Raw genomic sequence first — 288,358 nt, forward strand, 5'->3', positions numbered from 1 at the left:
AATCCAGCAGAAAAAACACAAAAATCCATCAAAAAAGTGACCAAAAAAGACGTATAAACGTATCCAGTAAAACAATGTGGAACAGAAACCACAAATGCAGTTCGTAGAAAAAGGCTTAAAAAAATGCAGCTGTGCCAAAAGAGAGGGAGGTTTCTGCTTGTTTACACGTTGGCATAACACCCGTAGGGAAATTTAACCCAGGGCTGGAGGATTCACCTATTGTACATGTTTTTAGTGGTACAGGAGAAACCTTTGTAGACACGAGGAGAGCATGCAAACTCCACAGTAAGGCCCATTTATTATTATTATTAGACCAAGTTTGGCCTTAAAGGAAGTGACTCGTTTGATTCAGCCCAAATAAATGATACAAATTTAAAAGAAATCGTCCTTTATGGAGTAAATGAGCGATATCGTAAGTAAAAAAGTACGAGTAACTTGATGTTTTCTTCTCCCGGCAGACGGTGTCGGTTCTGGAGGAGCGCCTGACTTTCACCGAGGACAATCTGAAGACGTGTCTCGTGAACCAGTCCCGGCTCTTGAGGAGCCTTCGCGACTCGGAGTCCGAGCCGGACCCGGAGTCCGAGCCGGACCCGGAGCAGACGGAGCGCGTGGAGTTCGGCCGGAGCGGCGGCGAGGACGGCGGCGAGGACGGCGGCGAGGACGGCGGCACGTGACGTCCAGCCTGGAGACCAAAGAGAGCGAGCGTTTACATTCCAGACTCTTGTTTTAAAACCACTGGGAGCTTCACATAATGCACTGCCTCGGCTAAAGTATTTAAGTTATAGAAATAAATAAATATGCAACGGGTAAAAGGACAGTTTGGCTGCGTCGTCACTATATCCATAACAATCCCAGAGGTTTAGCATCTGACTGAGATTTACAGTTTGAATAATACACTTGAATGAGAGTGTGAATGGGTGAGTATTTTGTTGTTACTTTTACTCCACTGGCAGACACTACACCGCTCAGTGCCTGGTCAACCCGGTTTGGCCCAGGCCTCAGCAGTGGAAAAGCTCGCCAAACCGGTCGGACCAGGTTTAGAACCGACCTCTGGCGCTAAACCATGGCTAACATGTCGTGAACGGATGCTGGCCTCTGATTGGCCAGAGGAAAGAGGACTAAAATCTAGAAAAGTGATGGTAACTTTTTATCACCGCGTTTTTGTCATGTTTTCGTCACTTTTTTTCCTCGCGTTGTTGTTGTTTGGTGTTGTGTTTTTGTCTCTTGTTTTTAGTTTTTTTTCTTCTTCATGTTTTTATTGTCTTTTCATCGCTTTTTTCCTTGCTTTGTCGTCACGTTTTCGTCACATTTTGTTGTGTTTTTGTCACTTTTTTGTTGCTTTTACGGCACATTTTTGTTCCGTTTTCATCCTCGTTTTTGGACGGTTTTCTTTTAAGCTTTTAGATTTGGGTAAAGCTCGATTACGGCAGGGTGTGAGAGGTTAAGGAGAAAAGTGAGAGGCCGGACCGGTGGCCCTAGAGCCAGTGGCCCTTCTGTGCTCTTCCAGAATGGACATATGGCCAGTCCGCCCCTGACTGAATCTGCTCTGATCCCCCTAAAGACGGTCCTGAATCTGCAGTGGCTCCAGCTCTGCTAATGCTACCGCTAAGCTACTACCGCTAAGCTACTCCCGCTAACAGCCACCGCGCTCTGCAGCCGATAAAAACATCATACATACTTGCCAACTCTCCCGATTCACGTGGGAGACTCCTGATTTTTAACCCTGTCTCCCGCGGTGCTCCTGTCATTTCTCACACTAATCTCCCGATTTGACAGTGAAGGAAACGAGTAAGATTGTGGGGGATATTTTTCCATGATCTGGCAACCCTATCCTTGAAAAGAATCATTCCTTTGCCGCTCTGTCAGCGCTCTGCTCAGTGCTGACACACTCACGCTCACACTCGGGGGAAGAGACGAGTATCACGCATTCATCGCTCTGTTTGTTTTTGTACTTCATTAGCACGAGGGAACGGAGAGAACGAGTCGGTCGGTCAGCCCCTCCCCTCAGCGTTACCATGGAGACGTTCTCACTCCATATTTGACAAAATTCTATATATTTAAAAAAAAAAAACGCTTGTAGGCCTGTGTTGACCTTAACATGTAAATTCTTATTTATGCATATAATATTTTCTGTTCCTATTTTGAAAAAGCTGAAATGAAAACTCACGTGCAGGAAGTAACAAACGGGAACCCGGGCCGAGGGGGACGCTGCGGAGGAGCTGATCCGAGCGTAACTTTGACACAGATTTAGCCACTTTTCAAACCTCCTGTGACGATATTTGGAAACAGGGCAACACATGTCGTGTGACCCTCCAGGGTTTTAATAAAGTCACCATTGCGTCCTCAAAGCACGTCCAGCTGCTCCGTGTGCAGGTCAGTCCCACGCCTCAAAATAACTCCTCCCACCAGCGCGAGCGTCTCGTCTTCTCTCGGGTCAGTCTCATGATCGATCACAAACACAAACGCTCCGTCTAAACTCGCCTTTTACACAAGATGACAACAAATAATCCGGTCTGCGGTAAAAACGAAACTGAAACCTGCAGTGACATTGATGTCAAAGCTCCGCTAACAACAACGAAACACTTCCTGTTGTCCCGACAAAATAAAAGGCGTCAATGTTCCAGCCGCTGGGAGAGGGTTTGAAATGTTAATTAATAAATGAACCTAATATTTTAGGTGCAAATGGACACAAATCTCGTTTTTCTTCATTTTCCTGGTCGTCCGTTTTGCTCAAATAGAAATAAAGGCCTGTCTCTAATTGTGGCCTGGTTCCAATAAAGGCCTGGTCCTGGATGCCCTTGAGTAAATAAAGGCTCCGGCCTATATTAGAGCATTTACGGTAATCAAGGATTGTTTTAAATATGGCCCATTTTCCATAGATTTTTTGACCCCTTGTCCTCACTTTTGAGCTCAAGTTTCCGACTTTTCATTCTTATAGAACTGGTCTCCCTAATGCTGGTCCTCTTTTCAACAATTAAAACTGCTCATTATTTTGTTTGTCCTCTATGGTAAACAGAATAATAGCTATGAAATATCAAACAAACAATATTTCCAGCACAGTTTGTGTTTGTGACGTTGCTTTTCAAAACATTTGCAAACTTTTCAAACTTTATCCACCTCCACTTTCCGTGTCAGCGAGACCCACTTCCCGCCGCCGTTACAAACCTGTCCATACAAGTCAAATTGCCCCAGAATTGTCCTGTATTTTCGACTCGAAGACCAATTTCCTTTTCAGTGGAATCATTTGCATAACCGGGTCACTGTGACTTTCTGAATCGAGCCCATTACTTTGTGAAGGCAGAGATTTTAGAGCGTTTGCTCTTTTCCGTCTAAAAGTCAGTCTTTCATTTTGACAACCTGAGATTCAGTCTGACTGGAGTTTATCTGTAAAGCACAATCTGAAGAATCACAAGGAGTCGGATCAAGTCTCTGAAACGAGAATATGATCAGGTATTAACCCCTTAACTCCCACCTGAACCGAGCACATTTTCTCCAGTTTGGCTTTACCCCAGTCCAAAAGCTTCTGGAAAAAAGCTGTGAAAATAGCAACAAAACTGAGACGAAAACAATAATGGAAATGTGACAAAAAAGTGAGAAAACATTGACAAAAAAGTGATGAAAAATTGATGAAAAAGTGGCAAAAATGTCACAAGAAATTGACAAAAATTACGAAAAAATGAAAAAAATGTGACAAAAAAATTACAAAAATGTGATAAAAATTTGACCCAAAAATGTGACAAAAAATGACAAAAAAAATAACAAAAATTTGATTAGAAAAATGACAAAATGTGACAAAATGTGACAAAAAATGACAATAAAATGACAAAAAAGTTAAGAAAAATGAGTTGAATACCCAACAAAAAAATGATGGTTCAGGTGGGAGTTAAGAGGTTAATAAAAGAGGAGTGCAGGTTCATCGTCATCACGATCTTACACTTTGTTGGTTATAAAATAACAAATTAAATGTCCAAAGGTTTTATATCGATCACAGACCTCGATGTCATGACATGAACAGAATGAACCACTAAGAAAATAATTCAGTTTAAAATTGTTTACCTTCATCTATAGATACAGACGGCAGCTCGTCAGAGAAGGGGGCGTGGCCTCGCCGAGGGGGAAAATAGAGTCTTTTGGGAAACACAATTTTTCACTCGTTTTAGCCATTTTCTGGTGGAATATGAACTTATTTATCACATAAATAAAGTCAAGTCTAAATCAGGTCCATATGGATATTTTCTCACAGCAGATTGTTCAGTAGAAGTGAAAAAAGCGGCAGTTGTAGCTAACGCTAGCTAGCTGTTGGTATTAGCCCGATGCTAACATGTAGCATCAGGTTAGCATTCTCCGTTATTCATGTATTTATGGGCTGTTGAACCACTTTGCTCCTCTCCATGTCTTTCTATCTCTATTTAGTAGAAACTATATTCAGATTTCAGCATTTGTTAAAGTAGTTTTTAAATAATAAGAGAAAGTTTAGATTTTTCTCCAAATTTTTTTAGCCAAATCTTTTTAGCCATTTTCTGGCAAAATACTTAAAATGTGTGTATTTAATTATATTCTTGTAATGTTGCAAGTACCTGCTGAACTAATCAATGAGACGAGCTGTGTGCTTTTATTTTGGCGAGCTGGATCGAAACAGGAAATCACTTCTTGGGCTGCGTTGTTATGATTTGAAGTTATGCACAGAGTCAATTAGAGAAAGTTTATATTTTTCTCCAAATTGTTTTCTCGCTTAACTGTTTTCAAACATGACCATATATGGGTGATTCCAGAGATGCCGTCTGTATCTATGTCACTTCCTGTCGGTGTCCAATGAGGAAGTGAAACTATAAACACTTGTACTGTGAGTTTAGGTCATATCTCCAAACATAGGGGAAAATAGTAGAAAAGTCAAGTGATCCTTTTGTGTGTAATGTTTATTAATATAATTGATCATTAATATGTAACATATCATTTGCAAGAAAACATATTGATCTGAAACTGGAGAGAAAAGGACAAACACTGTTTCCACTCACAGCAGACGCTTTTAACCTCTTACCCCCCGCCTAAACCAAATGCATTCTGTCCTCTTTTGCTTTTATATAGGTCTGTGTAACACCTCATTTGAAAGCTAAGACCCACAAAACTGATCTTTATCCTCGCGTTGTTGCTGTGTTGTGTCACCTATTTATGTTTTTTTTCTTTTCTTTTTTGGGGGGGATTTTTTTTATTTTTGTGACATTTTTGTTGAATTTTTGTCACTTTTGGGTTGAGTTTTTTGTCACATTTTTATTGAATTTTTGTTGAATTTTTGTCACATTTTTCTTGAATTTTTGTCTTTTTTTGTTGAATTTTTGTCACTTTTTTGTTGAATTTTTGTCACATTTTTCTTGAATTTTTGTCACTTTTTTGTTGAATTTTTGTCACATTTTTCTTGAATTTTTGTCACTTTTTTGTTGAATTTTTGTCGCATTTTTGTTGAATTTTTGTCACATTTTTGTTGAATTTTTGTCACATTTTTGTCACATTTTTTTAGAATTTTTGTCACATTTTTGTTGAATTTTTGTCACTTTTGGGTTGAGTTTTTTGTCACATTTTTGTCACATTTTTTTTTAGAATTTTTGTCACATTTTTGTTGAATTTTTGTCACATTTTTGTTGAATTTTTGTCACATTTTTGTCACATTTTTTTAGAATTTTTGTCACATTTTTGTTGAATTTTTGTCACTTTTGGGTTGAGTTTTTTGTCACATTTTTGTCACATTTTTTTTTAGAATTTTTGTCACATTTTTGTTGAATTTTTGTTGAATTTTTGTTGAATTTTTGTCACATTTTTGTTGAATTTTTGTCACATTTTTGTCACATTTTTTTAGAATTTTTGTCACATTTTTGTTGAATTTTTGTCACATTTTTGTTGAATTTTTGTCACATTTTTGTTGAATTTTTGTCACATTTTTGTCACATTTTTTTTTAAATTTTTGTCACATTTTTTTAGAATTTTTGTCACATTTTTTTTAGAATTTTTGTCACATTTTTTTTTTTAATTTTTGTCACATTTTTTTAGAATTTTTGTCACATTTTTGTTGAATTTTTGTCACATTTTTGTTGAATTTTTGTCACATTTTTGTTGAATTTTTGTCACATTTTTGTTGAATTTTTGTCACTTTTGGGTTGAGTTTTTTGTCACATTTTTGTTGCGTTTTTGTCACATTTTTGTTGCATTTACATCCTTGTTTTCTTCTCAGTTTTTGTGGCTGTTTTGTGGCTTTTTTCCCAAGAAGCTTTTTGATTAGGGTAAAGCCAAACTGGAGAAAATGGGATCCGTTCAGGTGGGAGTTAAGAGGTTAAGAAAAACTCTTGGTATCGGTTAATATCGAATATCGAAAGATACTCAAACCCCAGAATCAGAACGGAAGCAAAAAAGCTGGATCGGTGTGAAGTCCTTTGAATGGTCTATCGTACTGTATGAATGATTGTCCTGCTAAACTGTTGTTCCATCTGTTAGCCTTGGTTCCCGTCAGTTTTTCTAAGGCTAAACGTGACAAAAACACCACATGCCGCCATTTTGAAGAAGGAGTTTTTATTTCTTCATCTTCGGCTGCTGTAGTGAGTTCTTCAGCTCCAGCTCTGTCCTGGTCTGTCCTGGTCTGTCCTGGTCTGTCCTAGTCTGTCAGACATTCATTTTGCATTTGTTTACCTGTCTGATCGCCATGGTTACTCTATACACAGACGCCATCTTGTCAACAATTTTCCCTCTTTTCAGCTATTTTCTGGTGGAATATGAACTTATTTATCACATACATAAAGTCAAGTGTAAATCGGGCCCATATGGATATTTTCTCACCGCAGATTGTTCAGTAGAAGTGAAAAAACGGCAGATGTAGCTAACGCTAGCTAGCTGTTAGCATTAGCCTGATGCTAACATGTAGCATTAGGTTAGAAATCTCCGTTATTTATGTATTTATGGGCTGTTGAACCACGTTGCTCCTCTCCATGTCTTTGTATCTTTATTTAGTAGAAACTATATTCAGAATTCTGCATTTGTTAAAGTAGTTTTTGAATAATAAGAGAAAGTTTACATTTTTCTCCAAATTGTTTTCCCCTTAACTCTTTTCAAACATGACCATATATGGGCACCAAAGTTAAAACACGACCCCAGAGACGCACGTTTTTTGAAAGTCTAAATGTGACAAAAGCACCACCTGCCGCCATATTGAATAACACTTTTTTATTTCTTCATCTTCCGCCGTTGTGGTGAGTTCTGAGGTCTGCCCAGGTCTGCCCAGGTCTGCCCAGGTCTGTCCAGGTCTGCCCAGGTCTGCCCAGGTCTGCCCAGGTCTGCCCAGGTCTGTCCAGGTCTGCCCAGGTCTGCTCTCCCTCAGTGTCTTTTACATGATGCTGATTATTAGGAGCAAAACCGCCACATGGAGAACCGCGTACCAAGCTGAGCGTGTATCCTCGGTGGTCCCAGAGGCCTCCTCTTGCCCTGGGGCAGCTCTGGCACGGGCGTCTGCAACCTTCACCAGCAAAACAGACGCTTTGGTCAGTTTCATTCCGACAGAAAGTCTCAAAGTAAAGAGTATTTTTCGTAAACAACATAAGGATACCTCTGGTCTGGCAGAATCGCTCGGGCGTCTGGTCTCTGCGACGACTGGACCGGGCTTGTCGTCCTCGTCAGATCCCGAGCTGGTGTCGCCCTCTGCTGGTGCGAGGACGGGGGCGTAGTCTGCGGACCTGTCGCGCCGGAACAGCCTCCGGAGTCGCCACGAAAGGTCGGACATTTTTATCAAACAGTTCGTAAAGTCAGGCCTGGGTCCAAAAGTGTGACGTCTTCTTTCAAATGACCGTGTTTACATGTCAGATCGTCATGGTTACTCAAAATATGTTTCTATACAGATGGCATCTCGTCATAGAAGGGGGCGTGGCCTTGCCAAGGGGGAAAATAGAATCTTTTGGGAAACACAATCTTTCACTCTCTTTAGACATTTTCTGGTGAAATATGAACTTATTTATCACATACAAATGAATCAAGTCTAACTCGGGCGTATATGAATGTTTATTCACAGCTGATTGTTCAGTAGAAGCGCTAGCCGTATCGTTAGCATTAGCACGATGCTAACATGAAGCATCAAGTTAGCATAGATACAGATGGTATCTCGTCATAGAAGGGGGCGTGGCCTCGCAAAGGGGGAAATAGAATCTTTTGGGAAACACCATTTTTCACTCTTTTTAGGCATTTTCTGGAGGAATATGAACTTATTTATTACATGAATAAAGTCAAGTGTAAATTGGGCCCATATGGATATTTTCTCACAGCAGATTGTTTTGTAGAAGTGAAAAACGGCAGTTGTAGCTAGCGCTAGCAAACCGTTAGCATTAGCCCGATGCTAACATGTAGCATTCTCCGTTATTTATGTATTTATGGGCTGTTGAACCACTTTGCTCCTCCCCATGTCTTTGTATCTTTACTTAGTAGAAAACTATATTCATAATTCAGTGTTTGTTTAAGTAGTTTTTGAATAATTAGAGAAAATTTACATTTTTTCAAAATTGTTTTCCCCCTTACCTGTTTTCAAAAATGACCATACAGTGCCTCTCGAAAGTATTCATACACCTTGAACTTTTGCACATTTTGTCATGTTTACAACCCTAAACATAAAGATTTTATTTTTTATTTTTTTACTGAACGTTCACACACAAGTAACAGACAACTGTGAAGTGAAAGCAAAATGAAACATGATTCTGTTATTTTTCAAAAAATAGAAAACCGAAAAGAGGGGCAAATTAATGTGTATGAAGACTTTCGAGAGACACTGTTCCAGAGATGCCGTCTGTATCTATTCTCTGTTGTGCATTTATGGGCTGTTGAACCATTTCTCTTCGTGTCTTTGTATCTTTATTTAGTAGAAAACTATATTCATAATTCTGCATTTGTTAAAGTCGTTTTTGAATAATAATTCCCCCTTAACTGTTTTTAAACATGACCATAGAGATGCTGTCTGTATCTATTCGTTTGTTCAGTGTGACATCACGACTTCTGCTTCTGCGTCCTAGCATACGGGCTAATATACGAATATAAGAAAAAAAAACATAAAAAACTCTTAAAAACAACCATCAATATTTGTGAATCTCCACAGAGAGTTACTGAACAGACTTATTTATCAGGCCCTTTAGCCAAACATGCTGAACCTACTGCTATAAAAGTAATATTTACCAAAATCACTACATCCAGTTTAGCGGAGATAAATGCTAACGGTGCAGCGGCTCCGCTAACCCCGGAAGTACCGACTTTAGTAAATAAAACTGTTTTAGCAGCAGGTGCGACATTTTTGGCAAATGGATCTGAGAAATGACGTCACACTTAACAAATGTATAGCCATTTAGCATTTAGCCGTTGAACGTTGGAAATTATGAACGATCCAGATTTTTTAGCCCGGTCTCAAACAGCAAAATGTAACTACCATAAATTCTCTAATACTGGCCTGTATTCCATTAGCGGCCGGGTCTCTGACAGAGGCCGGGTCTCCGACAGGGGCCGGGTTCGCGGCTGGCGGAGGCAAATTAAAGCCGGTCTCTAAAACAGGCCGGGGCTTTTATTAGAAACTATAACAGTAGAAATATTCCCCATGTTAGGAATTCGTCTCATACTGGTGTAAATGAAAACTCACGTGCAGGAAGTAACAAACGGAACCCGGGCCGAGGGGGACGCTGCGGAGGAGCTGATCCGAGCGTAACTTTGACACAGATTTAGCCACTTTTCAAACCTCCTGTGACGATATTTGGAAACAGGGCAACAAATGTTGTGTGACCCTCCAGGGTTTTAATAAAGTCTCCATCGCGTCCTCAAAGCACGTCCAGCTGCTCCGTGTGCAGGTCAGTCCCACGCCTCAAAATAACTCCTCCCATCAGCGCGAGCGTCTCGTCTTCTCTCGGGTCAGTCTCATGATCGATCACAAACACAAACGCTCCGTCTAAACTCAACTTTTACACAAGATAACAACAAATAATCCGGTCCGTGGTAAAAACGAAACAGAAACCTGCAGTGACATTGATGTCAAAGCTCCGCTAACAGCAACGAAACACTTCCTGTTGTCCCGACAAAATAAAAGGCGTCAATGTTCCAGCCGCTGGGAGAGGGTTTGAAATGTTAATTAATAAATGAACCTATATTTTAGGTTCAAATGGACACGTTTTTCTTCATTTTCCTGGTCGTCCGTTTTGCTCAAATAGAAATAAAGGCCTGTCTCTAATTGTGGCCTGGTTCCAATAAAGGCCTGGTCCTCGATGCCCTTGAGTATATAAAGGCCCCGGCCTATATTAGAGCATTTACGGTATTTCACAGTGTGGATTCTTAAACTGTGCCACAATATTGGGTTCTTTTAATAAACTTTTCACGTGTCATCTCACTCGTCTCTCAAACCACTGCTCTCTAATTCTTTCTGGGGGGAAAAAACATAATAATGTAGAGTCCAATGCTGGAAAGTTTGGAGTCTGTAGGGGCTACTAAAGTTGCTTACTCGTCACATGAGTGGAGCGAAAACTTAATTTAAAGAAAACCAGCCCTAAAGTTTTAACATGTTTTATCTGCTCTTCCGTCCTGGGCGTCTCGCAGAAGGAAAAATACCATATTTGGATTATAGCGCCATCGCTGACACCAATAAAGTCACTAAATCATCTTTTAAAGTTGTGCGACCGTGACTGGTGCACACAACCATCAGCCCTGCTGGTCAGGCGTTGTGTTGCTCCTCTGCTGCTCCGTCTGACGCTTTATCTTTTTCATCGGTAACAAAGTGAACCGGAGCGTGTCGATCCGGCACTTCCTGGTTTGTGAACTGTCCAACTGTCATGAGACGTCTGGCCGAACCTCCTCTTTGTTCTGTTTTTGTGAAAGAACCGCTACTTCCTGTTTCCTGGCGCCGTGTGACTCGGGACTCACTTCCTGTTTCCTCCCGCGGCTAAGGTCACAGGTTCGTGTTTACATCAGCTTCTTTCTCTTTTGTTATGATGATTACGGGTGCATGTGGAGGGGACAGAGCGTCTGCATGAACATTATTAAGAATAAACTATGAGAAAGGCCAGTGTCCAGGGGGGGAGGGAGAGAGTGACCTTCGGATCAGTGGGTGAACTCTCTCCCTCCATGTGCCGCATGTGTCAGGTGCAGCGCTCGCTCCTGATCCTCTTTAACCTTTAATCTCATTCACAGATCACTCTCAGCTGTGGCTCGTCCTCTCTCCTCCACACGAGGAGCAGACAGTAACTTGGACTTATTGATCCAAATAAATCACTTACTTACATAGACTCGGGCATCAAGGGTTCAGCCCTCCAGTGGAGTACTCGTCCACTGTGTCTCCCCTTAGCTCTGGGGTCCCTCAGGGATATATTTTGGGTCCAGTCCTCTTTGCCTTATATATGTTGTCACTGGGCTCCATTTTCCAGAAGCGTAACGTTCGTTTGCAGATGATATTCAAATATATTTGCTGATTACAGTCGACACCAGTAAAACCTCTTCGACAACCTTGACAAACTGCCTGAGTCTTGGCTAAACTCAAATCTCCTGTCTTTGAACAAAACCAAAACAGAGATAGCTGTATTCAGAAGCCCCTGTCAAACTTAAATACTGACAGTGTTATTGGGCCTCTTGTTTCCTTTGTCCCCACTGTTCAAAATCTTGGAGTGACTTTTGATACTTGTTTCAAGTTTGAAAAACCCATTGGATCAGTAGTAAAAGCTTCTTCCACCTGAGACTCCTTGCGAGGCCGACTTGCCATGAAAAGATTTAGAGAAAGCGATCCGCGCCTTCATCACTTCAAGGTTGGATTATTGTAACTCCCTTTAGGGCTGGACCTGAAATCCCTCCAGTGCCTGCAGGGCGTCCAAAACGCCGCCGCCCGCCTGCCGACCGCCTGCTGACCGGCACAAGAAAACAGGAGCACATTACTCCCATTCTGTCCTCTTTACATTACAGTTCCCTTTCGAAACACTTTTCTGCTGATTGTTTTTAAATGCCTGAATTCGCCCGGAGCTCTGAGGTTTGCAGACCAGCTCCTTCTGTCTGTTCCTAAATCCTAGCGTGTGTCCAGAGGTGAGCGAGGCTTCTCAGTGGCCCCTAGACTTTGGAACCTCCACATGTGCGCTCGGCTCAGGCTATAGAGCAGTGGGAGGCAAGTTTGCGTCATGGAGGCCGATTTTCATCATTGGGATGATGGACGCACCTTTCCCCTCGGATGACGAGCTGAGGCCCCAAATAAAACTGTAATTTGTCAAATATCGTATAAAACATAGTATTTTCTACACAAGTTTTTGTTGAACAAGTAGATTTCCCATTAAGGCTGAGATTACGGTCAAAACAACCCAATAACATTCATTTTAACAGACACAGATGGAAAATATTGAATTTAAGTTCCCTATGGACTTGCGACCCACTGAAAATGATTCCGTGACCCACTTTTGGGTCCCGACCCGCCAGTAGAGAATCACTGTTTATCATTATATATGACCAAGCGGGATGTTCTGACAGGACATTAAAATACCGACACCACTTCTCGCATTTTAAGAGTACTTCAACAGGTATTTGATCTTATTTGCATATTAATGTTTCTCAAAATCAGCTTGGGGGCCAAAGGTTCTGTGCTGGAGGGCCAGATTTGGCCCCCGGGCCTGACGTTGCCTACCTCTGCTATAGAGGAGTTCAAAACCAAATTAAAAACTCACCTTTTTGCTTTGGCCTTCGGTTCTATGTGGACCAGACACAGTTTGTGCCTTTTTCTGACCTGTTTTATTGTGTTTATTGTACACATTGTTACTTGTTGTACAGCACTTTGGTCGACTAATGTTGTTTTTAAATGTGCTTTATAAGTAAAATTGACATTGACTTGGAAATGACTGAAATATGAAAACTGAGCATGTTCAATCAGGGTTATTTGCTGATCGAGCTCAGTGCGTTTCCCACACGCAGAAACATCTCATGCATGATGTTAAGAGGGGGTATTCTGCTTTTTTCAGTCCCATAGCACCAGTCTATATCACACTACAATGATGACCAAACCTTCTGTTGGTCTGTAAATGCAGTAAATTAGAATAACTGCCTTGTATAAAATGTCTCTCTCAAAATGGCTGTAGTGAATGTCTTGAAATAGGCCTCTGTCTCTTTAAGAACCTCTGAGCCTTTCAGACACGCCCCCTCCACACGCTGTCTGTGGCATCAGTTTTTTCTTAATTCCGATTATTTTGTATAATTTCAAGTGAAAAAGAAATGTTTTTTTACAGTAAAAGTTAATTTGTCTGATTTCCAGTGGGATTTCTATTTGTTCGATTATCATTAGTGTTTTTATCTGATCTTAAATTTACTCAAATTTGGCATAAAAAAAACCCTTTATTCAAGCGATTTTAAGTAATGAATCTAATGTAAGATGGACATTTTCCCAGTGTATATGATGTACAACACTGGCATATGTAGAAAGTGATGCTTTACGTCAACTGCTTCAATTGGAGGGGCCGGCCCTTCGTCTTTGGACGTTGAAGAAAATCGGCCCTTCCACCGAGCAAACTTGCCGACCTCTGCTGCACAGAAATAAAATTGAATCTTAATTGATATTATCGTTCGGCCATTTCAAAGACACTTACAAGACGACTTCTACTTTAGTTTTATACTGTAACTTCAGTCGTATGAGATACAACTCTGACTGAATTTATAACACATGTATGAAATGAGACTCAGGACGGACAGACTGGAGGGAGGGGGTTTTTCTCACAGGAAGAGGATCTCGAGCCGGTTTTACGGGAATCTGGAGGAAGAGGCGTTTTTGTTTTGGAGCAGAGCGATGAGTGACCGGTTTTACGGGTTTCAAGTGAACCCGAGGAGGCGGGAAGTGGAGCGGCTCAAAGTGTCATCTACAGCTCTGCAGGGAAATCCAGAACTGTGGGGTCATCTCGACAAGTGTGTGGACAAAGAAAGGAAGCTGCGTGTGGTTTGTTAGAGTGCACTGAAGGTTATGCTCCGTGACCCACTGTAAACCCATAACAGGCTGATCGTTTGACTGACTTTTGTATTGATTTGTCGATGTCCAGCCTTTGCTCTGTCTGTGAAAACACGAGGATCGTTTTCAGGAAAGTCCCTCCTCCTCCGGGCGCCGGCACCTGGACGGCTTCAGTCAGAGCTGCGACAAAAGAGCCGACAAAAGATCCCACAGAAAACTGAGCCGTGGACCGGAGTAAAGGGGAGAGGAGAGAGAGGGGGGAGGGGAGAGAGAGGAGAGAGAGGGGAGAGGAGAGAGGAGAGAGAGGGGAGAGAGGAGAGAGGGGAGAGAGGAGAGAGGGGAGAGAGGGGAGAGAGAGGGGAGAGAGAGGGGAGAGGAGAGAGGAGAGAGAGGGGAGAGGAGAGAGGAGAGAGAGGGGAGAGAGGAGAGAGAGGAGAGAGGAGAGAGGAGAGAGAGGGGAGAGAGGAGAGAGAGGAGAGAGGAGAGAGAGGGGAGAGAGGAGAGAGAGGAGAGAGGAGAGAGGAGAGAGAGGGGAGAGAGGAGAGAGGGGAGAGAGGGGAGAGGAGAGAGGAGAGAGGGGAGAGAGAGGAGAGAGGAGAGAGAGAGGAGAGAGAGAGGAGAGAGGGGAGAGAGGAGAGAGGAGAGAGAGAGGAGAGAGAGGGGAGAGAGGAGAGAGGGGAGAGGAGAGAGGGGAGAGGAGAGAGGAGAGAGGAGAGAGGGGAGAGAGAGGGGAGAGGAGAGAGAGGGGAGAGGAGAGAGAGGAGAGAGGGGAGAGGGGAGAGAGGGGAGAGAGAGGGGAGAGAGAGGGGAGAGGAGAGAGGAGAGAGGGGAGAGAGGAGAGAGAGGAGAGAGGAGAGAGAGAGGGGAGAGAGATGGGAGAGGAGAGAGGAGAGAGGAGAGAGAGGGGAGAGAGAGGGGAGAGGAGAGAGAGGGGAGAGGAGAGAGGGGAGAGGGGAGAGGAGAGAGGAGAGAGGGGAGAGAGAGGAGAGAGGAGAGAGAGAGGAGAGAGGGGAGAGAAGAGAGGGGAGAGGGGAGAGAGAGGAGAGAGGAGAGAGAGAGGAGAGAGGGGAGAGAAGAGAGAGGGGAGAGGAGAGAGGGGAGAGGAGAGAGGGGAGAGGGGAGAGAGAGGAGAGAGGAGAGAGAGAGGAGAGAGGGGAGAGAAGAGAGAGAGGAGAGAGAGGAGAGAGGGGAGAGGGGAGAGAGGAGAGAGAGGGGGGAGAGGGGAGAGGAGAGAGGAGAGAGAGGAGAGAGGAGAGAGGGGAGAGGAGAGAGGAGAGAGGAGAGAGGGGAGAGGGGAGAGAGGGGAGAGAGAGGAGAGAGGAGAGAGAGAGGAGAGAGGGGAGAGAAGTGAGAGAGGAGAGAGAGGAGAGAGGGGAGAGGGGAGAGAGGAGAGAGAGAGGGGAGAGGAGAGAGGAGAGAGGGGAGAGAGGAGAGAGGGGAGAGGGGAGAGAGGGGAGAGAGAGGGGAGAGAGAGGGGAGAGGAGAGAGGGGAGAGAGGAGAGAGAGGAGAGAGGAGAGAGAGAGGGGAGAGAGATGGGAGAGGAGAGAGGAGAGAGGAGAGAGAGGGGAGAGAGGAGAGAGAGGAGAGAGGAGAGAGAGGAGAGAGGGGAGAGAGAGGGGAGAGAGAGGGGAGAGAGGAGAGAGGAGAGAGGGGAGAGAGGGGAGAGAGGGGAGAGGAGAGAGAGAGGAGAGAGGGGAGAGAGGAGAGAGGGGAGAGAGGGGAGAGAGAGGGGAGAGAGGAGAGAGGAGAGAGGAGAGAGGGGAGAGGGGAGAGAGGGGAGAGAGAGGAGAGAGAGAGGAGAGAGGGGAGAGAAGAGAGAGAGGAGAGAGAGGAGAGAGGGGAGAGAGGAGAGAGAGGGGGAGAGGGGAGAGGAGAGAGGGGAGAGGGGAGAGGGGAGAGAGAGGAGAGAGAGAGGAGAGAGGGGAGAGGAGAGAGGAGAGAGAGGAGAGAGGGGAGAGAGGGGAGAGGAGAGAGGAGAGAGGGGAGAGGGGAGAGAGAGGAGAGAGGAGAGAGAGAGGAGAGGAGAGAGGGGAGAGAGGGGAGAGGAGAGAGGAGAGAGGGGAGAGGGGAGAGAGAGGGGAGAGGAGAGAGGGGAGAGGAGAGAGGGGAGAGGGGAGAGAGAGGAGAGAGGAGAGAGAGAGGAGAGAGGGGAGAGAAGAGAGAGAGGAGAGAGGGGAGAGAGGAGAGAGGAGAGAGGAGAGAGGGGAGAGGAGAGAAGAGAGAGGAGAGAGAGGAGAGAGGGGAGAGGGGAGAGAGGAGAGAGAGAGGGGAGAGGAGAGAGGGGAGAGAGGAGAGAGGGGAGAGGGGAGAGAGGGGAGAGAGAGGGGAGAGAGAGGGGAGAGGAGAGAGGAGAGAGAGGGGAGAGAGGAGAGAGAGGAGAGAGGAGAGAGAGAGGGGAGAGAGAGGGGAGAGGAGAGAGGAGAGAGAGGGGAGAGAGGAGAGAGAGGAGAGAGGAGAGAGGGGAGAGGGGAGAGAGAGGAGAGAGGAGAGAGAGGGGGGAGAGGGGAGAGGAGAGAGAGGAGAGAGGAGAGAGGGGAGAGGAGAGAGAGGAGAGAGAGAGGGGAGAGGAGAGAGGGGAGAGGAGAGAGAGAGGAGAGAGGAGAGAGAGGGGGGAGAGGGGAGAGGAGAGAGAGGAGAGAGGGGAGGGGAGAGGAGAGGAGAGAGGAGAGAGGGGGAGAGGAGACAGAGGAGAGGAGAGAGGAGAGAGGGGGAGAGGAGAGGAGAGGAGAGGAGAGAGGAGAGAGGGGGAGAGGAGAGAGAGGGGAGAGGAGAGGAGAGAGGGGGAGAGGAGAGAGAGGGGAGAGGGGAGAGGAGAGAGGGGGAGAGGAGAGGAGAGGAGAGAGAGAGGAGAGGAGAGAGGGGGAGAGGAGAGAGAGGGGAGAGGGGAGAGGAGAGAGAGGGGAGAGGGGAGAGGAGAGAGGGGGAGAGGAGAGGAGAGGAGAGAGAGAGGAGAGGAGAGAGAGAGGAGAGGAGAGAGGGGGAGAGGAGAGAGAGGGGAGAGGGGAGAGGAGAGAGGAGTGAGGAGAGAGGGGGAGAGGAGAGGAGAGGGGAGAGGAGAGAGGAGAGGAGAGAGAGGGGAGGAGAGGGGAGAAATGAGATGAGAGAGGAGGGGAGATGAGAAAGGAGTGAGGAGCGATTTTACACACATGACGGGTTTAACAGAGGTTCATGTGAGTTTCCAGACGCAGATGTGACGCTAGTTTAACGACGCTCAGTGAAGTCGCCGCCTCCTGTTCTTTAAGTTCACTTTGACTCGACCGTCCGGGCCTGAGCTCCGTTTACGACCGCAGTAACTGTTTACGGCCGTGTAAAAACTGAAGGCACTTTTCCGGACGAGAACATCCATAAAAACCAAAGGCCACACATAAAACTCTGACATTTTAACTTTAACCTCAGAGATATCAGTTTGAAACGTTGGCCTTACAGTCAATGATGCCGGTAATGACAAAATCAGATTAAAGGGAAGTGTCCTGCCATCAATGAAGGTTCTTGAGTCATCGTCTGTACTCTGTAGTTAACCTCTTAACTCCCACCTGAACGGATCCCATTTTCTCCAGTTTGGCTTTGCCCTAATCAAAAAGCTTCTTGGGGAAAAACACCAAAATAGCCACAAAAAATAAGAAGAAAACAAGGATGTGAACGCGACAAAAATGTGACAAAAGTTCAACTAAAGAGTGACAAAAATTAAACAAAAATGTGACAAAAATTCAACAAAAATGTGACAAAAAATCAACAAAAATGTGACAAAAATTCAACAAAAATTCAACAAAAAAAAGACAAACAATCAACAAAAATGTGACAAAAATTCAACAAAAATGTGACAAAAACTCAACAAAAAGATGACAAAAATTCAACAAAAATGTGACAAAAATTCAACAAAAATGTGACAAAAATTCAACAAAAATGTGACAAAAATTCAACAAAAATTCAACAAAAAAAAGACAAACAATCAACAAAAATGTGACAAAAATTCAACAAAAATTTGACAAAAATTCAACAAAAATGTGACAAAAATTCAACAAAAATGTGACAAAAACTCAACAAAAATGTGACAAAAATTCAACAAAAATGTGACAAAAAATCAACAAAAATGTGACAAAAATGTGACAAAAATTCAACAAAAATTCAACAAAAAAAGACAAAAAAAAGACAAACAATCAACAAAAATGTGACAAAAATTCAACAAAAATGTGACAAAAATTCAACAAAAATGTGACAAAAACTCAACAAAAAAAATGACAAAAATCCAACAAAAATTCAACAAAAATTCAACAAAAATGTGACAAAAACTCAACAAAAATGTGACAAAAACTCTACAAAAATTTGACAAAAACTCAACAAAAAAAATGACAAAAATCCAACAAAAATTTGACAAAAAATCAACAAAAATGAATTAAAAAAAAAAAACAAAGAAAAAAAAACATACAAAAGGTGACACAACACAGCAACAAGGCGAGGAAAAAGATCATTTTTGTGGGTCTTAGCTTTCAAATGAGGTTTTACACAGGCCTATATAACAGCCAAAGAGGACTGGATGCATTTGGTTTAGGCGGGGGGTAAGAGGTTAAAGTGTTAAAGAGTGGAATGAAAACGGCCCTAAACTTTAGTCCCTTTGTCTGCACATGCGCCCTGTGTATATATCCCACACAGGAAATGACCATATTTGGATTACAGCGTCATCTCGGTCACAGCCTGTCCTGCCACACGTGGATACCAAGCATGTGAGTATTTGTGAATGAATAAGCGTGGGAAAGACCCGGGAGCGCCGCCATGTTGGAGTCACATCATAGCGCTGAAACACCAATCTGATCTTTGTAATATTCCAGTCCAGTCTCTCTCCCTCTTATTTAAAGGTATGTTTCTGCATGTTCAGTTTGACCTTTAACCCCAGCCGTTTCCCCGTCTTTCACAGAGGAAGTCCGGGATTAGGAGGATCCTGCGTGACTTTGACCGACAGGTTTTCGCTGACGCACGTGCGGCTGCGTTTAACGGCATTACCCGGCATTACGGTGCGTTCGAGGACCTCGGCGTGTTCAGGTGAAGTGACAGGAGACAGGTGGGAGAGGAAGTGGCTTCACTGACCGCGGTAATCCGGGATTAGGCCCGGACTGTGTCACTGTCACAGCTGCTGCTCCGGGACAGGCGGTCTCTCCTGACCCACTGTGTTTGCAGAGGGTTTAAAGTCATACTTCGGAAAACTCAACCAAAACGAAACTCAGAGACTAGAGTTAGGATTAAAATGCCTGAGGAGGAGCTCAGGGCTAAACTTTTTATCAATGTCCCCAAAAATAAAGACACTGGTGCTCACTCCAGGTTTAGGTTGTGCAGTGTGGTCATTTCCGAACGGCACATCATTATTTTAACCACTTAACTCCCGCCTGAACCGAGAGGATCTTTTTCCTCACGTCATCACATTTTTTTTCCCATCATTTTTTTGTTGGGTTTTCAACTCATTTTTGAAACTTTTTTTTGTCCAATTTTTGTCATTTTTTTATCACATTTTTGTCCTTTTTTATTTATTTTTTTTGTCATTTTTTATCACATTTTTGTCATTTTTTTGTCAATTTTTTATAAAATTTTTGAAATTTGTTGGCATTTTTTTGGTCATGTTTTTGGTCAAATTTGTATCATATTTTTGTCACATTTTTGTCATTTTTTCGTCATTTTTTTAATACATTTTTTGTCATTTTTTTGTCATTTTTTCGTCGATTTTTAATCACATTCTTGTCCTTTTTGGTCACATTTTTTGTCATTTTTTTGTCATTTTTTTGACATTTCTTTGTCATTTTTTTGTCATTTTTTTAATCAAATTTTTGTCATTTTTTATCACCTTTTTGTCACATTTTGTCATTTTTTCCGTCATTTTTCGTCACATTTTCGTCATTTTTTGTCAATTTTTTCTCATATTTTGTCACATTTTTGTCATTTGTTCGTAAATTTTTCGTCACTTTTTTGTCACATTTCCATAATTTCTTCGTCTCAGTTTTGTTGCTATTTTCCCAGCTTTTTCCCAGAAGCTTTTGGATTGGGGTAAAGCCAAACTGGAGTAAATGTGCTCGGTTCAGGTGGGAGTTAAGGGGTTAAAGCTACGATAACAAAGTCTCCCTTCAGTGGCTGGAGCTCTTGGTTTCAGCTCCAGAGGATCTCGGATTATCCCGAGTCTTTCAAGTCCTGGCTTTGATCCCGCAAGTCATCTTTTGTCAAATTTGTTTTTTGTCAATTTTTTTTACATTTTTCCATAAATTTTTTATCACATTTTTGTCATTTTTTTGTCAATTTTTTGACACATTTTTTCATTTTTTCGTCATTTTTTAATCAAATTTTTTGTCATTTTTTGTCACATTTTTGTCATTTTTTCGTCATTTTTTCGTCATTTTTTTGTCACATTTTTGTCATTTTTTCGTCATTTTTTAATCAAATTTTGGTCATTTTTTGGTCATTTTTTCGTCCATTTTTTGTCCATTTTTTGTCCATTTCTTGTGACATTTTTGCCACTTTTTCGTCCATTTTTCATCACTTTTTTGTCAATGTTTTCTCACTTTTTTGTCACATTTCCATCATTGTTTTCGTCTCAGTTTTGTTGCTATTTTCACAGCTTTTTTCCAGAAGCTTTTGGATTGGAGTAAAGCCAAACTGGAGAAAATGTGCTCGGTTCAGGTGGGAGGTAAGGGGTTAAAGCTACGATAACAAAGTCTCCCTTCTGTGGCTGAAGCTCTTGGTTTCAGCTCCAGAGGATCTCGGATTATCCCGAGTCTTTCAAGTCCCGGCTTTGATCCCGCGAGCACCTCCTCCTCTGAGCTCGGACAAATCCCTCACTCTCCCCTGAATCCCGGTTTTGTCCCGGTCTGGTCCTGGTTTAGGCCGCGGTTTCAGCCCTGGCTTTGTGTCTCCTCCGAAGGGCTTCAGGGGCTTCGGGGGCTTCGGGGGTCGGACCCGGGGTTAATTGGAGCATGTGGTTTTCGGGGAGAGACCAAAGACCCTGGAAGGATGAGCGTGTGGGTGGTCCGCTAAAGGCTAAAGGCTAAAGGCTAAAGGCTAACACAAGGGTCGCGGCTGTGGACTCTGGGCGTTCGGCCTCAGAGGGAGAGGAGGAAACATCTGAAGAGTTTTAGGAAGCGCCGAGAGTGAGGAGGGAACAGTAGATCTCAGCCTGAACTCATGAACTGTCACCCAACAAACTCTCGCTTATTTTAGGCCGTTTGGTTGAGAATCACCTCAGAGTTTTCCAGGAAGTCGCTCAAACTCCCCGGTCAACATCTGACCATAAGCTGCTCCATAAGACTCCACACTTTACAGACTCCACTCAACAAGATTTTGAACATAGATGAATTTTTTAACCTCTTACCAGCAGCGGACCGTAGCCTCCTGCCTGAGGGGAGGGGGGTGAATGGTCCGTGTCCAGGGTGAGAAGGGTCAGCTGTGATCAGGCCCACACGCCTCAGGGTCCTGGAGGTGAACAGGACTTGGAGAGATGGAGCTCACAGTCATGAGGGAGCTGATGGTTGGCTCCCATTGGAGGTCCTGGGTGGGAGAGTCTGTCAGGGCGAGGGGGGACGATGGGGCTGTGTCTTTCCTGAAGTCCACGATCATCTCCACACTGCAAAAAGTGCCCTCCTAAAAACAAGGGAAAAAATCTTAAAATAAGGCATTTTGAATTCTTATTTCTAGAATATTTTTCTTATCATAAAACAAGAAAGAAACACTAAAATTAAGCAAATAAATTGAATTAGAATTGAGCAAAATGTCCTCAGAAAATGGAATAATGTTGCTTGATTTAAGTAAAATGTTCTAAATTACACACATTTTTGAGCAAAATGTTCTTAATAAACACTAATATTTAAGGAAAATATTGCCCACGCCCGGAGACCCGTCTCCATGATGTGGGGCCAGATGGTCAGAATCACCAGGCTGGAGGATTCACCTATTGTACATGTTTTTAGTGGTAGGGGAAACGTACGCAGACACAGGGAGAACATGCTCCACACAGAAAGGCCTCGTCCTGGTGGGAATTGAACCCGGGACCTTCGAGCTGTGAAGCTGAGGCTCTAACTGCTGTGCCACCGAGCCGCCCACTTTAAAGAATGGAATGTATTAATCTGTGAGAATCATCAAATATTCATCTGTCTAAAACTGAAGAAGATTCAAAAAGTTTTTCTTTCTTGTTACAAGAAAAAATAGCATGTTTTTAGTAAATTTATCTGAAGAAGAAATGGCTAGATTTTATTTCCTAAAATAAGAAAACTTTGCTACACAAGACATTATTACTTTTTAGGGAACTTATTTCTTAAAGTAAGACATTTTTCACTTGCTTAGAATCCACTTTTTGCAGTGTCTTCTGGGCATTCAGCTCCAGGTTGTTGACGCCAGCCGGTCCACCGCTCTCCTGGAGGCGACTCGTCTCTGTCCGAGATGAGCCCGATGAGGGAGGGGTCGTCCTGGTGACGGGAGGTGCAGCAGTTTGTGTACAGGGAGAAGAGCCGGGGGGAAAGTACACAGCCCTGAGGAGCTCCTGTGTTTGTAGTAGATGATCTTCCCCGGCCGCACGTCCAGTCTTTTTGATCTTGTTGATCTTTAGATGCTTTTTCATCACGCTTTAGTCGTGTTTTTGTCTTTTTAAACTCGTGTTATTGTTGATGTTCTGTCAGGATAAAGGTCAAACGGGGTCACTGCAGGTCAGAAGGTACAAACATATCTCTGGATCCCCCGCTCTCCTGTAACAGCACTCATTAACCGTGTTATTTTAGCCTCGTGAACCCGGTCCGTCGGCCAATCAGAGTCCAGCATCCCGGTCCCTTCGGTCTGGGGTCGTTACCCACGATGCACCGGGCCGCTTCCTCTTCCTCTGTTTACGGCATTCCTGACATTTTTCAACAGCAAAACTCGGGGAAAGCGCCTTTAAAATAAACGTCAGTGATCTCTCTCTTAGATGTTTCCCCTCAGTTCATCTGCTGGTGTTTAACTCTGTGTCCGTTTTTGTTTCATGTGGAAAGTTTTCTGTAGAGAAGGCGAGGCAGGTGAAAAATGTGTTTGCAGAGAGGGAGCGACGGCCATGTTGGAGTCACTTCCTGGATAAATCTGGCTCAAAACGACATAAAATAAACATCGTAAAATATTAAAACTAAGATGTTATGGAGAGAGCCTTAACTCCTTAACTCCCGCCTGAACCGAGCACATTTTCTCCAGTTTGGCTTTACCCCAGTCCAAAAGCTTCTGGAAAAAAGCTGTGAAAATAGCGACAAACTGAGACAAAACAATGATGGAAATGTGACAAAAAAGTGACGAAAAATTGATGAAAAAGTGGGAAAAATGTCACAAGAAATTGACAAAAAAATTACGAAAAAATGACCAATGTGACAAAAAAATAATTACAAAAATGTGATAAAAATATGACAAAAAATGACAAAAATTTGATACAAAATTTACGAAAAAATAACAAAAATTTGAGAAAATTTGACAAAAAAAATACAAAAAATTGACAAAAAATGACAAAATTTGATTAAAAATTTACAAAAAATTTACAAAAAAATTTGACAAAATAATTTGACAAAAAATGACAAAAATTTGATTAAAAAATGACCAATGTGACAAAAAAATAATTACAAAAATGTGATAAAAATATGACAAAAAATTTGATACAAAATTTACGGAAAAAAACAAAAATTTGACCAAAGAATTACTACTGACAAAAAATAACAAAAATGTTTTGAAAAAAATTACAAAAAAATTTGACAAAATTTGACATAAAATTTACAAAAAATTGACAAAAAATGCCAAAAAAAAAAAAAAAAAAAGACAAAATTTGACAAAAAAACAACAAAAATTTGACACAAAATTACAAAATTTGATTAAAAAATTAACGAAAAATTTACAAAAAATTGATGGAAAAAATGATGGAAAAACAATCTGAAGACGTGAGGAAAAAGATCCTCTCGGTTCAGGCGGGAGTTAAGTTATATGAAGAGGTGGTTTTGTAATGCATTATGTTGTGCAAATGATTCTAAAAATACAGACATTTCCCTTTAACCTCTTAACTCCCGCCTGAACCGAGAGGATCTTTTTCCTCACGTCATCAGACTTTTTTTCCATCATTTTTTTGTTGGGTATTCAACTCATTTTTGTAACTTTTTTTGTCATTTTATTGTCATTTTTTTTCGAATTTATGTCATTTATTTGTCACATTTTAGTCATTTTTTTGTTACATTTTTGTCATTTTTTTGTTACATTTTTGTCATTTTTTTGTTACATTTTTGTCATTTTTTTGTTACATTTTAGTCATTTTTTTGTTACATTCTTGTCATTTTTTGTCATTTTTTTGTCACACAAAATTACAAAATTTGATTAAAAAAATGTACGAAAAATGTACGAAAAATTGACACAAAAATGACAAAAAATTGACAAAAAAATGGACGAAAAAATGACAAAAAAGTTACAAAAATGAGTTGAATGCCCAACAAACAAATGATGGAAAAACAATCTGATGACGTGAGGAAAAAGATCCTCTCGGTTCAGGCGGGAGTTAAGAGGTTATAGCCTCTCTGATGTTCCTCCTGAAGGCCGTGGTCCGTGAGAGCCGTTGACCCTTAAGCCTTTCGCTCCTCAGATGTTAGCGTCCGCGTTAGCATCATAAAGAGCCGGGACAAAGGCAGGAAGTCGTTACACCTCGAGGAGCGATCAGTCACTGGACGTAATGGACCTTCAGACAGGTCTATGGCTCTGGGCCCGTGTTCCACCCACGCTGAAGCAGGTGTTTCTCGCTCTGACCCAGATGTTCTCCGTCCTGTCGCTGGATTCTTCACATTCCTCTGCACAAAAACAAACCAGGAGAGCACAGAGGGCCTCGGCTTTTCTGCGCAGATGCCTTTGAGTCTGAAGAGCACCTGATTTTTAAAAGTTTTTCACAAGAATATTTTTACTTCAGCCCAGGGGCGGACTCTCCATTTTCTCCTTAAAGGGATATTTCAGGATTTTTAAAGAACAAGAAATATGAGGGGGGTCCAAAAAGATAGTTTGTACCTAGGGCCCAGAATTTGGTGCTACACCCCTGGGTCTGAGTGTGGTCTCCTTTGCCTGTGAGCTGGATAAACAGTCAGTAAAGTGAGGAATTATCACGCCGTTGAAATAAGTGAAAGCCGCCGCAACTGTCAGGCTGTTCCTCATATGCTTTAGAGAGGAAATATTATATTTAATTGTGTAGGTTACCCTTTTAATATGCTTTTTGAATGTCAGTGTTTGGTCTAAATAGAGCCCTAAGTGTTTTGTTTCGGTTACATTTCTTTGTGCCTCTCCATTCACAAAGATGTTAGGCATCTCTGTTTGTTTTGTGAAAATACATGCCAACTGTTTCACTAGTGTTTAATGTGAGACATGAGGATTGGAGCCAATTTTGGATTTCTTCCAATGCTGAAGACAACTTTGAGGCCACTGTCTGCTTATCCTTTCCATGTGTGAATATGACGGCATCATCTGCAAACATAATTATATCCAGGTCTTTGCAAACATCAGGGAGGCCATTGGACCGGTTACTGCTGCCTCTCTGTGATTGTTAAACCTCGACATGTCTTTTTGTTGCTTTTCCAGCACCTTTTCGTCACTCTTTATATTGTGTTATTGTTGCAGTGATCCACATGACATATTTTCTGAAATCAGTTTGGTCAAACTGACCGAATGACCTGGAGTTTCCTCTGCAGGAGAAGCGTCTCCGTCTTGGCCCAGAGGTTCTTCCGTTCGGACAAATCATTCCGTTTCGCCGAGAGTGCGCCGGAGTCTCTGTGAAATCCTCATTATTGCTTCCTGTTTTGAGGAAACGTCCTGGACAAAGAACAATCTGTTTGTGAGGCAGAAAGTCATCGCTGTGACATCCTGTTTTGAAGATTCAGCGACTGGGTGAGAGTTTAAACACAAAAACAACAGAGCTGGACCAGGTTTACATGGATTTGATTTGTATTTTCTGCATTAATGTTTTTTTGCTTTGTCCTTAAACTGATCCAAGGGCAGTGATGGCTCGAACCTGTTGAATTATATGAAGAGGTGGTTTTGTAATGCATTGTGTTGTGCAAATGATTCTAAAAATACAGACATTTCCCATTAACCTCTTAACTCCCGCCTGAACCGAGAGGATCTTTTTCCTCACGTCATCAGATTCATCATTTTTTTGTTGGGTGTTCAACTCATTTTTGTAACTTTTTTTGTCATTTTATTGTCATTTTTTGTCCCTTTTTTTTTTTTTTTTTTGGTCAATTTTTAATCAAATTCTTGTCATTTTTTTGTCCCATTTTTGTCATTTTTTTGGTCAATTTTTAATCGAATTTTTGTCATTTTTTTGTCCCATAGTTTTAGAAACTAGAGGGTCTTGGCGTTCAAATGAGGTATCACAGTGGCGTATAAGCGCTCCGGTCAATACGCTTTGAGATTTGGATGTGCATGACTCTAACCCTAATATGGCAGCGTGCAAGTTAACCTCTTAACCCCCACCTTCACCGAGCACATTTTCTCCAGTTTGGCTTTACCCAAAACTAAAAGCTTCTCTACTGGAGTTTACAGTCGTGGCCGTTAGAATTAAGTAGAATTAAGCAGTACTACAAACATGTAACAATATCTCTACTCAGGATAAAAATGAAGGACGACTGATCGACAGAGGCATTTTTATGAACTCGTAATCATTGCTCAAGAAGAAAACAGTAAAAACACGTTTATGTGAAATTACCAGATGTGGCACAGATGTAGCAGCTCTGCCTGTGGAGCTACAGCAGGAAAAAGACCTGCTTCACTCTGAAGACTAAATGAACACATCAAAGAGGAAACAGAAAACCTTTCTCTGTGATTTTTACAGTTTGTCATGTTGACAGAGTCTCAGTCTGAGTCAGTGTTTAAGCTGCTAAAGACGCTAGCATGCTACCGGTTAGCAACTGTCAATGGCTTCAACACGATAAACATCTATGAACACTGCGGAAATACGACAGTAACAGCTCTGACCTCTGACCTCTGTCACATGTTGAATCCAAGGCCAGATGTTTGTGGTTCAGGGCTTCCTCTTAGAGAGGTCAGAGCTGAGCTGTTGAAGCTAATTGCTAACCGGTAGCATGCTAACAGCTTAAACACTGACTCGCTGGTTTCGTGTTTCAACTTATTAATTATTTTCTTGAACAATGATTACGAGCACATAAAAATGCCACTGTCGATCGGTCGTCTTTCTTTTTCATCCTGAGTAGAGATATTGTCACATGTTGTAGTACTGCATAATTCTACTTCGGTATTCAAAATGGCCGCCATAACAACAGAAGTCACATGACTGAAAGGCACGTATAGGCCAGTGTAACGCCTCATTTTTCAAGCTAAGACCTACAAAAATCTTTCTTCCTGGTTTCTAATCACATCAGAAAGTGAAGCATCTTTAGGGTTCACTCGTGGACTGTTGTTGTGAGGAGAGACGTGGTGCTGCGCTGGAGGAAGTGGACTCCCATCGAGAGGAAATCCTACAGTCAGTCTGCAGAAAGAACGAGGGAGAGAGGGCGGTGGATCGAGATGGAGCAGATAATCCTGAGCACTGCCGTCTGAAGAGGAACCGGACCAGCTCAGAACAAAATAAACCAGGAACCCAAGAAAGCAGTGGCTGCGCTTCCATTCACGCCCAAATCCTGATCTGTATCTGATTTCCGGAGTTCAGGATCCTCTGATGAATAATATGAGATGTAGAGAGTTTTAAACAGTCTCTGGAACTTAAGTGATCAGATTTAGTTTTAACCTCTGACCCCCCACCCCCCCAAGCTTCTGGGAAAACCTTTTTGTCACTTTGTCACAAAAAAGCAGACGCGGGGAGAACATGCAAACTCCACAGAAAGGTCCCGTCCAGGTGGGAATCGAACCCGGGGCCTTCTAGCTGAGCAGCACGAGCACTAACCACTGTGCCACTGTGCAGACGAAAAGCGATAAAAATGTAACGGTAATCCGAGAAAAAAGCAATGGGACAAAAATGTCTACTAGAGGAAAAAGATCCGTTTAGTACAAGTCTTAGTGTGGCGTGTAAAGGCCCAGACATTTGGAACAATCTGAAGACTGACATTAAAACTGCAACATCTTTGGCCATTTTTCAAAAGGAATTAAAAATTGAGCTTCTAGGAAAATACAAAAAAACCCTAGCTGGACCTCTAAAAAGACTAAAGAAGCTTGTGTCTGATGGTAATATGTTCTAATCGGTGTTAATTTTGTCGACTAAAATATTTAGTCTTAATTTTAGTCAAAGTGATATTTTTGACGACTAAAATTGGACTGAAACTAAATTGAAAGTTTTTCATGAGACTAAAACTATGACTAAAATGTCCAGATATTTTAGTCGACTAAAATAAGACTAAATGAAAATGAAAAGGAGGGACTAAAATCATCCAAACTTGTATTGACCGTCTGAAAGAGCCTCAGATCATGTAAATTCTCTGCCAAAGGATCAGCTCTGAGCTTTGTTCATGTGGAAGCAGCTCCATGAAGCAGAGGAACAAGATTAAATATGATTATAATGAATATCATCAATGCAAAGTCGACTAAATTAGTCGTAAATTTAGTCGACTAAATTGACTTGCAATTTTAGTCGACTAAAACTAGACTAAAATTGAAGATATTTTTTCGACTAAATCTCGACTAAAATTAAATTACATTTTAGTCAAAAGACTAAGACTAAAACTAAATTAAAATATGTTGTCAAAATTAACACTGGTTCTAATGTGTGTGAGCATATAGTGTGTACCCTTTTTAAATTGATACATTCCTAAGGTAGTAAAAGTAAGGTACGGTAGTTTTGGATTAGAGTAGGTTAGGTCAGTTAGGTTAGGTAAGGTAATGTTTCCTAGGTTACTAATGTATTAATGTATGTTTGTGTGTTTTTTTTTAATGTTGTGTCTTATCTTGGGCCCCATAAGCTAACTGTTGCTTTAAGGGTGTCCCATTTATGAATATGCATTATTCCATGAACGAATGTGTAAGTTTTTACTGTATATTCATAATAAACTGAACTGAAACTGAAACTGACAAAAATCCAGCAAAAAAAATGACAAACATCCAGCAAAAAATGACAAAAATCCATCAAAAAAATGACAAAAATCCAGCAAAAAAAAAGACAAAAATCCAGCAAAAATATGACAAAAATCCAGCAAAAAAATGACAAAAATCCAGCAAAAAAAAGACAAAAATCCAGCAAAAAAATGACAAAAATCCAGCAAAAAAAAGACAAAAATCCAGCAAAAAAAATGACAAAAATCCAGCAAAAAAAAATGACAAAAATCCAGCAAAAAAAAGACAAAAATCCGGAAAAAAATGACAAAAATCCAGCAAAAAAAATCACTAAAATCCCGCAAAAAAATGACAAAAATCCAGCAAAAAAATGACAAAAATCCAGCAAAAAAATGACAAAAATCCAGCAAAAAGTGACAAAAATCCAGCAAAAAAAAAAGAGTTTTGTAGGTCATAGCTTTCAAATGAGGCGTTAGATTATACAGTCGGTTAAGGTGGGGGTTAAGAGGTTAACCAAGTAAGAAGCAGATTCTTCACGATAATATTACTCAAGTAGAAGTAAAATGTAAAATAAGATAAGCCTTTATTGATCTCACACTGGAGAAATGTACTTTACATTCACCTCTTAGAAACACTGCAAACAGGCAGGAAATGTGAGAAAAAATAAAGATTTAATAGTAAATAGTGATGTCTTATGTACAATGGCTACCGAGGACTTTGTGGGGACAAAAGTATAAACAGGAAATGATAAGTAAGACTAATGTTATGGTGTTAGCAGGGCAGGTTTACTTTACAGTCTTGTTGTTCAGTCTGACAGCAGTGGGGATGAAGGACCTCAGTCTCTTCAGAAGGACCTCAGTCTCCTCAGAAGGACCTCAGTCTCCTCAGAAGGACCACAGTCTCCTCAGCAGGACCTCAGTCTCCTCAGAAGGACCTCAGTCTCCTCAGAAGGACCTCAGTCTCCTCAGAAGGACCACAGTCTCCTCAGAAGGACCTCAGTCTCCTCAGAAGGACCTCAGTCTCCTCAGAAGGACCTCAGTCTCCTCAGAAGGACCTCAGTCTCCTCAGAAGGAGGAGGTCGACTCTGGCCCTTCATTCACACGGTCACATGTTTATGTAGCAGCCGATAGACCTTTCGATATCAGAATATGGAGTTTGATGTGTTGAGACGGTAAAGCTTTGTTTGAAAAGTACTTTTTTTTAAAAAAAATTATTTTTTATTACAACTTTAACGTAGAAACGTCGTGCCCAAAGGCATTGACGGCTGGTTCATGAATATTAAAACATAACATCAAAGATGAGCCTCTTATCAGTGTCCCATAATTTGTTTTTAAAACAGTCCAAAGTAGGACAGTCTTGAAATACAGCCTGCTTAGGACACGATTAGAAAAATGTGACCAAAATGCAAATAAATGTCTGGATGATAAATATTAAGCCCTGTGTATTTTAGCTCCTCATTTGTCCACATTGTTCCTTGCAGACCTTCCCTTCCTCCTGGTTCCTCCTGTTTCTCCTGCAGGTCCGAGCTCGTCCCTGCTGCTGCGTTTACATCCTCAAAGACCCGTTAATGGGGGTTAAGGACCGGGTTAATCCAGTCGTCTCCTGCTCCACTCGCTCGGCTTTCTGATGCAAATGACCCGGCTCTGCCCGGACACGACGCAGACAGGATCCCTTCAAACATTCTCCTACTCGGACCGGAATCCTGTTTGTTTTTCCACATTCAAAGCAGTCCGGGTGTAAAGTTTAACCGGAGCTCCACCGGGGAGTGAATGATCTACAGCTGGATTTCCACTGGTCAGGTCTGAGGTTCACGAGGTTCACGAGGTTCACGAGGTTCACGAGGTTCACGAGGTTCACGAGGTTCACGAGAGGCGACCAGGTGTAAAATAAAATGATACAGCCTGATATAGTTTAAAAAATTTACTCTCTCGTCCAGAGTACAGACCTCAGCCCGGTCTCGTCTCTCGTCTCTCGTCCAGAGTACAGACCTCAGCCCGGTCTCGTCTCTCGTCCAGAGTACAGACCTCAGCCCGGTCTGGTCTCTCGTCTCTCGTCCAGAGTACAGACCTCAGCCCGGTCTCGTCTCTCGTCTCTCGTCCAGAGTACAGACCTCAGCCCGGTCTCGTCTCTCGTCCAGAGTACAGACCTCAGCCCGGTCTGGTCTCTCGTCCAGAGTACAGACCTCAGCCCGGTCTCGTCTCTCGTCCAGAGTACAGACCTCAGCCCGGTCTCGTCTCTCGTCCAGAGTACAGACCTCAGCCCGGTCTGGTCTCTCGTCCAGAGCACAGACCTCAGCCCGGTCTGGTCTCTCGTCTCGTCCAGAGTACAGGCCTCAGCCTGGTCTCGTCTCTCGTCCAGAGTACAGACCTCAGCCCGGTCTGGTCTCTCGTCCAGAGCACAGACCTCAGCCCGGTCTGGTCTCTCGTCTCGTCCAGAGTACAGACCTCAGCCCGGTCTCGTCTCTCGTCTATCGTCCAGAGTACAGACCTCAGCCCGGTCTCGTCTCTCGTCTCTCGTCCAGAGTAAAGACCTCAGCCTGGTCTCGTCTCTCGTCCAGAGTACAGACCTCAGCCCGGTCTCGTCCAGAGTACAGACCTCAGCCTGGTCTCGTCTCTCGTCCAGAGCACAGACCTCAGCCCGGTCTGGTCTCTCGTCCAGAGCACAGACCTCAGCCCGGTCTCGTCTCTCGTCCAGAGCACAGACCTCAGCCCGGTCTCGTCTCTCGTCTCTCGTCCAGAGTAAAGACCTCAGCCTGGTCTCGTCTCTCGTCCAGAGTACAGACCTCAGCCCGGTCTGGTCTCTCGTCCAGAGTACAGACCTCAGCCCGGTCTCGTCTCTCGTCCAGAGTACAGACCTCAGCCCGGTCTCGTCTCTCGTCCAGAGTACAGACCTCAGCCCGGTCTGGTCTCTCGTCCAGAGCACAGACCTCAGCCCGGTCTGGTCTCTCGTCTCGTCCAGAGTACAGGCCTCAGCCTGGTCTCGTCTCTCGTCCAGAGTACAGACCTCAGCCCGGTCTGGTCTCTCGTCCAGAGCACAGACCTCAGCCCGGTCTGGTCTCTCGTCTCGTCCAGAGTACAGACCTCAGCCCGGTCTCGTCTCTCGTCCAGAGTACAGACCTCAGCCCGGTCTCGTCTCTCGTCTATCGTCCAGAGTACAGACCTCAGCCCGGTCTCGTCTCTCGTCTCTCGTCCAGAGTAAAGACCTCAGCCTGGTCTCGTCTCTCGTCCAGAGTACAGACCTCAGCCCGGTCTCGTCCAGAGTACAGACCTCAGCCTGGTCTCGTCTCTCGTCCAGAGCACAGACCTCAGCCCGGTCTCGTCTCTCGTCCAGAGTACAGACCTCAGCCCGGTCTCGTCTCTCGTCCAGAGCACAGACCTCAGCCCGGTCTGGTCTCTCGTCTCGTCCAGAGTACAGACCTCAGCCTGGTCTCGTCTCTCGTCCAGAGCACAGACCTCAGCCCGGTCTCGTCTCTCGTCTCTCGTCCAGAGTAAAGACCTCAGCCTGGTCTCGTCTCTCGTCCAGAGTACAGACCTCAGCCCGGTCTCGTCCAGAGTACAGACCTCAGCCTGGTCTCGTCTCTCGTCCAGAGTACAGACCTCAGCCCGGTCTGGTCTCGTCTCTCGTCCAGAGTACAGACCTCAGCCCGGTCTCGTCTCTCGTCCAGAGTACAGACCTCAGCCTGGTCTCGTCTCTCGTCCAGAGTACAGACCTCAGCCCGGTCTGGTCTCGTCTCTCGTCCAGAGTACAGACCTCAGCCCGGTCTGGTCTCGTCTCTCGTCCAGAGTACAGACCTCAGCCCGGTCTCGTCTCTCGTCCAGAGTACAGACCTCAGCCTGGTCTCGTCTCTCGTCCAGAGCACAGACCTCAGCCTGGTCTCGTCTCTCGTCCAGAGCACAGACCTCAGCCCGGTCTGGTCTCTCGTCCAGAGCACAGACCTCAGCCCGGTCTCGTCTCTCGTCCAGAGTACAGACCTCAGCCCGGTCTCGTCTCTCGTCCAGAGTACAGACCTCAGCCCGGTCTCGTCTCTCGTCCAGAGTACAGACCTCAGCCCGGTCTCGTCTCTCGTCCAGAGTACAGACCTCAGCCCGGTCTCGTCTCTCGTCCAGAGTACAGACCTCAGCCCGGTCTCGTCTCTCGTCCAGAGTACAGACCTCAGCCCGGTCTCGTCTCTCGTCCAGAGCACAGACCTCAGCCCGGTCTCGTCTCTCGTCTCTCGTCCAGAGTAAAGACCTCAGCCTGGTCTCGTCTCTCGTCCAGAGTACAGACCTCAGCCCGGTCTCGTCTCTCGTCTCTCGTCTCTCGTCCAGAGTACAGACCTCAGCCCGGTCTCGTCTCTCGTCTCTCGTCTCTCGTCCAGAGTACAGACCTCAGCCCGGTCTCGTCTCTCGTCCAGAGTACAGACCTCAATCCGGTCTCGTCTCTCGTCCAGAGTACAGACCTCAGCCCGGTCTCGTCTCTCGTCCAGAGTACAGGCCTCAGCCCGGTCTGGTCTCTCGTCTCGTCCAGACCGGATCAGGACGTGTTGAAGCCGCTGAAGCTGTGACTGAGGCGTGAAGTCTCAAAGCTGTGAATTGACAGGAAACGTTTGCCTCGTAATGAGCCTCATTAGCTGTGAATCTGAATGGAAATGCTAAACACTCAGGACACAGACAGGCTCTGTTATTCAGCTTTTGTTATGCACGGCTAAAGCAATTCAGGTTATACAAGACACAGGAGGAACTAAAGTGTTGTGTAAGTCAAAACCTGAACTAACCTGATGCAAGTTTTCAAAGTACAGCATCTGGAAGAGGAACTGCAGGAGTAAATATCATGAGTGATCACATGTTCGTCTCAGAATGGATTTGTAAGACGTCAGTAACAACATAAGGACCAGTCGTCAGACAGTGGGCACAATATACTTTACACACGTCTGCCGCCTTTTCCAGCCAAACTAAAGTAGCCAATTTAAACACATTCAAATGAACCTCCGAACCCCAGGTCGACTTTAACCAAATCTAAAAGCTTCTTGAAAAAAAGCATCAAAATAGCGACAAACATGAAACAAAAAAGTGCCATGAACGTGGCGACAACGTGAGGAAAATTTTTAGATCAGTTTTGTAGGTCTTAGCTTTAAAATGAGGTGAAATCAGTGTTACAGACTGTAAGCTCCAGCCGAGAGCTACAAAAGAGCCGACAAAAATACATTGTACTTTTTTTCGATTTTTTTTCACATTTTTTTTCCTTTTTTTTTTCAATCATTCAATCATTTGTTTTGTTTTTTTATTTATTTTTAAATCAACTTTAAAAAAAAATGTTCCCATTTTTTTTTCAATTTTTTATTTTAATTTTTTTTTCCATTTTTGTCCAATTTCCCCAGATTTTTTGTACGTGTTTTTTGCCTAATTTTCCCCAAATTTGTGATTTTTTTCCCCACACATTTTCCCCCCAATTTTTCCCCAAGTTTTCCATATATTTGTCACGATATCTTTGCACTTTTTTCGTAATTTTTTCATATTTATTCTAAATTTTCAACGTGTTTTTTTTTTCTTCATTTTTTCCCCCCTCAATTTCCCCCCAAATTTTCCCATTTCCCCCCAGAAATGTTTTCCCAAATTTCCCCCAATTTTCCTACTTGTTTTCCACAATTATTTCCAGTTTTTTCTCCCCGTTTTTTCCAACTTCTTTATTTTCTATTTTTAATTTTGCATCAACACGTGAATATACAGAGTTTATGTTTCTTTTTTTGTACCTGCTTTCAATACTTGTATTTTTTCGATACTAGTAGTACCTAAACTGGCATAGTTTAGACATAACAATAGTAAATGTGTCTTTGAGTTCAGCGAATGAAAAATGGATCAAAAACAAACAGACACTGGAGGAAAGGGTGAAGTGTCTTGCCCAAGAGCACAATGCCAGCCTTCCCTTGTGGAGACGTTGGGTGTTTTACGCTGACAGTGTAAAAGGTCTCTCTTTCACGTGTGTCTGTGAGGGGGAAGGTTTGGGCCAAAAGGCGGAGAGCCAGGGGCCAAGTCCGGGGCAGGAGGCCCAGCGGGAGTGCTCTCTGTGGGGCAGCGAGGAGCCGGGCCCGGGGGGGGGTCTGGAGGTCGGGGTGAAGATACAACAAACAGGATACAATGCTTTTATCATACTGAGAGTTTGCTTTACATTAACCTCTTAACCCCCACCATTTCGGCTTTACCCAAATCTGATAGCTTCTTAAAAAAAAAAGTCAATGCATCGGGGGTTAAGAGGTTACCAAATTTAGGGAAAACTAATTTCTTGAGCACTTCGGAGACTATCAGACGCTGCCGGACGTCGGTCGCTGCTTGCCTTTGCTCGCTCGCTGTTTCTATATGTTGGTAATGTGGCCCGCGGCCCGAGGTTGGGAACCTTTAAGTTGTCCAGCACTGTTTGGCCGTTTACATGTTAAACATTAACAACAGCTCCGCCTGAGGTTCAGTCTTCCTCCCCCTTCACTTCCTCATGATAAATGTATGACTAACGCTCTGCAATGTAATCTAATGGAGAGTGTGAGTCAAGGCGGGAGGGAGGGAGGGGGGGGGAGAGGGGGGAGAGGGAGGGAGGGGGGAGGTGGATGACTCAGCCCGTCATAGTGTAAAAAAAAAAAAAAATCCATCTCGTTCATGTTTGAAGTTGCAGGCTGTGGTCATGTGACGCAACAATGAAAACGGAGCTGGTGCATGAAGGAGTGAGTGATCATGATGATAATTCACTCCATGGTGCTAAGCTTTGCAGCCACAGATGCCCTGGGGTAGATTTACGGAAGCGAGGCTGTCAGTCTGCACCATCTGCCCCTCCCACCACCACCACTCACCCCACACATCACTCCCTGCACATCTGCAAATACACTCACACTGTTCTTCTATGTCCACTGTTGCCTTTACCACAGTTTAAACAAGCTTCTTCCGCTCCTTATTGTCTTTTTTATAGTTTATCATTTATCTAAGTTATGTCGTACGGTTCATGTTGCATGAAAATCCTAGTTGTGAATCTGGTCATAACTATGGCAAAAAAATACTATTCTGATTCTGTTTGGGAAACGTCCTGTAAACAGAATGATTTGAAAAAGTCAAGCTATAGTGTCTGTAACTCGAAAAGTTCTAGTAAAGTTAACTTGAACATTTTAGTTATTCATTATTCTGCTCAAGTTTTCGCTCACGTCATGGAGATTGTGCATTAGACTTCTGCTGTGGAAGAATGAAAGAGTAACCTGTACAAAATGAAAACTCAAATTACTCTTACTTGATAAAAGAAATAATAAGAAACTCACTTGGTGTCTGACCTGAAGTGTAAATCTGAGACTTGATCGACTTCAGGAGGACGACACCACACACACACACACACACACACACACACACACACACACACACACACACACACACACACACACACACGCACACACACACACACACACACACACACACACACACACACACACACACACACACACACACACACCGCTGAACATCAAGGGGAGGACATTGAGGTGGTGGACAGTTTCAAGCGCCTGGATGTTCACCTCAAATATAAACTGGACCAACGTCCTGTACAAGAAGGGCCAGAGTCGCCTCCACCTTCTGAAGAGACTGAGGTCCTTTAGAGTGAGCAGACCTCTTCTCTCCACTACGCTGCCGTGTGCTGGTCCCCGGGCCGCACAGAGCGGGACAAGACCAGGAGGGCCAGCTCTGGACTCTGTGGAGGAGGTGAGGGACAGGAGAGACAAGCTCACCTCATGGACAACACCTCCCACGCACTGCCCGGGACTCTTTGTGGAAGACTGAGACACCCTCAGGTCCTTCATCCCCACTGCTGAACAACAAGACTGTAAAGTAACATGAGCAATAAATAAATAAATATTTAATTCACTTATCTGCGTCACTTTATCAACCACTTACACCATGAGGTAAACCTGCACAAGTTCTCGGTATCATTGTATCTAAGATATCACTATTTAATGGCCCACACGGTCACTCCCGACTGAGAGGAGAAGGGGAGGAAGGAGAAAGTGAAAGGGAGGGAGGGAGAAAGAAAAGGGGAAAAAAAAAAAAAAAAAAAGAAATAGAGGAATGGCTTAGAGACGTATATGTAAGGGATAATGTATAGAACGCTGGTCATTATCGGGAAAATAAGTACCGACAGGGCGAACCGGACCCCGACGCGAAGCGGAGGGGTCTGTTTCGCCCTGAAGGTACTTATTTTACCGATAATGACCAGCGTTCTATACATTATCCCGCTTATTATACGGCCATTTGCCAACTGAACACACACAACATAAACTTCGTACGCTTTTATGAAGGTCGAAAGGTTTATTTAATGACTTCCACGACAAATAGTTCCCAAAAGTTTGCGCGTTGCGCTGCAGCGTTTGGCTAGGCTAGAAGCAGCAAGGCTAGCAGCTAGCCTAGCTACTTAGTTGAAGGCGCAGTTGGAGGAATGGTGGTGAATCTTTGGGTAAATTGAAAGTCAGACTCACGCTAACTTCACGAGCAATTCCCCCAACTTCTCTCTCGGTGACGGGGACAGAGATAGTGTCGCTACTACGTACGCGCGGAGTGATATGAAAGCACAAACTCCGTTGCCATGGGCAGCAGTCATTATTTTTTTCAGAGGTCCTTTATCAGAAAATAATGACCGGTAGAACGTTGGGAAATCCCATTCAAATCAACGGAGCTTCTACTTATGTTGTGAAGAGCCGTATAATAAATATGTATATATATATGGTTGTATGTATGTATGTACGTATATGTGTGTCTGCTTGTCTATTCCGTGTTTGTTTGTTTCTTTCATCCTCCTTCTCTGCTCTCCAAATCACATCATTATTGATCCCCCTTTCTCCTTTTAATTTATCTATCAAAAAATATTATTATTTATACTTATTTTCAATTAATGTAGTTTTATTATTATTTTGTTATTATCTAATTCTTATTTTGTTATTTTTACTTTTTTTTTTTTTTTCCTTTCTTCCTCAAGCGCCTGCCTCTGACACCCACCATGGCAATTCCCATAATCAATATTACTAAAACTCATCTCTAAACAAAGGTTGGAATAAGAACTCGATCAAAATACTAAATATATATAACGAACTTTTTACATAATCTTTGCAGCAGCTCATATGTTGTATGGGTTGGAGTTCTGCCCTAGAAGCTTCAGTTTAAGCTCACCCCCTCTATTTGTGCCCAAGGTCCACTCGCTCTATGTGACACATCCTTAGTTACTCATTGATATCTAGATATTTAAGTAAGGGATAATGTATAGAACGCTGGTCATTATCGGGAAAATAAGCACCGACAGGGCGAACCGGACCCCGACGCGAAGCGGAGGGGTCTTGTTTCGCCCTGAAGGTGCTTATTTTCCCGATAATGACCAGCGTTCTATACATTATCCCGCTTATTATACGGCCATTTGCCAACTGAACACACAACATAAACTTCGTACGCTTTTATGAAGGTCGAAAGGTTTATTTAATGACTTCCGCGACAAATAGTTCCCAAAAGTTTGCGCGTTGCTAGGCAACGTTTTGCTAGGCTAGAAGCAGCAAGGCTAGTAGCTAGCCTAGCTACTTAGTTGAAGACGCAGTTGGAGTGGAGAAATGGTGGTGAATCTCTAGGTAAGTTGAAAGTCAAACTCACGCTAACTTCACGAGCGATTCCCCGACTTCTCTCGCAGTGACGAGAACAGATAGTGTCCGCTACTACGTACGCGCGGAGTGATATGAAAGCACGAACTCCGTTGCCATGGGCAGCGGTCATTATTTTTCTCAGAGGTCCTTTATCAGAAAATAATGACCGGTAGAACGTTGGGAAATCCCATTCAAATCAACGGAGCGTTCTACTTACGTTGTGAAGAGCCGTATAATAAAACCATTTAATGCCTCTCTCCTCCTTTTGTCATTGTCTGTGCTGTCAGTTTGCATTTACTTAATCTCTTGTTTTGTTTTGTACGTCTTTTATTATTGTCTTGTCTTCTTTTGTTGAATTGTTTGCCGTGAGTTTGTCTGGCTCGCTGTGCTACAGCAAAGTGCTATGTTGAAAGGCCTCGTGCCATGTATCACCTCTGGCTGTTTTAAAATAAAATCAATAATAATAAAAATTAAAAAAAATACTAAAACTCTAAAAAACTACCCTGTTTAACAGAGCCGTTTAGCTCTGTTTGTATTTGTGTGAAAACTCAATAAAAATAAAAAATAAGAACAAGATATCACTATTTACCTTTTTAATACTTTTCTCACATTTTCTGCCTATTTGCAAACCCTGAGTGTTTTAAGGCGAGACACTACAGGTGAATAAGGAAAAAATGTATATTTACAGATATGAATTTGAAACTGTTGCTGTCGATCACTGGCATAAATGTAAGAAAAAAATACATTGCAAGTTTTCTGTCATTTTATCTTTTCATATAAGAACAAGGTGTTTTATGCCTAAAAATGCCCCAAATTTCCCATCTTTTCGGCGACGAAATCTGAATAATGGAAAGAGCTACATTCAAATTTATGGTTTCATTTTATTGATGAATGAGTTGCCAAGACTGTTTCAGAGGGGATTTAGGATTTCTTGTTTAAGTTGTTTTTTAGTGGAAAATTTTGTAAAAATGTAATTTTCGCCTTATTTTTTGACATTCAAAACTCAATAAATGGGGCTTAGGGGTTAAATAATAAAAAATCCCTCTGAAAAAATCTTCCAAATATTGTTCAGTCCAAGGCTGGAAAATTTGAAGTCTTTAGGTCCGACTGACGTGGACATAGTGTCGCCACAATGACAGAAAAATGTGTTTTGAGAAAAAGGCCTTTGAAATTGCATTCTCCCATATAAGTCTATGGGGGAACATTGAATCAGCGCAATATTTAAACATGTTATTGTGAAGATTAGGGATATTTTCTGTTTCCGGGTGAAAGCTTATATGTTCAGAGACCAATATGGCCCAAAACCTGAAAACTGAAAAAAGTGAGTTTTGCCTGTAGTGTCTCCCCTTAAGAGCTGAATGTAACAAGTAAAGAGCCGTAAATGCCATCACTCGAAATGAAATGCATAAAACCAAAAGGACCCTCAAAACATGGGATTAAAATATGACTGACCCCCCAGTATCAGATTTGCAAAGGTCAGAGGCTGCGGTCAGTGCGTAATTACACCGTTATAGACACGGTATTACACTCACTGCGCCATGTTTCTCCCTCATTCATGGCGGCGGTGTGACCGTGTCTAGTTCAGTGCGCTCATAGAGTACAGAATGTTTTGCCCCTGAGTGAAGAATGCGAGTCTGTAACCGAGCCGCTCCATGTGACCTCCCTCCCTCCCTCCCCCCCCTCCCTCGCTTCCTTCCTCTCCCCCTCCCCCCCCTCGTCTCCTGTCGAGTTCCTCTCATCTGTTTGTTTGCTTCACTTGATCCGGAGCGGAAATTCCTCTCTCCCCCCCCCCCCTCTCTCTCTCTCATTCGTTTTTTTTTTTATTTTTTTATTTTTGTGAATGACAAACTCATTAACGATCCGCCCCGCCCCTCCGTCTCCACAGCGACCTCGGCCGTGCGCTCTCCCCATTGGCTGCGCGCTCTCGCCTGTGTCCAGCGCGGGGGGAGGCGCCTGTGGAGGTGCCATTCAGACCCACTGCGGAGAGGAGTCGATTCACCGCGAAGCCACAGACAGGAGAGGAGCTCCCTGTGCCCTTTTACGCACGGGCTTTTTTTATTCACAGCGAGAGCGAACCTTGAGCGGCTTTCGCGCAGTAACGGAGGGACGGACGCAGGCTGCGCTCGGGACATCCGTGGAGTTTATAATAATAGGAGGGAGTCATTGAGAAAACGAGACGCAGCGCATGAATGAGCGAGGGTCTCCCACGGCTCCGAACACGCACTGGTCCAGCGGAATCTGCGGAGGTTTCCCGTGTCTGTCCGCGTTCCCACAGCTGCAGTCCGCGCGCTGCTGTGTGTGAGGTCCAGGTCGGATTCATTACTTCGTTTCTCTGACGCGTTCGCAGCGCAGACGTCTTCTATGAATCATTTTTAACCCGACACGCTCCGGATTCAGGCGCATTTTACGCAGGAGGCAACAGGAACGGGAGATTTCTGTTGTTCTACTGGATGCACACAACGTTTTAGGAGATTTTTCCACCAAAACGCACAAGATTATACGTGTTTTGCTCTAATTCGTGACTACAGAGCAGACCGAGCTGCACTTTGGACTTTCATGTTCCAAATCAAAGCCTGCACAGCGCTTATCTCTGCAGTCTCAGGCTCCTTTCGCTGCTGAGAAGACCCGCACGCGCAGTTTTTCACGATGTTGGACAAACTCCGGCCCGCGGGCCAGATCGAGTCCTCCTCTGTGGCGCACGGACGGACGGTCGCGTGGCTCCGGGAGCAGCTGGACTCGCGCCGCGACGGCCTGCTCCTCATGGACTGTCGCGCGCAGGAGCTGTACGAGTCCTCGCACGTGCAGGGCGCCATCAACGTGGCCATCCCGACCCTGATGCTGCGGCGGCTGAAGAAGGGGAACATGCCCGTGCGCGCAGTGCTGCCCAGCGGCGAGGACCGCGAGAGGTTCGTGCGCCGCTGCAAGAGCGACACCATCGTCCTGTACGACGAGTACAGCCGCGAGCTGCACGAGAACACGGAGGGAGGCTCGGTGCTGGGGCTGCTGCTCCGGAGGATGAAGGACGAGGGCTACAAGGCCTTCTACCTGGAAGGTGAGCTTCCCCTGAGGTCCAGAGCAGAGTGTTAGGGCTGCAAGATGTGGAACATGAGTATATGTGATATATGTCTGCAATATCACATTCATTATATTGTCACAAAATTAGACTAAACCGGTCCTGTGTTCCTTTCAATTAAAACAAAAACATAAATAAATGGTAAATGGACTCTCTTATATAGTATAGTGTACATACATAGTAGTATATAATATCTTTACTGGGGGTTTTAGGTTCAGAGCTTAAGTGACTGATTGATTATTAGAGTTCAGCTAATGGCACTGCATTGTTTTTTCAGCGCTTCATCAGCGTCTCAAAAACATGCTCCAGACATTTCGGATTATGTCGTGCACGTACATGTCTGTCACCGTGGCCATGTCTGACGGAGTGTGTGCCGCTGTTTTTCCACAGGCGGCTTCAGTAAGTTCCAGGCGGAGTACCCCGCTCTGTGCGAGACCAACCTGGAGGGCTGGCCCCACAGCGGCTCGCCCACCGCCCCCGTCCTGGGCCTGTGCGGGCTCCGGATCAGCTCGGACTCGTCGGACATCGAGTCGGACATCGACCCGAGCAGCGCCACGGACAGAGGTGAGACTAAAACCATCAGACTCCTTCATCGTCCGTCGATAGAAGCAGCATCTGTGAGGGAAAGAGCTGGCTGTTGCATGTCCGTGACAGTGTTGTAACCGATCCCTGTGAAGAACATGGAAGTTTGTCGTTTTGGTTTCCTGAATACAAATAGATCTGCCTCTAAACTCTAAACCCCCCGTCCCGTTGCAGAGTCCATGGACGGCAGCCCGCTGTCCAACCCGCAGCCCTCGTTCCCCGTGGAGATCCTGCCGTACCTGTACCTGGGCTGCGCCAAGGACTCCACCAACCTGGACGTCCTGGAGGAGTACGGCATCAAGTACATCCTCAACGTGACGCCCAACCTGCCCAACCTGTTCGAGAACGCCGGCGAGTTCAAGTACAAGCAGATCCCCATCTCCGACCACTGGAGCCAGAACCTGTCGCAGTTCTTCCCCGAGGCCATCGGCTTCATCGGTGAGTCCAGAAGTTCCTGCGTTCGTCTTTTAGGCTGAGTTTGCACAAAGGGTGTCGATCGTCAGAGTGGTTTTATATCGTGATACAGATATCGCATCTCACCCAAATACACTGCTCATTTTTTACTTTGGAGCCTTAGTGCTGTCTTTGAAGAGTCAAAGTAATGAGTTCTCAATTCTTTGAAGAGTCAAAGTAATGAGTTCTCAACGAAATCTCCCTTATTGATCACTGGCCACCTCTCATTTATAAATTTAAAACATTTAAAAATGTGTCGATCAGTTCAATGGAAGACTTTGCGATACACTGTGGTGATGGTGATGCAATATCCGCAAGAAGAAGAAGCCACAAAACTAAATACTTACAAAAGGTTCTGCGCTAACTTCCTGTTAGCCAGTGTGGGGTAAACACGACTTCCTGTCCACATTTGTAGTGGAAATATAAAACAAAAATAAGACTGAAAAGACTGAATAAAACTTGCTGAGTGTGTTGAGTGTGTTTCTTAAACATGAGTTCAGATGGTGAAGCTATGGTACCATTCGTTAGCGTTACATTGACGTTAGCGTTTAGCTTCAAGGCTAAAGCACATGTATCGTGCAGAGAAGAATCTCTAGCCCAAATACACTGCTATTTTTTTTTACTTTAGAGCAGGGGTAGGCAAGTTTTCTTAACGGAGGGCCGAAGCCGCCTGTTTGGACTAATCTAAGATAAAGATACAAATGCTAATGCCAATGGAACAAGCAAAAAACCCACTTTGAAATCAGACAAACTAACTTTTACTTTTAAAAAGATTTGTTTTTCACTTGAAACGATACAATATAATCTGTTAAGAGAATAATGACTTGTTCCATTGGTGATAAGATGTTTTATCTGATCTAAGACCAGACCAAATCTACTCAAACGTTAAATTAAATCTCTTAATTCAAGTAGGTTTCTGTCATTTCTTCTATATATATATATATTTTTTTTTTCCAGTGCACTTTCTACAAATGCAAAAAGTTGTACATGATATGACCTAATTGGGTGTATAACAGTATTCCTCCCATTTAACCTTAAAAATGTTGAAGTGCTCTCTCTCTTTCTCAAAATCACAGTACTGTAGTATATTTACTTGATTACTGACTGAAGTTTTTTGCAGAAAAAGTGTGCGAGAGTTCAGCTCCGTCACCGCCTCGTCTAAAATTTGTGCATTTAAGTCTTGTTTTCTCGACACCTTTTGGAATGGAAACGTCTTGATATGGTTTAGTAAAATAGTCGGTGAGCAAAATCCATGAACTTCACCGGGTCTTGCTTCACATTTTGGTCCAAATCGAACTAAATACTCGCAACCTTTGCACCAAAACTATGAGGGGTTCGTAAACACCTGTGCTGTGTCTTTAACTGGATCAGGGCTTCACATTGTATGAACGACATAATCTTATCAATGTCCTGCTGCTTATCTTTGTCCAGGAAGCTCTTATTGTGCAATTGAGATTAGGGCAGTGTGCGATCCGATTAAGGCCGCTGTGTACTTCCTACGAGTGCGTGTTTTCGAGCATCCGCGAGATTTCTCAACAGTTTTAACATGTTATTGTGAGGATCAGGTTTGTCATTGGTTTCCAGGCGAAAGCTCATGTGTTCAGAGAAGAACCTCGTTTCAGATTTATCACCCGGAGAAGCTTTTTGAGCAACCGCGGTCGTTGAACTCAGGATTTTCGCTCGTCGTAGTGAATGAGGACGGGGACGTGTGGGGAGGGAGGAGGGGGGGGGTTGAAACCGGAGCCGACTAGAGCGCGCCGGAAAAACTGTGTAACACGAAGCCGACAGGAAGCGAAGGAAAGTCACCGAGGCGCTAAACGCTCCTAAGCACACTTTAGGACAAACTCGACACGTTACGCAAGCGCGGAGTTTGTTGTTTGGCAAAGAAAGACCCCACAGACACGGCGATCATGAGCTGAAAGTCACAGAACGGAGAAGGAGTTTCATGTAAACATCCACAGGAAGCGCTTCATTGGGCAGGGGCTTGTGAAAGTCGAGTCGTTCCAACTAGATTAATTTGAAACAGTTTGTAAACATGATGCAATACAGAAGATTTGTTGTCTTGAACCAGAAAACGGCTCATTTACAACATCGGGAAATGTGAGGAAAATGGGGAATGTGAAATGTGAAAAAATGTGACAAAAAAAAGAAGAAAAAAATGTATAAAAATAAGAAAAAAACTGGGGGAAAAACTGACAAAACAAATAAATTAATAATAAATAATAATAAAGAAAAAATAATTGATTTGAGCTCTATCTTGATGTAACACATGAGTTTTTGCTGGGCATTAAAGGTCATTAAATGTGAGTTGTGCCAAAGTTCATGCCATGACTGGCTTTAAATCACAATTTAATTTACATTCCCCGACTATTTTTACTGCTTAAAGGGACTATACGGACTTTAAAAATGTTAAAATTAAGAATGTTCCAGCCGTGTCCTAAATAGAATGAGCTCAGACCTGTTCACCACAACTGCCTCTAAAATCCTGTCACTCAGAAAGGTGTTAATTCGGGTCTGAAGTGCCGTCATGCACGAGCTTAATATAGAAGGTGCAGTTACACGTATGACCTGAGGTGGCAGTAGTGAGTATGAAAATGACCAACTTGCATCTAGTTACTTTAAATTAAAAACACAGTTTTCGGCTGAAATTGTCCACCTTTTTGGGGTCTGAGGTTGCTCATTGTAACCCATGTGCTTTAGGATTTTGAAATACCCATCATTCGACCGGGAAATGGGAAAAATGGTGGCAAAAAAATAAGAAAAATTGGGGAATAAACTGAAATTTTTTTTGGAAAAATGGGGAAAAAAATATTGGGGGGAAAAATAGGAAAAATGATTTATTTGAGCTAGATATAGATTTAATACATGAGTTTTTGCTGGACATTAAAGGTCATTAAATGTGAGTTGTGAACACAGTTTTCAGCTGAAATTGCCCACCTTTTTGAGGCCTAAGGTTGTGCTTTAGGATGTTGAAATACCCCATGTTTGTACATTTACATTATCAGGAAATGTGAGAAAATTGGGGAATCATTTGAGGGGGAAATGGGAAAAATGGGGAAAAAAATATTGGGGAGAAAATAGGAATAATAATTTGATATAAATGGAACACATGAGTTTTTGCTGGGCATTAAAGGTCATTAAAGTTGTTGTGCCCCATGTGCTTTAGGATGTTGAAATGCCCCATGTTTGCACTTTGACTTGCCGTGTGGACTTTGCACAGAGAAGAACAACATTACAACCTGGCGCTAAAGTCAATGAAAGTCATTTGCGCGGAGCATTCCCCTGTCATGGGTCTCGTCGCTGTAAATACTTGTGTAATCTTTAACAAAAGCCCCGGCGTCGCAACTCGAAACGCTCCGTGCGCTCACACAAAGAGAGAGAAAAAAAAAACAAAAAAAAACAGCACGCCCACGGCACGTCCGGTCCGGGGGAAACTCGAGCCGCGGGCAGGAAGGAAGTGGCATTCATGGAGATCTGGGACGGCCCGTACAATGGGGCTCATTTAGAGGAACAGAGGGCGGGGGAAGGGGGGGGGGGGGGGGGGGGGGGGATAGTGCACTCTGTACCTAACGTTACTCCTCTGAAACACAAGACACGCAACAGCCTTCGGGCCAAAAGATCCACAGATAGAGACAAGCTAAACGCCGGGGAGTCCAGCACATTTACTGCCGTGGAAACTTTGAAAACGATTTCAAAGCAAAGTAGACAAGCCAAAATGTCCGCCACGGAAAGTGCAATATTGAAAAAGACTTATTATAATATGCAATAAATCAATAAATCAATCCTTAGTTAATCTTTATGTGTCAAAACAAGACTCCAAACACACTAAATCAGGACAAAACAAGGATAAAATGGAACTAAATTGCTTAAAATGATAACTTTAAGAGAGAAGAAGAAGCCACAGAACTACTTACAAAAGGCTCTGCGCTAACTTCCTGTTAGCCAGCGTGGGGTAAACACGACTTCCTGTTCACATTTGTAGTGGAAATATTAAACAAAATAAGATTGAAAAGACTGAGGAAAACTAAATGTCAAGCTGAGTGTGTTTCTTACAAATGAGGTCAGACGGTGGAGCTGGGTTACCATTTGTTGGCGTTAGCTTCATGTTAGCGTTTAGCTTCATGGCTAAAGCACAGTTACACACACAGGCGCCTTCTCCAGTGACATATTTACATCCTAAATAAAGTTTATTCACATGTTAGTGATTTTCTAACAGCTGCTTGTTTTCTGCCACAGATGGTTTCAAAATGTATTTATTTTAGCGAGACGCGGCTAATGAAACACAGACAGGAAACAGAAACAGTCATTCTCCTAGAGGCGCTGCAGGGGAGTAGGGAAACTTTTTAAAATTAAAGATATCAATTTGAAACTTTTGCTGTAGATTATTGGTGTACATATGAGAGAAAAATGTATTGCAAGATTTCTGTCATTTTATATTTTCATATAAAAATAAGCCCTAAAAATGCCCCAAAATGGCCGATACTTTCCCGCCAAAATCTGTAGTTTTGTTTACTAAGACTTTTTCAGAGGGGATTTTTATTTTTATTTTATTTTTTGGTAGCCTATACATTTGCATTTGATTCTCTCTATGCAAATAACACGCTACATTAAAACAAATGTTAACTATGGCAATGGCAAAAGCCTAGTTTTAGTAGAACAAAATTAACGATTGTAGCCAAAAGGTAAACAACAACACCACCTCATTCATTTGTTAACTCAAAGAAAATGCCACATTAGATTATTTTTAAAGCATCCATTCTTTTATAAGTCAATTTTTAACATGTACCTTTGTTGATGTTAACAACCTTTGCAATAAAAGTTAGAAAAATGGGAAAGTCGATGCTACAACGCTCTGTGATTGATAAACACCAAACACTACAACAGTGGTGTTTTGCGAAAGGAGTGAAACAGCGCCCCCAATTTCACACTGGTGGCCAAAAAGTGTACTGCATCCATTTTTACCTTTGAGAATGAATGGGAGAGAGTTAACTATAAGTGACGCAAAAGTAGGTCACTCTCTGGCGGGCCAATGTAATTCTACCAGCGGGCCAAATTTAGCCCGCAGGCCCCACTTTGGGCACCCCTGGGCTAGAGGATTGGATATATTTTGTTTAAAGATGGAAGTTTATCTGTTAAGACACTTTGTCCCGAAACCTAAATGCAAAGTAAATGGTCTCTTCTTTAATATGAATGAAAAGTCTGAAATTGTGCAGGTCTCAGATTTTGAATGCACATGTCTAACCGTCGCTCCCCCCCCTCTTGTTTCCCCGCAGACGAGGCTCGCGCTCAGAAACGCGGCGTCCTGGTGCACTGCCTGGCCGGGATCAGCCGCTCCGTCACCGTCACCGTGGCGTACCTCATGCAGAAGCTCCACCTGTCCATGAACGACGCCTACGACATCGTCAAGACCAAGAAGTCCAACATCTCGCCCAACTTCAACTTCATGGGCCAGCTGCTGGACTTCGAACGCACGCTCAGCATCCGGGGGCCGTGCGACAACCGCGCGGCCCCGCCCACCACCGCCCAGCAGCAGCTGTACTTCACCACGCCCACCAACCACAACGTCTTCCAGCTGGACGCCATCGAGTCCACGTGAGAGTGAACGCTTTCAGTTTGGGAAGAAATCTTGGAAATCTGCAAAAACAAACACCTTTTTTTGGGGCCGTCTTTCGCTTTCGAGGGCGCCGTTTAGTCGGAGAGCCGCCACTGGGCTTTCGCCAAGCTAAACGCAAAGTCGGAGAAGTTTCCCCCGGACAATTTCTGAACTGGATGGACTTTTGTTTTGGCGGTTGGTGAAGTGGCTACAGGCCGACGTGCCAAAGAGATGCGGACTTTTAATCATGAAGAAGAAAAAACTTTGACTTTTTTTTTTGGTGAAACTCTTCCCAAAAAACAAACCTGACTCTTGTCTTCCGTGAAGACTCGCCTCAGCTTTACAGCAGCACCAAGGAACTTATTTACATATAAGTGGAGAGTTTAAAAAGTCATTTATATTGTTGTCTATATTGTATCATATTACGAGAAGTCTTTTGATATTTTAAAGCCACACTGCGGAACATTCCAGGAGAGGGAGTCACCGAGAGGCTGAAAACATCACTTGAAAGTTTTTCCATTAACATAACAAACTGGAAACCGCTCCATCATGGCGGCACAGCCTGGTCTTTCCCGCTTATTCATTCACAAATACTGAAGTTCGGTATCCACGTGTAGCACGAAAGGCTGCGACTGAGATGTAATCCAAATATGGTCATTTCCTTTGAGGGAGTCAGTTTGGATTTTTTTTTTTTTTTGGAACAGTTTGAAAAATTTGGAAAAGTTAGATTTTTTTTTTTGAAAATATAGAAAAAAAAATAGAATAATAAAAAAAAAAAGTCATTTTTTTTTTTTTACAGTTTTAGAAATTTGGGGAAATTTTGACAGTTTTGACAGTATTTGAAATGTAAAAAAAAAAATCCAAATTGTTAACATTTTGAAAAATGTGGGATTTTTTCTTTTTTTACAGTTTGGAAACTTTGGACATTTTTGAAAAAGTTTGGAACATTTGGGAAAGTTTTGGAAAACAGTTTTTTATTATCATTATTATTTGGAACCGTTTATTAATGTTAAATGTTTACATTTTTTTGAAAATTCAAATTTTTTTTAAACAGTTTTGAAAATTTGGGGAAATTGAAAAAAAAAGTTTTAACAATTTTTGAGAATTTCAGATTTTTGTTTTTTAAATTGTTGATTATTATTATTATTATTTTTTTTTTTTACAGTTTTAAAGTTTGGAAAATTTGGGAAAGTTTTTGGAAAACTTTAGAACCGAAATTGACTCCAACATGGCTGTAGCGCTGGCTGGTCTTTCCCACGCTTATTCATTCACAAAAAACATGTAACAACAATGGCATGTTTGGTATCCAAATCCAAATATGGTCATTTCCTGTGTGGGAGACAGCAGCGGCTAAAGACAGGAGAAATATACACAGGGCAAAGGGACTAAACTTAGTTACAGGGACTTTACAATAATCTAAAATGACACAAAACTTGCAATACATTTTTCCCTCATATTTATGTCAGTAATCTACAGTAAAAGTTTCAGATTGATTTCTCTAAATAGAATGTTTTTCCCTATTCACCTGCAGCCTCTCGCCTCAAACGAAAGCTTATGTTTTATTATATATACAGGGTGAAATGTTCCAGAGTGTGGCTTTAACTTGTGATCGATATGTTAAAAGTTTATTATGCCAAAAAATCAAATCCATGAAATTGTGTATATTTCTTGTAATATATTCGCTTTTTCTCGGGCCTTGTTCAGTTTTTTCCGAATCACGTCTTTTCTTCTTTTCACGAAAATCAAGTTGTACAAACGCCTTAAGTGCACGCCCGGGAAGACGCCGCGCCCGGAGCTTCGGGAGCGGCGTCCGCGTGCGTTTCCGGGCGGAAAAAAACGTTGGACGTGCGGGTCAGAAAAAGCCTTGTGATTTCAGGGAACACTTGTGGGACGGTGAGAGATTTGCAAATGTTTTGTACGGACGCCCCCTCCACACTCCTGAATGTACAAAAGATCGTAACTTATTAATAAATTGCTATTTTGTCTACGTAATTCTCTCGTCGGCGCAGTCATTCACACCACACTGGAGAGTGAAGAGCGGAGAGGAGTCGTTTTGTATTTTACTTTCCATTTTAAAGCAGTACTAAGTAACTCTTCCCTCTAGAGGCCATAAGCGCAACTGCAGGTGTAGTAGCAAGTTACGATTTTTTAACTTATTAATTGTCTTGGAGAGTAAATACTACGCTGACAGGAAAGGCGAAGGGAGAGAGGGTTACTGTGCATCCAATTATACAATGGAAATATTTTTTTTCACTCAAACTTGGCTGTAAATACTGTTTAAAGTGACGTAAGCCCGCAGTTAGCTTTGCCCGTTAGCCTGTTAGCTTCTTCTTCGTGATTCCATTAGTGTGTATTGGTGACTCCGATCCGGTGGCAGTCAAGTTGCAAACATGGTTTTCTGTCCAGAGACACCAGGGGGAGATGAAAGACCCTCCAATCATCCCATAAACACTTGTATCACCCCCACAGGGACTACGGGAAGGATTTATTAAGGTAAACACGTTACTTAGTACTGCTTTAATCCTAAACTGTGAACTAGTGATGAGACAACACATGTTTTGGAATCGATGTCGATACAGAAAATAATAATAATAAGAGCTTTATATTTAGAAAACGCCTTTACATGAGACAAATCTACATTCACTTCATCCACAGTGGTGCTAAGTTTCCTTTGTAGCTTCAGTTTCCTCTGCATCAACAGTCCCGCCATCTTTTATTCACTCACACATCATTCATCCTGGCCTATTGTACATGTTTTTAGTGGTAGGGGAAACCGGAGTACGCGGAGGAAACCTAGCCTGGCATAAAACCAGACTGACTTTATTTAAGTATTTATAAATACATATAAAAGACTGGAATTGTGGTAATAAGACGCAATTTCCAAATTGAGACTGGAGGCGGGGCTAACGAGAGCGAGCCAATCAAACACGACGACCTATGCTTTGAGTCCAGACGTGCAGTGGAGTAAATATTCCGGTGGCTTTAAGGACAAGTCCAGCCCATTTAAAAGGGCACTGGTAAAAGATCGTTGCGTCGCGGCCGCCATCTTCACTGTTTTGGTTACAGGAGGAGCACGGGCTGATGGGAAATCCCAGCGCCGAAGATGACGCAGCGTTAACTCCCGCCTCCCGTGCTGTGATTGGCTCGTCTTGGTTTTGGTTTGGTCAGCGAGATTCTAATCCCACAATTCCAGTGTCCCCGTGTATCTCCAAACATGGAGGATCCGAGTGGCTCGTGCCAGGATAGAGGAGACCCACGCAGACACGAGGAGAACATGCAAACTCCACACCGGTCCCGTCCAGGCGGGAATCAAACCCGGGACCTTCTAGCTGTGAAGCACGAGCGCTAACCACTGCGATACTGGTCACTTCATACTGTAAGAGTGAATGCATTTAAATAAAAAAAATCATATCCTATCATTAACCTCCACATTAACAGAGCACATTTTCTCCAGTTCGGTTTTACCTAAATCCAAAAGCTTCTTGATCTGAGAGCTTTACCCTGGCTCTCGGGTCAAGAAGCTTTTAGATTTGGGTAAAGCCAAAATGTGCTTGGTTAGGCTGGGGGTTAAGAGGTCAATATGTGAATCAAAATGATGTTACTTTAACTGGTTAATTGAACAAAGTCAAAGTGAATTTAAATTACTTTTTTTTTTAACCTCTTAACTCCCGCCTGAACCGAGAGGATCGTTTTCCTCACGTCATCAGATTTTTTAATTTAAATTTTTTGCCAATTTTTTTATTACATTTTTGTAATTTTTTTTTGTCACATTTTGTCACATTTTTTGTCATGTTTTTTTTAGTCATTTTTTAGTCATTTTTTAGTCATTTTTTGGTCACATTTTTGTCACATTTTTGTCACATTTTTGTCATTTTTTGTCACATTTTTTGTCTTTTTTTGCCATTTTTTTTGCCATTTTTTTTGCCATTTTTTGTGTCAAATTTTTATCAAATTTTTGTCACATTTTTGCAATTTTTTTGTCACATTTTTGACATTTCTTTGTCATTTTTTGTCACATTTTTTGTCTTTTTTTGGTCATTTTTCCCCCAATTTTTTGTAATTTTTTTGGTCACATTTTTGTCATTTTTTAGTACAATTTTTGTCATTTTTTCATTAATTTTGTATCAAATTTTTGTCATTTTTTTGTCACATTTTTGTCATTTTTTGTCAAATTTGTATCACTTTTCCATCATTGTTTTCGTCTCAGTTTTGTTGCTATTTTCTCACCTTTTTTCCAGAAGCCTTTGGACTGGGGTAAAGCCAAACTGGAGAAAACTCGGTTCAGGTGGGAGTTAAGGGTTTACTGAATACCTGAGAAACAGAATAAACTAGAATGATGACATGGACGCCTCAGTTCATTTCCTTTGGTTTTGTGAATGTGGCCCCGAAGGCGCCGGGTCCTTCAGTCCCTCTCACAGTCTGTCCTCCCAGTCACGTCCCCATCGTTTGACACTTCCATGTTTAACCCGCGCTTCCGTCCCCCTCCGAGGCCCTCGCCGCCCTCGCCATCGCACATGCCGGGGTAAAATTAGCGCCTTGGCTTCCGTCAGCGCCCGGTGCCCTTTAGCGCCGGACGGCAGGACTCAGAGAGGCGACGACAGGGGCAGGAAGTCCACATTTAGACCCGGCCCTGGACTTGACATTACACAGACACTGACCTCAAACAGTCGGGACGGGATTTACGGCTCTTTACCGAGATCTGTTCATTTAAAAGAGCCGTTCAACAGTGGCCGCCGGTCCATAAAAATATCATCACTATCTTATATCAATAATACAAAATATTGCATTATATTTTCCAGAAAAGCCTTTCAGAGATGTATTTAAAGGGACTACACAGAGTTTAAAAATGTTAAAATTAGGTATTTTCTCCCCCTACATGTTTCAATAATGTCCTAAGGTGTAAAATTAGTCCAGACTTATTCACCACAACTGCCTCTAAAATGCTGTACTGTCACTCAAAACGGCGTTAATTCAGGAAGTGCCGTCATGCACGAGCTTAATATAGAGGCAGCAGTTACATGTATGACCTCTTTTCACAAGTGAGATCTGGTTCGCCTTAAACTTGTTTTTTTGTGTGTCTTATTTTAGTCATGTTTTTGTTGCATTGACACTTTGTTCAAGAAGCTTTTAGATTTGGGTAAAGCCAAACTGGAGAAAATTCAGGCGGGAGTTAAGAGGTTAAAGGGGGGGTATTCTGCAAAATTGACTTTTTCAAGCTTTCCATCATGTTATTCTGTCATTCCCTCATTAAAAACATGCCTGAAGTGTTTGAGTAATCTGTAAAAACTCTGATGGCGGCCATTTTAGGGATAGGTTTGCCTGAGTCCTCCTAGGAACGCCCCCACCTCCTGGAGACGCCTCCGAGCTTTCGTCACCAGCCGAGTAACCAACCACTGCTCCTCAGCAGAACCCCCTCCCCACTGATGCCACAGACAGCGTGTGGAGGGGGCGTGTCTAAAGGCTCAGAGGTTCTTAAAGAGACAGAGGCCAATTTCAAGACATTCACTACAGCCATTTTGAGAGAGACATTTTATACAAGGCAGTTATTCTAATTTACTGCATTTACAGACCAACAGAAGGTTTGTCATCATTGTAGTGTGATATAGACTGGTGCTATGGGACTGAAAAAAGCAGAATACCCCCTCTTTAAAGAGCCGCTTCAACGTCACATCTCTACTTTGTTGGTTAGAAACAGCTGAAGCAAAACATCGAGTCGTTTCCTGATCCTATGAGCGAGCTAAACTAAGCCCCTCCCCCTGCTCCCCTTTGCTGCACAGCTGTTTCAATAAAGGAAAAGCCTAGCTCGATGCTGTAATTCCGCCCATAGAAACAAATGAGTCCTAACGACTGCGGACAGTTAGCACGTCAGCTAGGAGCTTATCAGAGGCATTAGCTTGCTCAATGCATTTTCCCTATAGCCGTTAGCATTTAGCCTCAAACATCGCAAATTATGATCGATCCAGATGTTTCAAGCTGTTGTCCACATTTAAGTGAGGACAAAGCGTCGTTAGAAATCATTAATGAACGAACAGGCCTTTGGAGATTTTACTTTAGACATAAATTAACTTATAAAAGTGTCTCTGAGCGAAATGCTAAACTCATATTCAGTTAAGTTTCTGCTTTTTGTGGCTCAGATTTACGTCCAACGGCCTCTAATCATCTCATAACATGTTAATGATAAAGAAACCACAGAAATGATATCAGTGTAAGTGTAAACAGAAGTCGGGGTGGATGGCACAGACTGAGCCACATTCATCCTTTGATTCCTCCAAACTCCTTCTGCCGGAGTCTGGGATCGTGCGACACGTCTCAGCTGTGAAGCCGTTTGTGAAAGTCGTTCTCACAGTTCGTGACTCGATGTGACCGAGACGACACTTGGAACAGAGGCCGAAGCACGACAGAGGCTTCAGCGCCGCACGGCTTCACGGGCCGGAGGTTTAGGAGCAGATACAAGAACATGGACGTGATGGAGAGTTTAGAGCAGAAGCACTTGTACCTCCAGGCTTTTACAAACACTTAAAAATACAAAACAGCACATTTTCTCCATGTTCGGCTGTACCCAAATCTAAAAGCTTCTTGACTGAGAGTTCATGGGCCTATCAATTGAAAGCTAAGACCGCGTTATTGCCGTGTCGTCACTGTTTATAATAATAATAATACATTTTATTTGTAACGCACTTTTCATTCAGAGAATCTCAGAGTGCAACAAGACAACACACACATTAAAAACATCAACAATTATAAGCTTTCTTAAAAAGGAGAGTTATGTTGTGTTATGCCATGGTCTGGGTGAATACTGGATTCTGATTGGCTGGTGCATTATTTTGGTATAACCGCACACGTAGTCCGGTAGTTAAATCACTGGGATATCACTCCGCTGTGGCATCGCCATAGCAACGCATGACATCAGATAAAGGCGTAATTAGTGACTGACAGGAACGTATGAGATGGATTTTGTGTTAATTTCAACGTTTTTGGCCAAAACCAAACGTTTGATAAATGTTTGTAGAGGAGAGTGAGCAGCTAGGTTAGCTACTGTTAATAACATATGAGCTTTACATTTCTATTGAAAACGGTTAAGGCTATTCATCATTTTCAGGCGTACATAAAATGATCCTGCATTGAAGCATATTTGTCTGGATTAGTAAAGTCAAACATAAAAGTTTCAGTTCGTGGGGCCCAGGTGTGAGCGACTCCACCGCAGCTGTTTCCATAAACAGTTGAGCTGGTTGAGCTAGCTAGCTTTAGCTTCAGGTTAAACAGCGTAAAAGGTAAATAACTCCTGCCCACGAGTGCCGCATATCGGTGTTTACTTCCACGGAAAAGTGTTTCCGGGTTAGTCCTGTTGTGTTGTGATTCTGTGCTGATGTTGTGTCGTTGAGCCTGACTGAGATCCTCGTAATAGCTGCGGAGAATGACTCACTCTGAGACGAGCCTTCAGTGACCGGCTAATAACCCACACAAAATAGTCCCGTAGTCTGGCATGTTTAGTGAGTTTAGTCAATGAAAAAAACATTTATTATAAATGTTACGTTTGTGGGACCCTGGTATAAGCGGATTAAACAACGAGGAGCCGCGTTAGACGTTATAATGCAGGAGTAACTCCACTCCACTGCGCGTCGTGGTGTTCTTGACTCCGCGTCGTGCGTTATAACCGTCTAATGCGGCTCCTCGTTGTTTAATCCTTACTTATTTTCACTCTAACATTATTTCTGGGGCAGACTGTGGTTGTGTCCTTGGGCAAGACACTTCACCCAATGACTATGTGGTTGGTGGTGGTCGGAGGGACCATTGGCGTGATTGGATGTGAGCAGCCTCGCTTCTGTCAGTCTGCCCCAGGGGAAACTGTGGCTGCCAATGTAGCTAACCACCATCAGCATGGTAACTATGGCAACGGTCAAAATGCTGAGATTTGGATTTGGTTTATGGTTAATATCTCCGGACTGGCTGGATCCACATGAAACAAACACTGTCACAAAGTCTTTTCTCTCAGCACAAATGAACCAAGGTCACATGACTCTCGTAAAGGCGTCACCAAGTGGGGATAATATTGAGAACGATGAATATGACGGGTTTGTGAAAATGTTTGGATATTTCTCTCTCTCTCTCTCTCTTTGACTCCAACTCGTATCATCACATGACTTCCTAGAACCTGCACACATTTATGGGAGGTCCATTAGAGCGAGGAACATCCGGGCTTCAGGAAGAAGGAGGTTCAAATCCACTGATCTACAGTCTGTGGCTGAGGGAAACAGGCTCAGGTTTACTCTCACAAACAGAGAGTTTCTGTGCAGATTTGGTTAAAGCTACTTGTTATTAGCAGTAGTAGTAGTAGTAGTAGTTGTAGTAGTAGTAGTAGTAGTGGACCCGCTCGCCCATTGTTAGACTCCTGTCCCTCCCTCTGCGGCGCTCGGGGATTAGAGTAAATCCGAGTCGGAAGCATCAGCAGCAGATGGACGGACTCGCACTAACAACACAAACTTCACTCTTCAGCAGCGGCGCAGGAGAGACAGAGCCTGGTTCAGGCCCGGCTTTAGTCCTGCTTTAGTCCTGGTTTAGCCCTGGTTTAGTCCTGCTTTAGTCCTGCTTTAGCCCTGGTTTAGTCCTGGTTTAGCCCTGCTTTAGTCCTGCTTTAGTCCTGGTTTAGCCCTGCTTTAGTCCTGCTTTAGCCCTGGTTTAGCCCTGCTTTAGTCCTGGTTTAGCCCTGCTTTAGTCCTGGTTTAGCCCTGCTTTAGTCCTGGTTCAGCACCGGGGCAGGAGAGACAGAGCCTGGTTCGGGTCCGGCTTTAGTCCTGCTTTAGTCCTGGTTTAGCCCTAGTTTAGTTCTGCTTTAGTCCTGGTTTAGTCCTGCTTTAGCCCTGGTTTAGTTCTGGTTTAGCCCTGCTTTAGTCCTGGTTTAGTCCTGGTTTAGCCCTAGTTTAGTTCTGCTTTAGTCCTGGTTTAGCCCTGCTTTAGTCCTGGTTTAGTCCTGGTTTAGCCCTAGTTTGGTTCTGCTTTAGTCCTGGTTTAGCCCTGCTTTAGTCCTGGTTCAGCACCGGGGCAGGAGAGACAGAGCCTGGTTCGGGTCCGGCTTTAGTCCTGCTTTAGTCCTGGTTTAGCCCTGCTTTAATCCTGGTTTAGTCCTGGTTTAGCCCTGCTTTAATCCTGGTTTAGTCCTGGTTTAGTCCTGCTTTAATCCTGGTTTAGTCCTGGTTTAGTCCTGCTTTAGTCCTGGTTTAGCCCTGGTTTAGTCCTGGTTTAGTCCTGGTTTAGTCCTGGTTTAGTCCTGGTTTAGTCCTGCTTTAGTCCTGGTTTAGCCCTGCTTTAATCCTGGTTTAGTCCTGGTTTAGTCCTGCTTTAGTCCTGGTTTAGCCCTGGTTTAGTCCTGGTTTAGTCCTGCTTTAGTCCTGGTTTAGTCCTGCTTTAGTCCTGGTTTAGCCCTGGTTTAGTCCTGGTTTAGTCCTGCTTTAGTCCTGGTTTAGCCCTGGTTTAGTCCTGGTTTAGTCCTGCTTTAGTCCTGGTTTAGTCCTGGTTTAGTCCTGGTTTAGTCCTGCTTTAGTCCTGGTTTAGCCCTGCTTTAGTCCTGGTTTAGCCCTGCTTTAATCCTGGTTTAGTCCTGGTTTAGTCCTGCTTTAGTCCTGGTTTAGCCCTGGTTTAGTCCTGGTTTAGTCCTGCTTTAGTCCTGGTTTAGTCCTGCTTTAGTCCTGGTTTAGCCCTGGTTTAGTCCTGGTTTAGTCCTGCTTTAGTCCTGGTTTAGCCCTGGTTTAGTCCTGGTTCAGTCCTGCTTTAGTCCTGGTTTAGCCCTGGTTTAGTCCTGGTTCAGTCCTGCTTTAGTCCTGGTTTAGTCCTGCTTTAGTCCTGGTTTAGTCCTGGTTTAGTCCTGCTTTAGTCCTGGTTTAGCCCTGGTTTAGTCCTGGTTCAGTCCTGCTTTAGTCCTGGTTTAGTCCTGCTTTAGTCCTGGTTTAGCCCTGGTTTAGTCCTGGTTCAGTCCTGCTTTAGTCCTGGTTTAGCCCTGGTTTAGCCCTGGTTTAGTCCTGGTTTAGCCCGGCTTTAGTCCTGCTTTAGTCCTGGTTCAGCACCGGCGCAGGAGAGACAAAACCTGGTTCGGGTCCGGCTTTAATCCTGCTTTAGTCCTGGTTTAGCCCTGGTTTAGTCCTGGTTTAGCCCTGCTTTAGTCCTGGTTCAGCACCGGGGCAGGAGAGACAGAGCCTGGTTCGGGTCCGGCTTTAGTCCTGCTTTAGTCCTGGTTTAGCCCTGCTTTAATCCTGGTTTAGTCCTGGTTTAGCCCTGCTTTAATCCTGGTTTAGTCCTGGTTTAGTCCTGCTTTAGTCCTGGTTTAGCCCTGGTTTAGTCCTGGTTTAGTCCTGGTTTAGTCCTGGTTTAGTCCTGGTTTAGTCCTGCTTTAGTCCTGGTTTAGCCCTGCTTTAATCCTGGTTTAGTCCTGGTTTAGTCCTGCTTTAGTCCTGGTTTAGCCCTGCTTTAATCCTGGTTTAGTCCTGGTTTAGTCCTGCTTTAGTCCTGGTTTAGCCCTGGTTTAGTCCTGGTTTAGTCCTGCTTTAGTCCTGGTTTAGCCCTGGTTTAGTCCTGGTTTAGCCCTGCTTTAGTCCTGGTTCAGCACCGGGGCAGGAGAGACAGAGCCTGGTTCGGGTCCGGCTTTAGTCCTGCTTTAGTCCTGCTTTAGTCCTGGTTTAGTCCTGGTTTAGTCCTGCTTTAGTCCTGGTTTAGCCCTGCTTTAGTCCTGGTTTAGCCCTGCTTTAGTCCTGGTTTAGTCCTGCTTTAGTCCTGGTTTAGTCCTGCTTTAGTCCTGGTTTAGTCCTGCTTTAGTCCTGGTTTAGTCCTGCTTTAGTCCTGGTTTAGTCCTGCTTTAGTCCTGGTTTAGTCCTGCTTTAGTCCTGGTTTAGTCCTGCTTTAGTCCTGGTTTAGCCCTGCTTTAGTCCTGGTTCAGCAGCGGCGCAGGAGAGACAGAGCCTGGTTCGGGTCCGGCTTTAGTCCTGGTTTAGTCTTGTTAATAATGATTAAAGAGCGCTCTCTTTGAATGTTTGCTCAAATTAAAGTGACCGATTCAAAGAGGCAACAAAATGTGCCCATATTCACGAGTCATCGTTCAATATATCTCCACGTAAACGGCCTCTGTCTTTCTTTTTGTCTCATTTTAGGTGTTAATGCTCTGCTCTGCTCCCTGATCCACTCTTTCACAACGTGAGCCTGATGAATCCTGCCGCTGTCATCTCAGAATATGCCCGTGCCATCAGGGAAGAAGAAACCCACTGATGGAATAACCTGGTGGTGATGGTGAGCAGTTCATAACATCCAGGTAAAGGGCTCTGTGTTGTGTTGAGTTCATTTCTAATTCTGTAGGCATTTGAAAGCTAAGACCTTTAAAAGTGAACTAAATGGATCTTTTTCCTGGCGTTGTCGTCACATTTTTGAATTTCTTTACCATGAATTTGGTCATTTTTTCCACGTTTTTGTCGCTCTTTTGTTGTGTCATTTTTGTCTCCTTTTTGTTACTATTTTGACCCTTTTTGACACAGAAGCTTTTAGATTTGAGTAAAGCTAAACTGGAGAAAATGCGCTTGGTTCAGGCAGGGGTTAAGAGGCTAAAATGTCTACACGGAAAAAAAAAACACTTTAGGCTCAATTTGCCTTATTTTAGATGCATATTTTGCTCATCCTTGTCCTAGTTTAGCCCTGGTTTAGCCCTGCATTAGCCCTGCTTTTGTCCTGGTTTCCTCCTGCATTAGCCCTGGTTTAGTCCTGGTTTAGCCCTGGTTTAGTCCTGGTTTAGTCCTGGTTTAGTCCTGGTTTAGTCCTGGTTTAGTCTTGGTTTAGCCCTTGGTTTAGCCCTGGTTTCCTCCTGCATTAGCCCTGCTTTAGTCCTGGTTTAGTCCTGGTTTAGTCCTGGTTTAGCCCTGGTTTAGCCCTGGTTTCCTCCTGGTTTCCTCCTGCATTAGCCCTGCTTTAGTCCTGGTTTAGTCCTGGTTTAGCCCTGGTTTAGCCCTGCTTTAGTCCTACTTTAGTCCTGCTTTAGTCCTGCTTTAGCCCTACTTTAGTCCTGGTTTCCTCCTGGTTTCCTCCTGCATTAGCCCTGCTTTAGTCCTGGTTTCCTCCTGGTTTCCTCCTGCATTAGCCCTGCTTTAGTCCTGGTTTAGCCCTGCTTTAGTCCTGGTTCAGTCCTGGTTTAGTCCTGGTTTAGCCCTGCTTTAGCCCTGGTTTAGTCCTGGTTCAGTCCTGGTTTAGCCCTGCTTTAGCCCTAGTTTAGTCCTGGTTTAGTCCTGGTTCAGTCCTGGTTCAGTCCTGGTTCAGTCCTGGTTCAGTCCTGGTTTAGTCCTGGTTTAGCCCTGCTTTAGCCCTACTTTAGCCCTGGTTTAGCCCTGCTTTAGTCCTGGTTTAGCCCTGCTTTAGCCCTACTTTAGCCCTGGTTTGGCCCTGCTTTAGTCCTGGTTTAGCCCTGCTTTAGCCCTACTTTAGCCCTGGTTTGGCCCTGCTTTAGTCCTGGTTTAGCCCTGCTTTAGCCCTACTTTAGCCCTGGTTTGGCCCTGCTTTAGTCCTGGTTTAGCCCTGCTTTAGCCCTACTTTAGCCCTGGTTTAGCCCTGCTTTAGTCCTGGTTTAGCCCTGCTTTAGTCCTGGTTCAGTCCTGGTTCAGTCCTGGTTCAGTCCTGGTTCAGTCCTGCTTTAGTCCTGGTTCAGTCCTGGTTTAGCCCTGGTTTAGCCCTGGTTTAGTCCTGGTTCAGTCCTGGTTCAGTCCTGGTTCAGTCCTGGTTCAGTCCTGCTTTAGTCCTGGTTCAGTCCTGCTTTAGCCCTGGTTTAGTCCTGGTTTAGTCCTGGTTCAGTCCTGGTTTAGCCCTGGTTTAGCCCTGCTTTAGCCCTGGTTCAGTCCTGGTTCAGTCCTGGTTTCGTGCTTCGTGATCCGCTCAGGCTCTGATATAACGCTGCTCCTGTGGCCAGTGTTTATCTGCAGTATCTCCGCGTCCTTCAGCCCACACAGCTCTGCTCTTTTTCTCCTGCTGCTGCTAATATTAGACTCAGACGGGCTGAAAACACACGGACAAGGCCAGAACCGCTTATATATATCTCTGTGATATAACTGAATGTATGTCACACTGAACTCCACCAGCGCCGAGAAGAACCGCCCTCTCCTGGTCCTCAAACTGCACACAAAGGAACTTCTGCTTTCCACCATATTTAGTCACGTTTTAAGCCTGGGAGATAGAAAAGCAACCTTGGCCAGTCTCATTTGGTCTTTAAAAATATCCTGTTTTGTTCTCTCGCTCGTGATCTCAGTGAGAATGTGTTGCAGCAGCTCTTTGGACAAAACCAGCAGTGAATCATTGGAGAGACGAGCCCACGCAGGAGAAAATAGATTCTTTTTTTCATTTGTGCAAATTCACAATCGGCTGAAGCGAGTGAGGAGAGAGAGGGGCGAGCGCTGAGGGCTCTTGAGGAGAGGACCAGGGCTGAACCTGAACTTTAGGAACTCTTGAAGATGTATTTTACAACAGAGACCAGGACGGGCAGTTTACATCATGACATTAGATTCTTCAACGTTCAATGATGGCCCCAAACAAACTTACACCTCCAACAGAAAATGTCTTTTCAATGAAAGGAACAGGCCACGGTTTTTCCACACTGAGATCTGTTCTTACCTGAGCTTAGACGAGTTCATGTGTACCTGTCTGGTCTTCGTGTGTGCGCTCAGTCACGCACAACGACCAAAGATGTTGTCAGCATTTGGCCTCTCCCAGTGTATTCCTATAGCTCCAAACGGGGGTGAAGTTAAAGTGACCGAGCTCTTCCACGGGCACAAAGACCAGACGGGTACAGATCAACTCGTCTAAGCTCAGGTAAGAACAGATCTCAGTCTGGAGAAAACGTGGCCTGTTCCTTTAAAAGAGAGCTTTGTTTCAGCCTGTTTAACAGCAGTCACAGCTCTGAATAAGACCGACCTCCTCACTGCTTCTGTTTCTGGGTTTGGGGCGGGTCAAATGACCCTGAGCCCCCATGGGGGACCAGGGATGGGTACTGTTCGTTTTTTTTTTCGATACCACTACTTTAACGATACCTGCTTTTCGGTTCCGGTGCCTTAACGGTACTTTTTCCGATACCTATGTTTTTTTAATTCAATAAAAATGACGTGTATTAAAAGCATCATTCAGGAAAAAGACCAAAAACAGCACAACAGAGGCTCCACAGGAGCAGCAGCGTCGCCTGTGACTTCCTGTTTTTAGCACAATTTCCACTTAAGCAGAGATAAAAGAGAGAAAGGACATTATTACCTCCTGAGCTGCAGAGTCAGATCCACATCAGGACACGGTTTCTTTCAGCTAAACTTTTCTAAACTCACTGCACTTTGATGAAGCGAAAGCTCCACACGTCAAAGATCCTCACATGGTGTGAGCCTCACTCTGCCACTGATCATTCACCAAAACTGTACCAACAATGTCTAACACAGAGTGAGCGCTCACTTTTCTATAAACCATCTTGGATATTCCTGTCTCTGCAGCTGCTGTAAAGTTGTAACAGCAGCACGTAAGCTCCGCCCAACAGCACGTAAGCGCCGCCTCCGGGTCTGTCGCTAAAGGTAGAGACGTCTTTCTTGTTGTCACTGCTTGGTTTTGCTTTTAAATTTGCCTAAAAACTAAAGTTTTTATTTCAGTCCTGGTTTAGTCCTGGTTTAGTCCTGGTTTAGTTTAGCTCTGGGTTTTACGACTGGAGTTAGTCCTGGTTTAGACCTGGCTCAGTCCTGACGCAGACCGCGGCTCTGCCATCTTTATTACAGAAGTTTAGTGCGTTGTAGCTTCACCAGTTCATGGGCTACTCCAGTTCTCACGTCTTGTGAAGTCTGAAGAGGCCTGTGAGTTAGAGCTATATAAAGGTGTAGCTTTTCTTCTCTTCATTTGCGCTGAAGCGGCTCATTATCTGCAAATAGGTGCATTTTTTTAGACTCAATGCGGGTCTGGAGAGAAAAAGAACCGAAAACTGGCACGGAAAGAAGTTTATTTTTTCGATACCAGCCCCGACCGGAGCTTTTCGGTCGGTACCAAGTAGGAACCGGCATGCCCTAGTGGGGCAAGGCCTTGTAGAAGGCCCAGGACACGCTGGTGGGACTATGTCTCCGAGCTGGCCTGGTGTCGACTCCGGGTCAGAACAGCTGGAGGAGGTGTGTGTGGATCGGGAAGTCTGGGCATCTCTGTTCAGACTGCTGCCCCCGCGACCCGGCCACAGATAAAGCGGAAGAAAATGGATGGATGGATTAAGTGGACCGTCACTGTCTTAGTGTCGAGATCTAAACAACATGCTCTTTGTTTCAGACATTTTCTGGCAGACTAAAGGCACATTTATCACACACAGGTTAGAGATCGTTGGGTTCCTGTAAATGGTTTGTCTCACTGCTGCATCAGAATATTTCACAGCTTGTCCAGGTGAAACTGACACTCAAAGCTAGCCATTAGCATGTGGCTTGAAGCTAGCGTACTGATTCCCTGTTATTTATGTACTCATGGGCTCCTCTCCATGTCTCTGTGTCTGTATTTGGTAGAAAATACGTCCATGATTCAGCGTTTGTTGGAAGTTTTTGTGGGGTAATTGGTGAACGAGTGGCCCAGTTCTCTTCTTTGTTTTCTCTCTGGCAGCTTCGAACGTGACCTGGGCGTCCCTGCATCTAAATTTAAATAAATGAAATAAAGTCTCCTGAAGACCCGGCTCCCCCCGGGGTTTGTGCTGACTCGCCGTGTGTCTATTCCTGTAGTTTGCTGACGGACCGCGTTCCCGTGACGCCGCGGTGATGAAGACGAGTCCTTCTTTACCTCCTCTGTGTGAGCGAGAGAGAGGGTTAGTCAGCGCCGGATCTGTCAGCCCAATCCGCGCCTCCACTTCCTGCTTTCTGTGGGCGGTCACATGACGACAGACGCTCACACTGTATCATTATGGTGTTATCACAATCGGGCTAAAAACAGACCGCCGCACTTCCTGTTTCGCTGCTGTTGTTACCGCAGTGGGAGGGTTTTGGTGCCGGGCAGAGCGAGATCATCAGGATGTGTCCAGACCATGGAGATATTCAGGGACGTGTGGAGCGAAATGAACCTTTCTGAGGTTTTGACACAGTCTGACAAAGTTCCCTCGTCTGAAAGTAGTTTAGAGTTCATTCTGTGTCCTTCCTTCTGCTGCTCAGGCTCTGATCTGAACTTCCCGGGTTTGACTTCAGCTTTGGATAAAACATGAAACTGTCTTTTCCGAGCCCATGATCAGAGTTCAAAGTGTGTTCATCAAGCTGCCGTAAAGTTTCTAGCATAGAAACAAATGTGCGTTAGCATTAGCCTGCTCAATGTATTTTTCCTACTTATAGCTAATAGCCAGTAGCATTACTCACAAAGCATGGCAGATGATGAAAGATCCAGATGTTTCAGCTGTTGCCAACCGTCGACCACATTCAGACATTTGCCTTTCCTTAAGTAAAGTAGGCGACACATTTAAGTTTTATTAGAATTGTGCTGATGCCATTTATTTTTATTTTCATTCAGTATAATTTTTGATTTTTATTGCACTGTCCAGTGTCAATCATAGACAGAACAGCTCATGTCCAAAAGCTCCCAATGCCTGTGCTTTATTCATTTATGTATTTTTATTTAACAATAGTATTGAGATGTTACTTAAATGGTCTCTTTTCGTCTTTACTTCAGCTCCTGTAGATTTTCTCGTGTGTTTGTAGTAACTTAGCGAGTAGCTACAGCGTTTTCATTGTTCTGCTGCAGCTCATTTCCCTCAATATAAACATGCTGTATGTCTTTATTTTGGATTTTCTGAGGACTTTTTAGTCGCTGGGTTAGTTTTTCAGATGAATAAACCCCGGGGCATAAAACGGCGTCAGAATGGACAAAACTGTTAGCCGCAAGTTAGCAACGTTAGCCTCTATGTTGTAAACACTGCAGACTCCAGGCTGCTAGTCTCGCCAACCAGACTCCGCCTCTTTACAGAAGAGGGTCTGGCAAAACTCCATTGCGCGCTTTCAAAGGAAGTGACACAGCGATATGGAGCCGACCGACCAATCAGAGCAGCTCCTGAACGGGCGTCACGTTGTTGCGCCTTTGTTTTGTAGTTTTTCAACACAAGCAACCACTTCACGTAATGCTCCGGTTTGCTTGTATTCTTAAGTTTTTCTGACATAAACGACAGAAGTCATTTACTGAACTCCGTGTGGCAGGAGCGCCATTGTTAATGTCCGAATGACGACAACTTTCTTGTTGCTGTTTCTGTCGTCACATCCGCTATGTTCTCATTGGCTGCTATGCGCTTCGGTTGTCCCACATTAGTCCCGCCTCAGTAGCTTTTCTACGACAGGGTCGCCAGACTAGTCTCCTGTTTATTAATTAATAAACATCGGAGATTATTCTGGATGCCAGGCTACCAGGCTGCAGCACTAAGATCATTTAGCTCTGGTTAAATCCAGCACAGACTCTGATTTAGAGAGCACAGTCTGTAATAAAGTCAGCTCTATGTGGATTATTGTATTTCCACTAAACAATTCTCCAGTTTGTTGCTTCTTCTCTCAGCTGAGAGCTGCGCCTCGTAGGTGCGCCTCGTGGGTGCGCTGCCGCACGTCAAATGGTATCGGTTACTTGCACCGGGACCTCATGAATGAGTACGAGTATGAGTACAAGCATGTGGTATCGGCCCGATACCCGATACTGGCATGGGTATCGGTGCATCCCTAAGCATAACATTAGCATGTAGCTGACCTTCACAGTTGTCTTTTAGCGGCTTCTTTCCTCTAGTATTTGCCTTGGCTCCTCCCCCAACAGAAGGCAACATTTGTCCTCATTGTTCTAACCGCAGCTTACAAAACTTTTTGTTCTGTTGCTTCAGTAATCTGTGGGAGCGCCGCTCACAACAACTATGATGCCTCGTGGAAACGCTCACCTGTGCTGGGTAGAGTAGATACGTGACATGGCGAGTACTTACACGGAGTGACCTGCTTTTGCGGCCGTGTATGGTTAAGAAGAAGAAGAAGAACTGTATTTAAATAGTGCCTTTCACAGCCATAGTCACAAAGCGATTTACATGGGACAATTTACATTTGGTCTAGACTAGCTCTCTTAACCTTTCCCATTCATTCTCAATGGTAAGCCGTTACACTGTGGATGCAGTACACCTTTTGGCCACCGGTGTCAAATTGGGGGCGCTGTTTTGCTCCTCCCGCAAAGATGTGATATCGTAAATAATACCTTAACACGCTTTAAAGTGGAGCTGTGGTTTAAGTGTGAAGGTCCTGGACAGGTGTGGGGTCTGGCTGAACGTGTGGGGTCGCGAGGTCGCGAGGGGGTCGGAGGTCGCCTTCAGAACTGTCACATGAAAGGAGGAAGGACCAGGACAAAATCAGGATTCCACAAGAACCAGGGCTGTTCAAAGTGTGGCCCGGGGCTCACACGAGGCCCTCACACAAATTACTGACAGAACCTTTGACTGCAAGTTTAAGAATAATAATAGCTCTGTGAAATAATGTGCAACAAGTGACTGTTAAAGACGAAACTCCAGAGCCTTTCACTGCCTGTCAATCAAACACAGGAAACACTCAGCGGGGGGCGGGACTTGGGCTGGTTCAAAGAAAGGCAGAGGTCGGAGGTCACGGTGAGGGTGTTTCAGGATTGAAGTGACGGAGTCTGGAAGTCTGCAGCTGTGCCTTTGTCTGGGCCACAGTGGACGAGTTCCTCCGGGCCTTCGGCTTAATCTGTGAAGATGGAGAATCACGACCACAAAGGATGAGACGCCAAGAGATAAGGAGTTCTTTTCGGGAAATTCACAAGAAATCTATTTTCTCTCTGGATAAGACTCCGAGGGCAGCAGTGAGAATGACTCAGTAAAAAGACACTTTCGTTTTTGAACATGGCAGAGTGGTGAGTGTTTAGTAGCAAGGCCACACAGTATAAGTGGGAAATGACTTTAGAAACGTTCTAAGATATGAAATGTTTATAATGTCAGCCAGAAAAACAAAAATAAAAGACAATCAATATTGTGATTTTTGTCCAGATACTATTGGTACTTTTCTCCATACGATGAAGCAATGCCCGGAGGTTCTTCCATACTGGAAGAGCCGTTCCCCGCACTCCAAGGGTTATTGTTTTATTATATTTATTTAACAGGGACATGTACAATAGCATTAATCAGCATAATGAAAAGATTCTTTGTACCAGACTTTAGCTCTTGGAGCTAATTTCCATCTGCAGTCCCTGAAACACACAATGACAAAATTTACAGTATTTACATTTTATTTCAAAAATAAATAAATAAAACAGTACATTTTATCAAAGGGGAAACTTGTTCCTCTATAGCAGGGGTGCCCAAACGTTTTGTCTCTGACGGCCAAAATGAAAAAGTGCCTGCAGGTCGCGGGCCAAACATTGCAATAGTGAAGCACATGTAACTGCACATAATAATATTTTATTTTTTGCTATACATTTGTATTTAATTCTATCTATGCAAATAACATGCTAAACAAATGTTAACTGGCAAAATCAACAATTGTAGCAATATAGTGCAGAACAACAACACTTACAGTAGCCTTTACCTCATGCATTTGTTGACTCAAAGAAAATGCCACATTCGATCATTTTGAAAGTTTCAGTTCAGCATAAATTCTATAAGTCTATAAGTAAATTTTTAACATGTACCTTTGTTGATGTCAACGACCTTTGCAATAAAAGTTGGTAAACTGGGAAAGTTGATGCTACAACACTCTGTGATCGATAAACACCAAGACACCACACCAGCGTTTCCTTATCTTTGAGAAAGGAGTGAAACAGCGCCCCCAATTTGACGCTGGTGGCCAAACAGTGTACTGCATACATATTTATCATCGAGGATGAATGGGAGAGAGTTAGTATTAACCAGATGCAGCGCAAAAGTAGGTCAGTCTCTGTTCTGGGAGGCCAAATTAGGCCCGCGGGCCCCACTTTGGGCATCCCTGCTCTATAGTCTATACCCACCCCGTACCCATCTCAAATGTAACAATCAGTTGTTGCTGTTGTTTTTCTTTAAAGGAGTATAAAAATGTTAAAGTGAAGTATTTTCCTCCTCTACATGTTCCTCCATGTCCTAATGTGTAGAATGAGCTCAGACCTGTTCACCACAACTGCCTCTAAAATCCTGCCCTGTCACTCAGAAAGGTGTTAATTCGGGTCTGAAGTGCCGTCATGCACGAGCTTAATATAGAAGCTGCAGTTACACCTATGACCTGTGGTGGCAGTAGTGAGTATAAAATGACCAACTTGCGTCCAGCCCCTTTAATGCTGACATGTTTGAGTTCCCACAAAATATTGTTTCACACCCATTGGCCTCTGACTGTTGTTGTGACTCTGATCAGAGGTTTATTAGACAAACCTTTTCAGTGGTGGAGGGGCCACATTATTAACAATCTTCAATAGTAACTTTAGATTGGCTGACTTGTATTCAGAACTGAGCATTTCATAATGGTTAATATTTGACAGATGATGCTGTGAATCCAAAGTGCTGCTCATAACGAGATCCTGAAGGTTTTATTGTGGATTTGTTGGCTCCTGGGGGTCACTGAACGGTCACATCTCTCCTGTATCGCGTGACTTTATGATGCCAGGTGTGATCACATGACACGGGCGCCAAATGCCTCAGGTGCGACCACAGCCGGGACGACCCCGCAGTGACCCCGCAGTGACCCCACAGTGACCTGGAGCAGAGACAGAGGAGCGTCTTATCCCCTTGAAGTGGACGGAGCCAGACACTATATTAAACTATAGCAAGTTTAGGGAATGTTTGGGAATGTTTTGGATAAAGATAAGAACTTATCTCACAAGCACTGACTTAAACACAACTGAGAGTACAGTATATAATTATATATATAATTATATGAATGTGGGCTGTTTTCAATTATAATTTGTATGATTATAAACAACTTATTTACACATTTGTTTATGTATTTGTTTCTTTGGTCGGGACAGCGCATGTTAATGAACACCCATGGATACATGCATGTAAACACACCACACCGGATTGTAGCCTTGGGTTGATTTCCATCCGTCCCCCATGTGCACTCTCATTCATCCTGGCCTATTGTACATGTTTTTAGTGGTAGGGACTTTTACAAAGACTCACATCAGTGTTTCCTTATCTAAACACCCAGGACTAAAAGCGGCGACGAGAAAACTTATTTCAGAGCCTGAATCTGTGCTGGGAATGTGTTTGGGCCTCGAGGACGCCTGTTGTGCACTGCAAAAAGTACCCTTCTAAAAACAAGGAAAAAATCTTAAAATAAGACATTTTGTCTTGTTTAATCATAAAACAAGAAAGAAACACTAAATTTAAGCAAATAAATGACTAGAATTAAGCAAAATGTCCTCAGAAAATGGAATAGTTTAAGGAACACATTCTTATTTAGTGAAAAATTGTGGATATTTTACTTAAATGTTGCTTGATTTAAGTAAAATGTTCTAAATTACACACATTTTTGAGCAAAATGTTCTTAATAAACACTAATATTTAAGGAAAATATTGATGTGGAGCCAGGCTGATGGTCAAAATCACCTGGCTGGAGGATTCACCTATTGTACATGTTTTTAGTGGTAGGGGAAACGTACAGACACGGGGAGAACATGCAGACTCCACACAGAAAGGCCTCGTCCTGGTGGGAATCGAACCCTGGACCTTCGAGCTGTGAAGCTGAGGCTCTAACCGCTGTGCCACCGAGCCGCCCACTTTAAATAATGGAATGTATTATCTCTCTGTGAGAATCAGTTCTTAAATTAACAGTTGCTGTGATCTTATTTTTTCTTAAAATAAGAAAAATATTCTTTGTCTAAAACTGAAGAAGATTCAAAAAGTTTTTCTTTCTTGTTACAAAAAAAATAACACGTTTTTAGTAAATTTATCTGAACAAGAAATGGCTAGATTTTATTTCCTAAAATAATATTTTTTTCTCAAGAAAACTTTGCTAGGCAAGACATTATTACTTTTTAGGGAAAAAATAAGAACTTATTTCTTAAAGTAAGACATTTTTTACTTGCTTGGAATCCACTTTTTGCAGTGTAGCATTAGCACCGGAAAGCTAATGCTAAGCTAAACCTCCGGTCCTCACGTGAAAAGGAGAAATATGCACAAATAAAGTCAATAAAACCTCTACATAAAGAACAATGAGCACACACTGAGCTGGGCTGATGTTGTAGTTTATTACTCACATCTACAATTAGCTCCGGGAGAAAACCATAGCTTGTTAGCTCAGTTAGTGCAGTTCGCTCGCGTCAAGCTTCGGTTTTCTCCCGTGAAAACAAGCATAATTTCAGAGCAGGCTTTATGACGATCACACACGGAGCCGGGCTTCACACATTTGTGGTTTATTGCAGACTTTTAATCAACAATGAGCTGTGGCCGGTGTTTTTCAGGCAAGAGCTGCTTCCAAGATGCTACGAACACACTCTGAGCTGACGCGCGGCCAGAGCGTCTTGACACGCAGCACATCTGTCCGCAGACGTTGGGATCGAACGCCACGCCTCCGTTTTATTTCTATGCTGTCATGACATCACATGCAAAACCTTATTGTGTCATAGGAAAAACATAAAACTTTCTCATTTTTAAAGCCCATAATCCAAGGTCAGGTCAGTTCTGGTCTGTTCTGTGCGGTGCTGTGAAGCTGTTTTTCCTGAGTTATCCCCACTGCTGCCTACAGAGGGAGCTCCAGGGGAACTCCTGACCAACCCTGGCTCCTGTTTGTCTCCGAGTCACTATCTAACCCTTATATAGAGGAGTTTTAATATGTCCACTTCCAGGGGCGCACTGGGACTGAAAAGCAGCCCTGGGCTCTGACCAGCCTGGCCCAAATTAGCGTAATTGTGCACTTCCACAAATACATATTTTAACCTCTGACCCCCCGCCTTAACATTAACCAGTGCATTTTCCCCAGTTCGGCTTTTTATTATTATTATTTGGTCGGTATCATCAGCAAAAAGAACGGGAAAGGTGGTCGTAGAAACAGAAGCAAAATCATTAATATAAATAATAATGGTCCCAAAATTGAACCTTGTGGCACACCATACTCCACGGAATTCCTTTTAGATTCATGTTTTTTTATACTGGGCTTTACCCAAATCTAAAAGCGTCTCGACTGGAGGTCAACAATGTAACGCAGGGGTAGGCAACGTCAGGCCCGGGGGCCAAATTTAGCCCTCCAGCATAAAACCTTTGGCCTCCAAGAGAATTTATTCATAAATCAGAGACTAAATGCATGAAAAGGACTCTAAAATGTGGAAAATACTGTCAATGTTTTCACATTTCCCAGCAAAACACCCCGTTAGGTCATATATCAGGGGCAAAACTTATATTTGTAGAGAAAAAGTGCTTTACTGAGGGCCCTTGGTGTTTTGGAAATGAAGAAAATCATCCCTCCATGACACAAACTTGCCTAACCCTGATGTAACGCCTCATTTGAAAGCTAAGAACTACTAAAGTGACGGAAACTTTTCGTCACGTCGCCACATTTTTGTCATATTTTTGTTGTTTTTAATCATTTTTTCTATCATTTTTTGTTGTGTTTTTCTCACGTTTTTGTAGTTTTTTTTTTCTTTTCGTGTTTTTCTCATGTTTTTGTTGACTTTTCATCCTCTTTTTCTCGCTGTTTTGATGCTTTTAGGTTTGGGTAAAGCTCGGTTGAGGCGGGACTGGTGGCCCTTCTGTGCTCTTCCAGGATGGACATATGGCCAGTCCGCCCCTGTCCACTTCCATGATGTTCTAGTGCTGCTCTTCATAAGTGCTAAAGGTCAGCTGAGGAGCACTCGGGCCTCGTGGAGCCTCCGCTGCCCGACCTTTGACCCCCAACAGTTCCGCTCATTAACGATCGAGGCTTTGCTTTACAGCGGCTTCAGCAGGAAGTCTGCGGTTTACTGTCCCTCCATAAAGAAACCCCGGCCTCTGATTGGTCGACGCCGCTCCCGTCGTAACAAACCCCGGCTCCTGATTGGTGGAGCTGGGTTTACGGGATGGAGACCGCCGCAGCGGCTGCGTCGCCGTCGCCAATACGGGGCAATAATGAGCATGAACTCTGTGAACTCTGTGAACTCCGGACGCAGAACGAGGTGTGTGGAGGTTTGTGGAGGTTTGTGGACATTTGTGGACGTTTGTGGAGGTTTGTGGAGGTTTGTGGAGGGATTGTGGAGGTTTGTGGAGGGACTGTGAAGGGATTGAGGAGGTTTGTGGAGGTTTGTGGAGGTTTGTGGAGGTTTGTGGAGGTTAGTGGAGGGACTGTGGAGGGACTGTGGAGGTTTGTGGAGGTTTGTGGAGGTTTGTGGAGGGACTGTGGAGGGACTGTGGAGGTTTGTGGAGGTTTGTGGAGGTTTGTGGAGGGACTGTGGAGGGACTGTGGAGGTTTGTGGAGGTTTGTGGAGGTTTGTGGAGGGTTTGTGGAGGGATTGAGGAGGTTTGTGGAGGTTTGTGGAGGGACTGTGGAGGGATTGAGGAGGTTTGAGGAGGTTTGTGGAGATTTGTGGAGGTTTGAGGAGATTTGTGGAGGTTTGTGGAGGGATTGGGGAGGTTTGAGGAGCTTTGTGGTGGTTTGTGGAGGTTTGAGGAGATTTGTGGAGGTTTGAGGAGGTTTGTGGTGGTTTGTAGAGGTTTGTGGAGGTTGTGGAGGTTTGTGGAGGGTTTGTGGAGGTTTGTGGAGGTTTGTGGAGGGTCTGTGGAGGGATTGTGGAGGTTTGTGGAGGTTTGTGGAGGGACTGTGGAGGGATTGAGGAGGTTTGTGGAGGTTTGTGGAGGTTTGTGGAGGTTTGTGGAGGGACTGTGGAGGGATTGAGGAGGTTTGAGGAGGTTTGTGTAGGGTTTGTGTAGGGTTTGTGTAGGGTTTTTGGAGGGTTGTGGAGGGTTGTGGAAGGTTTGTGTAGGGTTTGTGGAGGTTTGTGTCGGGTTTGTGTAGGTTTGTAAGGGTTTGTGTAGGGTTTGTGGAGGGATTGTGGAGGGTTTGTGGAGGGTTTGTGGAGGGTTTGTGGAGGGTTTGTGGAGGTTTGAGGAGGTTTGAGGAGGGTTTGTGGAGGGACTGTGGAGGGATTGTGGAGGTTTGTGGAGGTTTGTAGACGTTTGTGGAGGGTTTGTGGAGGGATTGTGGAGGTTTGTGGAGGGTTTGTGGAGGGTTGTGGAGGTTTGTGGAGGGTTTGTGGAGGTTTGTGGAGGTTTGTGGAGGTTTGTGGAGGGTTTGTGGAGGGTTTGTGGAGGTTTGAGGAGGTTTGAGGAGGGACTGTGGAGGGATTGTGGAGGTTTGTGGAGGTTTGTAGACGTTTGTGGAGGGTTTGTGGAGGGATTGTGGAGGTTTGTGGAGGTTTGTGGAGGGTTTGTGGAGGTTTGTGGAGGTTTGTGGAGGTTTGTGGAGGGTTTGTGGAGGTTTGTGGAGGTTTGTGGAGGGTTTGTGGAGGGTTTGTGGAGGGATTGTGGAGGTTTGTGGAGGATTGTGGAGGTTTGTGGAGGGTTTGTGGAGGTTTGTGGAGGGATTGTGGAGGTTTGTGGAGGGTTTGTGGAGGGTTTGTGGAGGTTTGTGGAGGTTTGTGGAGGTTTGTGGAGGTTTGTGGAGGTTTGTGGAGGGTTTGTGGAGGGTTTGTGGAGGGATTGTGGAGGTTTGTGGAGGATTGTGGAGGTTTGTGGAGGGTTTGTGGAGGTTTGTGGAGGGATTGTGGAGGTTTGTGGAGGGTTTGTGGAGGGTTTGTGGAGGTTTGTGGAGGTTTGTGGAGGTTTGTGGAGGTTTGTGGAGGTTTGTGGAGGGACTGTGGAGGGACTGTGGAGGTTTGTGGAGGTTTGTGGAGGTTTGTGGAGGGTTTGTGGAGGGATTGAGGAGGTTTGTGGAGGTTTGTGGAGGGACTGTGGAGGGATTGAGGAGGTTTGAGGAGGTTTGTGGAGATTTGTGGAGGTTTGTGTAGGGTTTGTGGAGGTTTGTGTCGGGTTTGTGTAGGTTTGTAAGGGTTTGTGTAGGGTTTGTGGAGGGATTGTGTAGGGTTTGTGTAGGGTTGTGTAGGGTTGTGGAGGTTTGTGGAGGGTTTGTGTAGGGTTGTGGAGGTTTGTGGAGGTTTGTGGAGGTTTGTGGAGGTTTGAGGAGGTTTGTGGAGGGTTTGTGGAGGTTTGTGGAGGGATTGTGGAGGTTTGTGGAGGGATTGTGGAGGTTTGTGTAGGTTTTACGGGTTTGAACAGATGTCACGGTAAGTGCTGGTGATAAAATGAAAACTTTACAGCCTCTTTTTGCATTTTTTAGCAAAATAAAGGACCAGGTTTAACCACGATTGTGGTTTACCACGAGTTTAACATTTGATAAACATGAAAATGCTGTTCTTTAATGTGGTGAATTTAAAAAAAAGCACTTGTAGTGTCTGTCGTTCTATGTTTTCAAAAGAAAAGAAGTTTAGGCATAAAAAAAAAAGTTAGAGCTGAATATTTTTTGGAATAGCGCCACGATACTCTTCAAATATAAGAAATACATGAAAAAATATCTGCAAACAAGTGATGATGTCATGGTTCCATTTCCAGATCCAAAGTAGCTGCACTATTCTCTACAGGCTCTTTTTAAACATCTGATCGCACAGAAGTATCACATTAAGGCCCTGTCCATACGAAGTCAAGCTGAGGACCAAATGCAAAGATATTTGATCAGTCCAGTGTATCTGAAGACGAAACTCTCCTCCTTGTCTCTTCTGTAGATCCTAAATCCTTCAATCAGTTTCATTTTCACTCTTTTCCACATACGTTTGCTGCACATGCGCCTCTACATCTTGTTCTTGTCACAGCGCCTCACACAGGCCTGGAGGATGAATCACAGACCTGAGTCGACCTTAAATCATGCTGGATCTGTCGTCAGAGCTGCGTATCTCCCGTTGTTTTCATGGCCCTGGGTGTTTGACATCCTCCAAGCGCACAGGTGTTGTGTTTGTTTCTCTCTCTGCGGTGGCGTTGTCGGGCTGTGGACTTGTTTATCGAAGCGAAGTGGCACATTCTCAAAGCGTGGGTGAGGAGAGATCTTCAAGCAGAAGCCAGTGGTCTCTCCGCACGTCCTGCTGCCCCGTTTGAATGTGGGTTAAAGTTTGCTCATTCACAAATCCTCCCCCAGAGTCTCATTCTTAAGGCTGTTACGTAACCGCCTTAGAACTCCTGATTTTCATATAGCGCTAATATGATAATCCGGCGCGTCTGAAAGGCCCGATTGTCCGGCGTTCAGAGAAAACCCGCAGTTTGAGGAGGTCCGTGAGGAATGCGGTCAGTTCTAGACGAGGTTCCAGGAAAACACTTAAACTGAAGTGTTTTGTTGTTGTGACGAAGAACAGAGACGGAGCTGTTCTGGCTCCACCTGATGACGTCATGAGGTGGTTCTTCTCGCTGCTCGCCTGGTCATTCAGTGCTCACAAACAAACTTCACTCTCACCCCCCACTTTAACCAAGCATTTGAAAGCTGAGACCTTTTTATGATGGGTCTTATAAGAGTTTTTATCAAATTTTTAAGCGTTTTTTGGCTATGTTTACGTCAGTTTACCATTGCATTTTTGTCATTTTTTATTTATTTATTTTTCATTGATCACATGCACAAACTGAAAGGCAAAAACAGTAAAACACAATAAAATGATTCTTTATTTTAGTAGCAAGATTGCGATAATAAAACAAATTAAAAACAAAAAACAAAAATGAGGCCGATATTAATCTGTCCTAATGATACAAATAATAAACTTAGATTGACACAGCCAATCAGAAGTACAGGTTTACAGGAGCGCATCCTCCTCTGAGGTCACAGGTCACCACTGTGAACGCACGTGATTGGCTGGAGCGGGTGTCACTCAAACTGCACTTGTTGACATTAGCATTTGCTACTTTTCTGTCCTCAAATCGCTGATTTATTTCATCACGGACACATTTTGCATCACTTTAGATGGAATATAGCGGGACACAGGCCGATAGAGGCAGGAGGAGCTCTGGATCTACACCGGACAGGACGCACCGTCCTCGGCTGAAGGACATGAGCGGATAACAGCGCCAGAGCTGCACATCTGGGATTCTACTGGAGGAATCGTCTGAACAACACAGCACAAGTAAGGAAAACACTTCCTTTAAGCCAGTGTTTTGTGGGAAAATAGTGTGGTGAAACCTGAGTGAGATCTCGAAGGTTTCCGAGTTGGGCCGAATGGCCTTGGCTTCGAATTACAGTGGTTTTAACGTGGATCCTTTGGCCCATTTCGACAGAACAAGTCCAGTTCGGTTCACTTGAGACCGGTTCATTCATCATCAGGGGCAGCCCCCGCAAGTTTGTGTTTCAAGTGTCTTTAGGACAACATGGGCTGGGTCATTATGGGAGGGGCTGAGGATATTTATAGGCATGTTAGTTCTTTTAAGTTATGTTAGTTAATTTATTATCTTCGGTCATTATGAACATTTAAATCACATGTCACATGTTTTCCAAAGATCTTAGACATTATACACTAAGAAACCACATACATTAAGAATTTAATCTAAATAATGCCTGACCGAAGGGGTTTAGGCTGAAACCAAGACTTATTCTGCCTCTAACACCTTTTACAACTGAGACTCTGTGTCCAAAGAGACACATTATACACTTTCTCTAACACCAATGATGGAAACACTTAAGCACAAAACTTAAACTTCAACAATCAAAAATTATGCTTTGTATCCTCGATCAACTGGTCTTCATTCAAGTGTTTTATACTTCTCTATCATGTTTAACTTATACATTTTCTTAAATGCTTTAATAGTTTTGGAGCCCTTAAGTTGAATAGATGAACCGTTCCATAGATCAACGCCTTTGACATGTGACAACCACCACAGCCTGATATCACTGAGCTTTAGTCCTGCATCTAAACCTTTGTATCTGCTGTGGCCATGAGGAGGGGCAGAGGCTCAAGTGTTTGAACAGTTTTCAAGCACCAGAGGAACAGTTACTAAGAAAAAAGAATAATCACAATAATGCCCAAAACGAGTAAGCTTATTCTTTTTAGTTCGACAGTGAATTCTAAAATAAAAGAGGGAGATATGAGGCCTCGCTCCTCTTATTTGGGCAATAAGGAACAATGTATGAGAAAACTGTGCAAATCAAACTTGAAAACTTGAGCAGCAGATTACTGACATAAATATGAGGAAATATATAATTTAATTGAATGATTTCTCATCAAAATCAGACATAGGCTGTGAGAAGAGATGGGAAAAAATGCCTATATTTTCTGGGTACCAGTCATGATAGCCCCTCCCCTTTCCCCTCAAACCGGTCTAGTTTGCAAACCGACCCAGACCACTTCAGCCATCTGGAGTCTGGAGCGGTTTGGACCCCCCTTTTGGAGCGGAGCAGTTCACTTTTGTCTGTGGAAGCACCTTCAATCTGTTCCGTTCCGGTCTGGTCCTGTCGGAATAGGGCTAAGGTCAGGGTAAAAGGCGGGGTTAATAGGTTAAAGTTTGCTTATTCACAAATCCTCCCACAGTCTCTTTTTAAGACTCTTATGTAACGGCCTTAAAACTCCTGCTTTTCATATAGCTCTAATGTGATAATCCCACGGCCCGATTGTCCAACGCTCAGAGAAAAAACACATGGATTTAAGTGATCAGAAACAGAAACTTTGTTGTGGGGAAGGTTTTCATCATCGTCATCTTCACTTAACCCCCGCCTGAAGCCAGCTCATTTCTGCAGTTTGGCTTTACCCAAATCTAAAAGCTTCTAGAACAACGTGTCAAAATAGCGACAAAAAAGCTACAGAAAAGTGACGAAAAAGTGATGAAAAAGTTACAAAAATATGACGAAAAAGAGACAAAAATATGATGAAAAAGTGACAAAAATATGACGGAAAAGTGACAATAATATGACGAAAAAATGACAAAAATATGACGGAAAAGTGACTAAAATCTGTCGAAAAAGTGACAAAAAATATGACGGAAAAGTGACAAAAATATGTCTAAAAAATGACAAAAATATGATGGAAAAGTGACAAAAATCTGTCTAAAAAGTGACAAAAATCTGTCTAAAAAGTGACAAAAATATGCCGGAAAAGTGACAAAAATATGACGAAAAAACGACAAAAATATGACGGAAAAGTAACAAAAATATGACGAAAAAGTTACAAAAAATATGATGAAAAAGTGACAAAAATATGACGGAAAAGTGACAAAAATATGACGAAAAAGTGACAATAATATGACGAAAAAATGACAAAAATATGCCGGAAAAGTGACAAAAATATGACGGAAAAGTGACAAAAATATGACGAAAAAGAGACAAAAATATGACGAAAAAGAGACAAAAATATGACGGAAAAGTGACAAAAATGTGTCGGAAAAGTGACAAAAATATGACGGAAAAGTGACAAAAATATGACGAAAAAGTGACAAAAATAAGACGGAAAAGTGACAAAAATATGACGAAAAAGTTACAAAAAATATGATGAAAAAATGACAAAAATATGACGGAAAAGTGACAAAAAATATGACGAAAAAGTGACAAAAATATGATGAAAAAATGACAAAAATATGACAAAAAGTGACAAAAATGTTGTAAAAGTGAAAAAAAAAAATATGACGACAAAGTGACAAAAATATGACGAAAAAATTACAAAAAATTGACAAAAAAGTTTTAAAAAAATATGACGAAATTGTGACAAATGTGACAAAAAAGTGATGAAAAGTGACAAAATTGTGAGAAAATGTGGCTAAAAATGTGACCAACGCAATTAACACACAATGAAAAAGGGTTAAAAAAAGAAACAATGCGAGAAAAAAGCTTGTTTCGAGTTTTGTAGGTCTCAGCTTTCAAATGAGGCGTTACACTGGCCTACAGGCTGTAACCTTTTAGATTTGGGTAACGCTGAACTGGACAAAACAAAACGTGTCCACATGGTTTTTCCAGCTGTCGGTGCGAGTTTTTCCACACACTGCTCCCTTCAGGACGCACGTAAAACGACAGGAAGCGGCCCCTTTGTCTCCGTGAGCGCCGTAAACCCTGACCTTCTTGACCCCGGCGGGCCCCCGTACGGCCGTGCTTGTTTATCTGTTTACTCTCCGGGTCGTAAACATTCCTGCGCTTAAACACGGCTGCGTTTGACCCGCGTTTGACCGGGAGTTCAAAGTTCACACGAGTATGAAGACGCTTTACTGATCCTTTGCTCCGTTTCTTTGGCAACTGTGGCTCCGACACAATTGCCATGGCCTGTGGAGTCCCCCAGGGGTCAGTCTTGGAACCCCTCTTATTCAACTTGTACATGCTTCTATTCTTCTATACTCTCTGTCACTGATACAGGTGAACATGGGCCTGTAGATACTCTCTGTCACTGATACAGGTGAGTCTGTAGATACTCTCTGTCACTGATACAGGTGAGTCTGTAGATACTCTCTGTCACTGATACAGGTGAGTCTGTAGATACTCTCTGTCACTGATACAGGTGAGTCTGTAGATACTCTCTGTCACTGATACAGGTGAGTCTGTAGATACTCTCTGCCACTGATACAGGTGAGTCTGTAGATACTCTCTGTCACTGATACAGGTGAGTCTGTAGATACTCTCTGCCACTGATACAGGTGAGTCTGTAGATACTCTCTGTCACTGATACAGGTGAACATGGGCCTGTAGATACTCTCTGTCACTGATACAGGTGAACATGGGCCTGTAGATACTCTCTGTCACTGATACAGGTGAGTCTGTAGATACTCTCTGTCACTGATACAGGTGAGTCTGTAGATACTCTCTGTCACTGATACAGGTGAGTCTGTAGATACTCTCTGTCACTGATACAGGTGAGTCTGTAGATACTCTCTGCCACTGATACAGGTGAGTCTGTAGATACTCTCTGTCACTGGTACAGGTGAGTCTGTAGATACTCTCTGCCACTGATACAGGTGAGTCTGTAGATACTCTCTGTCACTGATACAGGTGAACATGGGCCTGTAGATACTCTCTGTCACTGATACAGGTGAACATGGGCCTGTAGATACTCTCTGTCACTGATACAGGTGAACATGGGCCTGTAGATACTCTCTGTCACTGATACAGATACTCTCTGTCACTGATACAGGTGAGTCTGTAGATACTCTCTGCCACTGATACAGGTGAGTCTGTAGATACTCTCTGCCACTGATACAGGTGAGTCTGTAGATACTCTCTGTCACTGATACAGGTGAGTCTGTAGATACTCTCTGTCACTGATACAGGTGAGTCTGTAGATACTCTCTGTCACTGATACAGGTGAACATGGGCCTGTAGATACTCTCTGTCACTGATACAGGTGAGTCTGTAGATACTCTCTGTCACTGATACAGGTGAGTCTGTAGATACTCTCTGTCACTGATACAGGTGAGTCTGTAGATACTCTCTGCCACTGATACAGGTGAGTCTGTAGATACTCTCTGTCACTGATACAGGTGAGTCTGTAGATACTCTCTGTCACTGATACAGGTGAGTCTGTAGATGCTCTCTGTCACTGATACAGGTGAGTCTGTAGATACTCTCTGTCACTGATACAGGTGAGTCTGTAGATGCTCTCTGTCACTGATACAGGTGAGTCTGTAGATACTCTCTGTCACTGATACAGGAGAACATGGGTCTGTAGATACACATTGTAGCTGAAAACACTCGACAAACCCAGAGCTGAAGGATCTGACCAAAGACATCATGAAAACACTTCATAAAACACTAAATAACCTTTTTTTTTTTTACTATCCACTGCAGCAGCATGTCAATATAAGAAATAACACAAGACAAGATCACATATGATTTGAATTTATTTTTAAAATCTCTCCCTTTCTAAAATCATTTCATTTGCTTACGGGAGGAAAAAAGCCATGCTGAGCAAAAAGGATGTGGCGTATTATGTATTATTGTAAAACATGCAGTTTGTGAAGGAGCAGGAGCGAAGGCAGAGGCGGAACCTCAGCTCAAATCCTCACTTGTTTTCTTCTTCCTCCAGGTGGGTGTCTGTCGCACAAACAAAGAAGGAATCTCAATCAAAGGGCTAAAGACGGGAGAGACATTTGTCCACGGTGGGATCTTCTGTCACACGCTACGATACCACCCCCTAGTGGCTTGGTGTGTCTCCAGTAATCTGAGAACAGTATTGTAAAGAGACCACACCTTTAAAGCCCGGCTCCAAAGAACATTACTGTTTCTAAAGGCAGAGTTTCCACCTGTGACGACTCTGAGTTTATTTTTAAAGTTTGAGTCGTCTTTAGGAAGACGCTAAATGCTTTGGACATGACTGAGTGCACATACTGCATTTGTAGAGGCGGTTGACCCTCAGGATGTCGTTGGGACTCATCTCAGTGGCTCTCCCGATGGACACGTTGGGGTCGGGGATGGGCATGATGGTGGGCTGCTCGTTACTGGAGAAGGCAAACCTGTGCGGGACAAACACTGTGAGCTCGTGACTTCAAAGAGGTCGTGCTGATGATGTTACCTTCCATAGTGCATGACAGAGTTGTAGTCGTAGGGAGTGCCCAGGTTGTTGGTCTGGATCTTGTTGAAGGCGTACGCCCACTCTGTTGGAGACATACTCACTGTCAGTGCTGGTACCAGTATGGTATCAGGAATAACATTTTAGGTAATACTGGTATTATGAAACTGAAAGTATCGGAAGTAGGAACAAATAATAATAATATGGGCACTGTGGGACCATCGATCTCTCTCGGGACATGGACAGTTTATCTCACAGGGGGAGAAACGGTTTGTACCAAAGTAAAAACTGACTTCATGATTATGCAACACTTCCCCGTGTCTCACCAAGGCCGGCCCCTAATGCTAACGCTCTGAATAGCCGAATGCTAACACTGTAATAGTACTACAGAAGTTCGTTTTTCTGTGTGAAACTAGTGAACTTTTCCAGGCTAACTTTTCCAGTGTGACTGGAAAAGTTTGCCTGGAAACTTTTCCAGGCTAAACCTAAACTACCAGCTGACTTCTTCAATAATAGTAGAAGCTTGGGTGTGTGTGTGTGTTCTCTGTGCTCTGGAGATGCTTTATAACATTATTTGCAGCACTCCTCATGAAGCCTATTAGACTTTCTTTCTTTTTTTTGCTCGCACAGGTGCTACCACTTATTTTTTTTACTCGCACATTCTCTAAAAATAGTCGCATATGCAAGCATTTTGGTCGCAGTCTAGAGCCCTGATGTACTACCTATTTTTTTTTTCCTTTGATGGCACATTTTTCTTGCTTTTTGCTTTTTCTCCCCCCTGTGCTTCACAGGTTTATGGGGGGAGCGGGTGTGGCTTATGTAAATGAGATGTAAATGAGCCCTATTGTCACTCGAGCAGCAGAGACGCGAGAACTGCCCAAAACTTTGGAGGCCTTTTTCTGATCTTTGGGCTTTTTTGAGTTGTTAGATTCAAATCGCCGCTACGTCTCCAAATATGATCAGATTTTCGTGTGTTACACATTGTTGGAAAGCTTGGAGGCCACACTTTAACAAACTGTGAAAAGCTCAAACTGGGCACATATTTTATGTCATTAAAGTGCCGGTATCAGGAAAACTCTCGGTCCCCAGAGCTTGTATCTGTAGAGAGCGCTGTGCCCTGGACTCACTTGGGATGATGTTCTGCAGCAGTATGCGCACGTGCAGGTCCCGGTCAGAGCGCTTCTGCTCGTGTTGGAAGCCCAGCGCGTGCAGCAGCTCGTGTTGGACGGTGGAATGGTACACACAGCCGTCTCGTTTGAGAGAAACCACCTGGGAATTGGGTTGGCGTCCCATGTAGGAGTAGCACCTGCAACGGGCCACACACCGTGAGCCTTTGCCCAAAGACGGAGAGAGATCAGAAAGTCGTGGTTGCGTTACCCGGTGTCTGACTTGATGTCCAAGAAGTTGCGCTCCTGGTTGTTGTTACGGGGGTAGAAGCGGATACAGGTGGACTTTGCAAAGGAGCGCAGGCCCTTCTCGATGATGCACTTCTCTCTCCGGGCTGAAGAGCACACAGAACCAGGTTAAGCACCGCTCTAGAGGACACAGTTAAACAGCCATTTTGTTTTTTTGTCTTAGAACTTGACATCCTTTCTGTGAAGAGAAAAGACAGTTTATAAATGAGGACTGTTCTGGTTGGTGGCCTGAAACAGAAAATATATTGGCTGCACAATTTTTCATTAAAGTACTTTTATTTTTTCCTCAATACAGAGTTCATCAGGCTTCTTTTGTGACTTTTGATTACTCCACCCACTGCACTTGCTCTGCACAGCCTTAATCCAGCCAAATCATTCCTGATCTTACAACACTGGCCCAGTCTTGGAAGAGCCCCTGTTTGTTCGCCTTCTACAACTACACGGACCCTCAGAAGCACTCACGTTTCCACTTTTAATTGCCTGCCCGTCCATGACAATTGCGACGTTTATAAAGAGCCAGTCTTTTGAACGGCTCTTTGGGATAAACAGATCCCAAAGACTCGGCTCCCAGTAAAGAGCCGTAAATCCCGTCACTACAGTGAATCCCAAATGTGCGTGAATGAAGCGAGCTTTTCAAGATTTCTGTTTATGCTTTCCAATCAGGGTTGAAAGAAAAAGATGTAACATGCCCCAAACTAAACCGTGATATTGGGGTGGTGTTGTGCGCGGCTTACTGTACTCGCTGGAGATGCGGTAGGGCACGTAGACTTTTCCGTCACTGGCTTTCGGCCACAGACAGTTGCGAGCCGTGCAGGGGTCAGCGTTCTGCAGCCCGTACGGCAGCACGACGTCCCCCTCTACCACCAGTCGGCCCGACGAGTCCTTTTCTACAAACACAAACAGTCAGACTTTCTTTTCTCTCAAATGAAGGGATCGCTCAGGATTTGGTAAAGGACAGCGAGTGACTGATGGACCGTCACTGCAGCGCTGGACGTCCCCAAAGGCAGCGCTCGTTCAGGAGCTTCATCTTGGAGCTAAAGGCTAGTGTTGCACTGGTGAACTCTTGTTAAACATACCCAGGTTCCTGTTGGCCTTCTCCAGCAGAGTGGAGATGCTGAGGTCCTCCTCCTCCGCAGTGCTGCCTGTGGAGCAGAGCACGAGTGATACGGACAGGTTTTAGTCTAATAATTATTACATTTTAGTCTAGTTTTAAATGCTGATCACATTTCACAGGAGCCAGAGTTTGGTGATTCTGCTCTAAAATGTACTGTACAAATTGTTTATTCTTGGGCCATTTTGAATTAAAACATTGACTAACTCGGAGTCTGTTTAACCTCCAAATAACAGCTCTCTTTAAAACAATGGAGGCTTCTTTTCTCAGACAAACTGGACTAAAGATAAAAGAAAGTAAACGTGTCGCTGTTCACAAACTGAGCTGATATTCTGTTATTATACAAGTGTGTCATACCTGAGGCTTCTTCATCGTTGTCAAAGGTGTTCTGCAAAAACAACTGAGTTCAGTGACATCCACAGCCAGAGTAAAGGTCAAAGCAGATGTAGAGCTGGGACTCACCCTGTCGACAGTGAAGGAGCAGGCCGACCCGACGAGGAGGAGGCAGAGGAGCGCACTCATGATGACGGACTGTGGGACCAGAGGAACTGACCCTCCGGCTTTATACACCAACACCTGCTCCAAATATGGCAGGGCCGCGGTGAGACTTATCGGCACAACACAGAAGGAAGGCAGTGTTGCTCCAAAACCGCAGTGTTTGTGAAAGATGCTCTGTAGGTTTCTGCAGAAAGAGGCAGGAAACACTATTGCTGCACAACAAACCTGAACATGTTTACGAGTGTTTGCTTCCACAGAGAGAAGCGAGTCAAATATAACGCTCTTTAGTGGCATTTTAAAGCCCAGACACAGTGTTTTAACCTCAGACTCTGCACCCTTTCACCAGCGGCAGTAAAAGAGCCATAAAATCACTAACAACATCTTGGTCATTTTGCGTGACTGAGTGCACGCACAGAGACCAGACAGGGACGTATCAACTCATCTAAGCTCAGGTAAGAACGCCAATGGAACAAGCAGAAATGGACTCAAATGTGAAAACATGTGCAATAGGTGAATCCTCCAGCCAGGTGTTTCTGACCACCAGCCTGGCTTCACATCATGGAGATGAGTGATGCTCCTACAGGCCGACCAGCAACACTGCAAATGCAGAGAACTATTTTCTCTACAGAGATTAATAAAGTATAACTTAAAAGAATAGGCCACCGTTTTTACATACGGAGATATGTTCTTACCTTAGCTTTGACGAGTTCTTTAGGACCTGTCTGATCTTCCCCCGTGCCTTCAATCACGTAAACACAGCGCAGACGGCGTTAGCATTTAGCCTCTCCCTCTCTCCTCTATAGCTCCAAAACAGGTCAAGATAGAAGCTACCAAGCTCTTCCACGTTTTCCCTATTTAAATATGGTTACGTGAAGTGTTCCACTACAAAGTATAATTACACAAAATTAAACAATGTGGATTTTATAAGCGGATAAAAGGGGGAACTATATTGTAAGGCGTAATAATACCAGGAGTAATTTGGCATCCGCACAGTAAAGTGAAGATTACTGTGCGGATAGGGCTGTGCAATTAATCGAAATTCGATTACGATTTCGATTACAACAGTGAACGATTACAAAATTATCGATTATAATATTTTTTTTCCCATTTTTTCTTTGTTTTTTCAATTTTTTTTTCTTTTTTTTCTTTCTTTTTTTTCCCATTTTCCCCCCATTTTTTTCTTCATTTTTTTCAAAGCAGACTTGCGTTATTTCAGGCCGCTGGGATTATTTTCCCTTCGCTTTTCCCGTGCCACGGCTTTTGTCTGACATAAAAACAAACAAACTGTGTGATGATGTCATCAGGCCGCGCTGCTCAGTTTACTTGCGCAGGTGTGAGGGCTGGCCAGCAGGGGGCAGGTGTGAAACAGGGACCTCTCTTTAATCAAGGCGTACTTGAAATCATTTGTACTTTTATGACTGTCCAGAAAACATAAAATATCATCATAGTGTTTTGATTAATAAATAAATAAAATACAGATATTTTTTTACTTTTTAAGGCAACAAATAATTGTTTGAATAATCGTGATTTCAATTATGACAAAAATAATCGTGATTATTATTTTTTTCAATAATCGAGCAGCTCTAGTGTGTCATTTATGAAGCTGTGCTGCAGGCACCAACTCTTACATTGTGAAGTAACTTCATTTATTGTTTTAATATTTATTCCTACTACTGCTGAAGCTGTATGGGCGGCATCATCTCGGAGAGAGGGGGCGGAGTTAACTGAATCCAAGCATCTTGTCTTCCAGGTTTGAAAAATACCCCAACTGCTTATATTTCTCACAAAATTGAGTACTCCATAGTGGTAGAAGTACAATATATCATATGCCTGTAGTTTACTTTGGAATGGCTGAAATAGCAGGACACAGATCCTTAAACGTTGGCAAATCGAGTTTCATATTGAAGTAAAACCCCTCATTTTGCTCTGTTTCTTCTGTGTACTGTTGCTATGGCGACTGACGGACAAACAGGAAGTCACGGCATTAGAGCAGATCAACATTGAACAAAGGCGTGTCTTTAAAGTGCAGAGGCAACGCTGGCGGGTTCTGAGTGTGGAAATAAAGACGTGTATTTTTACATTTTTCTTTCAACATGACTCTTCTCTAAAAGTGTTGGCTCACAGCTTCACAAAAGCCAAAACAGGAAGGTGAACTTTCACAAAACAGAATCATACATATTGTAACGTTGGCTGCACTGGTGCATGCCGGGAAGTGGTATGTTGTTCAGGTGGTACCATGAGGGAGGTACGTGTTCCGAAAAACAAGCCTGTTCTGTGCATTTGACTGGTGGTTGAAATAAAAGCAGTGGAAACTACGCTTGCCTCCTTGACTTTCGTCACACTGGTGTCAGAAGTGGGATTGACGAAATGTCAAGTGAAAACTTTAAAACCATGATTTCTCAGTTGGAAGCGCTGATGAAAGAAGAACCCGAAGAATATTTCAAGAGCGAAGGGGAAAGTGTACCCCTCTACGCCTTACAACAGCGGGAAGACAGGCAGCTGTTTGCTAACCAAGACCGAGGAGAGAGACGTGGCGCCTTCGCGGAGAATGCTGCGCTGAGGCGGGAGCAGTTCACGGAGGAAGCCGCCGGAGCCAGGGCCCGACCTTCACAGCGAGAAATGCAACAAGCTAACCCGTCAAAACCGCCCCAAATGGACCGGACAGAGAGAACCCGACTCCACGTAGAAGACACTCTAGAGCGTCACGCGCAGCGAATGCTACCTGCTAGAGGAGTGGCGGACAACTTACCAGCAGAGCGGCCTCAGCAGCAGCGGCAGTCCATGATTAAACTCCACCGCTACAACGGGGAGGAACCGGCCGACACCTACTTACTGCAGGTCCAACTAGCGGCGCAAATTAATGGGTGGTCCGCTGTAGAAACAGCGGGACATGTTGCGCTTTCGTTGGAGGGCCGAGCTTTACAGATCCTGACTGATCTACGGCCTGCGGAGCTCCGTGATTGGCCGAAGCTGAAGGGTGCTATCCAGCGCCGATTTGACCGTCACCTCTTCGTGGATGATGCCAGAGATCGGCTTGCAAAGCGCCGTAGAGAGCTGGGAGAAAGCCTGGGGACCTACGCCGCCGACCTCCGCAGTTATACACGTCGCGGTCATCCCGATTTCAACGAGAGTGTCCAGGAAGAGCTTACGGTCCAGGCATTTCTCCGCGGGCTACAACCAGGACGCCTGCGGGAGCACATGCGTTTGTTCTCTCCCGCCACACTTGAGGCAGCACTGATCGAGGCGGAGCGGGTGGAGCATGTCCTTTGTCCGGAGGTCTATCGTCGCAGTGACCACATTCGTGTTAATCAGGCGAAAGATGAGGATAGCGATGATGCTGATAAGGAGACAAGGCGCACGACAACCACCCCACAACGACGCCGATCAAGGAGAGGTGACGGTGAGTGTTACAGATGCGGAGCTCCTGGCCATATTGCTCGCTATTGTCCGGCACCAACGCCTCGAAGTGAGCAGCCAGATTTAAACTAACACGGGATGGCAACGAGGGGGAGCTACCATCCAATGAAGTCACTATTGCCCCCAGCACATCAATGATGCGTCTCGGTCGCTTGGGGCGCGCGCACGGACTTTATTTGGACTGCGTCATGGAAGGAACCGCATGTCGTGCTCTGGTGGACACTGGTTCTACCATCTCCCTAATCAAACCAGGAACCCTACCAAGCTCCAGTGGTGGCAGGAGTCCCAAAGAGTGGACCCCCACCAAGCAGAACATTACAACTGTTACAGGGGAGCGGGCCAAGATGTTGGGAACTAGAACTCTGCAGGTTTCCGTGGGCCGCCGGCAGGTACAGCACCAGTTTTGGCTAGCTAACATCCAAGATCCCTGTATTGTTGGACTTGACCTGTTGTCCAACTGGGGCGCTGTGGTGGATGTGTCCAAAGCAAGGCTACACCTGGGTACAGAAAGTATAACTCTCCATCAGTCTTGTGATGCCGGGGCATGCAGAGTTTTGAAGCCCAGGAGAGCGCTTCCGTCGGGGGTGCAGCCGCTGCCAGCGCCGCAGAGAGAGCCGCCGTCGGGGGTGCAGCCGGCGCCAGCGCCGCAGAGAGAGCCGCCGTCGGGGGTGCAGCCGGCGCCAGCGCCGCAGAGAGAGCCGCCGTCGGGGGTGCAGCCGTCGCCAGCGCCGCAGAGAGAACCGCCGTCGCCAGCGCCGCAGAGAGAACCGCCGTCGGGGGTGCAGCCGTCGCCAGCGCCGCAGAGAGAACCGCCGTCGGGGGTGCAGCCGTCGCCAGCGCCGCAGAGAGAACCGCCGTCGGGGGTGCAGCCGTCGCCAGCGCCGCAGAGAGAACCGCCGTCGGGGGTGCAGCCGTCGCCAGCGCCGCAGAGAGAACCGCCGTCGCCAGCGCCGCAGAGAGAGCCGCCGTCGGGGGTGCAGCCGTCGCCAGCGCCGCAGAGAGAACCGCCGTCGGGGGTGCAGCCGTCGCCAGCGCCGCAGAGAGAACCGCCGTCGGGGGTGCAGCCGTCGCCAGCGCCGCAGAGAGAACCGCCGTCGGGGGTGCAGCCGTCGCCAGCGCCGCAGAGAGAACCGCCGTCGGGGGTGCAGCCGTCGCCAGCGCCGCAGAGAGAACCGCCGTCGGGGGTGCAGCCGTCGCCAGCGCCGCAGAGAGAGCCGCCGTCGGGGGTGCAACCAGCGCCACAGAGGAAGCCACCGTCGCCAGAGACCAGCGAAGCCATTGCTGACCTCTTTACACGGAGCTGCCAAGGCCTGGATTCTGAACAGCAGCATCAACTAAAATCGCTGTTAGACTTGTTTGCTGATGTTTTTGCTGCCAAAGATGAGGACTGCACCCACACCAACCTTGTCCTTCATGACATAGACACCGGCGAGGCCCGTCCCATACGCCTTCGCCCACGCCGCCTACCCCTCGCCAAACGGTTGGAAGCACAGGAAAAGATCGAAGAGATGGTGCGGGCGGGCATCATTGAGCCCTCCAACAGCCCTTGGGCAGCTCCTGTGGTGCTCGTTCGGAAGAAAGATGGCACATGGCGTTTCTGTGTGGACTTCCGCCGACTTAATGACATTACCCGCAAAGATTCGTACCCCCTGCCCCGCATCGATGATGCCCTGGACTACATCTCAGGCTCATCTTGGTTCAGCTCCCTGGACCTTCGCAGCGGCTATTGGCAGGTTGAGCTGACCCCAGAGGCCCGTCCTAAAACTGCGTTCTCCATCGGCCAAGGGTTGTGGCAGTTCAAGGTCATGCCCTTTGGCCTCTGCAATGCTCCGGCAACCTTTGAGCGCTTAATGGAGAGAGTCCTTGCTGACATCCCCCGAAACCGGTGTGTGGTCTATCTTGACGACCTACTTGCCCATGCTGCAGACTTTGAGAGCGCCCTAAAGAACTTGCAGGATGTTCTCCTAGCTATACGCCAAGCTGGGCTCCGCCTCAACCCCAAGAAGTGCCATCTGTTAAAGAAACAGACGTCCTTCCTTGGCCACGTTGTCAGCGGGGAAGGAGTGTCAACCGATCCGGCTAAGGTGACAGCTGTTCGGGAGTGGCCGACCCCCAAGGACATTGCAGAGCTGCGCAGTTTCCTTGGCTTGGCCTCTTACTACCGAAGGTTCATCAAGGGCTTTGCCACCATTGCAAGCCCGCTCCACAAGTTGACCCAGAAAGGCCATGTTTTCCAGTGGACGGATGCCTGTAATACAGCCTTCAACCATCTGCGCGGTGCCCTGGTGGAAGCCCCAGTTCTGGCCTACCCAGACCCAAAGAAGACCTTTATTGTGGACACTGATGCCAGCAATGTGGGCCTGGGTGCGGTGCTTTGCCAGGAAGGGGAGCATGGAGAACAGGTCATCTCCTACTACAGTCGCTCCCTCAGCAAACCGGAGAGGAATTATTGTGTTACCCGCCGTGAGCTGCTAGCAGTTGTCCTGGGCCTCCGTCACTTCCGCCCTTACCTGTATGGCCAGCGGTTTGTTCTGCGGACTGACCATGCCTCTCTCACCTGGCTGCTGAACTTCAAGGAACCTGAAGGGCAGTTAGCCAGGTGGATTGAGATTCTTCAGGACTATGACTTTGACATCCAACATCGAGCTGGTCGTCTACATGGGAATGCTGATGCGTTGTCTCGGAGGCCATGTGAAAGCAGATGCCGTTTTTGCCGACAAGTGGATGACAGCCATCTTGGTGCTAAGGTGGCGGCGCTGCGGTGTGCGGTAGTGCCTGACAGCCAAGAGATCATCGACCCTCAGCAGCTCCAACAGGACCAGCGACAGGACCCTGTTCTCTCCCTAGTCCACTCCTGGATGGAGGCAGGCCAACGCCCAGAGTGGTCAACCGTGTCAGCGCTGGCCCCTGAGACCAAGGCTCTACATTCTCAGTGGATCAACATCCGTCTCCAGAATGGGCTACTCTACCGCCGGTGGAGTTTCCCTGACGGACAGCGAGAAATCTTACAGCTTCTCGTTCCACACTCCCTGCGACCCACAGTCCTATATTGGGTCCATGGTTCGGTGGGAGCGGGGCACTTCGGTGTCACCAAGACTCTGTCACGGCTGCGGCAAAGATTCTACTGGCCGGGATGCAGACGTGATGTGGAGATGTTTGTACACCGGTGTGATGCCTGCACTGCTCGGAAAGGCCCCAATCGTCGCTCCCACGCCCCGCTACAACAATACCAGGTAGGAGCACCCATGGAGAGAGTGGGTGTTGACATCCTCGGCCCATTCCCCACCTCCGACCAGGGGAACCGATACGTACTCGTGGCAATGGATTACTTCACTAAGTGGCCTGAGGCGTATGCAGTTCCGGACCAAAGCGCTGCCACAACTGCCCAGAAACTGGTGGATGAGTTTTTCTGCCGCTTTGGAGTTCCGGAGGAACTCCATAGTGATCAGGGGCGGAACTTTGAAGCCAGAGTGTTCCAGGAGGTGTGCCAGCGGATGGGGGTGAAGAAGACGAGAACCACCCCATTGCATCCCCAAAGTGACGGGTTAGTGGAACGCTTCAACCGTACCCTGGCCATACAGCTCGCCATTCTCACCAGCCACCGGCAGCGGGACTGGGACAGTCACCTCCCCCTGGTCCTGTGGGCTTACAGGACCGCTGTGCAGGAGTCTACACGGTGTACGCCTGCTGCTCTGATGTTCGGCCATGAACTGCGCACCCCAGTTGACTTAGTCTTTGGGTCCCCCCCGGAGCCGGAAGTGCGAGGGGAACCGGGCCTGGACTATTTCTTCAACCTGGTAGAGCGCCTGCAGGCAGTACACGAGCTATGTCGGGAACACCTCAGCAAGGCGGGCGCTGTACAGAAAAGGGCGTACGACCTCCGAAGTAAGGGGCAGGATTTTGAACCTGGCTCCAAAGTATGGGTCTATAGCCCCATCAGGAAGAAGGGACAGTCTCCCAAACTCTCCAGTCACTGGATGGGACCTTGTACTGTACTGGAAAGATTGTCAGATGTGGTGTACCGTGTACAGCTGCTCCGGAGGGTGGTAGTTCTCCACAGAGATCGATTGGCCCCTTACCAACCCATGGCTCCTTCTGGAGAGCCTTCAGGGGATGTGAGTCAGCCCTCAACAAGTTCCCCAACTGGGACCACCTGTGGTGGCCCGCAGCGTGGGTCTCAAAGACAGCGGAGACTCCCTCAGCACTTGAGAGACTTTGTGGTGGACAATTGGATTGCTGGGGACAGCTAATCATGCTAGGTGGGGGCAATGTAACGTTGGCTGCACTGGTGCATGCCGGGAAGTGGTATGTTGTTCAGGTGGTACCATGAGGGAGGTACGTGTTCCGAAAAACAAGCCTGTTCTGTGCATTTGACTGGTGGTTGAAATAAAAGCAGTGGAAACTACGCTTGCCTCCTTGACTTTCGTCACAATATAGATCCACGGCCGCTATTTCACACAGATGTTTGGAAATGGAGGTCATGTGTTTACACTGAACTTAAACTTCCTTTTTTACTCCATGGAGCTTTACACTTAATCAAAATCAGACGAGAAGTTTTGGAAGGTTTTTAACACCTTCTGGATTTAAACACGATATAGAAGAAGAGAGGCAGAGCAAAGACACTTACACATCAGGTGCTCTTCAAGCTTGTAGGACCAGGCACTACATACTGAAAGAGATACACTGTAAGTTGTGATTAGAAAAAAAAATACAATTTAGTTGAGTAACAGCTCCGCCAAAATGGGGCCAGAGTTGTTCTCATCTTTGTTAAATAATGTGTTTTATCTTCTGTAGCCTCAGCGCCCCCTATGGATGTTGAAGTGTAGAATGAGCCCAGACCTGTCACTCAAAAAGGTGTTGATTTGGTTCTGAAGAGACTGCAGCTACGCGTAAGACCTGAGGTGGCAGTAGAGAGTATACACATGACCAACTTGAATCTAGTCCCTTTAAACGATGCATCTGCTTCGCCCAGTGTTATTGCTCAGTACATATTAGATAAACGACACAAGAAAGGATCACGTATGATTTGAATTTATTTTGCAAAATCATTTAATTTTCTTGCAGGAGGGATAAAGCCATACTGGACAAAAGACATGTGGCATTAAGCGTGTTTTGTGTTATAATAAAACATGGCGTTTGTGAAGGAGCAGGAGCGAAGGCAGAGGCGGAACTTCAGCTCAAATCCTCATTCGTTTTCTTCTTCTTCCCCCAGTTGGGCTTCTGTCGCACAAACAAAGATGGAATCTTTATCAAAAGGCTAAAGACGGGAGAGACATTTGGTCGTATATATATTAGGACTTAATTAATAGATGTCAGTTAAAAGCTAAACTAAAGGAGGGTCTTGAGCCTGCTCTCAAAAACATGAACGTTCTCCTCGGCCCTGAGCTCCTCCTCAGGTGGTTCCAGAGGCGAGGGCCGTAATATTGAGTCTTTTTGCTGACTTTAGGAATAACTAGGAGACCCCTGAGGAGGAGCGAAGGGGCCGTGAAGGTTCGTAAGGTAAAAGCAGTTCTGAAAGATAAGAAGGAGCGTTAAGACATTTAAAAACCATTAAAAGAACTTTAAAATCGATCCTGAAACACACGGGGAGCCAATGCAGCGATTCTAAAACCGGTGTAATGTGGTCCCGCCTCCTGGTCTTCGTCTTTGTGATGTTCTTAATGTGTGGAATAAACGCCAGCTCAGAGTCAAAAATCACACCCAGGTTCTTCACCTGTGAGGAAGGATTATTAGACAGTGGCTGTAGTTTGGGTAAAAGTTTCTCCCTCAGGGCCGATGATTTAAGGTCAGCACACACTACACCACTTTTCTATTCGTAAACAATTTTATATAGAATGGGGGGTCCACACTACACGACTGGATTCAGCGCGATTTTTGAAGGTCTGGGGGTTCACACTTAACGACTGAGAATCGTAAGAGCGACACATTCTGACAAACAGCTGATGTTTTATAACACAGCGCGTCGGTCGTCTCTACGACAGGCCTGTGTTTGTGAGCGTGGGATAACGTGTGCGGGTCCTGATTGGTCAACGGTGTCAACAATGTCACAACACCACAGCGCTAGGCTAACGCTACTACGAAGCTTCAACTGGGCTATAGTTCTGTCAAATGGAGATAAAAGTTGGCGACATGAAGAAGCGGGACGTATTTCAGTGGATTTAATAAGAAAAGGAGACGGGCCTCAGCCTCAAGACGGAGAAGACGGAGGAGACAGCGGAGGAGACGGAGGAGAAAGCGGGGAGGCTAGCCGCCGTTAGCAGCGAGGTGAAGCTAAACAGTTCGTCTCCAAACTCAGTAAGAGCCGCTAAACTCTGTTCGTGGTTGAAATGTAGCTGGAAAAGGTGGTCGTCGTGAACTTTTGGTGACATAAAGTTGTGCTGTTTCGTGTGTGGGGCTGTGGCCATGAAATGAGTCGTTTATATATATATATATATAACAGAGAAGTGAAAAAAAGGAGGCGCGGCGGTGTTTTCCTGTCTTTATATCACTCTGTCATTCACATTTGGGACGGTAAAATCGCCCATGTTTCTCCCGTGCGTCCGAAATCGGGCTTAAAAATCAAACATGTTTTCCTCGTGATTTCCTATGACTGGAGTCTAGTCGTGTCTTTGTGCCGCCCACACTACACGATTCCAACGTCAGTCACTCACTACACGACCCCCCCACACTACACGACCCGACTCTGTGTGACCGCCTTCGACTAGACTCAACACGACTGAGAATTAGAGCGAAATCGGGCATAAAAGTCGTGTAGTGTGTGCTGACCTTAACATTTCAGTTTTGTCCTGGTTAAGCTGGAGAAACTTTTCTGCCATCCAGGATTTGATTCTAAAACGCAGTTAAAAAGTGCATCCTTTGGCATGGTGTCATCAGGAGACACGGAGATGTATAACAGTGTCTCCACCGTGTCTCCTGATGACATCACCAAGAGGGAGCATATACAGGTTTAAAAGCACTGGGCCTAAAATTGAACCCTGGGGCACACCACATGTGATTTTATGGACCTTAGAGGAGCAGGTATCCACACTTATGAACGTCCTGTCAATACAGAATTGTAAAGACCTGTCAAACAGCTTTAAAGCCCGGCTCCCAAGCGTTTCCACCTGTGACGACTCTGAGGAGGATGAGTTTATTTTTAGAGTTTTAAAGTTTGAGCCGATTGATTGAATTGCTTTGCCCTCTTTAGGAACACGCTGAATGCTTTGGACATGACTGAGTGCACATACTGCATTTGTAGAGGCGGTTGACCCTCAGGATGTCGTTGGGACTCATCTCAGTGGCTCTCCCGATGGACACGTTGGGGTCGGGGATGGGCACGATGGTGGGCTGCTCGTTCCTGGAGAAGGCAAACCTGTGCGGGACAAACACTGTGAGCTCGTGACTTTGAAGAGGTCGTGCTGATGATGTTACCTTCCATAGTGCATGACGGAGTTGTAGTCGTAGGGAGTGCCCAGGTTGTTGGTCTGGACCTTGTCGAAGTTGTACCGCTCCGCTGTCGGAGACAAAAATACTCGGTAATACTGGTGGCGTAAAAATAAAAGTATCGGATGTCGGAAAGGAAAATGATAAAAAGGGCGCTATGGGATCATCGATCTGTCTCAGGACATGGACAGTGGCACAAACGGCTTCTCCCCCTGTGAGATAAACAAAGTAAAAACTGTCTGTGGCGGACGATCGGGCCCCATATCTTCAGGGACTTGATTCAGCTCAAATAAATGACACACATTGAAAGGTGGTAGAGAATGACTGAGCCAAGATCCTGTGGGACTTCCAGATGCAGACGGACAGAATGGAAAATGTGGTGGTGACAAAGAGCAGAGGAAACATAGCAACACCAAGCCACCTCAACACCAGGAAAAAGGAACACGAGAAACTAGAGAAATCCCAGAGCTTGTATCTGTAGAGAGCGCTGTGGCCTGGACTCACTTGGCTCGATGTTCTGCAGCAGTATGCGCACGTGCAGGTCCCGGTCGGAGCGCTCCTGCTCGTGGTTGAAGCCCAGCGCGTGCAGCAGCTCGTGTTGGACGGTGGAATGGTACACACAGCCGTCTCGTTGGAGGGAAAGCACCTGGGATTTGGGTTGGCGTCCCAGGTAGGAGTAGCACCTGCAACGGGCCACACACCGTGAGCCTTTGCCCAAAGACAGAGAGAGATCAGAAAGTCGTGTGTTACCCGTCGTCTGACTTGATGTCCAAGAAGTTGATCTGCTTTCTGCTGTTACAGGGGATGAAGCGGATACAGGTGGACTTTGCAAAGGAGCGCAGGCCCTTCTTGATGATGCACTTCTCTCTCCAGGCTGAAGAGCACACAGAACCAGGTTACGCTTTAGAGGACACAGTTAAACAGCCATTTTGTTTTTTGTCTTAGAACTGGTCATCCTTTCTGTGACAGTTTATAAATGAGGACTGTTCGGGTTGGAGGTGGCCACTCTTTATATATGGTTCCACTTTTAATTGGCTTGTTGCACAATGTGGCTACGCTACTTCCTCTGAGCTGAAGTTGTGGGCGCTAGTACTTCCTGTTCGTATTAATTTCCATCTAGATTAGCTTAGACCCGTTCGAATCATCATATTTCCTAAAGATTCTGTGGTGGACAGTGAGTTCCTGGTAGATGATCACTTACTGCAGGTTAACAAGTTGCTGTACAGTGTAAAATTTTATAGCATGTTAGCCTTTAGCTTCAAGACAAACTATCAATCCTTTATGATCACAGGTGTCTCCGATCTGAACTCAATACATCCTACGTTAAGATTGGAACACGCAGTAAATTATCATCTACCGGGAACTCACTGCCCACAACATAATCTTTAGACAATATGATTATTATTATTATTGTTCCAGGAAAAGAATACAGACAGGAAGTACTGGCACTCACAACTTCAAGTCAGAGGAACTAGCATAGCCACACCGTGCAACAAGCCAATTGACTGCCCGTCCATGACAATGACAGGAGCCAGTCTTTTGAACGACTCTTTGAAATGAACCGATCCCAAAGACTCGGCTCCCGGTAAAGAGCCGTGAATCCCATCACTACAGTGACTCCCAAATGTGTGTGAATGAAGTGAGCTTTTCAAGGTTTCTGTTTCTGTTTTCCCACCAGGGTTGAAAGAAAAAATGAATAAGACATTAATCTGAAAGGGCAAAATCACAGAATTATTGTGACATCTGCAGTAAGGGTGAAGGAGAAGTAGATGTAGCATGCCCCAAACTAAACCGTGATGTTGGGGTGGTGTTGTGCGCGGCTTACAGTACTGTTTGGAGATGCGGTAGGGCACGTAGACTTTTCCGTCACTGGATTTCGGCCACAGACATTTGCGAGCCGTGCAGGGGTCAGCGTTCTGCAGCCCGTACGGCTGCGCAACGTCCCCGACTAGCACCAGTCGGCCCGACGAGTTCCTCCCTACGAACACGGGACAAACAGTCAGACTCAGCAGCTTCATTTTGTGTTAGCCGCTAACCTCAAGACAAAGCAGTGTGTGTTTTGGCACCTGGATGAGTTGATCTTTAGATTTATCTTGTAACTAGTGGTGCAGGTCCTACATGACTCTGCACCTCCAAACGAACGAAAATAATCCCCTTAAAGTGAGTTTCCTTCAGGTGACGAGCTTTCTACGTACTTTTAACTATTTTGGGCCTTAGCAGCGGTTCATTCATTGCAATTATTCACACGTAACTCAAGTAAACATCTGACATCTAACTAAATATTACGTGATATTGGAAGCACCTGGTTTCTTCAACTAGTGAGGACACTCATAGACATAATGTATTACCCAGACCCTAACCCTGAACCAAAGCCCCTAACCCTGAACCCAAAGCCCCTAACCCTGAACCTTAAGCCCCTAACCCTGAACCCAAAGCCCCTAACCCTGAACCTTAAGCCCCTAACCCTGAACCCAAAGCCCCTAACCCTGAACCAAAGCCCCTAACCCTGAACCCAAAGCCCCTAACCCTGAACCCAAAGCCCCTAACCCTGAACCAAAGCCCCTAACCCTGAACCCAAAGCCCCTAACCCTGAACCAAAGCCCCTAACCCTGAACCCAAAGCCCCTAACCCTGAACCAAAGCCCCTAACCCTGAACCCAAAGCCCCTAACCCTAACCATAATCTTAACGCTAACCCTAATCTAAACCCAATTCTAACCCAAACCCTAAAACCACATCCTGACCTCAAACAGTCCTTCAAAGACGTGAGGGCCGCCCAAAATGTCCTCACTTTACACAAATGTCCTCACTCTGTTGGTCTACAACTCGGTGATGTCCCCACAAGTACACACACGCACACACACACTCGTGAAACATATCCCCGGTGAAGCCTCTGCTGTGTTTTTGTTATGTTTTATTTGTTATGTTGTGCCTGATGAAGACTGTTGTAAGACTTGGAGAGCACTGATGTACTTTGTTAAACATACCCTGGTTCCTGTTGGCCTTCTCCAGCAGAGCGCCGACGCCGAGGTCCTCCTCCTCCACACTGCTGCCTGTGGAGCAGAGCACGAATGAGACAGACTTTTTGCTGGATTTTTGTCATTTTTTTGCTGAATTTTTGTCACTTTTTGCTGGATTTTTGTCATTTTTTTTTGCTGGATTTTGTCACTTTTTTGCTGGATTTTTGTCTTTTTTTTGCTGGATTTTTGTCACTTTTTGCTGGATTTTTGTCTTTTTTTCTGGATTTTTGTCACTTTTTGCTGATTTTTTGTCTTTTTTTTGCTGGATTTTTGTCAGTTTCAGTTCAGTTTAGTTTATTATGAACATACAATAAAAACATTTACACATTCATTCATGGAATAATGCATATTCATAAATGGGACACCCTTGAAGCAACAGTTTGCTTATATATGGGGCCCAAGATAAGACACAATATTATCATCAATATTATCATGTCACTTTTTTGCTGTATTTTTGTTTTTTTTTCGCTGTATTTTTGTCTTTTTTTCGCTGGATTTTTGTCTTTTTTTGCTGGATTTTTGTCTTTTTTTTGCTGGATTTTTGTCCTTTTTTGCTGGATTTTTGTCATTTTTTGCTGGATTTTTGCCTTTTTTTGCTGGATTTTTGTCTTTTTTTTTGCTGGATTTTTGTCTTTTTTTTGCTGGATTTTTGTCTTTTTTCGCTGGATTTTTGTCTTTTTTTGCTGGATTTTTGTCTTTTTTTGCTGGATTTTTGTCTTTTTTTTGCTGGATTTTTGTCTTTTTTTTGCTGGATTTTTGTCTTTTATTTGCTGGATTTTTATCTTTTTTAGCTGGATTTTTGTCTTTTATTTGCTGGATTTTTGTCTTTTTTTTGCTGGATTTTTGTCTTTTTTTGCTGGATTTTTGTCTTTTTTTGGCTGGATTTTTGTCAATTTACATCTTCATTTTCTTCTCGTTTTTCGGCGCTATTTAAAAGAAGCTTTTAGATTTGGAGAATTTGGAGAACAGGAGAAAACATGTTCAGGTGGGAGTTAAGAGGTTAATGACAAATAATAACTACTTTTTTCCACTTTTTAATTAAATAAGCCTCTTGAAGCATACTCAAATACAAATATAGATTTTAAAATGTACAAATAGTTTATTCTTCGGCCATTTTGAACTGACCTGATATTCTGTTATTATACACGTGTGTCATACCTGAGGCTTCTTCATCGTTGTCAAAGGTGTTCTGCAAAAACAACTCAGTTCAGTGACATCCACAGCCAGAGTAAAGGTCAAAGCAGATGTAGAGCCGGGACTCACCCTGTCGACAGTGAAGGAGCAGGCCGACCCGATGAGGACGAGGAGGAGGCAGAGGAGCGCGTTCATGATGACGGACTGTGGGACCAGAGGAACTGACCCCCGGCTTTATACACCAACCCCTGCTCCAAATATGGCAGGGCCGCGGTGAAGGGCAGCGGTGTTTGTGAAAGATGCTCAGGAGGTTTGTGCAGAAAGAGGCAGGAAGCACTATTGCGGCACAAGGTAAGTTTGTTTGTAGAGTTCATGCACAAGGCAATTCTAAGTGCCTCACGGTTGCATAAATTCACAAGAAAACAGATGTGGGGGGGGGGGGCTGTGAGGTGAGGGTGTGGAGCAATTATAATAAACGGGTGAAATCTAACAAGTTTATTTGGGAAACATCTGCCAAATAACGCGGTTAATGAAACTTTACATTTGTTAGTTCACATCACGTCGGGCGCAGCCATGTTTAACCTCTTAACTCCCGCCTGAACCGAGAGGATCTTTTTCCTCACGTCATCAGATTTTTTTCCATCATTTTTTTGTTGTAGCTTTTTTGTAACTTTTTTGTCATTTTTTCATCAATTTTTTTTAATCACATTTTTGTCACCTTTTTGTCATTTTTTCATATATTTTTATTCACATTTTTGTCATTTATTTGTCAATTTGGTTGTTTTTTTGGTCAAATTTTTTGTCACATTTTTGTCATTTTTTGGTCATATTTTCGCATTTTTGACATTTTTTTTGTCATTTTTTAGTCATTTTTTTATCACATTTATGTCACATTTTTGTCATTTTTTTTGTCATTTTTTTGTCCATTTTTTTTCAATTTCTTGTGACATTTTTGCCACTTTTTCAACAATTTTTTATAACTTTTTTGTCATTTTTTTGTCAAATTTTTATCACATTTATGTCACATTTTTGTCATTTTTTGGTCACTTTTTGTCAATTTTTTGTTATTTCTTTGTCAAATTTTAATCACATTTTTGTCATTTTTTTCGTCATTTTTTTAATCTCATTTTTGTCATTTTTTTTGGTCATATTTTGTCATTTTTCGTCAGTTTTTTCCTCAATTTTTTGTCACTTTTTTGTCAATGTTTTGTCACTTTTTTGTCACATTTCCATCATTGTTTTTGTCTCAGTTTTGTTGCTATTTTCACACCTTTTTTCCAGAAGCTTTTGGACTGGGGTAAAGCCAAAAATGTGCTCGGTTCAGGTGGGAGTTAAGGGGTTAAACGCTCCGTCTCGGGTTCGCTGATTCTGTCCCGAGCGTCCGAGTCGGAATTATGGAGTCGGTGCGTGTTCCAGTTGAAATGTCCAAGTCGGAGCTCGGAAAGTCGCCTCCACCTTCTGAGGAGACTGCGGTCCTTCAGAGTGAGCAGACCTTGGTGACTCTGGAGCCTCTGCTCTCCACTACGCTGCCGTGTGCTCAGGCCCACCTTAATGTACCCATAGGCCCCGGGGCTTAAACAGAATTGTAGACCCCGCTGATTACATTTTTTTATCGATGCTAATACCATTGATAGTTTCTCTTATTGATACGGTTCTTTATCGTTTTGCTTATCAATTCATTAAAAAAAATGCTATAAATTATAGCCTAATATGTGCTTCTTTTTTTATTTAAACAGAAAAAAAAGTAAATCAACCCATTTTGACATAAACTTCCTCAAAGCATTTTTATAAAGGCTAATGTAGAATGGTTATTGAATTAATGGGATTTAAAGCCATTTCAGTGGCACACATTCAGACACACTTTTTTATGAACGAGGGTCGAAGGATATTCTCAGCCCAGCTGTGTTTCAGCATGTGCGCTTTGTTTTGGTTCTTAAAGGAATAGGCCACCGTTTTTACACACTGAGATATGTTCTTACCTTAGCTTTGACGAGTTCTTTAGGACCTGTCTGATCTTCCCCTGTGCCTTCAGTCACGTAAACACAGCGCAGACGGCGTTAGCATTTAGCCTCTCCCTCTCTCCTCTATAGCTCCAAAACAGGTCAAGATAGAAGCTACCAAGCTCTTCCACGTTTTCCCTATTTAAATATGGTTACGTGAAGTGTTCCACTACAAAGTATAATTACACAAAATTAAACAATGTGGATTTTCTAAGCGGATAAAAGGGGGAACTATATTGTGAGGTGTAATAATACCAGGAGTAATTTGGCATCCGCACAGCAAAGTGAAGATTACTGCGTGGATTTCGAACTACAATATAGTCTCATACATAGACTATATATACTCATCAGAACCGGTTCTCCTTGTAGATATACTCGGTGCTGCTCCAGTGGGACAAAAGAGCCACTACAAGGAGGCCGAAGAGCCGCATGCGGCTCCGAAGCCGTGGGTTGCCGACCCCTGTGATAGGCCCTTGAATACGGTAGGCCGCTGGGCTCCAGCCCCTGCTAGCCCATTGGTTAAGGCGGCTCTGCGTGTGCTGGGCCCCGGTCCGCACAGAGCGGGACAAGAACGGACTGAACGAGCTGGTCAGGAGGGTCAGCTCTGGACTCTGTGGGAGGAGGTGAGGGACAGGAGGGTGTTAGCCAAGCTCACCTCCATCATGGACAACACCTCCCACCCACTGCATGGGACTGTAGAGGAGCTGAGCAGCTCTCTCAGTGGAAGACTGAGACACCCTCAGGTCCTTCATCCCCACTGCTGTCAGACTGAAATGTGCAATAACCCCTTTGTAAACCTACGCGCAATAATCTCTACACCTAATCTTTACACCTCAATATTCTACTTATAATCTGTTCTAATTTTTATCTTTTTTTTTTTTCAATTCTTATTTCCTTGTTATAATTCCGCCCTTCAAGATTTCTGATTTGACTTATTGTACATAAGATACCTCGTTTTTCTACTAATGAACTGTTTAGCACACCCAGAGTGATCTTATCGAATGCCGAATTCACTTTTCTTAGAAATGGAACAGAGGAAACGCTGGCGGGTTCTGAGTGTGGAAATACAGACTTGTACTTTTATTTCAACATGACACTTCTCTAATTGTGGCCCGGGAGTTTCAAAAGAAAAGTGTTGGCTCACAGCTTTACAGAAAAGGGAAGGTGAGCTCTGAGAAACATACATTATATAAAGATCCACGGGCATTATTTCACACAGATGTTTGGAAACGGAGCTCATGAGCCCTTTAGACCGAACTTTAACCTCTGACCACCCGCCTAAACCGAATGCATGCTGCCCCCTTTGGCATTAGGCCTGTGTAACACCTCATTTGAAAGCTAAGACCCACAAAACAGATATTTTTCCTCGCGTTGTTGCTGTGTTGTGTCACCTTTTGTATGTTTTTTTTTTCTTTGTTTTTTTTTTATTCATTTTTGTCACATTTTTGTTGAATTTTTGTCATTTTTTGTTGAATTTTTGTCACATTTTTGTCACATTTTTGTCACATTTTTGTTGAATTTTTGTCATTTTTTTGTTGAATTTTTGTTGAATTTTTGTCACATTTTTGTCACATTTTTGTTGAATTTTTGTCATTTTTTTGTTGAATTTTTGTCACATTTTTGTCACATTTTTGTCACATTTTTGTCACATTTTTGTCATTTTTTTGTTGAATTTTTGTTGAATTTTTGTCACATTTTTTGATGAATTTTTGTCACATTTTTGTAGAATTTTTGTCATTTTTTTGTTGAATTTTTTTTTATTTTTTTTTGTTGAATTTTTGTCACTTTTTGGTTGAGTTTTTGTCACATTTTTGTTGATTTTTTGTCATTTTTTGATGAATTTTTGTCACATTTTTGTCACATTTTTGTTATTTTTTTTGTTGAATTTTTGTTGAATTTTTGTCACATTTTTGTAGAATTTTTGTCACATTTTTGTCACATTTTTGTTGAATTTTTTTTATTTTTTGATGATTTTTTGTCACATTTTTGTTGAATTTTTGTCACTTTTTTGTTGAATTTTTGTCACATCTTTTTTTAATTTTTGTCAAATTTTTGTTCAGTGTTCAGTGCGTTTACATCCTTGTTTTCTTCTCATTTTTTGTGCCTGTTTTGGTGTTTTTTTTCCCAAGAATCTGTTTGATTCGGGTAAAGCCAAACTGGAGAAAATAGAATCCGTTGAGGTGGGAGATAAGAGGTTAACTTCCTTCATTGTAGCACATATTTTACACTTCATCAAAATCAACTTGGTTTTCAACACTTCTTTAAAAACGATACAGTCTCTGATTGAAAGTGATCGTTTGAGATATTTATTTAGAAACAGAAACTCCACAAATGTTTTCTCTGTCCTTTCACATCAGCGACAAACTCCATTTTCTGCAGGGGCACGGAAGGGCATCAGGGGGTTTCTGTTTGCTCTGCGCCGCTGACTAACGTGTTGTGTAACGTCTGTGGAGCTGCAGGTTTCATAAGACGCCCACTGCACCCTTTCAAACTCTGACGAGGGCCGTTCACAGAGACGGACGAGTGTGACGAGTGTGAGCGCTGGAATATCACACACCTGGACCAACACCGCACTGAGAGACAGAAAAGTGATCACAAACCCGCCACATTCATCTTTCTTCACTCTGAGCATTGTCTCCACTTTTGGACGCGTTTATGAGGCCGTCATGTGACCTTAGCTCATCTGTGCAGAGAGAGAAGATGCTCGGCTTTATGGCCGTTTTGGTTTCATGTGGATATGTCCAGCTGCTAAAGAGATAATAACCATAAACCAAGTCCAAAATCCAGCCATTTGGCCATTGCCGTAGTTTTTTAAATTTATTTATTTAGTACTTTAGCATAACTAGTTAAAAAGAACATAAAACGCATCCATTCCATACAATCATTTCCTTAATGAGTCTCTGCTCTGTACTCAGCACAAACACTCAGCCATTCATTTATGTTTTAGTTTGTTTTTATACATGTATAATGAGGTGGGTGAATCCAGAAGATGGATCTGTCTGTTCCAGACTTTAACTCCATCATGTCTGACTGACCGTTGATCACGAGATGTTTTATATAACGGCAGATGAAGGGGCCGTTTTACAGCCTGCCTTGTAGAATAACAATGAACCTGATGGTTATGCATAAAATAATGTTTTATATACAAAGGCCAGTCCTCATCATACAGTGATCGAAATACAAAGGTACAAGTCATTAAAGTTTTATATCAAAAATGTTCAAGAGTTTCATTTCAAAAAACAAAGGTGCTTTGGAGCATCAGGTTTGGAAAGAGTCGCTCTACGAACTTCTTTTGTAGAATGAACATTTTGTTTAGGTAAGTGGTGAAAGTATTTCCCCAAACAATATTACCATCATTTAAATTACCTTATTAGTTTTGAGCTGCACCGACTCCATTTTAGTTTGTGGTCAGTTTACTTAGTCTTCTAAACGCAACCTTTTGGATTCAAACCTGCATTCAATTTACATTTCTTTGAAAACTCTAACAGCTCACTAGATAAATCTCCATGTTCTTACACATACAGGGCCGGGTCGCGGAGGCAGCGCTCTGAGCAGAGACGCCCAGACTTCCTGGCTGTTTCCCAAAGCCTCGGTGCCTCGCCGGGCCTCGGTCAAAACTGGGCGTGGTCAGGCGTCTACATCATCACTCGCTGCCCAAGTGCAGTTCCAATGTTCCAGAGGTCCGGAGGCCTGTGTCCTCCCTTTGGTTAGCACGTGGCTAATACACCCAGGATACATCAGTGTAGCCTTCACTGCCGTGCTCTAGCCAAAGTCACCCATAATGCACCACAACTCTTGGGGGGGGGAAACGAAAAAAATAGGGTGCTGGCTTGTGTGACTTGTTAAAGCACTTAAATTGAACTTTTAAGAAACAATACATGCCTTGCCCTTTTTCAGTCAGTAATAGAAAAGCTAAATCTTGATTTGTTTTGCACATTTGAAGTGCATTATTTGATTCAGACATATAAGGGGATGTCACTGCTTCATGGAGCAAAGGACTTGTTTCGTGGGCATTCAATTTAATTACTATCAGGCACTGTTCGTATTTTCAGATCGGTTTCATCAGGCACATTTCGACAGCATATAATATAATGAACTCATACATGTTTTGGCGCTCTCCATTTAAAAAAACACACCTTTCACTGACTAAATCTCAGTGAATATGAACCTGCTGTACCTCATTTTGAAGGGAAGAACCTGGAGAATCCAATCGCTAACTGGTCTTAACCTCTGCACATTTATGCTTGCAAATGAAATGAAATATGCAGCTTTTTTTGCGTTTGAGGCTTTGAAAATCCAGTGTTTGGGCATTAAAAAAGGTCTACGTGGGCGCTCGGTTTCTCTCCGACATAAAACCGGCCGGTCTAATGATGAATTCAGCGGTTATGTAAGAACGTGGCTGGCGGACGCGCGAGAGCGAATGTGAAAATGACACTCGGACTTCGCACTAAACACTCAGAGCGCTTTTAAATCTTACAGCCCAGATGGGAGATGGGAAACGAAGCCCAGGATGTTTTTCAATGGAGGGAAAAAACGGCTAAATTTAGTTTCATTCACGCTTAACGGAGACAAGTCGCGGACGAGAGTGAGGCTCAGCGACAGCTCAGACGAGAGCGGAGTGAGATGCTGGTTATTACAGAAGGAGAACACGTCAGTCAGTGTTCAGATGTCTCGCTGGTCTCTCCATAAACCAAACTCTCCCTTTATGATGCTTTTGCTTTCTTTATTATTATAGCACGCTGGAATTTTCCCCCCTTGACTCATAATTTCATGGTTTTCGACCATTTTTCCCCTGCAATTTGTGCATGTTCAGACAAATTCCTTCCACCTTCTGCAGTTTTGCTTTTTTTTTCCTACGGGATGAAGAATTCTGCCCTTTGTTTTGAATGGACTCCCCTTTCATATCTTTATTATGATACAATATTTCTTTTTTCTGAGGTCTGTTCATCCCTGTTCCCTGGTGTCCCCTGTCCCACTCCCTCGTGGCAGTGCCTCTGTTTCAGACAGTGGGTCGATGGTGTCGTGGTCTTGGTTGAGCCCCATGAATCGTGGCCTCGTCATTTTTAGATTACACCCGTGCCATCAGGGAAGAAGAAACCCATTGATGGAAGAACCTGGTCATTCAGGATGTCCAGGTCATCAGCTGATCTCATTCTCATACACCCGAGCAACTGCACCAGCCCAGTTCGCCTCTTAAAGAAACAAGCCACTGTTTTTCCATACTGAGATATGTTCTTACCTGAGCTTAGACGAGTTCATACCAGAGGTTCCGGCCATTAAAAATATATATACATTATGAACGTGGCTTATTATCAATAACAATCTACATTTAGACAGAGCGTTTTTACATACTGAGATATGTTCTTACCTGAGCTTTGACGAGTTCTTTAGGACCTGTCTGGTCTTCCCCCGTGCCTTCAGTCACGTAAACACAGCGCAGACGGCGTTAGCATTTAGCCTCTCCCTCTCTCCTCTATAGCTCCAAAACAGGTCAAGATAGAAGCTACCAAGCTCTTCCACGTTTTCCCTATTTAAATATGGTTACGTGAAGTGTTCCACTACAAAGTATAATTACACAGAATTAAACAATGTGGATTTTCTAAGCGGATAAAAGGAGGGACTATATTGTAAGGCGTAATAATACCAGGAGTAGTTCGAAATCCGCGCAGTAATCTTCACTTTACTGTGCAGATGCCAAACAGATTACTCAAAAATACGTGAATGTGCCAAGGCAACACTTCAGGCATGTTTTTAATGAGGGAATGACAGAATAACATGATGGAAGGCTTGAAAAAGTCGATTTTGCATAATACCCCCCCTTTAATATATTTTCCTACATTCTCTCTCCATATTTTTTACTGTCGGGAAAAATGGAAGTAATTTTTACCGGCCATTTGCTTTTCAAACGGGCCAACAGCCGGCTACAGCTGGCTAACGGAAACCCTGGTTCATACGTACCTGTCTGGTCTTTGTGCGTGACCAAAGATGTTGTTAGCATTTGGCCTCTCCCAGTATATTCCTTTAGCTCCAAACAGAGGGAAGTTGGAAGCGACCGAGCTCTTAAACGGGCACAAAGACCAGACAGGTACAGATCAACTCATCTAAGCTCAGGTAAGAACAGATCTCAGTATGGAAGAACTGTGGCCTGTTCCTTTGGCATCACCCACATCTAAAAAGCTTCTTGAAAAAAAAAAAAAAAGAGAAGGAAAAAAAAAAGAAGAAAAACAAGGACGGAAAATCAAATCAAAAGGCGACCAAATAAGCCTCAAAAGAACAACAAAAATGTGACAAAAACACAATAAAAAAGCCACAAAAATTCGACAGAAGAGTAACCAAAAAAAAGCTACAAAAAATAACAATGAAAGTGCCTCAAAAAAGTGACTAAAACTCAACCAAATAACGGCAAAAGTGAGACGAAAAAGCCAGTGGGAAAAAACAACAACACGGCAACAATACAAGGAAAAAAAGATCTGTTTTGTAGGACTCTCTGGCTCCAGTGGAAAAGCTTTTAGATTTGGGTAAAACTGAACTGGAGAACATGCACATGGGGGGTCAGAGGCTGCACGTCCAGGTAAAGGACACTCTGTAATATGTGGTCGTTTAGCTTCACCTGCCGCCCCTCCCCCCCTCCTTATTGTTACATAAGGCGCCTCCATCGCTCCTGCTTCCATCTTCTTCCTCTGAACCATCCTCCCCCCCCCCTCCCTTTTCCCCTTTTCCAGCTTTAATCCTCTCCATTCGATAAACACATCCCCACACCCCCGCCCCCTCCCGGACGTCGCAGAGGCTGAACGTCTGAAAGTGCGATCCGTCGTCCGGCGTCGGCTCCATTGAGAAAACGCCGTGTTTCTGAATGGGCTTCATGTGAATGGTGCAGAGAAGCCGAGGGGAGACGAGGGGAGGGGGGGGCGGGAGGGGGGGGCGGGGGTTATGAGTGTGACGTCACATGAGGAGACTCTGCAGTGTGTGTTTACCCGCAGCTGGTCATGTGACTCTCTCTCGTCGGTCAGGATGTAAAATTGCAGGGTTTGTAGGACGAGTGAAGTCCACAGCTCATGTTTTGGATTCTTCCCCTCCAAACCCCCGCCTGAGCCTGAACAGAGCATTTTCTGCAGTTCAGCTTTACCCAAATCCATAAGGATCCATTCATCAGATTTGTGTAGAGCTGAACTGGAGAAAATGTACTGGGTTAAAGGGATATTTCAGGATTTTTGACATAGGGCCTCATTTCCTAGTTATCCAGAGTGTTGTTGATTTCTGGAGATATTTTGTTTTTTTAATCCATGGTCCTTATATTTGAAGATTTTAGTGGTGCTAGGCTAATGCTAGGCTAGTGCATGTCTATGGTAACTAGTAGCTTTCAAATGAGGCGTTACACTGGCCTGCCAGCTTTAAAGGTACACTGCGTAACATTTTGTACTATACTTTTGCCATCAACACGAAACATGCTCCCATTGGCCAGCTCGACACAGAAAATGCTATTTTTGCGGTGGGTGATCACAGAATGGATCTGGATGAGAACCTAACCTGCTTGAATCTCAAATTCAGCTGCCTTTTGTCAACATCTCCATGGCGACGAGCTGGAGATGCACCCACTCCCGGTAAACATACAGTCATGTCTTTAAGAGACTTGAGAAGCTCACAGCAAAGGCTCATGTTTGTTTGTACATTTTTAGGTACTTTTCAATGAGGAAAATATTTGCCATGAAATAAATGCTTGTATTTCAATTTTATTTATTGGGTGAACTGTTACGCGGTGTGGCTTTAACCTTTTAGATTTGGGTAAAGCTGGACTGGGGAAAATGTTCTTGGTTAAAGGGATATTTCAGGATTTTTGACATAGGGCCTCATCTCCTAGTTATCCAGAGTGTTGTTGATTTCTGGAGATTTTTTGTTTTTTTAATCCATGCAGTCCTTATATTTGAAGAGTTTAGTGTTGCTAGGCTAGTGCATGTCTATGGTAACTAGTAGCCTGCATTCAAAACCTTTAAAATCATGGGCTCGTCCTCCAAACGTTGCCATATCTGATTTGTAGAAAGCTCCTTTGTGAATTCCATGTGTAGTGATGGCGGCCGCAGGTAAACAAACTACTGTAGATCCGGTAACCGAGCAGATCACTCCGCCGCGGTGTAGCTACAACCAGGAAGCTGATGCTGCTCAAATATAAGTTCTTTAAAATCAACACAGACATTTATATGGTTAGTCTGGTGTCATAAGTGATTTGCCTCAGGTGCTCTGTGCTCGGGTCAGACTGTTTTTAACCTCTTAACTCCCACCTGAACATGTTTTCTCCAAATTCTCCAAATCTAAAAGCTTCTACAAAACAGCAATAAAAAACGAAGAGAAAATTAGGATGTAAACGCAACAAAAAATGTTTAAAAGTGACCCAAAAAAGCGACAAAAATGACAAAAGCTCAACAAAAAAGTGACAAAAGAGCAACAAAAAAGTGACACAAAAACAGCAAAAAAATTACAAAAATCCAGCAGAAAAAAGACAAAAATACAGCAAAAAAGTGACAAAAATCCAGCGGAAAAATTACAAAAATCCAGCAGAAAAAAAAGACAAAAAATCCAGCAAAAAAGTGACAAAAATCCATCAAAAAAAAGACAAAAATCCATCAGAAAAAAGACAAAAATCCATCAAAAAGTGACAAAAATCCAGCATAAAAGACAAAAAAAAACAGCAAAAAAATTACAAAAATCCATCAAAAAAGTGACAAAAAAGCGGCAAAAAAGTAATAAAGTGACAAAAGCACAATAAGTGACAAAATCACATAAGGGAAATAAAAAGTGGCGAAATGGCAAAGAGGAGAGAATGCATTTGGTTTTGGCGGGTGGTAAGAGGTTAATGCAGGCTACTAGTAACCATAGACATGCACTAGCCTAGCACTAGCCTAGCACTAGCCTAGCACTAGCCAAGCACTAGCCTAGCACCGCTAAACTCTTCAAATATGAGGACTGCATTGATTAAAATATATATGTATCTCCGTACTTTTGTTGCACGTAGTACCGACACTACAGGTCAAAGTTCTGTCAAATTATTACTTGAGTGAAAGTACTGAAGTATCTGCTGTAGGAAGTACTGAAGTATCTGCTGTAGAAAGTACTGAAGTATCTGCTGTAGAAAGTACTGAAGTATCTGCTGTAGGAAGTACTGAAGTATCTGCTGTAGAAAGTACTGAAGTATCTGCTGTAGAAAGTACTAAAGTATCTGCTGTAGAAAGTACTGAAGTATCTGCTGTAGAAAGTACTGAAGTATCTGCTGTAGAAAGTACTGAAGTATCTGCTGTAGAAAGTACTGAAGTATCTGCTGTAGAAAGTACTAAAGTATCTGCTGTAGAAAGTACTGAAGTATCTGCTGTAGAAAGTACTGAAGTATCTGCTGTAGAAAGTACTGAAGTATCTGCTGTAGAAAGCACTGAAGTATCTGCTGTAGAAAGTACTGAAGTATCTGCTGTAGAAAGTACTGAAGTATCTGCTGTAGAAAGTACTGAAGTATCTGCTGTAGAAAGCACTGAAGTATCTGCTGTAGAAAGTACTGAAGTATCTGCTGTAGAAAGTACTGAAGTATCTGCTGTAGAAAGTACTGAAGTATCTGCTGTAGAAAGTACTGAAGTATCTCAGTACAAGACGACTGGTTGGTATTGAATCCCTTCCAAAGGCCTGTCCTCTCTGCAGATGGAAGTGTCCGGTGTGGGGCGAGCACCGGTCAGGGGGTCATTTCCATCGATCTGGAGGGAAATGGGTCAGTCGGGCTGGAGACACGGCCAATCAGAGGCCAGGAGGGACACAGGCGGCCAATCAGAGGAGCCCGGCGCTGAAACAGGAAGTGCGTCAGCAGGTATTGATCAGAAAAAACAGGACACAGGCCGGAGCAAAGCGGACAACAACACGGGACTGATCAGTGAAATGTGTAAACAGTCGAGCGCTGGTCACCTAATGGTCACAGGTTCAATTCCAAGACTGTATGGAGCATGGAAGTATCATCAAATTGAGCCTAGACAGAATTTCAAGGCGGTTTGGGGACCTCAGTATCATCTAGGCCAGGGGTGCCCAAAGTGGGGCCCGCAGGAGCCCCCAGAGAGTGACCTACTTTTGCGCTGCATGTGGTCAATACTAACTCTCTTCCATTCATTCTCAATGGCACATATGGATGCAGTACACGTTTTGACCACCAGCGTCAAATTGGGGGCGCTGTTTCACTCCTTTCGCAAAGTTAAGGAAACACTGTTGTGGTGTGTTGGTGTTTATCAGTCACAGAGCGTCGTAGCATCAACTTTAACATTTTTCCAACTTTTTTTTGCAAAAATCGTTCATCTATGACTTATAAAAGAATTTATGCTGAACTTACACTTTCAAAATGATATAATGTGGCATTTTCTTTGACTTAAAGAAATGAATGAGCTAAAGTCACTGTAGGTGCTGCAGGTACAGGTGGTGCTGTTGTTTCCATTTTGCATGTTAACCCCTTAACTCCCACTTGAACCGAGCACATTTTCTCCAGTTTGGCTTTACCCCAATCCAAAAGCTTCTGGACAAAAGCTGTGAAAATAGCAACAAAACTGAGACGAAAACAGTGATGGACATGTGACAAAAAAGTGAGAAAAAAATGACATAAAAGTTACAAAAATGAGTTGAACACCCAACAAAAAAATGATGGAAAAAAAATCTGATGACGTGAGGAAAAAGATCCTCTCGGTTCAGACGGGAGTTAAGAGGGGAATTGCATAGACTGAATTAAAATGCAAAGCTATACCAAAAAAGAAAATAAAGTAACTTTTATTATTTGCAGTTATATGTTTCACAGTTCACGTGGCCGTGTTTGGCCCGCGACCCACAGGCACTTTTTCATTTGGGCCCTCGGAGACAAAAAGTTTGGGCACCCCTGATCTAGGCTGTTCGAGGATGATCTGTTGGCTTGAAAATCAGCAAACCCAAGGCCATGGTTCTCTGGGGGGTAAAAGGTGCTTCCCTTCTCCAGGTGAATCCAGATACAGGTGCACCACACTGTCTTCATCACAGACCACACAGTACCAGTAGGGCTAGATGTAATCATTTCAGACTTATTGGTTCTTTGTTTGACCTTTGCCACTTTTATCTTGGGAATGGAGTAACGTTTCCTCACTCAAATCCTCTTGAGTCACGTCCTCTTGGATTAGTGATCCATAGTGGCCAATGTCTTCACTCAGCTCCATGTACTTCTCTGCTCGGCCTTTAACACTGTCACCAGTACAGACACCTATGGGCATGTGAAGGCCCTGTGCTCTGGGTTCTTCCATGGATCTGCAGCCCTGTCGCTTTAGAAGATCAGCAGCCTGTTTCTCCCCAACGCTGCCTCTTGGGAGGAGGCTCAGACCCAGGACACACTGGAGGAGGTGTTCATGGATCGGGAAGTCTGGGCTCAGACTTCTGCCTCCACGACCGGATAAAGAGGAAATGGATGGATGGGACCTTTTGTCAGGGTGACCTTCGAAAATGTAACAAAAGTGGAGCAAATCCTGTAGATATATTGACTGAAAAGGTGAAATTCAACTCATCAGCTTGTGATATTTTTACTCAACCTTCAACATAATGAGTTTATTCACATCTAAACTGTTGAAGTAGTTGTAGTTTGCTTTTATTTTTACATAAAATGATGTGAAAGCATGATTCATATTGCTAAAAAAGAACCAATTCAGCTGTTACAGATATTGTAGCTTCATCCAACATGGGTTTAAATGAGCTGATGTTGGATAACAAGGACAGAAGTCACAAAAGTTTGGACCCAAAATGAGCAAATGCACATGATCTCATTCTCTATGATGTGAATCTAATTTTCTTTTTCTTTTTTTCTTATACAGTTCATTTGGCAACGTTGAAAAGTAGGACCTCATCAACAACTGCTCCTCCAGACCCGGATCCTGCAGCTCAGTGAGGCTTCAGCTTCAGGTATAAACCAGGCCTGGTCTGTGGCGCCCCCTGGTGGGCTCAGCGGGATAATGACAAGGGTGAAATGAACCGCAAGTGGGAATCTGTGTTGTCAGAGATGAACGAAAAAGCAAAGGCGAATCTCAAAGGACGTGAAAGCGTGGCCTCAGGTGATTTTTCTGTTTACTCTCTGCTTTCTCTGCAGTTCTTCTGAAAAAAAGATCCAGTCCTTTTCACAATTGAGATCCGGTTCGACCCGTTCACCTTCGTTTTTCATTTCATTTTGAATTTATTTATTTCAGGCCATGGTTCACATGTCAAAATACATTCAACAAAAGGAAGCCCGAAACCTCTGACCCCCCACCTTAACCAGTTCAGTTTTACCCAAATCTAAAAGCTTCTTCAAACCTCATTTGATTGTCGAGCTGCACCGCTTTTTTGAGCTCCCGATCCGATCCGATATTTTGACATTTCATCTGGCCGATACCGATCTGATACCGATCCGATACAGTCTTTTTGTATTATATTTGTGTATAATATATCATTATATATTATAGCCTATGGATATTACAGTTGTTTTACCTTTTTTTTTATAAACTGGTTTTGGCTTTAGCTCTGGATTTTAAATTAGAAAGTTTTTCAGAAGCTGGTGTTCGCGACAGGTTAAGGATTTAATTAACCTCTACCCCCCGCCTAAACCAAATACATTCTGTCCTCTTTGGCTTTTATATAGGCCTGTGTAACACCTCAAAGACCCACAAATCTGATCTTTTTCCTCGCGTTGTTATTGTGTTGTGTCACCGTTTTTTTTTCTTTCCTTTTTTTTCCTTTTTTGTGACATTTTTGTTGAGTTTTTGTGACATTTTTGTTGAATTTTTGTCACATTTTTGTTTTAATTTTTGTCACATTTTTGTTCAATTTTTGTAGAATTTTTGTAGAATTTTTGTAGAATTTTTGTTGAATTTTTGTTGAATTTTTGTCACTTTTTTGTTGAATTTTTGTCACATTTTTGTAGAATTTTTGTCACATTTTTGTAGAATTTTTGTCACTTTTTTGTTGAATTTTTGTCACATTTTTGTTGAATTTTTGTCACATTTTTGTTGAATTTTTTGTCATTTTTTGTTATGTTTTTGTCACATTTTTGTTGAATTTTTGTCATTTTTTTGTTACGTTTTTGTCACATTTTTGTTGAATTTTTGTCACTTTTATGATGAATTGTTGTCAGTTTTTTGTTGAATTTTTTTGTAATTTTTTTGTTACGTTTTTGTCACATTTTTGTTAAATTTTTGTCACTTTTTTGATGAATTTTTGTCACATTTTTGTTGAATTTTTGTCACATTTTTGTTGAATTTTTGTCACATTTTGGTTTAATTTTTGTCACTTTTTTGTTGAATTTTTGTCACATTTTTGTTGAGTTTTTGTGACATTTTTGTTGAATTTTTGTAATTTTTTTGTTAAGTTTTTGTCACATTTTTGTTGTATTTTTGTCACTTTTTTGTTGAATTTTTGTCACATTTTTGTTTAATTTTTGTCACATTTTTCTCACATTTTTGTTGCGTTTACATCAGGGGTGTCAAACTCATTTTGGGTTGCGGGCCACATATAATAGAGAAAATGTTTCCAATATATGAATAATAATGAGCTGTGATTTGATCAAAGCCCCAACTTGACTGTAGCTTCATTAATGACAACGGCTCACACTTGTATTGCACTTTACAAGCCTGTGTCACAAGTTCCTGAAAGTGCAGTCGTCATTATTCATTCACTTGGTGGTGGTAAACTGTTATTGAAGCCACAGCCGCCCTGGGGCAGACTGTCCATTTACCACATGGCTATATAATGTGTTGTTCATATCCTGAGCTCTTGTTATGTCAGTGCCCTCTGCTGGACACGTGTGGAACTCTATCCTTTTTTTATTATTTAATGCCCCCTAGTGGCTAGAATGAGCATTCTGGTTATTCTTTAAAAAATCATAACTCCTCACAGGAATGGGCTAGAGACTTACTTTTTTTTTTTTGACATACTCTGGAATTTATGCTCTACAGAGCAGGGGCCGGATTAAATCATCTCCCGAGCCTGATCCGCGGGCCGTATGTTTGACACCCCTGGTTTACATCCTTGTTTTCTTCTCATTTTTTGTGGCTATTTTGTGGCTTTTTTCCCAAGAAACCTTTTGATTAGGGTAAAGCCAAACTGGAGAAAATGGGATCCGTTCAGGTGGGAGTTAAGAGGTTAATGTATATCCTCCTGTGTGGATGTTGTTCTGTTATGATTTTACAGTTTCTGTGATTTTATTTTGACACCTCCATCTGAACTCTGTTTTGAAATGTGTCGTAAGCCCATGAGGGCGGGGCACTTCACACAGCAGTCCTCTTAACTCCCGCCTGAACCGAGAGCATTTTCTCCAGTTCAGCTTTACCCAAATCCTGTAGGCCAGTGTAACGCCTCATTTGAAAGACCTACAAAACTAAATTGATCTTTTTCCTCACATTATCAAATTTTTTTTCATCACTTTTTTTGTTGGGCAGTCATCTCATTTTTGTCAAATTTTTGTGACTTTTTTGTCCCTTTTTCGTCAAATTTTTCGATTTTTTTGTGTCCATTTTTTTGTCACTTTTTCGTCAAATTATTCGCTTTTTTTTTTCAAATTCTTATTACTTTTTTGTCAATTTTTTCTCATTTTTTCGTCAAATTTTTCTCACTTTTTTTGTCAATTTTTTGTCACTTTTTTGTCAAATTTTTCGATTTTTTTGGTCAATTTTTCAATTTTTTGGGGTCCATTTTTTGTCACTTTTTCGTCAAATTATTCGCATTTTTCTGTCAAAGTCTTATCACTTTTTTGTCCATTTTTTCCTCAATTTTTCCTCAATTTCTTCTCAGTTATTTGTCACTTTTTCGTCCCTTTTTTCTCACTTTTTTTCACATTTCCATCCTTGTTTTCGTCTCAGTTTTGTTGCTATTTTCACACCTTTTTTCCGGAAGCTTTTAGATTGGGGTAAAGCTGGAGAAAAAGTGCTCGGTTCAGGTGGGAGTTAAGGGGTTAAGTATTTACACAAAATTCAAATACAAACAACAATGAAACTGATGTAACTGGAATCACACATAGTAATTACACAGTGAACCGGACCAATAATGCGATTCATGAAATCTAAATAAAGTAGTGCTTGTGTTTTGATGATGATTTTTGCCCCAGTTTTATCGCTTTTTGTATCTAATTTTTGTCGCTACTTTGACCCTTTTTCTTTCAAGTAGCTTTTGGATTTGGGTAAAGCCAAACTTGGGACAATGCGCTCGGTTCTGGTGGGGGTTAAGAGGTTAAAGAGCCGTTCAAAGTGTAAGCCATTATGACTCTTCCATGACACGGACGAGGTTCAGTGGAGGAACTTCAAAGCCTCAGATAAAACAAACGATCACCCGGTCCAGATGACTGTCATTATGTATCGTGTAGAATACAGTGTGCGTCAGACGGACACTTCGCTTTTAATTGATCTTTAACAGAGCGCTGCTGTGAAGAAACGAGAATGTCCCTCTGACTCACGAGATCCACACCGGAGAGAAGAGAGAGGGGGAGAAGAGAGGGAGAAGAGAAGGAAGGGGAGAGGAGAGGGGGAGAAGAGAGGGGGGGAGAGAAGAGAGGGGGAGAAGAGAGGGGGGGAGAGAGAAGAGAAGGAAGGGGAGAGGAGAGGGGGAGAGAGAAGAGAGGGGAGAAGAGAGGGGGAAGGGGAGAGGAGAGAGGGGAGAAGAGAAGAGAGAGGGGAAGAGAAGAGAGAGAAGAGAAGAGAGAGAGAGAGGGAAGGGGAGACGAGAGGGGGAGAGAAGAGAGAGAGAGAAGAGAGGGAAGGGGAGAGGAGAGAGGGAGAAGAGAGGGGGAAGGGGAGAGGAGAGAGGGAGAAGAGAGGGGGAAGGGGAGAGGAGAGAGGGGAGAAGAGAAGAGAGAGGGGAAGAGAAGAGAGAGAAGAGAAGAGAGAGAGAGAGGGAGAGGAGACGAGAGGGGGAGAAGAGAGGGGGAAGAGAAGAAAGGGAGGGGGAGAGAGAAGAGAGAGAAGAGAGAGGAAAGGGGAGACGAGAGGGGGAGAGAGAAGAGAGAGAGAGAAGGAGAAGAGAAGAGGGGGGAGAGAGAGAGAAGGGGAGACGAGAGGGGGAGAGAGAAGAGAGAGAGAGAGAGAAGAGAGGGAGGAAGAGAAGAGAGGGACGGGGAGACGAGAGAGAAGGGGAGACGAGAGAGAGAGGAGAGAGGTAGAGAGAGAGAGAAGAGAGAGGGAAGGGGAGATGAGAGAGAGAGGAGAGAGAGAGAGAGAAGAGAGAGAGAGAAGAGAGAGAGAGAAGAGAGAGGGAAGGGGAGACGAGAGAGAGAGGAGAGAGAGAGAGAGAAGAGAGAGGGAAGGGGATAGGAGAGAGAGAGAAGAGAGAGGGGGGAGAGAAGAGAGGGAAGGGGAGAAGAGAGGGGGAGAGAAAGAGGAGAGAAGGAAAAGGGAAAGTGAAGAGGAGATGGAGGTAGAGAAGAGAGGAGGAGAAGAGACAGGGGAGGGAGGGAGAGAAGAGAGAGAAGAGAGGGGGAAGAGAAACAGGAGAGAAGGAAAAGGGAGAGTGAAGAGGAGATGGAGGGAAAGGAGAGACAGAGGGGAGGGAGACAGGAGAGGAAAGTGAGGGGAGAGAAGGAGACGAGAGATACAGAGAGAGGAGGAAAGGAAAGAGTGAAGAAGAGATGGAGGAGAAAGAGAGACAGAAGAGGAGCAATGGAGAGAGAGAAGAGAAGAGAGGAGGGGGAGAGAAAGAGGAGAGGGAGGAAAGAGAGGGGGAGGTGAGAAGAGAAATACAGAGAGGAGGAAAGGAGAGAGTGAAGAGGAGATGGAGGGAAAGGAGAGACAGAGGGGAGGGAGAGAGGAGAGGAAAGTGAGGCGAGAGAGGGGGAGAGAAGAAGAAGAGGGATACAGAGAGAGGAGGAAAGGAGAGAGTGAAGAAGAGATGGAGGGAAAAGAGAGACAGAAGAGGAGCAATAGAGAGAGAGAAGAGAGAGATTTGAAGGGATGGAGGGAGAGGAGAAGGAGAGAGAGAGAGATGGATGGATGTTGTGGTCCGGTCCACTCCGCCTCAAACTCATCACTGACATCTCTCTCGACTCCAGGTCCAAATGCTAAAGCCCCGCCCCCCCCGTCTCTGTGGCCGGACTCATGTGAGACTGAAACTGTTGAGGGTCATGAGGTTTTACGCCGAATCAGAGCGAAGACATCGATTCTCCTCCGTCAGACGCTCGCCATGTGCTGCCCCACATCCACAAGACCCCAGGACAAACGCAGACTGAAACCGCCTCGACTGTCCTGACGTCGCCCCGCGGGGTCGGAGAGGTTTTGAAATCAGAATCATCACCTCCACACACTGCGCTACAATGGAAACCTTTAATGTGAGCTTTGGTTTGGCTCCTCCCACTCGGGCCCAGGTGCTGAAGGGATTCGTCAGGGTTTTTTTCTCCGACTCAAAGGCTCTTTCGAAACGCCGTGTTCACAAAGTTAAACAGACATTCCCAACACAAAGAACTGGGGCATGAATCAGGAGGAAGTTCGCTTTGGCCTTTAAACGTCTTCACGAGTTTATGTCCAAAGCAGTTCTTTACAAGTGACAAAAAGGACAAAGTAGTGCGGAATTAAACGAGTGATTCCTGAAACTTTTTCCCGTGAAGTTCCCCGTTGCTTTGTTTGAGGACCACGGTTTTCTGTCGCTAAGTGTGGATTCTGTTTGCAGTTTTCACACTGTTCCTTTTGTTTAAAACAAATAAGACGGCGTTTATGGCTTCATCTCCCTTAAAGGAACAGGCCATCGTTTTTCCATACTGAGATATGACGCCGAAGCACTCCTGGTATTATTACGCCTTACAATATAGTTCCCCCTTTTTGCCCGCTTAGAAAATCCACATTGTGTAATTTTGTGTAATTATACTTGGATCGTGTAAACAGGGAAAACGTGGAAGAGCTCGGTCGCTTCTATCTTCTACCTGGTTTGGTGTGGAGGGAAAGAGAGAGACAGAGGGGAGGGGAGGGAGAGAGGAGAGGAAAGAGAAGAGAAGGAGATGACATGCAGAGAGAGGAGGAAAGGAGAAAGTGAGGAGGAGATGGAGGGAAAGGAGAGAGGGGAGAAGAGATGAAGGGAAAGGAGAGAGGGGAGAGAAGAGAAGAGAGGTGAGGAGAGAGATATAGAGAGGAGGAAAGGAGAAAGTGAAGGGAGTGAGTGGAGAGAGAGAAGAGAGGAGGGGGAGAGAAAGAGGAGAGAGATTTAGAGAGGAGGAAAGGAGAGAGTGAAGAGGAGATGGAGGGAAAGGAGAGAGGGGAGAGAAGAGAAGAGAGGGGGAGGTGAGGAGAGAGATATAGAGGAGGAAAGGAGAGAGTGAAGAGGAGATGGAGGGAAAGGAGAGAGAAGAGAGGAGAGGGGAAGGTGAGGAGAGAAATATGGAGGAGGAAAGGAGAGAGTGAAGAGGAGATGGAGGGAAAGGAGAGAGGGGAGAGAAGAGAGGGGGAGGTGAGGAGAGAAATATAGAGAGGAGGAAAGGAGAGAGTGAAGAGGAGATGGAGGGAAAGGAGAGAAGAGAAGAGAAGAGAGGGGGAGGTGAGGAGAGAGATATAGAGAGGAGGAAAGGAGAGAGTGAAGAGGAGATGGAGGGAAAGGAGAGAGGGGAGAAGAGATGAAGGGAAAGGAGAGAGGGGAGAGAAGAGAATAGAGGGGGAGGTGAGGAGAGAAATATAGAGAGGAGGAAAGGAGAGAGTGAAGAGGAGATGGAGGGAAAGGAGAGAGGGGAGAAGAGATGAAGGGAAAGGAGAGAGGGGAGAGAAGAGAATAGAGGGGGAGGTGAGGAGAGAAATATAGAGAGGAGGAAAGGAGAGAGTGAATAGGAGATGGAGGGAAAGGAGAGAGGGGAGAGAAGAGAATAGAGGGGGAGGTGAGGAGAGAAATATAGAGAGGAGGAAAGGAGAGAGTGAAGAGGAGATGGAGGGAAAGGAGAGAGGGGAGAGAAGAGAAGAGAGGGGGAGGTGAGGAGAGAAAAATGGAGGAGGAAAGGAGAGAGTGAAGAGGAGATGGAGGGAAAGGAGAGAGGGGAGAGAAGAGAATAGAGGGGGAGGTGAGGAGAGAAATATAGAGAGGAGGAAAGGAGAGAGTGAAGAGGAGATGGAGGGAAAGGAGAGAGGGGAGAAGAGATGGAGGGAAAGGAGAGAGGGGAGAGAAGAGAAGAGAAGAGAGGGGAGGTGAGGAGAGAAATATAGAGAGGAGGAAAGGAGAGAGTGAAGAGGAGATGGAGGGAAAGGAGAGAGGGGAGAAGAGAGGAAGAGATTGTTTAATTTTGTGTAATTATACTTGGATCATGTATATAGGGATAACGTGGAAGAGCTTCTATCTTCACCTGGTTTGGAGCTACAGAGGAGGAGAGGCTAACTGCTAACGCCGTCTGTGTTTACATGACTGAGGACACACGTGAGGACCAGGCAGGTACGCATGAACTCGTCTAAGCTCAGGTGAGAACATATCTCAGTATGGAAGCACACTGGCCTGTTCCTTTAACTCCGTAAGCTTTAGACCTGTGGCTCGCAACTGGCAAAAATCAGATCAGCGTTGCAACCTTTCCGAAAGCCTGCCAATAATCCTGAACTCTGCACCTTCTGCGCAACTAAAGTGAAGCTCCGCCTCCTCTCACTCGCCTCAGCCTGACTTTACAGCGAGCCCTCTGTCCGAGTTTGGTTTCTCTGCTCCTGGATCTTTAGCGAAAGGCTTTTTGAGCACCCCTCCTAAGGGATGACTGTAAACTTTACTGGGAGTGGGGACGTCTCCGGCTCGTTTCCATGGAGATTAGGGATGCACCGATACCACTTTTTCTAAAACCGATACGAGTACGAGGCCTTTGATTTAAGTACTCGCCGATACCGAATACCGATACGAGTACAAGGCATTTTCTCCAACATTCTTACATCTTTCACAGCAGATTGGTTTGTAATTAGTCAATTTACTCATGCACATTTCCTTAAGTAAAGTAGGCGACACATTTAAGAGCAGTTATATTAGAATTGTGCTGACGCCATTTATTTATTTTTATTTTCATTCAATATAATGTTTTATTTTTATGTCTCTGTCCATCACAGACAGAAAAGCCCATGTCCTAAAGCTCCCAATGCCTGTGCCTTATTCATTGATATATTTTTATTTAACAATAGTATTGAGATGTTACTTAAATGGTCTCTTTTCGTCTTTACTTCAGCTCCTGTAGATTTTCTCGTGTGTTTGTAGTAACTTGGCGAGTAGCTACAGCGTTTTCATTGTTCTGCTGCAGCTCATTTTCCCTCAATATAAACATGCTGTGTGTCTTTAGTTTGGATTTTCTGAGGACTTTTTAGTCGCTGGGTTAGTTTTTCAGATGAATAAACCCCTGGGCATAAAACGGCGTCAGAATGGCCAAAACTGCGCTAGCCGCGAGTTAGCAACGTTAGCCTGTATGTTGTAAACACTGCTGCACTAACAACATTAAGCTCTGGTTAAATCCAGCTCAGACTCTGATTTAGAGAGCGCAGTCTGTAATAAAGTCAGCTCTATGTGGATTATTGTATTTGCACTAAACAATTCTCCAGTTTGTTGCTTCTTCTCGCCTCGTAGCTGCGCCTCGTAGCTGCGCTGGCCGCACGTCAAATGGTATCGGTTTCTGGTATCGGGACCTCATGAATGAGATCGAGTATGAGTACAAGCATGTGGTATCGGCCCAATACCCGATACTGGTATCGGTGCATCCCTAATGGAGATCTAACAAAAGGCAGTAGAATTTGAGATATAAACAGGTTAGTTTCTCATCCAAGTCCATTCTTTTATTACACACTGCAGTAATAGCATTTTCAACAGTACAGTCCAAAATGTTACACACTGTACCTTTAAGTCCCAAAGAGATTAAGCATCTTATTGGACTCCTGGGCCAGAAGAGTTTGTTTTATGTGGGACAGTGCATGTTTCCACTCGTCGTCCCCCATGCACACTCTCAAACACCATTCATCCTGGCCTATTGTACATGTTTTTAGTGGTAGGGGAAACTGGAGGAAACCTACTCAGACACGGGGAGAACAAACTCAGCAGAAAGGCCCCGTCCAGGCGGGAATCGAACCCGGGACCTTCTGGCTGTGACGCACAAGCGCTAACCGATGTGCTACTATGCTGCCTGAGAAAAAAACCTATTGTACATGTTTTGATTGGGAAGGGAAACTGAGGAGAACATGCAAACTCCACACCCAGGAGGAATCTGTGACCTGTAGCATCTGTACTTTTGCTCATTTGCCCGACTCTGGACAAACGTACTAGTGTTTGAGGAGCCGGAGTCACTCACGTCGGTCAAACCAGGATCCACATCAGGTCAGCCCCATTAATCGCAGGTTACAGGGCGTTAGTCACATGACCGCGTGACCAGGAAGTGCCGCAGCTCTGAGGGTTTTGTTGTTTGTCTGCATGAGCGCGTTGTCCGTCGGTTCAGTTCACCCTGCTGGTCTCATGTTGTATTACAGTGGTTCCCAACCTGGGGGCCCAGAGCTCTGCCTGGTCAGAGGGTCAGGTCATAAATGATGTTAGTTCAGCAAAATAAATGGTCTAAAACAGGGGTAGGCAAGTTTGCGTCGTGGAGGGCTGATTTTCATCACTGCCAAAACCACCAAGGGCCGAACTTCACCATTACAGCCTGAAGGAAAGAATTTTTTTTCTGCAAATGCCAAGTGGTTTTGGCTTCGGGACCCACTATTGCCCTCGGATGACAAGCCAAGACCCAAATACAAGTGTAATTTGTCATATATCGTATAAAATATTGTATTTTAACAATTTTTTTTAATTGAACAAGCGGTAGATATGCTTTTAAGAGATCCAAACAACCCAATATTATTCATTTAAAGCAGTACTAAGTAACTCTCCCCCCTAGAGGCCATAAGCGCAACTGCAGGTGTAGTAGCAAGTTATGATTTTTTTAACTTATTAATTGTCTTGGAGAGTGAACTACGCTGACAGAAAAGGTGAAGGGAGAGAGGGTTACTGTACATCCAATTATACAATGGAAATATTTTTTTTCACTCAAACTTGGCTGTAAATACTGTTTAAAGTGACGTTAGCCCGCAGTTAGCTTTGCCCATTAGCATGTTAGCTTCTTCTTCGAGATTCCATTAGTGTGTATTGCTTTCTCCGGACCGGTGGCAGCCAAGTTACAAACATGGTTTTCTGGCCAGAGACACCAGGGGGAGATGAAAGACCCTCCAATCATCCCTTTAACACTTGTATTACAGGGACTACGAAACGGATTTATTAAGGTAAACAGTAAACACGTTACTTAGTACTGCTTTAACAGACTCTGGTGTGTTTTCATGCAGTTTCAGATGGAAAATATGGAAGAAAAAAGAGGTTGACCCACTGAAAATGGTTCCGCGACCCACTTTTGGGTCACAGTTTTACGTTACATATGTCCAAGTGGGATGTTCTGTCAGGACATTTAAAAAGATACTGCATTTTTAGAGTACTCTATCATGTATTTGATCTCTTATTTGCATAATAATATTTCTCAGAATCGTCTTAGGGGCCAGAGGTTCTGTCCTGGAGGGCCTGACGTTGCCTAACCCTGGTCTAAAATCATCACATATGACTGAGAAAGGAGTACAGGTGCAAGGATGAAAATGCAACAAAAGGAAAAAAAAATCCAGAGTGTTGTTGATTTCTGGAGATTTTTTTTTTTTTTTTTAATTCATGCAGTCCTTATATTTGAAGAGATTAGTGGTGCTAGGCTAATGCTAGGCTAGTGCTAGGCTAGTGCACGTCTATGGTAACTAGTAGCCTGCATTAAAAACCTCTTCAAAATCATGGGCTTGTCTTCCAAACGTTGCCATATCTGAGCTACAACCAGGAAGCTGACACCCCTTCCTTCCTTCCTTCCTTCCTTCCTTCCTTCCTTCCTTCCTTCCTTCCTTCCTTCCTTCCTTCCTTCCTTCCTTCCTTCCTTCCTTCCTTCCTTCCTTCCTTCCTTCCTTCCTTCACATCTATTTGGACATTATATTTGCCTGGATTTGCAGAAAGCTCCTTTGTGAATTCCACGTGTAGTGATGCGGCCGCAGGTAAACAAACGACTGTAGATCCGGTAACCGAGCAGATCACTCCGCCGCCGCGTAGCTACAACCAGGAAGCTGATGCTGCTCAAATATAAGTTATTTTAAATCAACACAGACATTTCTATGGTTAGTCCGGTGTTATAAGTGATTTGCCTCAGGTGCTCTGTGCTCGGGTCAGACTGTTTTTAATGCAGGCTACTAGTTACCATAGACATGCACTAGCCTAGCACTAGCCTAGCACCGCTAATCTCTTCAAATATAAGGACGGCATGAATTTAAATATATATATATCTCCAGAAATCAACAACACTCTGGATAACGTTATGTCAAAAATCCTGAAATATCCCTAACAACTAGCTAGCTGGTAACTCGGTGTAACACTGTTTATTGTCCCACCGAGACACGGAAAAGGAGGTTCTGGCTTAACATTAAAGGGATATTTCAGGATTTTCTTACATAGAGCCTCATTTCCTAGCCATCAAGAGTGTTGTTGATTTATGGAGATTTTTTTTTAAATTCACGCCGTCCTTATATTTGAAGAGTTTAGTGGTGCTAGGCTAGTGCTAGGCTAGTGCATGTCTATGGTATCAGCTAGCCTGCATTAAAAACAGTCTGACCCGAGCACAGACCACCTGATCACTTATAACACCAGACTAACCATAGAAATGTCTGTGTTGTAGTAGTTTGTTTACCTGCGGCCGCATCACTACACGTGGAATTCACAAAGGAGCTTTCTACAAATCAGATATGGCAACGTTTGGAGGACGAGCCCATGATTTTGAAGGTTTTTAATGCAGGCTACTAGTTACCATATACATGCACTAGCCTAGCACCAGCCTGGCACCACTAAACTCTTCAAATATAAGGACTGCATGAATTGAAAATTAACTAGGAAATGAGGTCCTATGTTAAAAATCCTGAAATATCCCTTTAACCTCCTGACTCTCATCAGTAAATATCCTATGAAATTGTATCAGCTTCTACTTTTGGTGCCAGGAAGTGTCTGCTTGTTACCTGGATCTCGGGCCGGATTAAGACACGATGGCATCAAATTTCCTTCGATAATTTGACTCGTCTGTCAAATCACAAGGACGATTCTTCGGACAGACGTGCAGAATCAGCCTGGAGTCATTATTTCACGGGTATTTGTGTTTTTATCCCTGATCTTAAAGTTAAAGAGGACAGTATCGCTTTTCGCTTTTCCTGCAACAAGTGCGTCCAATCAGATCCCCACGTGACGCCTCGGTCCCGCCCCCTCCCCTCCCCACATGTGACTCAAAGTCCAGACCCAAGTCCCCAAACCCCGGGTCTCCAGCATCCACAGTCCTCCACAGACACTACGACTACTGCGAGTACTTCTGCGAGTACTTCTACGAGCGAATACTGGACACGATGCACATCACGGCGGAGGAGAAGATCGAGCTGGGGCTGAAGGACCAGGGCACGGACAACCAGGGCTTCACCGTGAGTCCAAGTCTCAGAAATGATAGTAGAGAGTTTGCGTGGTTGTTTTTGAAGGAAAGCCGGTCGCGTTTAAGCCGCAGAGGAATGCAGTACAGTCGATTACAAACACACGAAACATGCAGTTATTTATCGAACAGGAGGCACGTGTCGATCATTGAGGAAATATGAGCTCCATATTTCCTTTCTTTTAGTGTTTTCATTAAAAAGTAAAGTGGCTGACTAATGAGACAGGTTTAAACTCATGGATTTGTTCAGAGGATTTTGAATATACTGTTTATTTAGTGAAACAACTAATCCATTATAGTAATAGTTAATTGTTGAATGAATGGTTTCCTGGTTTGAACAAACTCAACACATGTCATGAAAATGTAGTATTTCTGATGGAAAACGCACGTTGTTTGTAAACTGAGGGTCTGTAGAGGGTTTTACAGTGTACACTGCAAAAAATTATCCCGAAATAAGTGCTTTGTTCTTGATTTTAGTCTAATTTCATGAAATCTGACCATGGGGCAAGATATTTACACTTAACCTCTTAGCCTGAACCGAGCACACTGGCTTTACCCAAATCTAAAAGAGCAACTGGTAGTAAATGAGGTACTTCTACAAACAGAAGTAATTTCTAGGATTGTGTGACTATAAAAGAACATAAAACAGCATTAGGGAAAACAACAAGTACAACCTTCATTACTAAGAGTTACCACTGTTTCTAGAAGTACATACCTTGTAATTCTCACTATAGTATCCTTTAAGTACCACAATAAGTACCTAGAATTACCACTGTAAGTACTACCAAAAGCACCTCTGTAAGTACCACAATAAGTACCTAGAAGTACCACTATTATTACTAGTATTTACCACTGTAAGTACCAAGGACTTACCAGCCCGTAATGTGAAGTGTTACCATTTCATCACTAGTTTATGTTTCACCTTGTTCTGATTTGATTTAGTTTTTGAGTAATATAGTTTTGCACCAATGGTTTTAGGGTAGTCAGTCAGTTTATTCAGATTTTCTTCTACTTTAGTCTTTTTTAGGTCCTGATTTAGTCTTTTGAAAGCCCTGTTTTGACACACACAGACCATTTATTATTTTTGTGTACATTCAGTGTTGAAACGTTTGTCGTGATGCAGGTGTAAAGTCTGGAAAATCGAGCTGGATTCCCTAAATTTGACCCAGGATCGAGGTCAAGAGTCACCAGCCCGAGGAGTAGCCATTGTACATGTTTTAGGCTCATGTGCAGAGCGTGTTGTTGTTGTTGTGGAGGGACAGAGCAGTGGACACAGCTGGACCGAAGAGCCACAAACACTGGGCAGATGTTCCAGCACAAAACATGCAGTGTGCTCACCACAGGGGGCGCCGTTCACACCGTCCTCACGTTCAGAGTCAGAATAACAACATTATTGTCAACATTTGCCGACAGTTTGTGCCTCAGAGGGAGATTAAGAAGAGATTCTACAACATGTGAGGTCAGAGGTCAGTATGTCGGGCCAGTTTCTTTAAAAATGTATTGTATTCTATATTAGTAAAGCTTTGAACATGTAATATGTTTGTACCACATATTACTGTTTCAAAAATATAACTGACTTACACTACTTTGAGTTACTCTGAGTTACTTTGGGCAAAGTGCAGTCCAAGAGTTCCTTTTCCTTCACTTTCCCCGTTCTCACGTTAGCGACGCAGCTGCAGATCTGAAACACCAGTTTTAACTGGATCTGGAGCTGCTCTTTATTTGGGGGAGTTTAGAAGAAGAAGAGATTAATTTAGTCCACACGAAGACAAAACGCTTATATTTTCAGAAACTTCCTCTGTGAGCCTGAAGCAGCTCAGTAAATGTGAGCGTCCACATGGGTCGACTCAGGTCTGTGGTTCATCCTCCAGGCCTGTGTGAGGCGCTGTGACGCTAACACAGATAATAAGATGTAGAGGCGCATGTGCAGTAAACCTTAGTGGAATTTAAACAGTGAAAAGGAAAGTGATTGAAGGATTTAGGATCTACAGAAGAGACAAGGAGGAGAGTTTATTCTTCTGTCAGTGACTTTTCCTGTCAGTCCAAAAACACAGACTGACTCGTGTTTTTCGACTCGTCACCTGTGGCTTGTGGACGGCAGTGGAGCAAAGAGGGGCGGAGTCAAACCATCATAGATCCATGAGGAAAACTCAGTATCAGGTCTGTAGATTTTGGATCACAGGCTCTGGAGCTGTGATGTCATCGAGACGTCGTAACAACGGAGCCACGTAAACGGCGTTTTCAGATCTTTCCTCTGGGGCCGAGTTTGTAGAATGTTGGTTTATAGACGCCCTAAACGCCGGCTCGTATGGACGATACACTGGACTGATCAAATATCTTTGTGTTTGGTCCTCAGCTGGACTCCGTATGGACACGGCCTAAGTTTAGTTCATACATTTAACTGCACTTGTGAAGTCCAGACCTCCGTTCACAGTTCCTTTTATCCTCGTCTTGCTCCTCTGCTCCTCTGTGACTGCCTGTGTGTGAGTCAGCTGTTTGTGTGTTTCTATTTTATCTGTACTTCACGTTATGTGCAGAATGATTATGGTGGTGATCGTTGTCTATCAGATAATTGATTTACAGGCATTCATATTTATAGAGCTGAAATAAGACAGAAAAAAATACACTTGAGTATTCCCAACTAGAATTCCTTGCTTGGTCTTTTTTCGAGTAAAACAAAACCTTTTGCAAGTCACAAAGCTCGAGATTTGGCCCCAGATGTTTCCAGCTGCGGCGCCTCGTGCAGCCGGTGGAATGTTTCACGGTGTCGCCCTGTGTTTGTGGATCTGTGTCCTGCACGAGCTCGGACGTGGCTTTGTATTTGCTCTGTTTAAATGAGAGGATCCTTTGTTCAGACCCAGGCTGCTCCTGTTGGGTGGATTACGCTCACAGGAAGTCATTTGGGAGTAAAGTTTCAGATGATGGACTCACAAAGGCGGGTCTTCGAGGGTCATTATTGACCCTTTAGCCAGTGCTTGTGCACAGTGAGCTTCATAAATGATCATAGGAGAGATGAACTATAACTCACTTTGTAGCCACTGTTTGTGCTCAGTCATATTTTAAGCTGGTGATTTATTCACTGAAGGAAACGACAGGACAAACCAGAGCGGCAGGAGAAGCCCTCGGCAACCCAGGATCCATCCAATCAGGTTATTACAGTCCGAGTTTAGAAAAGTCTTGATCATAAAATTACAGATGATGAAAATACCAGTAAAGTTCATGATCCAGAACAACATTGCAACTATTAACGCAAAATCAAGCAAACTCTTCAAAATCAGTGCAGCATTACAACTTTCCCGCAACTATTCCAATTATCCACAATTTCCTTCACAACTGTTCCTGAATTCCAAACCTTCTGCACAACTACAGTGACTTTCTGATCAGTTAAATCCATTTTACTTGTTCTATTTGCAGATAGGAAGTCATGTCCAGCATCTCTGCAGGTTTAAGTCCTTCAGATTGAAGCTCCGCCCCCCTCACTCGCCTCAGTCTGACTCTACAGCGAGCACCGCTGTCTGCTCGTCTCACTCTCTGTCCCAGTTTAGTTTCTCTGCTCCGGGATCTTTTCTTGGCGATATCGGCAAACATACAACGCGTGACAGAGGTCAGAGGTCAGAGCTGTGACTGCGCTCCCACTAAACTACTGATGGATCTACGGCTCTTGGAAGAAATCGGGGTAAAATAACTTATTTGAGCTGAAACAATCCAGTGCTTTGTATCACACGAGAACAGATATGTGGAAAAGCCAAAGCAAACACTGGTGAACAGAAAACCAGCTGATGACTTCAGAGAGAGAAGTGAAGTCCAGACCTTCCGTTGACAGTTCCTTTTATCCCAGTCGTGATGTTCAGAATGATTATGGTGTTGACCGTCGTCTATCGGATCATCTCGCTGACCTGGTCTTCATGTTCTGTGTGAGCAAAGCAGAGTCAGAGGTTTGGTCAGATTTACTTCAACCCACCCCCTGTTACTAAGAGTCGGTATAATAATCGAGACCCCATAAACCAGCTCTGCCCTGTCAGTTCCAGAAGCACACGGTGTCTAAACATCGTGTGCTCAAAAATAATCTGAATAAGTAAACCTACAACTATTTCAACCAAAGCACTGCGTTAATGTGTGATTAACTTTACACGGCTGAGGTTTCCAGCCTCATGACCTCCATCTCCCCAATACCTGTAACAGGATTAAAGGAACAGGCCATCGTTTTTACATACTGAGATATGTTCTTACCTGAGCTTTGACGAGTTCTTTAGGACCTGTCTGATCTTCACCCGTGCCTTCAGTCACGTAAACACAGCGCAGACGGCGTTAGCATTTAGCCTCTCCCTCTCTCCTCTATAGCTCCAAAACTGGTCAAGATAGAAGCTACCAAGCTCTTCCACGTTTTCCCTATTTAAATATGGTTACGTGAAGTGTTCCACTACAAAGTATAATTACACAAAATTAAACAGTGTGGATTTTCTAAGCGGATAAAAGGGGGGACTATATTGTAAGGCGTAATAATACCAGGAGTAGTTCGAAATCCGCGCAGTAATCTTCACCTTACTGCGCAGTAATCTTCACTTTACTGCGCAATAATCTTCACTTTATTGCGCGGATTTCGAACTACTCCTGGTATTATTACGCCTTACAATATAGTTCCCCCTTTTATCCGCTTAGAAAATCCACATTGTTTAATTTTGTGTAATTATACTTTGTAGTGGAACACTTCACGTAACCATATTTAAATAGGGAAAACGTGGAAGAGCTTGGTAGCTTCTATCTTGACCTGTTTTGGAGCCATAGAGGAGAGAGGGAGAGGCTAAATGCTAACGTGATTGAAGGCACTGGGGAAGATCAGACAGGTCCTAAAGAACTCGTCAAAGCTCAGGTAAGAACATATCTCAGTGTGTAGAAACGGTGGCCTGTTCCTTTAAGGGGAGCAGCCGGGGCAGTTCCCCCACTCTCCCCCCCCTCAACCCCATGTCTTACTTTGTTATTTTATAATTGGCTCAGCTGGTAGTTTTGGTGTTTGTCTCCTATACTTCTACTACTACGACCCTTTTTTAATTCAATTCAAAGCTTATCAATATCGAAAAGTGAATTTATCCTATGGTTAATCCCAGTAACTAAGATGAAGAGATGAATCCTTATTTTTTGTTGAATATAGTTCCCTTTATAATCAAGATGAAAAAAAATATATGTTACTGAAAACTGCCAAGCAAGAAACAACCACCGTGCCGGACCACACTCAAACCTCTCCACACTTGAGCTGCAGGACTATTGTTGGAGATTTTCTGTTTTATTCACTGTTTGTGTGGATTCGGATGTGTGTGAGTTTAAAAAAAAATACAATTACAAATTCATATTAAAGTACTTTTTTTTTTTGCTTTGTCCACTTTCATAAGCCTCATTTGAAAGCCAAGACCCACAAAACTGATACAGACTTTTTTTCCCCACTGTTTTTGTATTATTTTTGAAGCATATTGTCATGTTTTTGTAGTTTTTTTTTTACTATAACATAACTTTTTATCTTCGCTTTTCTGTGTCGTTTTCATCACATTTTTGTTACTGTTTTGTTGCTCTTTTGTGGCATTTTTGTTGCTTTTTCATCGCTCTTTAGTCGTACTTCTTGTGTTATTGCTGCTATTCTGGCCTGTTTTTGTCGCTTTCGTTGCCATTTTGACACATTTTTTTCAAGAAGCTTTTAGATGGTGGTTAAAGGGGCGCCGGCTCCAGAGCAAACTGACTGAGGGTGCAGTCTAGTTTCAAAGGTGCAAACAGAGTTTCTCACCATTAAAGTACAGCGTGATGCCATTAAACCTGAGGGTGCAAACGTTTCAAAATGAGGGTGAATGACCCTCTTGCCCCCCTGTAGATCCGGGCCTGGCCTAAAGCCAAACTGGAGAACATGCTCTCAGTGAAGGCGGGGGATAAGGGGTTAATGCTGCCTCTGGAACGACACCATGAAAAAAGTTTCTGTTTTTGATCATTTTCTTTTTACAACACCGGCTGTAGCTGAAGTTTATTTCTGACGCTGGTGTCGTTTAAAGAGAGGGTATTCTGCTTTTTTCAATAACATATTACCAGTCTATATCACACTACAATGATGACCAAACCAAATGCAGTAAATTAGACTAACTGCCTTGTATAAAATGTCTCTCTCAAAATGGCTGTAGTGAATGTCTTGAAATAGGCCTCTGTCTCTTTAAGAACCTCTGAGCCTTTCCGACACGCCCCCTCCACACGCTGTCTGTGGCATCAGTGGGGAGGGGGTTCTGCTGAGGAGCAGTGGTTGGTTACTCGGCTGGTGACGAAAGCTCGGAGGCGTCTCCAGGAGGTGGGGGCGTTCCTAGGAGGACTCAGGCAAACCTATCCCTAAAATGGCCGCCATCAGAGTTTTTACAGATTACTCAAAAATACGTGAATGTGCCAAGGCAACACTTCAGGCATGTTTTTAATGAGGGAATGACAAAATAACATGATGGAAAGCCTGAAAAAGTCGATTTTGCAGAATACTTTAACAGTGCTGGTTGTGAGGGCCATGGATGCAGCGGGTAGAGCGAGTTCCTCAGAGACCATCGAGCCCGAGTAGGTGACCACGTGTCTCTGCAGCCCTGAGCGTGTCCACATCAGCAGCACACGGCTGCACATGACTGTCCCTGTCACAGTGTCACAGCGTCACAGTCTCCGGGACAGGCCCGTGATCTGTCAGACTACGCTTCGTTAGCGCCGTTTCCTCCTCAGACACGGACGTGCTGCTTCTCGCGTCATTATGAACAAAGCACAGACCTTTTCCTCTTTATCCTTCAACTCCAGAGGAAAAACCAACCTCTGGCAAATCCAAACACGTTCTTAGCTCAGGAAGTGACTCCAACATGGCTGTGTTTGGTTTTCAGACTCAAGTCGTGATTCTGTAGTATTATTTAAACAATGTTTTCAGGGAAAGGCCCCGTGACCCACTTTTGGGTCCTGACCCACCAGCTGAGAACAAGATCCTTGTTCCCAGATTCTTCAGCCCTGGGTCTATAGCCTGTCCGTCCATGGGAGTGGATCTCTCCTTCTGTGGTTCTCCCCAAGGTTTCTCTGTTCTCCCGCCGGGTTTTTGAGTTTTTCCTCGCCGTGCTGGAGAGTGTAAGGACGGGGGGCGTGCCGCTCGTCGCCACCTGCTGCCGACGCTTATTGGACATTATGTTTGCCTGGATACTTCATTCACCTGAACTTTACATTGTCTTATTTATTGCTCTGTTTTATTTCTGCTGCTACTTTATTGAGGAAATTAAATCCAGCCTCGACCAGGGAGGTGTGGTGGGCGTGGTGGCTTTTGACACAGTCACGATGTTCTCCTTAACAAAATGAGACACTATCAACTCTCTAATCAGACAATAAACTGGATCAAATCGTATCTCAGTGGCAGACAACAGTGTGTGAGAATAAAAAGCACCCTTTCTCCACCTAAAGATTACACCACGGGAGTGCCGCAAGGCTCCATCTTGGGACCTTTGCTTTTTAGTATCTACATCAACGACCTCCCCTCTGTCTGCTCTGCCAATGTCATCATGTACGCAGACGATACAGTACTGTTCTCTCGTGGAAAAACTGATCAAATGCAAAAAATATCTAACTGGCTGAGTCCAAACTGTCATTAAATAGTGACAAAACAGTCGCAATGTATTTTACAAATAGAGGTAAACGTATAAATTATATTTCTATTGATGGCAATGAAATAAAAAATGTTGATGAATTCACCTACTCAGGCGTAACCCTGGACCCAACTCTGACTTTCAAAAATCATGTAAAAAAACTTAACTTGTCCAACTTTAGATCCATACAGGGGTCCCTGACCACAGAGGCGTCCCATTTGTACCTGAACTCCATGATCTTGTCACACTTTATGTATTGTGTATCGAGTTGGTCACAGGCTGTAAAACGGTTCTGGGGCCTCTTGAATCATTATATGAATATGCACTCAAGATCCATGATAAGAAACCCACATATTTTTGAGTAATCTGTAAAAACTCTGATGGCGGCCATTTTAGGGATAGGTTTGCCTGAGTCCTCCTAGGAACGCCCCCACCTCCTGGAGACGCCTCCGAGCTTTCGTCACCAGCCGAGTAACCAACCACTGCTCCTCAGCAGAACCCCCTCCCCACTGATGCCACAGACAGCGTGTGGAGGGGGCGTGTCTAAAGGCTCAGAGGTTCTTAAAGAGACAGAGGCCTATTTCAAGACATTCGCTACAGCCATTTTGAGAGAGACATTTTATACAAGGCAGTTATTCTAATTTACTGCATTTACAGACCAACAGAAGGTTTGTCATCATTGTAGTGTGATATAGACTGGTGCTATGGGACTGAAAAAAGCAGAATACCCCCTCTCTAATGCGGCGATACAAAACCATTAAACTTAAACAACTGCTTTAGATAACACACACTCATCTACATGTATTGGGTTTTGAGCCACAGAAGACCAGGTGAATTTAGATGTACTATTATTTTTAACATTTTTCTACACTTTTAAAGGGGCATTACGGAAGTTTGTATATGGACGTTTTGTTATTGCATATTAGCCTGGCTAACACCAGACTAAAATCACAAGTGATATTTAGTCTGGGGACACCAATTCATTTTCTCGTAGGAGAGGTGTGGTTTACGATCGTCCATAGTCGTTTATTGGGCGATACGAAAAAAGAAAAAAAAAGTATCTTGCGTCTGCACGTAGCCACAGCCAATCGTATCATCGTATGAGATGACGTATGACGCACCCGCTGTAAACTTTTGAACTAAACTATTTAGAACAGGGGTCACCAACCTTATTTCAGCTGAGGGCTACTTTAAGAGCATTAAGTTGTTCGAGGGCTACCAGTTAAAAACAAATCCTAAAGACTTAAACGTACACTGTTCACTTGTAGGATATTGACCCCATATTATATAAAAATAGCTTTATTTTAAACTCAGACCGAGTCACAAGAACCGAAATAACTGTAATTTTAAGAATTAGATTCAAGTGTTTTACACTTTAGAAAAAGGCCCAAGGGCTACTGGACATGCCCCAAAGGGCCCCTGGGTGCCCGCGGGCACCACGTTGGTGACCCCTGATTTAGAACAAGGTCTAAAGCTTGATCGAAAAATACCATCGTGTCTGCTGCTGTCATGTTGGATCCGCAAATAAACTTTTTTAAAAATCCGTACAAGCTTCCGTATATCGAATAGCTCGTCATCGTCTCGCCGTCCCTCCTCGTTCTGTGATTGGTTCCCAAATCCATGCGAAAATTTGGGCCATGGTCCCCAGGCTGCTGTGCAGTTCCAAATGATTCGAGCGCACACAGCAGTCTGGTGTTAGCCAGGTTATTTGCATATTTGACCTTTCAGCGCCTTTACTTTGCATCACAGCTGCTTCTACGAGGCTCCAGAATAAGTTGATTTTAGAGTTTCATGTAGGTTTGATCTTTTGGGTGGCACAGTGGTTAGTGATCGTCCTTCACAGCTCGATTCCCAACTGGACTTTGTCTTTCTGTGTGGAGTTGTTTTGTTCTCCTCATGTCTGTGTAGGTCTCCTCTGGGGACTCCAGTTTCCCCTACCACTAAAAACATTTACAACAGCTCAGGATGAATGAGAGTGTACACGGGGGATGATGGGTGGAAATGAGCCGACAATCCGGCGTGGCGTTTTTACATGCATGAGACCCACGTGTGTTCATTAACAAGCTCTGTCCCGACCAAATAAACCAAAAAATGAAATAAAATAATAATAATCTTTTAGGTAAAACTGCCGTGGATCAACATGTCCAAAATGTCCTCAGGGAAACTAATATGTCAACAAAATAAAACCATACATTGAACCTCCATTTTTAGAATTTGTTTTTAGCCATTTTAATAAAGTGATAAAATAAACTTAAATGCATTTCCCCTCATGTTTGTGTCAGTAATCTTCAGCTAAAGTATAAATGATATTATTTCCCCCATTCACCTGCAGCTGTTCATCTGTTGGAACATCATGACGTGAATGAACACAACTTCAGCCGTGTTGCTGAGGTTGGAGACGTGGCGGTGATTGGCCACTAGAGGGCAGTGCTGTCAAAGCTGTTCTGTGGCCAGTGCTGGTCAAAGCACTTCTACGGCTCACGTTTCCCGTCGCGTCCAATTTACTTTTGAATATTGAAAAATGGCCCGAAATCGCTTTTATTTTTGTGTGAATGAAATGTAAATGATGGACAGAGCAGGGTCCGTGTGACTCGTTCAATCTTTTTTTTTAATTTTTATTTGAAAACAACAATCATAAGGTCCGACCTGAAACACTGGGCTCGTCTTTCTAATGGGGAGCAGGGGCGTATAGCACCAAATTCTGGGCCCTAGGTACGAACTATATTTTTGGACCCCCCTCATATTTCTTGTTCTTTAACCACATAACAGTTGATTTATGTTCTATTATAACTTTATTATACACAGCAACCTAAAAATCTAGATTAGTTCTGGATACTTAGACTTGAAATTTCCTCTGGATCGGCTTCAGTTACAGAAATTGAATAACCTTCAATCCCGGTAGTGATATAGATATTTAAATTGGTGGTGGAACATTCTGCATAATGATTATTAGCAGACCACATTAAACAGGACGACTGCACCAGGGACAGAGGATATTTGAGCTGGGAATAACAAATGTGACTTTAAAGTAGGCATTAAAATGCTATTTTGCAAAAAAGAAATATTATACTATATGTTGTCTCATGAACAAAAAAGCTCATTTAGTCTCGCACCATATTTGAAGCCGGCTGAACCATTTGGCACATTTTTAAATTCATCCATCATTATTGTTTGTGCAAAATTCTGTCTAGCAACCGTTGTATTTCAGGTTGTGTTCAATTCTTATAGTATCAATTATGAGGAAACTTTTAAAGTACAATACAGAACACTTTTGCAGCACTTTTTAGGGCCCCCACCCTGCTCTGGGCCCTGGGTACACAGTACCCTTTACCCCCCCAGTCCGACGCCCCTGATGGGGAGAAACGAACGTGGAGATTGGAATATGACACCCTTCGACATGGATTGGACCTACAGTATGGCGCTTTAGCTACTGTTTGTGGCCAAGGCGCCCGTAGTTGGGGAGGTGCTCCATGCGACTAGAAGGGGGAGGATCTGTGCGCCCCAGGTTGTGCCTCCTTTCCAGCCTGTGAACGGCGCACTGGCCACTGCGTTGTAGTTAGCTCCGTGCGTAATTGTAGCCAAAGCGCTCGTTCCAACCCCCCCCCTCGGAGGATGTCAGATTCTATGCGAACATTGAGAGTCCGCATCCAGGTGAACACAAGACTCATGGGAGAAGAGCGGTGCTGGGGAGGCGCCCCGGTCGTGGCACCGACACTACGGGCTCATTGGCCACTGGGCGTAGCGTTGTAGTCCCGTGCGTATTTGCAGCTAAAGCGCAATGTGTTTTTTGTGGTAGTGTTGTTCCCGCGGGCCTGCTGCTTTATAGTGCGCCCCGCACTATAAAAGGCCCCGGTGTAAAGGTTTTAAACTACCCCCCATTTCAGGCTACCCCCCGGTAATTTGAAATCAGTTTCAAGTTACCCCCGGGGGTAAGATGAAGGCGATTTCAAGCCACCCCCCCCTGATTTCAGATTACCCCCCTCTCAACTGCTTTCTTCATCCATAAAATACCTTACAGGAACCGCGGTTGGAGCCGTAACCTTAAGGATTGTGGAGTTTACGAACTAAAGCTAACCTTACCTTAGCCCTAAACTTAAGGATAGTGGAGTTTACGAACTAAAGCTAACCTTACCGTAGCCCTAAACTTAAGGATAGTGGAGTTTATGAACTAAAGCTAAACTTAAGGATAGTGGAGTTTACAAACTAAAGCTAACCTTACCTTAGCCCTAAACTTAAGGATTGTGGAGTTTACAAACTAAAGCTAACCTTACCTTAGCCCTAACCTTAAGGATAGTGGAGTTTACGAACTAAAGCTAACCTTACCTTAGCCCTAACCTTAAGGATAGTGGAGTTTACAAACTAAAGCTAACCTTACCTTAGCCCTAAACTTAAGGATAGTGGAGTTTACGAACTAAAGCTAACCTTACCTTAGCCCTAACCTTAAGGATAGTGGAGTTTACAAACTAAAGCTAACCTTACCTTAGCCCTAAACTTAAGGATAGTGGAGTTTACGAGCTAAAGCTAACCTTACCTTAGCCCTAACCTAAGGATAGTGGAGTTTACGAACTAAAGCTAACCTTACCTTAGCTCTAAACTTAAGGATAGTGGAGTTTACGAACTAAAGCTAACCTTACCTTAGCCCTAACCTTAAGGATAGTGGAGTTTACGAACTAAAGCTAACCTTACCTTAGCCCTAACCTTAAGGATAGTGGAGTTTACGAACTAAAGCTAACCTTACCTTAGCTCTAAACTTAAGGATAGTCGAGTTTACGAACTAAAGCTAACCTTACCAGATGAAAAGTTACGAGAGTTGTAGCTATTATTAGCAATTAACATCCGGACATTTTCTATTTAACACAGCCGTGCCAAACAAAAATACATATTGCGGCGGGGGTAATCTGAAATCAGGGGGGGTAACTTGAAATCAGTTTCAGGTTACCCCTGGGGATAATTTGAAATCGATTTCAAGTTACCCCCCGGTAGTCTGAAATCAATTTCAAAGTACAGGGGGGTAAGGCGAATGGGGGGTAGCTTGAAATCGCTACACCGGGTTAGTGTTGTTTGCCCTCTGACCTTGTGTATCTCCCGCTGCCTGTAGAACCCGGTGCTGGCGCTGGGGGCTCTGTCCGACAGGTAGATACTTTTGTAATGTGTATTTTAAGTTCATCCTTTATGTCCGCCCTGACTAGAGCGTAGATTCGTACTGTTGCTGAGGGTCTCTTCACGGGAGCGCGTCATGGATCTTGTTTAGTTTTTTAATAAACTAGTTATTAGTGAAAAATGGGTTGGGTTCTAAACTAATGAAATGATATTAGGCGTGAACTCTCAGGAAAAGCCTCTGAATAAACCTTCATCATATTAAAGCAGTACTACGTAACTCTTCCCCCTAGAGGCTATAAGTGCAACTGCAGGTGTAGTAGCAAGTTACGATTTTTTTACTTATTAATTGTCTTGGAGAGTAAATACTACGCTGACAGGAAAGGTGAAGGGACAGAGGGTTACTGTGCATCCAATTATACAATGGAAATATTTTTTTCACTCAAACTTGGCTGTAAATACTGTTTAAAGTGACGTTAGCCCGCAGTTAGCTTTGCCCGTTAGCATGCTAGCTTCTTCTTCGTGATTACATTAGTGTGTATTGGTGGCTCCGCACCGGTGGCAGTCAAGTTGCAAACATGGTTTTCTGGCCAGAGACACCAGGGGGAGATGAGAGACCCTCCAATCATCCCATAAACACTTGTATTACCCCCACAGGGACTACGGAGAGGATTTATTAAGGTAAACACGTTACTTAGTACTGCTTTAACTTCAAGCCTGGAAAGTTTGAAGTCTGGTTTTAAAGGCTCTTTTAGAAAGACGTAAAAGGTTTTGTTCAAATACATTCTGTCTTCATCAGAGTGGTCCCTACGTGCTTTAGGCAGTAGTGTGACTAACTCTCTATTGTTTTCACCTGCAGCTCTGGGTGTTTGTCTTTTTCTTCACTTTTCACTTTAATTTGAGGTTGAGGTCCTTGTGAGTGAAATCAGGCAGGAATTAGACACTTTTAAATCTTTCTTTGGAGTCTGCAGGAGCGACTAAAGTGGCGATGTCTTACAGCTTTTGGGTCAAAAAAAAATTAACAGTCATATTCAATGCAATGAGCAAAACAATGAGGCCTTGGCTTGAACTAAAACAGTATAAGCTACGAATCGAGGACAATAGTTGCTGTTGTTTCTGCCGAATTCAAGCTAACGCCTCAGAGACTCAACACTCTAATCTTGTCATTTACAATTTGATGGAACTTTTGTGAAATTACTTAACAATCTTGAAATGTGCGTTCCGTTAATGAAGTTTCTCTCGCGACTGCAACACAAATAAACTTCTCAAAACCAACCAAATGATCCCACTGTAGGTTTAAGATGAAACGGTCAAACTCACCACAGAGTTCAGGAGGTGTGGAGTGGGAATAGAAGTCCCGAAAAGGCCAAACATTGTAAATCCTTTCAATGGAAACAAGATTTCCAAACTGCACTGACGACGAGGGGCAAGACGGAGTCACCTGACAACTCCCAGCATGCACTTCTTTGCAAACATTTGTCTAAAATGTATAGGAAATAGCGGTCTGAGGTTCTGTGGGTCCTGGAGGGAGTTACAATAAACTATTTCCTCTTATATTCACAATGTGAGGGGCATGAGTGTTATGTCCCAGAGGCCCACTGCTCATTAGATTATCTGTGAACCATGACTCAAGAAAGGCCACCACCAGAGGGGTATAAAAGGCGTCACATCCCTCTACTGGAGGAATTGTGTAATTGCATCTATGTGATGATAGAGATTCTGATGGCTTCTCTCGCTAATTGTATTCAGGATTTCTTTCGACAACAGGGAGGAAGGGTATAGATTAAGGGGTCACATGAATTTCAAAGCTCCGGTTGTCCGATCCACTAGGAGGAGTTTCTGCCTCGCTGTTTGCGGCGTAAAACTATGGAATAGCTTGAATGTGTCACTCAAGAAATGTACCACAGTTTGCCAATTTAAATCTATGTATAAAAACATGGTCTTCCCGAACTATAGAGCTGGATGTAAATCATAATTTAAACAACAATTTAAACAGTAACATTATTGTCGCTGGATTTCTATGGCCGTGATGTGTATATTGTGGAAAGACATTCATAGTTTGTAAAACAATTGTTGTAAATATTGAGTTGTGCAGGTTGTTGTAAAAGAAGAACGATATGAGCTTCTTTTGCTCCTGTAAAAATATCAAGTAGAAAAGGGGGTGGGACTAAATAAGGTCACACTTCAACCCACTCCTTTTTGAACAATTGCTGTATTGGTATCCATTACTTGTATTATCATTGTTTTTAAATTGTTCAAAATAAACTAAAAAAAAAAAAAAATTGTGGGCCGGTGTCAGGTATAACGGGCCTTATCTCGGTCTGACTGGCCCAACCGGCCCAAAAGTACGTCGGCCCAGCGGGAAAACTCTCGATTCTCCCGATGGCCAGTCCAGCCCTGCCTGCACACGTCCCCTGGACAGTCCTCCTGTCTTTGCTGTCTCTTCCAGCGCCATCTCAGTCACAGCCTCTCCTGCTAATAGTCAGGGACGGCATGGTCTGCTATACTTTTTATTTGTGTTTTTTTTTTTTACTTTGACCCTAAGGACCATGTCGTTATTAAAATGACACCAAATACAATGGTGTAAATCATTATCTAAAGGTTCTGAGTCTGTTGTTTACAGTCTGTTGAAAATAATGGCATATTGACTGATGCCATAACTGGGTGGAATAGTTTTTTTTTTTTTTTTTGCATTAATTAGATGCAAAAACTGTGTAGGAATGTGTTTTAAGAGGTATTTTTTCAGTGGATGTTATCAGCACATGTGTTCTGTTTATCTGGAATGCATTTATTGACAGCCTACCCAACCCACTGAGGATTTGAAGGAAAAAAAAAATAGCTTGTCACATTTTTCTGATTAAAAATGCATGGTGCATACAATAAAACGGCCCAAAAAAAAAAGTTATTGGTCCTTAGGGTCAAAGTTAAAAGGAAAAACACAAATAAAAAGTACAGCAGACCGTGTCAGGTTCAGCCCAATTTAAAGAGCGTTTGAGACTTTGGGTCCCTGACTATAAACTGGAAAAACAAAACATAAACACCTCTAGTGTGTATGAATAAAAAGTGCTGTTGTTGTGGTTCATTTTTAAAGTGACTCTTCTCGCTGTGACGAACCACAGCTCCACCTCGTGACGCCTTTCCTTTTGTGGCTTCACGTCGCGCTGTTCCCTTTGACGAGGCGTTCAGGGCCTCCGGGGCAGTGAGTCATCCGGCCGCTCCACAGTGAACGGTCACATGATCCCACGGCAGAGGCGGTGCGTGTTCAAACGCCCCCCTGACGAGGGACAGTCCTGGTTCGGTTCACACGAGGGTCTGAGGTCTGTTAGAGACAGGTCCCGCTGTGGGTTTAGTCCTGGCTTAGTCCCACACTGGTCATGAAGTTATGTCAGTGTCTGGTCTAGTGTGGGTTTAGTCCTGGCTTAGTCTCACACTGGTCATGTCAGTGTCTGGTTTAGTGTGGGTATAGTCCTGGCTTAGTCTCACACTGGTCATGCAGCAGGTTATGTCAGTGCCTGGTCTAATTTGACCTCACTGTTATTGTGACCAAAATTATCACGGTTTTCGGTATAATCGCGGTATTTTTTTAAATGTGTGTTAATATGTCCAGAAAGCATTGATGGTCCTACACAAACTGAAATAGTTTCAAAAAAGTTTAACAGTGCTCATTACATTTACAAAAAAAACACAGACAAAGCCTTATCAAAGAGCAACTTTTCACATCAAAGTAAAGAAACTATAGATGTGTTGTTGATCGTTTCGAGGGTATTACATGGACTATTAATAGCGCCAGAAACGAAGAAGAATATTTTAACTAGATAAACCGTCTATATCAGTGTCCTTCCAGTGAGCTTTCGCTTTGCAGATTTGGGAAAATGCCTCAGACGGTGATCGCATTGTGCCATTGTGCGGAGGTATCCGGACACGGCTTATGCTGGCGGTGGCGCTGCAGCCGCACTATGGGGCGACTCGTTACATTCTCCCTCAACCCAAAGTCCCACATCAGCATTTCAGCTAAAACGCTAACGTTAGCTTACTGCTATAGAGCTGTGGAGACGGTCACGCAGGAGAGTCAGAGGTTCGAAGTGTTGCTGCTTTAGAGACACACAAACAGGAAAACTGTCTCTATCAACTGTCCTTCAGCTTTCTCAACATACCCAAAACATGTCCAGACTTCAGGCTCGGTCTCTGAGGCTGATCCTGTGCTGTCGTCTCGGACATGATTCCAGCTTCGAGAAAGTTTAGTTTTGGTTGTAGCTACAGAGGCCCCTGCGCGGCAACTTCAGCAGATGAGACGGCGGCTCATGAGGCTCACAAAAACAAGATGCTAATTATTATTGTCAACTTTTTTACCGGGGTTTACCGCTACACCGGTAACCGTGACATCCCTACTCTGGTCATGAAGCAGGTTTTGTCAGTGTCTGGTCTAGTGTGGGTTTAGTCCTGGCTTAGTCTCACACTGGTCATGTCAGGCTCTGGTCTAGTGTGGGTTTAGTCCTGGCTTAGTCTCACACTGGTCATGTCAGGCTCTGGTCTAGTGTGGGTTTAGTCCTGGCTTAGTCTCACACTGGTCATGTCAGTGTCTAGTGTGGGTTTAGTCCTGGCTTAGTCTCACACTGGTCATGTCAGGCTCTGGTCTAGTGTGGGTTTAGTCCTGGCTTAGTCTCACACTGGTCATGCAGCTGGTCATGTCAGTGTCTGGTCTAGTGTGGGCTTAGTCCTGGCTTAGTCCCACACTGGTCATGCAGCTGGTCATGTCAGTGTCTGGTCTAGTGTGGGCTTAGTCCTGGCTTAGTCCCACACTGGTCATGCAGCTGGTCATGTCAGTGTCTGGTCTAGTGTGGGTTTAGTCCTGGCTTAGTCTCACACTGGTCATGTCAGTGTCTAGTGTGGGTTTAGTCCTGGCTTAGTCCCACACTGGTCATGTCAGTGTCTAGTGTGGGCTTAGTTCTGGCTTAGTCCCACACTGGTCATGTCAGTGTCTAGTGTGGGCTTAGTTCTGGCTTAGTCCCACACTGGTCATGTCAGTGTCTAGTGTGGGCTTAGTTCTGGCTACAGAAAAGTTACCACAGGGATAAAAGCGGCCGAGCGCACAAACACAGCTGATTATGAGGCGGTGCGTTCAAAGTCCAGCGGGTAAATCGGGTCAGGCTGTTAGCGGCGCCGACCCGGGGGACAGATCCGGTGTCTCTGGACTAAAAGACAGCGTGACCCACAGCCGCCCAGTGTGAATCTGTCTTTACTCTTGATTTAGTTTAGCACCAGTTCAGTCGTGGTTTACTCCCCGTTTTGATTCATCTGACTCAGAAAGATGAGTTTAACCCGAGCCATGAACAAAGAGAAACACAAAGGGCCGGTTTGCTCACGGCCCCGGAGGAGGTTCAGAGTGAACTTCGGGGAGAGGGGTTAACGACTCTGCCGCGGCGGCCGGGGCTTTGATGTGGGTTTGTTTCTCAAAGTAAACACGGGAGCTCCGGTAAATCTGACGTGGAAAACACGGAGGCTTTCTCTCTCCAGCGACATGTTCCCTCTGCTTTTACAGGTGTGAAGATGAGACGAGGAGGAGAGGAGGGATGGATGAGGGAGAGGGGGAGGACAGAGAGGAGAGGAGGGGGGGATGGATGAGGGAGAGGGGGAGATGATGGAGAGAGATGAGAGGGGGAGGAGAGGAGGGAGAGGGGGAGGACAGAGGGGAGAGGGGGAGAGGAGGCGGGGATGGAAGGAAGAGAGGGGGAGGAGAGAGAAGAGGAGAGGGGGAGAAAGAAGAGGAGAGAGAAGAGGAGAAGAGGAGAGAGAAGAGGAGAGAGAAGAGGAGAAGAGGAGAGAGAAGAGGAGAGGGGGAGAAAGAAGAGGAGAGAGAAGAGGAGAGAGAAGAGGAGAAGAGGAGAGAGAAGAGGAGAGAGAAGAGGAGAAGAGGAGAGAGAAGAGGAGAAGAGGAGAGAGAAGAGGAGAGAGAAGAGGAGAAGAGGAGAGAGAAGAGGAGAAGAGGAGAGAGAAGAGGAGAGGGGGAGAAAGAAGAGGAGAGAGAAGAGGAGAGAGAAGAGGAGAAGAGGAGAGAGAAGAGGAGAGGGGGAGAAAGAAGAGGAGAAAGAAGAGGAGAGGGGGAGAAAGAAGAGGAGAGAGAAGAGGAGAGAGAAGAGGAGAAGAGGAGAGAGAAGAGGAGAGGGGGAGAAAGAAGAGGAGAGAGAAGAGGAGAGAGAAGAGGAGAGGGGGAGAAAGAAGAGGAGAGGAGAAGAGGAGAGAGAAGAGGAGAGGGGGAGAAAGAAGAGGAGAAAGAAGAGGAGAAAGAAGAGGAGAAAGAAGAGGAGAGGGGAGAAAGAAGAGGAGAGGGGGAGAAAGAAGAGGAGAAAGAAGAGGAGAAAGAAGAGGAGAGTGGGAGAAAGAAGAGGAGAAAGAAGAGGAGAGGGGGAGAAAGAAGAGGAGAAAGAAGAGGAGAGGGGGAGAAAGAAGAGGAGAAAGAAGAGGAGAGAGAAGAGGAGAGGGGGAGAGAGAAGAGGAGAAAGAAGAGAGAAGAGGAGAAAGAAGAGGAGAAAGAAGAGGAGAGAGAAGAGGAGAGGGGGAGAAAGAAGAGGAGAGAGAAGAGGAGAGAGAAGAGGAGAGGGGGAGAAAGAAGAGGAGAGGAGAAGAGGAGAGAGAAGAGGAGAGGGGGAGAAAGAAGAGGAGAAAGAAGAGGAGAAAGAAGAGGAGAAAGAAGAGGAGAGGGGAGAAAGAAGAGGAGAGGGGGAGAAAGAAGAGGAGAAAGAAGAGGAGAAAGAAGAGGAGAGTGGGAGAAAGAAGAGGAGAAAGAAGAGGAGAGGGGGAGAAAGAAGAGGAGAAAGAAGAGGAGAGGGGGAGAAAGAAGAGGAGAAAGAAGAGGAGAGAGAAGAGGAGAGGGGGAGAGAGAAGAGGAGAAAGAAGAGAGAAGAGGAGAAAGAAGAGGAGAGAGAAGAGGAGAGGGGGAGAAAGAAGAGGAGAGGGGGAGAGAGAGAAGAGGAGGGGAGAAAGAAGAGGAGAGGGGGAGAGAGAAGAGGAGAGAGGGAGAGAGAAGAGGAGAGGGGGAGAGGATGGAGAGAAGAGGAAAGGGGGAGAGGATGGAAGGCAGAGATGAGAGGGAGGAGAGAGAAGAGGAGAAGGGGAGAAGATGGAAAGGAGAGAGATGAGAGGGAGAGAGAAGAGGAAGGGAGGATGGAGAAAAAAAGGTGCTGGAAAAGCAGCAGTAACACATCACTTGTTGACTAAAGAGACTAAATAGTGATGAAAACACAACAAAAAAGCCACAAAATAAGTGACAGTGCAATTAAAAAATACGAGAACACGACAAAACACTTCAAAAATGTGACAAAAAAGAGTCGAAGCAACAAAAAAATGTGTCCGAAACAGTTGCGATCCATTGTGTCGGCCTTAGCTTTCAAATGAGGCGTCACCCCGGCCTATAGGCTGTAAGCTCCAGCCCAGAAGCTTCTAGATTTGGGTAACGCTGGAGAACATGCGCTCGGTGGAGGTTAACGCTCGTGTCGTTCTCATTAATCCTCGTTACAGCAGCAGCCGCCTCGTCCATCTCCCTCCCAAAACACGCCTCTGATGGACGATCCGCCTCAGACCACCTTCAGGGTCCATAACTCGCCTCCTCCCCGGCCACATTAAAGCTTCCCGAGCCCGTCCCCGTCCCGGTTACAAACCCAAATATTGCCCTTTATTTGAAGCCGCTGTGTTTGCTTCTGTGCAGGACAGGGAGAGCGATGGGGAGACGCTGGCCACGGCGGACCTGCAGCCGCACACGGAGAAGGAGGAGGAGCCGGAGGAGGGGGGCGTGGACCTGGTGTACGCGCTCAACGACCGCCCGCCGTGGTACCTCTGCATCCTGCTGGGCTTCCAGGTACCGGCCCGGAGCCAGACCGGGATAGGGGAGGAGAGAGAAGAGGAGAGGGGGGGAGAGAGAAGAGGAGAGGGGGAGAGAGAAGAGAGGGGGAGGACAAAGAGGAGAGGGGAGGAGAGAGAAGAGGAGAGGGGGGAGAGAAGAGGAGAGGGGGGGAGAGAGAAGAGGAGAGGGGAGGAGAGAGAAGAGGAGAGGGGAGGAGAGAGAAGAGGAGAGGGGAGAGAGAAGAGGAGAGGGGGGGAGAGAGAAGAGGAGAGGGGAGGAGAGAGAAGAGGAGAGGGGAGGAGAGAGAAGAGGAGAGGGGGAGAGAGAAGAGGAGAGGGGAGAGAGAAGAGGAGAGAAGAGAACAGGAGAGGAGGGGGGAGGAAAGAGGAGAGGGGGGAGAGAGAAGAGGAGAGGGGGGGAGAGAGAAGAGGAGAGGGGGAGAGAGAAGAGGAGAGGGGAGGAGAGAGAAGAGGAGAGGGGGAGAGAGAAGAGGAGAGGGGAGGAGAGAGGAGGAGGAGGGGGGCGTGGACCTGGTGTACGCGCTCAACGACCGCCCGCCGTGGTACCTCTGCATCCTGCTGGGCTTCCAGGTACCGGCCCGGAGCCAGACCGGGATAGGGGAGGAGAGAGAAGAGGAGAGGGGGGGAGAGAAGAGAGGGGGAGGACAGAGAGGAGAGGGGAGGAGAGAGAAGAGGAGAGGGGAGGAGAGAGAAGAGGAGAGGGGGGGAGAGAGAAGAGGAGAGGGGGGAGAGAAGAGAGGGGGAGGACAGAGAGGAGAGGGGAGGAGAGAGAAGAGGAGAGGGGGGGAGAGAGAAGAGGAGAGGGGGAGAAAGAAGAGGAGAGGGGAGAGAGAAGAGGAGAGGGGGAGAGAGAAGAGGAGAGGGGGAGAGAGAAGAGGAGAGGGGGAGAGAGAAGAGGAGAGGGGGAGAGAGAAGAGGAGAGGGGAGGAGAGAGAAGAGGAGAGGGGAGGAGAGAGAAGAGGAGAGGGGAGGAGAGAGAAGAGGAGAGGGGGAGAGAGAAGAGAGGGGGAGGACAGAGAGGAGAGGGGAGGAGAGAGAAGAGGAGAGGGGGGGAGAGAGAAGAGGAGAGGGGGAGAAAGAAGAGGAGAGGGGAGAGAGAAGAGGAGAGGGGGAGGACAGAGAGGAGAGGGGGAGGACAGAGAGGAGAGGGGAGGAGAGAGAAGAGGAGAGGGGGAGAGAGAAGAGAGGGGGAGGACAGAGAGGAGAGGGGGAGAGAGAAGAGGAGAGGAGAGGGGGAGAAAGAAGAGGAGAGGGGAGGAGAGAGAAGAGGAGGGGGGAGAGAGAAGAGGAGGGGGGAGAGAGAAGAGGAGAGGGGAGGGGGAGACAGAAGAGGAGAGGAGAGGGGGAGAAAGAAGAGGAGAGGGGGAGAGAGAAGAGGAGAGGAGAGGGGGAGGAAAGAGGAGACGAGAGGGGGAGAGAGAAGAGGAGACACTGCACATTTCCCTCCCCCATATTCTGATTTAGTTCTGTGAGTCTCCCCAAGTTGGAGGGTCAATAACTGGACTCGTCTTCGAATCTTGTAATCTGGGCGGATTCATTGACCCAGTGGGCAAGTGTCAGGCAAAGGTCTGGAACGTACAGAGATAATTCACTGTTTTGGGGGTTTGTCTCCGGGTCCCACGCTCCCCCACCTCTAATGACAAAAAAAAAAAAAAAAGCTTGTAATTTAGTCTTTTAGAACCACAATTAGGCGATGATCTCCTATAGGCGTCTCCCAGTCACGTGACTAGAAATGGAAGCGCGCGACATTTTGAAGGGAAGCAAAAATGGCGAATGCAACGGAAAACGATGGCGATTCCGTACAATTATGCAGCGTTTTTTCACCTACATCTGTTATAACTCACTTACAAGGAAATGCGGCGCTTCCATATTCAAACAAACTGTCAGTGTTGGATATTACAGACCCAGACACGCTTCGGCCCAGTTATTTACTGACGTGAAGCTCTCAGTCATACCTTCACTGGAGTTTGGCGATATTTACATAGTACATAGTTTCTTGATAGACTTTCCATCTTCATACACAGGAAAATCATCTATTATAGAAAACGCTATCTCAATGGCCGCCGCCTGGGCGCCGCCATGTTTATTTCCCATACCGACTTTGAAGCTAAGCAGGAAAGTGCCTGGTTAGAACTGGGATGGGAGACCGTTCCTCCGATGCTAAGCAGGGAAAGGCCTGGTTAGGACTGGGATGGGAGACCGTTTGGGAACACCAGGAAGCCTGGCGACAGTACTGAGTGTGTGCGTGGTTGGTGTTATTACATCCGCGGCCGGCCCCCACGTGACGAGTCCCACAGCTCGCGGGCATTGGCCACGGGTCCATATGGACCGCGGTGCTGCTGTCCGAGGACAACCCGCTGTCACAAAAACGCGAGTGCACGAGATCTGACTGCCGTGCGTGTGCGCGCGTACAAACAGGGCGATGTGTGTGTGCGTGTGTATGTATGTGTGCGCGTGCGCATCCAAACAGGGCCATGTGTGCGTGTGTGTGCGTGTGCGTATGTGTGTGCGTGTGCGTGCGTGCCCAACACCTCCTCAAACACGAGCCTCTAATCACACGCGCTGCTCCGACTGATATCCTCCGTGTGCGTAAAAGCGAAAATGACACTACAACTTAACGAGCGCATGGCCTGCACTGCGTAGTTTTTTTTCTTTTTATCTTTTTTTTTACTTTGCTGCTGGACCATTTGTTTTCTATTTTGCTTTCACGTATTGAGCCCAGAGGTACATTTGATTCTACAGCAGCTTGGAAAAGCATTGCCAATTTTATTGTAAGGTTATAAATACTGTCTAAAACGATAATTAGGCTATTTCAGTTCAAAACCTACTCATTATTTTTTGGATTGTAAACTACCGTGATGCACCAAACCACGGGTCCTGCACTTTGAACCAAAGCGTTAGAACTGAACCCCTAATATTTATCCATCATTATTCCACTGTCTCTTGAATTCTATTCCCTGAGTTTAGCGAAAATATTGTCGTTGTAGTTTATAAGAAAGGAGCACGGGTGCATCAAACACTCCAATTGCAGTTTGTTTGACATTTTTTTTTGCCTTCATTCTTTTACTCATTTGTAGTGGCCATAGTTTTTGGCATGGGTTGGGAACCACTGGTCTACAGCTGAACTGTGTGACGGGTTGGACATTTCTTTGTAATCACTCATAATCTCAGAATATCAAATGTGGAGACTAGCGAGGCCCGGCCGAAGGCCGGGTCTCAGCTAGTTAAAAGCATAAAAGCCTTTCATACAGATGTTTAGAGCATATTCTCATTGTCATGATAAGGTAAGTTACTGACACTTCGCTAAACCTGCGGCTAATAACACTGTAAAACACCCAGCCTGTTGTATAGATCGCTCTTTCTCAGATTAACGAACAGTAAATCTCACATTGACAGTAAATCCTTCTAAACTACAGCAGTTTTCAATAGGCTAATCATTTGATGAGAAATCTGATCAAAAGGTACATGGCATTTCAGCGGTTTTGAAATGTAGATTTGAAATGAAACGTTGGTGTGAGTTTATCTGGAGTTCATTAGCATGTGTCCCGTCAAGCTGGAGTCACTTAGTTGGCGTGACGTCATGCGGAGGCAGCTGTTGGTGGGAGTCGGGGGAAAGCTACGTGTCTGGAGCCGAGGCGGATCTACCGTGAAGCGAAGCCCCCGCGATAGTGCGCCCTCTGCTGGATACGGCGGATCTAGACTGATCAGCTTTTAGGAAGGTTGATGTTGAAAGATGTTGATCTACTTCTAGGCCAGTTATTTAAATTTCTTCATGAAAACAAAACAAAATTCTGATGAAGATATTTCGAAAGTTTAATTAGAAGCTTCTGTTGATTGATAAAGATAAGATAACTTCAAAAGGCAGACAGATTGCTTGTTATTTTTTCCTTAACAACCCTAACCTAACCTAACCCTAATCTTAATCTAACCCTTCAACCCTAGCCTAATCCTAAACCTAATTATTTTAAACTAAACCTAACAATAATTGTAAAACATATAATATTAACAAATAATACTGTTGTGGATCTGCTCCTACCAGCAGAGGGTGCACTATCACGGCAGATCCGCCTCACCGTCCTGGATCTGGCTCCGGGTCTGGGCTCCGGGTCTGGGCTCCGGGTCTGGGCTCCGGGTCTGGGCTCCGGGTCTGGGCTCCGGGTCTGGGCTCCGGGTCTGGGCTCCGGGTCTCCGCTCCGGGTCTGGGCTCCGGGTCTGGGCTCCGGGTCTCGGCTCCGGGTCTCCGCTCCGGGTCTGGGCTCCGGGTCTGGGCTCTGGCTCCGGGTCTCCGCTCCGGGTCTCCGCTCCGGGTCTGGGCTCCGGGTCTGGGCTCCGGGTCTGGGCTCTGGCTCCGGGTCTCAGCTCCGGGTCTTGGCTCTGGCTCCGGGTCTCGGCTCCGGGTCTGGGCTCCGGGTCTCGGCTCCGGGTCTCGGTGAACTATTATTGATAGGTGGTGCAAACAAAAGCATTATGATGCGCCTTGTATTCCTAGTGCTAAGAAATGGTTTGTAAACAACTCTCTGCTGAGATGCAATATGGTTTAATTGTTTCTATGTTCCATAGACATAATATGAATAGACTCCGCCTCCTCACTCCTCCCCGTTTGCCATAATGACCACGTTCGAGGTAGAAATCAAGGCGGATTTACAGACTCCTCCTCCCCTGCTCTGACAGAGCATGGTCCTAAAAAGGGCATAAGGGCGGGATCTTCACTGTAGACTCCGCCCTCGCGGGGTGTGTAGTATGGTTGTAGCCACGCCATTAGCTCTAATGCTAACGGCCTGCCAATCAAAGTCCGGCCCTCATTGGTATTCGAGATTTCTGAAATGTACAAAAACCAGCCTGGTTTCTTCGTGGGCGGCACAGGAGCGCAGTGGTTCGCGCTCGTGCTTCACAGCTAGAAGGTCCGGGTTCGAATCCCACCAGAACGGGGCCTTTCTGTGTGGAGTTTGTATGTTCTCTCTGTGTCTGCATAGGTTACCTCCGGTTTCCTCTACAACTAAAAACATGTACAATAGGCCGGGATGAATGAGAGTGTGTTGAGATACGGTTCAAAATTAGCCCAAGGCTACAATCCGTGTGTGGCTTGTTTACATGCATGCTCCTACATTAGAGACTTGTTGTGTCCGTATACCCGCTCTCGGAGGCTGAAGTCTCAGGATCTGAACCTTCTCATGGTCCCTCGTACTCGCTCCTTCCAGGCGGTCGCGCCGGCACTTACTTGATTGTGTTGATGTCTTTATGAGCAAACTGAAAACCTACTTGTTTCAGAAAGCGTTTTAAATTCCAGTGGAATAAGGATTGTTTTGTGACTGTAAATGTAAATGATTTTGTATTTTTGTGAAGCACTTTCTGACCTTTGTCTCTGAAAGGTTCTATATAAATAAACATTACTTACTTACACTGTCCCGACCAAATAAACCAATAAATAAATAATCACAGGAGCTATATCGAGCTGGAGGAAGTTCCAAAAAATCTGATACCGGCTTTACAGTTGCTTAAAACGTGTGTAAATGCAATGCTAACTAATACAAAACTAGCTTGTTTTTTATGGAGGGAAATGGACTCAACTTAAATATGGCTTTTCTACCTTCATCAGGCCCAAAGCGCTTTACAGTAAGGAACCAGTCACCCATTCACTCTCTCATCCACACACCAGTGTGTGCAGACCCTGGAGGCAAGGAGGGTGAAGTGCCTTGCCCAAGGACACAGTGACAGTGTGTCCGCTCTACCAACTGCACCAGCGTCGCCCCGGGTACTGCAGCAATGTCGGCCCCTAGTGGTCATAAAGCAGTGCAACCAGCGGCCATTCTGTCTGATATGTTGAACTCTGACGGAACAACCGGCCTGGGGAGCCTCGGGTCGACCCGATCGGCACCAACAGCAAAGCAACGGGCACCGCGGCAACCAGAAGAAGCTCTTATTGGCCAATCACAGCAGAGTCGAAAACTAATTCAAGTTAAACGCGCTTAAGGTGAAAACAGAGACTTTCCCACACGCTCATTCTTAGATCAGTTTTGTAGGTCTTAGCTTTCAAATGAGGCCTTGCTCTGGCCTAAGATGTTTCCTCATTATGATTGTCACCTTTTGGTCCTTTATGGTTGTTTTCATCACGTTTCTGTTGCTTTTTTTGACCTGTTTTAGTCACAAAGCACTACAAAAAAGGCAATGAAAATGTGATAAAAATCTGGCAAAAAAATGCAACAAAAACGACTTAAAGGTGATGACAAAAACAAGGAGGTTCTGTAGGTCTTAGCTTTCGAATGGGGCGTTGCCTAGGGCTGTGCAATTAATCGAAATTTGATTACAATTTCGATTATTACACTAAACGATTACAAAATTAGCATAATCGGATTTTATTTTTTATAATTTTTTTTTTCCAATTTTTTTATTTACATTTTTTTTGCAATTTTTTTTTTTTGCAAAGCAGACTTGCATTATTTCATGGCGCTGGGATTATTTCCTCTTCGCATTTCACACGCCACGGCTCATGCTATAAAAATAAGCGGCGCCGTGTGATGATGTCATCAGGCCGCGCTGCTCAGTTTGCTTGCGCAGGCGTGAGGGCCGGCCAGCAGGGGGCAGGTGTGAAACCTCTCCTTAAGGCAAACTTGAAATCATTTGTACTTTTATGACTTTTCAGAAAACAGAAAATATTCAGCATAGTTTTTTTTATTAATAAATATATAAATAAAATAACAACATATTTTTTAAAGGCAACAAATAATCGTGATTGTTATTTTTTTCAATAATCGAGCCGCCCTAGCGTCACCCTGGCCTATGGGTGCTCGGTTTAAGGAACAGGCCTACTGGGCTTTGTTCTAACCTGAGCTTAGACGAGTTGATGTGTACCTGTCTGGTCTTTACGCGCACCCTCAGTCACGTAAACAGAGCACAGACGGCGTTAGCATTTAGCCTCTCCCCCTCTCCTCTATGGGGTCAAACCAGTGGGGGGGTCCGCCCCTTTACACCCGTCTCCAGTTGTGCTAGTGGCAGGCCGTGATATTGCAGCCAGCAGCCCAAAAAGCCCTTTTTGTCATAGACACTCATGTAAAAGGAGCAGCCTGTAAAATGGTCCACAGGGCATCTGGAGTTTCAGACTATGGCAAATATATTTCTTTAAAGGGGGGGTATTATGCAAAATCGACTTTTTCAAGCTTTACATCATGTTATTAAGTCATTCCCTCATTAAAACCATGCCTGAAGTGTTGCCTTAGCACATTCACGTATTTTCGAGTAATCTGTAAAAACTCTGATGGCGGCCATTTTAGGGATAAAACGCCTGATTCCTTCAGGAAACGCCCTCGACCTCCAGGATACGCCTCCGACCTTTCGTCACCAGCCGAGTAACCAACCACTGCTCCTCAGCAGAACCCCCTCCCCGCAGTGTCTAGCCCAAAGATGTAAACAGAGTCATCATGGAGGATTAGCTTCATGTGTTGTGAACCGGAGCCACAGCAGACTTTTACAAAGACACACATCAGTGTTTCTGTTACCGAAACACCCAGGATTAAAACCGGTGACAAGAACACTTATTTCAGTGTCGGGTTCTGCGCTGGGCCTTGATGATGCACAGAGCCTCCGGAGAAAGCTAATGCTAAGCTAAACCTCGAGTCATCACGTGAAAACGAGAAATATGCACAGATAAAGTCAATAAAACCACCACACACATAAAGAACCGTTTAACAATGATCACACACGGAGCCTGGCTTGTTGATTTGGAAGTTTATTGCTCACATTTCATCTACAATGGGTCATAGCCGAGTGGTTTTCTCCCGGAGCTAACAAGCTAGCCGCGACAAGCTAACGGGAAAATTCACTGAATACAAGCAGCATATTATGCATTGAAAACGTCACTAAAACAGGCAACTGCTTGAAGCAGCCTTTATGATGATCACACACGGAGCCTGGCTTGTTGATTTCGTAGTTTATTGCTCACATTTCATCTACAGTGAGTCGTAGCCGAGTGGTTTTCTCCCGGAGCTAAGGCACTATTAGCCGCGACAAGCTAACAACCTTCACCTTCACAACATTCATTGAAAACAGGCAGCATATTATGCACAAATAACGTCAATAAAGCAGCAACTACTCGAAGCAGCCTTTACGATGATCACACAATGAGCCTGGCTTTACACATTTGTGGTTTATTACAGACTTTTCATCAACAATGAGCTGTAGTCGATTATAACAAGCTAACGGGTAACCTCGAAAAACCATTGTCCACCTGCGGAGATAATGTCCGTCTTTGAATCGTATGGGCTCCTGCAGATCCTGGTGTCGTCCATGGGGGTATAGTTAGAGATCCATAGGGCATGGCAGATGCAAAGAGAGAGCCTCCAAACAGCAGTTATTTTTCAGGCAAGAGCCCCTTCCAAGCGTCCGGTGTGGAAGGTTCGTCTCCAAATAATATCCTGTGTGGCCATTGTTCACAAAGTGATAAACAGTAGCTCCTTTCCAACAATAAAAATTAAAATGCACCGATCGTAGTTTCAATACTGTTGAGACAACGAGCGCAGTGTTGTGATGCCACAGACAGCGTGTGGAGGGGGCGTGTCTAAAAGGGTCAGGGAGCGTCTTAAAGAGACAGGGGCCTATTTCAAGTCATTTGCTACCGCCATTTTGAAAGAGCAATTTTATACAAGGCAGTTATTCTAATTTACTGCATTGACAGACCAACAGAAGGTTTCGTCATCATTGTAGTGTGCTCTAGACTGGTGCTATGTGGCTGAAAAAAGCATAATACCCCCTCTTTAATTGACTAGACTTGGATGGTGCACAGGCTCATGTAACCGTATTTAAATGGGGAAAACGTGGAAGAGCTTATCCACTTCTAGCTTCACCTCGTTTGTATCCTTAAAGGGGAGGATGTAGATTTCCAAACAGTGATGCGTTTGTGGAAGAGGTTTCTGTACATAAACGCAGAAGTAGGAACGTGACTTAGCACCTCGTTAACCAAACAATGGGACCGGCTGAAGCTGCTCCTGCACAGACGGAGACGCAGAAAGCTCTTTTGGCAAAGCTGTGGACAAGTGTAAAGATCGGATGAGATTCGAGAAGGAAAAACTGAAGCCAGTAAATTCACTTGGCCACGAGTCGAGTCATGAAAGTGAAGTTAAAGTTTCTGCTGCGGAGACAAAGACATTAGAGTCACAGATTGTTGGATGAGACGGAAAGTCCAGCTCTTACAGACGATGACGGTGCAGCTTTTACCCACAGCTGCGTTTCCACCGTTTCATTAAAATGCAGATGTTAAGGTATCACATAAATAATAAAGTAATGGAAACTCCAGATCTCGCAGTTAGACGCCTTCATTCACAGGAAAGTTTATCCGCTCGGTGTGATGCTTTCTTTTTCTATTATTTAATATTTTAGTCGACAAAATGAACCCGGGACTGACCTTTGACGAAGACTAGAAGAAAATGATTTTGTTGACACCGTAGATCTGTTCTGTATACAAGAGATCGATGATCCATTCAGCCCCATCGAGGCCCATGTGGTCTATGAAGTTAACATGGCTCAATCTCCTCCGACGTCCCTGAAAAGGGCAAAAAGGGGGCGGGGCCCGACCAGCCTGAACAGAGCTCCAGAGCCTGTCAATCATAGACTAGGCTTAAAGTTTGTGTTTCTAATATAGCAAACTCAGCAGTTGAAAATATGACCCAGCCCAGCGTCGTCACATCATGGTCATTTTTAGAAAAAGAAAAACCTTTTGGAGCCAGGCTTTAAGTACAAACGAGGTCCAAAGGAATCCCTTTTACCAAGTGTCTTTACGAGTCGCCCCCGGCCACCAGGGGGCGGTGTTACAGCAATGTCAGCTCCATGAGGACCAAAGAGAAGGGCTTTCCTCATCCACTGGTTGATCTTTTTTCTCCTGTGCCTTTAGTGGAGGAACCTATGGAAGCCCGTTTCCGCCATGTTCAAAAATAAAAGCCCAACGAGAAGTCGAAATTACGAGATTTAAAGTCATAATTTTGTGTTTAAAACACAAAATTATGACTTTAAATCTTGAAATTCCGAGTTTTAAAACTCAGAATTTCGAGATTTAAACCCGGAATTTGGAGTTTTTCAGATCCGTGATCACAGACGTCTGTACGGTGGGGACAGCGGAACCACTGGTGCAGATGTAAACAGTCATGGAGGATTAGCTTCATCGTGTTGTGAACCGGAGCTACAGCAGCTCTGGGACTTTTACAAAGACACAGAAGTGTTTATTTTACCTCAACACCCAGGATTAAAAGCGGCAACAAGAAAACGTATTAAACATGGCTGTATCCACGATAGGAATGTGTTTAGGCCTTGATGATGCAGGGCATTCCCAAAGCTAATGCTACGATCGTAGCATCATGAAGTTCGATGAACTTCGGATGATCATGATCATGTGAAAATGGGAAATATGCCTGAATAAAGTCAATAAAACCACCGTCTGCATAAAGCATCCCTTTAACACCGTCTACATAAAGCATCCCTTTAACAACGATCACACACTGCTTGATTTTGCAGTTTATTACTCACACCTCATGTACAATTGGCCGTAACCGATTGCTTAGCACCCGGAGCTAACTAGCTTCTTAGCAGCTCTAGCATCCAGCTCCAATAATGGATCTTGTGGAATTAAATATTATACACCAAAAACGTCAATAAAGCCAGTAAGCCGAGTACAGCCGGATTTCCAACACTTATTTACAACACTTATTGACCTAAATTCTTGAAATAATAAAACTTTACTAAAGCTTTACTTTAAAGGGACTATACAGAGTTTAAAAATGTTAAAATTCTGTATTCTCTGAGCTCCTGTGAGCTCCGTGCTCAAACTCAAGATCATTTTTCTTCTGTCATTCAAAGCGACGTTGTGTGACTGATGAAGCACTGCAGAAGAGGCCGATTTCTGAGCCCTCCCAGTGAATACGTGTGAAACCAAACCGTCAAACTCAAACGGAGATGTTACGGCGTGAGCAGAACCGGGTCAGATAACGAGGCTGGACGCAGGTGGACTCTCACACATTGGGAACCGCTCTCGTATCGACGGTGCCATTTTAACGACGGTAACCAAGAGCAATCGGAGGGAATGTCCCGCTGTAGGGGAAGGATCCACAAACCTGCTCAATGGAGGCTTTGAAGACTCGGGCTAATTGGCGATCGTTACGGCGGCGCCCTGCTGAGGCAAAACTCTTTCCGCCGATCGTTGCACGTTTCGCTCCGCCGCGAAGACGAGCGGGGAAAATGTTTATGTTCCAGTTCTGTATGTCCTGAACTGACTTTGGAAACAGATATAAAGTATAAGTACTGCTGCATATTTGAGAGGCGTTGTAACAAAATAAGTGTAGCCGGTTACGAGCAAGAGTGTGATAAGTTTTTCCACTGAAGGCCACACAACGAGACACACGCAGTCGATTAGAGGCGTCTGACAATCAACCACCTGCACGAGCCTGAGTCACAAACTCCACAGATCATTTTCACATGATCATACACATGACTCCGCCCCCTCCTCACTGACGTCACAGCCTTGTTGGGACATGGTGGCCATTCACCAACCGTCCACTCCCCCATCCATCTGACCATCCAGGGTCACACGGCCTCATCAGTGAACAAGACTGTTTGAAAATGAGTCTTCATGTATTTCTGAGCCACTGCAGCCGTTTCTGTTCATCAGCTTCAGTTAAACCCCTTAACTCCCACCTGGACCGAGCACATTTTCTCCAGTTTGGCTTCACCCCAGTCCAAAAGCTTCTGGAAAAAAGCTGTGAAAATAGCAACAAAACTGAGATGAAAACAATGATGGAAATGTGACAAAAAAGTGAGAAAACATTGACAAAAAAGTGACGAAAAATGTAGGAAAAAGTGGCAAAAATATCACAAATATGTCACCAAAAAATGACAAAAATGTGACAAAAAATGACAAAAAAAATGACAAAAATGTGACAAATAAATTACAAAATATGATAAAAATTTGACAAAAAAAATTACAAAAATGTGACAAAAAATGACAAAAAATTACAAAAATGTGACAAAAAATGACAAAAAATTACAAAAATGTGACAAAAAAATTGCAAAAATGTGATAAAAAAATGACAAAAATGTGATAAAAAAATTACAAAAATATGATAAAAAATGATGAAAAAAATGACAAAAATGTGACAAATAAATTACAAAATATGATAAAAATTTGACAAAAAAATTACAAAAATGTGACAAAAAAATGACAAAAAATTACAAAAATGTGACCAAAAAATTCCAAAAATGTGATAAAAAAATGACAAAAATGTGATAAAAAAATTACAAAAATATGATAAAAAATGATGAAAAAAATGACAAAAATGTGACAAATAAATTACAAAATATGATAAAAATTTGACAAAAAAATTACAAAAATGTGACAAAAAAATTGCAAAAATGTGATAAAAAAATTACAAAAATATGATTAAAAAAATTACAAAAATATGATTAAAAAAATTACAAAAATATGATTAAAAAATGACGAAAAAATTGCAAAAAATGACAAAAAAGTGGCAAAAATGTCACAAAAATGTCACAAGATATTGACAAAAAATAGAAGAAAAAATGAAAAAAAAAAAGTTACAAAAAAGGACAAAAATGTGACAAAAATGCGACAAAAAATGACAAAAAAATGACAAAAATGTGACAAAAAGATTGCTAAAATATGATTAAAAAATGGACAAAAAATTACAAAAAATGTGATACATTTTTTATTAAAAAATGATAAAAATGTGACAAAAATGTGACAAAAAAATTGCAAAAGTGTGATAAAAATTTGACGAAAAAATGACAAAAAATGACGACAAAAAATGACAAAAAAGTTACAAAAATGAGTTGAACACCCAACAAAAAAATGAAAATAATCTGATGACGTGAGAAAAAAGATCCTCTCGGTTCAGGCTGGAGTTAAGAGGTTGGCAGTTTCGGGGAGGCCGGATAGAAGGTTTATGCACAACTGCAGCCTCTGGAGGGTCCTACACCTTGATGTTCGGGAGACTCCAGAGGCACCAGAGGTTTATACAGATTTGTTGAGCTATGAAAGTGGATGGTATTTTACCTACATGTTGTGGAGATGAAGGAACATATCATCCATCCATCCATTTTCTTCCACTTGTCCGTTGCCGGGTCGTGGGGGCAGCTGTTGGAGCTGTTTGGATTTTAAACAGTCAATGGGAAATGACTATGGAACTTTACCTTCTTCTATGTCACTTCCTGTCAGTGGCTTAAAACTTCAAATAAAAACAACTTTTCTGCCCAACATTTCTTCATTAAAATTGCTGCTTCACTGAAATAAAATGATAATTATGCAACTGATATTATCTAAATACAACAGCATTAAAACCTGTCATATGCCCTTCAATGAACAAGAGCATGCAAACTCCACACAGAAAGGCCCCGTTCGGGTGGGAATCGAACCCGGGACCTTCTGGCTGTGTGAAGCACCAGCGCTAACCACCGTGCCACCGTGGAGCCCGGCATCACAGCTCTGAGATCTGACGGGATCAAGGACAAAGGCGGCATTAGTTTAACAGAATGTTGAATTGTTCCATCACTGACACTGCGCTCAGTCCCGCCTTGTTCTGGGTTTAGTCCTGACCGGTCTCCAAACGGGGCCGGGCGCTGACAGTGACCCTCCGAGCGTAAATTACCCCCCCAAACGGTATCTCCTGCAAAACACGGCCCTAAATCTCCACGGCGTTGACCCAGAGCGGCCGAGTCCTGGCGGAGCATCTGTTTCCAGTGCGGATACTCCAGGGAACAGCCGGTTTGGATTCTCGGCGTCGGCTCCTGTAGGACGTCTCTGTTAAAGCCGCTCGTCCGTCACGGGACACGCGGCGTTTGGACACGGCCACGAGACCAAACATGAGACACCGGGCGTCTCTGCAGGGATGGTTAAGACGCTACAAATATTTCACTATCAGCTTCCCCGTCGACGTGACAAATACACGTGAAGATATAAATATTTGAACTTTAACTTCAATATAGTGAAGGAAGAATTAGAAACTAGGGCTGTGCAATTAATCGAAATTTGATCACAATTTCGATTATTACACTGAACAATTACAAAATTAGCATTATCTTTTTATTTTTTTGCTTTTTTTACTTCTTTTTGCAGAGCAGACTTGCGTTATTTCACGGCGCTGGGATTATTTTCCCTTCGCTTTTCTCGTGCCGTGGCTCATGCTTTTTTTGCCTGACATAAAAACAAACGGCGCTGTGTGATGATGTCATCAGGCCTCGCTGCTCAGTTTGCTTGCGCAGGTGTGAGGCCTGGCCAGCAGGGGGCAGGTGTGAAACAGAGACCTCTCCTTAATCCAGGCAAACTTGAAATCATTTGTACTTTTATGACTGTTCAGAAAACAGAAAATATTCAGCATAGTTTTTTTTTTATTAATAAATATATAAATAAATAAAATAAAGACTTTTTTTTAAAGGCAACAAGTAATCGTTTGAATAATTGTGATTTAAATTATGACAAAAATAATCATGATTATTATTTTTTCAATAATCGAGCAGCTCTATTTGAGACTGAGCATGTCTGACGTCAAATTTGTGACCGTTCGTGTTGATGTTTTTATGTTTTTGTGGGGATTTTGATTTCACCAGATAAAAACGGTCCGGCGCTCAGGAGCAGTGTTAATTTTGACAACATATTTTAATTTAGTTTTAGTCGAGATTTAGTCAAAAAAATCTTTTCAATTTTAGTCTAGTTTTAGTCGACTAAAATTGCATGTCAATTTAGTCGACTAAAATTAAGACTAATTTAGTTGACTTTGCATTGATAATATTCATTATAATCATATTTAATAAACCTCTTCTGCTTTATGGAGCTTCTCCCAATTTTTATTTAGTCTTATTTTAGTCGACTAAAATATCTGGACATTTTAGTCATAGTTTTAGTCTCATGAAAAACTTTTAATTTAGTTTTAGTCCAATTTTAGTCGGAAAAAATATCACTTAAAATTAAAGGGGCTGGATTCAAGTTCGCCATTTTATACTCACCACTGCCACCTCAGGCCATACGTGTAACTGCAGCTTCTATATTAAGCTCGTGCATGACGGCGATTCGGGCGGAAGTGACACATTTTTGAGTGACCGTACAGGATTTTAGAGGCAGTTGTGGTGAACAGGTCTGAGCTCATTGTACACATTAGGACATGGAGGAACATGTAGGGGGAGGAAAATACATAACTTTAACATTTTTAAACTCCCTATAGTCCCTTTAAGACTAAATATTTTAGTCGATGAAATTATCACTGCTCAGGAGCTTGTATCGCTTCCTGAAGCAGATGCTTCGAAACACTGCGTCAGAGCCTGTTTCGATAACAGCTGGTCTCAAGTGTCTATTACAGGCAAGTTTGCGTCATGGAAGGTCGATTTCTATCATCACCAAAACACCAAGTGCCCAAAGTAAAGAACCATTTTCTTCAAATGCCAAAACAACATTAAATAATCAATGCATTGCAGTGTAACCATTGACTTACACAGATGAATGAATCCGGTGGGTTTTGTTACCTGATGAATATTGCAAATGAAAGTATTGGGACAAACCAGGATATCAGGAGATTTAAAAAACAAACAACAAAAATATCAACAAAAGTCAGACATTGGCTTAAACACATGCCCAGAAGGCCGTGATGAGAGCGTTTGAGAGTGCACTGGGGGACACGGATGATCGGCCGTGGCGCGTTTACATGCGTGTGTTCATTAACGTGCACTGTACCCACCAAATAAACCAATAACTAAATACATATCTTGTTTTTCCTGTTTACTTTATAGTTTCAGGATATTTCAGACCAGGGCATTGTTTTTACCCCATTCGCAAAGAAAAAGACAATGTTTTGAATCGAGTCAGAAACATCTCGGAACAAGTGAGAAAATGTCGGCAAAATGACCCACATTCCAAAGATCATGACTCTTAATTATGGGCCATGATTGCTCTGATCAAACATCAATATCAGGCAGCGAATAAGAAAACCACCACACGATCTGTCACATGATGGTGTCGGTGCTTCAGTCGCTCTAATAAAGTTTGTCCACAAGAGGTCAGTGTTCAGACAGAATGAAGCAGCTCTGAGACTTCGAACCTTTTGCAGGAAAGCCTTGAAGTGTCACAAAGCCGAGACGCTCTTTTAAACGGCTCTTTAAGGCTTGAGCCGGATCTCTATTGTGAAAACAGACGGAGCTTTTTCAGTCCAGAACGAACTCAAACAAACTCGACTGCATCAGGGAGCGGTGACACAGAAACACAGAAAACATGGAACGTGTCCAGCCCTCTCCCTTTCTTCTTCTATCTTTGTTCCTGTCAGTTGCGCCTGACCCTGACCTGCCCCCGTGGACTTGTGGGAGTTGTAGGTTTGAGAAAAGCCTCATAAATCTCCCAGGCCTTAACTCTGTTGCTCCACGTCCGTCTGAAGCAGCTCCTGTCTCGGTGCAAATTCTTCTCCAGCTCTGGCCCACGACGCAGATTCCCCTTCATTACAAGTTCCTACATGATGATGTTTAGAACTAGATAAACCCTCTATAATGGAGAAAGTCCCCTGTTAAATCGGCTCTCCAGAAACACTCAGGGTGTGCAGTAAAAGACAGCCATGTGACCACGACAGTAACACTTCTACCTCCACGTCAGTCCATGAGGAGCTCGGAGTGAAACGGCGAGACAATAAATCACTCTAAAGGCTTAAACTCCTGTCACTGAGGAGATCGCTTTGAAGCCAGTCCCTTCTCTTTCACTTGTTTGTTTTCCCAGAGGGCAGAGGCATGACTGAGGGCAATAAAAAGGCAACGTCAGGTCCAGGGGCCAAATGCAGCCCTCCAGCATAAAATCTTTGGCCCCCAAGAGGATTTTGAGAGAACATTTATTCATAAATTAGAGACAAAATATGTGATAACGTAGCCTGATAAACCACACCCACTTCTTTTCTGCACGAAAGGAGGTGGGTGTGGCCACACACGGTAAACAAGTGTCTGATTGGCGGCTGAGGCCGAACCAATCACGACCGTCACAGAGAAGTGAGTCACTCGCTGCACCGCTATTAGTTCAATTAACTTTAACATTAGCCAAAACTAATCATGGATGAAGCAGTGGAGGATTTTGCCTCCGTGTTCTCCGCGTGAGTCTATACTGAGTTCATTTTTTGTGAAGCTGTGGCCACGTCTGCTAAATGCTGATTGGTTTATTTCACTGACAATCTGTGCACGTTAGACCCGCCCCTTCAAACTGCTCCAATACGAGCGATCGCGATGTCGTCACATCCGTTGGCTGTGGTAGAAATTTTACATTTTCATATTTGATACAAATGTTTTTAAAATCCTATGATCAGCAAAAACAATGTCCATAAACAGGGCATTGCTTCTCTTGCGCTGTAACAGATCTATCATTTTATAAAACCGAGTTAGACGCCTGGATGCATCAGCTGTTGCCGACCATTCACCAAAACATCCGGCGAAAATTGCGGAAGAAAACAATAACAGCGATCGCTCGTATTGCTCCGTGATCAGACTAACGCCCTGTGTGGAATGGACAGCCGATAGCATGGCAGAGCCAGGCAAGTGATAACGTGCTCTAAAATGTGGAAAATACTGTCAGTATTTTCACATTTCCTGGCAAAATACCCCATTAGGTCATATATGATTTGCAAAACTTATATTTGTAGAAAAAAGTTGCTTTACTTTGAGCTACAATTGTTAGTTTTGGTCCTTGGCATTCTGGCACTGAAGAAAATCGGCCCTTCACCAGACAAACCTGCCCCCCCTGCCCTACAGAGTGGAATCATCCAGGTTATTCTGTGTAAAACAGTGACGTTTTGCTTAAAATAACGTCAGGACGGAGGTGTTTCGTTTGAAACCTGGATGTACTTGTCCGACATACGACATGTCACTTTCACCACCAGGTGACGCTTCTATGGAAGATCACAGGAAGTGATCGAAAAGCAGGTAAACAAACCCTCTGTCTTACTGAAAGAACAATCTATAATAGTTTCAACTAAGAAGAAACTATTATACTAGTTTCAACTAAGAAGACAGTATGGACGTTTTCCAAAGAAAAGTGGCAGGATCACTGTCACAGAAATGCAAGAAAACTAACCTGCAAGTTCATAAAAGCAATACAGATGGATGGATACTTTATTGATCCCAAAGGAAATTGTGCAATAGTTTCTTGCTCACATTCGCACAAACAGAGCAGGATCTACAGAATTTAAGTTAAAAAGCTTAAAAAAAAAAAAGAAAAAAAAAAAAGCAATAAATGCAAGAGAAGTTAAGGCACTGCGAGACGCACAGTGTTTTTTCTCACAAATGTCTGACTTTACAACAGGCTAAAGGACAAGTTCATATTTATAGGTATAGTGCCTTTAAAGGAACAGGCTACTGTTTTTCCATACTGAGATATGTTCTTACCTGAGCTTAGACGAGTTGATGTGTACCTGCCTGGTCTGTGTGCGTGCCCTCAGTCACGCAATAAGACCAAATATGTTGTTAGCTTTCGGCCTCTCCCAGTATATTCCTATAGCTTCAAACGGGGGTGAAGTTAGAAGCGACCAAGCTCTTCCACAGGCACAAAGACCAGACAGGTACGTATCAACTCGTCTAAACTCAGGTAAGAACAGATCTCAGTAGAAGAACGGTGACCTGTTCCTTTAAGAAAGGCGTACGTTCAAATGCACATTGAACATTACTTTGTGGAGTGGAGGATTTAGCGAAACTAAAACAATATTTACATTAAGTAATTTCTGTGGCAGATGAAGGGCCCCTCAGAGCTCTGGGCCCCTGATCGACTGCCCTGGCTGCACTGCCTGAGCCGCCGCCCCTGGGTTGTGTTGATTTGACAGTGAATCATGAAAGGCCAGGGTGTGTTTGGACAGCTGCAGATTCCTGGGTGTACACAACTATTATCTTTACTACAGCGGGCTGCGGAGACGAGCGAGTTCTGTTGACTCTGATATTTCAGCTCTGACGCTCTGTCATCAACCACACTTTTTCTGTCTCCATAATTCTCCTCTTTCATCTTCCTCGACAGCAGAAAAGCTCAGGTCAAACATTTGTTCACTTTAAATTTCATTGGGCCTCGTTCATGAATGTTTTCCTAAGATGAAGTTCATAAGCCCCACTTTAAGAAGAAAAAAGTCTGTTTTCACCTGCCCTTTGTCGCCTTAACCCACTCCTGCTTCCTGACAGCTGGATCATCAGAGCTTAGAACGTTTCAGGTTCCCTCTGTTCATCTACTACAGCGGACTTTACACAGGGGGCGTGGGAACTTTCTGTTTGGAAAAGGGACATAGTGATGTTAAGAATGGGATGTTTGTGTCCACATCTGTTCCAGTGGTCGAGGGAGCAGTGATTTTACCGTAGAGACGTGTTTTTCTGTGTTTTTCAACAGTTCTGTCATCACGCTTCATCGACACTTCAAAATGTCGCCCGATGTGGGTTTATGTATGTGTTTGATCGAGATTTTTCCACATGTCTGGTCTGTAATCCTGTGTGTGATGCTTCTAAAGTTTAGAATCTAAACTGTGTCAGTGTTGCTGTGATAGAAGAGGGGACTTTATTAGCAGCACATTTATTCAAATCATCCCTGTTTGGTCAGTATTTAAAGGAGAGCTCATTTTCAAGACAAAAATCATCCATCCATCGATTTTCTTCCACTTTTCCGTTGCCGGGTCGTGGGGCCAGCTGTTGGAGTTGCCCAAATCACATTGCACCAGCCCCTTCTGGCTGCTCCTGCAGGTGGTGGGTCCACAGAAGGACGGCCTCACGGTTCTAACCGGGCCTGTTGGTCTCTCATAAGAGGCTTCGGAACCGCTCTCTCACCCGTCACCTATAGGACCTGTTTGCCCTGGGAGACCCGACAGCAGAGCTCCAGGATCATTCAGGCGCTCAAACCCCTCCACCACATTAAGGTGGCGGTTCCAGGAGGGGAAGACAAAAATCAGCCGATTTCAAAATTAAAAACAGTCAGTCTGTGTCTTATGGTTCTGAATTTATACATAAAAGTCTGCAGCATATTTCTCAGCTCTCCTGAGGCCGATATTGAAAAATGCACCAATGGGTCGACCTCTACCTCAATTCCCCTCACGAGGCCGTGGTCCTGAACGCAAATCGATCGAATCCGAACCGAGCCCGATAGGCATTAAGATATTTGTGTCTTTGAAACAGTTTCCCCACATTTCTGTGATGCGAGCTCTTCACAGAACCCACGAGCCACGTTTGTCATGTGCACGGTTTGAGAAGATCGATAAGATAAGATTTGATAAGAACACTTTATCTGTCCCCGAAGGCGACAGAAATTCGTCTTTGACAGGCTCAAACATGCACACACTTCCATAAAAGCACAAGGCACATTTAAAATCAACATCACTAATGAACAACAGGACTCTTCTTTGTGAGCGTTCACAGTGGAGTTTGCCTTTAACAAATGACTTCTTGTATTTGACTTTGTGGGCCAGGGGGACTTTAATGGGAGGTTACCCAGGCACATGGCGCGCTGCGTTCTGCACCGTCAGAGTAAACCATTTCAGATACTGGACTGTCACGTTCACTTTGTGTCTGAGAGTTCAGCGAGTTCCACAGAGCTTTCAGTCAGGCAGAAGCTGGTCACTTCCCCGGAGCAGGGCCTGAGCTCAGGGTCTTAGCTTAGGGTCTGAGCTCAGGGTCTGGCTGAGCTCGGTGCCTAAAGCAGTGATGCGCTAAAGCTTCCAGCCATGTGTGAGGCGGCCAACATCGTGCACCGCGTCCCAGGTTATTATGTTTTTCCCACAGAAACGAATGCTAAGTTGCGTCAACTAAACGGGCCCATTTTAATTTTACATTTTACTTGTTTTAACAAGTGCTGATGTGCCCGAGTCCGACCCGAGCCCGAAAATAAGTTCTGAATATTTGTCCCAGTCAGTTAGCAGTATGTCTCTGAGCTGGCCTGGTGTCGCCTCGGGGCCCCCTAGAACAGCTGGAGGAGGTCGATCGAGAAGTCTGGGCATCTCTGCTGAGACTGTGGCCCTCGCGACCCGACCCCGGATAAAGCGGAAGAGGATGGATGGATGGATGGATGGATGGATGGATGGATGGATGAATGGATGGATGGATGGATGGATGGTTGGATGGATGGATGGATGGATGGGGTTGGGTGGGAATGGATGGATGGATGGATGGATGGATGGATGGTTGGATGGATGGATGGATGGATGGATGGATGGATGGATGGATGGATGGATGGATGGATGGATGGATGGATGGATGGATGAATGGATGGATGGATGGATGGTTGGATGGATGGATGGATGGGGTTGGGTGGGGATGGATGGATGGGTTTTGGGTGGGGATGGATGGGTTTGGGTGGGGATGGATGGATGGATGGGTTTTGGGTGGGGATGGATGGGTTTGGGTGGGGATGGATGGATGGATGGATGGATGGTTGGATGGTTGGATGGATGGATGGATGGATGGATGGATGGATGGATGGATGGGGTTGGGTGGGGATGGATGGATGGATGGATGGATGGATGGATGGTTGGATGGATTGCAGCGCTCTAGTGCTTCAGAGAAACCGGGAAAGTGTCTAAAAGAAAGAAAGGACCAACGAGGAAGTGACTCCTCGTCAACTCCTGAAAATGTCGCCTGTGTTTGTCTGTCTGAGCCGCTCTCTCCAAATCGTCCTGCTCGTAAACATGTAGTTGTGCACGTCGAGATGTTCTCTTCGAATTCTTCGCACTAAACTCCACCCTCACCCATAAAATGATTTCAGTGGATATTTGAGAGAAGCCTTTCCAGTGTGACTGATCAGGTGACATTAACTGGCCTGTGAGGGTTTTCTCCAATCCTTGGTTCATAATGATCGTCAACAGATTCCGAGACCTACAGAATAACCGAACCTGCCAATATACCGCTCAACATGAAAGAGTGGGCCAAAACTTTCAAAATCAATCAGACGATGGAAGCACATATAAAGGATATTCTTTCTATCGTCAATGTTGTGTGACAGGCATAAAAACTAGAATAAAGAGTTATGAAACATGTACCTGTACCACTGACATTCTGGCCCTTTTTCTGACCTGATGTCTTGTCGTCCGCAGCACTACATCCTGGCGTTCGGAGGCATCATCGCAGTTCCCCTGATCCTGGCTGAACCTCTGTGTATCGCAGACAACAACGTCGCCAAGAGCCAGCTCATCTCCACCATCTTCTTCGTGTCGGGGCTCGCCACGCTTCTGCAAACCGCCGTGGGGACCAGGTACCGTCGGAATCACAGCCCGGTCCCGTCAAGCTTTATTTGCTTTCTGGGTTTCGGTTTCTGCGGTCCTTCCTCTCTCGCTATTTCCCCAATAAATGAAGAGTTTAGTGGTGCTAAGCTAATGCTAGGCTAGTGCATGTCTATGGTAACTAGTAGCCTGCACTAAAAACTTTAATTTCAATTATGTAAAAAATATATTATCAGTGTTTTTAGGTTCAGGTTTATTAAACATTGACATAGCAGGAAAGAACAAAACCTGAAATGTGTCAATTATAATAGAATAAAAACAGATTAAAAAATCTATAAAGCAGATTCATAAATCAACAGTTCAGCTTGTGGGACATTGTGTGTGTTGTTTGTGTGGCTCTTCTTGGCTGCATTATATGGTCTCCAGCGGAGGGTCTGAGTTATGAAGGTTCAGAGGAGAGGAACTGTGCTTCAGGATGTTCTGGAGGGTCTGCAGTGTGGCCATGTCCCGCCTCTCACTCAGAGATTGGATGTGTTTTTGCTTTTAAGCTAATGCTAAATTCTTGCAGGAAGAGGTATGTCTTAAATTAGCGACACTTAAGGGGTTAATACATTGAAATAGTTAATTAATGCTGTAGGGTTAGCCTTCACCCTAACCTCCGAGCACATCTCAGCTGTTAATGCTCGGGACAACGGGGAGTCGGACCAATGGGTGCCTTTTTTTCTAAAGAGACATCGGATTAATGGCACCTCTACTCAGTGGGATGTTTTCAGAATAATGAGACATCAGACTAATGGGCCGACCCTAAGTTTTGAACATGATGCTGTGACTGTCCATCAGTAACTAATGGAGACAGGAAGGATACGCTCGGAGGGACACGTGGGACGATTGACTCAAAACTGGGACTGTCCTGGGTCACCCTACTACTGGGAGGAGCTGCTGTGAGGTTTAAAGAATGATCTGATCTTACAAACTTAAGTTCTTGCACCTGTAGGCCGCCGTTCTCTTGAAATATTTCCAGTATTTCCAGTGTGCTGATGTAAAGACTAGTGCGGCCTGTACTTTACCTATTTTTCTTCTCAAACGTGACTATGATCAGGGGCAATAGTCTGAACATTACGGCCCGTGTCCGTCAGAAGAAGACCTGAGGAACATTGCGTCACCAGCAGAGGCAGTATCATTACCTGCAGAGAGATCGCGCAGCTCGAGACCTTTGGGCCATTGCCTGAACCACCGTTTTGCTCAGCTTTAGCCACAGCCGCCCCAAACATTCCCACACTTTCATCCAGAGACGCCTGACTAAACAAATCTCCTAATGGAGCTAAATTTGACCCACCGAGGCTCCCGTTTGAAACCGTTTAAGAACCGGCTAATCTGTCGTTTCCAAACCGGGGCGACAGATTTCACACAACAACAAACAAAAGACGGATTTGAACGAGCGTGTCGTTGTGACTGGGATTTTTGTAATCAAGGCTTAGTAAACACGCACTTTCATTTGGCAACATTATATAAACAGATGTGGTATATTATTACAGTCGTAGTCGAGAAGGAGCAAAGGCAGTAGAAGTGTAGCAGGTAAAATCACCAATAGTTTAAATATGTTTTTGAAGAAGGTAATAAGCAAAAAGTGAGAAGAGAGTGTTTACTTCATTACAATAATCTTCACCTCCAGTTCTCATGTAGCTGGTCCTTAAGTTTGACTTATACAGTTGATAATAATAGACATGTTCCTTGAGATTTGTTTTTTACTACACACGTACACGCCAACTTGACATTGTTGGAGGTAGTGGTAGGGCTGTGCTGGGAAAAATGATTATTATTATTTAATTTTTTTGCAAAGCAGACTTGCATTATTTCACGGCGCTGGGATTATTTTCCCTTCGAATTTCACGTGCCACGGCTCATGCTTTTGCCTGACATTCAAACAAGCGGCGCTGTGTGATGATGTCATCAGGCCGCGCTGCTCAGTTTACTTGCGCAGGTGTGAGGCCTGGCCAGCAGGGGGCAGGTGTGAAACAGGGACCTCTCCTTAATCGAGACAAACTTGAAATCATTTGTACTTTTATTCAGATAACAGAAAATATTCAGCATAGTTTTTTTTATTAATTAATAAATATATAAATAAAATGAATACTTTTTTTTTTAAGGCAACAAATAATCGTTTGAATAAACGTGATTTCAATTATTACTAAAATAATCGTGATTATTATTTTTTCAATAATCAAGCAGCCCAAGGTAGTGGCCCTGGTACTTCACTTTTCTACACTTTTCTTTTAACAATTTACATTTTGCATCAACAAAAGACGCCTAAAAACATTTCAACCTGAGAGACTCAGAGACAGAATGATTGGGGCTCAGAACCCGGCGGAAGATTGTAGTAATGATCTGGAATACATGGTGTTGATGGATGATGCCAGATTCTTCCCCCGGAGCCCGGACACTGGTGGTGGTAGGACGAGACCCGGGGCTGCCATTGGCGATGACGAGGAGGGGTGGGGGTGGAGGAGGGACTCAACACAGCTGGGAAACGGCCGAGTGATTGACCAGGGAGCTTAAGAAGGGTATCCTGGGCGATGATTGGCTCAGGCGGAGGTGCGGCTTGAGCTGGGGCCGTGATTGGATGATTGGGTAACGGCTGATGATGATGACGCAATGAATGAAGCCTGCAGGTCGTCTTCCATGTTGAATTCGCGCTGAAGCTTCATTAAAGGAATAGGCCACCGTTTTTACATACTAAGATATGTTCTTACCTCACTTTAGACGTGTTAATATATCCCCGTCTGGTCTTTGTCCGTGCGCTTTGCCAGGCAAACGGAGCACATACGCAGCCTCTCCCACATGTGACATAGCTCCGAAAAAGCTCACGATAGAAGCTACCAAGCTCTTCCACGTGTTCCCTATTTAAATAAAGTTACGTGAAGTGTTTTCATGCGAAGTATATTTACACAGAAATGTAACGTGTCGATTTTATAAGCAAATAAAAAGGGGGACTATATTGTGAGGCGTAATGATACGAGGAGTAAAACGTCCGCGCAGTAACTCCTAAAGACTTCCCCCGCTCACTTCCGTCAATAACCTTTAGGAGTTACTGCGCGGACGTTTTACTCCTCGTATCATTACGCCTCACAATATAGTCCCCCTCTTTATTTGCTTGTAAAATCGACACGTTACATTTCTGTGTAAATATACTTCGCATGAAAACACTTCACGTAACTTTATTTAAATAGGGAACACGTGGAAGAGCTTGGTAGCTTCTATCGTGAGCTTTTTCGGAGCTATGTCACATGTGGGAGAGGCTGCGTATGTGCTCCGTTTGCGTGACAGAGCGCACGGACAAAGACCAGACGGGGATATATTAACTCGACTATAGTGAGGTAAGAACATATTTTAGTATGTAAAAACGGTGGCCTATTCCTTTAAGCAGCAGCAGCTGAGGAAAAAAACACAACATGAGCCAAAATACAAGTATTTCGGTGTCTGTGTAGGCTCTCAGTCGTACAGGAGTTGAAGGTTCTTGAGTCATCTTCTGTACTCTGTAGTTGAAGTGTCAAACGTTTTGCCTCTTCATCCAAAAGGCTTCGTCTGCGACACTAAGGTTCAGCTCAGACAAAGACCCCGTCATGTTAATGAGGCTGAAACTCAGCCCAGGACAGATCCATAGGCAGGTCGTTAGCATCAGCTGAAACTTAGGGGTGATTTAGGTCGTTAGGACTTGGAATTTCAAAGGATTTATAATTGTTAATAGAGGGGAGGGACTGAGCCGAGCTGAACTCCTCCCTGTGGTCTTTATCTGAGCTGAACCTTAGTGCACTGACGAAGCCTTTTGGATCAGAGGTGAAACGTTCGACACTACAGAGTACAGAAGACGACTCAAGAACCTTCACTGACGCAGTAAGGTAACGCGCGTGAGTTAATGTTAGCACATCGATGCTAAATTTCTAGCTAGTAAATCCTTACAATAGAAGAGCTTTGTGTGTGAGCTTCATCTGAGCCAATATTCATGTTTGGTGAAACTGAACAAACCTGTAATAGACAAAGTGACGGAGACAGAAGTTCGCGTTGCGTCTGCAGGAGCCAATGGCCGATGTAGCAGAGATTCACGACTTGCTGTAGTTCCTCCATATAGTGGCGGCAGAACAAGCTAGTTTTACATTACGTTTCTAAACAGCCGTAAAGCCTGGTGCCTGTTTTTTCTTAAACTTTCTACAGTTAGATATGGCTCCTGTGATAACGATGGGTTTGGCACAATTAAAGGGACCAGGCTGGTTTTTGTAAGACATTTTTTTTTAAATCTCGTACTAACGAGGGCCGGACTGTTAGCATTGGAGCTGCGCGGCTACGAGGGCGGAGTCTACAGTGAAGATCCCGCCCTCATGCTCTTTGTAGGAACGTGCTTCGTCAGAGCTGGGGAGGAGGAGTCTGTGGTTAATATTACGTCCATTAATATTACGTGTATGGACAGGAGCAAGCACCCGAAAGCAATCACACAACCCTCTAGTGGTAAATGTCGGCATCACACTGTCCACTTTCACATTAATGTATCTACTGTCTAATACTTACACAATATGTAAAATATGAACAAATAAAAACTGTGTGACTGTTCATAGTGGGGGTCCTCATATGCAGGATAGTCCAAATGGTCAATTAAATGCAACATCCCCACAAAATCGCAGATCGTGTTTGTCAGATTGCGCCACTCTGGATACATGACCCCCTTAGTGTTGGTCAAAGTACTTATGAACACTTGATGTCATTACTTGAGCAAAGTACAGATACTACCTGTGAGGAAGCTGGCCACGAGGGCTCAAAATGGGCAGGCAGACTGACAACAAATATAGCTCTTACCAGACATTTATTTTGCAAGACAAACAGAACTTCTCAGTGACCCACATGCCACATACAAAATGGCCCCCAGTGACTAGAAGCAGTCAGGTTTTATACTTCCCCCCCAATGGGAATGAAATGATAAGTGTTCAAATCAAAAACAAAGACAAAATACAAATCAAACATAAATCATACACAAAAGGAAACACAAAGCAAAGTTAAACCAGTTTCCCCCTTGCCACATGGTCCAGCCTAAGATTTCAAAAATGGCCAACAAAGACCACGCCCCTTCCTTTCTCACCAGGTGGTGCAGGTAAATGTCTACTGAGTAAATGAATAAACAAAATGGACAACGTGAAGTAATTGTTAACTTAATAAAATGAATCAGGGGTTATTGTTAGCTGGTGTATATCGCAAATGAAACAAATGAAGCAAAATAACCAAAACACATAATGGGACAAACCCACTTTGTCACACTACCGGTCAATATTACTCCAATAAAAGTCAAAGTTGCTCAGTAAAATTTTAAATAACTGCTTTAAAAATACAAACTCTACACCAGAGTTCCCCTCTGTACAGCAGCACCACGGGGACAAAATGTGTTCCTTGCTGTGAGTCAGTGGCATCAACAGCACATCTGGTCAGCGCCACCTGCTGTTCATAAAGTGCATTGACCTTTTGCTGAGTGTGAAGTCTGTTTTTCCAGCTCTGTCTTGTTCCGCCTCAGGTTGCCGATCCTTCAGGGCGGAACGTTCAGCTTCATCACCCCGACGCTGGCCATCCTGGCTCTGCCCAAGTGGCAGTGTCCCAGCGCCGGGCCTGAAGCCCTGACCAACGGGACCGCCGCGCTCCAGCAGGACGACGAGGTCTGGATGTCCCGCATGAGAGAGGTATGGCGTTCCCCGGGTCGTGTCGAGGATAGGGTGACTATAGGTCCTGACATCGAGCCTCGTGTCCCGGATCCCGAACAGAAAATGCTCCTGGTCCGAGATCAGCCTCAGTAACTGCCTGATGAAAGACAAACACACAGACACGAGTCAGCGGGTCATTTCTGCAGATACAGACCAGACCTTCTAAAGTCTCCACTTCAGTAATGAGTTATCAACGCAGCTCTATTTTCAAACCTGTAATCAGATTAAGGTTATTTATCCAGGTCACTGTGCGCTACTGCCATTTTCCTCAGTAAAAAGATGCATCTTTCACATGGGCAGTGACGTAACGTGGGTGTGGGGGGTCACTTTCTCAGCACGAGGAACTTACGGCACAAACATAAACAACAATGAGGAGGAGAGAGATGGAAAAAATTCAGATTAAAGATAAAGTCAGATAAAGCCATCAGTAAATTAACGAAGTTACTTTTTAAATCAGTAATCAGATTCACTTTTCAAAGTAACAGTGGTAACCCTGATACAGGTCAGTCTGGGACTGTGACTGATGTCCTCACTCATGAACAAGAACCCGAGAGCTCTCGATTTACCAATCGATCTACGTTCCTGCCCTCACCTACGGTCATGAGATCTGGGTAATGACCAACAGGGCAAGATCGCCGAAATGAGTTTCCTCGCAGGGTGGCTGAGCGCGTCCGTAGAGATCGGGTGAGAAGCTCAATCGCCTCAGAGGAGCCGCTGCTCCTTCCTTTGGGAGGTCTTCCGGGCGTGTGCCATTGGCAGGAGGCCTTGTGGAAGACCCTGGTGTCTGGCCTGGTGTCGCCTCAGGGTCAGAACAGCTGGAGGAGGTGTGCGGGGATCAGGAAGTCTGGGCATCTCTGCTGAGACCGCTGTCCTCTGTGACCCGGCCCCGGATAACAAGGAAGAAGATGGATGGATGGATGGATGGATGGATGGATGGACGGATGGATGGACGGATGGATGGATGGATGGATGGATGGACGGATGGACGGATCGATGGATGGATGGACTGTGACTGATGGGGACCGCTTTAAACGTTGAGGACAGAGACGAGAGCTGCAGTAAAGAGGCAAGAAAGAACCTCCAGTCATGCCAGTTTTAGAACTTGTCTTCTTTCTCTCACGTATAAAACAGCTCTGCCTCTTTGTTTGACTGTGGTGCTTCACTCACTCACCCCGCACTAAAGTGTGTCGGTGATCAGTGGATTAAAAACACTCCTCTGCTTGTGTTAAAACGATCCTGCCCTGTTTCAGAAGGACCTGCCGTAAAAGGTGAACTTCTTTGGTAATAAACTTCAGGGTTCACCGGGCAGTGACCATTTTGCTGCGAGTCACAGAGACATTAGACAATATGACTTTTGGCTCATCTTAACAACTCCTTGAAGGCGCCTAAAGCAGGTCCTGCTAAAGTGGCGTCTTAAATGATTGTTAAAAGTAATGAAGGGTGAGTAAAGGCCGCAAACCTGCCCGGCACACACTGCTCGAAGCTCAAACGTGGCACATAAAACCCTCCAAAGACATTCCCACATTTCAGCTTTGTGTCGTTTCAACACGGTCCGTGACTTTTTAGATTTAATGATTTTTTTGGGGTTCTGAGAAGGTTTAGAAGGTTCACACGGTCCCCATAAATCACAGGAGACCCGTTTGAGGCTAAAGAAGTGAGAGCGGCCAATGTTTCTGAAGAAATACTTGATACACTTTCACACGCTCCACAGAAATGAGCTTTCTTTTAACATCTGTGTGGTTTCTCTTTTTCCAATATAAGGTGAAGGCGGATTTAAGTTATTCTTGTTCAGCTTGTTTGTCTGATAAATGAATCTCACAGATATTAAAGGTGCATTATGCAACTTTTAATGACTCGGTGGCTATATGGGTGCAGCATGGCACCTTTGTTTTCCCTCACAGTGGCCTCAATGACACTTCAGGATCAGTTGTTTTTATGTGTTGGTACCAGAAACGGGCCAGAAACCCAAAAACAATTGTTTCTGGAGCATGATATAGTGATGTGAGCGAAAAGCAAAGGTGCCATGCTGCACCCATAACGCCACTGAGTCACTAAAAGGTCAAATACACGCAAATATCAAGACTTTTTTTTTTCACATAAAGAGTTACATGGTGCACCTTTAAGGCGAGGCAATGCAGGTGAATATTAGCAGTATTTAACTCATTGACTGCCAGCCATTTTCAAATCGGAGCGCTCCACACTGCCACAGGTTTTTCAGGATTTTGACTGTTTTTTCAAGACCCACAGACAATTTAGTTCTAGGTCTATGTCAACACGAAACCCACCAAAAGAAAGATTAGACTCTCTTCTTTCACCTAAAAAAGTTTGTACCTCATTCCATTCTTTAGTTATCGGTGAAATTTTCCAAAATGCTGTTTTCAGACCAAAAAGCTGAGAAAACGAAAGAGCAAAACCTAGTGACTCAATAAAATAACTTGTAGTTCTTTTAGTGAGTCACTAGGGGGCGGCATCAGGCAGCACAACTAAGATTTTTAACACCAGACATGCTCAAGGCCTTGCTGCAGCTGTTCCCATTGAAAAAGCTAATTGACGTCTATAGACGTCATTGGCAGTCAACGTTCGGATTTCAATTGACGTCATTGGCAGTCAATGAGTTAAAAGAACTCCCCATGTACAATGATTATTTTATGACGTTTTGTCACTTTGATTATTTCAAAGTAATGTTACTCTTACTTGAGTATGTGTTGACTGCACTACCCACCTCTGCTGATTTATTGAGCTTTGAACCTAAGACAAAAGTTGTAATGTAAGATCCGTAACCCATCTGAAAAAATTGTTGTAACTAATATATCAACAAAACAAAAGCGTGACTTTAAACCTGGTTCTGTCCATTAATGAGATTTTCTCACTTAAAATTATAGAAAACTTGCAATACATGTTTTGTCATATTTACATCAGTAATCTCCAGCAGAAGTTCTAAATGAATCCATTTTCCCGTGTTCGCCCAAATGAACCGTCCCATTGGACTAATTCTCTGTTGTCATGTCTGCTGTCAGATCCAGGGGGCGATCTTGGTCTCCTCGCTGCTGCAGATCTTCCTGGGTTTCTCGGGCCTCGTGGGCTTCGTCCTGAAGTACATCGGACCGTTGGCCATCGCGCCCACCATCAACCTCATCGGCCTGTCGCTGTTCATCGAGGCGGGCAAGAAGTCGGGCGGGCACTGGGGCATCGCCGCGCTGTGAGTACGACGACAACAACGACAATGACAATGACGACAATAACGACGACGACGACAACAACGACAATGACAACTGCGGCGGCTTTGTTAACATGTTCAAACTCAAGGGCCTTTTTCCTATTAACAGCATTACACTTTCACAAGTTGTATCCACTGTTAATTTTGACGACATATTTTAATTTAGTTTTAGTCTTAGTCTTTTGACGAAAATGTAATTCGATTGTAGTCTAGTTTTAGTCAAAAAATATCTTCAATTTTAGTCTAGTTTTCGACTAAAATTGACTCTTTCAGACGGTCAATAGAAGTTTGGATGATTTTAGTCTCTCCCTTTCATTTTTATTTAGTCTTATTTTAGTGGACATTTTAGTCATACTTTTAGTCTCATGAGAAACTTTCAATTTAGTTTTAGTCCAATTTTAGTCGGCAAAAATATCACTTTGACTAAAATTAAGACTAAATATTTTAGTCGACGAAATTAACACTGGTTGTATCTAAAAAGAAAATGTATGAATGACAAAAATGATCATTAATATCAGTCACTGGGTCCATGATCTCTCTGTACAAGACCAAACATTTCCTCAAAAACAAAATACCTCTATATAATATTATGGGCCTTTAGAACGCTGTGATGTCACCTGTAAACCAGCAATAAGGAATTAGAATTAAAGGGAATTGGAAAACTTTATTGTCTACCATGCACAAGATTTGATGGCAGAGATTTGCCTTTGGCTTTGCTCACACATTCAATACATTTGCACAGCAATGTAATACAAACACATGATACGTTAAGTCCATTATAAAATCAGTTCATTGCAGATGCAGCAGATTCACTTCAGCAAAAGAAAAGGAACTTTTGATGAAGTGAATCTGCGGACGTCTCCTCCGTCCCCTGGAGATAAGGCGAGTGTCCAGGTCGTCTCAGTGAAAACAAACAGGTTTGATTTCAGTGGAGACTGTCTCCGAGACCTCCATACATCTTCTTGAGGTCGATCTCCACGGCATGTGGAGACTCCGCTGAAATCGAACCTGTTTGTTTTCTCTGAGATTACCTGGAGACTCGCCTTATCTCCAGGGGACGGAGGAGACATCCCCGTGACCAGCAGCAACTCAACTCATCATGTTTCTGTAGACCTGCTTGATGCTCAGGGATACTAATGTGTGAGGAACATTACTTCATATTTCGCCAGAGCAAACTTCTGTTTTCATGAAGGTATTTTTCACCAGCAGAGACGCCCATAATGAGTCTCCGTGCACAAAACAAGAGTGATGAATGTGACAAAGTGCTTAATGAGAGGAAAGGCGAGTGTAAGAGACTCTGATCTCCGGTCCTTCCTCTCTCGCCGTTTCCCCAGTGAGGATGAGCGATGTCTTGCACTGTAGTTACAGAAAAGAAGAAAACATCACTGACACTGAGACACTGATGGACAGTCTCTGGGACGTGTTTAAAACATTCCGGTTCATTTACCCCATCGTTCTCAGGCCTCAGATCTGATGACGGGACGATGCTGCGGCTCCACTTTTGCCACTTGCTTTGTGTGATGATGCGAGTGTCTTTGTGTTGTCCGCCGAGGCGCACTATAAAAGTTCAGAAAGACTGGAATCTCTCTCTCTCTCTCGCGCCCGTCGGCAGACACATGGTCCACAGTGCACACGTCACACTTCAAAGTATTGTCCGACAACGACACAAACGCTCACAAAACGAAGGCTTTGTGAGTGTTTGTTTTCGTTTAGAGGCAAAGCTTTTCCACATGGCTCATTTGCATAAAGCATATCCCTCTCTCTCTGTCTCTCTCTCGCCCCACACTGCTTTAAAAACCGTTAAAGCAGAACTAAGTAACTCCTGCCCCTAGAGGCCATAAGCACAACTGCAGGTGTCGTCGCATGTTGTGTTTTTTACTCACTAATTGTCCGTGAGAGTAAATCCTACTCTGACAGAAAAGACAAAGGGACGGACAGATATTGTTCATCCAATCACACAATGGAGATCATTTGTTTCACTCAAACATGGCTGTAAATACTGTTTAAGTGGTGCTAGCCCACAGTTAGCTTAGCACGTTAGCCTCTTAGCTTCTTCTTCGCAAAGTTGCAATTGTGGTTATCTGGCCAGAGACACCAGGGGGAGATGAAAGACCCCCCAATCATCCCATTAACACATGTATTACCCCCAGGGACTACGGGAGGGATTTATTAAGGTAAACAAGTTACTTAGTTCTGCTTTAAATTGATTCCAACAGGCATTAAATCAAAATGTATGAAATAATTTAGCTTAGTTTACTTTTTTTTACTCTGGACGTCTATTGAAAATACAACTATGTGGTTCAGAACACATTCAGTCGAAGGTTTTGGCAAAAATATACATCAATTTTTATATAGTTTTACCTGGAAAAACGTTCTCATTGTGTCCGGTTTGCTTTTAAACGTCCAATTCCTCTTTTCTGAAATACGTGTTTGGTCACTTTGCTGAGCTCGCCTCAAACGAGCGTGAAAGGCCGAACGTTGGGTCATGTTTGGGACAAGTGTAAATGAGTCAGAACTGTGGAAATGTTTGTGTGAATCACTCGCTGTGTACAGTTGTGAGTCCATAAAAAAAAGGCTAATCGCAACAATATTAACACACTAATACGGCTAACGCTAACACAGCCAATGCTAACGTGTATAAATCCTCTCCCTGAGGAGGCTCTGCACCTGCTGCAACATCATTATTGTTTTGAAAGACTTAACTTTCCGTGTCGCCTTTAGAGAAGAAGAAGAGTAACCAGAACTTTTGTAGAGCTCAAGCTCCTCGATCACAGCTGTTTGACTCGATTCTGCCAAAGTTCTGAAAACTCTTCCTCTGCTCGAAAGGCGACATGGACGGTAAGTCATAACAATAATGATGTTGCAGCAGAGCCTCCTCAGTGAGAGGATTTACAAGCTTCTGTGGACGTTAGCATTGGGTGTGTTAGCAGTAGCCACTTCAGCATAAGTCACGTTAGCACTAGCCGTGTTAGCATTAGCCTCAGTAGCATGAATGAATGTGATGTCATATCGCTAAGCATCATGGGGTTCCTCCACTTTTGATAATGTTTTTAGCTGATGTAAGTCTATGGAAAATTAATGCTAACAGCTGCAAACATGGCGGTTCTCCATGGTAACTGGATTTTCCCGAACACTCTTGATTATTATGTACATTAATTAGTTGAATTGTGTTTTTAATGTGTGTTTCCGGTGTTGCCTTGAGGCACATTGAGTTGCCTTGTGCATGAAATGTGCTGTATAAATACCAACGACAGAGCCTGACAGTGTGACCCAATATGATGAGTTAAGATGCTCCGTGATGTTTCTACAGTTCTGGCTTGTTCACACCAGTCCCAAACATGTCCAAACTTCCGGCCGTTCACACTTGTTTGAGGAATTGTTTCATCCCGAATTTCTAAACGCATCTCTGTGTTTTGTGTTTGGGCATTGAAAGGTCATTACAAATCCTTCATCTCGACTTGCTGCTCTCTGTTTAAACCCCGGAGCAGCCATCAATCCCATCCCTGATGGAGATCTGGGCCAAAGAAAACAGTGCATGAATGATTCGTTTTCAGTTTTATCCCTTGTAATCAGGTTATATGTATATCCCACTTCTCGTATTTGCCTCAGCCGATTTAAAGGCCTGATGGAATCCTGTGTGCTCCTTATCTGGTTCCTCATCCCCCGAATATTCCTCGGATTGAGTTTCTGAAATACAGGTGCACATTAACATGCCTTGTTCATGTGACGTATCGTTTTTAAAACAACATGGAACTAGTCCAGAGGTGAAGTCCAGCTGCTCCAGGCGACCCCCGTGGAGCTCCGGGCGACCCCCGTGGAGCTCCAGGCGACCCCCGAGGAGCTCCAGAAAGACGGACGAGCAGTTATTTTTATGAGCTATTCCTGATTTATATTTTGCGGGGGGGGAGAGATACAGTAAGCCCCGGCAGTAGATACTTTCGGGGGCTCGTCCTGCTGTCTTCTGTCAAACGCTGACGTTAAGCTGCGGACCTCTGGGGCCCCCAGAATCTCGGCCCTAATCCCGGGTCGAGGCCTGAGATTAGGTTTCGCTGTAACTCAAAGTCCCGGACCCCCTCGACCTTTGACCTGGATCTCATCCCGCGCGTCAGTATAGATCTTCATTTGGAGCCGCCGTGGACGGTTCATGGCACGGAGCGGCAGGCCTGGCCTCGTGGCTCGCACCGCTTTCATCTCTTGGTTTGCAGTACAGAAACATTTGTAAAGTTACTACAGATTCTTGAAAAGTGCGATCTGTCAGTGGAGGTTCCTCTGAGGTTCCTCTTAAAACCTCTGAACTGCCACCTCCACCAGGCCCATTTTCTCCAATTATGCATATCCAAATCTCCAAGCTAATTGACTGGAGAGCTTAGAGCCTGCGTGATACCTCATTTGAAAGCTAAGACCTTCTAGTTTCTAAAAATGAGTGCAAAATCTGTGTTAGTGAAACACAGCTTATATTACACTTGTTTATATTTGCCAAAAAGTTTTTTTTTGTCTCAAAACGTTGATGCTACTTTACAAAAAGATTCTTACGACATGCTTCATAGTTTTCATTTGAAACTTACTGTAGTGACTAATTACAGTGACAGCACCAACTGCGTAAAATGTTATAGCTATGGGAATGATAGTTTGGATTCTGGGGCCCTTTTATGCAAAAAAAGGACAATTCGGCACATGTGATCCATTTCTGTGCAAAATGGCACCTTTGTTTTCTTTAATGGCTGTAGCTCTATGACCATGGCACTGGAGGCTCTGGGAGGGTTTTATTTTGAAGGTATGAGACAGGGGAAGGTTGTGGACAGCCCAGCACTTCTGGGCTGTGCGAGAATTAGACCTCCACAACCAGCCTTGAAGGCAACAAAAAGGCTATAAGTCTGTCTGTTTTTATTGACAACACTTTGGAATATTCACATTTTGGGTAAGACATAGGCAAAAAATGATCTCAATAGCAGTTGTGTGAAGATGAAGCTGATAAAAATGATACATAACACCTGTATATTAAGACATATTTTTCCTACCACATCATGAGTAAGTTTAAATACCAGAAATCCCCCCTGAATATGTATTCAAAGACCTCCTAACCCCCAGGGGCACATTTGTGACTCATCAGGAGAACGGGCGACACAACTGGGTTTTGGGGTATTTTGAGCAGGACACAGTTTGTGAAAGTGTCTCCAAAGTTTCCTACAATGTGTAACACATGGAAGCCTGATCATATTTGGAGAAGATGTGGGAAAAGTAGAATCTAGGAGCTGGAAATATGTGAAAGAGAGGAATCGGCCTCTAAACTTTTGGGCTGTTCTCACCTCTCTAGGAGTGTGGAAGCTGTGGAGAGGGTGACCAGCACTAAGCTCCTGGGTTTGCACATCACAGAGAAGCTCTCCTGGACCATGCACACGACATCACTGGTCAAGAAAAGCCATCAGCATCTCTACTTTCTCCGCAAGTTGAGAAGAGCCAGAGTCCCAGGCTCTGTTATGTGCAACTTCTACAGAGGGACTATAGAGAGCATTCTGACCATCACTGTGTGGTTCTTCTACAGAGGGACTATAGAGAGCATCCTGACCAGCTCCACCACTGTGTGGTTCTTCTACAGAGGGACTATAGAGAGCATCCTGACCATCACTGTGAGGTTCTTCTACAGAGGGACTATAGAGAGCATCCTGACCAGCTCCATCACTGTGAGGTTCTTCTACAGAGGGACTATAGAGAGCATTCTGACCATCACTGTGTGGTTCTTCTACAGAGGGACTATAGAGAGCATCCTGACCAGCCCCATCACTGTGTGGTTCTTCTACAGAGGGACTATAGAGAGCATCCTGACCATCACTGTGAGGTTCTTCTACAGAGGGACTATAGAGAGCATCCTGACCAGCTCCATCACTGTGTGGTTCTTCTACAGAGGGACTATAGAGAGCATCCTGACCAGCTCCATCACTGTGTGGTTCTTCTACAGAGGGACTATAGAGAGCATCCTGACCAGCTCCATCACTGTGTGGTTCTTCTACAGAGGGACTATAGAGAGCATCCTGACCAGCTCCGTCACTGTGAGGTTCTTCTACAGAGAGACTATAGAGAGCATCCAGACCAGCTCCATCACTGTGAGGTTCTTCTACAGAAGGACTATAGAGAGCATCCTGACCAGCTCCATCACTGTGAGGTTCTTCTACAGAAGGACTATAGAGAGCATCCTGACCAGCTCCATCACTGTGGTTCTTCTACAGAGGGACTATTGAGAGCATCCTGACCAGCTCCATCACTGTGGTTCTTCTACAGAGGGACTATTGAGAGCATCCTGACCAGCTCCATCACTGTGGTTCTTCTACAGAGGGACTATTGAGAGCATCCTGACCAGCTCCATCACTGCCTCCTGCTGAAGGAGCCTCCAGCGCATCGTGAGAGCAGCGGAGAAGATCTGTGGATCTCCTCTCCCCTCTATTAAAGACATGTCCTCCACCCGTCTCACCCGCAAAGCCGTCAGAATCACCAGGAACCCTTCGCACCATCACACAGTCTCTTCAAGGTTCAACCTTCAGGGAGGAGACTGTGGAATCTACGGGTCAGGTCCAGTCGACTGAGGAACAGTTTTGTACACAGGGCCATCGGGAAGCTGAACTCTTTGGGGCAGGGTCACAGAGATACTTCCCTCTCCCCAGACCCCACCTCCAGCTGTTCTGGACGGACTCTGAGGCGACACCAGGCCACAGTCATGTCCCTCAGGCGTGTCCTGGGCCTCCTCCCAATAGGACATGCCTGAAACACCTCCCAAAGGAGAGACCAGGAGGCTCCAGAGCAGATGCTTGAGCAAGCGACTCTACTCCGAGCTCCTCCCGGGTAACTGAGCTCCTCACCCGATCCTGAAGGGTGAGCCTGCTTCCACTGGACGAAGGTGGCTTCTCGGAGATCAGCATCAGCACCTTTTCTGATATTCGTGTGGATAATACGAGTTAAAGTGAACAATGTCCGCCTTGACTGCCAGAAAAGACTCAACGTGTGATTGTGCTTTGCTTTATCGCGCAGACCTAATGGTTTCCGCTCTGGGTCTGATTCCACATAACACTGCTTTACCGTCCCTCTGCCCACAGCGGAGCGATAATGGCCTCACATTCATCACGCCGCATTTCCTTCTGTTTGTTTTAGCTGGATTTCACGTCCTCTTCCCCGTGCTCCTGCCTCCTCAGTCCGTTAAATGAAGTCTCTCCTGCAGTTAGCCGTCTTCGATGCTCGTAAATCCAGGCTTCCCGGGCCTCCGTAAATCACCGGCGGCGTTTTGGCGCTCGTTATCCGCTCCGCGAGCAGCTCTCAGCAGCGCAGCCGGAGCCCCCGCTCTGCTCTGCGGGACCCGCCCACCTTAAGTCCAGCCATAAAGATCTCCTGACAACCTTATACCTTTTTTTTTCTCCAGCCGTAATCCCCTCTCAGCAGGAAGTGGAGTTAAAATGTCGACAACATGGAGGACGTGCCGCGTTTGGAGACGGGCCAGTGTTTAGGTTTGAGTTATATGAAGGGTTGTGGAGAGGAGAGCGAGGCGGCGGGACGGGAGGGGTCCAGGCGGGGAAAGACCGCGGAGTCTTCGGGCTGCACGACCAAAAACTTCATTGTGATGTTTGACGGATTCGATTTGCGATTTTAATATTTTATATATCGCTGCTCAGAACTCTACATTAGGCCGATATATGAAAGGCTGTAGCTTGCAGGTAACAGGGTGTTTTATATTACCTTTAATTGCTTTATTTTTTTAACCCAAGAACAACGGTTTTTCACCCGAGCAAAACCATGTATTTGATGTTCCTGATGCTGAGTTTATCTGAGTGTCCTGGGTCTCTGAGGTTCAGCTTTGTCTTTGACATCTCTGATGGGCTGGGGGTTTCTCCGACAGACTCATGTTGAGATAGTGATGAAGGTCGGGGAGGGTTAGTGTTTAATCAGGCTCTTGTTACTTTCAAGGTTGACGTTCAGGACTGACACATTTCTGTCTTTGCTCCTGTGTCTCTGGCCTCACAGTAAGTGAGTAACACAGAGTTATTTATATTCAGTTTCTCTCTCCTGAAGGACACTGAGCTTCAGCAGAGAAGTCTCACAGATCCAGGAATGGCTGGACCAAAAAACAACTTTACATCTTCATTATCACATTTTTGAGGAATTGTTTGTCCCCAAATTCCTCATTTTCCAGTAATTTTGGATCATTCTTCTCTGGTCCTCTCATGATGCTTTTCTTTCATTGTATTAGACATGACACAGTTTCATATAAAAGACTCACATGTGTCACGTATTGTCATGTTTTGATAGATTTTGATGAAGTACTTTTTGTCGGGTGGATTCTCTCACCCGCGTTAGTGACGGTGTTATGGATTTGAGCCATAGAGTTCTAGGTGTGGCTGATGTGTCGTGGACCCTGTGTTGTGTTTTTGCTAAAGGACTCGCTGGACTCAGGACACATTAGGAGGAAGCAGCTGCTTCAACTCCATTTATTTTTGGCACCAGAGGTTTCGCTCAGGATAATTTCTCTCCTTCATTTTGAAGGACAGGGTTGAAAAAAATCCGTCATGAGCAATTTGTATCCTTCATGAATTAATCTCTCATAAGCGTTTTATTTGTAATACATGTATATATATATAGGCTGCATATTATTTCTGTTAGTAAAAATGTGAGATTGCAGGATAAATGGAGCTAAACTAAACCTGATCTGAACAGTCCTGGTACATTTTGCAACAGAAATGTGCATAAACTCGTGCGTAAAAGTCTGAGAGGAGACGACTTTCAGAGCATCACCTGCTCCTCAATATCAAGGCTCAGATTACACTAATACAAATGTAAAGTGGAGCTTATTATTTGCATTTTTTTCAATTTTAACGGAATGTAAGAAACGGTGGGTGAACGGGACAGTGTTTACCAGTTCCATCACTGCACTAGCGCCGGGGGGGGGGGGGGGGGGGGGGGGGACGGACATAGATGAGCTCGGCCTGAGACTTACGTGAGAAGAGCACTCCATATTATTAGTCTTTAACCGCGTTTGCATTGTGGTTTTCTTCCCCGTGTTGTTGTTAGTGCCCGGTGTCAGGAAAGTTAGCTAGCAAGGCAGTGATACAACCTGTAAGACGCGGTGTGAAACTTTAGAGGGAGAGCCCCGCGCGCTCTGAAAAACAGCAGAGCAGCGGCTTGATTTTCAATCCTCAAAAATGCAATGCAAATTAAAGCAGTACTAAGTAACGTGTTTACCTTAATAAATCCTCTCCGTAGTCCCTGTGGGGTTAAACAAGTGTTTATGGGATGATTGGAGGGTCTTTCATCTCCCCCTGGTGTCTCTGGCCAGAAAACCATGTTTGCAACTTGACTGCCACCGGTCCGGAGAATGCGATACACACATGTAATCACGAAGAAGAAGCTAACAGGCTAACGGGCAAAGCTAACTGCGGGCTAACGTCACTTTTAAACAGTATTTACAGCCAAGTTTGAGTGAAAAAAAATATTTCCATTGTATAATTGGATGCACAGTAACCCTCTGTCCCTTCGCCTTTTCTGTCAGCGTAGTATTTACTCTCCAAGACAATTAATATGTTAAAAAATCGTAACTTGCTACTACACCTGCAGTTGCGCTTATGGCCTCTAGGGGGAAGAGTTACTTAGTACTGCTTTAAACAATGGCTCATGCAGAATTTTCTCCACCTCAACGAAACAAAATCTGAATTCATTATTTTTGGCTCCGGGATGTTCCTCAGATTCAGTCCAGGGTCGTGGGTCCGAGATGCCGTCAGGAACCTGAGACCTGAACTTCCTACAACAAACAAACGCTTTGGTCAAAGCCGGCTTTTTTCACCAGGATTAAGCCCTTTCTCTGATGCCAAGACCTGGAGAAGGCGACCCACGCATTTATCCGCTCTCGTTGGACTATTGTAACGCTCTCTACTCTGGCCTCCCACAGTCGTCACTCCACCGGTTCATCCAGACACATCACTCCTGTCCTGTCCTCCTGCACTGCCTCCCGGTCCCTTTTCGGATTGATTTTCAAATGTTAATGCTTGTTTTTAAAGCTCTCAATGCTCTCTGAGTTGGTGACCGCACATTGCCCCAGCAGAGTCTTCGATCTGCCGGTCAAATGGTTCTGGATTGGCCCAGATCCCGGTGACAGTGGGCGATCATTCCTTTATGGTTCCCGCGCCTAAACTGTGGAACAGCTGCCCCTCAGTCTGTTTTTAAATCCAGGTTAAAGACTCATCTTTTCAAACTTGCTTTTAATACTTAGAGCACACAACCCAGACAGAGACTTTATACTATACACAGACATTTATATGGTTAGTCTGGCGTTATAAGTGATTTGCCTCAGGTGCTCTGTGGAGCGGGTCACACTGTTTTTAATGCAGGCTAGCTGATACCATAGAAATGCACTAGCCTTGCATTAGCCTAGCGCCACAAAACTGTTCAAATATAAGAACTGCATGAATTACAAAAACACTCTGGATAACTAGGAAATGAGGCCCTGTGTTAAAAATCCTGAACTATCCCTTTAAGACCGCAAAGTTCATGGTTTCGGGATAGACGCTGTTAGATTGAGGAGCATTAACCCTGAGCTGCTGCTGATCTTCCGTGATTATTTCCTCTGTGCAGGACGGTCTGCCTGATCCTGCTCTTCTCTCAGTACCTCAGCAAAGTGGACGTCCCGATGATCGCCTACAAGGACAAGAAGTGGACCGTGTTCCAGTACCCGCTCTTCAAGCTCTTTTCTGTGAGTATTTACACTTTCAAACTCATCATTCATCCATCAGCAGTATGGTCCCAGGTTTAATAACTGGACGTCACATGACTTAAAGGGATATTTCAGGATTTTTGACATAGGGCCTCATTTCCTAATTATCCAGAGTGTTGTAAGAGTCAGTAAGAGTCTTACTAAAGCGCTTACATGCAGTGGCTTTTATTGCGTAGGAGCAGTTCATTACCATAAGCTACTACTTGACCAAGTAATTCACCAAAGTTGGAAAAGTCTTGTTTTCAAAGACACGGATAAACAGCACATTTGTGGGTCCAGGATTTAAATTAAACAAATGAGACAATGCAGCGCCTGACAGAACTGAAAGGATGAAGGACGCACTCGCTTCTTCGCACATGTGCAGGTAAATAAATAAGCACACGCTGCGATCTACGCAGAGCAGCGGCGTTAGAGGGGAAAGACACTGAACCGCTGTAATAGAGACAGAAAGCTCCAGATTGAGGAGCCTGGTCGTATATGCGACTGTAGAGGAGCGGCTCGCATTAGCGTCCGTCACTGCGTAGCAGAAAGTTAGCGGCTTGGGTGTCAATTGTGCATACATGCTTAAAGGAATAGGCCACTGTTTTTACATACTGAGATATGTTCTTACCTTAGCTTTGACGAGTTCTTTAGGACCTGTCTGGTCTTCACCCGTGCCTTCAGTCACGTAAACACAGCGCAGACGGCGTTAGCATTTAGCCTCTCCCTCTCTCCTCTATAGCTCCAAAACAGGTCAAGCTAGAAGCTACCAAGCTCTTCCACGTTTTCCCTATTTAAATATGGTTACGTGAAGTGTTACACTACAAAGTATAATTACACAAAATTAAACAATGTGGATTTTCTAAGCGGATAAAAGGGGGGACTATATTGTAAGACGTAATAATACCAGGAGTAGTTTGGCATCCGCACAGTAAAGTGAAGATTACTGCGCGGATTTCGAACTACTCCTTGTATTATTACGCCTTACAATATAGTTCCCCCTTTTATCCGCTTAGAAAATCCACATTGTTTAATTTTGTGTAATTATACTTTGTAGTGTAACACTTCACGTAACCATATTTAAATAGGGAAAACGTGGAAGAGCTTGGTAGCTTCTATCTTGACCTGGTTTGGAGCTATAGAGGAGAGAGGGAGAGGCTAAATGCTAACGACGTCTGCGCTGTGTTTACGTGACTGAAGGCACGGGGGAAGATCAGACAGGTCCTAAAGAACTCGTCAAAGCTCAGGTAAGAACATATCTCAGTATGTAAAAACGGTGGCCTATTCCTTTAAAACAGTGATAAAACGATCTCACAAAAATGACAGATGGTCAACTCTGGAGATCTTAAGACGGTCTAATATCGCCATGTGCTTGGGTCAGACTGTTTTTAATGCAGGCTAGCTGATACCATATAAATGCACTAGCCTCGCACTAGCCTAGCACCACGAAACTCTTCAAATATAAGAACTGCATGAATTTAAGAAAAAAATATCTCCAGAAATCAGCAACACTCTGGATAACGAGGAAATGAGCCCCTTTGTCAGAAATCCTGAAATATCCCTTTAATGTATTTATTTATTTGGTCGGAATCAGCCTCAACTTCAGGTTCTACTTCTCAGACATGGTGTGGACTTCACAGCCTCGACCCTCGGATAACGTGTCTTGCTGATGTTTCCTTGCAAGTTTAAGAATTCTAAACGGCGATAATTTCAGTGGGAACTCTCTTTCCGTGTTCAGTTCTTGGTCATGGAGCTGGAAACACCTGGCACCAGCCTCCTGCATTTCCTTTTCATCTTCATTTGGACAATTACCTTCAGAATCTTTGCTAAACGCATTGGCCGGTTTCACCAAAACAGTAAACGGAAATGAAAACTAAACTATTTCCAGTCGGGTTAGTTATCGCATCGTTAAAAACATTACACAGATTCTTACAGAGGTGTCAGTGTGAAAGAGATGAACAGGGAAAATGAATGTAGTGGAACAGTTTCAAAGCTTTGCCCTGGAGCCGCTGTTTAACCTGCACTGAAGCATCTGAGTCACGCAGTCCGACTGAAAGATCAGATACCAACATGAGCTGATGGATGTCAAAGGAGCTGTTGCTTTTGGCATCACGTGTTTCTACAGCATAGCCTGGTGTAAACTGCATTTCCTTTGTAGGAGCAGGAGGAACATACACTTTAGCTCCGGCTCACGCTGACTCTGCTCCTACAGCTCGTCCCTGCACGGATCAAAAGTACAAAATGAATTTTCCTGCAGAGATTAATGAAGTTCATTCATTCATCTTTTTTATTTCAGCATCTGAGTTCCACAAAGTTCTACATGGGAACCGTTGAGCATAGTAAGCAATAAATAATGTGGATATGATGCTCAAAAGGAGTAGGCAGAAGCTTTAGCTAAAGTATAACTTAAAATAAATAGGCCACCGTTTTTACATACTGAGATATGTTCTTACCTTAGCTTTGACGAGTTCTTTAGGACCTGTCTGATCTTCACCCGTGCCTTCAGTCACGTAAACACAGCGCAGACGGCGTTAGCATTTAGCCTCTCCCTCTCTCCTCTATAGCTCCAAAACAGGTCAAGATAGAAGCTACCAAGCTCTTCCACGTTTTCCGTATTTAAATATGGTTACGTGAAGTGTTCCACTACAAAGTATAATAACACAAAATTAAACAATGTGGATTTTCTATGCGGATAAAAGGGGGAACTATATTGTAAGGCGTAATAATACCAGGAGTAGTTCGAAATCCGCGCAGTAATCTTCACTTTACTGTGCGGATGCCAAATTACTCCTGGTATTTTTACGCCTTACAATATAGTTCCCCCTTTTATCCGCTTAGAAAATCCACATTGTTTAATTTTGTGTAATTATACTTTGTAGTGGAACACTTCACGTAACCATATTTAAATAGGGAAAACGTGGAAGAGCTTGGTAGCTTCTATCTTGACCTGTTTTGGAGCTATAGAGGAGAGAGGGAGAGGCTAAATGCTAACGCCGTCTGTGCTGTGTTTACGTGACTGAAGGCACGGGGGAAGATCAGACAGGTCCTAAAGAACTCGTCAAAGCTAAGGTAAGAACATATCTCAGCATGTAAAAACGGTGGCCTATTCCTTTAACTCCTTTAAAAAGTAACTAAATTAGATTACAAGTTACTTTATGTTACATTAATCTGCAGCCCCTCCTGGAACCGCCACCTTAACGTGGTGGAGGGTTTGAGCACCCGCATGATCCTGGAGCTCTGTTGTCGGGGGCTTCGTTCAGCTTAATGACTGCCCCCACGACCCGGCAACGGACAAGTGGAAGAAGATGGATGGATGGATAATCTGCAGCCGACGTCATCCCCGCCTCAAAATGCAATGATTTTATACTCGCGTTATTGGAAGCATTTTAAAGGAACAGGCCAGTGTTTTTCCAGACTGAGGTATGTTCTTACCTGAGCTTAGACGAGTTGTGCCTGTCTGGTCTTTGTGTCCGTGGAAGAGCCTAGTCGCTTCTAACTTCATCCCCGTTTGGAGCTATAGGAATATGCTGGGAGAGGCCAAATGCTAACAACATCTTTGGCAGGTACACATCAACTTGTCTAAGCTCAGGTCAGAACATATCTCAGTATGAAAAACGATGGACTGTTCCTTTGAAAAATATCTAAATTAGATTACAAGTTACTTTATTAGTTACATTAATCAACAGTCGACATCATCCCCTGATTTTATATAAGAGTCAATTAGCTGAGACTGGCTTGTAGAACAGCTTGAGCTAAAGTAGCGAAAGCAGTCAGAAAAGCAAAATAAAGTCCAAGGCACTCGAGTCATATAGCAATAATAAAAGTCCTTTATTAGTATTGGACCAGGCTGGTCGCTGCTTTAGCACAAGCTGATCTACAAGCCAGTCTCAGCTAATTTATTCTTACGTAAACTCAGCCCAGTCTTTGAAGAGCACCGGTCTACCTTCTCACTTTTTCCCAGACCATTGATGCACTCGCCCTCTTCTATTTTCATTGCACTGATTTTAAACTCGCGTTTTTGGAAGAGCATTTTAACATCAACAGAAACCACAGATTCAGAAAGTGACGTATTTCCATCTCTATTGTTGTCAGTGTTTATGTTGTGCGTCGTCTTCGTCGCAGACATTACGTTACTCCACACAAGACCCAAGAAAAGGAAACCGTCAGAATAGTAACTCAGAGACTTTAAAAGTAACTTTAATCTGATTACTGGTCTGGAAAAAGTCATGCGTTAGATGACTGGTTACTGGCATCAGTGTTTTTTCCTGACCTGTGTTTTGCCGCCCCCTGTAGGCGCTGTTCGGCATGTGCGGCGGCTGGCTGCTGTGTTTCCTCCTCACGGTGTTCGAGGTGCTGCCGTCGAAAGCGGACGAGTACGGCTACTCGGCTCGCACGGACATCAGCCTGGACGCCGTGTCCACCGCGCCGTGGTTCCACGTGCCCTACCCAGGTACCACACCCCTCCTTTCACTGCCGTTTATTACCAGGGATCGCTGTGGTCAGAGAGTGGTCAATGTTGAGACTTTAAGCGAGATTTTTCCTTTTCCTTATATGGAAACAATACAACAACATTTTTATCTCATATTTATGTCACAAATCAACAGCAAAGGTTTCAAATTGATATCTCTACATTCAATATTTTTCCCTATTCATCGCCAGCATCTCACTTTAACTCAAGACAGCCATGAAAGTCGTTAATAATAGTTAGTCATTTCCGCTTACGAAGCCGTCGTTCCAGTTTTACGGTTTTCGGATGTGGCTCAGTTATATAACGATCTTATCCCGCTGATTCCTGCCCTTTCTGCCTCTGCGCTGGAGTGAACATGGCGTGTCCTGTGCGACTGAAGAGAAACAATGGCTCTGTGTTTTGGACGAGCGTCAGAGTACAGGGCGTGAGACTTGGTTAATTAAAACGGCGGCGGCGTCCTTGATCAGCTCGCACAGGTGCGTGCGGAGTCCACTCACTCATGACTGACATGTGGTTATTTGAAGTCGTGAATCATCGCAGACAGTCCTCAGACTAACTGCTCCGCGTGTAGAAAATAATGTCAGTCTCATCATGTGCAAAACCTGCTCAAAACGTCAACGGAAACGGGATTTTTCAACTGGGACTGAAAAACAGCCCTGGACTCTGACCAGCCTGGCCCAAATTAGCGTAATTGTGACAATTCCACAAATACATATTTTAACCTTTACCACCCACCTAAACCAAATGCATTCTGTCCTCTTTGGCCATTATATAGGCCTGTGTAACACCTCATTTGAAAGCTAAGACCCACAAAACTGACCTTTTTCCTCGCGTTGTTACTGTGTTGTGCCACCTTTTGTATGTTTTTTTTTTCTTTTTTGTGACATTTTTGTTGAATTTTTGTCACATTTTTGTCAAATTTTTGTTGAGTTTTTGTCACATTTTTGTCACATTTTTGTCACATTTTTGTTGAGTTTTTGTCACATTTTTGTCACATTTTTGTCACATTTTTGTCACATTTTTGTTGCATTTTTGTTGAGTTTTTGTCACATTTTTGTTTAGTTTTTATCCCATTTTTGTTGAATTTTTGTTGCATTTTTGTTTAGTTTTTGTCACATTTTTCTCACATTTTTGTCACATTTTTGTTTAGTTTTTGTCACATTTTTGTTGAATTTTTGTTGCATTTTTGTCACAGTTTTGTTTAGTTTTTGTCACATTTTTGTTGCATTTTTGTCACATTTTTGTTGAGTTTTTGTCACATTTTTGTTGCATTTTTGTCACATTTTTGTTGCATTTTTGTCACATTTTTGTTGCATTTTTGTTGCATTTTTGGTGCTTTTTTCCCAAGAATCTCTTTGATTAGGGTAAAGCCAAACTGGAGAAAATGGGATCCGTTCAGGTGGGAGTTAAGGTTAACCTCTGACCCCCCGCCTTAACATTAACCAGTGCATTTTCCCCAGTTCGGCTTTTTGTTATTATTTTTTTATCGGTATCATCAGCAAAAAGAACGGGAAAGGTGGTCGTAGAAACAGAAGCAAAATCATTAATATAAATAATAAATAATAATGGTCCCAAAATGGAACCTTGTGGCACACCATACTCCACGGAATTCCTTTTAGATACAAGCTGTTTAATACTGGGCTTTACCCAAATCTAAAAGCTTCTCGACTGGAGAGCAACAATGTAACGCCTCATTTGAAAGCTAAGACCTACAAAAGTGACGGAAACTTTTCGTCACGTCGCCACATTTTTGTCATATTTTTGTTTGTTTTTTAAATTATTTTTTCTATCATTTTTTATTGTGTTTTTTTGTCCGTGTTTTTCTCATGTTTTCATCCTCTTTTTCTCGCTATTTTGATGCTTCTCTTTTTAGCTTTTAGATTTGGGTAAAGCTCGGTTGAGGCGGGACCGGTGGCCCTCGAGCCAGTGGCCCTTCTGTGCTCTTCCAGACGGACAGTGGCCAGTCCGCCCCTGGTTTGATCCATGGAATCGCTCACCTATTTCTCTAATTTAGTGGTATTGTAATGTTAAAGGGGCTGGATGGAAGTTAAAACTCACTACTGCCACCTCAGGTCATACGCGTAACTGCACCTTCTATATTAAGCTCGTGCATGACGGCACTTCAGACCCGAAGTGACACCTTTTTGAGTGAAAGGATTTTAGAGGCAGTTGTGGTGAACAGGTCTGAGCTCATTCTACACATTAAGACATGGCTGGAACATGTAGGGGGAAGAAAATCCATAATCTTTACATTTTTAAACTCTGTATAGTCCCCTTAACTGCTGATTCCTTGCGTATATCTTTTACCAATCGAATATATAATTTGGGTCCCAGAACAGACCCTTGTGGCGCTCCACATGAAAGATCAATTTGAACAAACTGGCTTCTATCGCTTAGGAATTTATAATCCAGGATAAGACTCCTCCTCTAATGCTGCATCTCTCCAGCTTTTTTATTAGTATTTTATGAACTATTACATCAAGTACAGTAAGTTTTTTATGCATCTGATCTTGATTTTTGCTACAAAGAACTAGCCTGACTAACGGCAGACTGCTGTGAGCGCTCGAATCATTTCGAACTTCACAGCAACCTGGGGACCATGGCCGAAATGTTCGCATGGATTTGGGAACAATCACAGAACGAGGAGGGACAGCGAGAGGCTCCATTTAACATAGGAATTGTTGTAGTTTGCTTACGGATGAAAAAAGAAAAGTTTTAGTTGTTTTTTTACAGATCCAAAATGAAGTTTACAGCGAGTACATCATACGTCATCTGATACGATTGGCTATGGCGACTGCAGACGCATGTGACTGACATTCGTAGCGCCCAATAAACGGCCATGGACGATCGTAAACCACACCTCTCCTCTCCTGAATTGGTGATCCCCAGACAAAATAGCAGGCTAACAAAGAACAGAAAACGGGACACATTGGGACTCGAGTCCTGGAGCGAAGCTGACGTCACGCAGAGGCTCCTCACTGGTCACGTTCACCCGCACGCGGCTTCTCACAGCGCTGGAGAAACTCGCTAAAGACCGGTGGATTACTCGGAGATTCTTCGGCGAGTCTTTGCAGCTGGACTGGTTTACTGTTAACTCCGCGTTTCACGGTATCTGTCTGTGTGCTGCGCTGTTGTTCATTTTTAGCGACCAACGACTCCTTTATGCTCTCATATCATTGTGCTGCGGGTACATGCATGTTTAGGCACCAGAAGCTGTTTAAATGAGGTTATGCTGCAGTTTTATGGCAGTTTATAGTGAAAAGGTTTGCCTTGTTTTGTCTGTACAGTTGTCACGTGTCTGATGCAAAGTTATTTGTGGTTAAATACTTCTCTTAAAGGGGCTAGATGCAAGTTTGCCATTTTATACTCACTACTGCCATCTCAGGTCATAGGTGTAACTGCACCTTCTATATTAAGCTCGTGCATGACGGCAATTCGGACCCGAATTAACACCTTTCTGAGTGACAGTGCAGGATTTTAGAGGCAGTTGTGGTGAACTGGTCTGAGCTCATTCTACACATTAAGACATGGCTGGAACATGTAGGGGGAAGAAAATCCATAATCTTTACATTTTTACATTAGAAGAAGAAGAAGATCTTTATTTACCGTAAATTCTCTAATCTGGCCTGTATTCCATTAGCGGCCGGGTCTCTAACAGAGGCCGGGTCTCTGACAGGGGCCGGGTCTCTAACAGAGGCCGGGTCTCTGACAGGGGCCGGGTCTCTGACAGGGGCCGGGTCTCCGACAGTGGCCGGGTCTCCGACAGGGGCCGGGTCTCCGACAGGGGCCGGGTCTCCGACAGAGGCCGGGTCTCCGACAGGGGCCGGGTCTCCGACAGGGGCCGGGTCTCCGACAGGGGCCGGGTCTCCGACAGAGGCCGGGTCTCCGACAGAGGCCGGGTTCGCGGCTGGCGGAGGCAAATTAAAGCCGGTCTCTAAAACAGGCCGGGGCTTTTATTAGAAACTATAGCGGTAGAAATATTCCCCATGTTAGGAATTTGTCTCATACTGGTGTAAATGAAAACTCACGTGCAGGAAGTAACAAACGGGAACCCGGGCCGAGGGGGACGCTGTGGAGGAGCTGATCCGAGCGTAACTTTGACACAGATTTAGCCACTTTTCAAACCTCCTGTGACGATATTTGGAAACAGGGCAACAAATGTTGTGTGACCCTCCAGGGTTTTAATAAAGTCTCCATCGCCTTCAAAGCACGTCCAGCTGCTCCGTGTGCAGGTCAGTCCCACGCCTCAAAATAACTCCTCCGATCAGCGCGAGCGTCTCGTCTTCTCTCGGGTCAGTCTCATGATCGATCACAAACACAAACGCTCCGTCTAAACTCGCCTTTTACACAAGATAACAACAAATAATCCGGTCCGCGGTAAAAACGAAACAGAAACCTGCAGTGACATTGATGTCAAAGCTCCGCTAACAGCAACGAAACACTTCCTGTTGTCCCGACAAAATAAAAGGCGTCAATGTTCCAGCCGCTGGGAGAGGGTTTGAAATGTTCATTAATAAATGAACCTAATATTTTAGGTTCAAATGGACACAAATCTCGTTTTACTTCATTTTCCTGGTCGTCCGTTTTGCTCAAATAGAAATAAAGGCCTGTCTCTAATTGTGGCCTGGTTCCAATAAAGGCCTGGTCCTACATGTCCTTGAGTAAATAAAGGCCCCGGCCTATATTAGAGCATTTACGGTATATAGCTCCTTTCACAGACATAGTCACAAAGCGCTTTACTTGAGACAATTGTACCTCATGTGGTAAATGAGTAAAGAGCGAGGCAGAGATTCAGACTAACCACTTCGCCACAGGCTGAAACGTCTGACAAACACGTGTCGATAAAAGCTTTCCAAGTGGAGCGAGCGAGCTGTTTTTAGCTGCGTGTTCACCATATGGTTCCCTGGTGTGGCTCCAAAACCAGGCGGTAACGAGCGACCGAAACGAGAAAACGCATTACAAAGAGCCAACTATACGACCGTGAATAAAGCATGTTGTTAAAGTGGTACAATCAAACGTACTGTGATAAAGCTGTGGCCTCTAGGGGGACTGAGGTAAAGGCAGGACACGGAACAGGAAATTCCACGCCGTGATTGCGGGACCGATGCCGTAAAACTTTAAAAGATTTGTTTGGTGAAGGTCATTAGCGTAAATGTCAAAGGAATATGAGTAAAATATTCCAAAGTGTTTCAGCCTTTCGTGAATTGTTTACAGAGAAATCGACGTGTTTCTACGGAAAGCGGGTTTCACAAACACATTATTATGAATTACTTTACATGAAGAATATGATCAAATGCACAAATACTAACGAGACAGGTCCACTTTACCCTTTCTTTGGCGAAAACAAACACCATTTTTTTTAAGGACAGTTGTTTTCGGAGCCAGAGGAGCATTTGTGTTTGCAGCGTGAGCAGATACAGACAGAGTGGAGTTTGAAGGATAAATCACATAAAAAGCAATTTAAAGTTTAGAGACATGAACAAGTAGGTTAATGCAGCTTTAGCCAAGGCTGGATTTAAGTAAAATAAAATGGGCTCCGGGGCTAAAGTTTTTTCAGGGCCCCCCATACACTCAATCAATCAATATTTATTTATTTATTTATATAGCGCCTTAACAACATCTGTACTTATACTGTATGTCTGTCTGTTGGATTTCTTTCTCTCTACAATGAAGAATAAATGAATGATTTTTTTTTGATGGTACAAAGAAACAGGGTCACTCAAATGTCATTGCTATTTTCTGGTCCAAACTCATGTCAAACTTTCCTAATGCATTTACAACATCAACATTCGTCACAGGGACTGAGTTTAAACGAGGTTTCACAACTTTCAGGGAGAAAAACTGACATTTTATGACTGTTTAAAAGGCTTTAAAACCAGTGTTGTTGTTTTTTTGATAAATGTCTGCTTTTACCATATACTAAAGGACAAAACAAATTTTATTCCAACGCAGAAAATTAAAAAATCAAGGATAGCTCCTTTAAAGGGACTATAGGGAGTTTAAAATTTTTAAAATTAAGTTTTTTCCTCCCCCTACATGTTCCAGCCATGTCCTAATGTGTAGAATGAACCCAGACCTGTTCACCACAACTGCCTCTAAAATCCTGCACTGTCACTCAGAAAGGTGTCATTGGTCATATGGCCTGAGTTGGCAGTAGTGAGCATAAAATGGCCAACTTGCATCTAGCCCCTTTAAACATGCAGAAGTAGCTTCTTAAACATTGGACTAACAAAACAGTTTAATATAATGACCCCGATTTGAGCTCTGTGGCTCTTGTGGAAGAACCTTTGCTACAGCCAGACTGGTGGGGGGACACATTTAAAAGGGGGGTCTGGGGGTCCTCCCACAGAGATTTTGTTTAAATTTTCATGCATTTTAACAGACCAATAGGTACATATTTTTTTTCCCCCAGTGTCCTGGTTTAGTCCTGGTTTAGTCCTGGTTTAGTCCTGGTTTAGTCTCAGGTAAAAAGTAATCTGATGAAGCCTTACATGTGGGGGAGTCTGCAAAGAGAGAGGGAACTCATGGGCCCTTCAAACCTGCTGGGCCCCCGGGCTTTGAGCCCCTGCATAAATTGGCCTTGGCTATAGCTTTAAGGCCTCTTCATACTCCACAAGACGTGAGAACTTTGTTCTTGTTCTTGAGGCAAAAAGAACGAGAACAAAGTTCGTCTGGGCTCTGACATGTCATTCTCCACAGGACGTGTTTCTGCCGAACTGCCACGCCCCTTTTTCCGCAGCCAAAACAAACAAGGAATGACCGAAATAAAACGAGCTATTTGAGTTTAAACTATTATAAAATGTATCAGTCACAGTATTGCAAACATTTTGAAGATTGACTTCATGTTTAGCCACACCTCTCGCTGGTTTATTATGTCCTTGTGTTTCTCTCCAGGACTTTGATGCCATGTGCGAGTCCTTGTCCTTCAGCGAAGTATTTTACTGCCGCGAGCGGTGCCGCAAAAATATCCATGTTGTCTCCGTTTTCCGCACCGGTGTTAGGCCTCTAATCAAGGCAGACACATCTCAGCCCCGGGAACAGAGAGGAGCCTCAGATCACGAAGCGTCTCGCGTTTGTTAGAAAGTTTGGGAATAAAACTATTTTAAAAGTTTGTGAACACATTTCTGCTTCTCCCACACACCACACAGACACCCCATCACTCCAGCATGGTCAGGCTGTGATACGGGCGCCACACAGAGAACATCACTCTTCACTCTCTCTCTCAGGACAGTGTTTCATTGACAGTGGATAAATAACCAGCTTGTTTCCTGTTTCTGCGTAAAAAGTAGCTTTTGTAAATGCTGCGTATTGTTTATGAACGAGGCGGAGGACGAGGAGAGAGAGACGCAAAAGAGGAGACAGAGATTGAGCTGTGGCTCGCGCACATGACCTGCCCTGCGCCGCCTAAATCTCTGCCCTACCCAGGTATGTGCACTACTGCTCCGTGCACGTGTGTCTGAAAAACGTACTATCCGAGCTTAAAAGAAATTATTATTAACGTTGGGTTTGTTTCGGGTTCGGACCGACAATTAAAGTTGCTCAGGCTGGGTCGGGTCGGGCTTTATGCCCTTGGGCTCGGGTCGGGTCAGGCTTTATGCCCTCGGTCGGCCCTTCGAGCTCACACAGCAGCATGGGGATTCCCAGGCTGGTCGTTATGCAAAGCTCACCGACTGTGGATGTGGGTTTGGTCGTTTAAAGCTCTGCACCGCACATGAACACATCTGATTGCTTGGATCCGTTTGAGTTTGGCAGAAGTGGCTAATGAGAGCATACGAGCGATCGCTGTTAGCGTTTACTTCTGCAATTTTCGGCGGATGTTTTGGTGAATGGTCGGCAACAGCTGATGCATCCAGGTCTCCAACTCGGTTTTATAAAATGATAGATCTGTTGCAGTGCCCTGTTTATGGACATTGTTTTTGCCGATCATTGGGTTTTAATAAAATGTTTAAAGGGGGGGTATTATGCAAAATCGACTTTTTCAAGCTTTACATCATGTTATTAAGTCATTCCCTCATTAAAACCATGCCTGAAGTGTTGCCTTAGCACATTCACGTATTTTCGAGTAATCTGTAGAAACTCTGATGGCGGCCATTTTAGGGATAAAACGCCTGATTCCTTCAGGAAACGCCCTCGACCTCCAGGATACGCCTCCGACCTTTCGTCACCAGCCAAGTAACCAACCACTGCTCCTCAGCAGAACCCCCTCCCCGCAGTGTCTAGCCCTAAGATGTAAACAGAGTCATCATGGAGGATTAGCTTCATGTGTTGTGAACCGGAGTTACAGCAGACTTTTACAAAGACACACATCAGTGTTTCTGTTACCTAAACACCCAGGATTAAAACCGGTGACAAGAACACTTATTTCAGTGTCTGGTTCTGCGCTGGGCCTTGATGATGCACAAAGCCTCCGGAGAAAGTTAATGCTAAGCTAAACCTCGAGTCATCACGTGAAAACGAGAAATATGCACACATAAAGTCAATAAAACCACCACACACATAAAGAACCGTTTAACAATGATCACACACGGAGCCAGGCTGGTTGATTTGAAAGTTTATTGCTCACATTTCATCTACAATGGGTCATAGCCGAGTGGCTTTCTCCCGGAGCTAACAAGCTAGCCGCGACAAGCTAACGGGAAAATTCACTGAATACAAGCAGCATATTATGCATTGAAAACGTCACTAAAACAGGCAACTGCTTGAAGCAGCCTGTATGATGATCACACACTGAGCCGGGCTTGTTGATTTCGTAGTTTATTGCTCACATTTCATCTACAGTGAGTCGTAGCCGAGTGGTTTTCTCCCGGAGCTAACAAGCTAGCCGCGATAAGCTAACGGGAAAATTCACTGAATACAAGCAGCATATTATGCATTGAAAACGTCACTAAAACAGGCAACTGCTTGAAGCAGCCTTTATGATGATGACACACGGAGCCTGGCTTGTTGATTGTGTAGTTTATTGCTCACATTTCATCTACAGTGAGTCGTAGCCGAGTGGTTTTCTCCCGGAGCTAAGGCACTATTAGCCGCGACAAGCTAACATCCTTCACCTTCACAACATTCATTGAAAACAGGCAGCATATTATGCACAAATAACGTCAATAAAGCAGCAACTACTCGAAGCAGCCTTTCCGATGATCACACAATGAGCCTGGCTTTACACATTTGTGGTTTATTACAGACTTTTCATCAACAATGAGCTGTAGTCGATTATAACAAGCTAACGGGGTAACCTCGAAAAACCATTGTCCACCTGCACAGATAATGTCCGTCTTTTGAATCGTATGGGCTCCTGCAGATCCTGGTGTCGTCCATGGGGGTATAGTTAGAGATCCATAGGGCATGGCAGTTACAAAGAGATAGCCTCCAAACAGCAGTTATTTTTCAGGCAAGAGCCCCTTCCAAGCGTCCGGTGTGGAAGGTTCGTCTCCAAATAATATCCTGTGTGGCCATTGTTCACAAAGTGATAAACAGTAGCTCCTTTCCAACAATAAAAATTAAAATGCACCGATCGTAGTTTCAATACTGAGGAGAAAACGAGCGCAGTGTTGTTGTGATGCCACAGACAGCGTGTGGAGGGGGCGTGTCGGAAAGGGTCAGAGGTTCTTAAAGAGACAGAGGCCTATTTCAAGTCATTTGCTACCGCCATTTTGAAAGAGCAATTTTATATAAGGCAGTTATTCGAATTTACTGCATTGACAGACCAACAGAAGGTTTCGTCATCATTGTAGTGTGCTATAGACTGGTGCTATGTGGCTGAAAAAAGCATAATACCCCCTCTTTAAAATGATGATCTTGTTGATCTTTGAGCCTCTTCTCTTACAAACTGTTGGGACCCACAGTGACTGTTTGTGAAATGTTCTGAGGTTAAATAAATCAGGCCCAGAAATCAAACCTGGGACCTTCTGTCTGTGAAGCACGAGCACTAACCCCTGTGCCACCGCACCTGGTTTCCCTCCGGGTCTCCCATTATCCTGGACGTTCCTCTGGCTGTGAATAAAGTCCACCAGTGGAAATGCAGAGCCGGCCTGTGAGTGGCTGAGGTTGTTGTGATCCGAACCTTTGGGATGTTCCCAGTGAGACATAAAAGTTTATTTGTTTTGGCTCGTTAGCCGTGAAGTCGTTATTATTCACCAGGAGACGGCGCTCGGGGCCCAGCAGGGGGCAGGAGCCGCGCCAACGCAGACGCTTTTCATTTACTCACATTCCTCTGTTCTGCAGCAGGTTTGTACAACTGTGCAGAGGCAGATTCACAAACTGTGCTGCGTCTGTGAGTGATAAAAACCAGCTCAGACTTAAAGGCCATGTTCATCTGAGGCTGTCGTGTGTTTGTTGAGCCTCTACATCCTTTGTCTCGGCGCCGGCGGTGCAGAAAAGTCTAGAACACGTTGGGATGATTGTTGCTTTTGTTTCCTTCACATTCCACGAGCTACTGGCAAATGCTTTGGTCAAACAGCTCTATGTGATGACGTCATCAGGCCGCGCGGCTCGGTTTGTCTGGGCAGGTGTGAGGGCTGGCCAGCAGGGGGCAGATGAGACGGAGATCACTAATAGAGGATTAGTTTATTAAGAATAATAATCACAATGCATTGGTTTTATATAGCGCTTTTCTGGACACTCAAAGACGCTTTACGTTGCACTATTCATTCACTCCATACTCGGTGGTGGCAAGCTACTATTGTAGCCACAGCTGCCCTGAGATAGACTGACGGAAGTGAGGCAACCAGTCTGCTCCATCGGCCCCTCTGACCACCACCACTCACGCACTACATTCGCTAGGCTTCCTGGTGTTTCCCAAAGGTCTCCCATCCAAGTCCTGCCAGGCCCTTCCCTGCTGAGCTTCCAGGGTCTGACGGGATCGGGCAGAGCAAAGGCGGTGTGGCCACATTTACATTTTTATTCTGAAATATCTATAATGAAGCAGCTCTGAATGACAGCAGTGTAGCGCTATGAGACACTTGTCAACTCAGCCTTTCAAAGTGCAATGTGTAAGTGTAAGCCATTCATATACTGTGTATATGATCTAACTTTTTAGGTATTCGGTGTCTAAGTCAGAGTATCTCTTGGGGGGCCAGAGGGTCACTGCTGGAGGCCCAGATTTGGCCCCTGGTCCTGACGTTTCCTTCCCTTGAGCCTCATGTTTCTCTTTTGTCAGAACTGAATTACAGAATAACATTTTACGAACATAAAAATGGGTGATGATTCCAATGATATTTTCCGGTAAAGTTTAAGTCAGATTGTTTGAGCTGCATCAGAGGTGCAGTACCGCCCGTGTCCACAGATGGAGTAAAGAGCCGTGTTTCCTCAGGTCAGTGGGGCGTGCCGACCGTCAGCTTGTCGTCTGTCCTGGGCATGATGGCGGGCGTCCTGGCCTCCACCATGGAGTCCATCGGGGATTACTACGCCTGCGCGCGGCTCTCCGGCGCCCCCCCTCCGCCGACCCACGCCATCAACCGGGGCATCGCCGTGGAGGGCATCGGCTGCATCCTGGCCGCGCTGTGGGGCACGGGCAACGGCACCACCTCCTACAGCCAGAACATCGCCGCCCTGGGCATCACCAAGGTAACGCGAACGGGCGTGGGTAAACCGTGAAGCCAGAGGGGTAAACCGTGAAGCCAGAGGGGTAAACCGTGAAGCCAGAGGGGTAAACCGTGAAGCCAGAGGGGTAAACCGTGAAGCCAGAGGGGTAAACCGTGAAGCCAGAGGGGTAAACCGTGAAGCCAGAGGGGTAAACCGTGAAGCCAGAGGGGTAAACCGTGAGGCCAGAGGGGTAAACCGTGAGGCCAGAGGGGTAAACCGTGAGGCCAGAGGGGTAAACCGTGAGGCCAGAGGGGTAAACCGTGAAGCCAGAGGGTTAAACCGTGAGGCCAGAGGGTTAAACCGTGAAGCCAGAGGGTTAAACCGTGAAGCCAGAGGGGTAAACCGTGAGGCCAGAGGGGTAAACTGTGAAGCCAGAGGGGTAAACCGTGCATGGATTTCATACAGTAGCGACATTGTGTAACTTTTACACTTGAACACGTGTCTGCTCGGTTCAGATGAGTTCAGATTTTGATGTTCTTGGTATCTTTGTGAAATTCAAAATAGGCCACGCCCCCGTTCCCCTCCCCCCAGCAAAGACATTATTATTCAAAGGCTCTGATCTGCACAACTCCTCCTATGTGACATTTCTATTTGTTGTAATGAATCCCAGCGCTTGGTTCTTTCATCCCGGCGGCACATGTTTAACAGATTAGAGAAAGTTGTCAGAAGAAATCAAGCAAACCGTCAAATCATAAACACAAAACAACGGGAGCTCGGTGGGAACGGACCGGAGTCGGAGAAAAACACATTTTCTCTTTTAAGATGGTGTGAGGTCTTTCTGCGGAGGGGTTTCAGTTCATCAGCGGCTCTAACAGGCAGTTCGTAATTCTTTAAAGATCAACGAGAGAGCAGACATGTTTGTGATCTTCGTCAGGCTCTTCGTCAGGCTCCTCGTCTGAGCGGCCCTGGACGCCGCTGTGACTCACGGATGTTTGTGTGAGGAGCTCATGTTTTCACCACATCCTGCTGATTAACTGACTCCGCTGCGATAATATTAAAAACAAATGTTGCTGCTTTTGAGGGCCAGCGTGAGTAAAGGGCCCCGTGTGGTCCGGCAGGTGCCAAACCCCGCTCCCAAATGTCGGGTTTGTTTTTCCGTTCCTCGAAAGCAGAAGGGTTTTCGTAGAGAGGAGGGGAAGTGGAGGAATCTCTAAACTGCTATAAAACTGGCGATACAAACATGCTCCTAATTAGATGCAGTAATGTCGGGACTGCTGAGCGAACATGAATATAAACTGTTCATGCACATACACAGTATAGGCAACACTGGTCTGTGAGCTGCAGATGCCCACACTGTTCTACTTGCCTTTGAAGGTCCATCAGCCACTGGAAATACAGGACTTTTCTCTTCAGTCAAATATTTCAAGACTTTGTATAACTTTTTTTTATAAAGAACTTAAAAGTTTATGAATTTGATTACCTGGGAGGAGCTCAGAGTCGAGTCGCTGCACGTCAAAAGGAACCAGCTGAGGTGGGAGCGGGAGGTGTTCCAGGCATGTCCTAGTGCAGGGGTAGGCAACGTTAGGCCCGGGGACCATATCCGGCCCTCCAGCACAGAACCTCTGGCCCCAAATATGATTTTGAGAAATATTATTATGCAAATAAGGGCTCAAATACCTGTTAAAGTACACTAAAAATGCGAGAAATAGTGTATTTTTTTAAATGCCTTTGCAGAACATCCCACTTGGTCATCTATAATGTAAAACAGTGATTCTCAACTGGTGGGTCGGGACTCAAAAGTGGGTCGCGAGCCTATACGGAACTTTTTTTTCAATATTTTCCATCTGAAACTACACAGAAAAACACTGGAGTCTGTTAAAAGTAGTATTATTGGGTTGTTTTGATCATAATTTCAGTCTTAAAAGCAAATCTACGGCTTGTTCAATAAAAACATGAGTGGTAAATACAATATTCTATTCAATATATGACAAATGATTGTTTTATTTGAGTCGCAGCTTGTTATTAAGGTAATGGCGGGTCTCGGAGCCGGACCACTTTAGAACCACTGATGTAAAACATTGGCATTTGCAGAAAATGGTTCTTAACTTTGGGCTACAATGTTGAGGTTCGGCCCTTGATGTTTTGGCAATGATGAAAATCGGCCCTCCGTGATGCAAACTTGCCCACCCCTGTCCTAGTGGGAGGAGGCCTCGTGGAAGGCCCAGGACACGCTGGTAGGACTATGTCTCCGAGCTGGCCTGGTGTCGCCTCAGGGTCCCCCAGAACAGCTGGAGGAGGTGTGCGTGGATTGGGAATTCTTAAAACTTGCGTGTTCAGCGATGCCCGCACAGCGACTCCTCCTCGGGAGTGTGGCCGTGTTTAGAGCCGCCCCCCTCAGGATGTTTGCGCACACAACCACAGCCCTCCTTGTCTGGTCTGCCAAACTGCACGCTTTAGTAGACATAGAGACTGGGAGCGAGTGTGATCTCAGTGTTTGACAGACGGGATCAACCGATTAGAGAAACGCTGGATATGATGCAGGAACAAGCGGCAGGAAGCCTATTCAAAAACGTCCTTTCTCACGAGGAACGCTTCCAACGCTGTTCCCTACTCTGGTTTTAGGGATTTTATTTTTTCCAAATGATTTAAAACAGACAAAAGAACAGAAGGAAATTGTCGCTGTGTGTGCCATCTTTCATCTTTAATGTTCTGGAAGAGGGCAGTGACTTGCGAAATCCCGCCTCTCTGTCCATGAGATGAGAGAATTATATGCATTAATTTCGCACCTGAAGCCACGTTTCAGTGCGGGAGGGCATCCTGCTGCCCCCGCCCCGGTGTGCAGCAAACACCGCGGACAGTGGTAGAGGAAGACAGTTGGACCTGTCCCAGTTATTGTGCAGATGAGTGGGGGACGTCCCAAAGGAATCGAGCTACTTGAAATGTAATGACTAATATTTTCACATATTCTGTGTGAATCATGTTATATTCCTTAGTTAGAGAAAAGATAGTTTTGTAACTCAATAGTAGTCAAAAGAAATAACGGTGCCTTTTCAGAGAGTTTATCAAGTAGATTATCGAGCTTTTAGAAGGTTAATGCATCTAAACATTGTGTTTTGCTTTTCAAAACAACACTGCAACATTCAGCAAGTGCTTTATATAAAAAAGATGTGTGGCCTGGTCTGTTGTTGCTGATTCTTGTGTTCTTTCGGGCGACTTCTGAGATCCAGATCAAACCGTTAAACCCCTAAAAGAGCCGGTTGGTCATGAACGTCGCATCTCCACCATCAGTCCCTCTAAACTGGGTCACGGGTCTGCAAACATCGTCTATCCAAAGTCTCGGTCCAGGTTTACGACAGACTCCTTACACGTTCACAGAGATGTTATCCAGTTTGGTTTGTAAAGCGACACCGTATGAGCTCTTCCACAGACCCCCGGACTGCCTCATCCAGCCGTAAAGCATGGACTATTGGCCCTTTCCCCCGAGCTGTCAGAGCATTACCTCGTGCTTTATTGTCCCGTGGCGAATACACGGCGCTCAAAGCAGCGCCGGTGATCTACAAGCCCCAGCGGATCCCTAATAATCATGTTTTTCCCCTCTTTAGACATGGTTTAGTGTATGGGTCTTGTATGGGGTCTTGTCATGATGCATTTCTCCATTCCAGTGCTTATGATCCCCGTTTGGAGGAACACACTCCCGAAATTCTTCATTTTGGGGGTAAAAGATCAGGGAACTTAGTTTGGAGGATCTGGTGAACGTTTGAGATGAGATAAAGGTATTTCATTGGACTGTGCAGGTCACCGTTTTGGCCTTTTCATCCAATCCTTCACACCAGTTCTAAAGTCCTCCTGTAAATACTGATTTACAGCTGAGCCCTCACTTATTCCCTTCTTTGGTTGAAATGCAGCTTTTGAAAACGTCATTACAAACTATGGTTTAGCCCTGGCTCAGGTCGAAAGAGCTGTTCCATCACTTTATGTATTTGATTAGAATATAATTGTATTTTCCACCAATGGAGAAATTAATGTTTTGGATTTCCTTCCACAAGCTTCTCACAATAGTCGCAGGAGTTTTGGTCCATTCCCCAAACAGAACTGGTGTAACTAAGCCACATTTGTAGGCCGCCTTGGTGCCTATGCCTTTTCAGCTCTGCCCATACATTTTCAACTGGATTGAGATCAGGACTTGACGTACACTTCAAAACATTGACTTTGTTTTCCTTTTTTCTTTTGGGTCATTGTCCATTTGGAAGACCCATCTGCACCCAGGCTTTAACTTCCTGCTCTTGAGATGTTGCTCCAATATTTCCACATAGAGTTCTTTCTTCGGGATGTTTAGTGAAGTGCACCAGTCCCTCCCGCAGCAAAACAACCCCACAGCATGATGCTGCCCCCCTGTATTTCACAGTTGGGATGGTGTTCTCAGGCTTTTTTCTCTTTTAGTGTTAGAGCTTCTTCCTGGCAGAGTTCCCTCTCAGCCCATGGACTTGATTCACTCTGGATAATGACAAACTCTTACCAGGTTCAGCATCTTCACCAGGTCTTTTGTTCTTGGGTGGATCTTCACATTTAAGGCACAGCCCGTTCATCTCTGCGACACAGAACCGGCCGTCTTTCTGATCTGTGTGATGACTGGACATTTACATCATTGTTTTAACCAGTGAACCTGGACCTTTAGGCGTCTTGAAATTACACCCAAAGATGAGCCAGACTTGTGCTTCCAAGGTCATGACATCATCATTTGGGCTTTAACAAACTGTTTAAATGTATAGTAATCTAGTGTATGTAAACTTCTGACTTCGTAGAAACTAGTAAAAACATTTCTAAAAAATTCGATCTCTCATTCTTCTGACATATAGCACATTTATTTATTTATTTTTAATTCTAATTGATCTAAAGTAAATAAAAGTATAAGTTGGTTTCATGTCAGACAGTGAGAAAAAAATGCAAATGTGTCTTATGAAGTGTATGTAAACATCTGGTTCCCACTGTAGGTCTCACTCAAGATGCTGTAAACATAATTTCTAACGTAATTTCTTCAGTTTCAGTGACATTTTCGAACAATTGGCAAACATCGTGATAATTATTGTGGGCTAATAGTGACGTTTTAAGTTTTGGAATTTGCTGATTTTTGTCTTTCAAATGAGCTCCCTCTGAAGAACCTATGGAGGCCCTTAATAAATCAGCCCTATGTGTCTTAAAGGAATAGGCCACCGTTTTTGTATACTAAGATATGTTCTTACCTAACCTTAGCCGAGTTAATATATACCCGTCTGGTCTTTGTCCGTGCGTTCTGTCACGCAAACGGAGCACATACGCAGCCTCTCCCACATGTCATATAGCTCCAAAAAAGCTCACGATAGAAGCTACCAAGCTCTTCCACGTGTTCCCTATTTAAATAAAGTTACGTGAAGGTTTTTACATGCGAAGTATATTTACACAGAAATGTAACATGTGGATTTTATAAGCAGATAAAAAGGGGTACTATATTGTGAGGCGTAATGATACGAGGAGCACAACGTCCGCGCAGCTTCTATTGACGGAAGTGAGCGGGGGAAGTCTTTAGGAGTTACTGCGCGGACGTTTTGCTCCTCGTATCATTACGCCTCACAATATAGTGCCCCTTTTTATCTGCTTATAAAATCGACATGTTACATTTCTGTGTAAATATACTTCGCATGAAAACGCTTCACGTAACTTTATTTAAATAGGGAACACGTGGACGAGCTTGGCAGCTTCTATCGTGAGCTTTTTTGGAGCTATGTGACATGTGGGAGAGGCTGCGTATGTGCTCCGTTTGCGTGACAGAGCGCACGGACAAAGACCAGACGGGGATATATTAACTCGTCTAAGGTTAGGTAAGAACATATCTTAGTATGTAAAAACGGTGGTCTATTCCTTTAAAAAGCACCAACATGGGAACATTTTATAATTATCAAAATTCCCCAAAATGGGCATTGGCCAGAGAAAACCCATATCTCTAGTTGAAACAGCCTTACATTTGACTTGCCCGAGTAAACCCTGGTCCCGTGTCTGGCGCTGTCAGACCCTGACCCCTCCTCAAGTCCTGCGGCCCGGTCCCGTCGGGCGCCTATTCACCCTGTTTTCTGTCCTGTTCAGGTCGGCAGCCGCCTGGTCCTGCAGACGACCGGACTCCTCATGATCGTACTGGGAATTTTCGGAAAGTTCGGTGCGGTTTTTATCACCATCCCGGACCCCGTGATCGGCGGAATGTTCCTCGTAATGTTCGGGATGATCGCCGCCGTGGGAATATCCAACCTCCAGGTACGAAAGAGCCGCGCGACACCGACGTCCAGCTCTTTTTATGTTCCCCGGGAAACTGGAGCCGGCGCACCTGCTGCAAACGTCCCAGGCTCTGCTCCTTTTGTGTCAGCGAGGAATGTATTAGCCGAGATATATGGAGGAGATGGCTCAGAAACCGTCATAAAAGGCTGTTTGGAAGATAATGCAAACTTACAATATTCAGTTTATCTCCAGTGTCAAGAAATGGGGGATCGAATGGGGAAATTGTTTTGTAAAAATAGAGAACATAGTTAAAGATGGGGGGAATAGAAAGCAATTGCACATAAAAATGGGGAAGCATATAGTAAAAAGATCTAAAAGAACCATTTATGATAAGAATATGATACAGCAGCGTTTCAGTACATTTTATAGGTTGTACAGAACTGAAAATGGTCATTTGTTGAATTTGCAGCCATAGGAGGTCAAGTTCCAGTTGAACATAGGACTTCGTCTTTGAGCAGCTTCAAAATTCTTACATCCATTAAACTTGTGAGTTTTTGGAGAGTTTCTGCTTGGATTTGTTTGCAGGATGTCAGAATAGCCTCCCAGAGCAGCTGTTTGGATGAAAACTGCCTCCCACCCACATAGATGTTTTGCTTGAAGCTCCAAAGGTTCTCAATAGGGTTGAGGTCAGGGGAGGAGGGGGTCCACATCATGAGTTTCTCTCCTTTTATGCTCTTAGCAGCCAGTGATGCAGAGGTATTCTTTAAAGCAGGACATGGTGCGTTGTCATGATGAAGATGATTTTGTTTGGGAAACCACGGCTCTTCTTTTTGTAGCATAGAAGACAGTGGTCAGTCAGAAACTCCACATATTTTTCAGAGGTCATTTTCACACCTTCAGGGAGGCTAAAAGGGCCTAAAGGGGCCGACCAGCTCTCTCACCATGATTCCGCCACCTCTTTACTGACGTCACAGCCTTGTTGGGACATGGTGGCCATTCACCAACCATCCACTACTCTATCCATCTGACCATCCAGGGTTACACGGCCTCATCAGTGAACAAGACTGCTTGAAAATGAGTCCTCATGTATTTCTGAGCCACTGCAGCCGTTTCTGTTCATCAGCTTCAATGAACAGTTTAGGGGAGGCCCGGATAGAAGGTTTATGCACAACTGCAGCCTCTGGGGGGTCCTACACCGTGATATTCGGGAGACTCCAGAGGCACCAGCAGCTTCAAATACCTGTCTGCTGCTTTGTTGCAGCTGTTCTCTTAATCTGATGTGTTTGTCTGGCAGAAACCGTCCATAATGTGCCTTTATCTGCACAAACCAGAGTGTGCTTTGAATCATCCACAAATCTCTTATCACTACGATGATTATACTTAATCTTTCATGAAATATTGAAGGTGTTCATGCCTAGACTAAGGCATTCAACTATTTCATGTTGGACGCACTGGACTTAACCTGACAACTAATCATCACAGGCGTCTGAGATTGATGTCAGTGATTCAAAGAACCTGAGACACAAAACCATCCATGAGTTTCATCAACAACAAAAAAATAAAGTCTTTATGACACTTAAATACAATTTGCAAACTAATTTGGAACGCAGTGAGAGAACTAATGATTGAGACGAGCGGTGAAAACATCTCAGTCTGGGCGGTTCTGCTCTCTTGATTCTGACAGAGCTGAGCCTGGTCCTCTCCGCAGTGGTCTCCTCCGAGTCCCACGGAACATTTCCTCTGACCGGGAGCCGCCGTCCCTCATTTTGACGCGTTTGGCCCAGACTCCTGTGCACCTGCTGCTGGCCTCTGGATGAGCCTCGTTTCCTCCGCTCGGAAAGTGGAACCCGTGTCTCCCGCGGAGCGCGTTTGAAGAGCAGAGCCCAGATCTGAGCGGGACCTCCCGAGATCTCCCCACGAGCCGGAGACGAACCGAGACGCTCCCGCAGAGAAGAGCGGCCGCTGTAACTCAACACGCCATAAACAGTCAGCGGACAAAAGAGAACAATTTCAGGATAAAACTTTAAATGGCAATAATGCAGAGCACATGTTTCCCATTTCCTCCTAAAGCCCCGCCGCGATCCACTTTAGCACGAGTATGGGGAGAATAAACACACTTTACAACGCCAAATAAAGATAGCATGTGGTCACGGATTCTTATGACTTCAGATGATCATTCACCTGTTCAGACGATGGTTCTGGATTTTACTGGAGAAATTCAACACAATGGTAAATGGCAAATGTCTCAACTTATAAAGTGCAAGAAACCAGTCCCTCATCACTGTACGCAGAGGCCTGGGGCCCTCGAGCCAGTAGGGGCCCCCAGAGGGCCAACGATTTGACAGAAACGACCAAGAGAATACAGTCACTGCCATGGGCGTGACTGGGGGTAAAGGGCACCGAGTACCCAGGGCCCAGAGCAGGGTGGGGGGCCTCAGAAGTGCTGCTATAAACCTGTTGTTTTGCACTTCCTAAATTTCCTCCTAATTGATGTAGCGACTGAACAAAGCGGCTGAAATACAGCGGTTACAATAATGATGGATGAATCTCCGGGGCCCGGACGCCCCTTTAAAACTGTCATCGCTGAACGTTCCCTTTAATTACCATCATCGACTCCCATCTGGCCAAAACAGTGACCTGAGCCACAGGTCACTCACGCTTTTATCACCGAATTAATGAAAGACTCAAGACAGCTTTAGGGACTCCTTTGACTTGGTTCTATAGTAAAATGTGTGGGACGTCCTGGGCCAGAATATTCAAGCTTTTTCAGAACAACAACATCATAATTACTTGTTTAACATAAACTTGCATTTTGAAGTATTATTAATGCCTATTTCACTGCCTATTGACTAAAAAACCCTGTATACCCAGTGCAGCCCCTGTTTGATGTGATATCTTTAAGTTTAACTAATAATCATATAATGATAATAATAATCTTAAGGTTAAAACAGACAAACCACACACACTGTCAAACTCAACCCCAGAATATGTGGAGATGAATATGAAAAGTGAATTGATTGAACTAACACGTGGGTGTGGGGTGTAGGGGGGCCCATCAAAATAGTGTGTACCGAGGGCCCAGAATGTGGTCACTGCAGGTGCAACGACAATTGGCCGTTGCATATTCCCTGAAAGGGCCCCATGAGCCCAACTCGCCCCTCCCTCACCTGCTTCTAAGGAGGAGAGAGAGAGAGAAAGAGAGCGGGTGCAGCGTATCGATATCGGCTGGAAGAAGAGCACCCCCTTCCTGCTTGGGGCCCCCTGGTACCCTTGCTACGCCACTAACTGTAACGCAAGGACACGACGACATTGTGCATCTTTAGGAACTGAGAGACACATTTTTGTTGTATTATTTTTGAGTTTTTTTTGTTGCATTTTCATTAGTTTTTCATTAACCGTTAACCGAGGCCCTTAGCAGTTAATACTCGATTAACCATTAGTGTGCGCGCTAACCCACCCCCTCTACAGGTATATTTATTTTACCTGCAGTCACTCAGAAACCTCATTCATGCTTACAACAACAACATTTATCTCCACCCCTTTTTAAAATGAACTCATGAGGTGAGTGTTGTGTCTTTAGCTTTACCTAGCCTCCTCTTTAGGGATGTTAAAAGTATTTTCCTCCCCCTACATGTTCCTCCATGTCCTAAAGTGTAGAATGAGCTCAGACCAGAGCTTAATATAAAACCTGCAGTTACACGTATGACCTGAGGTGGCAGTAGTGAGTATAAACATGACCAACTACAACCATGGACACCTCTATAGTTTTCACCCACGTTTTCTTTGCTATTTTGACGCTTTTTTTTCAAGAAGCTTTTAGATTTGGGCAAAGCCAAACTGGAGGCAAGTTTATTTATACCACGCATTCCACACACAAGGCAACTCGATGCGAGAAAGTGTGCTCGGTTCAGGTGGGGGTTAAGAGGTTAAAGCCACACTGTGTAACACTTCACCCAATCAAATGTTTAATAAATCCTCTTTAAACCCCGCCTGAACCACATTTTCTCCAGTTTGGCTTTGCCCAAATCTAAAAGCTTCTTGCAATTGGCTAAGGGATAGCTTACGAGGAAGCCGAATATGAGATTTAAATGGTTAAGGCCCTCATTCGTATCCACTCTTTGATTACTTTTTGATTGTTGTGTGTTGGGAAAAGGAGAATCCAAAATGTTACGCTGGGTGCCTTTAAATATGAGGAATTACTTTAAAGACATTTTGACAGTTTCCCTGCAAAAAACAGTTTAGGGTTTTATGAATAAGCGAATAACAAATTCTCAAGCTCCTCAATGCGTAGTGTAAATGAAGTCTTTGGAGGTGAATTTGAGCAGTTTTTGTTCCTGATTCCTCCTGGTTTGGTCGAAGTTAAGTCGCGTCCTGTAGATGCCGCCGTTTCCCGCCCTGTCCCGAGCGCCTGAATGTGTCGCGTTGAATGAAGGGCTTTGCAGGTGAATCTGGAGCTGGGCCTGAAGTCGTCCGAGGTCAACGTTAATCCCGTTCCCTGAATGCCCCGTCTGATTAGTGCCTCGGGAGGGTCAGGGCGCGGGCTGCCGGCCCATTAAAACCAGCCACAACAGTAGGACCACTCAGACGGATTTAGCCCCGCCTCACTCCGGCTTCACTCCTGCTGCAGTCCCGGTTCAGTCCCAGTTTAGTCCCGGTTCAGTCCCAGTTTAGTCCTGGTTCATTCCCGGTTCAATCCCAGTTTAGTCCCGGTGTAGGCAGACTTAAATACTCAGACTGAGGAGAGGGGGGGGGGGGGGGGGGGGGGGGGGGGGGGGGGGGGGGGGGGGGGGGGGGGTTCTTCTTGGCACAGACTGATATTTATTTAACCTGATAAATCCAGGTTTATTTAAAGCCTTGCCCTCGTTAAAATCTTATTATAGTTTTCCTGAATCCACTCTCAACTCTGACCTACTGGATTATTCCAACTGTAGTTTCTTGTTGAGTCCTGTTTGAGACTTTATTTTTGGATCAGGTTTGGAGTAAGTCACTCCTGGTCTGATCTGCACAGTTAAAGTTGAAAAAGTGAGATATTTACTGATTTCTGACTCCTCCTCTTTTGTGGAATTTTAGGAGTAACTAAGCTAGATTACAAGTTACTTTATTAGTTACTGTCAGCAGCTGCCGATGGGGGCGAGGAAAGTGCTTCTCTTTGGTCCTCATGACATTGCTGTAATACCCCCCCTGGTGGTACATGACACATTAATGTTTGATAAAGATCACATGACACATTAATGTTGTTTGATGAAGATAACATGACACGTTAATTTTCTGCTTAAGATAGCGTTTATGCTAGTTGTAAATGAGAAAAAACAATGAATAATTCCAGTTACATGCCACCCAAAAAGTGCAATTGCAGGCTGTAAAGCAACTATATAATTTATTAATAATTATGTATTACGGGTACCTTTTACTTTCTGTGGCAAATTATTGCATGCTTTAATTTTAAAGAATCTTGGCCTGGACACTCTTCAGATTTTTAATCTCAACAAGTTTTATCCTGGATAAATAAAATAAAATAAAAAGTTATGGCACCATTATTAATGGCACATAGTTGCATGTATATGTCATTCCAGACTAGTTTTGACCGTAGTATTATTATCATCATTATTAGCCCAGAATTACAACATTTGATTTTTACAAATTATTGACATCAGTGTTGATCTTTTGTGTTTGTGAAGTTGAATTTAGGTACAAATGTTATTTTTTTTACTTTGCAAGCTAACTATGATTTCTCTCCTTTCTTTACTGATTACAGCAATGGCCGTTGCCACAATAAAAATGTGATTTTGTTCCAAAATATTGTCTCTGTCCCTACAAAATACAATGAAAGGAGTAAAACATACCATTTTAATTTCATAAAATAACCCAAATAATAGTACATGTAGCCTAAACTAAATTACATGTCAACACATTCTAAATTACACAAAATAATCCCAACAATACATCTGTAAAACATGAAATAATATACTGTCGTATATCCGTCTTTACCAGCAGAGGGCGCACTATCACGGTGAATTCGCTTCACGGTAGATCTGTCTCGGCTTCGGGTCTGCAGCTTTCGTGTCATTGTATCAAACAGATTAGTGCATGGATGCAAAATAACTTCCTCCAGTTAAAAACAAATAAAACTGAGATAATTGTCTTTGGCCCATTAAAAAACACAGAGAGGTTACCATTGGTCATCTAGAAACGCTTTCACTAGAACCTAAAAATCAAGTTAGAAATCTAGGGGTAATCATGGACTCAGACCTGAATTTTAACAGTCGTATTAAGTCCATAACATCAGCGGCCTATTACCACCTCAAAATCATTGCTAAAATAAAAAACATAGTGTCTAAACTGGACTTGGAGAGATTAAATGCGTTTGTCTCCAGCTACAGCTGTTAGTGAAACATAGATCTGAGTATCGTCTGCGCAATTGTGGTAGGACACATTGTTGCTGGATACTAATTGACCTAACGGAAGCATGTACAAATTGAACAAGATGGGCCCCAGAATCGACCCCTGGGGAACCCCACAGGTCAATGCCTGGACAACTGGTTTCTGTGGTGTTTGTGTGTTCTCCCCGTGTCTGCGTACGTTTCCTCCGGGTACTTTGGTTCCCCCATTAAAACATGTACAATAGGCCCGTATGAATAATGTCTGTGTGAGTACATGAAGAAAGCAAATACCGTAAACTCTCTAATACTGGCCTGTATTCCATCATGATACCAGAAACCGATACCATTTGACGTGCGGCCAGCGCACCTACGAGGCGCAGCTACGAGGCGCACCTACTTCTCTCCTCAGCTCTCAGCTGAGGAGAGAAGAAGCAACAAATTGGAGAATTGTTTAGTGTAAATACAATAATCCACATAGAGCTGACTTTATTACAGACTGCGCTCTCTAAACCAGAGTCTGAGCTGGATTTAACCAGAGCTAAATGCTAAAAGTGCTGCAGCGTAGAGTCTGCAGAGTTTACATGATACAGGCTAATGTTGCTAACTCGCGGCTAGCAGTTTTGGCCATTCTGACGCCGTTTTATGCCCAGGGGTTTATTCATCTGAAAAACTAACCCAGCGACTAAAAAGTCCTCAGAAAATCCAAATTAAAGACATACAGCATGTTTATATTGAGCCAAAATGAGCTGCAGCAAAACAATGAAAACGCTGTAGCTACTCGCTAAGTTACTACAAACACACGAGAAAATCTACAGGAGCTGAAGTAAAGACGAAAAGAGACCATTTAAGTAACATCTCAATACTATTGTTAAACAAAAATACATAAATGAATAAAGCACAGGCTTTGGGAGCGTTAGGACATGGGCTTTTCTGTCTATGATGGACAGAGCAATAAAAATAAAAAATTATATTGAATGAAAATAAAATAAATAAATGGCGTCAGCACAATTCTAATATAACTGCTCTTAAATGTGTCGCCTACTTTACTTAAGGAAATGTCCATGAGTAAATTAACTAATTACAAACCAATCTGCTGTGAAAAAAGTAAGAATGTTGAAGAAAATGCCTTGTACTCGTATCGGTATTCGGTATCGGCAAGTACTTAAATCAAAGGACTCGTATCGGTTTTAGAAAAAGTGGTATCGGTGCCTCCCTAGCCTGGTCCTCGATGCACTTGAGTAAATAAAGGCCTATATTAGAGCATTTACGGTAAATATCTTTATACTGAGGATAATGACAAAACCACTACTTTAGACTTACTTCAATCCCAGGTCAGTCTGAGCCTTTTTAGATACGATTTAATCCTGATGGTGAATATATTTAATTGCAAAAGTGTTTGAAAAGTGGAGGTTTTCCTTTCCTTGCTAGAGCGTGGAGCATGTGGCGGCGAAGTGTCCAGTTGCAGTTGTTCTGCGGCGGCGTGCAGAGGCGGGAGTTCTCTGTGTTCGTCGTATCGAGTCAAATCCCCACAGTCCCGGCTCGTCCCGGGCGCCGTTTGTTCTCAGCGGTTCGTCACCATCAGGCCGTAACGTGACCCCCCCGCTCCAAATACGCCGCTTTATTATCACTAAGAACTCGTCAGCGTTTGAAGCGCGGCAGGTTAAGTTTCGGCCGTTTTCAAGCCCGCGTCCTGCGAGGGGCATGACTAATACGGCAGGGAGCGCAGGGTTTTCAATGGACACAATGGAAACTGAAGATGGCGAACAGGAGCCGGTGCCGAGTGGGGGGCGGGCTGGTGTTACTCACGGTGAGATGTTGGGAAAGATTGACGACGTTTTCACAAAAAAAGATGCTGTTTCAGAAATGAGCAATCAGGCCTTGTGACAGTGCAGTTTAACAACATTAGTCATGGTTTAGGAACATTCCCATGTGGTTAGGAAGCCCGGATGTGGGTGTTAAGTGCCTGTTTTAAGTCACTAGTCTGTTATGTGTCAGATCTGAGTTACTTTTTAGTTTTCAACAAACCATTCCCATCTGCACAGGGATTAATTCTCTCTCTTCAGTTCTCGCGGTTCCCCTGGTCTGCAACACTGAGAAGAATTAAGGCCAAAGTTTAAAGTCTTATTAAACAGCACACAGCTGAACTCAGGAATCTTGGAGTGATCTTTGATGAGAGTATGTTTCTGGAATCCAGGTCCATGGTAACTAAAGGAGTGATAGAAATGATCATTCATGTGTTTGAGTCCTCGTGGCTGCAACAGTCTCTTCACGTGCCTGAACAAGAAACAGGTAACTCGTCTTTAGTCATCCAAAACAAAGGACAGCCCACATTACGCCTGTGTGGAAATCCTTGGCTCCCTGTTGAGCATCATGTTCAGTTTAAATTGTTAAAGATCTACTACAGATCTACAACTCTGCTCGGAGCCTGAGGTCGTCAGCACCTGCTGATGGTTTCATGCACCAGCTGTAAAACTCAGGTTCTTTCAAAGCTGTGTTCCCTCGACTTTGGAATGAACTTCCTCTTGACCTGCGCTCTCTGGACACAGAGATGCCTTCAACCTGTTTAGGGGAACGTTCTAGTCTGAATGACTCTGCGCTGCCTGTGATTGTAAATGTTGTTTCCTTAGATATGTTGCTTTTTAATATGTGTGAGCAGTGATGGCACTAGACGGGTCGCTATAAAGCACAGTGCATTGTGAGAGTTGGAGGAAACAAACGGCGACAGGTCATTTAACTAAACAGAACAAAAAGGAATGAAACAGCTTTGTTAAAATGGACTTATCTTGCATAAGGAGCTTAGGAATAGACTTTAAAACATTGCTTTGGTTCCTCTGCATTGGTCATTTGCGGCACGGTGGCGCAGCGGTTAGCGCTCACGCCTCACAGCAAGAAGGTCCCGGGTTCGATTCCCACCTGGACGGGGCCTTTCTGTTTGGAGTTTGCATGTTCTCCCCATGTCTGCGTAGGTTTCCTCCGGGCACTCCGGCTTCCCCTACCACTAAAAACATGTACAATAGATTCCCCTCTGGGGCCAGGACTCCCCTGAAAAAGAGATTATTAATCTCAGTGGGACTATCCTGGTTAAATAAAGGTCAATAAAAAATTAAAAAAGATAAAAAATTCCATAACTAAATAATGTCTTTGTCTCCTCCTGCTGGCAGCTGTCGGAAAAACTAACTTTCAGTTTTGATTTACAGCATGGTTTACAGTTTCAGCTCGGCACTTTGCTCAGAACAGCTATAATGTGGGATTATGGGCTTTAAAAATGTGGAGGACAGTTTGGGGATTAAACAAAGATGTTCAGGTGTAAAGGCTGTGTGCCGTGTCAACACACACTGGAGCTCTTCAAAGGCTTTTCCCAAACCGTGCGGCGCTTTAAACATGTGATAGAGACGCGTCGGTCACTGCTGCAGGACAGACCAAACATGGCTCTTTCTGTAGGTTAATATTAATAGGTGAGTTTCCCTGCTCAGACCGAAGTTCTAATGATAGTTTCTCTTCATCAGCTGCTCCTCTCGTCCCTCCAAACAAAGTTTACGGCGGTCTCTTCGTCAGTCACAGGCCAGCAGATCTGATCTGTGCCGCGGTGTCGAGCGTCCCTGCACCCTCACTGTGTTCTTTCATAGAAGATATTACATTTTTTTCCCGTTTCCTTTACTTCCTTCCTTCACTTTTTACTTCCCATATGAATGACAAACTGGGAGAAGGATGGATCTTTTGCAGAACCGCAGTATTTTCAGTCTAATAATTGTCTTTTTATTGTTAATGCACCAAATGGATGGATTTTGTGTCATTGGAAGCGCTTGTATTGAGTCTGCACAGTCCTGACATCTGTCTCCTGCTGTTTTTTTCCAGTACGTGGACCTGAACTCCTCTCGGAACCTTCTGATCCTGGGCTTCTCCACCTTCAGCGGTCTGGTGCTGCCCACGTGGTTCCACTCCAACCCGGGCATCATCGACACAGGTACCGCCCGGTTCAGGTTCGACTTGGACTGAGACCACACAGCCGAGTGCTGGGTCGGCAGCGTTTCATTTGTTTTGATTCAGTTTGAAACATTAAGAGCATTTATTTGTTCATTCAACCTTTATTTAATGAGCTTAAGCCGCGGCGGTCATGGCCTCAGGTCAGATGCCAGACCAGGCTTTGACTCCCATTTGGCTCGTCCTTTCCTAATGCTCCAGACTAATGCCCACCTCAGCCTGGCTTTGGAAAGTCAGTACATGTATTGGGCCAAACTTTAAGGCCTTAAACTAAGCCACGAGTTTGTCGAAGATACAAACATTACAGCCAGAAACACATTCAGCTGCAGTTTGCTTTTGAATGTTGAGATTTCCCCTCATTTCTCTGTTTGACAAAATACATTTGAAAATCTTGAGAAGTTCTATTAATGTTTTTGCGTCTGTGGCCGTATTTGGGCATTAAAGTGTCTTTCTCCTGCATCGAGGCTTGAAAACAGACTTTGAAATATTGAAGCTGAGGCGCCAAAATAAAGATTTTCGTTCGTTCGTTTGTTATTTTATTTTGAACATGTGAGCAACACAACACACCTTTACAAAATTTTAAACGTAAAGGCTGTTACAAATCAAAAAGACAAAAGCAAACTTGTCAGTTCCCTTGAAAAGCTAAATACAAATGCACATGTCCAAAAAGGAGTGAGGAGAAGTTAAACTTATTCAACCCCACCCCCTATTTCAAAAACAGACTGATAACGTCATTCCTGTTCCTACATAGTTACTCAAAACTCAAAGAAAATTGCTAAGTTGCAACAGTAACACAGCACATACATGAGACCAATCACTTATAATCTGTAAATTCTGTTGTCTCATATTTCAAAAAAATGTTTTCTTTATATTTCTTCCTAAACTGATTCATACTTGAGCACAGTTTTCGATCTGAGCTTAAATCATTCCATAATTTGGCACCAGTAATGGAAACGCAAACACTTTTCATAGTTGATTTGAACGTTTGTTTTGTAAATTCATGGTCATCAGCTGATCCTGAGGCTGTACACATTTTGTTGTGTGAGAAAATGTTTTTGTATATTGTTTGGTATTCTGCTGTACTCTGAACATTATTTGGGCTGTTTGATAATCTACAAGGTCAGTGAGTTTAATGACTTTTGATTCCAAGAACAATATGTTGGTATGATCAAGATAACCAGATTTGTTGATAATTCTCATTTTTTGAAGACGAGTTAATGAATTTATTTCCCCAAATCTCAGCACAATAGCTTAGATCAGGTCATACCAGTGAACATTACAATATATGAAGTGATTTATGATCTAAAAGGTACTTGGACTTCTACATTATAGAAATGTTTCTTGATATCTTGTTCTATGTGACCTTTCCATCGAATTTCATCATCAATTATTACTCCAAGAAATTAGATTTTTTTCACAATTTCAATAACTGATCCATTTATTTGCAATTGTGCATTTAATTTCTTTCTTCGCCGACCAAATATCATTAAATTTAGGGTGAGTTTGTTAGAATCAAACCATGATTTTATTTTTTTTAATTCTACGCTTATTACTTCTAGTTGATGAAGGTTATCACCAGAACAAAACATGTTGGTGTCGTCTGCGAAGATTTTCAGTTTATAATTTGACATAATGTTTCTGTACTGGTGACGCATAAACAAGCAGCAACTTCCCTCTCTTTGGTACAGCAGTGTTTTGTGGTTTCCGTGTTCCGCACTGTTTTACTGGACGCTTTTGTCCGTCTTTGCCGTGTTTTAAAGTAAACAAACAGCAGCTTCTTTTGAGACTTTTGAGACCTTCACATTTCTTCTTCTGAGACACTGAAGGGGCACCAAGAGCCCCCCCTACAGCACAGAGGAGGCGTCACAAGAGGAGCTGCAGGAAACAAGGAAGGGACAGGCGAGGAGGTATCCGGGCGAGACTCACTTAAGCCAAACACATCTTCTATCACTATTGTTCTGGCTAATGGACGTTCACTGGAGAATGAAACCGATGAACTGTTAAGCTCTTCCTAGAAGACGGTGAAAGACTGTTGTGGAGCGGAGGGAGCTGCGCAGGAGGAAGGAGGAGCTGACCGGTGCAGGACGCCACCAATGGCCGTTCTGCTTTGTGACGGTGACACTTGAGGCCGCCATTGCTGTAGTACCTCCATATCGCCGCTAGTCTCCCATTGGAATGCATTGGACTTTAGACATAGTTACAATTAAAGAAACCAGGCTGGTTTTCGTAAGAAGCATTTTAGAAATCTCGTACTACTGAGGGTCGGACTGTTGGCATTGGAGCAGCGCGAGCTATATGTCACACAAGGAAGGAGTCTACAGTGAAGATCCCGCCCTTATGCCCTTTTTAGGAACATGCTTCGTCAGAGCTGGAAAGGAGGAGTCTGTAAATCCGCCATGACTTCCCCCTCGACCGTGGTCATTATGGTAAACGGGGAGGAGTGAGGACGAGCTGTCCATTTATATATACAGTCTACAGACACCACGCTCTGGGACAAACCCAGGGGGCGCTGCATCGTTTCAGAGGAGACTGAAGGAAGACAGGTTTCCCCGACCTCCAAAAACATGCGGCTCAGGACTAACACCTGAACTCTAGTTTGTTGCACGGTTGTACAATGACAAATAAATCACTTACTTATTTACTGTAAGAATTAAATATGAAATACAATGAAATACAATGAAACACAGGCACTGGAGCTGAAGCCTGGCCGCTGTAGGAATACAGCTTTGAACCGACAGAATGTCCAATTTAAAGGGGGGGTATTGTGCAAAATCGACTTTCTCAAGCTTTACATCATGTTATTCTGTCATTCCTTCATTAAAAACATGCCTGAAGTGTTGCCTTGGCACATTCACATATTTTTGAGTAATCTGTAAAAACTCTCCATTTTAGGGATAGGTTTGCCTGAGTCCTCCTAGGAACGCCCCCACCTCCTGGAGATGCCGCCGAGCTTTCGTCACCAGCCGAGTAACCAACCACTGCTCCTCAGCAGAACCCCCTCCCCACTGATGCCACAGACAGCGTGTGGAGGGGGCGTGTCTAAAGGCTCAGAGGTTCTTAAAGAGACAGAGGCCTATTTCAAGACATTCACTACAGCCATTTTGAGAGAGACATTTTATACAAGGAAGTTATTCTAATTTACTGCATTTACAGACCAACAGAAGGTTTGATCATGATTGTAGTGTGATATAGACTGGTGCTGTGTGACTGAAAATGCATAATACCCCCTCTTTAAATGTGGAGGACAGTCTGGGGTTTGAGCAATAGATACAGATGGCATCTCTGGAATCGTCCATATATGGTCATGTTTGAAAACAGTTAAGGGGGGAAACAATTTGGAGAAAAATCTAAACTATCTCTAATTATTCAAAAACTACTTTAACAAATGCTGAATTCTGAATATAGTTTTAAACTAAATAAAGATACAAAGACATGGGGAGGAGCAAAGTGGTTCAACAGGCCAAAAAATACGTGAATAATGGTGAACGCTAATTGTGCTAATGCTAACGGTTAGCTAGCGCTTGCTACAACTGCCGTTTTTTTCACTTCTACTGAACAATCTGCTGTGAGAGAATATCCATATGGGCCCGATTTACACTTGACTCTATTTATGTGTGATAAAAAGTTCATATTCCACCAGAAAATGGCTGAAAAGAGTGAAAATTGTGTTTCTCTTAAAGGAATAGGCCACCGTTTTTACATACTGAGATATGTTCTTACCTTATCTTAGCTTTGACGAGTTCTTTAGGACCTGTCTGATCTTCCCCCGTGCCTTCAGTCACGTAAACACAGCGCAGACGGCGTTAGCATTTAGCCTCTCCTTCTCTCCTCTATAGCTCCAAAACTGGTCAAGATAGAAGCTACCAAGCTCTTCCACGTTTTCCCTATTTAAATATGGTTACGTGAAGTGTTCCACTACAAAGTATAATTACACAAAATTAAACAATGTGGATTTTCTAAGTGGATAAAAAGGGGAACTATATTGTAAGGTGTAATAATACCAGGAGTAATTTGCCATCCGCACAGTAAAGTGAAGATTACTGCGCGGATTTCGAACTACTCCTGGTATTATTACGCCTCACAATATAGCCCCCCTTTTATCCACATTGTTTAATTTTGTGTAATTATACTTTGTACTGGAACACTTCACGTAACCATATTTAAATAGGGAAAACGTGGAAGAGCTTGGTAGCTTCTATCTTGACCTGTTTTGGAGCTATAGTGGAGAGAGGGAGAGGCTAAATGCTAACGCCGTCTGTGCTGTGTTTACGTGACTGAAGGCACGGGTGAAGATCAGACAGGTCCTAAAGAACTCGTCAAAGCTAAGGTAAGAACATATCTCAGTATGTGAAAACGGTGGCCTATTCCTTTAAGATTTTATTTTCCCCCTCGGCGAAGCCACGCCCCCTCCTATGACGAAAAGCGTCTGTATATATGGCGCGATATAAAACAGGAAGTACAGAACGAAACACTGACCCAGTGTCGCTGCTCCCTCTGCGCTCAGAATGTGCTGAGCATCAAGTCTGAACAACAATGCACAGTATTTGCGTTTTATTAGTATAAATATTTCTACTTAGGCGTATAAAATGTGACTCATCTACGGCGTGCAGAAGTGTAGAAAGTGTTTGTTGAGCTACTGGGTGGAGAAAGAGAAAGAAACAGCTAATCTTGCCAGGATTGACTGAGGATTACTCTAAACTCAGTGGGAACAGTCAGTGCTTCAACATGGTTTGAAGTAGATTTTTATGGAATCAATTCATATATTTGTTGTGTTTTCAGTGCCGTTCAGGTGTAAATATCATAAACCAAGTATCGTTAAAGTGAACCTCCTGAAATGTGTGAATACAGCATCTAAAGCCGCGTCTCCACATGTCCGTCTGATTCCTCCTGAAGCCGGAGCTTGCGTCGCTGTCACCTTGGGCCTTGGCAGAGCCGTGTGGCAGAGGCGGTGCCAGCCTAAGCTCCTAATGCCACGCTCACAGATGGCGCTGCCCGTGCCTCAACCAGGGGGTGAGGGCGCAGGGCGGGTTTGATACTGCAGGGGGCGCCAGTGCTGCTGAAAAGTCTGTAATCACGCTGCGACTCCACCTGGTATTGGCTCGTCTGACGGCAGTGATTCTCTCGTTTTTAGACGGACAGATAATGAGACTGAACAAAAACAAACAAAAAAAAACCTTGAAATGAGACAAAAAAAGTCAAAGACGAGACTGATCCAGCTGAGGTGGCTGTTCCAGGCATGTCCTATTGGGAGGAGGTCCAGATCCAGACCCAGGACACGCTGGAGGGACATGTCTCTGTGGCCTGGTGTCGCCTCAGGGTCTCCCCAGAACAGCTGGAGGAGGTGTGTGGGGATCTGCTCTGACGCTGCCTTCACCACCCGACCGCGATGAAGCAGAAGAAAATGAGAGGGAAGAGCCAAGACAGAGAGACAGACTGCATTAGAAAGTTTTATTGAACGTGAATCATGATCGGGGCTCAGACCCTAAGATTGCAGTAATGATCTGGAATACATGGCGTTGATAGATGATGGCCAGAATCTTCCCCCGGAGCCCGGACCAATGGCCGCTGGCTGCTCTGCTGTATGCCCACGACACTGGGGGCCGCCATTGCTGTAGTACTTCCATATCGCCACTAGGTCCCCATTGAAAAGCATTGGGGTTTAGACACGCTAAAAACAACTTTAACGCCTGGTTTCTATTGTTTCAACACTGGACCAGGCTAGATATTCAGGACTGTTAGCATTGGAGCAGCGCGAGCTACACGTCACGCAAGGGCCGAGTCTACAGTGAAGATCCCGCCCGTATGTCCTTTTTAGGAACAGGCTTCGTCAGAGCTGGGGAGGAGGAGTCTGTAAATCCGCCATGATTTCCCCCACGACCGTGGTCATTATGGTAAACGGGGAGGAGTGAGGACGAGCTGTCCATTATATATACAGTCTATGGCCTGGACACTGGTGGTGGTAGGACGAGACCCGGCGCGATGCGATGAGCAGAGCCTGAGGAGAGGCCAGGTGGAGGAGGGGCGGAGGAGGGACGGAGGAGGGACTCAACACAGCTGGGAATCGGCCGAGTGATTGACCGAGGAGCTTAAGAAGGGGATCCTGGACTCGGAAGCTCTGAAAATGGCTGAAGCAGAATAAGCAGCTGTGATGATTGGCTGACGCGATGAGGCGATGAATGAAGGCTGCAGGTACGTCTTCCAGGTTGAATTGGTGGTGAAGCTTCATAAAGACCTTGAAATGAAACAAAAAAAAGTCAAAGACAAGAATAATCGTTCTTGTTCAATTGGCAAAAAGACCAGTCTAAACCTCAAAACTCAGAATGAGCACACATTCTGATAATTCAAACATTTTAAGTCATTTTGTCTAAGAAAGTGAAAGGCCAAGATCGCGGATACAAGCGGCTGAAATGAACTCCTTCACCATTGCACTAAATTGTGTATTTTGAATAGCTGACACTATCATTTTTTGTAAATATTTAGCCATATCAAGCCAAGAACTACACCACATGTAAAGCAGGAGTCAGGGCTAAGACCGATTCAGGCCTAAACCATAGAAACCAGGCCAAAAAGAAGAAAATTATGCAGAAATAAACAAGACAAAGGCTAAAGGGAGGAATAAAGTGTTAAAACCAAGACCCCGGTGATCCTCAAACAACAGGGGAAGCGCTCACGTGTGTTCTACCATCTCTTCACATGAGACCGAGTCACAAGGAGGCGATGCATTTCATCAGTTAGATATTATTCAATCCGCTTTGCAAACACATCCACTATTTAGCCCCTCTGACCTTGAAGCCGCTGCATTTAAACCGGCAGAGACGTGCTGTCCTGTGAGGAGTCCTCCCTCAAAGGTATAGCTAACCCTCCTCCGCGATACATATACATATCCTGTTTTCTTCATTTAGCCTCTGAGTAGAGTCGCTGCTCCTTCACGTCGAGAGGAGCAGCTGAGGTGTGTCGGGCATCTGTTCCAGAGCCTCCTGGTCTCTCCCTCTGAGATGTTCCAGGCATGTCCTATTGGGAGGAGGTCCAGACCCAGGACACCCTGGAGGGACATGTCTCCGAGCTGGCCTGGTGTCGCATCAGGGTCCCCCCAGAGCAGCTGGAGGACGTGTGCTCGGACCGGGACGTTTTGGCATCTCTGCTCAGACGACCCGGATAAAGCGGAAGAAAATGGATGGAAATAAGACACTTAAAGGAATAGGCCACAGTTTTTACAGAATGTATCCGCACAGTAAAGTGAAGATTACTGCGCGGATTTCGAACTACTCCTGGTATTATTACGCCTTACAATACAGTCCCCCCTTTTATCCGCTTAGAAAATCCACATTGTTTAATTTAGTGTAATTATACTTTGTAGTGGAACACTTCACGTAACCATATTTAAATAGGGAAAACGTGGAAGAGCTTGGTAGCTTCTATCTTGACCTGTTTTGGAGCTATAGAGGAGAGAGGGAGAGGCTAAATGCTAACGCTGTCTGCGCTGTGTTTACGTGACTGAAGGCACGGGGGAAGATCAGACAGGTCCTAAAGAACTCGTCAAAGCTCAGGTAAGAACATATCTCAGCATGTAAAAACGGTGGCCTATTCCTTTAAGACAAAAACACCTGATTTGAGACAAAAAGGTCAAAGGCCAGAAAAATCATTCTTGTTCCATTGGTAATAAAATCAATTCTAATCAAAATCAGCACAAATCCCAACATGTCAAACACTTTTAAGTGACTTTATCTGAGACGAGGTGTCATTTTCAGGGCGTGTCCTTCTCTGTCCAGCCGGTGGAGCTCGTTTGACTTGTGCTCCTGTCGCAAAAGTTGAGAACTCTGTTTTCCTGACCTAAAAATGGCGTCCAAATCCTATTGTGTTTGGAGCTTTGTGTGAAAACAGTGGCCTAAGCTGCTTCTGCTGGTCATTACAAAAGTGCAGCGGGGCCGTAGCATTGTAGCGTGTAATCCACATGTAATCCACATGTAATCCACATGTAATCCACATGTAATCCACACATCCAGATTGCAGCCTTTAGACCTCACACTTCAGACGAGCACAAGGCAGTTTTAACCCATTTACTCATTACTGATGGTTAGATTTACATCATGGACGGCACTTTAGCATCTACTTGAGTAAAATGATTTCAGAATTGGAAAATGGCTCAATGATTGGTCCAAAACTTGAAATAAAAATAAACATCTCTATCAGACTTCGACGGTCAGGATTCGAAGCGTCTGCACCTGCACCCCTGGGAAGCCCCGCTGTGGTCACGTGATCCGCGTCATGTGACCGTCGCCGCGGAGATAATCCCGGTCCAGTTCTGGGCAGGTCTCGTCTCTTCGGGTCTAGGCTGCTTAGGCCTCAATCCTCTTCACACAGACTTAGCTCCGTCTCTCCGCCTCCTCCTGTCCTCTCCGGGAAGTGTTTGGACAAAACCACGGCCCTGTCTGAGATCGACCCCTGACCCCTGACCCCTCACCCTCGACGAGCACGTGTCAAAGATGCAGCGAAAATCGACCTCTGAATATAAATACAGCTCCGAAATAAATGATTCTTGACTTCTTCACCCTCACCTGAACCAAGCCAGTTTCTCCAGTTTGGCTTTACCCAAATCTAAAGAGAAATCATCAGTATAGCAACGAAAACAAGGATGAAAACGCAGCAAAAATGTGACGAAAACACGACAAATGATGTGTCAGGCAGTGCTATATTTACTATATTTACTACGTTGCAGGATTGTGCCTTTAGCTAAGTGACTCTTTGGTGATTTGCGACTTTGGTTTGGACACGTGGCAGATGCTCAATCAGAATCAAAGGTCAAAAGGACTGGTCTGGACTCCCCTCTCCCCAGACGCCTCCCCTGATCCCTCCTTTCATCTGCCTCATGTGGATCAGAGCCGGACCCGGGACTCGACTGAAGATCCTCCTCTGAAGTCACTGCTGGATCCATGATTCCCTGATGAAAGTGGCTCTTCTTCAGCGGACCGGGTTTGATTCAATAAAGCTTTATAAATGAGCACGTCTTAAGGGGCGCTGAATGAAGGCACTGCTGGCGGCCATATTGGGATTATTCTTTTGAACCCAGTGCAATGTCAACCAATACAAAAACCTGTTCATGATCCTTTTTATTTTAAAAAGATGCTCATTTCATGACTTTTTTCTCAATAACGATTAGAATTTTTGCTTTCCTCTTGTAAACTAGGGATGGGCGGATCGATACCAAAGTATCGATATATCGATACCAGATGGCTACTTTTTAAGTATCGATATTGGGCAAAAAGTTAATTATCAACACAAAAGGATGATTTATTTCTTTGTTCTGAGCCAAAACAGTCACAACAGCAAAAGATTGAACTGAGTCATTCTGGTTTAGGTTCTGTTTGTCATTGAAGTATTCATTTAAAATTGTGTTTATGTATTTAATTTCACATTCATATTGTTTAATTAACCAGTTAAAGTAATATCATTTTAATGGACCAATTAATTATATAAAATAACCAGTTTTAGAAATGTATATTGATTGAAATACATTCACCCATATGAAATGACCAGTATCGGTATCGGTATCGGCGAAAATGACCCCAAAAGTATCGGTATCGTATCGATTCCAAAAAATGTGGTATCGCCCATCCCTATTGTAAACACGCATTTACATTTGTTTCACACTATTCAACTCAGATCTGTTCACCACAACTGCCTCTAAAATCCTGCACCGTCACTCAGAAAGGTGTTACTTCGGGTCTGAAGTGCCGTCATGCACGAGCTTAAAGGGATATTTCAGGATTTTTGGCATAGGGCCTCATTTCCTAGTTATCCAGAGTGTTGCTGATTTCTGGAGATTTTTTTTTTTGCAATTCATGCAGTTCTTATATTTGAAGAGTTTCGTGGCGCTAGGCTAGTGCAAGGCTAGCTTGTGTCTATGGTATCAGCTAGCCTGCATTAAAAACAGTCTGACCCGCTCCACAGAGCACCTGAGGCAAATCACTTATAACACCAGACTAACCATATAAATGTTTGGAATATAACTGACCTGCATCACATGAATGATCGCATTTTGAGGGACTATTTTCTCGCAGATCACTCCGCCGCTGCGTAGCCTATACAACCACGAAGCTGATGCTGCTCAAATATAGGTTATTTTAAATGCAAAACAGTTATGATTCCATTAAGACCAGTGCTTAATTTGATCCCCCGTTTGGGGGAACGCATTCCCCCAATTACATTTTTTTCAGGGTTAAGGATCCGGGAAATATTTTGGAGGATCCGGCAAAAAATGTATCTGATGTTATGGTGTCTAATGAGAGTGTTCCGGCAAATGTTTTGGCCTGTTCCCCTAATCCATCACATCAGACCAAAAGTGTTCCTGAAAATACTAATTTACAAATTAAGCACTGATTAAGACATTTATATGGTTAGTCTGGTGTTATAAGTGATTTGCCGCAGGTGCTCTGTGGAGCGGGTCACACTGTTTTTAATGCAGGCTAGCTGATACCATAGACATGCACTAGCCTTGCACTAGCCTAGCGCCATGACACTCTTCAAATATAAGAACTGCATGAATTACAAAAAAAAATATCTCCAGAAATCAGCAACACTCTGGAAAACTGGGAAATGAGGTCCTATGTCAAAAATCCTGAAATATTCCTTTAATATAGAAGGTGAAATTACACGTATGACCTGAGGTGGCAGTAGTGAGTATAAAATGGCAAACTTGCATCTAGCCCCTTAAAAAAATCAGCTTAACTCAGATTTAGGCAAGACACACAGCACGTTTCATTCACATTTCACAGCAACACCGAAAACACAATAAAACAAATCAATTGATACAACATATACAAATACAGACATACAATATGTATGTATTCAAATTATAAAATATGTTGAAATACAGTCTATTGCCATAGGCAGCAGTAAATAAACACTGAAACATAGTCAGGGCTGAGGCCTGTCTCATGGAGGCTGGTCCAGACTTTTGCTGCGTAAAACTGAAACACAGCCTCATCATGTTTAGTCCTGACTCTGGAACCACCAGGAGACCTGATGATCTCAGAGCCCGAGGTGGTTCATACGGCTCTAACATGTCCTAAACCAGGATAAGACTTATAACAAGCAGAGATGTTTTACACTATTCTCTGAGCGACTGAGCCAGTGAGACCAGAGCACTGGACTAATATGGTCGTGTTTCCTGGTTCTGGATGTTCTGCAGCCGGTACAGTCGTCTAACCAACTGGAGACAAACACATGATTTAATCTCTCCGGTTTCGACTCTGCTCGAACGTTTGGAAAGGCTTTAGGAGGCCATCGTCGTCTTTCGTTTCAAGACTGTTTCCATTGTAGATTCTCACTACATATGAATGAACACATATGGAAATGTGTTTTAACATCTTAACCCCCACCTGAACCGAGCACATGTTCTTCAGTTTGGCACAAATCTAAAAGCTTCTTGGAAAAAAAACTGTTCAAGCCAGTGGAGCTCACACACACACACACACACACATCAGGAGCCGTGTGTCCTCGTGTCTTCTGTGAGAATCACAGTGTATAAAGTGTTGAAAACTGGGACATAAGTCATGCAATTCTCCATCCTTTGTAGCCAGTGAAGATCCTACATCTGATCATGTGACATCACCGTGTGTGAGCATGTTCTGACCCCCCCCCCCACCCGCCTCGGAGACCCGCTGAACGCCTCGCTTCCACTTAACCTCTCAGTGCCGTCCGCGGAGCATCTCGTAAACGTCGTGTTGCCTTTAAGGACTCCCCTAAAAGCCCGGCTGGTGCTTCTGCCCAGGGCTTCTGCTTCTGCTTCTACGGCGGCGGCGGCGGCGGCGGCGGCCACATGTGTTGGGCATTAGCCTCCTCTGAAGATCCTCCGATAAAAGCCAGGACACTCGGGAGCCGCGGCCGTTATCCTGTCCTCCCAAATTTACCGCCGCGGCTAGTGTTTCGGCGCCATTTTAGAGGCTTGGACTTCACCCCCGGCCCCCGACCTTTCGGGGGAGAGGGCAGGAAGTAGATTTACGGCGCGCGCTTGTTGTTCCAGGTCCGGGAGAAAGTGTGTGAAGATGTGTTTTGGTGTTTTTCAGAGTTCAGAGGAGTTAGAAATGAGACGGAACAGAGGGTGAGGGACTGTGTTTCCGGAAATGACGGGCAGATGTTGTGGTCTCTGTTCCACATTGTCTCACTGGATACTTTTGTGCATCTTTGCCTTGTATTTGTAAGTTCAGCTACTTTCTTTTACTGCAGGGAGTCAATAATGGTCCTGAAGAAGCAGCTCATGAGCTAAACCTATTGGAAACCTCCTTATTTCTTCTTCTGAGACACTGAAGAGACACCGAGAGCCCCCACACCTGCGGCACAGAGGAGGCGTCACAGGAGGAGCTACAGGAAACAAGGAAGGGACAAACGAGGAGGTATCCGGGCGAGACTCGCATCTAACCCACACATGCCTTCTATTATTCTGGCTAATGGACGTTTCCTGGAGAATAAAACAGATGGGGAAGAACTGTTGTGGAGCGGAGGGAGCTAAGCAGGAGGAAGAGGAAGGAGGAGGAGCTGACCAGTGCAGGACACCACGCTCTGAAAGAGGGACAAACCCAGGAGGCGCTGCACCGTTTCAGAGGATCAGAGGAGACTGAAGGCAGACGGGTTTCCTCCGGGTTTCCCCCGACCTCCAGAAACATGCTGCTCAGGCATGGGCGTCGGAACCGTTCATTGTGAGGGGGAAACGTGGTTGGTTGTTCCCCTCCACTTTTCATTGACTCTACATTGACTTAAAGTTTAGACTGGACCTCCCCTCCTGGAACCGCCACCTTAATGTGGTGGAGGGGTTTGAGCGCCTGAATGATCCTGGAGCTCTGTTGTCGGTTGTCGCTTGGTGCCCCTGGTAGGGTCTCCCAGGGCAAACAGGTCCTAGGTGACGGGTCAGACAAATAGCGGTTCAGAAGCTCCTTATGAGAGACCAATAGGCCCGGTTAGAACCATGAGGCCGTCCTTCTGTGGACCCACCACCTGCAGGAGGAGCCATAGGGGCTGGTGCAGTGTGATTTGGGCAACTCCAACACCTGCCCCCACGACCCGGCACTGGACAAGTGGAAGAAAATGGATGGATGGATGGATGGACAAGGACAAGATCGCGCATACAAGCGGCCGAAATGAGTTTCCTTCGCAGGGTGGCTGGGCGCACCCTTCGAGATCGGGTGAGGAGCTCAGTTACCCGGGAGGAGCTCGGAGTAGAGTCAGCTGAGGTGGCTCGGGCATCTGTTCCGGATGCCTCCCGGTCGCCTCTTGCGGGAGGTGTTCCAGGCATGTCCTAGTGGGACAAGGCCTCGTGGAGAACAGCTGGAGGAGGTGTGTGTGGATCGGGAAGTTTGTGCATCTCTGCTGAAACTGCTGCCCCCCCGACCCGGCCCCGGATAAAGCGGAAGAGGATGGATGGTGGGCAGCGTGTTTCCCCTCTTCATCAGTACAAAGGACGAGGTGCTGCTGATCAGGTCGAGTCTCTCATGTTTTCCTGAAGTAGCGCCCGATTTGGATGTTGTCCCGCTAAAGCCCAACCTGTTTTTTCCCCCCCCAGGACTCACATCTGAACACTCTTTTGTTGTACGGTTCTATAATGACAAATAAAGCACTTACTTACTTTACCCACAAACAAACCACATCTGTGAAATGTCTCTTGGGGTTTACTCTTCCCTCCACATCAAAACCTTTCCAAAGAACCTCCAGGGCGCTGACAAACTTCATGTGGCTTCATTATGCAGCTACCCTACGTGATCGTTACCTTACAAATGATCAACATGGCCGATTCACACAGGCAGAAGCTCCACTGGAACAGGAGCAGCGTCTGGGTGTAGATGATCTTGTTCTGAAGGACGTCCAGCGCCCGAGTGTAACTTCCGTGTTTGTGTTTCCTCAGGGGTCAAAGAGCTGGACCAGGTGATCGTGGTCCTCTTCACCACGCACATGTTCATCGGCGGCTTCTTCGGGTTCATCCTGGACAACACCATCCCAGGTACAAACACACACACACACACTGCTGACACCAAAGGACACCTGCTCAGTCCGTTTCTGATGTTTTTTCTCGGTTCTTTCCAGGCACCGATAAGGAGCGGGGCATTAAGAAGTGGAGAGACAGCGTGGGTTTGGTGGACGGCGACGCCAACAGCGACCTCTCGTGCTACGACATCCCGTTCACCGGTCGACTCCTGAAGCGCTTCCGGTTCCTGCAGATGCTGCCCTTCCTGCCCTCCTACAAGAACCGCCAGTAGACCCCTTCTGCAGGACTCACCACGGGAGGGCCAACAAGGTCAAACCCCCTGATTTATTGAATGACCTCAAACCTGTCGCCTCTTGTGGCCGCGCCGGGGTACTGCGCCCTGAATCCACAACTTCTCACGTTAAAGTGGACCTGTTCTGGAAAACCCACTTTCCAAAGCGGTTCGGTTTTGGTGTTTCTTCTTCTACGGTGTCGGCTTCGGTGGCTACGTTTACATGCAGGCTAATAATCCGATCATGATCTGATTTCTGGACTTCTCAGATTATAGGCGTGTAAACAGCAGAATCTGATATAATCTGATTTCTTTCTGGTCTTTTACACGTGTGCATAAACTCACCAGGAAAATACAGCAAAGAGGCCAAGCTAATGTCACAAGGACAAAGATTAAAAGAAAAAAAATCTGTAAAAAACCCAGAAGTTATCCATTAAAGGGACTATGCGGAATTTAAAACTGTTAACATTTTGTATTTTCCTCCTACTACATGTTCCAGCCATGTCCTAATGCAGTGGTTCTCAACCTTTTGGCGCCGCAACCCCCATTTTAACAGTAAAAATGTTTGTGACCCCCGCTCGAGTCACACCGTGAGAAATGGAAATAGTAGCCGACATAATTCTTAACCTCTGAACTCCCGCCTGAAGCGAGAGGATCTTTTTCCTCACGTCATCACATTTTTTTTCCAGCATTTTTTTGTTGGGCATTTAACTCATTTTTGTCATTTTTTTGTCACATTTTTGTCTTTTTTTATGTCATTTTTTGTCACTTTTTTTGTCAAATTTTTCTCACATTTTTGTCATTTTTTGTAATGTTTTTGTAACATTTTTGTCATTTTTTGTCACATTTTTGTAACATTTTTGTCAATTTTTTGTCAAATATTTGTCTTTTTTTTCTTCATTTTTTTGTCATTTTTTTGTGGCATTTTTGTCATTTTTTGGTCATTTTTTGTCACATTTCTGTCATTTTTTTGGTCATTTTTTTGTGACATTTTTGTGACATTTTTGCCACTTTTTCATACATTTTTTGTCACTTTTTTGTCCCATTTCCATCCTTGTTTTCGTCTCAGCTTTTTTCCAGAAGCTTTTGGATTGGGGTAAAGCCAAACTGGAGAAAATGTGCTGGGTTCAGGTGGGAGTTAACGGGTTAAAAAAAAAAAAAAAAATGGCTATAATGAAATTCATCAAACTACAAACAAATAATGGCGCTCTGGTAAAATAGCACACCCATGCTACAATAAAATACCAGATTATATGCTAATGAAAATATGGCTATTTTATCTAAATGATCTGGCGACCCCCCCAAATTTGTCTCGCGACCCCCAGGTTGAGAACCACTGTCCTAATGTGTAGAATGAGCTCAGACCTGTTCACCACAACTGCCTCTAAAATCCTGCACTGTCTCAAAAAGGTGTTACATCGGGTCTGAAGTGCCGTCATGCACGAGCTTAATATATAAGCTGCAGTTACGCGTAAGACCTGAGGTGGCAGTAGTGAGTATAAAATGACTAACTTGCATCCAGCCCCTTTAAACGAATGGTAGATGTTCTCAATTTATAAAGCACTTTTCTACCTATATTAGGCCCAAAGTGCTTTACAACAAGGAACCAGTCACCCATTCACACTCTCATTCATACACCAGTGTACGCAGACACTGGAGGCAAGGAGGGGGAAGTGCGTTGCCCAAGGACACAACGACAGGAGCTGGGACTCGAACCCCTGACCTTCATATCATGAGGCGACACGCTCCACCATCTACACCACTGTCACCCATGTCTGTCATATTTGTTTTGTAGAGAAAGTGTTTCCACAGTCGAGTGGTTGAGGCCCTTCGCATATGCAGAGAACGACTCCCTCCTCAGCGTCCTGAGTTCGAGTCCCAGCTCTGGTTGTTTACTTTAATCACGTCGCCCTTCTCTTCACCCTCACATTTTAGTAGAAGTTGAAGCACAGTTTGTCAAAAGGCCAAAAAAGAAAATGTGTTTTACTGAGTGTGGACACTGATCTTTATATGAAGGACACGGCTCAGAGTCTCAGAGTGAGAGACGGACAGAGGATCAGACCAGGGAAACATCGAACTCTTTTAGCAGAAGAAAACTCCACCGCGCACTCTTAAAACTCAACCCGCCGCCTTGTGAAGCAGCAGGGGATCGTCAGAAAGTCACTGTGGTTTCTCTGATGTCGTTTCTGAAAACAGTCACGGTCTGAAACGCTGCTAAATTTGAGCGACAAACACGATTTTACAATTTACCCATTTTCCACATCGTCTGCTTTTAAAACTCTGAGTTACTAAAAATGAATCTGATTTATTGCTCAGCCCTAATTTGAGCTATTTGTATTTTACTTTATTACTATTATGTTAGAAAATATGTTTGAACCAATGTTTGAGCAGAATGTATGCTGCTCAAAAATACACATAAACTAATCTTTGGTCCTCATGGAGCTGACATGGCTGTAATAGCACCCCCTGGTGGCCGGGGGCGACTCCAAAAGACACTTTAAACTGCTTAAAGCCTGGCTCCAAAGAGTTTTTTTTTTCTTTCTAAAAGCTATGACCTACAGTATGTGAAACCACACTGTTTTTTGTACATTAGAAATAAAAAGTCAAAGCCTAACTCTATAACAGGCTCTGGAGCTCTGTGGAGGACCAGGCTGTTCCTCCACAGAGCTCCAGAGCCTGTTAGGAGACTGAACCGCCATGTTGGTTTCACAGACCCCTCGGGATCATTTCTATGGGGCTGGATCTTGAATATATGTTGTTCCAAATATGGAGGCCAGTCATTCTCCACCTGGTTCTGCAGCTGGGCCTGACTGCTCTGAAAATCCAAACCTGCTCTGGCTCAGGAGAATGTAAACACATCAGATCTGATTACTGGGTTGTCTGATTTCTCCGGTTGTCTGATTTGTCTGACCATGTAAACGTAGCCAGTGTTAAAGCCCAAAACCGTCTCCCACATTTTTAAATAAGCAGTTATTCCTACAGCGTATTATTTATTACAGTCAATGCTTTTGTTCTGCTTTGTTCTACCTCATCAGAACATCGTCCAATGACTTCTCTCTGTAAAAAGTTACTATTGTTTTATTGAAGCGTCGACTTTTTATATATTTAAATATTGTAAGAATTAATGTTACTAATGTTATTGTGTTTTGTATGATAAAATGAAAACCCTGAGAACAGAGGGTTCAATCTAACTTAAATAAAAACTTTTACTAAACGTTTGCAAAGCCTTTTTGGAGATCATTTCGTCTTTCTCTTGCTTTGTTGTTCACATTAACCTCCTAACCGTCCAGTTCAGCTTTACCCAAATCTAAACGCCTTTTGTTACGCCTCATTTGAAAGCTAAGACCTACAAAACTCATCCAAACAAATCTTTTTCCTCATGTTGCCGCATTGTAGCTTTTTTTGACAATTTGTTTGTGCATTTTCGTCACTTTTTTTGCTACTTTTTTTTTTTTAATCAAGGTTTCGTCACTTTTTTCTCACATTTTTGTAACTTTTTTGTAATGTTTTCATCCTTTTTTTTATTTATTTTTTTGTCACTTTTTGACACTTTTTTTCGTCACATTTTCATCAATTTTTTGTCACTTTTTTGACACTTTTTCATCAGTTTTTTGTCACTTTTTTTTAAAAATCAAAGTTTCGTCACTTTTTTCTCACATTTTTGTAAATTTTTTGTAATTTTTTCATCACTTGTTTTTATTTTTTCGTCACCTTTTTGACACTTTTTTTTCATTTTTTTCGTCACTTTTTTGTCTTTTTTTTTGGTACATTTTTGTCAGTTTTTCATCTGTTTTTTGTCATTTTTTTGTCACTTTTTCGTCACATTTTCATCAACTTTTTGTCACTTTTTTGACACTTTTTCATCAGTTTTTGGTCACTTTTTTTTTTAAATCAAAGTTTCATCACTTTTTTCTCACATTTTTATAAATTTTTTGTAATTTTTTCATCACATTTTCATCCATTTCTTTTGTCACTTTTTTGTCACTTTTTCGTCACATTTTCATCCATTTTTTGTCACTTTTTTGACACTTTTACAAACGTTTTTTTGTCACTTTTTTGTCATTTTTTTGTCACTTTTTTGTCACATTTTCATCACTTTTTGTTGCCATTTTGACACTTTTTTCAAGAAGCTTTTAGATTTGGGTAACGCACACTGGAGAAAATATGCTCAGTTCAGGTGGGGGTTAAGAGGTTTATATAAACTTTGATCTGGGGCACATAAAGTCTCCATCACATAAAGTCTCCATCACATAAAGTCTCCATCACATAAAGTTTGTAGAATAAACTCGTCCTGTTGTGCGGAGCTGCTCCCAGGGGGCGCTCTCTCATCAGATCAAACCGCCTCGCTCGTCCATCACTGTCCGCCGTAACACAATAAAACATTCCTAACTTTATAACATGCTCGGTAACACGGTCATGTGACCTCCTGCTGCAGTTTGCTTCATGGCTCATTTAGAAAACAGGTTCTAATTTAGTTTGAAAGTTTTCCCAACAACGTCACAGTTTTAGCCAAACGTTTGTGGTGTTGGTCACGTTTCAGTGGATGAAGACAGTGATGTAGGTGACAGTTGTAGCCACAGCCGCCCTGGGTTAGACTAACAGAAGCGAGGCTACCAGTCTATGCCATGGGCCCCTCTGTTCTCAGGTTGGTCACCATTACATTTCTTACGATACCAGTACTTCACCGATACTGTTTCCGACACCAGTGCTGTGAGTCATAAGAAAACACAGAGGAACGGCTTAAATAGGCCATAAATGTGCCTTCAAAATGTGCAATTATTTGTGTAATCACCGCAGAGCTCTCTGGTGGACGAGGCTCATCGCGCTCCGGTCGGTCCCGGTGATTCAGAGCTTTAGGTGCAGGTGTGATCGCGCTGAAGAGCCAACAATGAGAACAACAGGGAAGTGATGGAAACTAAAGCCTGATAATTACCCTGAATACACTTAAAGCTAAGTGTCAAAGCAGCTGGAGCTGGTTTTCAAGAAGAGCTGTTTTATACATCTGTCTTAACCCCCACCTGGAGCACATTTTCTCCAGTTCGACACGTTTTCATCGCTCTCTTGACTCTTTCCCTCAGACTGAATCAGGATCCGGACGATAGTTTCTCTTCAGCCGCTGCTCCTCTCGTCCCTCCCAACAAAGTTTCCTGCAGTGTCTTTGTGCGTCTTTAGCTGAAGGTTTAGTTCTGCTCGAAATGTAGGCGTTCTGAAAGTGATGTTTGATGCCGGATACCGTTAAATGATAGAAGTATGATATTGGACACAAAGTTTCCGATACCATATATTTAAATATTGTAAGAATTAATGTTACTAATGTTATGTTTTGTGTGATAGAATGAAAACCCTGAGACGAGAGGGTTCAATCTAACTTAAATAAAAACTTTTACTAAACGTTTGCAAAGCCTTTTTGGAGTTCATTTCGTCTTTCTCTTGCTTTGTTGTTCACATTAACCTCCTAACCCTCCAGTTCAGCTTTACCCGAATCTAAACGCCTTTTGTTACGCCTCATTTGAAAGCTAAGGCCTACAAAACTCATCCAAACAAATCTTTTTCTTCATGTTGCCGCATTTTAGCTTTTTTTGACAATTTTTTTTTGCATTTTCGTCACACTTTTTTGTCACTTTTTTTTTTTTTTTTAAGTCAAAGCTTTGTCACTTTTTTCTCACATTTTTGTAATTTTTTTGTAATTTTTTCATCACTTTTTTTTTTTTGTCACTTTTTTGACATTTTTTTTCCTTCATTTTTTCGTCAATTTTTTGTCTTTTTTTGGTACATTTTTGTCAGTTTTTCATCTGTTTTTTGTCATTTTTTGGTCACTTTTTTGACACTTTTTCATCCATTTTTTTGTCATTTTTTCGGCACATTTTCATCACTTTTTGTTGCCATTTTGACACTTCTTTCAAGAAGCCAAATTGGAGAAAACACCGAAACACTGGTATCGGAAAATGTAAGTATCGGGAAAAACCCTTCTATCTTTAGATCCAGGTTTTGATGCTGTTGGTCCAGGGACAGCATTAAAGGAAGTGACTTTTTCCAACCATTTTTACACACCAGGTCGGTGCAGAGGACTGTCTGAAGTGGAGGAGTTCAAGTATCTCGGAGTCTTGTTCTCTGTGAGGGACGGATGGAGCGTGAGATCGACAGACGGATCGGTGTATCGATCTACGTTCCCGCCCTCACCTATGGTCATGAGATTTGGGTAATGACCGAAAGGACGAGATCGCGGACACAAAAATCGCGGCCGAGATGAGTTTCCTTCGCAGGGTGGCTGGGCTCACCCTCCGAGATCGGGTGAGGAGCTCAGTTACCCGGGAGGAGCTCGGAGTAGAGTCGCTGCTCCTTCACGTCGAAAGGAGCAGCTGAGGTGGCTCGGGCATCTGTTCTGGATGCCTCCTGGTCCCTCCTGAGGTGTTCCAGGCATGTCAAGGCCTCGTGGAAGGCCCAGGACACACTGGTGCACTGCAAAAAGTGCCCTCCTAAAAAATCTTAAAATAAGACGTTTTGTCTTGTTTTAAGGAAAAAATTCTGCCAATGGGGCATTTTTTTCTTGCTAAGAATTCTTTTTTCTAGAATATTTTTCTCATCATTAAACAAGAAAGAAACACTAAATTTAAGCAAATAAATAGCTAGAATTAAGCAAAGTGTCCTCAGAAAATGGACTAATTTAAGGAAAACATTCTTATTTAGTGAAAAATTGTGGGTATTTTACTTAAATGTTGCTTGATTTAAGCAAAATGTTCTAAATTACACACATTTTTGAGCAAAATGTTGTTAATAAATACTAATATTTAAGGAAAATATTGCCCGCGCCCGGGGACCCGTCTCCATGATGTGGAGCCAGATGGTCAGAATCACCTGCTGGAGGATTCACCTATTGTACATGTTTTAGTGGTAGGGGAAGCGTACGCAGACACGGGGAGAACATGCTCCACACAGAAAGGCCCCGTCCTAGTGGGAATCGAACCCAGGACCTTCGAGCTGTGAAGCTGAGGCTCTAACCGCTGTGCCACCGAGCCCCCACTTTAAAGAATGGAATGTATTATCTCTCTGTGAGAATCAGTTCTTACATTAAGAGTTGCTGATCTTAGTTTTTATTAAAATAAGAAAAATATTCTTTGTCTAAAACTGAAGAAGATTCAAAAAGTTTTTCTTTCTTGTTACAAGAAAAATTATCATGTTTTTAGCAAATTTATCTGAACAAGAAATGGCTGGATTTTATTTCCTAAAATAAGATTTTTTTTCTCAAGAAAACGTTGCTCAGTGAGACATTATTACTTTTTAGGGAAACAATAAGAACTTATTTCTTAAAGTAAGACATTTTTACTTGCTTAGAATCCACTTTTTGCAGTGTGGGACTATGTCTCCGAGCTGGCCGTGGCCTCGGGGTCAGAACAGCTGGATCGGGAAGTCTGGGCATCTCTGCTGAGACTGCTGCCCCCGCGACCCGGCCCCGGATAAAGCGGAAGAAAATGGTTGGATGGATTTTGATAAATTTATATTTATTCTTTGCCCAATGTTTGAACAATTTCCTTAAATGTTTTACAACATTTTTTTCCCCTTATTTCTGCTTTTTAATAATATAATATAGTAATATTTTCTCTATCGATAAACTAAACTATCCCCATTGTTCTGCTGTGTTTGCCTCATTTTTATTTACATAATTTTCCTTAATTTTGCCACAATTTCTCCTAATTTCCCCAAATTATTCCCCATTTCTTGATCGGAGATGAACCCGACATTGTAAATGTGCAGATCTTCCACACATTATTGTTCTGTTCTAGTAGAGGTATTGGAAAAGTATCGTTCAGGTATTGAAAACCAAGTATTGTTAAAACATTTCCCAGCTGTTCTCAGGACATCACAAAGAAATGTATTTATTTAAACTCCTTAATCCATGGTAACATCGCTCTGATCCGGACACACTGTGTTCCCAAAGTGAGGAGAACCAGCTCTGTAAATGTTCATTTATCGATGTTCCTCGAGCCAAAAACAAAGCCGGGCTTTACTGTCCCAACCACAAAAGAGCTTTTAGTGAAGTCTGTCCCACACATGTTTAACAAATCGCCTGATCAAGCACGTCGTATTTGTCCCGCCGTAAACCCACTGAGCACCAGGACCTACAACCAGAACGGCCCCCCCCCACGCACGGCGGTCGCTCTGCCGCAAACCGCTTGTTAAAGTGGAGCGGGGTTATCAGGCTGTGAATTCTGAGGTAAATCCGGGCTCAGGTCTAACATGAACCCGATGTTTCGGTCTCCGCAGAGAGTTCCTTCAGGGATTAACTGTGCCGAGGCCGTGCTCAGAAAACCCCGCAGATAAAAGCGGAGATTCCAGGAGGGGGGGTTTGTTTTGTGTTTCCAGTTGATCCTGTGGCGGCTCCTCTCGAGATGAGGACAAAACGGTGGACGCTCATCCAGGTGGTTAATGCAGTCTGTCAACGTCAAAACAAGATGGCGACAAGTATGGGCTGTCCGAATGTCCACACTAGTCCCTATATAGTGCACTATATAGTGCTCACGCCATATTGTAGGGGTGTCCGGATGTCCAGAGAGAAAAAAGTAGTGCACTCGAAATTTCCCACAATGCATCTCGAAAAGTAGTGAGCATCGATGGTCACTAAACGGGTCAATATAGACCACAATGCATTGCGAGAGTGGGAGAAGAGCCTGACAGAGACAGGTCTTTGAACTAAACAACACGACTGATCAGCTGTTTCAGTCGTGTGTTTGTGTTTCTCATGAAAAAACAACTTAAATAATAAACGGTTACGGTGAAAAGATGCTAACGTTAGCTGCTAACCTTTAGCTTGAGCTGTTAAATGACCGACAGCTTCCTCTCGGATAATCCAAACCATTCACGTAAAATCCATGTGAAGTAAAAGCGTATCTGACTCGTATTAATCCATAAATATTCCACTGTCTCGTGAGTCTGGTTGGTCTTTATCACAGAAATACTTTATTCCCGGAGTTTTGCGAACTTTTAGCAGATGTAGTCACTCAATCTGCAGGTGTTCGGACACCGGGCTCTGACCGACTTTCAGCGTCTCTGAGCTAACGCTGGGGTGACTTTTTTTTTGTTGTTGCTTTTTTTGTGATGACAGTAACGCCTGTAAAAGTGCCAAAACAGTCGTTCTGTTTCATAAAATAAACGTTTGTAACAATAAATAAATTCAGATAAAAAAAAATAAAAAACATATCTGCAGCCGCAGCGCGCCTGACGTCACGCAGCGCGGAGAAAGTAGTGGCTTGTGTCCGAATCGCCAACAGAATCAGTGCCTATATAGTCGACCTTATAGTGACTATATAGTGCGGGCCTGTGTAGTGAATGAGGGGTTAGGGGATAGTGTGGACATTCGGATACAGGCCATGTCAAGTTTGTCCCGGAAATCCTTCAACTCCTCCCCCTGACTTGTAGAGCACAAATCCCTAAGTATGTAAAAAAAAAAGTAAGTCTCTAGCCCATTCCTGTGCGGAATTAGGATATTTTAACTAAATAAACAGTTTACTCATTCCAGCCACTAGGGGGGAAATTTGAATAAATAAAAAATAATTCCACAGGTGTCCAGCAGAGGGAACTTACATAAGAGATCAGAATATAAACACATTATAGCCACGTGGTAAATGAAGCTTAACCACAGAGTGCGGAGAGAATGAATAATGACTACAGTACTTTGAGAAACTTGTGACTCAGGCTTGTAAAGTGCAATACAAGTGTAAGAAGTTATTACTTTGGTCACATTACATAATGATGTTTTATTTGAAAATAAAAATAAATGGAAATTAAAACAAAGTGTGAAGACTTGATCACTATTTTTGCAAACCACTACAGTGAAACAAATATGTGCCTGAATCATCGTTGATCTTGTGGATAAAGTCGTGGGGACGACTGTGCAGGCGAGTCATCTGTACTTCACTATGAGGCATTTTGGTCTGAGTCATACAATTATATGTAATAACCCGGTCCGGCCCCCCCATCACAGTCAGGAACAGTCATGTGGCCCCCAGAGAAAAAAGTCTGAGGACCCCTGCCGTAGGGAGATGCGGTCTCTGCATTTGACCCGTCCTGGATGCCGCAGGGGCGACCTGTAGGAGCAGCCATGGGCCGGAGCTCAGGGACTCATCTCCAGATGTGGAGCCAGAGGTCAGAAACACCTGGTAGGAGGATTCACCTATTGTACATGTTTTTAGTGGGAAACCGGAGGAAACCTGCACAGACAGGGGGAGAACATGTAAAACTCCACACATGATCGACCTTTGAACCATGAGTTTATGACACTTCACACATCAACGCAACACGGAAAAGCAACAATAACACAATAGAAAAGTGACAGAAACAGCAACGAAAGAGAAACAACAAATTGGGCCTTACACTTGTTGCTCTCTAGTCCAGAAGCTTCCAGATTTGGGTAAAGCCGAAGTGGAGAAAATGCACTCGGTTACTGTGAGGTGTTGGATAAGAGGTTTCATTTATGGTTTCATTTTGTCATATAGACTTTCTCAGAGGGGGTTTGTTTATTTTTTTTAGTGGAAAGACCTCCAAACTGAATAGATCCGGTCAGGGCTTTGGTTTGAGACCACAGGAAGCCGATCGTTATGGAGGACAGATCAGGCAGTTTGGGAAATCTCGTTCTCAAAGATGACAAATGTGCGACTCGGCCGCCGCTTCCTGCTTGTCTCCTTTGACGTATGGGCCGAGCGCCGGACGCGGCGGCGCTCAGTAAATCAGCGCTAATGCTAAAGGCGCTAACACCTACGTTCATGAGTGCTTTGGGGGACCTCCGAGTCTTTACCGACCCGTCCCCGGCGACAGACTCACCGGGAAAACATTCTGAACTCAGCTCGACCTGGAATGATGTAAATGTGATCAACGCGGAAACAAAAACGCCTCATATTTTCAGCCGAGCGGAGAAACGGTTTGTGTGGAAAGATGAAATGACAGACGTCGTGTTGAGTCGTGTTGGGACGGCGGCCAAACGTTCATTCCAGACTGCATTTATACGGTTTCTGACATAAAAGTGAGAACGGAGTTTAAAATAATAGACGAGTAGCAATGCAAATTTCAGTAGTGAACATTTCTGAATATCTCCCTCTCGCTTTTTGATGCTTTTGTTGCTCTTGTTGCTCTTTCTGGGTCTTTTTTGTGGCTCTTTTGTTGCATTTTCATCCTCGTTTTCGTCTGTTTTGGCGCTTTATTCCAATGCCAAGCTGGAGGTGCTGGGTTCAGGGGGGGCGCCTGAGATAATGATCCTCTAATTAAATCATTATTTATCAGACTTGGTCTCGCTGTACAATCGTATTATCTCTGTCTTATTACACGGCTCTTCACAACATCAGCAGAAGCTCCATTGACTTGAATGGGATTTTCCAACGTCCTGCCGGTCATTATTTTCTGATAAAGGACCTCTGAAAAAAATAATGACCTCTGCCCATGGCAACGGAGTTCGTGCTCATAATACAGGTTGTAGTGTCTTTGCAAAACACGCAGATAAACCACCAGCAAAGAAGCCTCTGAGACTGTAGTTCCTGTGTTCTCCTTTACTGGATGTGAAAACTGTGAAAACATACAGTACATCAGCAAAATGGCTGAACTAGACATGAAAATAAAATGCACTCATCCTGTCAAAGTAACAAAAACAATACTGAAATACAAAGCTAAACACATAAATAAAACAAATCACCAACTTTCAGCGTGGCTGGCAGCTGCTGAGGATCTGACCTGTAGCCTGTAGCATGGCCTTTGTTTACGTTATGGAGTCGGGACCGCGAACCGGAAGTAGCACTGCGAAACCGGAAGTAGATTTAACAACATTTTTTTTTAACTTAAATTATAGAAAATTATATGAATTATTTATTTATACAGATCGAAATGATTATTTAACTATTGAAATTACTTGTAGAATATTTACTAAAGAATAAACTGCCTTAAAGGCAACACACAGGTCTTTCATATCACTCGCACGTACGTAGTCGAGGACACTGTCTCTGTCCCCGTCCCTGTGAGAGAAGTCGGGGGAATCGAGAGAGATTCACCCAGAGATTCACCACCATTCCTCCAACTGCACCTTCAGCTACAGAGCGAGGCTAGCTACTAGCCTTGCTGCTACTATCCTAGCCAAACGTTGCCAAGCAATGTGCAAACTTTTGGGAACTATTTGCCACATAAGTCATCCTTCATCACCCCAGGCTCACATTAAATCCGGTTATGGTCCGGTACGGCATCCGCGAACTTAGAAAGTCATTCGAACCAATGTTGCAGACTCACACCGCTCCGCGAAGTCCGGGTCCGGCTCCCGAGGCCGTCCGGCGGCAACGGAAAGAATCCACAAGAAGTCTCTTTTTGCCGGCTGACAGAAAAACAGGAGCCAAGCAGGAAGTCAGGTCTCGTGAGGAAAGAAGATCCGGTGTATTTCAAAATAAAATCGGTCTGTTAGGTACTTATCTGGTCTCGTTTACCACCTGTACACGCGTGTACCGTCGTAAATGTAAACATTTCTCCATTACCAGTGACACGGGGCAGGAGTGTGTTAAAGCCTCCACTTCACTGGGGAGAGTCGATGTTCTGGCAAATGTGGCTTTTGTTTACAAAAACTACGTACTGTATATACGGGGCTAATCATCACGTAAACTCACACTAAGCGGGAAACCCGCTCACTTCTGTTCTCGCGAGGGCCGTTTCTGAGCCTGGAGCAGCGTCTGGGCCGGAGCCGGCGGAGCCACAGTGTCAGCCGGACTCACTGTGAGCGGCAAACCCGGACTGGATCAGGACCGAACCCGGACCGTAGTTAATGTGAGCCGGGGATAAAGGTCTGACATCTGTCTGTAACATCTGTCTGAAACATCTGTCTGTAACATCTGTCTGAAACATCTGTCTGAAACATCTGTCTGAAACATCTCTTTGAATTTGCAGAAATGAGAAAACGTCCTCTTGGCCTGATCTTTGCAGGTGGATAAGTTCGGATAATCGCCTTGTGCTACAGGTTTGTTTATTGTTTATTGTTTATTGTTTATTTGGTCGGGTCAGAGCCTGTTCATGAACACACATGGGTCTCATACATGTAAACGAGCCACACACCGGATCGTATCAGTGCTGGGTAAGTTACTTTAATGTTACTTTATGCTAATACTTTCAGCTTTAACCCTGTAATATGTTTGAGCACAATTTCTCCCGTTCAGCTTTACCCAAATCTAAAAAGCTTCTGGACTCTCACTGGTTTTGCTATGTTTTTGTTTTGTGTTTTCATCCTCGTTTTTGCTTTGATTTGGGTAAAGCCAAACTGGAGAGAATGTGCTGGGTTCAGGAGGGGGTCAACACTCTGGAGCTCATTATTCACGCAGCGCAAAAATTGTCAATCTGTCAACGACAAATCAGACTCCGGTTCAACGGAAAAATACAGAACAGAGAGTTTTTCAGAGGTTAATTGTTTTTTTCGGCTTTGGTCCAAAAATAACAGCGTGTCAATGACAGTGACGATCTCAACAAACTAATTACAGCCAGCGTCGCCGCGGAGACGTGTTCTGACAGGAGGATTCAGACGGATCTGCATGTGGATAAGGGGAAACGGTTACGGAAAATTTAAAGTAAACAAGTGGAACCGAGACGGGAGGACACCGTTAAAGAATCATTTATTAAAGGTGAGCACATTTTATTTGTCTTTCTGAAAATAGGAATAGGTAATTCTGCCACGTCATCAGACACGTCAGGCCGGTCGCTGCAGGGGAAAAGGGAAACAAACTAAAGACAGAGATATCACTTCGAGCTGTTAACCATGTTGTTATGCTCTTTCCTGATTAAAAACACCCCCAGTGGTATTTGGCTTCATTCACGCCCTGAATCCTGTTCTGAGCAGCTGCTCCGCCCCCTGCTGGTGAACCCTGACCTCTGACCTCTGACACTGAAATGAACGGAAGTGCTCGGCGTCTGTGATGTAATGCCATAGGCCTGATTTTAATTTGTAAAACAGCTTTTTCATTATCTCTGTTGTAAGAAATAAATAAAAAAGGAATTGCCAAACGCATCCGCGCTGCCCCTGCGCGGAAAACAGACAAACCCCTGAGCGTCTGAACAGATGTCATGTTTGCACTGGAAGCTGTGAACAAGGAGCTCTTTCTAACCCACTCTGGACACGCCTGTTCTTTTTTCTTACCTAACAATAATGTCACGGAGAAAAACGCATTTCAGACTTTATTTAACCTTCCTAAAGAAGAGGCCACTCACCAGAAGTTGTTTTTTCTCTCCAGGATTCAGTGACTTTCACCAAAATAGGCCAGGACAGAGCGGTGAGTCAAGCAAAACGCGCGCTAGCTTGTGTGTTAGCGTGTCTGTTAGCATGTTAGCTTGTGTGTTAGCATATCTGTTAGCATGTTAGCTTGTGTGTTAGCGTGTGTGTGCTAGCGTGCTAGCTTGTGAGTTAGTGTGTGTGTTAGCGTGTGTGTGTGTTAGCTTGTGTGTTAGCTTGTGTTAGCGTGTGTTAACGTCTGTGTGTGTTAGCGTGCTAGCTTTTGTGTTAGCGTGTGTGCTAGCTTGTGTTAGCATGTGTGTTAGGTGTTAGCACGTGTGTTAGCATGTGTGTGTGTGTTAGCATGCTAGCTTGTGTGTTAGCGTGTGTGTTAGCATGTGTGCTAGCTTGTGTGTTAGCGTGTGTGCTAGCGTGTGTGTTAGCATGTGTGTTAGCTTGTGTGTTAGCGTGTGTGCTAGCGTGTGTTAGCATGTGTGTTAGCTTGTGTGTTAGCGTGTGTGTTAGCCATTTACAAAGCTGTGTTGCAGATGTCAACTCCTTACCACTGCATTGTGAAATCACTTCTATAACTTTTTGCTCTGATATTTATATTTCTTTTACTGCTAATTTTGCATGGGCAGATTAGCTCGGAGAGGGGGCGGAGTTAACTGAATCCAAGCGTTTTGTCTTCCGGGTTTGCAAAATACCGCCAGAAAATACTTTATTTATTATATTATATTATCATATATTTCTCACATAAAGGAGTACTCCATAGTGGTAGAGGTACAATATATCATGTAAATGCCTGTACTTTACTTCAGGATGGAAAACATATCAGACACAGAACCTTTGCTGCTTCACAGGAAAAAGGTCCTGGGATTGATTTCAGTGTGGAGTTTACATGTTTCCTTGTGTCTGAGTACATTTCCTCACCAGGTGCCAGAGGGACCGCAGATGTGTGCAGATGTGTGCAGATGTGTGCAGTTGCGACAGCGCTTCTGTCAGTCTCCCCCAGGGGAAACTGAAGCTACACACGTGTCTTACCATGTATGTGGAGCTTTGACCATGTCTGCATGGACGTAGGTTTGGGACCGTGGGCAGCACGGGGGGGTCACAGACTGATCTTCAGTTACAAAAACAAAACAAAGAGTCGTATTAATGTGGCAAAGTGACGATGTTTGACAAGTCTGGAGGAATTATCTTTGCATTAACCCTTTAATAGTTTGCTTTACCATGTGGTAGAGCACACTTTATTGAATCATGTGTTGTTTCTAATTCTGCCTATCTCTACCATTCTCTACCAAGTGTGTAATACTCAAAATATCCAGTTTAGATGAGGGTTGGACTAGATCGGACTGGTTTATGCTGGTTTGGACAGATTTAGATCAAGTTTAGACCGGTAAAAAAACCCCAAAAAAACATTGTTGTCATCTCCCGAATGGTTTTAAAATACGTTTTTAAAACTGGTTGTGTGGGTGACATTAAAGGGTTAAAAATACAATAGTAACACCAAACCTACGCCCTTGCATGTCTGTAAAAAGCGCTACACAAATAAAGTCCGTCCTTCCTTTCAAAAATGTTCCAAACTGTTTCCCAGGAGGAAATGACCATATTTGGATTACAGCGTCATCTTGGTCATGGCCTTTCATGCTACACGTGGATACCAAACATGTCAGTATTTGTGAATAGAGTTACTTCCTGGACATTCCCCGCTCACTCGTGACAAAACGTCAGAAAATAGCGTATGTTTACTCTGACAGTAAAACTAAGATGTTCCGGGAGGAAGGCTGTGTGTGAAAGGATTGTTTTCGCCTTCATAGACGTCACAGACTTATCAACCCAGTCCACGTTCTCCAAAGTCACCTCCTACTGGCCCAAAGAGCAGCTCCTGGTTCTCCTCAAAACACAGGCATGTTTTTGAAGAAGGGAAAAAGCTGTAAAGGTCAGTTAATACAGCCCATTACCGGTGAAATGACTCAGATGAATGTGTGGCTGCTGAGGAGAGTGTGTGTGGACGGGCCTAATCGGGCTGATCCTCTTGGCACCGCGGAGCTTTGCCCTGCCCTCTGAGCGCGACAGCAGGGGCACAGATGATTCTCCTGCGTTGGTAGTTCCTGGAATGACATACGTGACAGATGCCCCTCCTGGAACGCCCTCCTGCCTTTGAGGGAACACCGGCCTGGACGAGGTAAATCATCAGAGAAGCCTTTATTGATCTCACTGCGGAGTAACTCACCGGTTACATCAGAAACTCTCAGGGGGTAAACAGAGGAAGACGTGCAATCAAAGAGGAACAGGTTCATGTAGGTCAGAGTACATACATGTACATATACATATACATATACATGTACATATACACACATACATATGTATGTATGTACAGTGAATAAAGAAACACACTGACTTCTCCACATCAGATTGGTTAGTAAATAGTTAAAGTAGTAGGCGACACTTTTAGCATAAGTTATATCAAAATTGTACAGATGCCATTTTATTTTTTTCATTCAATTAAATTTTACATTTTTATTGCTCTGTCCATCATAGACAGAACAGCTCATGTCCAAAAGCTCCTCAGTGCTTGTGCTTTATTCATTTATGTATTTTTATTTAACAATAGTATTGAGATGTTTCTTATTACTGCAGATAAATGGTCTCTTTTCTCCTTTACTTCAGCTCCGTGTAGATTTTCTCGTGTGTATATAGTAACTTATCCAGTACCTACATTTTCATTGTTTTGCTGCAGCTCATTTTGGCTCAATATAAACATGCTGTATCTCTTTATTTTTGATTTTCTGAGGACTTTTTAGTCGCTGGGTTAGTTTTTCAGATGAATAAGCCCCTGGGCATAAAATGGCATAAGAATCGCCAGAACTGTTAGCTGTGAGTTAGCGGCTAGTTAGCGTAGCGTTAGCCTGTATGTTGTAAACACTGCAGACGCTGCAGCGCTAACAACATTAAGCTCTGGTTAAATCCAGCTCAGACTCTGATTTAGGGAGTGTCGTCTGTAATAAAGTCAGCTCTAGGTGGAATATTGGATTTACACTAAACTATTCTATTTTCTTTCCTCAGGTGAGAGCTGCCTCCCGTAGCAGTGCTGGCCGCAAGTGGTATCGGCTCCTGGTATCGGTGCATCCCTACTTTACAGTGAGTGTGTTTACATATTTCCATGTTATTAACAGGGATTTTAAGTTTCCTAGTTTGGTCTGGCCCCTCCTGGAGCCGCCACCTTAACGTGGTGGAGGGGTTTGAGCACCCGAATGATCCTGGAGCTCTGTTGTCGGGGGCTTCATGCCCCTGGTAGGGTCTTCCTGGGCAAACAGGTCCTCTAGGTGACGGGTCAGACAAAGAGCGGTTCAGAAGCTCCTTATGAGAGACCAACAGGCCCGGTGAATCATGAGGCCGTTCTTCTGTGGAACCACCACCTGCAGGAGGAGCCATAAGGGGCTGGTGCCATGTGATTTGGATGGATGGATGGATAGTTTGGTCTGGTTCATGTAAACACCAAATCCTGGTTTCAGTTTCCTGGACAAGCCGATATCCAGGTAATTAAACCAGGATATTCTCTCTGGGATGTTCCCACCATTACCGACGTACTGAGGATGTGCAAACTTCTGAAACATACGGCAGGAGAAGAATCTTCTTCTAAAAACTGACAAAACATTGAAGTAACCAACAACTACAGTACTTTGTGGCTCCGCGGCATCTCCGGTGGACGTCAGCGCAGCTCATGGATCAAACCAATTTCTTTTTTGGTTTGATCCATGAGACACAAACACATGAGCATGTGTGACCTATCGGGCAATGTTCACCAGCTGGACATTTATCATTCTAGTTTGGTCATTATGTACCGAGAACCTGCTTGAACACTAATAATAATGGATTACAAGCTCTGTAACGTGTCTTGTTGTGTTTCTAGTATAACTTTCAGACACTAGGATGAGAGATGTTGAAATCATGGACTGGGACGAGGCACAGGTCATCGGATCTGAATCCAATAAATTCACACGCTGGATAAAAGAGGCCATCGAAATCAGGGAACGGAGCATCAAAGAGGGTTTCCTCGGTCTGACGGACGTGTCAGGACCTTCAGACTGGCCACGCCTCGGGAGGAAGACCAGCTGATGGGCACTGAACACTTCTGATGACGGCCTGTAGATGGCGCTGACACATGTACAGGTAAAGATTTAAGATAAGATAAGATGATACTTTATTGATCTCACAGATGGAGAAATTGCATTCGATGAGAGAGCATCCGGCAGCAGCACCCATTCAGTCGCACCACTCTTTTTCCACTCTTTTTGTTCTTTGGTGAAAGGTCGTTGTGTCGCGGCCGCCATCTTCACTGTTTTGGTCACAGGGGGAGCACTGGTTGATGGGAAATCCGTAGACGATGACCACGGCGGTGGAGCTCTTGCGCTTGGCCACGCTGTTCTTGGCCACACAGGTGTAGTTGGCCGTGTGGGACAGACGCGCCTGCTTGATGATCAGGTTGTGTCCACGGTGATGTAGAAGTTCCTGTCCTCGGCCGGGTCCATGATCTCGTTGTCCTTCAGCCACTCCACCCGCATGACCTTGGAGGATGGAGAAACTGTAGCTGCCCTCTGTCTCCTCTGATCATCTGAAACGGTGCACCGCCTCCTGGGCTTGTCCCCGTCTCAGAGCGTGGTGTCCTGCACTGGTCAGCTCCACCTCGTCCTTCCTCTTCCTCCTGCACAGCTCCCTCCACAGTCTATCACCATCTCCTCGTTGGTCCCTTTTGTTGTTTCCTGTAGCTCCTCTTGTGACGCCTCCTCCGTGCTGCAGGTGTGGGGGCTCTTGGTGCCTCTTCACTGTTCAGTGTCTCAGAAGAAGATGTTTGTAGATCTCAAATGGGTTTAGCTGATAAGCTAGCAGTTTGTTTACCTTCAAAAAGCTGCTTTCTTCAGGACCATTTTGGACTCTCAAAGTAAACAAATCCACCAAACCTCCACAAAAACACGGTAAAGACGTACAAAAGTATCCAGAAACATCTCTAATCCTAGTGTCTGACCAAATGAACTCTGAAAGTCATACTAATAATGGATTTCTCAAAGCTCCGCACTGTCGCCATTGTCCATTCACTTCAGTGCTGGTGAATGACTATTGTAGCCACAGGGGTCCCCGGGGCAGACTGACGGAAGCGAGGCTGCCAAATCTATGTGATATAAAACCAAGTCCTTTCCATGTAAACATTCCAGGACGGATTGTAACCATTATTCGGCTGATCCCCACTCACACTCTCGCTGAACCCGACCTGTAGTACATATACTTTTAGTGGTACGGGAAACCTACGCAGACACGGGGGGTGTGGGGGGGGGAGACCCAGCTGCTCCTCCTGCAGGTGCACAGGGAGGCCCCAGAACACTGTAACAGGATTAACCCTCCGTAATCCTCATATGGGACGTATCGACAGCTGCAGGCGCCATTGGTGACCGATTTGAGAGTGCAGTTCAGCGTCGGGATAGTAGGTCAGGTCTGGAGGCGCAGGGATCAGGGAGACTCGTGCCTGAAAACTGCACAGGGCACGAACAAACACAGGACCGGATCTGACGGACTCTGCTGGAAAGGGACAGTAAAAAAACGACAGCTACGAAAGAATAGGTTGGATAGACGACTTTCTAGAATGTTAGAATGTCATGTGACCATTTCAGTCGGAGCAGGAGTCGATGGGAAGAAATCGACAAACAATCAAACTATATGACTTAGTTTGGGGTTGAACTGTTGCTATTCTACAGTATATGGACAGTATATGGGCTGGTCGACTCAGGCCCGGTCCACACGAAGTCCAACTGAGGACCAAACACAAAGATAAAGGTATCGTCCATATGAGCCGGCGTTTTGGGCGTCTGTAAATGAGCATTTTCCAAACTCGGCCCCAGAGGAAAGATCTCAAAACGCCGTTTACGTGGCTCCGTTGTTACGACGTCTCGATGACGTCACAGCTCCAGAGTCTGTGATCCATAATCTACTGACCTTATAATGAGTTTTCCTCGTGGATCTATGATGTTTTGACTCCGCCCCTCTTTGCTCCACTGCCGTCCACAAGCCACAGGTGACAAGACCGAAGAATAAACTCTCCTCCTCGTCTCTTCTGTAGATCCTAAATCCTTCAATCACTTTCATTTTCACTGTTTTCCACTAAAGTTTACTGCACATGCGCCTCTACATCCGGTTCTATTATCTGTGTTAGCGTCACAGCGCCTCACACAGGCCTGGAGGATGAATCCCAGACCTGAGTCGACCCATGTGGAAGCTCACATTTACTGAGCTGCTTCAGGCTCACAGAGGAAGTTTCTGAAAATATGAGCGTTTTGTCTTCGTGTGGATAAAGATTAATTGCTCTCTGTGTGACCTGATTTGGCAAACCTCGTCAATAGAGGACGATGTAGGTGCAGTTTATTGCTATACAGCTACAATATGCTAATAGGACTATATGGGAGGTAGGACATATTATTTAATATTCAAGAAAGAACTCAAAACCCACCATTTCAAAAAAAGCGTTTACTGTCCCTCTAGTTTTTATGTCTATTTGAATTTATTATTGCATTTCTGTGAAGCGTCTTAAGTGAGTGTGTAGAAAAGCACAATATAGGACTTTATAAGATTGTATAGAGCTGTGCTTCCCAAACAGTGGACCCAGCCCAAAACATGTAGTCAACGGTTATTTTAATTTGGTTTATTTAAAGACCTGCTGGTTGCATTAAATAGAGAATAATCTGGTCAAGAACAACGAGAACACCCCTCCTCTGGCTCTCTCCTCTCATCTGACCCACATCAGGCACTTCCTTCTGGGTGGTGTTTCCACTTTTGGGACAGTCACGTGACCTCAGTTCATGTGTGCTGAGAGAGAAGACACATGAGAAGAAGAGTCGTGTCCCACAGTGCACACGTCTCACGGTATGAAGGCAGCGTTAGGTATGTAAACACAACGTCAGAGCGCATGGCTAATTTGCATAAGCTCTGACGAGATCTGACTGTCATTTATTTCTGGCTTCAAAAGTTCTCCTTGACACATTTTGTGCATTAGACGTTTATTTATGAATCAACACATATGGAATTGTTTTCAAAAGTAAAAATAGCCTTTTGCTTTGATTACTGCTTTTTTGACCATTTCAGGGACGACCTTATGACCTACAGATTTGTATCTGACACAAACATAACCCAAGAGACACTTGTATTAACTACATATTGTCAGCCTTTTCACATGAGGCACTTTTATGTAACAAAAGCGACAGATAGCTACTCATATAATTCTGCTATTTCAATGAAAATGATTTTAATTGTCCTTAAACTCTACTTTATGAACCTAAAACACCCTCTGTTTCACTACACACTCTGCATCCTACTTGTTTCCTTTGCTATTTTTATCCCGAGCTCAATTACCAGCCTGAAGGAACGTGACCGCGGAGGGTTCGGGCTGAGGGCAGGGGGGCTTTATGGTCTGACACAGTAAGCTTAAGTCAGTCACTCTGCTCTGGAGCAGGGCCGGGACTTTCTCCATAACCGTGATGAGGCGATATTTTTACAAACCCTCAGAAATGTGCAGGAAACATCGACATTTGCATCGCGTCGCCGCTCATGAAGATAATTGTCCTGAACAGACGACAAAAGGGCGAAAAAATACAACACATTTTCAACTATTTTTAACTATTTTTTTGTCCGGTTATTTCAACTTTTTTTCCCCACTTTCTTCTCATTTCTTTCCCCCAATTCGGGCGTTCTGCTCTCTAAAAGTTCATCCTCTGAGCGGCGCTGTGATCAATAAATGACTCTGTTTGTTGCCTGGCGCACTTCCTGTTGCTGCTTGCTTACTGCATTCAGACGAGACTTTTCTGTTCTGTTTTATTGCCTTAAAGCAGTACTAAGTAACTTGTTTACCTTAATAAATCCTTCCCGTAGTCCCTGTGGGGGTAATACAAGTGTTTATGGGATGATTGGAGGGTCTTTCATCTCCCCCTGGTGTCTCTGGCCAGAAAACCATGTTTGCAACTTGACTGCCACCGGTGCGGAGCCACCAATACACACTAATGAAATCACGAAGAAGAAGCTAACATGCTAACGGGCAAAGCTAACTGCGGGCTAACGTCACTTTAAACAGTATTTACAGCCAAGTTTGAGTGAAAAAAAATATTTCCATTGTATAATTGGATGCACAGTAACCCTCTCTCCCTTCACCTTTCCTGTCAGCGTAGTATTTACTCTCCAAGACAATTAATAAGTAAAAAAATCGTAACTTGCTACTACACCTGCAGTTGCACTTATGGCCTCTAGGGGGAAGAGTTACTTAGTACTGCTTTAATGTACTGCCATGTCCTATAGATCTTCATCTATAACTATACCCATGGTCTACACGAGGATCTCTCTAGTATTTAAGCACATATCCAGCCCATACGTCCGAGTAAAGGACCATCATTTGTGCCAGTGGACGATGGTTATTCCAGGTTAGCATCGTTAGCTTGTTACAATCGCCTACAGCTCATTGTTGATGAAAAGTCCGCAATAAACCACAACTGCATCAAGCCCGGCTCAGTGTGTGATCATCTCGAAGGCTGCTTTATATAGTTTCAGCTGTATTGACGTTATTATTGCATAATACTTGTTTTCACCGCGCTGCTAAGGAGCTAGTTAGCTCCGGGCGAGCGGTTAGCAGCTCGGCTACGGACTTATTGACATGGCCGATGTTCTCACGTTGAAAACACAGACTGCACAGTGCTTTTTTACTATAGTCTCCCAGGGACAGCTCACAGACACCGGGGGCAGCGGTTAGCTATCCCGCTGAGGCATTCGAGCCTCCGAGCCGGCCGAGGGTCCGCTGAAGGCAGGACACCATTTTTTCCCACAATTTCTTGACATTGGAGATAATCTCGATATTGTAAATCTGCATATATCCTAAAAAGCCATTTTGATATGATCTTGCCGACGATATGTTGCCCACCTCTACTCTCGAAGCTTCTAAACGACTTTGGGCTTTGCAGGAAACGAGCCGGGCCCAAGTAAGTGATTGACCCAAAGGACAAACAGTGATTCAGTCCGATACAAACAGTTGCATATTTGCTGTCTCCTGCTCCTGCTCTGATGCTCCTGTGGGATCCTCGTGGATGACTTGGAGGAGTCGCGTGGGCCTCGCTCTGAGCCTCAGTGAGAGCGAGCGGCTGCCGTCTGAGTGACTGGGTAAGCTCTTAATGCAGCTTTGCTCAGGAACAACAGATTGAATTAGAGCAGTCAGAGGTGACGCCGGGTTTCACTCAACCAGGTCAAGGCAGCGGCAGGATCTGATTATACCACCGCTCATTTCAACTCACTTTGAAGTCAATGTGTCAGCTGCTTTTAAGTAAGCCTGGTGTAGGACAGAGGCGCGAAAAGTCCAGCCCAGGGGTGAAAGGTTATCCGTATGCCCGGTGTTTTTATAAGATTCTTAGACGCCACATTGCACGGCGTGGGGATGGTGAAATCGTGAGCTGCACTCGCCATGGTTCAAAGAGACAATCGCAGCTACAACCGAAGCTTCGCCGCAGCATTTCAGACGGAGTGTGTTTGGCCGAGGCGAGTGCCGCATGCTAGCGGGGGTTATTTTCCTGTAGAATTGGGAGGTGGACCCGTCTGGCCTCTGCCGGCGTGTGGTAGCCTGGTAAGCCACACCCACTTCTAAAGAGGGCGGGTCTGGACACACACGGTCTGGACTGATCGGCGGCTGAGGCCGAATCACTCACGACCGTCACAGAAAACTGACAAGGTGACGTCACTCGCTGCACCGCCATGTTGTTCAGTCAACTGTGAGGATGGTTTTTGGACATGACACGAGTGTGATCAGGAAGTACAGAACGAGGCACTGACGCCGTAGAAGAAGAAATAGTTCCTTTTGTCCGAGGATTAACGCAAAACTGCAGGAGTGTTGTGAAATACTGCTCCATCTGTCTTTGAGGAGGGGACAATGAAATAAATCTTTGTCTCTGTCTCACTGTGCGACCTACGACCTAAAACGTCAAGTGATGGTTCGTCGCAGTGTCCACCCGGCTTTAGACCAAACATGGTCAAACTGTGGCCCGTGGGCTGGATCCGGATCGCCCAAACCATTTTGTCCGGCCCTCGTCGCTCTTTACATAAATGAAGATGCTCTATACTAAATAAACTAAAAATATAATAAAAAATCTACTCGTTTTTACTAAATCCAAACATTTTGTGGTTTATTTCCATAAATCGTGCCAGACTTCAGTCTGTTGTGGCGGCCATGATGTTCACTGTCAAAGCTGTTTACTGTTAGACAGCACGGTGGCACAGTGGTTATCGCTGTGCCACGGGCCTTTCTGTGTGGAGTTTGCATGTTCTCCCCGTGTCTGTGCATGTTTCCTCCGGGTACTCCGGTTTCCCCTACCACTAAAAACATGTATAATAGGTGAATCCTCCAGCCAGGTGATTCTGACCATCAGCCTGGCGCAGCCCCTGCCGTCGCCCGCTAATATTTAGATTTTCACGAATTTACCAACTTTTACCAACGTTTTTCTGAGAATGTCGTCCACATAAGATAAGACAGTCTTTATTGATCTCACACTGTTGCATCGGCTCCAATATCCAAGTAAAATTGGTACCGTGTGAATCGAACTGAATCAAAAATAATGAAGCTGAATCATGAATCGAATCGGGCCCTTGTGAAGAGAATCCAATCGATTTGGGAAATCCAAATCTATACCCAGCCCTAGTAGTGGGACTAATAAAATAAAAGGCATATTGGAATAATTTGTGGTTTTGTTTTGCAAAGAAATGTGTCTGAAACTGTTCTTTAGAAAGTGTCTGTTGCTTCACAGAGACGTGTCTGAGGCTTTCATGACTTCTTCTGATCTTCATTGTTTGTGAGGCTACAGTTGAAGTGTTGCAGCTCCTTTCAGCAACATCACTGACAACTTCCCTGGAATGCAAAGTTTTAGGCCAAAAGTGTTTGTGGCAGATCCAAAGGCATTGATCTGTTGGTGACACTGATCTGCTTAAACCCTGCAGATGTGGAGAAAGAGCTGGTGTTCATCAAGCACCGCTTTACTCTTAAGCGTTTTGATTTGTCAAGATGATTCCAAAGATGTGACGTTGGGGAGAAAAGTGAAGAACGTTATGTGGTTTCAGTCAGAGCAGGCTCCACTGAAACGACCTGTGAACCCTTTAGCAGCTTGTGCCACTTCCAAAACATCTCCCTCTTCAAAACCTTTCTTGCTACTATAAATCTTCTTCCAGATGCCAAAACCTGAGGCAGGGTTCTGATCGACGGATTTCAGTGCAGACAAACATGAGACACGTGACAGATGCTTCAGTATCACGTATCAGATATTTACATTAGATATCAGTAGTTTACATGGTTCAAAGTAGAGGAAGGAAGGAAACTCACTTTAAGTTCAGGTGAACATTTAGATCTAGAGCTATGCAGACCAACGTCCATCCATCCATCCATCCATTTTCTTCCACTTGTCCGTTGCCGGGTCGTGGGGGCAGCTGTTGGAGCTGCCCAAATCACACTGCACCAGCCCCTTTTGGCTCCTCCTGCAGGTGGTGGGTCCAGAAGAGGACGGCCTCAGGATTAACCGGGCCTGTTGGTCTCTCGTAAGGAGCTTCTGAACCGCTCTGTGTCTGACCCGTCACCCAGGACCTGCCCTGGGAGACCCTACCAGGGGCACGAAGCCCCCGACAACAGAGCTCCAGGATCATTCGGGCTCAAACCCTCCACCGCGTTAAGGTTCCAGGAGGGGACAGACCAACGTGAGCTACGGAAATGTTCTTCAAACTGGAATTAACGTTAGTTTTGAGGGCTGTGGAGTCATGTAGGACCTGCACCACCAGTAACAAGATCAATCTAAAGGCCAGCGCACAAAAGACATGAAATGGTTAGTAAAAATAAAACAGGAAATGAACACACAATAACGGGTAAGCACGTTATAAACAAGGCCAATAACGGAGCCATAACTGTTTATCGTCCACACGTGCAGTCGAGTAAATGTTCCTCAGAGCAGCTTCTATGGCCTTAAGGACGAGTCCAGCTCATTTAAACCAGCAGAAAGGGCGCTGGGAAAAAATCACTGTGTCGCGGCCGCCATCTTCACTGTTTTGGTTACAGGAGAAGCACGGGCTGATGGGAAATCCTAGCACGGAAGATGACGCAGCGTTAACTCCCGCCTCCCGTGCTGTGATTGGCTCGTCTTGGTTTTGCCGGAGTCAGCGAGATTCTAATCCCACAATTCCAGACTGTGTCCCCGTGTATCTCCGAACATGGAGGATCAGTCTGGCTCGTGCCGGGCTAGAAGGTTCTCAGTGTTGGGATGTTCCAGATGTTCCAGGTGTGAGCAGCCCTCACCGAGAAGCTCAACTGACCAAAAGATGTTTTCCTGAAAGCTTCGGCACCAGAGCCGTGGGAAGATATTTTAGTTAGGGGGCGCTGAGGGACAACATTTACCCCCACAATACTTTTTCTGTGCATAAATCCTATTTATTAACCTCTTAACTCCCGCCTGAACCGAGAGCATTTTCTCCAGTTCAGCTTTACCCAAATCCTGTAGGCCAGTGTAACACCTCATTTGAAAGACCTACAAAACTATATTGATCTTTTTCCTCCATCGGATTTTTTTTCATCACTTTTTTTGTTGGGCAGTCGTTTCATTTTTGTCACTTTTTCGTCAAATTATTCGCATATTTTTTTTCAAATTCTTATCACTTTTTCGTCCTTTTTAACGCAATTTTTCGTCAAATTTTTCTCTCTTTTTTGTCAAATTTTTGTCCATTTTTTGTCACTTTTTCATCAAATTATTGGCATTTTTTTGTCAAATTCTTATCACTTTTTCGTCCATTTTTTGTCAATTTTTGTCATTTTTTGAAACTTTTTCGTCAAATTTTTCCTCCATTTTTTATCACTTTTTCGTCAATTTGTTCTCATTTTTTGGTCAATTTTTTGTAAATTTTTTGTCACTTTTTCGTCAATGTTTTCTCACTTTTTTCACATTTCCATCCTTGTTTTTGTCTCAGTTTTGCGCCTTTTTTCCAGAAGCTTTTGGATTGGGGTAAAGCTGGAGAAAATGTGCTCGGTTCAGGTGGGAGTTAAGGGGTTAATATTGCCTGCAGTCCGCAAACTATCCACCAGGGGGTGCTGCAGCGCCCTCAGCACCCTGGGTTCCCACGGCCTTGATCGGCACAGTCTCGTCTGCTTGTTCTGTTTCCCGACCTCTTACCCCCCCACCTTCACCATTATATCCAGTTCAGCTTCACCCAAATCTGAAAGCTTCTCGATGGGAGCTTACAGCCTCTATAGGCCAGAGTAACGGCTCACTTGAAAGCTAAGACCTATAAAGCCGATCTAAGATTTCCGTCATATTTTTGCTGTGTTTTCATCCTCATCGACATCTCGTTTTTAGATTTGGGTAAAGTGGAAACTGTGCCCGGGTTATTAAACATCACAGAACAGCGATTACAAGGTGCAGTGTTTAACAAAGCCGGGATGTTTCCGCTTTCCCCGAGGCCGAAACACGTGAAACTCTCTGAGAGCCAGTAAACGAAAGCGTAAACTCCCCCCGACGTCCCGCGCACATCTGGCCGCTCGTATAAGCCACATGGGGAGATCTGCACAGACATATTTCGTCTTTTTAGGATGGATCTCGTTCTCCCGGTGCTTTACGGCCCCCCGTTTCGGCCGCACGGTTGTCCCGCCCCCTCAGACAAAATCGCACTCGCATGGAAACAGCGCTCAAAACGTCAGCCGCGCTCAGGACCGCCGTAAAAAACTCGGCGGTTCTGTGTTTGGAAAGACCTAAAGGGTGGGGGGATGGGGGGGGGGGGGGAGCTCTGATGAAACTCTTTATCTGTTAGAGTTGGACCTGAGTCGTGGATTTACGTTTTGGCGACGGGAACCACCATTACTCTGGGACGACGAGGCTCGGCCCAAATGTTATACATAATCTAGAAAAAAAGTGAAATTGTTATAAGGAAGTGCGACCCCTTTTTTTTCATACCATTTTTCCTATTTTCAGTTTCTCCACTTTTATTCAGGTTAAATGTAAGAACACATTTACGGTAGGGATGGCCGATACCACATTTTTCGATACCGGTCATTTCATTTGGGTGAATGTATTTCAATCAATATGCATTTCTAAAACTGCTTATTTTATATAATTAAGGCGAGACTCGGCAGGTGAAAGTATTGATTTTTCACGCAGTGGTCGATTTTGATCTATTTTCCTCCCTTTACATCTTAATTTTCATGTCAGATATAAAAATGACAAAACTCACCCGCATAATGTTTATTTTATGATGTTTTGTCTGCGAGGTGGAGGTAACAGGAAGTAGCTGCTGCGCCGCGTAGAAAGGGCGTCTTTCCCGCGGGTTTTCATTCATAAATATTGACAGATTTTACATCCACGTGTCCTGCTAAGAGGCCCCGTGATGACGCTTTCACCCAAATATGGTGTTTTTCCTCCTACGAGACGCTGGAGCGGAAAAGTCGGAGAACGGGCCGCGCCTGCGCAGTCGCTACAAAACTTCAGGGCTGGTTTTCTCTGAATGAGAGAAGCCGCACTCGGGCAGAGCCTGAGCCCTTATAGAAGCTCCCACAGACTCCAAACTTTACAGTCTGAGACCTGACAAGATTTTGAAGGTTTTTTCAGAGGGATTTTTTAATATCTAATTCCTAGCCTGATTTATTCAACTTTGAAACAAAAAAACAGGCAGAATTTGAGTTTTTACAGATTTTTTCACTGATGATTAGTTTATTGACAAACTAAACAAAATATCCCAAATCCCCTCTGAAAAAATCTTAGTCACTAATATGTCAATAAAATAAAACCAAAAACTAAATCTGGCTCAATTCATTATTTTGATGCCTTATTTTTATGTGAAAACATAAAATGACAGAAAAAATGCAATACATTTTTTTCTCATATTTATATCTGTAATGTTCAGCAAAAGTTTCAAGTTTTCAAGTTTTTCCCCTATTCACCTGCAGTGTCTCGCCTTAATAGGTAAATTTAAATGATATTACTTTAACTGGTAAATTAAACAATGTTAATGTGAAATTAAATACACAAACAAAGTTTAAAATTAATACTTTAATGACAAACAGAATCTAAAGCAGAATGATATGGCTGGTTTAGTTCAATCCCCTGCTCCTGTTTTGGCTCAGAACAAAGACGTAAATCGTCCTTTTATGTTTAAAATTGCTGCCACGCCTTCTTTTTACATATGCAAATTAGTATCGATACTTTTTGCCCAATATCGATGCTTAAAAAGTAGCCGTTTGGCATCGATATATCGATACTGTGGTATTGATCCGCCCATCCCTAATTTACGGTCAAAAACGGTTCCGCTGTGCAGTCGTGCGGGGCAGAAGTGGAAAATAATGACCTCAATTCAGGCCCCGCCCCTCTGTGTGAGAACCACTAAGCCAGGGCTTCTCAACCTGGGGGTCGGGACCCACTAGGGGGTCGCGAGACAAATTTGGGGGGTCGCCAGAGCATATAAATAAAATATATATTTTAATATTATTATTATGGCGTCGTAGCAAACATGCTATTTTACCAGGGTGTCATTATTTGTTCTAAATTTAATTCATTTTTGTTTTAGCCATTGTTTTTTCTTTTTTTTTTAAAGAGTTATATAGTTTAACCTCTTAACTCCCGCCTGAACCGAGAGGATCTTTTTCCTCACGTCATCACATTTTTTTTCCATCATTTTTTTGTTGGGTATTCACTCATTTTTGAAACTTTTTCATCATTTTTTTTGTCATTTTTTTTAATTTTTTTGTCAAATTTTTATCACATTTTTTTCCTTTTTTTTGTCATTTTTTAATCAAATTTTTGTCATTTTTTTGTCAATTTTTTTATCACATTTGGACACATTTTTTTTTGTCACATTTTTGTCATTTTTTCGTCATTTTTTTGTTGGGTATTCAACTCATTTTTCTAACTTTTTCATCATTTTTTTGTCATTTTTTGTCACATTTTTGCCACTTTTTCATAAATTTTTCGTCAATGTTTTCTCACTTTTTTGTCACATTTCCATCATTGTTTTCGTCTCAGTTTTGTTGCTATTTTCACACCTTTTTCCAGAAGCTTTTGGATTGGGGTAAAGCCAAACTGGAGAAAATGTGCTCGGTTCAGGTGGGAGTTAAGGGGTTAATGTCCCTGTTTTTCCCATGGTCTGACCCGGTTGGGGGTCACGATCCTAATTAACTGTTATCATGGGGGTCGCGGCTCTAAAAGGTTGAGAACCACTGCACTAAGCCACCGTGAGACTGGGATGTAGGACGACTATAGGACAGGTAGGACAGTGTGTACACCAATGGAAACATCTGCTGTCTGACTCCACCCTTACAGAATCTCAGTGATGACAGAACCCTCTCAGCACTTTTGAAATTTACTGTCCCTTTTTTAAATTATTATTATTTGATCTTTTTTTCATAATTAACGTAAGAATTGACATGTAATCATTTATTTCACTCATCCCTTTTCTTATTCTTAATCATTTTAATTTATTTTTTATTATTAAGTGTCAGTTTTCTGTTATTTTCATCAATATCAGTTATACAGTATATAAACACACGCATATAAACATGTAAATACACATACTTTTCTTATTTTCATCCAATAATATCTCCTCCTTTTCAGTCACTCTCTCTCTCTCTCCCCTTTATTTTTATATGTCTTTAATTATATGTCTCCGAGGTTATGCGTATGTTTGTCTGCACTACCGTAATTATTATTTTTTTTTTAAAGGCAAATGGGCCCATTCTCTCACGTGTGGTCCCTGACCCACAGTTTGGGAACCGCTGATTTAAAACCAACTGAAACCTGCTCCTGACGGTTATTTCTGTCTGACCTCTGAGAATCAGCCTGTGAGTCGCCCGGCTCGTTTTAGACTGGGCACATTCAGAGAACCAGAGTTACTGTAAGTAACTGAGAACCGTGTGGATTCAACTCATCTTTGAGACAAAAAGGCCCCGAAACAACGCCTTGATTAATGTAGTTTGACTGAGATGCGGGGCCCTTGCGGCTGTGGGGGCCCCAGTTTGCCTATAGGAAAAAAACGGCTCTTCCTGCGTCTCTGTCGTGTTGAAATTGATGTAGTTTATTTCTCCACTGTGTAGTCATTTAAGGATAAAAAACATACAAAACATCACAGCTGTGTTTATCTCGCTCCGTCCAATGAAAACTCGTGTATCAGACAGAGGGCGTATAGGGCAGGTGAGCGGCGCCTCTGATTGGCTGGTGTCAGCTACGTCATAATGCGTGTCATTGTCAGTAATATTTCTTACTAATTATCATCATTATATTATAAACAATCTGAAATAAACTGCTGTAAAACATTCCTTCTGATGCCTGTGACTTAAAGGATCATGCTATTTTAGCCATTCCAAAGTTAAGTATAGGCATGTATATGATATATTGTACCTCTACCACTATGGAGCACTCATTTTTGTGATAAACATAAGTGTTTTCTGGAGGTATTTTTCGAACCCGGAAGACACAACACTTCGATTCAGTTAACTCCGCCCCCTCTCTCCACACATACTTTTCCGTAATATAAATAAACAGCAATAAGTGAAATTGCTTCACGATGCAGTTATACGGAGTTGACATCTGCAACACAGCTTCATAAATGGCTAACACACAAGCTAATATGCTAACACACAAGCTAATATGCTAACACACATGCTAATATGCTAACACACAAGCTAACCCGCGTTAGCTGACTCACCACTCTGGTCCATCGTATATTTACACAGAAATGTCACATGTCGATTTTATAAGCAAATAAAAAGGGGGACTATATTGTGAGGCGTAATGATACGAGGAGCAAAACGTCCGCGCAGTAACTCCTAAAGGTTATTGACGGAAGTGAGCGGGGGAAGTCTTTAGGAGTTACTACGCGGACGCTGTGCTCCTCGTATCATTACGCCTCACAATATAGTACCCCTTTTTATTTGCTTATAAAATCGACATGTTACATTTCTGTGTAAATATACTTCGCATGAAAACACTTCACGTAACTTTATTTAAATAGGGAACACGTGGAAGAGCTTGGTAGCTTCTATCGTGAGCTTTTTCGGAGCTATATGACATGTGGGAGAGGCTGCGTATGTGCTCCGTTTGCGTGACAGAGCGCACGGACAAAGACCAGACGGGGATATATTAACTCGACTAAAGTGAGCTAAGAACATATCTTAGTATGTAAAAACGGTGGCCTATTCCTTTAAGAATAAAGAACAGGTGTGTCCAGAATAGATGACGACGAGCTCCATCTTCAGCTGCAGCGCAAACATGACTGATCTGTTCAGACGCTCAGGGATGTGTTTGTTTTGGTCACAGCTGACCTGGAAGCACCTCGGGCACATCCTTTTTTTTTTTTTTATTTAAAAAATAAATAAAAATCCTCTTTGTTTCTCTCTTACGACAGAAATAATAAAAACACTGTTTTAAAAATTAAAATCTGGCCGTAAGCATAGAATTAAGACATTACATTACAGACGTCGAGCACTTCCGTTCCGCTGTTACGACACAACTGAACACTCAGTCGTTCACGAGGAGAGGGCAGCTCAGCTGCTCAGAGAGCAGTATTCAGGAGGATTACTGAGAGCTGCGTGAATGAAGCCACAAACCACTCTGGGGGTGTTTTTGATAAGGAAATAGCATAACAACATGGCTAAAAGCTTCAAAAAGTCGATTTTGCATGATATAGGACCTTTAATAATAATACATTTTATTTGTAACGCACTTTTCATTCAGAGAATCTCAGAGTGCTACAAGAAAACACACACATTAAAAAACGTCAACAACTATAAGCTTTCTTAAAAAGGAGAGTTTTCAATTTAGCTATAAAAAGGTCCAGGTTTTTTGTTTCCCTCAGCTCCACGGGGCGGCTGTTCCAGAGCCTTAGTGCAGCAGAACAAAAGGCTCTGCCCCCCATGGTTCGGCGCTTGATTGAAGGAACATGGAGGTGGAGGCTGCTGGATGACCTAAGGGTGCGGGTGGAGGGTTTCCGTGATATGAGTTCTTGCAGGTATTGTGGAGCATGACCAGTGATGCATTTATGGGTGAGCAGCAGGATTTAGTAGTCGATCCGGGCAGAAACTGGGACTTATATGGACTAAAGCAGGATTTCTGTAGAAAATAATAATACAGTGCCTCTCGTGAGTATTCATACACCTTGAACTTGCACATTTTGTCATGTTTACAACCCTAAACATAAAGATTTTATATTGATTTTTTTACTGAACGTTGACACACAAGTAACAGACAACTGTGAAGTGAAAGCAAAATGATACATGATTCTGTTATTTTTCAAAAAATAGAAAAGTGAAAAGTGGGGCGTGCATAAGTATTCATACAGCATTTTCTGAGTGCATTAAATTGCCTTTAAAACATTCCTAATGACTCCAGAATGTTCACACCTTGGCCTAACGGTTAAATAGAGGCACCTGTGTGTAATCTACTCTCAGTATAATTTCAGCTGTTCTGTGAGGCCCTCAGAGCTGTGGTCGGAGTGTATTGGTCACTGAACAACATCATGAAGGCCAAGGAGCACCAGAGAGGTCAGGGATAAAGCTGTGGAGAAGTTTAAAGCAGCTTTAAGTTATACAAAGATTTCCCAAGATTTAAAAATCTCCCAGAGCAACTGTTCAATCCATCATTCAGAAATGGAAAGAGTAAAGCACCACTGCAGACTTACCAAGACACGGCTGTTCATGTAAACTAACAAACTGAACAAGGAGAACACTGGTCAGAAATACAACCAAGTGCCCCAAGATAACTCTGGAGGAGCTGTGAAGTCCTGCCACTGAGCTGGGGGAATCTGTACATGGGACAACTATAAGTCTTACTCTACACAAATCTGGCCTTCATGGACGAGTGGAAGAAGAAAGCCATTATTGAAAGGAGGCCATAAGAAATCCTGTTTGAAGTTTGCTAGAAGTCATATGGAGGACACAGCTCCATGTGGAAGAAGGAGCTTTGGTCAGATGAGACAAAAATGTAACTTTTTGGCCCAAATGCAAAACGTTATGTATGGAGCAAACCTAACACTGCTCATGGTCCTGAGTGCACCATCCCCAGTGTCAAATATACGGGGGGGGGGGGGGGGGGGCATCATGCTGTGGGGCTGCTTTTCCTCAGCGGGGACTGGGGAGACTGTAAGAATAGTTGGGATCATGGATGGAGCCAAATACAGGGACATTTTGGAGGAAAACCTGCTGGAGTCAGAAAGAGAACTGAGGCTGGGGCGCAGATTCACCTTCCAGCAGGACAATGACCCTAAATACAAAGCTAAATCTTCAATGGAATGGTTCAATAAAAACATATTAATGTGTTAGAATGGCCCAGTCAAAGTCCTGACCTAAATCCTATTGAAAATCTGTGGAATAATCTGAAAACTGCTGTTCACAAACGCTCTCCTTCAAATCTGACAGAGCTGGAGTTGTTTTTTAAAGAGGAATGGGCTAAAATGTCAGTCTCTACATGTGCTAATCTTGTAGAGTCAAACCCAAAAGACTTGTGCTGTTATTACAGCAAAAGGGGGTTCCACAAAGTATTCACTCATGCTGTATGAATACTTATGCAAGCCCCTCTTTTCACTTTTCTATTTTTTGAAAAATAACAGAATCATGTATCATTTAGCTTTCACTTCACAGTTGTCGGTTACTTGTGTGTGAACGTTCAGTGAAAAAATCCAAATAAAATCTTTATGTTTAGGGTTGTAAACATGACAAAATGTGCAAAAGTATGAATACTTTCGAGAGGCACTGTATGACAAAATAGAGAAAGGTGCACAGGTATGTGGTATCTGTAGCATCTGGGGACCCATCTCCAGATGTGGAGCCAGGCTGATGGTCAGAATCACCTGCTGGAGGATTCACCTAATGCACATTATGCTCTACACGCTCCTGCCCACTGCTCCTGACGGGTCGCCCCATCGAAGGAGGGGCCAAATGCAGAGACACATTTTGTAATGACACATAAATTATCTTAACCTTTATTCTGCACTCATGTGTTTAGCCCAGTATGTCACGCATAGAAACACATATAAGTAGGATGATTATTATGACCAAGACTTTTGTAATTAAATGTATAATATTGTCCATATAAGTCACAGGCATCAGAAGAAGTGCTTCACAGCAGTTTATTTCAGATTGTTTATAATATAATGATAATACCAGTAGTTTGGCATCCGCACAGTAAAGTGAAGATTACTGCGCGGCTTTCGAACTACTCCTGGTATTATTACGCCTTACAATATAGTTCCCCTTTTATCCGCTTAGAAAATCCACATTGTTTAATTTTGTGTAATTATACTTTGTAGTGGAACACTTCACGTAACCATATTTAAATAGGGAAAACGTGGAAGAGCTTGGTAGCTTCTATCTTGACCTGTTTTGGAGCTATAGAGGAGAGAGGGAGAGGCTAAATTTTAATTTTTTAAAATGTATTTATTCATTTGAGCAGAAAAAAGTATGTCAACATTTTACAGAAAGAAAAAAATACAAAACAAGGCTAAATGCTAACGCCGTCTGCGCTGTGTTTACGTGACTGAAGGCACGGGTGAAGATCAGACAGGTCCTAAAGAACTCGTCAAAGCTAAGGTAAGAACATATGTCAGTATGGAAAAACGGTGGCCTATTCCTTTAAATGACGAAACTGCGGAGAAATGAACGACCTCAGTTTGATCAGGACATTTGGAGCACGTTCTCCAGAGGAACTCTGACAGAGACACAGGTCACGAAGAAGAAGCTAGCAGGCTAACGGGCAAAGCTAACTGTGGGCTAGCACCACTTAAACAGTATTTACAGCCAAGTTAGAGAGAAACAAATGATCTCCATTGTGTAACTGGATGAAAAATATCCCTCTGTCCCTTTGTCTTTTCTGTCAGCGTAGGATTTACTCTCACGGACAATTAATGAGTAAAAAACACAACGTGCTACAACACCTGCAGTGGCGCTTATGGCCTCTAGGGGGTTACTTTGTTCTGCTTGAATGTGGTTGGAGCCAATAGCAGGACAATGTGTTTGTTACATTATTCCAGTAATACACACTGGCTTGTTTATGTTCCTTCATTCATCCTCTCATTTAGTTTGATTTTATTTCACTTGTAATACATTTGTTTCTCGTGCTTATGTCGGTAACACAGCAGGAGCTTCATATTGACATCTCTACATTCACCTGCTGTGTCTCGATGAAGAACAGATCTTTTTCTTCTGAAGATGAAACATTTGTGTGAAACAATCTTGTGCTTGTGCTAAAGTGAATCACGCTCACGCGCTGAACTGAGACTAATCCAACTAATCCAACTGTTATCTGTAACAAGATTAGGACAAGATAAAAGCATAGTTTCAAATGTTAAAAAAAGATTTGGTCAGTTTGCTCATGTTCCACGAAAAAACAATGAGGCTTTTGTAAACAGAACATCATTTGATATTAGTTCTTTTGTGCGGAAAGAGGAGACGCATTTGAAAGCTAAGACCTACAGAACTCATCTAAACTGCTTCCCCGTTATGATTGTCATGTTTTTTTGTTGCTTTTTTCTGACATGTTTTGGTCGGAATGAAAATGTTGAAAAAAACGTCAGGTGAAGGTTTATTAACCTATTATTATTCACAACCCCCATGAGCCGCCACCTTAACGTGGTGGGGTTATTTGAGAACCCGAATGATCCGAGGAGCTATGTTGTCCGGGGCTTTATGCCCCTGGTAGGGTCTCCCATGGCAAACAGGTCCGAGGTGACGGGTCAGACGAAGAGCAGCTCAGAAGATTTCTATGGACTATGAAACAACAAGGACCGTGACGCCGCCCGGCATGGCGCAGCCGGGGCCCCCACCCTGGAGCCAGGCCTGGGGTTGGGGCTCGAAACTCAAGCGCCTGGTGGCCGGACCTTTGCCCACGGGGCCCGGCCGGGCACAGCCCGAAAAGACGGCATGGGCCCGCCCTCCTGTGGACTCACCACCCGCAGAGGGATCCGTGGGGGTCGGGTGCAGAGAGGACTGGGTGGCAGTCGAGGCCGGGTGCCTCGACACCCTGGTCCACATGCACAGCTTCTGGCGTTCGGGACATGGAACGTCACCTCGCTGGGGGCAGAGCCTGAGCTTGTGCGGGAGGTTGAGAGATACCGACTAGATATAGTCGGGCTCACCTCCACGCACAGCTTGGGTTCCGGATCCCGACTCCTGGAGAGAGGCTGGACTCTCCATTTTTCTGGAGTTGCCCGCGGGGAGAGGCGGCGGGCTGGGGTGGGTTTGCTCATATCCCCCCAGCTCAGCCGTCACGTGTTGGAGTTCACCCCGGTGGACGAGAGGGTCGCGTCCCTACGCCTTCGGGTCGGGGACAGGTCTCTCACCGTTGTCTCGGCCTACGGGCCCAACATCGGTGGTCCCTCTTTTTAAGAAGGGGGATCAGAGGGTGTGTTCCAATTACAGAGGAATCACCCTCCTTAGCCTCCCCGGTAAGGTCTACTCCAGGGTGCTGGAGAGAAGGATCCGGCCAATAGTTGAACCTTGGATCCAGGAGGAACAATGCGGTTTTCGTCCTGGTCGTGGCACACTGGAACAGCTCTATACCCTTCGTCGGGTGCTCGAGGGTTCGTGGGAGTTCGCCCAACCAGTCCACATGTGTTTTGTGGATCTGGAGAAAGCGTTCGACCGCGTCCCTCGTGGTGCCCTGTGGGGGGTGCTCCGGGAGTATGGGGTCCGGGGCCCTCTGCTAAGGGCTGTCCGTTCCCTGTATGACCGCAGCAGGAGCTTGGTTCGCATTGCCGGCAGTAAGTCAGACCTGTTCCCGGTGCGTGTTGGTCTCCGCCAGGGCTGCCCTTTGTCACCGGTTCTGTTCATTACCTTTATGGACAGAATTTCTAGGCGCAGCCAGGGGCCGGAGGGTGTCCGGTTTGGGAGCCTCAGAGTCTCATCTCTGCTGTTTGCGGATGATGTTGTTCTGATGGTCTTTTTTGTCACAAAAATCAGAAAAAGACAGACAGAAAAATGACAAAAAAGTGGCAAATGAAACAAAATCAACAAAAACAAAGAACAAGGCATAATTAAAGCCGCAAGCGGCGATGAAGGCCCTCGCCCTTGGGGACTCGTCCCTTGCAACCGCCCCCGCTCACTCTCGTCCCTTGCGGCCACCTCCGCTCGTTGTCATCCCTTGCTACCACCTTGCTCACTCTCACGCCTTACGACCACCTCTGTTTGCTGTGGTCCCTTGCGATCAATCCTCATCACACTGATTTAAGTTGTATTACAGTGCATTTTATGCAAAAGTCCCTTAAAGTTCCATTATAGTTCATTTTATGCAAAGTCCCTTAAATTTGCATGACAGTGCATTTTATGCGAAAGTCCCTTAAAGTTGCATTACAGTACATTATATGCGAAAGTCCCTTTAAGTTGCATTACAGTTTATTATATGCAAAAGTCCCTGTAAGTTGCATTACAGTTCATTTTATGCGAAAGTCCCTTTAAGTTGCATTACAGTACATTATATGCGAAAGTCCCTTTAAGTTGCATTACAGTTTATTATATGCGAAAGTCCCTTTAAGTTGCATTACAGTGCATTTTATGCGAAAGTCCCTTTAAGTTGCATTACAGTTCATTATATGCGAAAGTCCCTTAAAGTTGCATTACAGTGCATTTTATGCAAAGTCCCTTTAAGTTGCATTACAGTACATTATATGCGAAAGTCCCTTTAAGTTGCATTACAGTTCATTTTATGCGAAAGTCCCTTTAAGTTGCATGACAGTGCTTTATATGCGAATGTCCCTATTAAGTTGCATTATAGTGCTATTGTGAAAATCCCTATGTAGTTGCATAATTGTGTTGTAATTGCAATAATCCCTATTTTGTTGCAGAAACTGTACAAACATGTTGATATTGCAGAAACTCTTAACACTGTATAAACTGTTAAAATCACTGACAGACTGCACTGTATCAGAAATTCTATTAAAATGCCAACCAAAAATAGAGAAAGGATTAGAGAAGTGTCACAGCCATGTTTGAACTGGCAACCTCCTCCACTAAAGACAAGCACACTATCACTGAGCTGTAGCTCCATGGTAGTTAGACCCCGATGTGGGCTACTTTTGTCTAAATTATTGAGCAGAAGTTAGTTCCCAGCACACCACTGGAGGAGAGAGGTAATTTCAGGTCATGCACCCCACCCATACATTGGGGCGGGACCATAGGTGCGGTAAAAAAAAAAAGAGCTAAGGTCAAAATTGATCCATTAATGTCATGGTTGGCAATCCAATGCACAAGCAGTAACACTACACAGGCACAACCAATCTCATGAAACGTCTTGTATTCATGTGTTTTAGGCTGTGACAATGTGTGCAGTTGCCCATGTAAAAGGTGAAAACAATATAAAAGTGACATGGCTGTGTTTGGACTAGCTACCTCCTTCACTTGAAACATGGGCCTGATGATGGCTTGGTTTCTCTAAATTCTCAGGCTGAAATTTGGTCGCAGCAACACACTGGAGGAGAGGTTATTTCCCTGTTTTTAGTGAGTTCTTCCTGGAAGGTGCTGAGTCCAAAAGAAAAAGGAAATAAAAGAGTCAATGTTGGGATTTGATCCAGCAACCTCCTGTACACTAGTTCAGCTCTCTACCGATGGAGCTACTCCAGCTGAGTGAATAAAACAGCAGATTGGAAATTAATGTCATGAGAGATCATGCACTTGTGTGTTTGCAGGAAACGGATTCACAGTTTAGATCCCCCCCCCCACCTTCAACATGTCCATGATTGTTTTCGACATATTCCCCAGTGTCCCCCATTTCTTTCTCTTTAGTGACGCATGTTTTGAAGCGTTTTTCATGAGGGTGGGACCATATTTGCGGTAAAAAAAAAAAAAAAAAAAGGTAAAGTCAGAATTGATCCAACAACCTAATGGTTGGGAATCCAACGCTCAAGCTATAATGCCACACAGGCACAGAAACTTCTGCAAAATGTCCCTTACTCACGTGTTATAGGCTGCGACAATGTGTGCAGCATCCCATGTAAAAGGTGAAGGCAATATGAAAGTGTCAAGGTCGTGTTTGGACTAGCAACCTCCTTCACTTGAGACGACCATGCTATCACTGAGCTGTAATTCCATGCAAACATGGGCCTGATGACTGCTTGGGTACTCCAAATTCACAGGCTGAAATTTGATCCCGGCAACACACTGGAGGGGTAATTTTCCTGTTTCTAATGAGTTTGGAACCATCGGCGACGATTCATGTTTTTACCAGAAAGTGCGGAGTCCAAAAGAAAAACAAATGAAAAGGAGTCTTGGTTGGGATTTGATCCAGCAACCTCCTGTACACTAACCCAGCTCTCTACCAATGGAGCTACTAAGACTGAGTGATTTCTGCAGGGGATTTGACATTGATATCATGAAATACCCCGCACTTGTGTATTTGCAGGAAATGGATTTACAGTATAGAAAATAATATATTCTATCATTATTTAATCAGGGTAAATTCCTGGCTGCCCAAAGAATCGTTGAGAGGGGGTTTCAGCCCTGCAGCACCCTCGATATTGAAGCAATATTTTGGAAAGACCCATATAGTACGAGGAGCACACAGAGAGACGGACAGGAAACAGACGAATTAAACTTCCTGTGATTGTACTGTTGAGAAAAACGTGAATTTGGAGGCAAAAACGTCCAAATTAAAGCTTCTGTCTGTGACATAGGGGTAGTATAAGTACCTATGAGTCCAAAAGTGTGGCTTTTGTGAAGAGAGGGAGAAATTTGGAAAATTGGCGAATTTCAGGAGACAGAGGCCTCTGACAGAGGCCAGTATGCAGCTAGGCTAAGACCTCTGGCTATTTTCACGGAGGATGGGCGGGCCACTTACAAGCCAAGATGGCCGCCTCCCTGTGCGAGTGGGCGTGGCGCTCCAAGTGAGTTTTGGGCTTGTCCTGATGTCCCCTCTCACTGTGCCGAGTGATTCGGGCGTACGCCCAAAAACGCCCCGATTTTTTTGAATTGGGGTCCGCTTCCAGAGGGCGCTGTGGAGCCATTTTGTTGTGGGCGTGTCCCATTCGTCCAATATCATAAATTTTTTCGCTGCCCCATTGCCTCCGCCAATTTTGGGGAGCTTTCACCCACGTCTAGCGGGTCAAAAACGCGATCCTTTCCGGAGAAAAAAAATAATAATAATAATAATAAGAAACCACCCAAAAACAATAGTCCCTTGCCAGGACTGCGTCCGGCTCGGGCCTAAATATAAGGAGAACGGAGCGAGATAGAGGCATGGTGTAATATATTTTTTGGTTTGTTATGATGAGTAGAAGACATCTGGAAAGTTTCGTGGAAATCGGACAAAATAATTTTTTCAAGGTATAGGCAGGGGGCGCTATAGTGATGAGCACCGTGCAGTTATTGATCTCTATGGAATCAGACTGTAAGTGGCCTTCTGTCAGCCAAGTATGATCCAGACTGGATAGAGCGCGTGCCTGCGAGGTGGTGTCAAATTTACATGACAAAACGTGTTTTTGGGGGGGCGCCATTCGAAACGGGGGGGTCTGAGTGAAAAAAAAGTCAGGTATTTTTTGTAGCCCCGTGTCAGGAGAGTCTGTTTAAACAGGTATGGGCTTATTCTGCTGAAAAACCAGGGACTAGTTTGTTGACAAACAAGACAGGTCCATACAGATTACCAATGAAAAGTCAAAGTCACGCCCACATCTTAGAAAATATGACATGACTATAATGTATTTTTTGGTTTGCAAAAGTGTCTAGAACATACTGGCATCATTGTATAAAAAAGATTCAAAAGTGCAGTTTTCAAGGTATGGCTAGGGGGCGCTATACATGGAGCAGGCTACACATTAATGGCTTCATTCTGTTCAGTTTCAGGTGGCGCATTAGTGACATGAATATGAGCTCTGTGGGCTTATGCCTGTGAGCGTGAGCTTTCTTGGAAACAACGCGAAATCTACGCGTTTTTTGCCGCGGCGTTACGCGGAGACGGTGAAACTTTTTTGAGAAACGCTGGGCAAATATTGAATTTCAATATGTCTAGACGCGCTGTGCCAAATGTGAGCTAAATCCGATGACAAACCAGGGACTAGTTCGTTAAAACGTAAAATGAGTTTAGACGAGGTCCGGGTTTGAAGCCAAGATGGCCGCCTCCCTGTGCGAGTGGGCGTGGCGCTCCAAGTGAGTTTTGGGCTTGTCCTGATGTCCCCTCTCACTGTGCCGAGTGATTCGGGCGTACGCCCAAAAACGCCCCGATTTTTTTGAATTGGGGTCCGCTTCCAGAGGGCGCTGTGGAGCCATTTTGTTGTGGGCGTGTCCCATTCGTCCAATATCATAAATTTTTTCGCTGCCCCATTGCCTCCGCCAATTTTGGGGAGCTTTCACCCACGTCTAGCGGGTCAAAAACGCGATCCTTTCCGGAGAAAAAAAAAAATAATAATAATAATAAGAAACCACCCAAAAACAATAGTCCCTTGCCAGGACTGCGTCCGGCTCGGGCCTAAATATAAGGAGAACGGAGCGAGATAGAGGCATGGTGTAATATATTTTTTGGTTTGTTATGATGAGTAGAAGACATCTGGAAAGTTTCGTGGAAATCGGACAAAATAATTTTTTCAAGGTATAGGCAGGGGGCGCTATAGTGATGAGCACCGTGCAGTTATTGATCTCTATGGAATCAGACTGTAAGTGGCCTTCTGTCAGCCAAGTATGATCCAGACTGGATAGAGCGCGTGCCTGCGAGGTGGTGTCAAATTTACATGACAAAACGTGTTTTTGGGGGGGCGCCATTCGAAACGGGGGGGTCTGAGTGAAAAAAAAGTCAGGTATTTTTTGTAGCCCCGTGTCAGGAGAGTCTGTTTAAACAGGTATGGGCTTATTCTGCTGAAAAACCAGGGACTAGTTTGTTGACAAACAAGACAGGTCCATACAGATTACCAATGAAAAGTCAAAGTCACGCCCACATCTTAGAAAATATGACATGACTATAATGTATTTTTTGGTTTGCAAAAGTGTCTAGAACATACTGGCATCATTGTATAAAAAAGATTCAAAAGTGCAGTTTTCAAGGTATGGCTAGGGGGCGCTATACATGGAGCAGGCTACACATTAATGGCTTCATTCTGTTCAGTTTCAGGTGGCGCATTAGTGACATGAATATGAGCTCTGTGGGCTTATGCCTGTGAGCGTGAGCTTTCTTGGAAACAACGCGAAATCTACGCGTTTTTTGCCGCGGCGTTACGCGGAGACGGTGAAACTTTTTTGAGAAACGCTGGGCAAATATTGAATTTCAATATGTCTAGACGCGCTGTGCCAAATGTGAGCTAAATCCGATGACAAACCAGGGACTAGTTCGTTAAAACGTAAAATGAGTTTAGACGAGGTCCGGGTTTGAAGCCAAGATGGCCGCCTCCCTGTGCGAGTGGGCGTGGCGCTCCAAGTGAGTTTTGGGCTTGTCCTGATGTCCCCTCTCACTGTGCCGAGTGATTCGGGCGTACGCCCAAAAACGCCCCGATTTTTTTGAATTGGGGTCCGCTTCCAGAGGGCGCTGTGGAGCCATTTTGTTGTGGGCGTGTCCCATTCGTCCAATATCATAAATTTTTTCGCTGCCCCATTGCCTCCGCCAATTTTGGGGAGCTTTCACCCACGTCTAGCGGGTCAAAAACGCGATCCTTTCCGGAGAAAAAAAATAATAATAATAATAATAAGAAACCACCCAAAAACAATAGTCCCTTGCCAGGACTGCGTCCGGCTCGGGCCTAAATATAAGGAGAACGGAGCGAGATAGAGGCATGGTGTAATATATTTTTTGGTTTGTTATGATGAGTAGAAGACATCTGGAAAGTTTCGTGGAAATCGGACAAAATAATTTTTTCAAGGTATAGGCAGGGGGCGCTATAGTGATGAGCACCGTGCAGTTATTGATCTCTATGGAATCAGACTGTAAGTGGCCTTCTGTCAGCCAAGTATGATCCAGACTGGATAGAGCGCGTGCCTGCGAGGTGGTGTCAAATTTACATGACAAAACGTGTTTTTGGGGGGGCGCCATTCGAAACGGGGGGGTCTGAGTGAAAAAAAAGTCAGGTATTTTTTGTAGCCCCGTGTCAGGAGAGTCTGTTTAAACAGGTATGGGCTTATTCTGCTGAAAAACCAGGGACTAGTTTGTTGACAAACAAGACAGGTCCATACAGATTACCAATGAAAAGTCAAAGTCACGCCCACATCTTAGAAAATATGACATGACTATAATGTATTTTTTGGTTTGCAAAAGTGTCTAGAACATACTGGCATCATTGTATAAAAAAGATTCAAAAGTGCAGTTTTCAAGGTATGGCTAGGGGGCGCTATACATGGAGCAGGCTACACATTAATGGCTTCATTCTGTTCAGTTTCAGGTGGCGCATTAGTGACATGAATATGAGCTCTGTGGGCTTATGCCTGTGAGCGTGAGCTTTCTTGGAAACAACGCGAAATCTACGCGTTTTTTGCCGCGGCGTTACGCGGAGACGGTGAAACTTTTTTGAGAAACGCTGGGCAAATATTGAATTTCAATATGTCTAGACGCGCTGTGCCAAATGTGAGCTAAATCCGATGACAAACCAGGGACTAGTTCGTTAAAACGTAAAATGAGTTTAGACGAGGTCCGGGTTTGAAGCCAAGATGGCCGCCTCCCTGTGCGAGTGGGCGTGGCGCTCCAAGTGAGTTTTGGGCTTGTCCTGATGTCCCCTCTCACTGTGCCGAGTGATTCGGGCGTACGCCCAAAAACGCCCCGATTTTTTTGAATTGGGGTCCGCTTCCAGAGGGCGCTGTGGAGCCATTTTGTTGTGGGCGTGTCCCATTCGTCCAATATCATAAATTTTTTCGCTGCCCCATTGCCTCCGCCAATTTTGGGGAGCTTTCACCCACGTCTAGCGGGTCAAAAACGCGATCCTTTCCGGAGAAAAAAAATAATAATAATAATAATAAGAAACCACCCAAAAACAATAGTCCCTTGCCAGGACTGCGTCCGGCTCGGGCCTAAATATAAGGAGAACGGAGCGAGATAGAGGCATGGTGTAATATATTTTTTGGTTTGTTATGATGAGTAGAAGACATCTGGAAAGTTTCGTGGAAATCGGACAAAATAATTTTTTCAAGGTATAGGCAGGGGGCGCTATAGTGATGAGCACCGTGCAGTTATTGATCTCTATGGAATCAGACTGTAAGTGGCCTTCTGTCAGCCAAGTATGATCCAGACTGGATAGAGCGCGTGCCTGCGAGGTGGTGTCAAATTTACATGACAAAACGTGTTTTTGGGGGGGCGCCATTCGAAACGGGGGGGTCTGAGTGAAAAAAAAGTCAGGTATTTTTTGTAGCCCCGTGTCAGGAGAGTCTGTTTAAACAGGTATGGGCTTATTCTGCTGAAAAACCAGGGACTAGTTTGTTGACAAACAAGACAGGTCCATACAGATTACCAATGAAAAGTCAAAGTCACGCCCACATCTTAGAAAATATGACATGACTATAATGTATTTTTTGGTTTGCAAAAGTGTCTAGAACATACTGGCATCATTGTATAAAAAAGATTCAAAAGTGCAGTTTTCAAGGTATGGCTAGGGGGCGCTATACATGGAGCAGGCTACACATTAATGGCTTCATTCTGTTCAGTTTCAGGTGGCGCATTAGTGACATGAATATGAGCTCTGTGGGCTTATGCCTGTGAGCGTGAGCTTTCTTGGAAACAACGCGAAATCTACGCGTTTTTTGCCGCGGCGTTACGCGGAGACGGTGAAACTTTTTTGAGAAACGCTGGGCAAATATTGAATTTCAATATGTCTAGACGCGCTGTGCCAAATGTGAGCTAAATCCGATGACAAACCAGGGACTAGTTCGTTAAAACGTAAAATGAGTTTAGACGAGGTCCGGGTTTGAAGCCAAGATGGCCGCCTCCCTGTGCGAGTGGGCGTGGCGCTCCAAGTGAGTTTTGGGCTTGTCCTGATGTCCCCTCTCACTGTGCCGAGTGATTCGGGCGTACGCCCAAAAACGCCCCGATTTTTTTGAATTGGGGTCCGCTTCCAGAGGGCGCTGTGGAGCCATTTTGTTGTGGGCGTGTCCCATTCGTCCAATATCATAAATTTTTTCGCTGCCCCATTGCCTCCGCCAATTTTGGGGAGCTTTCACCCACGTCTAGCGGGTCAAAAACGCGATCCTTTCCGGAGAAAAAAAATAATAATAATAATAATAAGAAACCACCCAAAAACAATAGTCCCTTGCCAGGACTGCGTCCGGCTCGGGCCTAAATATAAGGAGAACGGAGCGAGATAGAGGCATGGTGTAATATATTTTTTGGTTTGTTATGATGAGTAGAAGACATCTGGAAAGTTTCGTGGAAATCGGACAAAATAATTTTTTCAAGGTATAGGCAGGGGGCGCTATAGTGATGAGCACCGTGCAGTTATTGATCTCTATGGAATCAGACTGTAAGTGGCCTTCTGTCAGCCAAGTATGATCCAGACTGGATAGAGCGCGTGCCTGCGAGGTGGTGTCAAATTTACATGACAAAACGTGTTTTTGGGGGGGCGCCATTCGAAACGGGGGGGTCTGAGTGAAAAAAAAGTCAGGTATTTTTTGTAGCCCCGTGTCAGGAGAGTCTGTTTAAACAGGTATGGGCTTATTCTGCTGAAAAACCAGGGACTAGTTTGTTGACAAACAAGACAGGTCCATACAGATTACCAATGAAAAGTCAAAGTCACGCCCACATCTTAGAAAATATGACATGACTATAATGTATTTTTTGGTTTGCAAAAGTGTCTAGAACATACTGGCATCATTGTATAAAAAAGATTCAAAAGTGCAGTTTTCAAGGTATGGCTAGGGGGCGCTATACATGGAGCAGGCTACACATTAATGGCTTCATTCTGTTCAGTTTCAGGTGGCGCATTAGTGACATGAATATGAGCTCTGTGGGCTTATGCCTGTGAGCGTGAGCTTTCTTGGAAACAACGCGAAATCTACGCGTTTTTTGCCGCGGCGTTACGCGGAGACGGTGAAACTTTTTTGAGAAACGCTGGGCAAATATTGAATTTCAATATGTCTAGACGCGCTGTGCCAAATGTGAGCTAAATCCGATGACAAACCAGGGACTAGTTCGTTAAAACGTAAAATGAGTTTAGACGAGGTCCGGGTTTGAAGCCAAGATGGCCGCCTCCCTGTGCGAGTGGGCGTGGCGCTCCAAGTGAGTTTTGGGCTTGTCCTGATGTCCCCTCTCACTGTGCCGAGTGATTCGGGCGTACGCCCAAAAACGCCCCGATTTTTTTGAATTGGGGTCCGCTTCCAGAGGGCGCTGTGGAGCCATTTTGTTGTGGGCGTGTCCCATTCGTCCAATATCATAAATTTTTTCGCTGCCCCATTGCCTCCGCCAATTTTGGGGAGCTTTCACCCACGTCTAGCGGGTCAAAAACGCGATCCTTTCCGGAGAAAAAAAATAATAATAATAATAATAAGAAACCACCCAAAAACAATAGTCCCTTGCCAGGACTGCGTCCGGCTCGGGCCTAAATATAAGGAGAACGGAGCGAGATAGAGGCATGGTGTAATATATTTTTTGGTTTGTTATGATGAGTAGAAGACATCTGGAAAGTTTCGTGGAAATCGGACAAAATAATTTTTTCAAGGTATAGGCAGGGGGCGCTATAGTGATGAGCACCGTGCAGTTATTGATCTCTATGGAATCAGACTGTAAGTGGCCTTCTGTCAGCCAAGTATGATCCAGACTGGATAGAGCGCGTGCCTGCGAGGTGGTGTCAAATTTACATGACAAAACGTGTTTTTGGGGGGGCGCCATTCGAAACGGGGGGGTCTGAGTGAAAAAAAAGTCAGGTATTTTTTGTAGCCCCGTGTCAGGAGAGTCTGTTTAAACAGGTATGGGCTTATTCTGCTGAAAAACCAGGGACTAGTTTGTTGACAAACAAGACAGGTCCATACAGATTACCAATGAAAAGTCAAAGTCACGCCCACATCTTAGAAAATATGACATGACTATAATGTATTTTTTGGTTTGCAAAAGTGTCTAGAACATACTGGCATCATTGTATAAAAAGATTCAAAAGTGCAGTTTTCAAGGTATGGCTAGGGGGCGCTATACATGGAGCAGGCTACACATTAATGGCTTCATTCTGTTCAGTTTCAGGTGGCGCATTAGTGACATGAATATGAGCTCTGTGGGCTTATGCCTGTGAGCGTGAGCTTTCTTGGAAACAACGCGAAATCTACGCGTTTTTTGCCGCGGCGTTACGCGGAGACGGTGAAACTTTTTTGAGAAACGCTGGGCAAATATTGAATTTCAATATGTCTAGACGCGCTGTGCCAAATGTGAGCTAAATCCGATGACAAACCAGGGACTAGTTCGTTAAAACGTAAAATGAGTTTAGACGAGGTCCGGGTTTGAAGCCAAGATGGCCGCCTCCCTGTGCGAGTGGGCGTGGCGCTCCAAGTGAGTTTTGGGCTTGTCCTGATGTCCCCTCTCACTGTGCCGAGTGATTCGGGCGTACGCCCAAAAACGCCCCGATTTTTTTGAATTGGGGTCCGCTTCCAGAGGGCGCTGTGGAGCCATTTTGTTGTGGGCGTGTCCCATTCGTCCAATATCATAAATTTTTTCGCTGCCCCATTGCCTCCGCCAATTTTGGGGAGCTTTCACCCACGTCTAGCGGGTCAAAAACGCGATCCTTTCCGGAGAAAAAAAATAATAATAATAATAATAAGAAACCACCCAAAAACAATAGTCCCTTGCCAGGACTGCGTCCGGCTCGGGCCTAAATATAAGGAGAACGGAGCGAGATAGAGGCATGGTGTAATATATTTTTTGGTTTGTTATGATGAGTAGAAGACATCTGGAAAGTTTCGTGGAAATCGGACAAAATAATTTTTTCAAGGTATAGGCAGGGGGCGCTATAGTGATGAGCACCGTGCAGTTATTGATCTCTATGGAATCAGACTGTAAGTGGCCTTCTGTCAGCCAAGTATGATCCAGACTGGATAGAGCGCGTGCCTGCGAGGTGGTGTCAAATTTACATGACAAAACGTGTTTTTGGGGGGGCGCCATTCGAAACGGGGGGGTCTGAGTGAAAAAAAAGTCAGGTATTTTTTGTAGCCCCGTGTCAGGAGAGTCTGTTTAAACAGGTATGGGCTTATTCTGCTGAAAAACCAGGGACTAGTTTGTTGACAAACAAGACAGGTCCATACAGATTACCAATGAAAAGTCAAAGTCACGCCCACATCTTAGAAAATATGACATGACTATAATGTATTTTTTGGTTTGCAAAAGTGTCTAGAACATACTGGCATCATTGTATAAAAAAGATTCAAAAGTGCAGTTTTCAAGGTATGGCTAGGGGGCGCTATACATGGAGCAGGCTACACATTAATGGCTTCATTCTGTTCAGTTTCAGGTGGCGCATTAGTGACATGAATATGAGCTCTGTGGGCTTATGCCTGTGAGCGTGAGCTTTCTTGGAAACAACGCGAAATCTACGCGTTTTTTGCCGCGGCGTTACGCGGAGACGGTGAAACTTTTTTGAGAAACGCTGGGCAAATATTGAATTTCAATATGTCTAGACGCGCTGTGCCAAATGTGAGCTAAATCCGATGACAAACCAGGGACTAGTTCGTTAAAACGTAAAATGAGTTTAGACGAGGTCCGGGTTTGAAGCCAAGATGGCCGCCTCCCTGTGCGAGTGGGCGTGGCGCTCCAAGTGAGTTTTGGGCTTGTCCTGATGTCCCCTCTCACTGTGCCGAGTGATTCGGGCGTACGCCCAAAAACGCCCCGATTTTTTTGAATTGGGGTCCGCTTCCAGAGGGCGCTGTGGAGCCATTTTGTTGTGGGCGTGTCCCATTCGTCCAATATCATAAATTTTTTCGCTGCCCCATTGCCTCCGCCAATTTTGGGGAGCTTTCACCCACGTCTAGCGGGTCAAAAACGCGATCCTTTCCGGAGAAAAAAAAAAATAATAATAATAATAAGAAACCACCCAAAAACAATAGTCCCTTGCCAGGACTGCGTCCGGCTCGGGCCTAAATATAAGGAGAACGGAGCGAGATAGAGGCATGGTGTAATATATTTTTTGGTTTGTTATGATGAGTAGAAGACATCTGGAAAGTTTCGTGGAAATCGGACAAAATAATTTTTTCAAGGTATAGGCAGGGGGCGCTATAGTGATGAGCACCGTGCAGTTATTGATCTCTATGGAATCAGACTGTAAGTGGCCTTCTGTCAGCCAAGTATGATCCAGACTGGATAGAGCGCGTGCCTGCGAGGTGGTGTCAAATTTACATGACAAAACGTGTTTTTGGGGGGGCGCCATTCGAAACGGGGGGGTCTGAGTGAAAAAAAAGTCAGGTATTTTTTGTAGCCCCGTGTCAGGAGAGTCTGTTTAAACAGGTATGGGCTTATTCTGCTGAAAAACCAGGGACTAGTTTGTTGACAAACAAGACAGGTCCATACAGATTACCAATGAAAAGTCAAAGTCACGCCCACATCTTAGAAAATATGACATGACTATAATGTATTTTTTGGTTTGCAAAAGTGTCTAGAACATACTGGCATCATTGTATAAAAAAGATTCAAAAGTGCAGTTTTCAAGGTATGGCTAGGGGGCGCTATACATGGAGCAGGCTACACATTAATGGCTTCATTCTGTTCAGTTTCAGGTGGCGCATTAGTGACATGAATATGAGCTCTGTGGGCTTATGCCTGTGAGCGTGAGCTTTCTTGGAAACAACGCGAAATCTACGCGTTTTTTGCCGCGGCGTTACGCGGAGACGGTGAAACTTTTTTGAGAAACGCTGGGCAAATATTGAATTTCAATATGTCTAGACGCGCTGTGCCAAATGTGAGCTAAATCCGATGACAAACCAGGGACTAGTTCGTTAAAACGTAAAATGAGTTTAGACGAGGTCCGGGTTTGAAGCCAAGATGGCCGCCTCCCTGTGCGAGTGGGCGTGGCGCTCCAAGTGAGTTTTGGGCTTGTCCTGATGTCCCCTCTCACTGTGCCGAGTGATTCGGGCGTACGCCCAAAAACGCCCCGATTTTTTTGAATTGGGGTCCGCTTCCAGAGGGCGCTGTGGAGCCATTTTGTTGTGGGCGTGTCCCATTCGTCCAATATCATAAATTTTTTCGCTGCCCCATTGCCTCCGCCAATTTTGGGGAGCTTTCACCCACGTCTAGCGGGTCAAAAACGCGATCCTTTCCGGAGAAAAAAAATAATAATAATAATAATAAGAAACCACCCAAAAACAATAGTCCCTTGCCAGGACTGCGTCCGGCTCGGGCCTAAATATAAGGAGAACGGAGCGAGATAGAGGCATGGTGTAATATATTTTTTGGTTTGTTATGATGAGTAGAAGACATCTGGAAAGTTTCGTGGAAATCGGACAAAATAATTTTTTCAAGGTATAGGCAGGGGGCGCTATAGTGATGAGCACCGTGCAGTTATTGATCTCTATGGAATCAGACTGTAAGTGGCCTTCTGTCAGCCAAGTATGATCCAGACTGGATAGAGCGCGTGCCTGCGAGGTGGTGTCAAATTTACATGACAAAACGTGTTTTTGGGGGGGCGCCATTCGAAACGGGGGGGTCTGAGTGAAAAAAAAGTCAGGTATTTTTTGTAGCCCCGTGTCAGGAGAGTCTGTTTAAACAGGTATGGGCTTATTCTGCTGAAAAACCAGGGACTAGTTTGTTGACAAACAAGACAGGTCCATACAGATTACCAATGAAAAGTCAAAGTCACGCCCACATCTTAGAAAATATGACATGACTATAATGTATTTTTTGGTTTGCAAAAGTGTCTAGAACATACTGGCATCATTGTATAAAAAAGATTCAAAAGTGCAGTTTTCAAGGTATGGCTAGGGGGCGCTATACATGGAGCAGGCTACACATTAATGGCTTCATTCTGTTCAGTTTCAGGTGGCGCATTAGTGACATGAATATGAGCTCTGTGGGCTTATGCCTGTGAGCGTGAGCTTTCTTGGAAACAACGCGAAATCTACGCGTTTTTTGCCGCGGCGTTACGCGGAGACGGTGAAACTTTTTTGAGAAACGCTGGGCAAATATTGAATTTCAATATGTCTAGACGCGCTGTGCCAAATGTGAGCTAAATCCGATGACAAACCAGGGACTAGTTCGTTAAAACGTAAAATGAGTTTAGACGAGGTCCGGGTTTGAAGCCAAGATGGCCGCCTCCCTGTGCGAGTGGGCGTGGCGCTCCAAGTGAGTTTTGGGCTTGTCCTGATGTCCCCTCTCACTGTGCCGAGTGATTCGGGCGTACGCCCAAAAACGCCCCGATTTTTTTGAATTGGGGTCCGCTTCCAGAGGGCGCTGTGGAGCCATTTTGTTGTGGGCGTGTCCCATTCGTCCAATATCATAAATTTTTTCGCTGCCCCATTGCCTCCGCCAATTTTGGGGAGCTTTCACCCACGTCTAGCGGGTCAAAAACGCGATCCTTTCCGGAGAAAAAAAATAATAATAATAATAATTAAAGCCGCAAGCGGCGATGAAGGCCCTCGCCCTTGGGGACTCGTCCCTTGCAACCGCCCCCGCTCACTCTCGTCCCTTGCGGCCACCTCCGCTCGCTCTTGTTCCTTGCGGCCACCTCCGCTCGTTGTCATCCCTTGCTACCACCTTTGCTCACTCTCACGCCTTACGACCACCTCTGTTTGCTGTGGTCCCTTGCGATCAATCCTCATCACACTGATTTAAGTTGTATTACAGTGCATTTTAT

General features: G+C 44.3%; 4 protein-coding genes across 4 annotated transcripts in view; 3 read left to right on the forward strand and 1 right to left on the reverse strand.

The window, feature by feature from the left end:
* The window catches only part of poc1b (POC1 centriolar protein B), a gene marked incomplete at its 3' end in the record, with an annotated part of 379,874 nt that extends 379,200 nt beyond the window's left edge, over positions 1-674 (forward strand). The window contains exon 12 of the mRNA XM_079559353.1: positions 459-674. Within this exon, the coding sequence (XP_079415479.1) occupies positions 459-674 (216 nt within the window). The remainder of the gene's footprint in view (positions 1-458) is intronic.
* A 40,163-nt stretch (positions 675-40,837) lies between these two features.
* Positions 40,838-48,756, forward strand: dusp6 (dual specificity phosphatase 6). The gene is made up of 4 exons (XM_079559832.1): positions 40,838-41,623; positions 42,035-42,208; positions 42,401-42,664; positions 47,953-48,756. Exons 1-4 carry the CDS (start codon positions 41,218-41,220, stop codon positions 48,273-48,275), a joined length of 1,167 nt encoding a protein of 388 aa, XP_079415958.1. The 5' UTR covers positions 40,838-41,217; the 3' UTR covers positions 48,276-48,756.
* Positions 48,757-81,077: 32,321 nt separating this feature from the next.
* Positions 81,078-99,875, reverse strand: LOC306965078 (low choriolytic enzyme-like; the record flags this gene model as incomplete). Its single annotated transcript, XM_079559322.1, has 9 exons — positions 81,078-81,190; positions 81,485-81,609; positions 95,517-95,598; positions 96,033-96,211; positions 96,279-96,402; positions 97,354-97,506; positions 98,514-98,579; positions 99,705-99,735; positions 99,810-99,875. 9 exons carry the CDS (start codon positions 99,873-99,875, stop codon positions 81,159-81,161), a joined length of 858 nt encoding a protein of 285 aa, XP_079415448.1. The 3' UTR covers positions 81,078-81,158.
* Positions 99,876-126,056: 26,181 nt separating this feature from the next.
* On the forward strand, positions 126,057-235,419 carry LOC306965843 (solute carrier family 23 member 2; the record flags this gene model as incomplete). The annotated part of the gene is made up of 12 exons (XM_079560411.1): positions 126,057-126,144; positions 146,571-146,720; positions 168,781-168,938; positions 174,458-174,620; positions 177,659-177,840; positions 188,464-188,581; positions 192,875-193,031; positions 204,358-204,611; positions 210,687-210,851; positions 221,048-221,156; positions 235,068-235,163; positions 235,247-235,419. The coding sequence occupies exons 1-12, from the start codon at positions 126,073-126,075 to the stop codon at positions 235,417-235,419; spliced, it is 1,797 nt and encodes a 598-aa protein (XP_079416537.1). The 5' UTR covers positions 126,057-126,072.
* Between the last annotated feature and the right edge of the window lie 52,939 nt (positions 235,420-288,358).

Source organism: Gobius niger (genome assembly GCF_951799975.1).
Source record: "Gobius niger genome assembly, chromosome: 7".
In the NCBI taxonomy this organism is placed as follows: Eukaryota; Metazoa; Chordata; class Actinopteri; order Gobiiformes; family Gobiidae; genus Gobius; species Gobius niger.

Coding starts and splice junctions, on each gene's coding strand:
- dusp6 (XM_079559832.1), top strand. CDS start 41,218: ATGTTGGACAAACTCCGGCCCGCGGGCCAGATCGAGTCCTCCTCTGTG. Junction 42,209..42,400: donor GAGCAGCGCCACGGACAGAG/GTGAGACTAAAA, acceptor GTCCCGTTGCAG/AGTCCATGGACGGCAGCCCG. Junction 42,665..47,952: donor CGAGGCCATCGGCTTCATCG/GTGAGTCCAGAA, acceptor GTTTCCCCGCAG/ACGAGGCTCGCGCTCAGAAA.